This window comes from Tetrao urogallus (genome assembly GCF_951394365.1).
Source record: "Tetrao urogallus genome assembly, chromosome: 3".
NCBI classification, from domain to species: Eukaryota; Metazoa; Chordata; class Aves; order Galliformes; family Phasianidae; genus Tetrao; species Tetrao urogallus.
In genome coordinates this window covers 64,005,792-64,249,584 of record NC_136815.1, presented here as the reverse complement: position 1 = coordinate 64,249,584, position 243,793 = coordinate 64,005,792, and the positions used below count along the sequence as shown (strand labels likewise).

At 40.6% G+C, this 243,793-nt stretch overlaps 2 protein-coding genes across 2 annotated transcripts; one reads left to right on the top strand and one right to left on the bottom strand.

The window, feature by feature from the left end:
* Nucleotides 1-1,280: 1,280 nt before the first annotated feature.
* RPRD1A (regulation of nuclear pre-mRNA domain containing 1A) lies at nt 1,281-40,491 on the top strand (the record flags this gene model as incomplete). Its single annotated transcript, XM_079533958.1, has 7 exons — nt 1,281-1,431; nt 13,656-13,785; nt 14,470-14,576; nt 14,659-14,753; nt 16,113-16,239; nt 16,337-16,512; nt 40,342-40,491. 7 exons carry the CDS (start codon nt 1,281-1,283, stop codon nt 40,489-40,491), a joined length of 936 nt encoding a protein of 311 aa, XP_079390084.1.
* A 7,956-nt stretch (nt 40,492-48,447) lies between these two features.
* On the bottom strand, nt 48,448-149,082 carry RMP24 (ribonuclease MRP subunit p24; the record flags this gene model as incomplete). The annotated part of the gene is made up of 7 exons (XM_079533894.1): nt 48,448-48,631; nt 49,038-49,246; nt 51,988-52,187; nt 53,521-53,543; nt 53,626-53,827; nt 61,878-61,934; nt 148,947-149,082. The coding sequence occupies 7 exons, from the start codon at nt 149,080-149,082 to the stop codon at nt 48,478-48,480; spliced, it is 981 nt and encodes a 326-aa protein (XP_079390020.1). The 3' UTR covers nt 48,448-48,477.
* Nucleotides 149,083-243,793: the final 94,711 nt, after the last annotated feature.

Genomic DNA, 243,793 nt, shown 5'->3' with positions numbered 1-243,793 from the left:
CTCCAGGGCCTCAATGTCTTTCTTGTAGTGAGAGGCCCAAAACTGAGCACAGTACTGACGGTGCAGCCTCACCAGTCCAGAGTACAGATGGATGATCACTTCCGTGTTCCTGCTGGCACTGCTGTTTCTGATACAAGCTAGGATGCCGTTGGTCTTCTTGGCCATGTGGAAACAATGATTCCATTGGAACCCGGAAACAGCTGGCTGTTGACTAACACCCTAGATCTTTTTTCCCCATATAGCTTTCCAACTGCTCTGCCCCAAGCCTGTTGCAATGCATGCGGTCATTGTGGCTGAAGTGCAGGACTCCGTACTTGTTAAAGCTCATACATTTGGACTCAGCCCATTGATCCAGACTGTCCAAATCCTTGCTGGGCCTTCCTACGCTCAGGCAAATCCCATCCTGGTGTCACCCCACACACTAAGTGTGCACTCAAACTCCTTGTCCATGCCATCAATAAAGATATTCGACAGGACTGGCCCCAGTACCAACCCCCAGTGGAACACCACTAGTGACCAGTTGTCAGCTGCATTTGGACATTGGAATCCCATCAGAAGATAGTTAATGCCAGAGACTTATACAAACAAAATACAACAACGCACACAAGAAAGAAGCCACAAAATTTTAAAGCATGAGGCCAGACTGATTTGTGAAGGCTGTATTGCAAACATGAAATACTATGTGCCTTAACCTTAACCTGTGAGGTTTAAGAAGCTGGTATGTCCAGTTTGCCTCGGGCCTTATTTGGGCCAGTTTTTTGTTATTTCCCAGAACCAAAAGAAGACCTTCCCAACTTTTTTTTTTTTTTTTTACTCCTTCTTTGCTTTCCACATGTCAGAGCCCTCAAGCCTTGTCAGAGCATCTCCCTAAAAGAGACCACTCAGCCACGCAAGGAACCCAGACTCGCTGGAGAAAGCGAACGCCCGCGGGCAGCGGCGGTCCCGCACTGAAGCTGCGCGAAACGCAGGGTCAGCCATCACGCTCCGAGAGGGGCGGGAGCCTCTCAGCGCCCACCCCCAACAGCCACCTCTCGGACCTCTGCCGGAAGTGAGGGAAGAAGGAGAAGGGGGGCGGAGCCGGGCGGCTCTCCGGGAGGTTCATCCGCCGCCATTTTGCAGCGCCGGGCCGTGGGACGGCGCGGAAGTGGCGGCCGGCGAGGCGGGAAGGGACGGGGCTCGGCCGGCTCCTCCCCCGCTGGGGCGGAGAGGCGGGGACTGAGCGGGGCCGGGCAGCGCCGCAGCCGCGCTGGTGGGGGTGGCAGGGCCGAGCGGGGCTCGGAATGTCGGCGTTCTCGGAGGCGGCGCTGGAGCGGAAGCTGTCGGAGCTGAGCAACTCGCAGCAGAGCGTGCAGACCCTGAGCCTGTGGCTCATCCATCATCGCAAGCACTCGGCGCTCATCGTCAGCGTGTGGGAGCGGGAGCTGCGGAAAGGTGAGGCTCCGCTGCGGGGTGGGGCCTCCCCCGGGGAGGCGGCTGTGGAAGGAGCGGGCCGGCCTCGGGGCGCGGCTGCCCGGGGAGGGGGTCGGGCTGCGTCGGCCCTCGAGCCCGGGATGGAGGCACGGGGAGAGAAAGGGCGGGCCCGGTGTCTGGGGAGAGCGGAGCTGCAGGGGCGGGTGTGAGCCTCGGGGTGTCAGCGTGCTGGGAGGTGCTGCTCCTCTCTTTTTTCTTCCCCTCCCTTTCCTCCTCCCTCCCTCGGCGAGTTGTTTCTTAGGAGGCCGATGGTTGGCTTCCTCCTCTTACAGAGCAATAGAAGGCAGTGAGAAAAGGGAAAAAGGTGGTATGCGAGGGGTTTAAATACTGGTAGTTAAGGTTCTTCCAAGATGCCAGGTCTTGAGTACTCTTTCATCATTAATAACGCTGGTAACTACTGTCTCTTCATCCCCTTACACCAGCAACTATTCATGTCGGGCAGATGAAGATGAATGTAGCAGTTTAATGTGTCCTAAAGGATACTTCATTGCCAGCCGGATAGTACTGATGCTAACCTAATAGATGTGTTTATTTCTTTAACTGTATTAAATATTTGGTGTCCAGCGTGCAGCCTTAGTTATTTTAATGGTTTTCGTTTTAACAGCAGAGAGCTTTCCGTTCTTTCTGGGGTTGAAATGAAAAAATTGCATGGGAGGCCATTGACCCTCCTAGAAAATAACTTGATCTCAGTTCTTTTAAATATAAGTAAGTCACTTGCAAGAAGCGTGCCTGGCTTTAGATGTTACTGTCTTCCAGTAGCTCACCTTGGATTCTGTTGTTATATAGATCTTTAAAGGGTGGGTAGGTGGGTAGGTTTTCAAGTAAAGAGGAAAAATAAAGCAAAGTCACAATAGAACTTATGGAAAAGAAACCACTACCTTAGTTTTGAGCATCTAAGAGGGCTGATTGACCTGCAGAAATGATATGTATTAGAATACAAAGAGTGGCTGGTTCATCATTACTTCTCATTTAGAGCACATAACTTCATAGCAGAGTAACTGAACTACCCTTAAAATAATATCTTGAGTATGCAGCAATACTTAACTTTGGAATATAGTATGGAAATAGATTATTATCAGTTCTGTAGGTTTTCAAATGGCTACTGTATTCTTATTTAGGATAGGCTTTTCTGATGAAATGTTGCTTTTTTGAGTTTTTAATCCTGCATTTTTTTTTTCTGTTGTGTTACTGGATATCTTAATCCATAAATTGAATTATTTGAGTCTGTTACAAATGAATTCCTGAAAAGAAATGCATATTTGTTGGTATATTTCATATTAGAGGGGAAGAAAAAAAAAAAAAAACATTTTCAGTGTATGGCTCTTCGGAAGTGTTTTCTTCATGTTCTGAGAACAAATGAATGAATCTTACATTTCCCAGGGGGTCTAGACAAACAGTTTCAATGTCTGGTGTTCTAAAAGATATCAAAAATGTGCCTTAAACTAATCGGCATTCAGCTAGAGGTTTCGTTGTTTGTCTTGATCGTGTGCACAGTACTAGCTCATAAAATGCTCCGCTCTCAACTTCAGCATTAGTATGATTTTCCTGTTATGCTATTTGTGTGATTGAAGAAACAAAATGCTCAAAACATGGCTAAATGCTTAGAGATGTCATTAAGAGACAAAGATAACGATCTTCTTAAAGCAAAGTATTCTCGTGAGCTCTTTTCTTAGCTTTCAGTATCTGGCTTCTACTTGTAAGTCTGTTTTGAAGATGTAGGTCAGGAGCTTCAGAGATGCGTAGCTGCTATGAGGGCTGTCCCAAAAGCAGTGCCTCCAACTGCATTATGTTGGCCCACAACATCAGAGGTGGATGTTGATAGTATGGCAGTAGATGTTGAACCTTCCCACCAATATTCTGTTAAACTTAATTGCTGTATGACAGATGGCAGCAGAGGGGCAGTCTGAGAAAAATGGTGTCTGAAATGGAAGTGCACCTGAAGCAAAGATGCGTCCTTGTATTTCTCCATGTGGACAGAATTGCACCTACTAATATTCATTGGCACTTGCTGAACATTGATGGAGACCAACCAGTAGATGTGAGCGCAGTGAGGCAGAGGGTGGTACATTTCAGCAGTGGCATCAGTGATGTGAAAGACAAGCCACACGCAGCTGTCACACCACAAAATGAAGAGCATCTTGGTCAGCTCATCCATGCAAATCAACAGATTACAACCAGGGAACTGTGAACAAAGCTGAATATCAGCTTCAATGTGTTAGAGGTGGCAGTGTTGGAATATTGTGAAGTTTGTGCCTGGTGGGTCCTGTGAATGCTCAGTTTCCTACATTGCATCATTACCGGTGAGGTGACGTGGTGTCACCTCCGTGAGCTGGAGTCAAAATGGCAATTGATGGTGACATGGAATTCCGCATCAAAGAAGTAGTTAAAGATGCAGCTCTTAGCAGGTGAAGTGATTTGTACCATTTTTTGGGATGGGAAAGGTGTGATACTTTTGAATTTCATGGAACCTGGACAGACTATCAACTCTGACTGCTATATTGTGATGCTGTTTAAGGGGGAAGGCACCAACTTCTAGAGCCTGGCCAGAGAAGACAACCTTTTTGTTGCAAACAATTTGAAGATTGTGGAGCATGTTGCCAGTCTTGGCTGGGCTGTCCTGTCGCACCCACAATATCATCTGGATTTGGCGCCTCCCGACTTTCATCTATTTGGGCTAATGAAACGTGGGTTGCATATGGAGAATGGAGAACTTTCCTAGCAATGACACCATCATAGCAGCTGTGAAACAGTGGGTTGCCTCCACTGGTGCAGATTTTTACAAGTGTGGCACTTTGCTGGCAAAAGTGCATAGCTAATGGTGATGGCTGTGTTGAAAAATAGTGTTTTGTAGGTGAAAGTTTTCTCTGTCAGTTACTGTTACCGTGCTCTATTTATCTGTTGTAGTTCCCATGGAAATAAATAGGAGGCATTACTTTTGAAGCGACCTATGTATAGTTATCTTCCATTTGCTGAAGTGTCATTCAGCTTTTGCTGCTTCAAACACAATTTTTCTGATGATTTCTTTGGAAGCCAGCCTTCAAGGGTGTGTGAAAAGCATGTCATAACCTTGCTCTGCAGAAAAAAGCTCCTTTCAAGGTCCTGGTCATCTTCTGTGTCATTAAGCTGTATGTAAAGTGTTTCTTTCATATGTTTCACACTCGTGAAGCTAGCTTGGCTAAAGCATCACAAAGTTGAGTGCTGGCAGTGATGCCATGAGTAAGTTTAATGCTCCTGACTTGCCCATTCTTCAAGTCATAGAAGTGTGCTTTCTGTCCTATCAGAGTAAGTTGGGCTCTATTTGGGGAATGTGAACACAGATAATTGGTATTGTCTGTTACTGTTGTCACTGTTTTGTCCTGGATGTGAAAGTCAGACCTTGCCTTTTTTGGATTTTATTTCCTTCAGTTGTATCACCTTTTTTAAATTACTGCTCCCTTCTTCAGATCTGCCTTCAAGTCTGTCTCCTTTCAGGCTGGAGAAAGATCATACTACAACATTGCACAGTTGACTGTATTGAACAGGATACAGTGCATTAGTTATTTTTTCCAGATGCTTTCATTTTGTTTAGAAGTCCTTGTTTCAGATGAGATTGCTTGAACTTCTTTAAGATACTCATTAAAACAACTACTAGGTTCATCATTCTTTCACTCCTAAAATTTGGTGCTAATTTTTTTACTTTCAAAACAGTTGTTGCCTTTACATCATGTTGCAGTGGAGGTGAAGAGATGGCATTTCTAATGTGCATCTAACTTAGGCAACACAGATGCTGGACAACCGTCTGCTAAATCATGTCCCTGTGCAACGCATCCAAACAGTTTTTAAACACATCCAGGGATGGTGACTCAACCACCTCTCTGGAAGAGCCTATTCCAGTGCTTAACAATCCTTTTCTGTAAAGAAGTGTTTTCTAATATCCAACCTAAACTTACCCTGGCACAATTTGAGGCTATTTCCCCTCATCTTGTCACCAGTGAGAAGAGACCAACCCCGCTCTTACTCTAAGCACCTTTCAGATATTTGAAAAGAGCAATAAAGTCTCCCCTCAGCCTCCTCTTCCCTAGTTTCCAAGGCCTTAATGTAGGGGGTGGGGCATTGCTGTTTAATGGCTGACTTCTAGTATGCTAATGAAAGTAACTTTGTCACTTGGAATGAAGCTGTGGCAGAGCTGCTGCCCAGCCTGAGATACGAAGTACTCCTGATTCTTCATCTGCTCAAAACTACTCAGGTGTGACTCTGGGTACAAAGCATTTTTGTACAGGAGTGCCCACCTTCTTGCTTCCCTGGACCATATTGAGTGAAGAGGAATTAGGCTGCATATGAAATATATGATGTAGTTAATGTATATAATGTATATGGTTGGACTGATCTTGTAGGTCTTTTCCAACCTTGGTGTTTCTGTGATTCTGTGTGATACAAGTAACAACTTTTATTTTTTGTATTTATTATTAAAAGATAACAAAAAGAAGGCAACAAAAACATAAAACCTGGTGAGTTGGACGTGCGTATTTTGGTGTATGTAGTGTTTTTTTTGTCTTTCCAACTATGCAGTGTATTAACTGTCTTATTTTTGTGGTTAATGGAAGATAGATCCTTTAGTTCATTGACAAATAAAATAATGAGTATGCACCAAATGTGTTTGACTTTAATTACAACTGTTACAACAAAGATTTTTCCTATTTTGATAGAAAGCAGGGGTCTTCAGACAACAGTTTTTCTTCTCTGCTAGTGGTTAAACTTTGTTTAATTTTTGTTGAAGGTTTCATGCACCATGTGGCTTTCCTGTGCTCAAGATGTAACAAAAACACTAATTTACTTTTAAATAGGTAAATTCCCTGGAAAGCTGGTGGCCACGCAAGTGATACTGAGGATCGTATCACAACTTCAGGCTTTTGGCTGTTAGCACTGGATTACTCTGCTAGACTGGATCATGAGTCTGAATTGTTTTGAATTTCATTGTTGATTTATGTAATAAACATATTGATGATGAAGATACTTTTCCAGTACTGCGTTTCTGACATGTTTTACTGATGTCAAAATCTGTTACGCAGTTTGGATTTCTATTGCAGATTATTCTTTGTCCCCTATACCTCACCACCCTCTCTATAAAAGACTTTTTTCCTTGTGTCCAACTTAAATCTACCCTCTTAAAAATGGCTTGAAGCCATTTCTCCTTGTTCTCCATAGACCCTGCTGAAGAGTCTGTCCTCTTCTTTCCTGTGGCCCTCCCTTTAGATACTGAAAGGCTGCTATCTTGACAGTTGAATTTAGTTGAGTATTAAGCTTGCTTTTAGTTATGTAGGACTAGTTAATTATAATTATATTAATCATAATGTGAATGCATCAACCAAAACTGAAATGCAAATAATGGACCCATTAAACCTTTAGATGTTATGTGCTCTTAAAGGGATTGTCTTACAGGGTGTTGTTTAACTACATAGTGGCAATGCACATATACTACTGTTGTTTAAGCCTGCAGCTACTGATTGCCTGCTGAAAAAACCCCTAGGAGCATTTTAAAGAGGCTCTTCTGAATGGGAGACAAAAACTTTTTTTTTTTTTTGTATTTGCAGATCAGATATATTTTCTTGTATCAGTTCTTTCCAGATTTCAGGATTCTTGGCACCTGTAGATGTTTGGTTGTATGGTTATTATTATTATTTTTTTTTAATTGGAACTTCAATTCCATAATTCAGTATCAGGTTTCTAGGGAGTGGTAAGTACTTGTTCAGTACGCTTGCTCTTGTGCTTGTGGAAATTGCTAAAGGTTTGACTTTGGAGGAAGCAACCATGGTGCTTCTTATTTCATGCTCCAGTTAGTTACATGTAGTACCTTCTTTACTGTAAACTCATTTTCTTGTAGCTTTTCTAAGTTCAATTATGTCACACTCGATATTTACATCCTAATGATTTCTTAATAGATTTGTTGCATATTGTCCTTAATTTCACGTTCAGATATCTGTTTCCTGAGAGCGAGAGCCTGACAGGGCATCTCTTAGATCAGTCAATCTCAGAAATAGATGCTGAAACTCCACATAAGCAACTGATTTCTTGTTTTGGCTGTAACCTCTTTCACAACCTGATCTTTGTCTTCGCTGCAAAGCTTATCCAGGTTCTAAGAACCATTGTATATCTTCTTTGAGACAGCTGCAGCTTATGCTGGTACGTAGGGTTATATTTTTATCATTTGAACAGCAGGTAAAATGATAGTCAAGTTAGTTATGCTCAAGCTCTTTTCTGTGTGTGCGATGAAGTCATTCAGTGGTGTAAGAAGCAAATATTTTTGCTTATTTCTAATTTTTATTTTTGTATTTGTCTGCAGCTGCTGCTAGGACATATGCTTGTGTTCGGACCCTCGCTCGTTCTAGCTGTTGGCATTGATGCAGTGTATTTTTCTGAACCTTGTATCTGTTGTAGCAGTTGCTCAATGCTCCAGAAAATTGTAAGGTAGAAGATCATGGTGTGCAGATTGAGAAGGCCGAGCAACACTGAAAGTATGTTTGAAGGTTGTGCTATATCTGCATTGCTGTGATACTGCTTTGGAGCAGAAGCGCAAGTGAAAGTGATGAAAATGTGTTGCCTTGCAGATGTGAAGTAAACTTCAGTAAACAGGTTCCTGATTTTAAGGCTGCTATTTTCTATAGTAGGTAATGTAGTTTTTCTTCTAAATGAGGGAATCTTCTGATGGCTGTGAAGGTGTTTTACTTAATGGTGGCATTGTTGTCATCAGTTAATGTAGCACCCCTAAGAAAATAAACAGATTTCTTTTTTTATTTCTGTTTAAAAAAACCAAAAAACAAAAAACAAAGCATTATGGCTGACTGATTTTACTAGTTAGTAGGTGTTTTTGAGAAGGATAATAAGATATTTAAGGTGGGATACTTGTGGGAATCCAAACAAAGCTTCTCTTCTTTACAAAAAGGATCAGAGATTGGCTAGAAGCAGATATTCAAGGTGAATGCATGTTGCTAAGTTAGAAAATGGTATTTGCTACTTATGTGCTTTATAAAAGTAATGTGTTCATGTGCAGTAGATTGGTAGTGTAGGAAGCTTTCTCATATTTCGTTGTATAATGCAACTTGTCTGGCTGAATATCTTCTACTAGCATTTAAGAATGTAATGTGTACAAGCATATATTTACAACTGCACCATTTGTATCCTGATATCTTCACTGAACCTGCCTGGCTTTTGTAATTCTGGTTCTGAATATGTAATTTCAGTGATTTAAAAAAAAAAAAAAAAAAAAAAAATGTGAATTTCCCTATCCCTATCCTAAAACTGTTGATTTACCTCCATTTTGATATTGTCCCAGCCAGGCAGTGAAGGAATTAACTTGATTCTTATATTCAGGCAATTCAAGATATACAAAGTGTTACAGGAACATTTCTGCAGAATGACTGTGTTGGAATGGTTTATTTGGTTTGTGACTGTCTCTCTTGTGTCCCTGTTGTAATTGAATGCTGGTGGCCTCTTTCCCAGCTATGACTGTAGGCGGTTTCCTTTCACTATTAGCCTCCAAACCCAAAACTAGATACCTGGACCATCAAACCTTGGACATGCATTGTGTAGGTAATATCCACTTAGAAAAGGAAGGACAATGATTCTTAAACCTTGATCATGTTCAACAGGAGAATTATATGAGTTTGCAGTATTGCACACTTGCTTTAACTTTTTCATGATAGAAGGTTAATGAATTTTCAGTTTATGTGCTGGTCTTATAACAGCACTTCTGTGGGTTACCTTATCTTTAAATGTTCTTTTCTGATGATGGCCTCTTGAATTACTTTTTACAGATGTGCATTCAATCATGGCTCCAGAAAGTGCTGCCTTAGTCAGCTTGCTTGAATACTCAGGTTAGTTCACAGTGAGGTTGCACTCAAGTTTCAGTGCTGTTTAATTTGAAAAGATAAGCTGGTACAAAAAGCTTGAATGATTGTCAGGTATGTAGGAAGATGTCATTCATACTCTCATGAAAAGATACAAAGTATGTTATGACACAGGAAATGACCTGGGGATTTGGGGAGAAGTGCTGACATTGTTACACTCTGCTGCATATCTGTGGACTAACGTAATTCAAAAGAAATTAAATGAAATTCTTATCTAAAACTGTATTAGAGGACTTCAGTAAAAAAAAAAAAAAAAAAGTGGTTAGAGCTGTTAATTGATGTGGGCTTTTAGCTTACTGTTGCTCTTTTTCTCAAAACCTCTTGTTAAATATTATTTTCAGTTGAGGTCAGTTGACATAGCAAAACCATTAACGTTTTCAGATGGGTCAGTGGTCCATTAACTTGTAATGCATTTTAAGTGAAAATCTGTGCTGCCTACATGCTTTTTTTTTTTTTTTTTTTTTTTTTTATATATATATATTATTTGGATATTTTTTTTCTGATATGTCTGGGGTGGCAAATTCTCATGGATGTACTGGAAGGAGTCCAGCCGAGTGCCATCAAGATGATGAGGGGAGGTGAACACCTTCCCTGGGTGTAGAGAGTGAGGAAGTTGGGACTGTTCAGCTTGAGAAGAGGAGCCTCAGGGAATGTCATCAGTGTCTAAAAGGCCTAAAGGGGCTGGTGCATGGAAGATGGAGCCAGGCTCTTTTAAGTGGTGCCCCGCACCAGGAAAAGAGACGACAGGTAGAAATTGAAACACATGAGGTTCTCTCTGAGCATGAGGCACTTCTGTGCTGTGTGGGTGCCATAGCACTGGCACAGGTTTCCCAGAGAGGCTGTAGATTCTCCTCCTTGAAGATTTTCAGAAGCATCCTGGACATGGGCCTGATCACTGTGCTCTGGATAGCCCTGCTAGAGCAGAGGTTGGAGCAGTTGGACCCATAGGGCCCTGCCAACCTCAGCCATGCTGTGAGTCTCTGAAGTATCTTTCAGTTCTAGCGAAGTAGGGGTAAAACAGCATGTAACAAATGGGTCTGTTTCTAGTAATCTTCATGGGAGCTCAGTTTCCAGTGCTGGAAGGTAAACCTGGAGAAGACAGATAAGTGTAATTATTGATGACCAGAGTTAACCTAAGTGAACGTGACCATCATACTGCCTTACTGGGTAAATTCCTTCCCAGAGTACTGGTTTCTTGCACTGAAGTGATGGCTCCTGGGCATCACAGTTCTCCAAGTATTGTGGGCTCAAGCATGCAATGCCAGGGGATCTTTGTTGGACTGGAAGAGAGCCAGGAGACCCTAAGCAAGATTAATAAGTACGTGTTCCTAAGAGGCATAGATCACCCAAAGTTAAAACTTGGTAATGAAGATGCAAAGTCTCTCTGGGGTTGCTGCCTTATTATCTTAGTTGCAGGTGAAATATCATGAGTATCTGCAGAGTATTCAGTGCAATTAAGTGTAAGATATATTTTTGAAGCAGGCTGCCAGGTGTTGACCCTCATAAGTGTCTTTATGAATGCTTTAAGAGAAATCTACCCTTATACCAGCCAGCACTATGGGCCTGTTAAAAGATATCAGAATCTGATGCTTCTGTGAGCTGCTTTGGTGACTGTGGAAGGGGGAAGGTGTTAAATCTGAGATAAGTAGAAGAGTTATGTGAACACTGCACAGAGTTTCTGAAAATTGGAATCAGTCCAACCTGCATTCATAATAATTTAATGTTTGCAGACTGTACTGTTAGTGTACCAATGACTCTATGGGCTAGTTACTTTTAGCACTGTATAGTCTAGCATTATATACCATGCAGTCCTCCCTTAGCCTAAGATCATACACAGCTTTCTTTCATTTCCTTTTAACAGTGCTTTTTTCTACTACTTTGCCTGGCACCGAGGACACTTCTTTTTGTTTAAATATGCAAACTGCTCTGTGATCCATCTCGGTACATCAAATCCCAGGGTGTAAAGTTATCTTCACTGTTGCTGAAGAGAGATGCTTTAAACAGAATTTTTTAGAATAGGTCTAGTCTGGGATTTAATTTTGTATTTTAGGCTTCAGTAGTTAATTTACTGTCATGGTAGCAATAGAACACCTTGTTTTTCTCAGCTGAGAATTGTCAACCCAATTTGCATATTTGTGTGAGGCAGAGTGATAGTAGGCCAGTATGTAACTCCTGAAGATTTAGAAGTTGAAAGGAACCCTTCTAGAGATAGGTATGTAGGTATTTATATATTTATACCTATGTAGGTATATATATTTTAAGCCTTCAGTTTTGCACATAGCATTCTTACAACAGGAAGAATTTGCAATACTTCTTATGAACGTAAAGGTGGAATTCATAAAGGCTGGGTTTCTATGCAAAGCCAGAGCAGTCTTAACAGTGTTTTAAGGATCTTTGTTTACTTAATATATATCTGTTACAATTAAGCAGCAGAGAGAGACTGAAAAAGTAATACTTGAGGAAACAAACTTGAAAGTGAAATTGAGTTTTAGCATCTCTTTGCAAACACTATGCACTGGTCTGCTTATTGTAGAGAACAGACAAAGTATGGTCTTTTTGAGAATTGCAGCCACTTGATTTCAAAGCACTGCATACATCTCCAGTCTTTCTTTCATGACTCAGGTGATTTGGTTACTTGCTGAAGGCAAGAAGGTGAAATCTGTCACAAATAAGTTGCAACACTGAGGACTGAAACATTGTTTTTTCTATGAAAGGGGCAGACAAGGTCCTAACCTTCCTGCAGTTCAGAGCTTGTAGTATATGGTGAGCTATCTCCTTCATTAGAATTGTAGTCCTGATTCTTAGTTCCTTGGAGAAACTGGAGGAACTGGGGTCAGCTCTAAGAAGTGATTTATTTTGTTGCAGCTGTAAGACAAACTTTTTTCTAAGACTCCCTTTTTGAATAGTTCAAATCTTTCTATGTGTTAGAACTGTGATTTACCTGCAGCATAGATAGAAGATGTGTTACTGTATTTCCAGATAGGTGCTTTTTTACTTTTAATACAGTTTTTTTTTCTTTTTTCAAGGTGTCCAAATTTCTATTTTCTTGAACAGACACGTACACCAAGTTTATAGGAAATGATCAATATTCTATGCAGAAATCCCTCACAGGAGTCTTGCTGTAGTGCAGAATTCCACTTAGAGTAGAATTATCTCGGCATTGATTTTGTGTATGTGTGTAAAATGTGTGGTTCTCTGCTTTGTTTGAGAGATTGGAATGAAAACTAGCAAAATAAAATCATCCTGGGAACTGAATGGGAGTTCAAAATAATAAATATAAAAATTTCTAGATTTTTTTTTTTACAACTGTGCTTGAAAGGGTGGAAACTATTAAATCTTTTCCTTCTTCAAGAGAAACTACCTTTTAAAGAGAGATCATGCATACTGAGTTTGTATGGTAGTTACAGATATTGAAGAGTTTTCTGTTATTAACACAAGATTAGAAGAATTGGAATAAGACTTGCAGCTCTGAAGAAATCCAAAAACTCATGAAAACTAGATCAGGTGTGATGGTAAATTAAAATAACTGAGTAAAAATGGAAAATACATGAGGTGGAAGCTTTCATTCTATTGCAGATTGATGAGATAGGGGTGAAATGCTTGAAGTGCTTGGAAAGAGAGCTACAGCAGTCAGAAAGCAATTTTTGAAAATGTTTTCATGAGGTTACAGCTGCATGCACATAAATGTTTTAGTGATCAGGCAGTGAGTGGAGTATCAAAGTAGCATGGAGAACTTGATTAAAAATTGACTATTCAGTTTGCTCAAACATGAAAATGAGGAATTGTCATATAAGACTGAGTGAAGTTCAAACCAGAAACGTGGTGTTCATGTGAATGATAGTGGACCTGTACAGCTCCTTGTTAGAGGGCTTCAGTGGGAGTAAGAAACTCATGTTGTCTCCAAGGTGAACTGAAGTTCTTGGAAGAAATCGATGAAGGCTTCCAAATAATCCATGTACATCAGGCTCAGGAAAACACCTGAAAGCCTGAAGAACACTTTTTTTATATACTTGCTTCCAGAAATAGAGCTAGAGGGAACTTGTGTCACAAACGAGGAGGAAGAATGTGAGCTAACAGTTGTGCAGAAGAAAAAAAAAAAAATAGTGTATGACCAAGATCTCTGTGCATTTATAAATACAAAATTGAAATGAAATATTGTGATAATGAGAGTAGGAAAAAGACCACTTAATTTGGCTTTTGCAATTATATAGCAAAGGAAGAACAGATGTTCTGGATAAACTGGTGTTTCTAATTATGTATTTCTAATATTCTGTCTTATTTATTGTTCTCTTTTTTTATTAGCAAAACCGAATAGGAAGCTGACATTCCTGTACTTGGCCAATGATGTCATACAGAACAGCAAAAGGAAAGGACCAGAATTTACAAAAGACTTTGCTCCAGTAATAGTGGAGGCTTTTAAACATGTTTCAAGGTAGAGTGTGCTGTTATGTGTAGTGCCCTTCATTGTATTTTAGCAGATTAGTTTTCCGTTCATCCATCTAACCCAAGTAGTCCTTGTCTGCTAGTGCTGTACTTGGAAGTCTCGTTAATACTTCTAGTGTTCTTTTGATCTTGAGTAGTCTTAATGCTGTTAGATAAAGTTATGTAGTAAACTCATCTGTGTTTAATCATTTTTCCCTCAGAAAACTTAGAAGTGCCTTATTTTAAGATTTTCTGTCTGCATTTATATGCTACATCAATCTGGTATGTCTCATTACTGGTGTTTGTGATTTTTTTTTTTTTTTTCACCTGGCTATTCTTGTTGTATTAGAACAATGGTAGAACTTAGGTACAGCATTATTTTCATATAGTGCTCTGGAGCAGTTAATAAAAAAAAGTGCAGCTTTTGCGTAATGGGAATGCAGACGTACAATGGATTGAGCAAACTAAAATAGAAACAGGGGATTGGGCACTCAGTTTTTGTTGCTGTTGGTGCCCTTGCTGAAACACCTTGAACTGGTCTTTTTTGTAAACTGGGGCTTCGATATTTTCTGGTGTTATTGAACTTTTCATACTTTAAGGTATGCCAAGATCCTTCTGTGAAAGATAATCATACTGTAGTGCAACTGTGATGTATTTTCACCTTGCGTTCATTTTTCTTTTTTTCTTGTTACAGTGAGTCTGATGAAAGTTGTAAAAAGCACCTTGGCCGAGTGCTCTCTATCTGGGAAGAAAGGTCTGTTTATGAAAATGATGTATTAGAACAACTTAGGCAAGCTTTGTGTAAGTATTTTGTTTACTTATGAAAATACAGCACCTTGTTTGACGAGTCAGAGAAATCAAATTTCAGTTTGTTTTCATTTAGATGGAGACAGAAAGGTGAAGAAGCGTACGTATGAACAAATAAAAATTGATGAAAATAACTGTTCACCTCGAAGTTCTCCTACTGACCCTCCACAGGTAAAACAACATTTATAAAATTCTGTTTTTGCATATAGTTTTGTAGATAATTTTTCAGGTGCTCTTATTTTTGGATGGCCTCTGCTTTTCCTTTTTATAAGTTACTTCTGTGGACAGGGATGACTGCAGCCCTTTCTTTAGTGCAAGTGGCTGAACTATGTCCCAGTAGCATACAAGATTTCCCCAGTCTATGGTTAGTTGTATTTTATGACCCGTATTAGCTTTTAGCTTTGTAAGGAGAAACTGCTGTGCTTCTTACCTGTCCATGCAACCTTGAGGCAAGATGAATCTTACTGGCTACATCAGTTTGTTTCCTGACGATACCTCTTGCTGGAAATCTTCGTTCTTCTGTGGAAAAGGTAGCTTAACGTTTACACTGATTTTTTTTCTTAGGAGTATAAAGGAACCCTTGGCTCTGTAACACCTTCTAACATTGAAGCTTCTGAAAAGTAATGTAAAAATTAGCCTGTTATTTGCTATCCCTTTGTGAAGTGTAATCCACCAAAGGTTGTGGACTGTGTTTAACTTCAGGCCTCATGAAACTTCTTTCTTGAAGTACTTCAGGTTACAAGTTGGAGCTAAGATACTGAACGTGCTGTTACTTCAGTAAGATTGACACAAAAACAAAAAAAAAATGTGTGAACTGTATACCATACTCTGCCCATTTTAGAATTTTAGCATTAGCTTTGATAATGTTTTAGGTTCTCTTTTGATTTCTGGTGTGGTAATAAATAACACGTGTAATTGGAATAAGATTTGTAGCATTTAACAATAAAATATCTTTCAGTGTTGCAGTCATGATGCTTGAGTAGGTTCTTTTCTATTTTGCCTGACTTTCTTTTTTGCTCTGACTTTTAGAATTTGTATTTTTATTTTTTTTTTCTACTGTCTCATTTCAAAAGGTTTTTGTTATAGCAAGGAATGACTCCTGAAATAATCGTGATTTAGTGTGTTTCTATTTAACAGCTTACTTCCTAAAGAAGTTTGCTGATCTAGTCTGGAGTAGTGAGGTGAAAGTATAAGAAAATAGTTTTTAAAATGTGTATAAAATAAAAGGTACTGTAAAATAATAATAATTACTGTCAAAAATAAAATATAAGTAGACCTATGCCAAGAACTTAAATGAAAAATCTGTTTTAGAAAAGTGACCTATAAAACTAAGGAATGCTGCAACATTTGTTTGATTTTATTTATTTATTTATTTATTTTTGTCTGAAAGGGAATAGAGTGTTGATATGATGCTGATATAAATGCTTTTAAAAACACTGTTAAATTGATTCCATAACCTTGTTGTGAAATACTGTTTTATAGTAGGAGTTCTTTATTTAAACTAGTCTTCAATCTTGCATGCTTTTTCAGACCATGGATCTCATTAGAGCATTGCAAGAACTAGAAAATGCTGCTTCTGGGGATGCAGCAGTTCATCAGAGGATAGCTTCTTTGCCTATAGAGGTCCAAGATGTGTCCCTGTTAGACAGGATAACAGGTGAGGGTTGAGGGTCCAGTAACTGAAATGCTCTTATGCAAACTCAGTGACGTAGAATGAAGTCATGCTTTACCTGTTTCTCTCTGCTTGCTTTTAGACAAGGAATCTGGAGAGCAACTTTCCAAAATGGTAGACGATGCATGTATGTTGCTGGCGGATTACAATGGCAGGTTGGCAGCTGAAATAGATGATAGGAAACAGCTAACTCGAATGTTGTCAGACTTTCTACGATGTCAAAAAGAATTTCTTGCAGAGAAGGAACATAAGCTGGAAGTGCGTATTGTTTTGTTTTAGTCCATTCTTTTGACAAAGCTTGATCTTGCAAATGTTTTTAGCTTGCCTAAACAACTTTTCTCTTCAAAGGTAAATACCAGCTAGATCTTTGTTTCCAGCACGTTCTTAACAAGATTTCTTTGGCACTCACATTCTAACTTTATTAAATCAGCAGAACAGTAGGTAATATTACAGTTGTGATCATTTCAGTGTTTGTCTTTGTTTTTTAGCATGTTCAGTCTGCGTGATAAGTAAAGGCTTAATTTTATTTGCGCAGGTAGAAAGTGTTATCCTTAGCAGTACGAACTTAATTCTTCACAGAATACGATTTTTGTTCTTCTCGTTGTAAGTTTTAGCTATGTATTATAGGCTTATTTTCCTTTTTGTGAAGAGGATTGATCTTTCTGATAATTGTGTGTTTGTGACGTTGCTTACAGAATAAGAATTTAATTACTGGATTCAGCGTAACTTTTTAACCTGACTCAAAGATACATTAGTAAAAAACACTTCTAGGTTTCGCAGCATCAATTACAGCTGGCTGTCAGCATTTCAGCTGCAGGGGGCAGTAGAATAGGACAAAAAAGTAATAAAAGAAGGGTAAAGATTGAACAGATCAATGTGAATGGATGATCCGAAGCTATTCCAGTGCTTACTGTTACCAGTCACCAGTTTTCCTTACCTGCTGTGTAATAATTGCCAAGACTGCTGGTGCATTCTACACCTTTCATAAATAGGTCATAATTTCATGTCTGTTCCTTCCCCAAATCCATTATCTGAAATTTGAGATGTAGGTTCAAGCCCTAACTTGGATGTTACAGCAGTAAAATTGAAACTGCATCATTTTGCAAGGGGAAGTAGCTGTACAGTTGTAATGTCCTGTAATTGTTGCATATGCATGTAGTCCTTATGTGGTACACAAATTAATTGCTTTTCAGGTCTCATGTGTAACAGGCCTATCATGAAAGATTTCTTCACACTATGGTTTCTTTACTGTTTTGTAACATTATAACTTGAACTCAAGTTTTGTAGTGTCTTGGTTCAGGAAAACACTGTTGGTGATGCGTCTGAAGTTGTCTTTCCTAGAGTACTGTTTCCTGACCTTTGCTCTTGTGCCTCACAGAAAAGCAGTTGATGAAGGTTTTTCCTGTCAGCTTCACTGTATTTGTCCTTACCTGAGGGAAGAATATCAACCAACTTCATGTAAGATAGATGGTATGCATGATAGTTTTAACTACAGTAGCAAATGATCCAGCTGGTCAATGGAACCTGAAAGAACAGGAAACCTTAAGCTTTTCATCACCTGCTCTATCTTCCATGTGTGTATATAATGTGTTTGAAGGACACGGTCCCACTGTAGTACTTTGGGAACAATCGTCGTCTTTTTGTAGATTGTTACGTGCAATTACACCTATTTAGGTATAGGCTACTGATTTAGTGAATTGCATGAAAGGTAGTGACTTTAGTCCTTCAGGCAAGTTGATACTTCTGTGGAAGCCAGATAATTAAGAATTGCAAATGGAGTGCAACTTTGAACATGTTTCACTCTTGTTGGCAGTTTTCAACAAATACAAAATGGTTTAACTTCCCAAAATTGCTAGGTCAGTGAGTTCACGTAAGAAAAGTAGCTTTAAGAAAAGTAGTCGTAGTTCATTACTAGTACCCGTGCTGCCATGGTCTTTAAACTTGAGTTGCTTGGCAAAATTATTTAAATAGCTAAAGAATCTTATTTCAATACAGCACACTTTTAGTTTTGGACTGGTTTCAGTGGCCTTTCCTTTCAAAGGGGAAGATGATAGTCTACAATGTTTTTGGTTTTTTTTTTTCCTTTTTTTTTTTTTTTTTTTTTTTTTTTAACAAATGAAGTTCTAGGATGCTGAGGTATACTCTAAGAATGTTTTTAGACTGATCATTGCAGTATAAATACAAGCGGCTTAAAAAAAAAAAAAAAAAAAAAGCCTGAAAAAGGTAGTGTTATCTTAAGGTGCTAATAAAAAAGCTGAGAGATAGGAAAAACGCAGCAAATCTTAGAAATTGAACTTCTAAACTTGTGTTGAGGTAAGTGAAGTGACTTCTTTTATACTCACTACCAGTAGTGCCTTTTAGTTTGTGAACTGCAGGCTGATTAACATTCTGAAGCTTTGAAGACATATTGATTTTGCATTTCATGATAATGTCCATAGTCAGTGGACTGAATTTCTCTTTTTGTATTCTCTTTAAGGAGTGGATATTTGCTGGTGTAAATACCAATTGCCTGCAGCTAGATGTGTTCATTTTATCAAGCAAGGGCTGTATTTTTGCAGTCTTAGGAAGCACCGTATCTCATACTGAGCCTTATTTTTTGGCTTGAGATGTGAAATAGCACTGGAAAAAGGGAGTTGTTTGAGAACATATTTCCTGAACTGTATGTTTGTAGACTTTGACTTCCAAGCTGAATTTCTGATGAAAGTCGTCTGTTCTAGACAAGGACAGTTCTTTTGTTAATCTTCTGACTATTGATATTCTTTTCAGCGTAACATGCTTTCTGGGTAGTAACATAGGAAGCAATTAATTCTTGATGAATTAGTGTTATCTATCTGTCAGTATTTTTGAGATCCTACCCAACTGCTATGTCCAACACCCAGCTGTGTTTACAAACAAGTGGTTGTATTATTTTTGATTTCTAGAAATGTCACCTGCTGTTGACCTGGTTTAAAAGTATTTAGATTAGCATTTCCAGAGAACCTTCACTGTCTTCAAATTTTGGACGCTTTTTAAACCTAAATTTGCAGGTTTTTTTGTTAACATTCTGAAGCAAATTTACAGGTAAGTAACTTGTAGTAACCAAGCTTTGCATGAGTACAGGAAATTTTGACAACAAATAAATACATGGGCTGTCATGTCTGCATCAAAAGTTAACCATACTGCTTAGTAGGTGAATTTCGTAACTCTACTGTGGGTGAGTAGTATTGTTTTTAACTCTTAAGTCATTTTTCTTTAACATCTGTCTAGCTTCTGTTGCAGGTGGTGGCCCTGGACCTATCTTCTAATGATGTCACCATCCCTTAGTATACACATCCTGCTAAAAATAAATTTAAGAATTAAAATCTTGTATTGTCTGTTGTTTTTGGAAACTAAAGGGGAGGAATTCTTTAACTGCTCATGCTAAACCTCTGCTATTGTTGTCTATCTTCTCACAAACGTTACTGAATTTATACCTGGTCACAAACAATACTGAACTTAGGCGTGAGATGGATAAGTAGTTATCAGAGCCATTCTTTTTTCTTGAAGACCAAAGCTTTCACGTGGTTGTTCCTGAAATTTGGAAGTTTGGTTAAATCATTTGAAGTCCCAGATGCAGAAATCTGAATGTGGCTTGTGTTGAAATCACCTTTACCCAAAGCAAAGTGCTGTGAAAACGGGACTTAAAGACTTCAGCTTTTTAACCTACACCATTACTTACTTGACTTAATTGAATGTTAGAAATAAGTGATGGATATAGAGCTTATCATAAGCACAGTAAAGAACGTTCATTTTATTGTTAGAAATTATTTTGTATGTAGCAGAAAAGGTGTATTTTACAATTGCTTTTATGCCCCTTCTGGAAACTCCCCCAAATTTAGGATTCTTCTAAAGATTCTTCACCTTCATTTCGTAAGATTTTTTTTTTTTTTCTTTTTAATGAAGTAAAAAGAAGGTTCAGGGTACTGTAATTTTATCTGGACCAGGCTGCCCAGGGAGGCTGTGGAGTCTCCTCTGGAGATACTCAAGACCTGCCTGGACACTTACTTGTGCAACCTGGTGGTAGGGAACCTGCTTTGGCAGGGGGGTTGGACTTGATGATCTCTGGAGGTCCCTTCCAACCCCTACATTTCTGTGATTCTGTGATCTAGAAATTTGCATAAAATTTATAGGCAGGTGTTATTATTCCTGAACTTAAAAATGGAAATTCTTGCAGAAAGAGTCTGTAAGAGCTTTTTTTTTTTTTTTTTCCAGAGCTTTGAGGACTAACATTTCCTATTTTCTACTTTGATTCACTCCTCCCTTCCTGCCTCCTTGTTGAGCCCCTGTACTGCCCCTATTCCCTTTCCCTGGCATTTGAACAGAAGTGTTTGTTAGTCCATCGACCTCACTGAAGCCTGGGAAGGAGCTATTTATGTTGAGCAGGAACAGAGAAGGAACAATACGGAACCTAATGTCTAGGTGCCCTTGTTTCCATGTGGTTTTGGAAAAAAATTGTCCTATAGACATTCTGAATGTAACATGGCCTTAGAAATACAAGGGTGTCAAGATTGATTGATTCACTGTTGCTTTGCTTTTGCGTTTTCTACAATGTCATTGATTACAGAGTAGATAGACTCTTACTAGACTTCAAATAACATCTTTGATAATGCAAAATCTTCTATGATGCAGGCATTAGCAGAAAGTAACACCTTTTTTCTTAAAAAAAAAAAAAAAAAAAAAAAAAAAAAAAAAGAGAGGAGGCTATCTTTATTTTTTGTTTGTTTAGAAATACAACATTGCTACACTTAGCATATTCTGGATGACTGAGTTTTTTTTGTTTTTTTTTTTCCATAAGGTTTGTAGCTGCTTACATCTTAAATTTGGAAATATTCTTACAAAATCCAAGTTGTTATGGAGGAGGTGCTCTGCTGGGAGGCCTTCTGTGTTTCAGTAGATTACATTTAATTAAGATGTCTGATTTTGTTTTCTTGTGTTCCTTATTTTATACAATATGTAAACAGTATTCACATCCTTACACTCACACATCTGTTTATAATTGTGGTTACTTAGCATATAATATGCTCAATTATTTGCACTTTTATGATTGAGCTTTATAGCCCAGTATAACTTGTCTTCTTGGGAAATTTAATTTTGTTGTTGAATTTTATGGGTAAAATGTAGCTTTGGAGTAAAAGGATTTTTTTGCTCTCTTTGTTTCCAGGTTAATGGTTAATGGCAAAAAACATTAAGCTATGAATTTAAGGGTAGTAGTGGTGTATTATAACAGACTTTGGTTTTCAGGTTTGTTTTTTTTTTTTTTTCCTTCTACTGATTTCTTCTACTGTGGCTTTAGTTAACATTAGGGGCATCACAGGATCTTGTGCTTTTTTTTTTTTTTTTTTTTTTTTTTTTTTTCCCCCTCATACTTACTTAGTACCTTTTGTATATAAGCTTGTTTCTTTCTGCGTTAAATGAACTTAGAATGCCACGTTCAATCATATACTTTTCAAATCCACTTGGAGTAATTGGGTTTAATTCCTAAACCTTGCAGCCGGGCAGCTGAAGTGTTCTCCTGTCCTTTGGTTGAAGGTGAGGAAGGCTGATTTGTAGCATGAATTCTACACTGCTTTTTGTTCTAGGGTGGAACCTTCTCTGCAGCATTGTAGATGATCTATAAATTCCTAACTGTGGCAGAACTGCAGTATCTCGAGTTGATCTTGAATTAGAACTGAACTGTGCTGTAATGGTTATTAATAATGCAGTGATTACAGAGCTATTAGTTGGGAAATATTAGGAATTTATCAAGGTGTATCCATACTAATCAGGACTGTTTTGAGTATTCTAGATCATCTGATACTTTCTTGGAAACAAGTCTCTATGTAAGTAGTGATAGACAGACGTTGTTCTCTGTTGTGGTCTGTTTTGACATTTTCAATCATATTCATTTCTGTTCAGGGTTGAAGCTCAAGGAATTTAATCTGGCTTGAGAATGCCTTCAGTTCAGGATTGTACATGATTTCTGCAGAAAAAGATAATTGAATGGAGGAGAATGGGATGTTGGACCCCTTTGTAGTTTAAAAAAAAAAAAAAAAAAGCAAAGAGGCTTCATCAGATTTTCTTTGATGTTGGCCCAGAAAATAGTCTTCACTATAATCTTCACTATAATTTATTTGTTTTGTCTTTTGAGGAATGTTTGTAGCCATGATCCATCAGGAGAAGATTGTAGAGCAAGGATCTCTAATAAATAGATTCACTTTATTCTAGTTCTCCTTATAGGCTGTACAAAATGAAATTGGATTCAGAAACAGACTACTGTGTTTAGAGACTTCTGTAGGCCAGTTCATTGCCCTTCATACATTCACCTTGACTGTTTGAGACGCTTCATGAAACGTAAATGTTTTGAAGTTCTAGTCATCTTAAAGTTTAGTTAAACAATGCAAGTCCTTTACTGAATATAGCCACTGATGGTCAGAGAAAAATAAAATCCAGTGAGCTTATTGGCTTGTATTACCAGAAGGTGATTGGAAAGAATTCAGCAATTGCTACAGTACCCTAAGTTTACTTGAAGTTAAAATATTTGAAGGAAATGTTTTAAAGCAAGATAGACACATCTCTTATATATGGAAGAAGTAGCTAAGCATGTTTACAAAATTGCGCTTTTTTTTTTTTTTAATTTAGTTGTTTGTATGTTTCCATAAGCATTTTATGTCTCTACCAAAAAGCAGCAGAATGAAGTTGAAGAAGTGAGATTTTGTAGAACTAATTTACTGGACTGGAGTGGAGAACAGCAGCTCTTAGGTCCAATACAACAAAGTCAAGTTTGTCGGTGATTTTTCTTTCTTTGCTGAACCCATTTTATGAGAATGATATTTATTTGTATCATTTCTTAAAGCAAGCCTACAAGTGTTCTGTGCTTGAGTAATGAGTATCAATATATTTTATAGTAGCTAGCAACTGGAGTCTCAGATACATGGTATGTAATTTCCCAGTTTGTATCTAAAGGAGTGTTAGATTTCAGAGTTCTTTATTTTCAGCACGACAGAAACATTTGAAGATTTCTGCTTTATCAGTTAATTTACCAGTCGTTTGAGTAAAGATCCTGGCTTTTCAAACAGATTGGGCACGTTTTAGATTACACTTTGCTTATTCTTGTAAAATAAGGATAACTTTTTACTGCATGTTTTAAGGCATTGCTTATCACATTATTCCAGAATCAAAGTATCTTAAATGATAAAATGTTATAACTTATGTATTCAGGAAACTTTTATTTAACCTATTTACTATTTGTGAAGGGTGGATTTTTTAAATGTCACTCCGCAGTATACCCTTAACTCTTCATTTAATGAAAAACAAAGTAAAAGTACACACATACTTATGATCTGGGGTATCTTTTGAATTATTCTCTGTAAGCCTACAGGGGAAAGATACTGGTTGTATCCAGGTGAGACTTGCTGCTGTTAATGAGTCCTTTAGACACTTTAGCCAGACTCCTGGCTGTTGTAAGCCAAAACCAAAATGAATTAATCTATTTATGTCATCTTCAGAAGAACAGGTTTTACAGGTACGTAATGGATTATTTTTTATGCAAACAAACATCGGAGAGAATTGGAAAGTGGTAATGGATAATCAGTGTAATATGCTTTATCTGGAAGTACTTCTTGAGTTTTCGAAGGACAGCTGGAAACTGGACAATGACTTTTGGGTGATTTCTTCAGTAGATGTTCTTTGCAATGACCAGACACCTTGCTTTGCTGAAAGAAAAGAATCTGGATTTAAGAAACGTTGAAACTGTAGCACCTGTTTCTGTCAGTGCTGATCATGTTGTGCTTTCTTTTTTTTTTTTCTTTTTTTCAGTAAAGGTGTAGTCTTAACTGGAGGTCTTAACTTTGTTGCAGTTTAAACTAGTTAGTTCCCCCCTCCTCCCCCCGCCTCCGCCCCAATGTTTTGATCAATAGAACTATTAAATTTTAAGGACAGTTATCCTCTTTATTTTGAATACAAAGTCAACAGAACTATAAAACTGGCTTGTATTCTTCCCCCACCCCTTCCCAACCCAGCTGAAATCTGCTTTTGGAATTGCTGATGCAACTGCAAGTTAAAAGAAACATTAGAGTACATCAGAATGACAAGTTGCTGTGTTAGAGGAGGAGGGGGGAAACTCAGTGCTAAATGAGATTACACGGCATCCTTTCTCACTTGATTTGTTAGCTAAAAAGGAAATATTTATAAACTTTCTTCAAGAGAGAAACTTTGAATGGGGAGGAAAAAGGAGGGGAAACTTTGAGAAAACTAATCCACAGTTTGGTATGATAGCATATATGTATAAGCAAGCTGGTTAGAAATCTGTTTCTTTCACTAATGTCTTTTGGTACTTCCATTTAATGAGAAGATAAGTCATTGTGTAGCTTCTGTAGGTTCTGCTGTGCTATTTAGAGGGAATTGTGTCCCAAATAAAGCCAATGTCATTAGGCTGATACTCGGGAATCCTGCTTGGAAATTTTTTCTGCCATCATTAGACATAGGAACTTTATAATAAAACCTTTGTCCTAACAAGCTTCTATATTGTTCAAAGGGAGCACTGTTCCCAAGTCACTCTTTAATATGACCTATACCTGTATCTCACTGCACTTCTGGTAACAATCTGGTTGTAAAGGCTGATGAGAAATACTACTAGATCTGACAGAAAAAAGAAGATAGATGGTTAGAACATCAGCATGCCTTTTGTCAGCTTTGTTGAAATAACACAAAGCAGATTTCATTCAATCTCAGGTACAAACTTCAGATGTTTCCTCTTAAAGACAGTATGTCTTTAGGTACAAAAAGGGTTTTGCATAAAATCTAATACAGAACTTAATAGCACTCAATGTTTGCGGACAGGGCTAACACTTTTCTGAAGAATTTGAATGTGTGCAGCAAGGAACTAGTCTACTAGAGGACAACAGCTACATGTATAATAACATTTTAAAGAAATCTGCATCTGCTCTGGGTCTTGTTTATAGTGCTAGTATTTATCTCTGTCTTCACAAACACATAAGGAAGTAATCCATTGTCTTCCCTAATTGTATGCAGCAGTGAACATCTTCAAAGCTCATAATTAAATACATCTCATAACATGAAATAATCTACTATTCAGCGTCAGTTTAGACAGTTCTTACAGGAAGAAATGTGACTAGTACAAATAAATTTGTAGGTATAGGTATTGTCTTATTACAAAAACTGGTTAGAATTTAAATATATATATATATTGTTCTGGAATGCTTCTGAATGTTGTGGTGTGTAAGGACTGCAGTTTCCATGAGTTTTCTTAAAACCCAGAGCTTGAATTGAAAATGTAGATCAATTCATCAGTTATCTGTAAAATCTCACTTAAAAAATAATTAAAAAAAAAAAAATCGTATGACCGAGATAAGGACCATTAAGCATTCTGATGACAAATTTCTTTTAGTTCATAACTGAACTGTTTTTAAGCAGGCATCAAAACAATTTTGTTTCCCTACCTCAAATTCATGACCATATGTAATGGTACTAATAGTTTGTGACCATGTCATACATCCTGCTTAAAGAAGCTGTTTATGAGGCTTTGAACCTCATCTAGTGGGAAGTGTCTCTGCGGCAGGGAGTTGGAACTAGGTGATCTTCAAGCTCCTTTCCAATGCAAACCGTTCTATGATTACGGTCTCTAGTCTGTACCCTCTTTTCAAATACCAGCTGATTGTCTGAAGGACAATACCTTCAGTTTTTCCATTAATATTGGCCACGTCTATATATGCACTTTTCTAAAAACAAAACAGCTACTCATAATGAGACAGAATTAGCCAACAGGTAGTTCAGGTGGTTTAACTGCATCAAGATAGGGAGATTGTCTTGTTAGACCAGTATTTTTCCACTGTGCTTTTAAGAAACCTGTGCTAACTGTTTAAGTAGCAGGTTGCGTAGTTGGTAACTTCTCTGTCTTTTCACTAGAAGCTAAATGGAAAGGGCAGAAATACTGTTTAGGTTCAAATAAACGGAACTTTACAGATCAAAACCATCACATTTATACGTCTAAGTAAGTGTATTTCACCTGTGCCATTTTACTTAAAATTCACATGTAATCAGTTCTGGTTCTTATGGAGAATTCAAAGAATAGTACTGATAAAGTGGGTCGATTCATGGGGCATTAAACCGAGAAAGCCAGCTGAGAGACAATGAAAACTGTTAATTATGATTCTCTTGGCTTGGCTGTTGCTGAAAGAAATCAAGTTTTTAAGATGTGTCTCTGTCTTTCTGTTAAAGCGTGTAGGTAAAATAACATTTTGAAGAATCTTCCATTTCATCTTGTCAGTAGTAGCTTCTGGAGTTTAAGATTGGCTTTAGGTTGAGGACAGTTTAAAAACTCCAGCACTGACTTGACTTTTTCTTGAAGCTGAATTCGTGCACTTTGGACTGTGTAACCAAATGTTAAAACATCAATTTCAGCAGCAGTGAGGAAACAATGTAATCCACATTCGTTGTACTTGCCCCAGTTAGTGTCTCAGCTTGATAGCTATGGAAAGAGAGGTGGGAAATTCTGTCATAGGAGTGATCTTTTTCACTTGGAAGGGTTGTGAAGTGATCCTTTCACTTTCCTTAAAGTTTAATACCAGACGAAAATAAAGAGGAAAAAAACCTTCTGCATTTAGGTTAAAACAGTTGATGTTTTTTAGTTCTGACGAAGGAATGGTGAATTAGTCTGCTTTGGAGTTGTTAAAGCTTTTCCCCTGTCAAAATCTGGAAAGCTGTGGACTAAAAATGGTGGAAGTGAAAAGTAGAATACAGGGAAACAACTTATGATGACATACAAATTCTGTAAAGGATAATAGAAGTCTGTATGGTGTCTTGGAATTACATTCTGGTATGTAGTATGAAAATGTATCTCCAGGATAAAAAGTGCATTAAGTTGACTCATGTAGAGAGAACAAAATACTTTTTTCTAACACTTCCCAGCTGGTGCTGGCAGTGATTAGTGGAAAAAGGGAGCATGTTGCAATTACAGTAGGCTTGTTAGTATTGTTTTTATCTGACTTCTCAAGAGATGAGACTAAAGCAGTCATGCTGTCAGTCCATCATCTTTTATTGGCCTGGGAAACAAATTTAAAAATAACTTATTTCCTTAGGTTTGGTAGATTTATTTTTGTAGGTGGCTACCGAAGGATTATTTTAGTAGTGTTTTTCCTTCTATCTGCTGTCCAGTCATTGTGTGTAGCTTGGAACCAGCCATAAGCTCCACTACTTTCTGCCAAAACAATGAATTGTGGGATATATATTAGGGGTGTTTATATTAGGGGTGGTTAGGATGGGGAGGGAAGAGTTGGAAGGGCACACTGTCTGGGAGTTACAGTGAGATGGAAAGCTGAGCTAACTGCTATGGGATTGAGGGGATTAGCTGCTTATTTTTAGAAATCAAACACCATCATTGTTCACTAAACAATTTTCTACCCCATGCTGTCCGATTTTGGATAGTGCTACAGAGGGTGAAAATATTTGCATGTGATAATAGAGCTGAAAAAGAAAATACTTCTCTGAAATTGTAAGTCTGAAGAGACTGTTTTGAGCTTCTCTGCTTTATTTTTGCTAGCTTTGCTTCACTATTAGATGAAATCTTGTTTTTTGCAAAAGCACCTAATTATTTTTTGTCATCTGTGAAATGGATCTCTTGACGTGTTCTCAGTGTTTTTGGGAACTTAAAAGTTATGAATTCAAACTAATATAAAAAACTGTTCACATAGTTAACAAGTACCCTGATCTGTCAGGAAAATAAAGAAAAATCTGCTACCATTCCTTTCTCCAAATGAAGAAGAGCTTCAGTACTTGAAATGGGTTGTTACATACTTAAATGAGAATATCTGGAACACTTTACTACTGAAATATTAAGGAAATTTCAGTGACTTGTTCCTTGCACTATTACACCACCCACCCATTTTAACTTCCCCCCCAGAAAAACAGCGACAAGAATTCAAAACAAAGTAAACACAAAGAAGCTTTTTGGGATGATCAGAATGTTGTTTTTGAGATGTGTAGACAGAGGAGGAAGGTAATAGGCTTCTTAGGCAGAAAACTTAGTGAAGAACATGAGCTATACATTTTACATTTTTGTTAGCAAACAAAACAAAGACTATGAAGACATAACATTGGTAACATTTTCTGAATTTCCAGCAACAGATTAGTTTCTTGGTGCAGATGTGATCAGTTATCTGCATAGCAGGATTTGTTTGCCATGGCTACAGCTTTGTAAGTGAGGAAACGGTTTTGAAGTTGTGTAGCCATCATGTGCAGTGGTTTTAAAGCCCTGCTGCATGCATTGTTTGGCTGGGGAAACATGTAATGGCTACTTTGTTAGTCATTATATTGTCTGAGAAAGAGTGTCACAGTTTCGAAGACATGAACTGGAAACCATTAGTATATGTTTGGGTTTTGAGTTCACCATTGAAAAGATTTTTGAAGTAACTTCTGAAAGCAATGCATTAGCAGTATATAAAAAACAGCAATAGAACAAGAAGGTTGGAGAAGGAAGATTTACATCTGACTGTTACAGCTCAAGTAGGTGCTTCCTTTACTCAGATTTAGACTCGTAGTACCCTTTTCCATTCTTAATTGCATTTTGTTGTTGTAAACAACATCCTTTCTTTAATCACTAACTTTCAGATAAGATTAGTTTTATTCTGGCCCAAATACTTATGAGACAGCAAAGAAGGTTAATTTTTGTAGTTGTTGTTCAAGAGTTCTGCCTATAAATGAGTTATTGAATTTTATGTGAAGTTTTGAGCTACTACTAACTTCTTTAAATTGAGCCTTTGAGCTATCCTAATCTGGATAAATGTATAAGCCCTTCAGATTATGAAGACAGGTTAAAGCAGAAGATGTATTAGATGATAGAACTCCCCTAAGTTTTACACTGTAATGCTGCAAACAACATTTTAATGTAACTTAAATCTAGGCTGCTAGTAAGCACAGTAGGAGGAATTATTTTACAAGGACAAAAAATAAAAATTCAGTAGCACCCCACATCACATCCTAATTCACTGTGTGTGGTTTGTCCCATTGTTACTTCTTTTTTCCTCTAGTCGCTTTGCTTTCTCACCATGCTGGGGTCAGTAAGAATATGCTGAGCACCTCCTCTTCCTTCACCCTTCCCATCTTGGCTTTGGCTGTCTTCATACATACCAGGACTCAACTGTGAGGCTGAATCAGATGCTGTTTGTTTCTTAAGGGATCACAGGTTCAAGATGAAATCTGGTTTAAGTTTCTCAGATATTCTAGAAGCATCATACAGTCTCCCGTTTAAAGTAGCCTGTTTTCAGATGGAGATGGAGATGATGATTAACATCCATCAGCCTTTATGATCTGTGGTCAGAAAGTGATGGTCATCTCTAACCTCAGCATATTTAATAGTTAGTAAAGCAAGCTGTGACATCATTATGCCAATTTCATTCCTAAGTGCTTGGCCCACCAGATTCTATTAATCATTTGATATTAAAAAAAAAAAAGAAAAAAGAAAAAAAAAAAAAAAAGAAAAAAAAAGAAAAAGCCACAGAACTTTATTTTAACAGATAGTTAATAGGAAACTTCTGGCCACATCTTTATAGTTTTTCATTTATTTATGATTACATAATAACCAGTATAAGGAATGGATGCTGCATTTACCAGTAAATCACCTCTCCCTTTTCTCCCATTTTCTACTTTCTGTCCTAGGAAAACTATATTTTTGATGGCAGAGGAGATGGCTTTTTTTTTTATTTGTTTGTTTTTAGAGGAATATATTTTAGCAACCTTTGGTTTTAAACAGTTTTGATAGATAAACTGCCACTGTCATAGTATTACATACACTATTTAGCAAAAGCAATTTAGAAAGCCAGATCTTTCTTGTGCTTGCTCTTTCAGGCCACTTAGTGAAACAAGTGTCATTTCCAGTAGAGAAATCCATCATTTAGTATAGGAAGATACTAGGTACAAATCCTATGGAGAGAACTAAGCTTTGTGTATACTTACTAATTTGTTCTCACCCATAACACAGCTATAGCAATATTTGAAGATGCAGGAGTGGCAAGTTCTGGTTTAAAATGTTCTTATCTGTGGAAGAAACCAGATGTTCTTGATAAGTCAATTTATTTCAAAGCCTTTTTATCCCTAGGCTGAAAGACAGTGGAATAAAGTGCAAGTGCTGTTGTGGGTGCAAACACAAAGCATAAAGTACAGTCACTATACATACTGGGTTGTTCTTGGGGGAGCTGTACAACCTGGCCATGCTCCACCATCTCAGAAGCTACTGCAGTTTCATCCAGTGCACGTCTGCTTCTTTTTCAGACTTGTTATATTCAAGAACTTTTATTTCCTCATTTTCTGCATTTCTTACTGTCCCATAGTGCTATCTTAGAATACAGATGGCAGGAAAAGGTTTAGTGGGGCTAAGGGACGTTCCAGAAAGTAATCTTTAACTCTCTACTCCTTTGTTTTGGTTTCCTGACTCTTCTACAATTAATAGGGACTGTCGGTGAATTCTCTCAGTACAGTAGGAGAAGGTCATCCTTCTACCACTGAAAATGCAACAGATAGCTTCTTCTACAGACATTTTATACTGTCCTTAGAATTTCTGGAAACAAAGAACCTTGATAATGTTTTGTTTTGTTTTGTTTTGTTTTTTCCTTCCTGGATGATTCATGTTTTCTGCCTTGTGCTGAGAAAAACATCAAAGTTAATTTTGTGGAACGCAGATCTTTATTCCCAAGCCCACAGTCCATTAGAATTGTTATTCTTAATACTAATTCTTGAGTCCTGCAGGAATCCTGTATTATCAGGCTAATCAGTGCTTGTAGGTTTGGATTTCAAAGTCTCATGCAACTGCTTTTCAAGCCAGGTTTTCAAATCCTAAGTTTCAAGATAAAGAAGCTTACTGTCACTGTGCTAACTAGGAGTATCTCATTTTTTTCATTCCCATCCTCTGTGTTCTCTGCTTACATGTGTATAACTTGGCAGATATCCTAATCCCAAATCCTTGAAGCCATGTTGGAAAGCAGCCACCGTAGTCAGTGAAAATTAATGTTCTTTTCACGCAGTGTGCTCACAGAGCATAGTGCACAGCAGCAGTTGTAGGTTATAACTTTATGCTTCTGTTCAACGTTAAGCAATAATTCTGATGCCTGCATGGGTATTGCCATATGCAAGCTCTAAAACAGTACTGATGACTTTAACTTCAGTTTTGGAGTTACCTGCGAGTCATCGCTATGTTTTATCATCTTCTGGTGTCTGAAAAACTAACAGTTGGTTTAGACAGTAATTTAAAAATACCAGAAATTTACAGTAGCCGCTCTTAAAAAGCATGAGTAATAAAGACTGAGATGTACAGTGTAGGTTTTAGCCATCTGCAGTTATAACATGTTCAAGCACCACATTAACTTCATTTGATGCACCTGGCAAAGGCTCAGCATTTAAATATGTACATTCTTTTTAATTTCTAAAAAACAATTGTACTGTGGGTGAGAACAGTACTGTGCTGGTCTGACAGATCTGTGAGATCTGAACTTGCATTAAAACTGTTTCCATGTGAGACACCTCTGCACTGTCTAGAAAATATTTAACATCAAAATGATTTCTCTCCAGCTGTTGCATACAGAATCATTTGCTTGCTCAAGCACACTGCTTCCTTTTTCATGGCATGTGTTGGTTCACTGACGCTTTCTTGTGGTATTCTGTTAATCTAGCAGAAATATGCTCTGCATTTGTCTTGAATCTTTTTTGCAAAAACAGCAAGTTGCTTTCCGTGAACAGTGGCAGAAATGTGTTTGTGTAGCTGTAGCTGGTTCTTTTTAGCTGCAAGAGATGGGCAATATGTCCTCTTAATGCCAGCAGCAGCTGTGTGCTCTCTGGCTGCACTGGACTTGCTGGGCTTTTGCAGTGCTGGGGAGCTGAGCTCTCCATAGTGACTGAAGCCTTACCAGGCCTGCTCAGCCCCTCCTGCTCACTGTGCCCGTCTCACTTAGTTTTCCACTCTGAGGTGGCTTCACAGGGTGCTGGTAGAGAAATCACCTTCTGCTTTACAAAGTGAGATTTCCCAAAATTGTTTTTTAATACATGGTGAATTCTGCAGTCATTCCTTAAGGTTGCATCTCTTGCTTAGGTGCAAGACTTTGTATTTTATTGTAGATCACTATTAAACAATTTTCTATGTATGTACCTTGGATTTAGAGCTGTTTGCTGTCTTGTATCAACTACACAAGGCCCTTTGCATGACGGTTACATTGAGATGAAAGCAAAGTGGCATACCCATGCTTGATACCTGTACCTCAGAGCAGGCTGAAAAAGCCCGGAACATATACATGCTTTTCTTCATAAGCAGCTTCTCTGTGCCACAACTGATTGCATCTGACAGACCACAAATGATAGAATGTGTTCTGGCAGGCTGGTTTTGCAGTGCCCTAGAGCCTCCCAGAGCAGCATGTGGCACAGAAGCCAGTGCTTATAGCTCTTGTCCAAAACATGGCCACAGGCTCAGACCTGCTAGTTTTGTTCTCTTCACCATCAGTAATGATCTGCTGACAGTTCCACAGTCGTTGGATGTGAGGCTTAATTTATTATTTGATTTATTTATTTTTATTTCTTATTTATTTTCTTTCTTATCCCATATTCATGGGATATCTGAAAGTGTATTCTTAGGGTCAGGCCAGTCTTAATTAGCTAGAGTGTAAGTAGAGAAGAAATGAACCAGTATTTAACAAAATCTCAAATTCTCCTACAACACATGTATCCTACAAAATCTCCTACAACACATGTATTCATTTTGTCTTCAATTTGCCAGAGTGGTAAGCCTGTTCTGTAGCAAGAGTGTGGCCTATATTGCTATTTCGGTTCTTATTTTATCTGGGAATTTCAAGCAGCTTGAAATTCCAGAGAAATGAGACAAATGTTATTATTTGTTTTCTAGTCTGAATTTCAAATCTGATAAAGCCCACATACTTGCCTACTTTCCTAAGGTATTGTAAGGAAAAACACAGTTTAGAGAATTTTTGGAAGTAGAGCCAAAGATCTTCTGGAACACTACAAATGAAAATAGTGTCAGGTTTGTGAGACTGAGTTTTCTATGAATAAGAGAGAAATTTGGATTGTTTGTCATGAAAAAAAAAAAAAAAAAAAAAAAATCTAGAGTAGAATATTAGGTGACTTGCACACTGATATGCAAGAAAGACTTTGCAAATCAAGGAATTTAAGCTATTTGCTACTTCTTGTAACTCACTGTTTTTGAACACCATCAAAATCAAGAGTCAAAAGTACATACAGGAAAGGAGCTGATGAAAATGTTTCAGAGTTCAGATGTTTTATTACCACCTACTGAATAATCAAGAATTGCAGTTAATAGAATCTATCAGAAAGATCAGAATTTTGAAACCTTTTAATGATTCTTCCCTGTTTCCCCCCATTCCAAAATTACATTTATTAAAAATGGGATGTAGATGGAAAGAACTGGAGTACCTTTTCCAGTATTTGCGTTTTTCCTTTGTGAAACATCTGTTGATTTACTTGGGTTTTATTCGCAAGTTTCTTAGTAATAAAGTACTTAATTAACTATACTCTCCATGTGATCTGATCTTCAAAGGTTACTTCATCTGTGCTTGGATAAAAACCGAGACCTATAAAACAAAACCCATAAGTATCTTAGAGCTTTTACATGAGCAAGGGCAATCATTTTAAAGACATTTTTAGTGAAGTACAGGTGGTTGGGATGGATGAAAGATGTTTTAATGAGCTAAGGCAGCAGAGATAGAAATGATCGCTAACCTTCAATGCACGTTTACTTCCATTGCGAGATCACAGAAAGATGTGCATTAGTGATATTATTTCTGGTTGTCGGCTTTGGGGAGGAAAATAGTTCGTAACGGAAAAGAAAACAGTGTAAATAGTTTTCCTTGTTCTATTTGATGTTGTTTACTTATTCTTTGTCCTGCTTTCTGATGGTACTTTTTCTTTTCTGATTGCTTATGATTTCTACTATGGCAATCTCTTTCTACAACCTCTTTATTATAAAATAAAAATGTAGTGATTTGACTAATTTGGAATTGGGTTAATAATGAAAAAAAAAAAAAAAAAAAAAAAAAAAGAAAGAGAGTGGACGTGCCAAATTTGCTGCCTGGTTACTATTCTCTCCCCCCCCCCCCCCCCCCCCCCCCAATGGGAAATTTAATTTTTTGGGTTTTCTTGTTAATGCTCTGTGTTCTCAGTTGATATCACTTCCCTTATGCACAACTTTCTTATATTATCTATAACATATAAATGTCAGGATACCTACTGTTGGTGTGTTGTACTCTCAGTCCAGCACTATCTTTCTTAACATTCCCATACCCATCACTGAGCACTGGATTTGAAGCATCTATTTCACACTCATAAAAATAGAAACAAAATTACCATGCAGTTTGTCTTACATAGGCAATTATTGTCATTAGTCATGTAAACTACAGTTTCATTTCTGAAGTGATGCTGAGCACTTTCAATTACCATTAAAGGAAATCAGACTTGCGAATACTTGTCTCTCATCTGCAACTAAATCTTCCTTAGATTTCATATCTACAAAATGGATATATCGACCTACTTAATGAAATTGCGCAATGAATTGATAAGTATAATATGAAATTGTCTAGCTGATCAAATCTACTGGTGTACGATGATCCCATGGTATCTCATGGTTTGAGATCCAGTCTTTAGAATCACTAAGAAATAGCCACATGCTCTTCAGATTGCATAAGAATAGTTTATGAAATGAGAAAATAAGTGGGAGATGAAAATAGGTAGTTTCAAAAGATAAGCCTGAAACATTTGTGTCCTGGCCAGTTACAGATAAAACTCCTACCTAGTGACCTGAAGTGCTGCTCTCCATCTCAGATTCACTTTTCACCTCCGAAAAAATTGCATGCATATTTTCAGTTGCCCATTTTTCTCTTTTAGAGACTAAACATCAAAGTCATGTATTTGCAGTTGGATGCTCACAGCACTGGTTTTAGAAAGATGAGACACAAATGTGGAATCAAGTCAGAACACATCTTTGTAATGACCTGCATGTGACGAAATGAGGAATGTGTGTGATACACAAATTTAGAAATGTACATTATGTACAGTAAATATTTGAGCCTGAAGACTTCACACAGTTGTTCCTAAATACATTAAATACATTGCTAAGGACATGTTTTTTTTCCAATAGACCGTAAAATTTTGTCGTGCATAGATTCCTTTGAAGTTGAACCCTGATATACTATAATTTCTTTCAGAGTATTTGTGAATAGGTGAAACTTTAAGAAGTTATCTTGAAGCCTGAGGCCACTTCATTTTTTATTTTATCGCTTTCAGAACTTTTCTGTTTTATCTCTTGTGTGTCCTTATAGAGTATCAGCTTGAATATTTGAGCTCAGTTGCACTGAACTGTACTGAAGTGCCTGATTCCTTGCCATCAGAAGTTCTTATGAACTTTGTTCTATTAGACAAGATTTTAAGCTCATGAATTCAGAGTAATTTTAACATCTCTTGGAACTGTGTACCTTCAAGTTTATTATGATGGTTATATTTTAACGAGGTAAAAATCCCATATTGGATGACAACACAGAAAATTAATTTAACCTTTAAATTTAACCTTTTAGTATTGGATGTAAATATAAACCAAGTAGACGTAGTAATAATGGTTGTAAGTTAGCATACAAGTCCCTGTTTTCTTTAACTTTCCCAAATACTGACAAACTTTTTGCTAACGCAGTTTTCAAGGATAAAGCTTAAGATGAGTTTGTAATGAAACAACCATTAAAAAATGACCTTTCCTTTGAGATGGCATTATTAATGTTCTTTCTCAAAGTATAATGGAGTGGGGAAACCATTCTTTTTATCAGGGGCAGCCATTTTATTATGCAAATAAAAATCAATGTGGATTTAATGAAATTACAAGCCATTGGAAAAGAAATCTTTTAATATGTTTATCAGTGATTTTTTAGACATTATTGACCTCCACAAAGAGCTTTCTTACTAGAGAGTTTTTTTGTAGCTTGGGCAAAAGAAGACTTCTCGTGTGATTGCAGCTGTAGAGAGCTGGTCTCTAGGCTGGCCGTGGACCAAGGGTATGAGAGCAGAGAATTTCTTCCTTAGGTGGATTGTCAGTAGTTCCTGTGAGTTTGAGTAACAGGGAAGAGAAGCTGATGGGTTTGAGCACAGAACTTGGACAAGTGCCTCTAGAGCCTGGCACTGGGAGCTACATATTAAAGAATCAGGACTAGATGTTACAGTAAAGAATGAAATACAGAGCCTGGCCATGGAAGAAAAAAGAGATCAGCTCATTGAGAAGAGAGGCAGTGATTGACCAAGAAAACAAAGCGTCATGACAAAGCATCATCTGATGTAGATACTATGTAGGCAGAGAACGGACAGGCTGAATAAAGGATTGCGGAGAAATACATGGAACTGGAACCAGAAGCAGCCAAGCCTACAGACCAAGCGGTAAGTGCAGACCAGGTCTGGAGAGGGAGGAATTCACGTATAGCAGGTGAATACAGTCATAACAGTGCATAAGAAAGGCATTGAACAGCCTTGTTGGACAGAGATTTGTTCTGCGAAGAGTACTTGGGGAGCAGGGATAGAGACTAGGAGTAAAGACTGGAGTAAGTGGGGTCTGAGACCTAAGACTAGGCTGGAAGGAGATGAATAAAGAAGTTGTATTTTGAAGGAGTGAAAAAAGCAGTTTGTGACCACTGTGAAGGTCTTTGTGTTTCTGGTACTTAACCTTCAGATGGGAAATGTCTTGGTAAAATGTGCAGTATGAAGATCTGTAGTGTATTCATTTGTCATCAAAAGTTGCTTAATGAAACCCCTGAGATGGTCACTGATTTAGCTTGTATGTTTTAGACTTCTGAGTTCACTCTTTCTTGTTGCTTCATTTGCAAACAAGCCAAGGAGTCTATAATATTTAAAGTTAATTTTAAAAATTTGCTTTGAAGTGTTAAATTCTTGGCAGTTTAAATTATTAAAAAACCCCTAGATACTACTAAATTAGAGGATGCATTACCAGCTCAAAGATGTTTCCTGAAGAACAAATTGTGCTTTGTAATGGCGAAGTGTGCCTTTAGGAAACCTGTAAGAATATTAGTAAACCTGTATAGAGCAGAATTTGAATATCATACTTGAGACAATAGATAGAATACCATGAGATAACCAAAGCAGTCACTGCTGCTCATTGTTTGAGTGCTATTTATTTTGCAGCAGATGTGGTAAGACCTGATGGCAAACTGATGTGGATGGCAAACTGGCAAGTGGGAGTTTACTTCCAGAAATCTGTTTTGAGCTAACAAGCAAAAATGGTAATGGTAATGGAAGATTATCCAAGACAGTCCTATGTGATTTGTTAAAACTTTAGCTTGTGTGTGGTGCATACAGATTTATTCAGACTCTGTTCAGTGTTTTAAATGATGATATTTTAGTATATTGTTCATCCTTAACAAATAAGCTGAGCTTTTAATCATATTAGTGTGTGATGTGAGCCATGTTGTGTTTTTAAGGACAGCACAGAATTTAGCTGTGCTGTTATATTTTCTGGAGTGATAGCAAGGCTTACCTGGCACCTCTAAGTCTAGTTGTGCTTTCTTGCACAAAAAAGCTCCAGCTAGGGGTGGCATTAACCTATACATAACTGCTGTGTGTCTTAACATTGAGATATCAGGACGTACTTGCCTTTGTCTGAACCTTTGCAGGTTGTTAGCAATGCACACAGCCTGTGAGCAGCCTTTGTTCCGTGGTACAAGGCCTGTGTCTGCACCTGAGCTGGAGAGGTTGGAACCGGCCTTGAAAGTCAGTGGTCTCAAACCAATGTGCCCACCACCACAGAAACATATGTATTCTCATGCCCAAAACTTCTGGTAACTCTTTTTAACCTGTTTAGGTTTGTTTTCTGCCCTTTGTTTTATGAGTGTTGATTTGCACCTTATCTGCTGTGTTTTTTCACTTGCTTGCTTGTTTTTTCCTATGACCAGCAAGAGTGCAGATTAACTATCTGTGTTTTCTTTGAATCTTTTATTCCTTCTTTGGAGTCAGGCATGGTGAGATTTTTTGTTTGTTTGCTTTTCTTTCCCTTTTAATGCATTTGCTGCCACACAGTATTTTGATGCACACAGCAGCAGTCGTGATCAGATGGGAGATCAGGGTCATTTTAATGTTGAGAAGGGAACGCATTGCCATTACTTTCCAAGTAGCACGTCTTTAGCTGGAGCACATCTCTTAAGGTAATTGCAGAAACTCTGTATTTTTCAACCTATTTCAGTTGGCCTTCCCACATTTTTATTTTTCATAATGTTAGTATCTGATTAATCTAAAATTACTTGGCTTTCTTGCCTGCTTTTTCTTTTTTCTTTTTTTTTTTTAAATTTTTTTTTTATTTTCTCTCTGTAGGGAAATGCTGTTAGTCTAGATGTTGGATCCATATATTCTTAGCATTAGATTCACAAAATACTCAATTCCATACTCAGTGCTGTCAAGTAATGGAGACTTTGGGTATGACTGTGAGGACGCAGTGTCAGGATACAGTCCTTTATTTCCACCCCCACTTGCTGAAATCACTTACACCAGTGAGGATGTTTTGGATAAATGAGAAAAAGTAATTGTTTTCCTAGGAACAATAGGCTTGGAATTATAAGGTATTTTTTATCATCTGCACTGTGAAAAAATGCTGTTTTGCCGTGTATACGGTCACCAAATGTTTAAAGTTCTGCAGGCTGTGCGTCTTTGTTTTTTTTATTGTATTTATTAACCCATAGGACTGATCTGCATGTAATTACTAAATTTTAAACCTTAGTGACATCAAGGAATTTATTTAGTTCTGGAACACTTTGTTCTTTCTATGTGGAGTTTTAATTTTATTTTCTATTTATTTTAAGAAGTTCATTACATTCTCATTAAGAATTTAAGAATTTTTGTGGTTCTATTACTGCCCTTGGGAAGAGGGCCACACAGCCACTTACAGCAGCAAAATTTCTATTTATGTGTATTGGAGCTTGTCCAGGAATTTGATCGTGCTCAATTATGTAACATTTGTACTTCTATATGGGTTCTACACTACCAAAAGGTCTTTTTTTGTCCTTTCATTTTATTTCAGTCTATTAGCAGTGTAGGCAAATGTTTAAATTTGTGTTTAACTATTTCTTGTTATTCCCAGCTATTTCTTAACTGCAGCAAAATTTGCGAGCAGATTAGAAAGCACTACATTTCATATGTTATAACATACAGTATATTTTCATGCTTTGCTTGCTAATGCTTAGTGTCTCCAGTGAAAAATGTTTGCAGGTCTTTCAACTGTAAATGATCCTATAAACAGCAATCTGATCTTCTTACATTTTGGAATAACTGTTTTTATTTCATATGTGCTGCTGGTTTTCCCCATTATATCTAGCATAGGTAAGCACTAACTATATTAAAGTGCACTGCTTTACAGTGTTAAATACTTTATCTTGAATAATGTTGTTTCATGTAAAAAGTGCCTAATCATGTATGAGTTACAAGTGATTTGATCTGTGTTTCAGTACAGTGTGAAGTCCTCAATTTCCAATTCATGCGGTTTCTGAAAATTCAGGGTTAGATTCATAAAATCAGTGAAACAATATATTTATTATGAGTGTTAACACCAAATATTTATGAATGGTCAGATTGGTGGGGCTTGTCATGGTCAGATGGTATTTGGTGTCTTTGTTTTTTTCATCAGTACAAAGTGGAAGTAACTTCTTTGACATCAGTGAGTTTATCCTCCCGTACTCTTTGAGCATTAGTAGAATATGTATGTGTTCTATCCTTAATGGAGTTTCTAAGAATAATCCCATTCTACTAGTTGCATGGAAAGATGTGTAATTGTGTTAATTAGGATTGTTTTCCTTGTTTAATGTTTATGAACTTACAATATTCAAACCATAGTTACCCTCTCAAAGTCAGATGCCAGAGCTGATGGCTCCACCTCCCAAATAATCCAGTTTTCTGGGTTCTCTCCTATGTAAGGATATTGAGTCATCTAACTTGCTTAAGGAATACTTTAATTTGGAAAATGCCAAAAGCGGTAAAAACAAGGGATGGTATTTGTAGATGAATCTCTTGATGAAATCTTCTACATTACAGGAATACAAACGCAAGCTAGCCAGAGTGTCCCAGGTACGGAAAGAACTCAGAACACGTATCCAGAACCTGCCTGACCTCTCTCGACTTCCCAACGTCACGGGCAGCCACGTACACCTGCCATTTGCAGGAGACATCTACAGTGATGACTGATTGCAGGAATGCCCTTACGTAACCTCTACTTTTCCGTGAAATGAGGGGTAGGTCAGACTGATTGGTACTCTTGTAGTATTATTTTTGTATATTGTTGGAGAGTGTCAGTAAAAATACTCTAATAATTTATTAAAAAAATGATTTAAAAAGCTGATTTGTTTACTATTTTATTGGCAAGTGAACATGAGGGTACATTTATAGAAAGTGGCATCTGCATCTATTATATTAAAGAATGGGTAGCTATCTTATCTTTTGTACAGATTTTGGTTGGGTGCCCTGTAAAAAAAAAAGAAAAAAAAGAAAAAAAACTTGCTAAGATTTTTTCCTATGTACCCTATATTTAATGTAGATCAATATGTAATCAGAGCATACTTCTAACTTGAAATGTTTCAGTTGCTAGTGAGGGAGTGAAACATGGAAACCACAAGCTTATGTTTGCAAGATTAATGCAATTTAATGCAAAGTTGAAAGTAATCTTACTGTCATTATAGTTAAACTACCTAGTCTTAAAATAAGTCAGGTGGTTTATTTTGATGTAAATGTTAGTAATCAATTTTCTATTGGAAAACATTAATCATGTTACACTGAGTAGATCTTTAAATGACGCAAAATGTTGCAATGTGTTAGTATCATTTAAAAGTCAGCAAAAGAAACTATACAATTGACCATTTTAATTAGATTTCAAAATTGGAACTTTTCTTTTTACAGCTTCTTAGTTTCTAAATTGAGGAACCATTCAATTATACTCTGATCCCTTTCTGGAACACCTGTCTCGGACTAAAAAGGTTAATTCCAGAGAGGTGAAACCATTTTACAACTTTAATTAAATTGGAAGGTCATTCTGTGAACTATCCCAATTGTTAAATGCCCATTACTAAATCTGACACTGCTATGCCCCATTTATACATGCAGCAGAACTACACAGTCAAGTGGTAAGCTTATGGAAGCTTATGGAAGTATGGAAGCTCTAGGCCAAGCCACCCTCTTCCAGTGAGAAACCCCAGGGTCAGCATAGGCTTCCATTCTCCTATCTCCACTTCTCCAGCAAAGATTTCTAGATCTTGATGGTCTTTCCTCACAAGGAAGAGAGGAGATGGTTCAGGCCAGTGTTTGAGTTGAACTATGGAAAATTAATGCGGAGTGTGTTTTTTAAAACAACAAACACAACCGGCCAACCTTTTGCCTGTCACAATTGTGTCACTCATCTATAGGCATTCAAGCTTGTGAAAATTCCTTGTTTCAGTAAGATGCACCAGCTTTTAACTTCACTTAAGAATCCAAAGATATAGACAGGCATGTAGAGGATTGACAGGAAATTTACGTTTTTCAGTCATCTGGAGTTAGACACTTAGTTGAGGAATGATTCAAAAAATGCCTACCCATATCCTTTGGCATTTAGATGACCTTAAAAACCTAGTCTGCAAGTGTTTTGAGTTTGATGGATCATCTGAATATTCATTAATAACATTTTGTTCATAGATTTCCTCGTTTGCATCAGTTGAGTTCAGAGTTCACAGGCTTACCACTCTCTTCTACATGAAAGCAATCTTTAAGAAGTAATCTCTTTTTCCTTTTCAAAAACAGCAACGATTCAGAATAGTCATGGAATTAAGTTTTTGATGCTGGGCCAATCCCTAGAATGTTCTATGTGTAGAATAACATTTCTTTTTAAAATATTTACACCTGCACATAAATACCCCAGTCCAATTAACTTTTCTCATGGAAGATATGAATTAGACTTCAGTTAAATAAGAAAAAAAGGGAGAAAAAAAAAAAACCAAACACAAACCAACAAGCTCTTGACCAAGCATTCCACAGCACGCAATGTAAGAATATTAATGTCATCACAAATTCTAACTGCTGACAGGAAGGAATGCTGAAAGTAGCTCATGTGGGCTCACCAATTGTCCAAAATTTGTAACTTAACTATCATTAATCCAGAAAAGTGTTTCTTTAGTTTAGATCTAATATGTGAAATTAAGTAACACTTATTGCCATCTTTTCAGCTTACATTTATGGTGAGAAAATGAACATGCAGATAATATTTATGCAGCTTTAATATTTTTGTTGCAGTTTGTTAAAACCGAGCTTGTAAATTTTAGAAGTCTGTGTATGTGCATTACAGCTGTGGTTCAAGTTCAGCTTTGCTAAAGAACAGCATTGAATTTATTACAAGTATTAAAATAATACAACCCACTAAGAACTATAAAACAAATCATAGAACAGGAAGGATAAATAGTGAGTTCACTGTTGAATCCCATCTGTGGAAATCATTTGTAGCCAGAGGTGATGACAAGTGCGGTGCCATGGCTTGCTAGAGCCCATTGAAGGATCTAAGTCATGGATACTCAAAACCACAGGGAATATACTAAACTTAATCTATTCTAATGAACTACTTTGAATGGGAAACTGGTACTGTCTGGAATAGCTATGAGTAAAACATAAATTGGTGAAAAGTCAACATTTGGGAAATTTTCTGTATTGTTGTTGTTGAAAATGAATTTCACACCAGTTTCTGCTTATAATCACAATCATATTCCATATCTTTTTAAGAGTATGTTGATTATTTTCCATTCCAAAGCTGACTTCCAAAGCTTCACAGGAATACAAAGGCAATTATGACTTTCAAGTAAGATTCAGCTGTCTTAATTGTTAGGGAACTCTTATGATAGTCGTAGTTGGGGCTTCAAATTAAACTTAAAAAAAACCAGACTTATTTACTAAATTATTTCTTGAAGTCTTGGAAAGGCCTGAAAGTTGCTGCTCTGCCTTTGAGGCTTTTCCTTAACTTGTAAATCTTAGGTTCTTGGAGGCAGAACTTTTTCTATTTGATGCTCCATGGAGGGATCCTTAGCTGCCTTTCCCACTCCTCTGTATGAAACACTGCTCATCACACCAGGACTCTTACTACCTTAATTAAAATTTAATAATGAAGTAGAATGCTGAATTTCCTTGACTTCTCAAGAGAATTTAAAAAGCTACAACACTTACTTCACTAGCTTTGTTTTCCTGTTTGTAGTGTTATCTTTGTAATAATGTTGCTTATCTGAAGATAATGCAGAACTGATAAAAGAATTAGGAAAAATCTCAACCTTTTTTTCATTGTATATATGTTTTAATTTTGAGAGAGTGTTATTTTATGTACATATTTTTTCTTTATTTTACTGTGTTAATTGTTTACTTCAAGGAGTATTTCATAGTAGTACTTTTGGAAATTATCCCTCAAAATTTGTTTGGAAAAGAGGATTTACCAAAGGTAAACGTCACTCTTACAGCAGGTGTCTCATGTTAGTGGCTGAATGGTATGTTGGTGGTTTTTTTTATTATTACTTCTACGGGAAAGGCATTGTGTATCAACTAGTTAGAAGATTTATATTGTAACTGCAATAGTATATTAGGAGATAACATGGTATGATACAAATGCAGCCCTGTAGTCTCAAGATACCTCCAAATTCTCAGGTTCCAAAGCTTGTTGTGTATACTTCTGACATCTCAGGAAGAAAAGAGGCTGGGTGGGGAAAGTGAGTGCCTAGAAGCTAAAAGGGGAAGAAAATGCCTGAGTAGGAATGAGAAGCAAAACAAATGTCAGTGCTTATCAAAAATGGAAATCACAGTGTGAAACTGAGCAGCACAATGTTTTTTACCTGTTGATGGGATTACATAATGGAACTACTCTGGGAGTGTTACCACACTGTGAAACATGTGGGTGCACCCTGCCCATCTCTTCTAATGTGGTATGACTCTACCCGCACCAGAATGCCCGCCCTACAAAAGGCACAAATATGAAATGTCTGAACATGTTTCATTTAATAATAAATCCTAATAATCAGATTATTTGCTTCACTATATTGCACTTTTATTGAGCATTCTTTGAAAAAAAAAAGCAAAGGCAATCCTGCAGCTCTTTGCCGTATGAGAATGCTCACCTTGGAGGTCACTGGGACTGCTTGTGTATTCTAGTCTTTGCAGGTTCATGCTGTATTTTTGCAAAATGTTTTGGCTACCAAGAACATTACCCCACTTCTCTGGTTTTAGAAGTAAATGTGAAACCCTTAATTACAACAGTTATGGTTCTTAGAAACTGTGTTTCATTGCTCCTTTTGAAAATTATATACTGTGGTAACATTAGCTTGTCCGTCTCACTCAGTTAATGTTTGTGGTAATACATTGAAGCACCTCGGCTAATCCCTATGAACACAAGCCAGATTTCATGCTTATTATGTATTTTATGTGAGTAGTCTTCTGAATGTCAAACAGAGATCTTTCATTATATTAAATATACATTCCTGTTTTCCTGAAGTTTTAAAAGATAATGTTTTAGGATTTTAACAAACTAATATTCTCTCCCTTGCCAGTGGCTGCTCAGTCTGGTCATTTAGTGATTGCCCCAATTACATGTCTAGGATGCAGTAGTCCCCTGCACAGATGAATATGGAGATCACGTGTAGACTTGATTGCCCCTCTGCAGAGGAGCGCTATTTCAACCTGCTGAAATGTGAGCAAATAGATTCATGTTTTTTCTTCTTTGGAAGGATTGGTGAAATAGGAAACCAGCACATCTAAAATTTGGCTGCTACGTTTACAAATATTTAGGGCCAGTTCTGCTCATTGCTCATGCATATAACAACAGCGACTATTCCTGCAGATAAAGAAAGCAGATTCAAATGTAATGTCTAAATAAAATGGAATATATATATTTTTTCATAAATGACCAGTTTTGTCTCAACTCGTATTTCAGTGTGTCATTTATCTTAAGTAAATCTCTTCCATCATGTTATTTAGAAATCTAATTCTGATTTCATCTTTACAGCATTTAAAGTATCCTACTAAGCATGATTTTGTGGGAATTTGCAGAAGTTCAATAGCACTCTTGTTACTTATTTGCAACAGAAATAGACACGTTTGTTAAAAGCTAAGCAGAAAAGTTCAAAATGTAAAGATGTTTCATTATTGTGTTCTTCTGACAGATTGTGTAATCCTTGTGTAATTTATGTCCTCAAAATAACACCTGTATCTATGCTCTTTCATATTTAATAAAATAAAACATTGTTGTAAAATATCTTTGAAATCACTGCTTATTTTCTTGCCTATTCAAACTCATTTTATGTAGTGGCAATTCTGCTGCCTATACTTAAGAGGAAACCAAAACCACATGGTCATGCTGAGGAAATAATTAATATTAACTTTGAAGTTCATCACTCTCTGTATTTTTATTTTGTACAGTAAGCTAAAAATTTTCAATGAGAAGAAGCAATATATTAAGAAGTCTGGGATCTGATTTCTAAACCTGCGATTATTTTTAAAAGAAATACTGCTGATAGACCATCTAGCTTGGTCAAACTTTGTCTCTTTGAAGTGGGGACTGGGTGTGAGGTACTATTTGTGCTATGACAGTTTGGGACTCCCAATATATAAAAATGGGAAAATGACTCAAAATGATGTTCCAAAATAAATAAGCTTCAGTTGAGGTGTTTATATCAAGCCACGTTTTGTAACATTTTCAGTATGTGGTATTATCATGCTTCTAGTATCAAAGATAACAAAGTACCCAAAGGTGTATGCCAAATTCTGAATCTTCTTGGTTTTGCTTTACAAAGTCTTGGCAAAGTGCTGGTCTCATTGAAATCAGTGTCGTTTCCTCACTGCAGAGATGTTCTTCCAGCTGTGCATAGGTAAAAGAGTAACACTGCATGGCAGGCATTTAACAGGGAAGCTCAGTAATAGTCTGTTGCAGCCAACAATTAACCTTCAGTGTTTCAAGTAATGTAATACACTCTGATGTGTGCACCAGATGGATGTCTGTACATATGTATATACACACAATGGATGTGTTATATGGGTAATCGTATACTTACGTACACCGCATATGTAGGTGTGTTTTCCAATATGTGGATTCTGTAGTAGTCCAGGAACAGAAAAAAAAAAATGCATTAGACACTTGAAATAACATAAAAAGCAATTCAGATGGTAGAGAACATCAAAACAGTTTCTGCCCAGTATTTTGAAGTGTATTTGCAAAATAAAGAATGGCATGTACTTTACCATGGAAAAAAAATTAAGTAAGAAAAAGTAAGTTTGTTATCTTGTAATACTGACTCCTTGTAAGAATGCATTTGAACTTTTTTGACTACTCTGATTGTCACACAGATATGACTCAGAACACGTAGAGGAACTAACAGTTGTGCCTTGAACTGGTGACTGAGCACCTGGTGAAGGAGTGTGGCTGGCCCAGGGGGGCACAGCCAAATTGTTTGCACCTGTTCCCCCTGTAAGCAGAAGGGGTGGAGCCACCCTAGGCTTACATAAGGGTCAGCCATGTAGGGTAGAGCTTCTCTTGAATCTGGGTTGCTTCCTGAGCAGAGGCGCTGCATGGCCAGACAGCCACTTGAGTGTTGGGTGAGTTCTGTTCTTCTTTGTGTATGTGGCTGCTGGCCTACCCACAAATACTTTGCCTGGTATCCCTAAGAACCTGTCAGAAGCAATTTTGCTTCTTCATAAGCAGAATAGAACATACAGTTCTACACCTGCTGTGAGTACTACCCAAAGCTTGGTGCCTGACATCCACCTTACGCCTTTTTGGCATAGAAAGATTAATCCAAATGGTGCTGTGGACAGATCACCATTACTAGTAGGACCATATTAGTCGTGACATCAGAGTGGGTCTTCCTTGCTTTTATCCAAAATCTATTGTACTGGCTAGAAAAAAAATAGTGGTTTTTGTACTCTTAAGACCATGCAATGCTGTATAAAAAGCACAGTTAGAAGGGACAGTTAGCAGATACTCTTCAAAGATGCACTCCTGATTTGACCCGAAACAGCATCTTGTAGTAGATAGATGGATGCCCACACATTTTTGCATAAGCCTTACAGGAAGCAGAACAGTAGTTTAAGTCATGTGCACAATTAGGAATAAATAAATAAATAAATAAAAGTTTATTTACAAGATCTATTTTATGAACACTTTTTTTTTTTTTTTTTTTTTTTTTTGGAAATACAAATTCTCCATCAACAAGATGGAAGTATTTTTACATGGGATTGGATTACAAACATAGTAACAATGGATGGATTAATGCGAAGCTCTTCATGCAAAAAGTGCTAACTTGTCCGTGTTTTGATCTAAAAATTGAGTTACTTTGATCCTACAATTAAGTAAGAAACTGACTGAAGTGAACCTTTCAGAACTACTGTGTAAGAGCATAGGAAATCCAGAAAGGTCGCATACTGATCTTTGAGACTGTCAGTAGAATTTGCAACGTGCTGTTCTCCCCTGCCAGGAATTGCTTTTAAGTCTGCCAATATACTTGCTTGTCCTGTTTCTCAAATAGTGTTCCCTGAATCCTAAATACTTAAAGAGAATAATAATTATGAAAAAAAATCCACAGAACTTTAAAACCAAGAACCGAAGTGTTTTTAACTAATTGAGTCTTTTTTTCAGAGAGGAAACCATAAGCACAAGCATAAGGCTGTAAAATCACTCCTGAATAGTGACTTTTTATTGTCCTTTCTCCCCTCTGTGCAGAACCGAACACGTAGAATTAGACAGCAGAGGCTGCTTTAACCTTGACAATCTTCTACTCACATCGTAATGTTTTAGTACAGGCGCGACTGCTGTGCAAGGCAAACCTACTTTTTCAGACAAAAGTTCAGGAAGCAGTTAACTGTGAAGCCTACTGCCTGGCAAAACTGAAAGACATAAGACAGTCTCTCCTTAGCTGTTTTTAGAAGAGACAAAAACAACCCATTTTGGTAGCATTAAACCAGTCAGAAAGGAAACATTCTGCATTTTTCATGACCATGCTACTCTCATAGCAGTAACAGTTTAGCGTGAAGCTGTGAGTAGGTAAGGAGAATAACCTGCAGCACAGTGCAGCCTCAGCAAGCTCTGTGTTCCCCACCAGGAAGTCCAAATTACAGACAACGTTCATGAGAAAATCACCAGTCATTTATTAAAATCAGAACACTGCTGTAATTATTATTACTCTGAAATTAAAGTGAAGTCAGGAAGGTTTTCAAATCCACCTTCTGGCTTTTCTCTTTTTCTTCTAGGTTAAGCATCCGTTTTAGCTTAGTAAAGTGAAATTTGGAGTTTCGGGGAGTCCTGGAAATGGAACTGGTTGTCACCTGTCCGGATACACAAGTTCTGAAAAAATTAAGACACAAATATCTTACAAGGTGAGAAACTGTAATTAATATTGACTACCTATAAATAATTAATATTGAGTAGCTGGATAAATGTAATATTAATTTTTTGAATGTAAATAGTGTATTTTCATATGAAGGCGAGCAGTTGGAAGTATAATTTTGTTATGCAAATTTCAAGCTGGACCTTCTACATTGATGACAAAAACACAGTTGTGCATTCTTGTGGTCACTTTTCATCAGAATCCTTAAGAACTGTGAAGTCAAAATGGATCTCCTTAACGGACATCTAGTAATCAATTAAAAGTTTAAGTGACAGACATAGAATCAGTACATGACTTCTTTCCCAACAAGATGTATAACATTCTATTCAGTCAGGAACCAGTTAAAATAGAAGAAATAGATACCTGTGGAGTGATGAAGGAGTGTTCCCTTTGGATCCCAACCTACTGTAGCTTGCAGGTGTCATTTTGTTTGCAGATTGGATTTTTACATCTGGTGTCTTCAGGCTAGATTCAGTAGTTGGCGTGCCTGAGTTGCAGGTCTTGGTAGCCAGAAAATCCCTGCTTTTACCATAATGTCTTGTTGTTTTGTTGCATGAGTTACAAGTAACAAGCTATGGAGAAAATAAAGTATCAACCAGTCTTTTCCCTTTTAGTTTTCAAAGCCATTGTAAGAATTATTCAAACTGTTCTCCAATTATCAGAACATACTTGCTAAAGTGAAATACAGAGATATTTAAAAGACACTATTTATACTTAATGCTTTCATTCAGACTTCCTAAGCCAAACACATCCCATTGATTTATCTAGAGATGACTCCAATCCCAGAACAAAAAAAAACAACACAACACAAAACACCATACATCCAGTTCAGGTGCTGTCTTAAATATATATTAGTGGTATTCACATTTTGCTGAAAAATGACGTATAAATTGATCAAAATTTATTGGCATGTGCTACATCTATTGAAGTTCTATTACACAATCTCCAAAGTCTAGAGATAAAATATTTAACTTACTGAACTCTCAAAAATAGACATCTACAACAATAATAACAGCAAGAGGAGGCTTCCTAATACGGCAAAAATACTTATTGCAATAAATAGGAAGTTTTATCCATCTTGCGTGTGTTTACTATAAGGACCCTCCAGCAGCACAGCGTGTGGCAGAGGTGCAGCAGAACAGATAACATCAGAGAGTCTCAGAGACTGCCAGACATTCCTAATACTGCTTACTACCATGGCAACCCCTCTTATTAAAGAACATGAGAGTAATACATTCAGGCAAGTTTTTGAGGCACATAGTTACACTGACTGAAAAACACTGGACGTTTCTAAATGCTTATGAAGAATTTAATGGAAAAATGCCCAAGTGAAGTGTTTTCAGGTAAGTGTTTTGAGTATGTCTGTACTGTCAGACTAACAAACTAAAAAAAGAGAGTTAATCAACTAATACAGCTCAGGTCTGATGTATTTTTAGCTCTCCTGAAATTCAGAGGAGAAAAAAACAACACAGCATCTCATGTTCATTTAGTACTCTATGGAATATAACTGCAGGTGAGTGCCTAACATGCAGGAATCAGTGGGATACCACAGCAGAGCACAGCTGCTTTGCACTTTCTAAAGTGCACATACAGTTAACTCCAGAAAGGTATCATGGGCACAACCTGTGATGCTGTTGCTTGGATTAATTCTCAGTCATACTTGAATTCTCATTTTCACAAGGCTCAGGTAAAAGATTACAGGGATCTACATTGCTAATTTTGAAAACTGTCAGTTTCTGTCAGTATTTTAAATACTTAATACCAGAAAGACTTAAATCATAATCCACAGCACAAATGCAAACAGAACCTAGCAGAGCACAAGTGCAGCAAATTGTAATTAACTTCCAAGATTAGAATATTATCCAGTGTTTAAACTGTCCCTATTTAAAACTGAATCTTAAACTAGTCATATGAATGCACAACGCATCCTAAGAATCTCTCCAGCTATGGAATAAATTTAAGAGCCCACAGTAACTAGGATGCTGTTTATCAACTGTTTAAAGATCTGAATGCACACTAAACATTTGTGATCCCATAGCAAAGAAATAAAGCTTCCAGCTCCTCAGAATAACCTTTTTCTTCTCTTTTTGCTGGTCAACTATGATGTAAAATTTGGGCAGAGTGACACTAAGGGTGCCTATCTGAAGTGCCCTTTTAGCCATGAGATCTGGTGACATCTATGGTATTTCCTCAGTTTGTGTTAATGACTCTTTAATAATTTTTGATTTAATTTTTGATTTAGCAAATTTTACTCCCAAAACCTGCAGGCTCTCTTCAAAGAAAGTGCCAAATGTGCCACAGCAGGGTGCTGCCTTGCTTACTAAGGCATCCATTCACAAATTATTTAAACAACATTAAATGTATGTTACCATTCTTCAAAGCATTACATCTTACAGTCTTCAGTAATTTTAGGAAAAAGAACTGAAGCTCCACAAGCAACGTTAACTGCTTTAAATTCCATATGTGATTTAGTTTTGAAAGACCTCCTATACATTTTAATACCCAGCCACACTTAAAAAATTCTTTGTGTTTAAAACATAACAATGATGTTTTGTAGGCACGATCACGACATAAATGATGCCAAGCTTGTACATGAGCATGACTGATAAAACTAAAAAAAACCTGACAATCTGTCACTTACGCCCTTCATCAGAGCTGAAACAAAGGTAATAAATGTCAAACTGTATCACTCTGGCAAAACCAGCCTTGCTTCAGTCAGTGGCGTGTTATTCTTCTCAGATATGTTTCGGGGGATTCTTAGGAATAGATTTCTAAGAATTAGAATAGATTCTTAGCATCTGCACTGCTGTATTGAGGCTCTGCATCTACTGGAGTTGCATGGCCCCAGTTTATAAGTAGGAAAAAAAAAAAACCAAAACCAACAGTCAAAAATCTGCCACTTATGCAAAATTATGCAAATGATACAGTAGCTGATAGTTAAAATGCTGGATCTTCCAAGGAAGAAATCATTGAATTGTCAGCAAGATCTCAAGACATCTGCACAAAGATCACAAGAAATATGGAGCTGTTTGCATAGATTCTCTGATGAAAGGGGAGGAGGATGGGAGAGAGAAGAAAAGATTTCTGCTTTTATCATTGTCCCCTTGATCTATTGTAAAGGGTGGATTTCATTTTGATTGTGAACATGAACAGAATCTATTCCAAAAGGAAAAGAAAAATTACATGCTTGTGAAAAAGAAATATGTGTGAGTTACACCTCTAAGAGAAAATTTTTCATATCTTCTTTTTTTATGCAACTAAAAGGTTTCAAGGAAATCTCTACTATGTGGCAGTTTGAAGTAAATACCCTTACCAGAACACTTTTGGAGTCCCTGTACTTTTTCAAAAGCTTTATCTGTTTCATATTGAGTTTGTAATTCTTTGCCTCTCGTTTAAGAATTTTCTCAATCTGTGGGGTCACTTTCATCTTTGGCTTGAGCCGCACCCGGTAGCTGTCAGGAACCAGGAACTGGAAGCAGTAAGGACATACCCTCTCTTTTCCAAATTCTTCATCTACAGATAAACAAAGTTGCAAGAGTAAAACTTAAGTAATTATGTTCTGTAGACAAACACTAAAAAGGGTACACTTTCATTTTAACAGTACCTAAGTAGTTGTGTTTTTACTGTATTTTTCATCTGGAACATGAGGACATGCTGAGCATAAGTAAGTTTTAACAAAGTTCTAAACCACAGCCTCCCCTGCAAGGACAGGTGAGAGAGCTCGGACTTTTCAGCCTGATGAAGACCTTTTTATAAGGGCACGTAGCAAGACAACAGGAAATGGTTTTAAACTGGCAGAGGTTAGATTTAGACTAGATATCAGGAAGAAATTCTTTACTGTGAGGGTGGTGAGACACTGAAACAGGTTGCCCAGTGAGGCTGTGGGTGCCCCCTCACTGGAAGCACTGAAGGCCAGGCTGGATGGGTTCTGAGCAACCTGGTTTACACGGAGGTGTCCCTGCCTATAGCACGGGGCTGGAACTGGATGATCTTAAAGGTCCCTTCCAATCCAAACCATTCTGTGTTTGTATGAATTCATGTTAAGTCTGTGCACTCCAGAAGTTCACACAAGAAATAATAGTACATTATACTGCAAAAATGCAATCCTCTTCTAAAAATCTTCAGTGACAGAAACTAACATTTCCACATGGAGCTCCTGAGGGCACTTTTTTTGCCTGATCAGTGACACCAAGCCTTGTGAAGCATTCTGCCTCTTTCACAGAATCATGTGACTTGGAAGATAACTTTAAAGGCCATCTGCTCCAACTCCCCTGCAAAGAACAGGGACATCTCCAGCAGATCAAGATGCTCAGAGCCCCATCCATCCTGACCTTGAATGTCTCCAGGGATGGGCATCAGCCACTTCTCTGGGCAACCTGTGCCACTGCTTTGCTATCTTTATTGTAAATAAATAAAATTGCATTACGTTCAGTCTAAACCTTCCTTCTTTTAGTTTCAAACCCTTTCCCCTTTTCCTATGCCAACAGACCGTGCTAAAGAATCTGTCCCCTTTTTTCCTACAGCCCCAAGTGCAAGAAGGTGATAGTACCTCAGATTGGGTTGAAAACTCAGTAATAGTAATAATAATAATACAGACTGTTAAATCTGAGGAGTGTGTTGCTGCACCTGCCTCAGCATTTCCTGCTGCCAGAGCTGCACTCAAGCAACAAAACACCTGGAATTCTCTGCATAGCAAGCGCATCATTCCTAACGCACGCCCTGAATGTGCTGTGAGGACAGAGCAGAAGCGATGGGAATACGGAGAAAAGGGGGAAGTCAGTCCCCATCCGCAAAGCTACGCTTGCGCTGTCCGCACACCGCCGTCTGGCCCGTGTCCCTCACTCGCCTCGGCAGCTGCTCAGCGTCCACCTGTGGGGAAAACACACACAGTCAGGCCGGCTCCACCCGCCCCCCTTCCCGTCGCGAACCCCAGCCCGCTCCGGCCGCTCACAGCAGGAACCGCGCCTGGCCCGGGCAGGTGCCCGCCAGCTGCCTCGCGGCCGCCTCCAAAAAGCGCGGCATCACGCCGCCCGCCCCGCCGGAAGCCGATGCCCGGCAGCTCCGGCGGCGCGCTGTGCAGCGCTCCGGTGAGCCTGGCGGATACCGCGGCTGCAGCTCCGTGGTTCCGGGCTCGAAGCGGCGGGCTGCACGGCCTAGGCCCGGGTTTAAAACGCATTAAAAAGCATTAAAACGCTTTGGCTTTTCCGTGTTTGATTGTGCTTTATTAATTCCCTCGGCCCCGTTCGTTTGCCAGACATGCTTTTACTTTGATCTGTTGGTAATGATGCTCACTTAGGCATTCATCTGAGCAGGCTTCAGGATACTATCGAGGAATGTGAATAAATATAATTATTTCTTATTTTCCAACACTGAGTAGCTGAGAGCTTTAGAAGAGGGGAGAAAAAAAGAATTATCTGTGCTTTCTGTAAGAGGACAGCTTTACAGTACAGTCAATAACTCGAGTTGGTAATGACATGTTCATAATGATGACAATTAGAGTCCCTGCTGCCTTTATTTTTGATTTAATATAAAATTTGGGATGGACTTTTTGACAATACTTCCACTACTTGTTCAGCCTGGAGAAGAGAAGGCTGTGAGAAAACCTCATTGCAGCCTTCCAGAATTTAAAAGGAGATTATAAACAGGAGGAGAATAATTGACTTGTTTCTTGGATAGATAGTGATAGAACAAGGGGGAATGGTTTTAAACTCAGGGAGGGAAGGTTTAGACTGGATGTCAGGGGGAAGTTCTTTACAGAGAGGGTGGTGACGTGCTGGAACAGGCTGCCCAGAGAGGCTGTGGATGCTCCATCCCTGGAGGTGTTCAAGATGAGTTTGGATGGAGACCTGGGCAGCCTGGTCTAGTACCAGATCTGGAGGTTGGTGGCTCAAGGGAGTTGAAAACTGATGATCCTTGAGGTCCTTTCCAATCCAAGCCGTTCTATGCTTACGTGTTTTTTGTCACAGAGTTGATGACAGTTTCGGTGTCCTGACTTTCCTGAGCCACAGAGTGGGAATGTCTCATAACACCTGTGTAAAACCCAACCTTCATCAGCTAATAGATTGTGGGCAAATAAAATACACCAAATTAATAGAAATGGGGGGAAATTGGAAGAAAAAAAAAAAAGTCTTTTTGGAACTCAGATAATAAAAAATAATAGCATCACTTGGTTCAGGTGCTGCTCTGCCTTGGCTAACAAGCAATGTGCCACAATACTTAAGCACAGACTGATACAACACAAAGGGTTCACTTGTATATCTTTTCCTGTACCTGCTCTTGCCCTCTTCTTATCCTTTCTTTTTGCTTCCGCTCTGTCTCTTCCAGTCTCTCTGAAACACAAATAAATTTTATTCTTCTGCTCCTCCAATTGGGCTCAGCCATTCCTTTTCTCCCTCTAGTTCACTCTGTGTTATAGATGATCTTTGTCGTAAAAGCAGTGCAAACAGCATCTCCCAGTGCCATCCCCATTCCGTGTTGCTTGTCCTAGTGCATGCCTCGTGAGATGGAAACTGTGTTCCTCATGTTACGTGTGATGCTGAATGTGCTACACCAATAATGCTGGAACCAGGGTGCAATAGCAATGGACAGCTCAGGGGCTCTCTCTGGGTCTGATCCTGCACAATTCCCTCCAGAAGTCAGTATTTCTGTGCACTCAATGCTGCCAGGGCCACATCCTTAAATTCCTCAGCTTCCTGCTGGAGTATTAGTGGAATCAGAGGGGAGAATTCACCCACGTCTCAAAACAGGCTCAATTCGTCTCTACCTTATCCTGGCTTGCGATCACCAAGAGCGCATTAGCAGACCTATGCTGCTAACTGCTTCCTGCTGCTGTTTGGTGTTCTGTAGTTAGCACGGCTGACAGTCAAGCTGTAAATCTTGCTCGGTGTTCTGTAACAGAGGAAAAAACAGAATGATTTGTGTTGACTTTGGGACATCGTGCATCATTATTGATCGGAGGGAGGCAGTGAGAAAAGCATGCCGTCTATATGTTGCTCGCTGCTCGTCCCGGAAGGTGGTGGTAGCTGGTAGTCAGTAGAGGGCAATAGAGAAATACGGTTCGTGGTACCTAAAGGATTTGAAACAGTGATTATGTGTTTACCAAAAAAAAAAAAAAAAAAAAAAAAAAAAAAAAAAAAAAAAAAAAAAAAAAGAAAAAAGAAGAGCCGGGAGGATAGGTTGTTCAGTTTACTACTGGAGACCTGACTGTGACAGAGCGTCGGGAAAGCATTTTTAAGGGAGGAAGGAATTGCTACGGCAGCATCTCCGAGTCTCTCCTTTTTCTCCTCAGAGTTACATAGGATAACTTGGCCAGAACTTACTGATGACTGCACGGTCAGCGGAGCTGGGAATGGGAAATGCAGGAAGGCACTCTTTGGCAGGAGCAGAAGAGGAGGCATTTCAAAGATCCTGCAGGTGACTGAGGTGAGCAAACTAACAGCTTCTCTTTGAGTGAGACCGTAGGTGTTCAATCAGCCGTGTAAAGTCATGAGCAAACGGAGCAACTGACATTATGAGAGAATTTTGTTTTTTATGGCACGCTGGTATAAGACTTGTTTTATCTTGGAAAAAAAGCAGACAGTGATGCTTCGGGGATAAGCACTTGTGAGTGTATGTTATTTTGCTTAAACCGGTGGCTTGTTCTGTGTGCAACATTTTTTATTAGCACTGTTTGAAACACGGTTATCATTTTACAGTGTTTGTGGACTATACTTCCTAGATTCTAGCTTGCAGGGAAATACATAAAGGATAATATGAGACTATTTTTGCTCCTTTTAGAGGGGATTTTTAATAAGCTTTTGGAAAAATGTGACTTGGAGATTTAGAGAAATTTATTAAGAGATTTTGAATGTGTGGTGAGAATGCTCTCAGATTTTCCAAAGGCTATATTGTCAGAAGGATAGTGAGAAGTGATAGCAAAGACTATAGCAGTAACAAAAAGAGTTAATCCACAGAAATAAGCAGGCTAATGGAAGGTCTGGGAGGCAGGAAAAAAAAAAAAACCAACAACAAATGACTAAGTTAAGAATTAAGCATACGAAATACTTTTCTGTTGCCAAGATCTCAGCTGGTGTCACCATAACACTTGGAAATTATCCTCAGGATGCTAGGAGCCATTAAAGCAGTACAGATTATCGGAGGATAAACTTCCACTTAGCTGCCACTGGTACCAGAAGTGACCAATAAGAAACATATGAGAAATGAAAGATGAAGATTTGGAGCATTGACATTCTGGGGATATCACAGAGCAAGTGCAAGGGTATGTAGAGGTCAGTCAGACAGTACCTATCTGAAATAAGGCAGGATGATAAATAAAAGAGGTAAATCATATTCTAAAAACATACTATGAGCTTCAGAAAGCTAATTAAGGGAAATACTATCTTCTGTTCTTCCTGAACCAGAATTTATTTTGTAAGTGTCGTGATAGGTAAGGAAATGACAAGGTGATTTGTCTGTGTTTTGTGTGTCAAAACGTGTAAAAGATTAACATGTTGATTGTTTGTTTATTCATTGTTTAGAATGCAGCTTCCTTAGAGCATGTGCCTGAGGCAAGGGAAAGATAACATATATAGAACTTGTCACTATTTTCTGTGGGTTGGCAACATCCATCTGACAGGGGAGGGACTAAGTGAATATCATAATCCCCTCTGTTTTGAAACCTACAAGTTCCAAGTCCAATCTCCATTTTTTTTCTTTTCCTATTCCATTTCCAGTGCTCTAGATTTTCTTGTGAACCTACATATATGTTCTCTGGAGAGATAATAGAAATTAGCAATGGTCTTGAGCAAAAACCTCGGAGAGAAGGATATCTGCAGTTTGAGGAAATCCATATTTGTGTACCAACCTCTCTTTAAAGCAGTCTGTGGTGGGAGTGATTAGTTCCTGACCTAAAATGACAAGCTCTGGGACATTCTCTTACAGCTGATAACTATTTTCAGCATAATTAACACAATTACTTGGTGGCGGTTGCTGAAGAGTTTTCTCTTGGGTTGTTGCATAACAGGTGTGACCAAAGGAATTCTTATAGTGGGGAGCCACACGGATTGGTGGCTGGGATTGAAAAAATGGAAGATGATAGTGATTTTTTTGTGTGACTTTGTGGTATGTGTGAGGCCTTTTTCAGATCAGCTTATGAAGTGGTAGAGAGGGTGCCATGCCCACACTAAGGACCAGGCTTTGAATGGCAGGCTGCAGATGTGTAAGGAGCCTTGCTGTGTGGAAGTCATGGGACAGGCCATGGTCTGGATGCAGTGTCTTCGATGATGTAAAAAAAGTAAAAAGATGCACCTTTGCCAGTCCTGTGTGAGACTTCTTGTTACCTTGAGGGATAAGAAATTGTTTCTTCATCTTCATTTACAAAATAGTCGTCTAAAAGGGTTGACATTTCAAGCAGAAGTTCCACTTGCAAGAAAAGGTGTTGCTAATATGTTAATTATCATGTTAGCCTGCTTGCTTACTGAGACATGAAATGGTCCCTACTGTTAGGAACATCACTGCGCACAAGAGTTTGTCCCAAGCTCTCCAGGTCATTTACTGCTGTGCTGCAGAACAACCCAGGGCTGCTACTTCAGCCTTTTGCCAAAATAGGAACGCTTTATTTTCTGATGAGTCATCTGAGTTTCACTCAGATCCTGTAAGATTCCACCACCCTGTTCTTCCTTGCTGTGCAGTCCAGTCCCTTCCCTAGAGGCCTGCTTTCCTGGCCAAGAGGTTGATGGCACTCTCCAGCAACTGTTGGCTCCCTTCCTTAATTAATCTTGAGGGGACTGCTCATGAAAGATACGGGGCTTTTCCTCTCTCACTGGAGTAAGGCATGCAGCATTCCTGGCCTGCAGTATGGCAGAGCAGTGCTGGCAACTGACCTGGAGTTTGCTACACACTGTGCTAAATGCTACCTGCTTTGAGTCAGATGGGGAATTAGGTCAACCAAAAGGAGCAGCTGTAGGCGTTTTCCAAATTGGCTGTGTTTACTGATGAACAACACAGAAGAACTATCTGTTTCAGGAGAAAAGTCTTCCTATCTTGTGGTTGTTCGTTTTGTGGTTTTTTTTTCTTCTGGTGCAGGATGGGAAGAAGGGAAGTCTTCATTTTTATTTTTATTTTTTCACTTTATTTCCTTTTTATTGTGAGTCACTTGTTCTAAGGTGGTACAAGTCTGAGCAGGAGGCTGATCCGACAGCCTCTAGATGTTTCCATCCTTAACCTGTAATTTTCAACACTCATGCTGTAATTTCTGACTCTTCCCGACTACACATTGCCAAGGAGAGGGGAAAAAAAAAAAAGGTATTTTATGTTGTTTTTTTTTCCTGAGTAATATTTTATTTATTTAAAAGTGAACATGAGATAACAAAAAACAGGTACTTCAAATAGATAGCTGTGCCATATAATAGCTATGTATAGCAGTCAGGTCTAGGTGTTTGTATGTTTTTTTAGAAAACTCTCAGGTTCAGGGTGATTAACAGAAATGTTGTTATGCAGAAATTTAGCCAGCTGAGGGATAAACAGTTAGAAGGCTATGTTCCCTGCTGCAATAGAAAAATGGCTTCTCACGCCTATTTATAGCATTCAAAGTTGGTTTAATATCTGAGAAGCTGCCATTGGTGCTTGTTCTTCCAGTTTTATTCTTGGAGAGTTGGATAGCAAAAAAGGATGGAATATTTACTGCTAGAGTATGTGGAGTGTTCTGAACTTGAAAGATTCCTAGCAGTTTTTGTGTAATCAGTTTCGACTGAGTTCATTCAAATTTAAACTGTTTGCCCAGCTGACATCCTCGATTCATCATCCTAGCTGAGACAAGATCTTCAAGTTATTTACAAAATCTAAACAAACTTATCTGCCATTAGCTTCAATCATAAAGGTGATAAATATGCAGAAAACTTAAATCTTTAGAGATGACAAAGATGGATATAGTTTAGATACAAGGGAGGTAACAGAGAATACTGAACTGATGCTTTGAGTGAACTTTAAACCAGAGTTTCACAGCCAAATGCGAGTGGGTGATACATTGCTCCTTATTTCCTTCAAAGCTGCTGCTGAGGCGCAGTGGTAGCACAGCATATTTTATCTGCATTGGAAAGGCAGCACATGGGTCTTCATTGCTATTAATGTGGCACCACCACCTAAACTTATTTCTCTCTTAAAGGAAAAACTAAAATGAGAAGGAGAACTTCATGAGCCTGAAGAATCTAAAGAGGAAGAACTCCACATGATAGTAATTCAATCATTCTCTGCAATATTATTGTCCTGACTGCTGACAGAATATGTCTTCAGTGAGGCCTGTAACGCAGCCATATAGTTCTCAAGTATGGAAAGGAGCTCACCTTTCTAAAGTTGCCTGCATGCAGTGCCCTCACCCTTACTGTGTTCCTTCAAAGTTTGTGCTGAAAACAAAAAAGCAAGGGATAGATGGTGCAATTTCGTCCACAGCCCCACAGATCTCTGCTTCACCATCCCAAGTCAGAAGTAGTCCTATGCGCACACATTAATCAAAAACTGCCATCAGAGTTGTCATTAACACACGGGAAGGGGCTGATTCAATCTCAATCTTCTTCAGAAGGCTCACAGCCGTATGTTTTTTTTATGTTCTTTTCATTATTATTAGATAAGGCTAAGAGCAGTATTCATGCATGGTCTGCATCAGACTCCTGAAAAGTCCTTTTTGCCCACTGTGGGGAAAGTATCTATTTTCCTTCTTTTGAAAAGTCATTTTAAAGTGACCTGCCTGATGGTGTGGTAGGAATAGCTGGCTTTGACAAACGTACTTAGTTTGTGCAAATGAAAATTATTTTTTCCTTACTATGTCCTTAAGCAATGTCTTTTCTGATGAAAATGTTTGTTTTGTTGGTCCCACTCTTCCTCCTAAGCTAGTCTGATAGTTCTGCATCCCTTAGAACTGGTTAGAAAAATAAAGCTGCTTATCATAAGAGAATAAGTAAAAGAAAGCACGGTGGAAAGCCTAAAGGAATAAAGGTCCAGATAGAGATATACTCACAGGCCCATTTGTCAGAGTGCCTGGTGGCTCTCTGCTGCTCTTCCGTTTGCTCTGCTGGTTAATCATTTGCTTGAGTGCCCAGGTACCATGGTGAGGGACACAACACCAGTGCCACAGACTCAGCATGCAGCATATTCATTAAAACATTATTTTTGAAAGGAAACCCAAAATAAACACAGCTTATGAAAATCCTTAGCATAGCAAACATTGCAATTTACTTTCCTCTCTAACAATACAGATTAACATCTTAGCATATAGGCTTCTTGCTCCCATTTCATGTTTTTTTTTCCTTATGTTTGATATTCACAGTTTTCCCATGAAAATTTAAGTAGTCTGAAAGGGTTCAAACTTCTTCCGTATGTCACGTATAGTACTTTTGTGCACTGGCCTTTCTGTGTAGCTATTGTGATATTTGTTCCATTGCCATCAGTATTCAAACCAGAGAAAGAGCCTTGGAATAAGGGCTGCAAACATCTTTGGTGTATTAAACACCAAGAGTTAGCTAGTGAGACCTATGTGAAACAAGGGGTATAAAGTGCCTACTTTGAAAGTCCCGGCTAGCAACTAAGTAAAATGAATGATGGAATGCCAACTGACCAAATCTTCCTCCTTCTCCAAATATGAAGCCTTCTGCCTGAAGAGCTCCTATGATGCATTTCTTCTGTAGTGTCACGTTTTCAGGTCTAATCCTCACACAGACCTCAGTTGCTGCTGTTTCTTTTTATAGAGCCATGTTATTTATGGGTCTGTTTGAATATTTATGGTGGCCACCACTGGAAAGTGAGTACTGAGCAATGGTTTCCTACAGAGGACGTTATGCATTAGCATCCCTCCAAGATAAGTGCATAAAATATAAAAACAAATTTACATCTTTATCATGATTACCTTATGAGTTTTCTCTTGCTTCTGGTATTTTGCTCACTTGCTTCACTTTTCTCTGAATGCTGTGTGTGGAGCAGGTTGAACTGGCAGTATGTGAGCCTCCAGCATGTAATGTGCCCAGGAGACAGGCTGAGCAATAGAGGAAGGAACCAGAGATACGTGTAAGGTATGCATCGACTGGAGCTCAGTAATTGTTCCTCAGACTCCATGATCATAAAAGCTAGCTTTAATTTTTGTTGCAGCTCTCAGGAAATGGGAAGGACATCCTTTCTCTTCTATATTTCCCTTACATGATAAAAAAGTGCCAAACATTTTGTTCAGGCCTATCTTACCATCTGCTCTGTCAGCAATTATCTCACCAATTGGTGTGGGCCAAGTTCCATTAATATCTAGCAAAAGCACACAGAAAAGCTCAAAACTCAGACAGTAAGGCAGAGATGTTGGTTCTGTTTGTGTTCCTGACATGGGGTAGGAAGAGCCTGTGATGCACCGTTTGCCTACAGTTGGAGACATAAACAGTTTGCCATTTGAATCAACCATCTTAGAGATACCAACACCAAAAGACTACAGTAATGACAATCCTCATATCTCCATCCTTCTGCTGTATAAAAATTTTCCACCTTGGCACAACACTTCAACTTTCTACGGATTCGTAGATCCTTATAAACCCTACAGGTGCAGGGACTCTGCTCTGGTCTAGCATTTTACTGGAGAGAAAAAATAGCCCTTGAGGAAAGCAGAGGATAATCATTGCTTGCATTCTGTGTTTCTGCAGGCTCCAGGAGACTGAAGGTAGAATCACTCTCCTCTCCTAGTTGAAAATTGGGCCTGACTGCACAGGAAGGCACCAAACAAGTTGCACGCTAATACTGTAGGGTATCAAAGTAATAACACCTTAACAATTCTGGTGCTTGTAGTATGATAGCAAAACTGAGCTTTGGCATCAGAATCTGAGAACTGAGCTTTGGAATCAGACCACTGCTATTGCTATGACAAATGTCTACAGCGCAGTTTTCCTAAAAAAGGCTTTTGTTGCTGTGATGTTGCCAGCCATACAGGCACTCCTTCCTGCCACCCACATCTTTTTTATTATTCTGATGTAATTTTTTGGTGTTTCTTTGCATCAAATCTGAGGGGTATTCAGTATGCTCACAGGTACAGTTCAATTAATTCCCTCATCCTTTCCTTCTGGAAGGTGTTCCATTTTTGAGAACCGCTTTAGGAACCCCTGCAAGTTGAGCCTGGATAAAGGTGTCTCTTCCTGCCAGCAGATTTGTGTGCTCATATTTTCCATGGCCTATTATCAGGAACTTGGCAGGCCTTTGCAATCTTTCCTAGGTATACAGTTCTCAGTTAATCACCATTATTTTGTGGGCTGAAGTGAAAATAAACCTGAACTGAGAATGCTGAGCTGAACTCAAATCCAGTCTTCTCCAAGCCCAGAGCTGGGAGTTTTAATTTGGCCCTTAATGGGCTATGATCCAGTTACAGAATTAGGTTTTGTGCCAGAAGGACATCTAAGTTCTGTGACATTCATATAAATATGCCAGCTTAGTGTTCATCATGTGTTTACAGCCTGCTATTTTTTTCTAACTAGTGGCATTTTCCTTTTTAGCTACAGTGAGAGAAGCCATATTTTTTTACTATTGATGTCACTTTGATCCCATATGATGGTGACAAAATCTGAAGATGTAAAAGCACAGTAAACACTCAGATACAACTATCCCATGTGATGAACAGAGAAAGTGTTTATATCAGTTCAAACATTTGTTATTCACTTTTCCATCCTCAAACAGTAGTTTCAGCTTAAGACAGTAGTCCCAAATCAAACTGAGTTTAAGTTTTCCAAATGCCTTGTTAACAGGCATTGATACACCTGCAATTAAGTGCAGATAAGGAAAGGAAAACAATAACCTGGGCTAGAGCTGAAAGAGTCAATAAAGAACTAAGAAAAAGCTGCTGAAGTTGCATTTAGTTTTCCAGTTTCTTTTCTGTTTGCCAGTTCTCTACATAAGTGCAAAAACAAAACAAACAAACAAAAAAAACATATAAAAATAAAAGTGTATTCTAAAGATCAATAGAAGGATTAGAGCATGTAATACTAACTTTGGAAAACTGCAACTCTATTTCTGACATAATCTTTAACCACATCATTTGTGGTTAAGAGAAAACTCCATTATTTTTGTGGGCTGCTGGAAAGATAGATGTGATTCTCACTTGATTCTTTCTCATCCTGACAGGTTGACTTGGAAATTTTTAGTTTCAAAGAATGTAAATATGTCTGAGTGAGTTCATATGGAGCAGATGGGTTTTCAGGAAAACGCATCCAATTTGATAGACTTCCAGAAAAAAAAACTCACAAGACTGGCAAAACTGACAAAGTGCCTTTGTTGTGAATGTTTGCTGGTCCCACTGAAGTTGATGCTACTTTGGGAACTGACTTCAGTTGAGATCAAGGTTTTGGTTATAGGCTTGTGTGAGTGTTGCAAATGAAGGTACTGAGCATTAAAGCTGTGTCAGCTTTTCAGCAATGAACTGATGTTCTTTTTGGCTTAAGTTCAACGTTCTTTGAATGAGGAGCTTTGATTTACATTAAGTGTTTCTCAGCTATCCTTGTGGGGATATGAAGCTGCTGTCTTGTTACTGTTTGTGAAGCCACCAAAGAAATAAGCAAAAAGGAAAGAAAAAAAAAAAAAAAGAAAAAAAAGAAAAGAAAAAAATAACCAACCAATCAAACAAGCCAGAAAACACAGGTGTAAGTCTGGTGGCTGCTGTTGAATGTGCTTGTCCTTCCCCCGTGCAGCTGCAAAACTGTCAGCTTTCCAGGTGAGTCACCTTTATAGCTCTCTTTCAGACTGTTACCAATCTTGCTTCACATATCGGCCAACAACTGTGTCCTAAACCGTGCTTACACCTGTTTCCTCTTCCTTGGGAATAAACAGTTATGTCTGAAAAGGGAATTGACAAAAGCCAAAGATCCACACCCAACCTAGCCCAGTGATATGAATGAAATCACATTTTCCTGATGCTTGTAGAATGAAAGTGGCAGCTGTTACCATGGAAATCGTCAATTTCTGAAAGAAGTTTTGAGGAGGCAGAATAGCACCACTAATCTAAGAGTCTGCAGTCAAGACAAAAGGTTAAAGTTGGAGATGCACTAATTAGGAGATAGCTGTGTCCTTGTTAATGTGAGGATGGGTACAAAGGAATTCTGTTTAGTAAAATGCTGTTGCCCGGCCTAATCACTGGAACCTATTGTTTTGGATACAGAACACTGATTAGATTAATCCCCAGTACAAATCTGCTAATTTGTGTTAAAATAGATATACATTTAATGGGTTAAAATAGGTACTATATGCTGGGAAGGTTCTTTTAAACACTTGGTTAAAAAAACAGACAACTTTTTAAGGGTTAAGTGTTCTCATCCCCTTTTTAGATACGTTTTCCTAGGCTTTGTTCTATTTTTTGCAAGCAATTATGTCTTCTCTGTCCTTTTCTCTGTCCTCAACACATTTTCTGAGGTGCTGAAATTATTATGGTTCTTCAGATTTCTCCTTAAATGTGCTAAAATTGTTATCAGCAAACAGAGAAAAGGCTTTGTTATTTCCGCTGCGCTTCCTCTGTTGATTGACTGTGCCATGACAAAGTGAATAATATAGCAAAATCATCATCAACAAACAGGAATTTTTTGAGCTAGATTCTCTCTGTTCTTACCAAGTACCAAATATTCCCTGTCTTCAGAATGGCTGCATTTCTCCATAAGAGCTAGAAGTATGGCAACATACTACTTTTAATTTTCTCTGCTTTAGAGCACTGAAATGCCATCTGAGGAACTGTTAAAGCATCTAATAAAAAATTTAAAATAATTCCACAATTTGCCCTGGATTATTTCACAAAAGGCTTAATTATTCTTCATTAAAACTCCTGTTGATTAAATTTGTGTGAGCTCTAGCTACTCAAATAGTCTTGGGCCCAGCGTTCTTCTATTTACTTATTTTCACTTACAACTAGGCTGTATTATTGCAAAAGCCTTTATCTGTGTAATTAGTTTTACATGGATTTCTTAATGAAGACGGTACGTGAAAATGGAATATAGTAAATGTTGTTAGATATGTCAAAATGACACCAGCAGCACCTCAAGGCAGTAAACATATTGCCATGACATTATCTTTGGAAGAGCTAAGGGACATTCTGTGACTTGTGGATACAGACAATGCATCTAGACAGTTATAAAGGGTGTCATTGTCATAACATGTGGTATTTCCAACTAAATATCAAGCTCCAGATTGAAGGCTGTAGTTTTGCTCTAACTCTTCAAGCTTGAAGACTGTTGGAGAAACTCACAGCCATATTGCCAGGCACCTTCTTTACGGCCTAAATGAATTTATGGCTTGTATAGTGCTATTTTTCTTCCCCATGCTATCTCTACTCTTTATATTGAATTGCACTTTTCCCAGCTGTATTTATCCTCCTCAAACCATTTCTGGGCAGTAATTACTTCCTTTGCATTTTTATCGCTGGACAACTATAGACTAAGAAACTTGGCTCTGTTAGCATCTTTGGATGGAGTATCACCATTCAGTCACTCATTTTAGAAGCTCTCCTCTGCATTGTTCTCCATCTGAGATCATCTTTCTTGAATGTGTGTAGGATGCCAGGTGGGGTATGACCACAGTTCGGACATTATCAGTAATATCTCCTAGGTTCTATTGGAAGTCTCCCTCCTCATGCCTAAAAGTCCCACTTGCCTTTGTCACAAGAGCATCATGTTACCCATTTAATCATCCTCATTTAGTTCTGCCTGGTCATCTCCTCACTTGCAATTGAACTTTCTGCACACAGCTCTCCTGATTGATTGCCCCATTTCTATGGCTGTCTTCTTCAAGTTGTTTTATTTGTGTAGTGTCACTACTCTCCTGCACTGAAAGTACAAGAGTACCTAGGTAGAAGAGCTCCTGGATCTCAAAGATTGACATCTGTAAAAGGACAGCAGAGGAGTCCCAGGATGAATCCTGAAGATCCTCACTGCCAGACCTTCATGTATTTTGTTTGATGTATCCCTTTTTTAATAGTACTTACTTGTTATTTCTTCTCTTTTAGCTGTTTTATAATCACTGAGTAAGTCTCTTCCTTACTCTTTAGATTCTTTAGTAGTGTCTAACTGTGTCAGATCTACTGGATGACAGCCCTGCCCACTACAAAGGAGATGAATCTGGAGGACTGTTAAGGTTCCCTGCAAGCCATTCTATGATTCTCTGAAAATATGTTTTAAGCCTTGCATACTGCTGAGGTCAAATGTAATAAGTTGTCGTGTTCTGTCTGCTGCCTTCTCTTATTTTTCTTGCAATTTCTCTTTTAATGTAAAGAAACTATATTTACTGTTTTTCAGTTTCACTCCCAATGTGATGATGCCATTAAAGATATATGCCACTGGATCAGCACTACCTGTGTCAGAATTTTTTAGAACTCATGGAGAATGATCATAGAATCACAGAATGGCTTGTGTTGAAAGGGACCTCAAGGATCATGAAGCTCCAGGCCCCCTGCTGCAGGCAGGGCTGCCAACCTCCTCATTTAATACTAGAACAGGCTGCCCAGGGCCCCATCCAACCTGGCCTTGAACATTTTCAGGGATGGGGCATCCACAGCCTTTCTGGGCAGAAGTTTAACCACACTGCAAGCTTGGTGCATTTTACTTTTCAAATTACGTTTCTTTGTTAGCTGTGGTGATTTCTATTTACATACCCATATCTATTCACCTTGTTTTTGTCTTTAAATCCAACTTAATTATTTTTATTGAAAAAGTATGGAGAAATACTTATTCAGAGCCTTTCCTTATCTTGTGTTTAGCGTCTGCTCCATCTTTCCTCCATAGCGGCACAGCATTTTTCCTTGTCTTTTTTATTTAACTGACCGAGAGCCTTTTAATATTTGTTTTCATATCCTTTGTGAGATCTAACTCAGTTGGGTTCTCGGTAGATCAAACCTTATCTTCGTACTTCCTGACCTCTCAGATGTTTTTAGCTTGTGGAAAGTACGTTTGGCATTCTGTACGGACTCTACTTATTTCCAGTACCTTCTTTCGAAACAGTTATTCAATGAGGTTATGTGTGGGATCTCTTCGCATAAGGTCCTGCTAGCTGCTGGCAGCCCCTTTTAAAAGCTACTTGTTCAATTTACTGTCTCTTTTCTCGATTACAATATAGACATAATGAGAAATCTTAAATGTCTTTTTTATTGCCCTTTTACAATGTGAGCGCAGTTCTTAAGTTCATATGCCAACCTTGCTTCTCTCTTGCATAAATAATCCTACTAATATCATAATTAAAACTATGAAGGTTATTTGTGTGAGAAAAAAAGATCTACATTCCTCCAAGTACCTTCCCCACGTGCAGTATTTTCTCACAGCGGTGACTTTTTCAGCTGAAATGCAAAAGCTGTCAAAGAAGTGCACATGCAGTATCATAAGAAGAACAGAATATTTTGAAAGAGACTGATGGGAAAACAGTTCCACCAATGGATGCAGAGAGTCTTCCAAGTGTTTAGTATGTCTCTAATAGCCTTTTAACCACTTGACTCAGGTTTTACATTATATTATTGGGTTTTCTTCTAGCATTCTGGTGATTTCCAAATGTACAATTAGAGTACTGAGTGCTCAGGAAAGCGGTCTTTAGCAGAACTTAATTGTTATATGGAAAAAGATCAGAAAATCAAATCATGGATGGAGTGAGAAGAGTCCTCTGCAGCTCATCTGGCCCAACCCCTGCTCCAGCAGGAACACCCAGAGCAGGTTGCCCAGGCTTATATCCAGTTGGCTTTTGAAGATCTCCAAGGAGATCTTCAAAACTCCACAGCTTGTGCCAGTGCTCTGTCACACACACAGCACAGAAGTCAGTGGGTGGTCTCCTGCTGTGTTCCAGTTTGTGCCTGAGGCCTCATGAATTGGCACTGGGCATCACTGAAGAGTGCCTCACTGTTTTCATTGAATTATCCCTTTAGGTATAGACATTAATAAGGTAACTATTTATTACCTGGAGTTTTGTTAAGCCTCAAGATATGTCATTGCTGAGTTTCATGAATACTGGAAAAACATAATCAGCAGCAGACTCTGCCCCAGAAAGCTTGCAGTTGAAACAGTTAAAACACATCCAAGACTAAAGAGAGCAAACATTTTTTACAGTCACTGTAAAATGTGGGAAATGAGCTAAAGTCACCCATTTAGGGCATGACCAGCACCTGAACTCTGCCTCCTTGTATTCTCAATCTCTCAATTGCAGGAACCTTTTTTCCCGGTTTTGTCCACTGCAATCATTAACAGGAGTAGGAAATTTCAGCATAGTTCTGGGAATGAAAAGAGACAAAATTTCATTTATTTTCCTACTGTTTCACTTACTTTAATAATCTGTCACAGTATGACAAAGTAGTTGGTAGAAGGAGAAAGCATGGAATGTACTCCATTGACGATACATTACATTATTTAGCCACTCCTGTAAAGGAGCATATATTATCTATTAATCAGTTACTGTGAAAAGACAGCAGATGGGTAAAAACCTGATTTGGCTGTTAATTTACAAATTTTGAGCTATAGGTATAAAGCAAACAAGGAAGTCGATGACAATGCTGAAAATATTTTTTGTCGCATAAAAAGCTTCCTTTTACTAAATTGAGCATGGGATCATAAGTAATATTACACAATTTTGAGAAGATATTAAGAAATTTCAGCACATTTGCATTTTCAGATTAGCTGGTGAGCTTCACAACTGTGACCTGAATTATGACTCTCCTGTGGTTTCTATTTATACATTCTTTTTTCCATTACAAATAAATTATGAAATACATTTAAAGTCATGAGTTAATGAAAAAAAAAAAAAATCAAAAGTATAATGGGCCCAGCTGTTTGGAATAGTGTCATTTTTTGCTGTCATAATAATAATAATAAAAGCCACTAAATCTCTTCCTTGCATAAATGTATCCATTTACTTCCTCAGCATCTCAGTGAATGAAAGTTTGACCAATACAAAGTATCTGGACTGTCACTCCTGTGTGTGTCAGTAAGGATCAGGAGAGATTAGTGAAGAATCTGTATGTGATTCAATGCTTACCACATTGTCAGCTTCTCAGGAAAGTAGGATCCTGGGTCATAGAAAAGAAAAGGAAATAGAACTTTGTTTTCATTGAGGAGTGTTGTGTTTGAACAATGCTATTGCTTACCTCTCTGGCAGCAAAACTACCAAGAACATTGTAAAAAGATTTTCATACAATATTTACCATAAAAACTTCTCATAGAAGTGCTCACTTAATTGTTGTAATTAAGGGTTTTGAAGAACTTTTCTTCAAGATTTAGGCCAGAAGTATCTACATAATTGTCAAATACTGGTTCTGCTGTAGCACTCAGTAATTCATCTCCACAGGGGAAAAAAAAAAAAAAAAAAAATTACCACTGGAAGTCAAAGAATTGTCTAGATTGAAAGACTTTCAAGATCACCAAGTTCAACCAACAGCCTGACATTCTGAGTCCCATCACTGTATGGGAACTGTTGAGTCACAGCCTGAACACTGATTGTTCACCTGAGCAAAGGACTGAGTCAGCTGTGGGAGCACAGGTGAAGGCAATTCAGCTGTGTGACCTCCTAGACCCCATTTAAGGGCTGACTGCCATGGGGGGAAGATCTCTTTCTGGAGATCTCTCCTTTGTGGAGTCTTTCTTCCAAATCGAGGTCTTTAGATACAGGTGAGCATTCTTTTCCTGTTTGTTTCTTTTCCTGTTTTCACCATGATAATCTTTCCAGCTTCAACACATCACTAAAACCTGTCCCTAGTGCTGCATCCACACATCCCTCCTGGAATGGGGGCTTCACCACCTCCCTGAGCAGTCCATGCCAATGCTTGACCACCCTCTCTGTACAGAATTTCAGCCTAATATCCAATCTAAACCTCCTATGGCACAGTTTGTGACTGTTACCTTGTCTCCTATCACTTATCACCTGAGAAAAAGAGAGCAGTGCCCTTCTTGTTGCAACTTCTTTTCATGTTGTAGGGAGCAATAAGGCCTTCCTTCATCCTTCTCCTAACTAAACAACCTCAGTTCCCTCATTAGTATTATTTTCCAGTCCCTTTGCTAGCTTATTATTCTTCTTTGTGCACAATCCTTTGAGGGAGGGGCCAAACTCAACACAGCATTTGAGGTGCAGTCTCGCTCACAGTGTCTGCTCAGTGAGGCATGTACTCGTGCCATGGAGCTTTTCAGGAAAACAATTCAACCACATCAGGTGCATACTCTCTGTTAATAGCCTGTTAGGGTGATGGGTATTGATTAAAAATCCGGAGATACAAACCTACCTGGTTTAATTTTCAAAAATGTGAAATATACAGGTCATTAGTTGAAGAACTGTATTATTTTTCTCAGTGTTTACTTCTTACAAATAATGCATATTTTCAGCTTATGCATACGTTGACTTTTCTTTTCTGGGGAGAAAGAGCTGCGGTACAAATAACATGGCGTAGCTATTTACTCAGCAGTCCATCCAAAATGACCTGAATAAGGTGAAAATTTTTCATTGCAGCAGCTTTCTATTGGTGCATTAGAGGATTTGTAGTGAAAGATGTTCTTTTCACAGATTTATTTTAATAAGAAACAAAAAATGCCATCTAAACCCAAATATTTAACCATGAAATTGCATTCTTTTTAATTCCAAAATGCTCCATAATGCCTACTGAGATTCTTCTGGCTCCTGTTCTAGTCAGGGGCCTGTTTTCCTATCTGGACTTAATCTCCTGTGACCTGCCACTATCTCAGCTTTATGGCTATGGACATAACCTCATCTCTGATGAATTGAGGAAAATACAGTCTAATAATGTAGCTACTCAGGGGAATGAGAATATGAATCACTCAAACTTCAATATCTGTGAGGGCCAAAAATTTGTATTCAGAGCTCCCCTGGAAAATTCTGCTCTGCTAAGGAAAAAAAAAAATATCAGAAACGTTTTTAATTATTTCTAGACACATAGATCTCATTTACTTCTGTATAAATACAGTGACTTCCATTAAATTAGCTTAGAATTTTATCTGTGCATAAACCTAGCGATGTGTGTGAAAGGCTTAGTCTGAGGTTTGTGTAGAAGTGACTTCATCTGGTAGGATGAAGGGGGGGGTAATGGGTGCTCAGACTGTACTGGAGCTGTTGGTATGCTTAACCAATACTGTGTTTGTATGGAGAAGTTTTTTGTTGACAGCTTTATTAATCCTTTTTCCCAGTTGATAGCATTTCAGACAAAGCATTTTTTACACACGAGTTGTGTATGTGGCCTGGCCTGTGCAACTGAAATCTGTGAACTACAGTGTCAGCTTGACATCAATTACTGTCTGAGGCTCTAGGATAGGTATCTTCAAGCATCAAACAAGAAGTTGTATTTCAAAGCCTTGAAACCAGCAGCATGTCTGAATGCTCTCCAATTTGGATAGAATATTCTCAGTTTAGATTGCTTAATCAATGCTCTGACTTCACTTAATCGGCATACAATAATATAAAAATAAAGCTTCTCTGTTTAAAAAATTGCTTGTCATTTCCAGTCTGGCTGCAAAGGTCTGTGCATTCATGTCTGCCGATCTGCTAAATCTTTATGCCGCCTCCTCTTTGGAGAGTCATTAAGCTTAGAAGAAGTCTAAGCCTCTCCAGGGCTTGTTTTAAAACATGTCAAAACTGTTGGACAGCAGCTTGTTAAAAACTCCCATATTATGGATCATTCTGATTGACTGGCCATAAATTAATGCCAGTTCTGTTGTTGTTATTTTTAACATATGTTGCTAAGATACTTACATGTCATAACTGAGCCATTAAGTTTGGGCTGGCACACAGGTACTTAATGCATGTAAGCTCTTCTATTTTTTATTTTTATTAACCTGCACTCTTATAGTAATTAGAAATCTGAATAACTATTATTCAGTGTAACTGTAAGACATTAAGAGGCTGATTTTCAGATAGGCTATTCACCCATGTTTTCATTGGCTTTAGCTCAACGGTGTCACTGCTTCCTAATCTTACATTGGTTCAGGGTACACCATAGCCCTGCAGTTAACACACAGACCTGCAAGAGGCTGTTAACTACAAGCCAGCACTGTACACCAATGCTTCAGACCCAATCACTTTGACATTTGTTTATATCCACACAGAGAGTAAAGGATGAGTGTGCCCTACACCCATCATGGATCTATCTAAGCACTTTGCCAGAAGCTAGTGCTTAAACCGTGGAGATGGCCAGATGCATCCCATCATGCCTTTATATTTCATCTGCTTTAAGATGGTGACCTAGTTCTTTACAGAGAGAGTGGTGGGATGCTGGAACAGGGTGCCCAGAGAGGTTGTAGGTGCCCTGTCCCTGGAGGTGTTCAAGGCCAGATTGGATGGGGCCCTGGGCAGCCTGGTCTAATATTAAATGTGGAGGTTGGCAGTCCTGCATGTGGCAGGGGGTTGGAGCTTCATGATCTTTGAGGTCCATTCCAACCCAAGCCATTCTGTGACCTGTGATTCAGAGTAGGCATGGAACAGTTTCAGTGCACATCTTCTTTCAAAGAGGCAGGTAGACACAACGCATAGGAAACCATGGTGCTAGAATTCACCTGAGCTCAAACATGAGAATTGCTTATTCTTCTAGTGGGCAAAGGAACCAGGAGGTAGAGAAGAGGGGAACAATCCCACTGTATTTCAGGGTCATTTATTTCCTGTCAAGGAGATCTTTTCTCTCTCTTCCTTTGTATGCGCCGAGTGTGTGAGTCATGTCTTTCCTCTCATTCCCCTCCCTGCTACACCACAAAGATGGGCTATCCCCTTCATTTATAACTTGCTTCTCAGAGCTCAACAGCAAGGGTGCAAACTAAGTTCTGTCAGAATATGACTAGATATTTTTTAATGTCAGAAAGAATTGGGTCCTAGTGTCTGAAGACAGATTTTAAGCATTTTTTAAGTCTCTGGTCCAAGTTAAGCCAGTTTTTTTGTCCTACCAATTCACAGGAAGAATGATATTATCTATTTTCTGTCTTGTATGCTATAAATACAATTTGAGTCTGTTGCATTTATTATACTTTGAACTTTAAATATTTCCTGCAATTTCCAGGAAGACTTCATTTAAAAAAAAAAAAAAAAAATCTACTGGCCAAGAATTATATGCAGAGATAATTTGGCAATTTATTCAGAGTAATGGAGAAAGTCCAAAGGAAAAGAAAAATCATAGTCTACTTGGAACAATTTTTAAGGAAGAAAAAATACGAGGAAAATCATCAGGAAAAAAAATGACATATAATTCACTTTAATGTAATTCAGGATTAACAGATTTTGAACATTTCTTAATCTGACTTGCAGGTGGTGATCTGCTGCCAGAATAAATAAATTTCAGGAAGTGCCAAGGCCACTCAGCCATTTACTGTGATTTTACTCCTACATAAGGAATTTGTATCACCAACTTTCTTCAATTATCTCCTCTATTATAGTACGTATTTAAGATGCATGATTTTCTGTGTCAGAAGTTCTAGAAAATAAGAATGAGGTGACTTCTGGAAGGTCCAACTCCAGTCCTAGATCTTGCTGGCAAAAACAGAATTTTAGCATAGGCATGTTAAACATATGTAAGGCTGGGTAAGGCTTTGGATTAATTGCAGTTGTCAGTATCTGTAGCTTGTATTTTTCTCATCTCTATGAAGTGGACATTTGCAGAGTGTGTAAAATTTTTCTACTAGTCTTATTACCCGACGTTAATTTTTTTACTTGTTGCATCTGTATTTGCAACTTTTAAATCAATGTCAGTCACTTTTCATCATTCAAAAAAAGAACCCCTCATCCGATATCAAAAGCAAACAAACAAAAATCCATTGATAATTCCAACAACTAGGCTTTGGAGTAGAGACCTAATTAGTTCTTATTGAGCTCGATCCAAAGTTCAATGAAGTAATTTGGAGACTTTCAATTAAAGTTAATTGACTTTAGAACAAAGTTCTTTCTCAAGCACATTGATTTAGCAATATTGGGTTGCAAATAGTCACCCTATCGTCAATCAGCAACGTTACCCACAGATATTAGGTTCTGTTCTGTTTCTGATTGTTTCTGGGAAAACTGCTGTCTAAGTTGGTGATGTCCCCGTGGCTATATAGAGGGCATGGAAAAACTTTATGTGCTGGGTACCCATTTATGTGGCAGTCACCAAAGCCTTCAGGTTTCACTCCTTCTGGCTTCACTGCAGAGTTTTCATCAGAAGTGTCAACATTAACAAGATTTTAAACTGCAGGCGAATATAGAACATCATTTGATCCTGGCAAAGAAGTGTTTGCCTCAGCACTTGCGGGATAATGTAGAGTAAGCAGCAAATCATTGATGAATTTGTAATGCAACACCAGTCCCAGGAGTGCTCAGGCAAAATTGCTGCAAAGAAGAAGGAAAGACACCAAAAGTGATTAAATGCAGAGACAGATTCAGACCTTGGGAGACCTCCAGGGAGACTCCTTTAAAATAAATAAATAAATAAAAATGAGTAAGTTAAAGGGGGGGGGGGGAAATGGGTACAGAATCATGTGCTTAATTATTTCATTCTGTCTTGATAAAAACCAGCAGGAGCCAACAAATGATGCATGTTTATGGAACCTTAACTGGTCTGGAATTGCCCTTGCACTTACTCTAATTTTGTGTTGTACTGTGACTATGGATTGTCCACTCTTCAAGTGAAAGTTTTGTACATTATGTCAGGCCATTAACTCTCATCACTGTTAAATGCCTAATTCGCTTTTGCTGATGCAGGGATAATTAGTAAACACATGCTAAAATTTGTGTTCGTAGAGCTAGGTATTTAATCGATATTGGTACATTTAAAAATGCAGCAAGTTCACTAACAATATTCACTAGTACCAAATGGAGATTAGAGACCTTCAGTGGAGTTGCTTTATTGTCATAAAGGTACAACGCATCTATCAACATGGACATTTGGTCCTTAGAATAACACTTCAGTGAATGAGTGGAAGCATTGGTACTTGAGGTGTCTGTGCTCATTGTCCATTTTTACTATGTATTTGCTCTCTGAGCATGAGTGAGTCTCTCATGGACCAGCCATAAAAGGGCTGACAATGCTTTTCTTGTATGCGCTGGCTACTTGGACAGTCTGCTTTATAATGGGGCTTTTCAATGTGGTCTCCTACTGTATTTCTGTACCTGGGAAGTAGTGCTCCACTTCCATTTGGTGTCCCAGGCTACTTAAAGTAACAAATTTAAGTTGGTTTTGGATAATGACATCAGGATACAAAAAAAAAACCAAACCTCTCCTTATTGTATTAGCAATTCCCAGAGTATTCCACTCCCTTTGTAAATTTATTTTAGAGACTAAGCAAGGTTATGCTGCAATATGAAATACAGTGTTCTGTTTAAAGGTAGTTGCAAAGCTCTGGCTAACGATTGCATAAAGTTGAGATTAGAGAGTACATTCCACCTACTGATAGCAAAATTACCAAGTCTACGTACCAAAAATAAATCCTCAATTAAGGAAAACAAAGCAGCTTCTAAGTGATCGTTCTGAAAATTTCAGTGTCATTTGAAGTCATTTCTGCTGAATGTTCTGTACTTGACATGTTATATCCAGCTCTTTCTTAAATATGCTTCTCTATTTATTTATTTATTTATTTAAGTAAGATGCCTTTTACTTTGCGGTTGTAGTCTTGGAGGTAGATAGGGATGACTTATTCTTTTATGATATGCAGAAGTGGGGATGCCACTTCAGTCTACGCTGGCCCAAAATGCTGTAAGGATCTTTAGCTCCATGCTTATATCCAGGCCGGTGGCCATCTAAAAGAATTTTAGCCTCCAAAGTTCCAGCAGAAAAGTGGAGGGCAGTGTAGATGGGCAAAGAAGCCCAGACGTGGGCAGTGAAACCCCTGCCTATTTCGTGACAAATAGGTACCACACAGCTTTTTCAAATCTGTAGTGAAGCACATGCTGAAGGGGTTAGTCAGGAAAGGAGAGCCTACTTTTTCCCTTCGATTCAGACAATAAAAAAAAAAGTTATCTCTTGGGCATAACCTTAGTAAAAGGCAATGCCTTGCTGACAGGGAAACATATTTAGCACCATGATTTGTTGGGAGTGTTTGTACTTTTTTCCTGAGAAATACATTTAGCCTCTTGATAACACTAGATGATAGCATTCAGCCCTGTGGGCAGATGTGCACGTAATAGATGGTGCCTAAGGCATATCTGCCCACGTTTGGTGGACTCTCTTTTGTTAACATGACTGGGTAGTTCAGTTTTATTACATTCACTGTTGAGAACAATCTCTCCTTGGTGTCAGAAATTAATATGTTTTTTATAATCATGCAGATTTTAGGTATGCACCACTTGTAATAACAGTACAATTTTTTTAAATGTATGGTAAAAATAAATGTGTCACTTCCGTTTTGTTGAAGATGCTTTAAAATTGGTGGACCGGTCATACTTATTTTGAAAGAATCTATTTTTTACTGTTATTTCAAATGATGTAAATTCAAGGAAGATGAATGTGGCTGGAAACTGTTTTTGCTTCTTTTGAATGTCTTTGCAGTATGTTTGAGTATCTTGCTCTCTGTACTGTCAAGTGAGGCTGAGACAATGCCAGTTTCCTTGAAGTTTTGTTGTTAAGGTTCCAGCTCGATACAGATGTTGTTGTTTGCATGTATTCAGGTACATGAGTAGTCCTTCTGAAGTCTGTTGGAAAAATCTTAACTCCACTGTTGTCAGTTCTAAAACTCACACTCCTGCTGGTGAGGCCAAACTGATCACATTTTTCAGTGGAACAGTTTTGCAGAAGGGGAAGGAAATTGTTTTGGGTTTATATGTTTTACCAGTGAATTGAGGATAGTCTGTATTTTAAGGTTTTGTAGCAGATGTGGTGCAAGCAGCCACGGAGATCTGTCAGAAACAATTACTTCAGTTTTGTAAGAGTCATCTGGTTTAGTAATGCCAGCTCTATATTTTGTCCTGTCTATGTTTACATTATATAATAATAACTATATTACTACATTGACATGAAGTGTCATCTGAAGTGGCTTCAATAACATTTAGATACAATTCATATAAAGCTTCTTACTACATCAAACTAAAGCCAATCAATCATATAAAAATTAATTGACTTATCATTATCAGAATACTCTTGTTTTAGATTTCTGAATCTGTTTTCTTCAAGGCATTTGTTTAATAGGAAATTTGGAAGTAATGGAATTCTTTCTGATATGGAGCGTAATCAAATTCTGAAGGGTCAGGATTTTCTGCAGAACAGAAATTTCCATTTTGACTATCTCTAAATGCAGCCAGTTCTTAACTCAGTGTATCTTTTTACCAATGCAGTGGAAAGCTGTGCACTAAAATGCTATGCAAATTTGGAGCTTAGTGGTCTATTCTTGTTATTCTTGATCAAAATGACAGGAACATATGATCATACTGCTGATCAAATACGTTGTGCCCCATATCTCAATTTCTTTTTTTTTTTTTTTTTTTCTCAGAAGATAATGGCCGTTTTTATGGTTGCTTTTACTCAGACACTCCTCCTCATTTCTGGTGACAAGACTTTTTAAATAGAATCCAAGCTTTTGTACAAAATAGCATGTTTATTTTATCCTCCTCCTGCCCTCAGAAAATGATTTCATGACACACAGTCACAAATAAGTCATACTTCTAGTACTAAAAGCTTTTGCATGAGACTGATGTTCAATGCAGCCTCTTTTCTTTATTCTCTTATTTGCTCCTATTTATTAATTTCTTGGTAGTCTTAAGTTCTTGGCAGACTACAAAATACCAACAACATCTCTTTATCTGCTTGCCTGTTAACTTTACCTACAGAACCACAGTGTTCATTTTAATTTCACTTTAATGGCAATTGACTGGGATTGTCTCTGACTTTATATTATTTTATACGAATATAATGCCCTTGGGTTAAGTGGAATGCATCCTGGTTTATCCTTGTGGCTGCAAAAAAATGATTTTTTGGACATGTAATTCCGTATTGAAAATGTTAAACCCTTGGGTAATATAAATACCTGACTGGTGATAATATCCTCAGAAGGTTTCTGTTTCTTTCCTATAATATCTGCATTACAAAAAGTTTTCTTCACGCAGAGTCATGCAAGCCATTTGTTTGAACAGGGCTGACTGTGGTACAATAACATTCCCAGCTGTTTGATGGGAACCTTTCTCATACAAGCTAAGTGACAAGTAGTAGTGTAAACCCTCCTTTACTCATTTATTGGACCTTGAAAATCTGCTAAGATCAGGGAGGACAAAGGAAGTCAAGGGCAGGCAGGACATAATAAAAAAAAATTCGAATGCATCACAAGCAGAAGCAAATGTAGTGAGTTTTGCATTTAAATGAAATTTTATATACTCACAGGAAGCATCATCTAGTGGTTAAAGTATAGAACTGGGAGCTGAGCAATGCTGCTTCTATTCTTGGCCACAATGCTGCAGACTTTGTTCCAAATAGGGAAGAGCAGAGGTCAAAAATATACCTATATAAAAGAGCTTTCCATTTTTAATAATAGCATGAGATAAGGCCATATCCCAGAGCATTAAAGAGAATAAGAACTTTGATTTTAGATTTTCATGAAAACCAGCTCAGAATTTCAAAAAAGGGACAGATCAGAGTTGGATGAAAATGGATATGAGAGGAAAGTCATATTCATTCTGAAATCAAGTGAACAGAGGTATGTAAGTATAGTATGGGGTCAGCAAATATAGAAAGTATGACAGGTAGCAATGGCACAATAATTAGTTAAGAGGTCATAAAATGTGTCTATCTCATACACCCATGAGATTTCAGTAGCAGTGCAGCATGGAATGTTAAAAGCCTCTTCCAATATGGATATAAAATTACTTATAGAGAGATATTTGTGTGAAGTTCATCATAAAATTTATGGTGTTCACAGGGTCTGTGCTTGCTATTGAATAAGAATGAATTCAGGCAAATTCATACCCAAATTGTGTTCAACTGAGGTAACATACGTATGTGAAGCTGCCACATGAAAGAATTAATTTCAGCTGAGACAAGTTGGAAAGATGGCAATTAAGCAGATCTGTAGCCCTCATTTGCAGTCTCCTAGTACACCTTCATGCCATCACCAGGTTCTCCGCATACCTGCAGTGTTCAGGATCTTATAAAAAAAATTTAGCTTTTAATTTACAGAGCCCAAATTTATCTCCTAGATTTCTCCTCTGTTAAAGCCAACTGCTCTGTGTTCTAGATTCTGAAGCTGAAGTTACTTGGATGTGCTGTAGGTGAAGATGTATGTCTTCATAGTCATGTAGACACAGAAAAATTTGTCTCTAAAATGAACATCAGATGTAGCTTAAGCTTCTAATTTTAAGGACATTGATGTGTTCTTTAAGTCTTCTTCTAAGAGGGTTGGACTCAATGATCTCTGGAGGTCCCTTCCAACCCCTACAATTCTGTGATTCTGTGAAGTCTTGGTCCTCTACAAGCGCTGAATGTCTTGCACTTCAGGCGTATTAGGATTTCAGACTTAGAAATGAATGCCTCATCTGCAGGATACAACATGAAAGACATTCTTTGAGCGTGGTGTTGACACCCCCTTTTTGACCTAAAGGTGTTTGTCCAGTAGGGAGATCCTGTTTCAAATCCCACCTCTAAGTAGATATGAACTTGCTTGCATTTTCTACCTCGCACAAGAGCAGCTTAAGGACCAAGTTATAGAGTAAATTTTGAGAAGAGGTAATGGGTCAGAAAGTTTAGGCTTTCTTTCCCTTAGAAATTGGAACATCTTTAACTGTGAAGTGATTAAACGCTCATTGGATTGAAGAGAGATGAAGAGAGAAAGGAAGTGTGTGAATGAATGAACTGCATGAAGGAGTGGGGGGTGTAGTGTCAAATACTTTCAGACTTTTGAAGGATTGGAAGCCCAGATCTCAAGTGAGAGTTCCAACTATGTTGGAGAGGATCTTGTCTGTATTTTGTGAGAAAGGAATGGCTTAAGTGTCCATCTTCAGGAAGAGCATTTGTAACTGAATTTCAAGAGAAGCGGCAGCTCAGAATAGTAGCTGTCCTAGGGGATAGGGGGAGAAAAAAGTCACTTCTGTCTCCAGCACCACCACTTAGCCAGCATTAGCACATTACTCTTCCATATGTCACATTCTGAGGCACCTAATTGTCCTCATGCAATATATAGTAACACATCAGTATCCAAGTCAGAATAGGGATGGTGAAGCATCAAAGTTATCAAGGAATGTTTGGCTTTCTGAGGATACAGGCCATTATAGTTTTTACATCAAGGATTGCAGTGACATCTGTGAACTTCTTTGTGAAGCTATTTAAAATCTCTGAATGAAAAATGAAGTGGCAGTAGTTCTCCAATTCAGAATGGATTAAAAGGAGAGGCAAGGTTTTAGGGGAGAGATTATCTTTTATTAGATCATCAGTTATATTTGAAAAAGCAGGACAGTTTTCAGGAATGAATCCCTCTCCATTGAAATCATGATCACTGCTTGTTACCACAAGATATTCAAAACAAAATCAAACTGCTAGTTGTCTCTTTCTATCACTTTCTCATTTTATTGCAGGAAGTTATTTTTCTCACATTACAGCAGGGAGTTTCAGTTGTTTGTTTGTTTGTTTTTCTGATTTTATGCTTATTCTAGTTAATCATTTTGCCTGAGGTACAAATTTCAGAAGCTGGACTATGCTACCTTTACAGCTCCAGAGATTTTTGCAGCAGCAGAATACCCATCTGCCTTGTTCCATCTGGTTTCCACTTCTGCCTCTGCCACCCAAAGGCACAAACACAGACAGGCCCAGCGTTTTGCAGCTTAGCATTCATGCAAGGATGGAGTGTACTAAGTGATAAAATATTTAATAGTTAATAATTGTATTTTAAAAAAACAGGGCTCTAAGAACAGTCAACGCATGTTGCATTGAAGTTAAGGGACCCCATGGCATTTGGATTCATGGCTAAAAAAGTTGGTTCCTTGACGGTTAAAAAGAGGAGGGAAGTTAAGGATTTCTTAACTGTGTGTTTCTACAATTACAGTTGTTTTTTGGTGCAAAGTTAATCTGCAGTGTCTGTCTCTATGCCCATTCTCCTGCTCTTTTTTGACTTCAGTGTTTATAGTTAGGCATCCAACAATTTCTGCAAGTGTTCTACGGAGGGACCAAACTGTTCATTTTCTGTTTTCTCTTTAAAATCTTCACTGACTTTCAGAATTCAAGCATGGAAATGCATTTATTAGAAAGCAAAGCTGAGCAAAAAAAAAAAAAAGTGAGACTTCGCTGGGGTTTGGCTGTAGCCACCATATCCAGTAAAGTGAAAACTCTACTAAAAGATGTCCTCAGGACCCAGTCCAGTTTTACATTCTTCCAAATTCAGGGAGATCTGTCAGAAGCTTTTGTCTCAGGCTGACTCTTCAGCTAGGGTTCAGCTACTGAAATGCTAATGTACCTGTGTATTTTTTCCTTTTAAACAGTTTTCTTAAATTTTTGTTCATTTTGCTGTTTTCAACAAGTCTCTTCACAACACCAAGAGTTCATGAATATACTGGCTCTATCCATACAAATCTAAATTGTGACAAGCTAACACCAGTACCTTCTGTTGTGAGCTCAATGAGATAGTTATGGAGTAAAGCATTCACATACATGAACAAGAATAATGATACCTTAGCCTTTTGTTTTCCCCTTTTCTTCCTGATCCTTCTATTAAATATACAAAATATAAAGGTTGCCTCACGTAACTTTATAGATTTGAATAGAAAAATCATGAATTGTGAAGAGGCAACTTGAAAACCAGCAGTGAGAATAACAGGGCATTGAAAGTCAATTAGTTGCAAGGCACTGGGATTTTTGGGAAGAAAGTATCATAATAGTACCACATAATAGCTGGCAGAGGTGGTAGCTGGCAGAGGTGGTTGCTGAACCGCTTTCTGTCATCTTTGAGAAGTCTTGGAGGACGGGGGAGGTGCCTGAAGACTGGAAGATAGCCAATGTCACTCCGGTCTTCAAAAGAGGCAAGAAGGAAGACCCAGGCAATTATAGGCCAGTCAGCCTCACCTCTGTCCCTGGAAAGGTGATGGAACAGCTTGTACTGGATGTCATCTCCAGACAACTGGAAGAAGAGGAGGTTATCAGGAGTAGTCAGCACGGGTTCACAAGGGGGAGGTCATGTTTGACCAACCTGGTAGCCTTCTATGATGTTGTCTCTGGCTGGGTGGATGAGGGGAGAGCAGTGGATGTAGTCTACCTCGATTTCAGCAAGGCATTTGATACTGTCCCCCACGACATCCTTATAACAAAGCTGAGGAAGTGTGGGATAGATGAGTGGACAGTGAGGTGGGTTGAGAACTGGCTGACTGGCAGAGCGCAGAGGGTCGTTGTTGGTGGTGCAGAGTCCGGTTGGAGGCCTGTAACTAGCGGTGTTCCTCAGGGGTCTGTGCTGGGTCCGGTCTTGTTCAACATCTTCATCAATGACCTTGATGAGGGGATAATGGCCACCCTCAGCAAGTTTGATGATGATACGAAGTTGGGAGGATTGGCTGGCACGCCTGAAGGCTGTGTTGCCATTCAGCAAGACCTGGATAGACTGGAGAGCTGGGCAGAAAAAAACCGGATGAGGTTTAACAAAAGCAAGTGTAGAGTCTTGCATCTGGGGAAGAATAATTGCATGCACCGGTACAGGTTGGGGGATGACCTGCTGGAGGGGAGCTCTGCGGAAAGGGACCTGGGTGTCTTGGTGGACGACAGGTTGGCCATGAGCCAGCAGTGTGCCCTTGTAGCCAAAAAGGCCAATGGCTTACTGGGGTGCATTAAAAAGAGCGTGTCCAGCAGGTCGAGGGAGGTGATCCTCCCCTTCTACTCTGCCCTGGTGAGGCCTCATCTGGAGTACTGCGTCCAGTTCTGGGCTCTCCAGTACAAAAAAGACAAGGATCTCTTGGAAAGAGTCCAGCGGAGGGCCACAAAGATGGTGAAGGGCCTGGAGCATCTCTCCTATGAGGAAAGGCTGAGTGAACTGGGTCTGTTCAGCCTTGGGAAGAGAAGACTGAGAGGGGACCTGATCCAGGTCTATAAATATCTAAGGTGTGGGGGGCAGAATGGCGAGGCCAGACTGTTTTCAGTGGTGAGTGGAGACAGGACAAGGGGAAATGGCTGGAAACTGCAGCATAGGAAGTTCCGCACAAACATGCGCAAGAACTTCTTTACAGTGAGGGTGACGGAGCACTGGAACAGGCTGCCCAGGGAGGTGGTGGAGTCTCCTTCTCTGGAGATGTTCAAGACCTGCCTGGATGCCTACCTGTGCGACCTGGTGTAGGGAACCTGCTTTGGCAGGGGGGTTGGACTCGATGATCTATGGAGGTCCCTTGCAACCCCTACAATTCTGTGATTCTGTGATTCTGTAATAGTTCCATTATAAAACTATAGATTCTCTGCAGAGCAATGTTAATGAGCTCCTTTAAAACTTCAAGGAAGGTTACAACAGTCTAGACTCACTTGCTGCCTTAGTTTAATTTAGGCATACCTTGATGTTTCTACAGTCACTTGATGCTGATTAATGGAGGAAACTTCATAGCCCACTAAATGTGCAGCTGAGTTTACAAAATGTATCAAATTTAATAATCATTAATAAAAGCCTAAATATATCACGAAATGAGCTAGATTACAAAATATAATCCAGTAAAGCAAAATAATACAAAATGCAAATAAGTAGAAATAAAGTAAAATATTACATTCAAGGGTGGAAGATACTGAAACATTAACATATTACGTTTGTTTGTTGTTGTTTGTTTGTTTGTTTGTTTTTTAGAGGTTACTAAATTGAAGTTTTAGGAGTTGAGGCAAAATGTATTGGCTCCCAAGTCTTTCACAGGAGCGAGACGTTGTTGTTTATTCTACTATCAGTAAATTCATTACGAAGAAGCATGAATGCACAAAATTTCCTGGTAATACTGAGTGTTCTGAGCTCAGATGGTGCAGGGGGCTCCACTGATGACACTCATTCTTCTGCCTCCACTCCATTCGGATATGCTGCTACATGTCACCAGGGCATATTAAAATGTAGCATATTTCTTAAAAGCTATTCAATTCCTTCTCATTTCTGTAGGTGCATGAAAAATGCTTTTGTTGGTTGAGGCATTGATAAAGTAGTAGCAATTTCTGCAAGCTTAACTATTCAACTTTATTATTTATTTGGAGAAATTTTACAGAGCTGGGCAGGGAAAGTGAAATTGAGGAAATTGCATTGCAGTTTACAGTTAAAAGAACTTGGTAATTAGCATAGAATAAGAAAGGAAAAAAAAACAGAACAGAACACTCCTCTGTATAGATACTGGCAAGCTTTTTTTAATTTTTATTTTTTAATAGAAATGTTCCTTTCTTTCTATTTGCAGAGGATTTCAGTGAGCACTCCACGGCCCTTTGATAGACTTACCTCTGTTCCAGAGACACCTGTAGAACCTTACTAAGAAAATGAACCCTGTGAGTAAGGAGCTGCAAGAAAAAATGCTCAAAACTACTGCTGTACACTAGTACTTCTACTAATCTAGCAATTTTTAATATCACAGTTAGGCTTCTAAGGACCAATCCTAAACACCATGAAGTCAATAGGAAAACTGCTTATGACTTCCAGAGCCTTAGGATCAGCACTTCGGTCTGTTGAGTTTTGTCTGTTTGTGTTTTTTTTTAATTGTATGAAATGTGCATAAGAAGATCCTTGAATGGCAAGGATTGGAGTTTCCTAATGTGCTCATTCAGCAGACAAGAAGCACTGGAAACTGGAACTTCTGAGTGCTGTTGCTGCACTTTGCCCTTGACTGGCTATATGACTTATGCACACTGGCTCCTGCTGGAAACTCCAGCTTTCTTGTTGGTAATCTATTGTTAAGAGCTTGAAAACAAATATGTGAAATCAATTTCTTTTCCTTCCTGTACCCAGCAGCTGCAAAATTTCAAATTAAGTATCTTTGGGGGTACTGAAATAATGCTTGAAGGAAGCGAAGTAGGAAATTCTAGGCCTGCAGGCAGATCTGCCTTGGCCAGAAAGAGAAAAAAGAATTGCATGCAAAAGTACATTCACAAAAGCATTTCTCCTTAGAATAATAATATATTCTTTCAGGTACAATAGAGTGCAGAATAATTCTGCTGAAGACAACACTATTACTGCAGGAGAAAAGCTAAGCTTTGCTCATGAAGAGCAGAGATCTTTCCTATTTTCCTTTATGGAAACTGTCATTCACAAGAAGACATAGGGAGGAAAAAGGAGCAACATGAAAGAAAAAAGAAGGAATAGGAGTGGGAGGCTGCCATGGTGATGACCAACCTTCCACTGCTTTAAGTCCTTAAGTGTATTACATTCTATATTCTGGATTTAATTATGGTGCTGGAGTGTAATGCTAATAACACTGCACAGTTTTATCTTCTCTCTCTGTCTGATGTACATCTAATTAAAATAGGCATTAATTAATATGTGCTGAACTTTAGGTGATTAAAGTATTATAAATAATATATTATAATTTATAGCACATGGATCATTGTAAAACAGTTTAAATTAATGTCACCAACTAAGATGTGACAGTTCTTGAGTGCATTGCCTGGCAGGGAGCAGAGCAGTGTAAAGTGACCGCCTACATCTCCATGTCCCAGCACCCAGTAAGAGGTCAGTTTAGTTCCAGTCCCCAGGCTTCCTTCTCAAGCCATCTGCTCTATATAAGATGGGCTTTTACTTCTCTAATTATCCCGCATCATCAATGTCCTTTTGTTGTGAGTGATACATGGGAGATAATTAATTGAATATTGAAATAAAAATTATTAACTTTCACAGTGGCTTATGTAAGTTATATCTTTGCATTCATACAGTAGTTATGATTAAGGATGTACACTGTCAGCAAACTAGATCTCTTGGTCTTGAGTGCCTATTTAGAGGATAACTCAAAAGGGCACTAAATATGGTTGTGAATAAAATATGTTAGTACTAGGTCTATGCAAGAGCCAAGGGTACCTTACTGCTGAATAGGGGAAGTCATGGTTAAAGCAGACAGACTTTTAAATGATCAGCGCAGTGGTGCTACCCTTGCGTGCACCTCTGGGATGACAATGTCTTCTCTTTCACACTCCTGCTGAGAGGATGAAGCTCACCTCCCTGCTAGGAGTAATCTCCTTCAGATCTCCTTCATATGGATTATTGTACCAGACAGTTCTTTAGCTTTCAGGAAAAGGGTTAAAGATCTGCTTTTCAAAGTGACTTCTCTGTTCTGGCCTTCCACTCCCATGCCCTACATACACACAGTAAAATCTTCCTGTTAGGAAGGACTCAAATCAAACATTCTGGTTACTCAGAGTTTTGTGAATCTACATCCAGTTTTCAGGACTGCTGTTGGGAAGTGATTCCTTCTTAGAATCACCATGGCAGCAATACTTAACTCGTTCTGGTAAAAATAAATAATAATAATAATAAAAAGCTTTTTAGACATTTTGTCTATGAAGCACCATGCCAATAGAAAAAGAAGATAGATTTTGTAATTTATTTCACGACAACACAAAATTGGAAGTCTACAATCAGTGGGAAGTAAAAGCCTTCAAAAAATAAAACTACTAGGTGATAAGTTAAAATTACAGGTTGTCAAATCTATCCTCTGCTTTTACCCATAACTGTTCTGTTCCTTGTGTAAATGTATGGCTTTATTAGTGTCCACTGGGGGCCTTTAGACGATAAAGACCTTAGGGTTCCCAAGTTAATGACTGGTATTAATTACCACCAATGTACAAATTTCCTAAATCGCATACCAGTTGCTGTGTTTTATCTGGGGTGTATGTAAAATTCCAGTCTCTTACCTCGCCTTCATGTACTAAGAGTTCCTCTAAGACAAGGCCACTTACAGGTGCCTTGGATAGATGGATTTCTGTTTGGCTGCCAAAAGGGTCAGAGTTTTTGTAGTAAAATGGCCTCTACACAGACTTCAAGGGGGGAAAAAATGGAGATGTTGCTTTGTTTACCTCTCTGAATTGCACTGTCATTCCAAATGTTGCAGTAATTAAGGAACAGGTTGGTTAATTGCTTATGTAAAGGATATGAAACAAACGTACAACTTTCTAGCCTTCTTCCTGATCTAGCAGTACCTACCTGTATTTTCTTCTGCTTGGAATCTAGCTTGTCTCTGTATTCCTCTTCCTGAGTCCTTTTGTGCTGCATTCACATAACCACCCATTCCTTGGAAGGTCTGAGACAGTCATTGGTTCCAACTCCTTGATGGCAACCCAATAGGTTGGTGCAGGTTGCAGGCCAAACAGACCTAAAAGTTTGTTAGCAGACACTGCGAGGTTTCCTCTCTGAAATATCGCATGCTGGGGGTCTACATTCTATAAGTACCCATCAATGTCTGCTTCACCATTACTCTTCAAAAATAGTTCTTTCTGAAGTTCTTATGAGTTACCAACTGTACACAGGACAATATTTATGGCCAAGGGGCTACTGTTACTTCTCACTGGTTAGGGCTGTCTCATTCTGTTCTTCTCACAAGAGGAAGAGGACTTGTAAAACTCCTTGCCAAAAGGCATGATAGATGCAAAAATTTTCAAAGGACTGACTGAAGCTCTTAAAAATAAATAAATCCTCTGGGTGTTACTGAATACATAAAAATCATAATCAAATAAGTTCATGGGCTAAAATTATTAAAGGCAGATAGAGAAGCAAAAAAGCAAGAAGTTTGATATATGGCTTTCCTGTTTTTAGTGCTCCATAAGCATCTGCTTTTGGTCATGCTTTCTGGTTTGTTTGTTTGTTTTTTTAATTTATTTATTTTTATTATTATTCTTTTTTTTTAAATTTAATTATCCCTTGACACTAGAACAAAAGATTGTCAAAATTTACGGGAGAGAAAACAGCGTTCAGGTATCTCTCAATGTCAGTCCTACAAAGCAGGGTGAGATAAAGGCCTCTTTGCTCTACTCAAGTGGGCAGACCTCTGGTCTAACCCGCTGTGATCACACTTACATTATGCTTTTACTTATTTAAAATGGGAATCAAAATCAGTGTGCCTAGCACTCTGTGACCTTTTTTATTGCTTTCCCTGTAATGCAACTAAAGTAGTTACAAACACAGTATTAAAAGAGTGGCACCTGAGACAAAAAAACAACTCAAGTTTTACCCCAAGTCTTTGATAACTGAAGTGTTCTGTTAAGATGTGAGCTGGAGAAGATCAATGGCATCTTGAACCACAGTGTTATCTTGAACAGTAGTCTTTTCAATGAGAAGAGGGTGAAGCAGGCCCCAGTACATCTTTTACAAAGAATTTTGTGGTGGTTTCCTTGTGATTTATTTGATGGCACAGTATGAGAGATACTACTACAGGTTTTAGGTATTTTGTCCATTGCATTTTCTACCAGTAGAAATTTAATAGAATCATTTTCTGCCTTTCTGAGGTACCAGAGGCCATATTGATCTTTCTCTTATAAATGCTGTTATTATGGTTTTCAATACCTCCCTGCTTATAAGAAGACAAGGACATTTGTTGTAGAGCATGTTTCTGTATATGCTTTGTAAATGAGCATAATTTTGAGAAATGGAGATTGCTTTTCTTTTTTACTGAGGTTTCAGCTAGAAAAACAGTATTTACAGGAGGAAGAGTTTTTGAACATTTGAAACCCAGAGCAGATTTTTATTCAATAGTTAATATTGCCTTTATCTGCATTCTTTTATGTGGAACTACAAAAGTGATCTATCTGTCTGAATACTAGAACAGCTACAAGGTCTAATTTTACCTGAGTATGGTCTCTTAAGGAGGACTACAAGTTCTCATTTACTGAATGCTACTGTTTTCTTTATTGTAATCCTTGTTGTTGTTTTTTATAGAAATACACAAAATTCCTGGACTTCTGACTTATCCCACCTCTATAAGCAGTATTTTCCAGGCTGAATATGAAGAGTTCTCCAGATGGAATGGCAAATGACTTCAGTAATGCCATTTTATACTCAAATCCTTAAAGGTTATTTAAGCAGATATTCTCTTGTTGAAGCTGACTGGACCTTGGTGCCTGGTGGATCTTAGCCCTGCTGCACCAAAGTGCTGGCAAAACCTGAAGATTTATGACTCATCACTAGCTCACTGACAAGGGCCAGCTCTCAGCATTGCATTCCCCTGCTGTACCCACAATCTGCGGGCAGTGATAGTTGTCAGGTGCTATGTTTCACACACAGTCCAGACTCCTGTGTATGTCTCATAGAAAAACATCAGTTAGTCTCCCTTCCTTTCTCTTACGTGTGCACAGTTGCGAAACTTATCCAGCTCTGTCCTGAAGCTAGAAAATGTACAATGCTCCAAGTTCGTATCACACCCCACAGAAACTTCTCTGCTGTCTCTCATCCAACTCAGCTGTTAGTGCTATCTCCAGACAGCCTTTGATTTAAAGCTTGGCCTATGCCAAACCAAGCATTTTTAGACTGCTTTAATCAGCACATGCAGTCTTTAATTTAATATCCAGTTCACTTGAATTAAAATGGGACCAGCTCTAGTCTAGATTTACTCAGAGACATTTTATGCAAATAGCATAGCCAGTCTGTATAGATGTACGACTGATTAATCTAAGCTTTTTTAATTAACCTGTGTCCAAAATCCAACCGAAAGGTTTTTCTGTTTCCTGTTGCTCTTTACTAGCAACACTGTAGATGAATTAGTGATATCTGTAGCAAATGAAAACTATATTGCCAAATGATTCTTGTAAGGAATGCACAGTCTTAGTTTCTTTGTTTTTCATTCCCTTTTCCTTCCCACAGTGCTATCTGTAGGAACCTTCTGTTTTATTTCTGTTCATTTCACTGAAAACATGGTGCCCTTAATGTTGCCCAGAATTTGAGGTTTTCACCCAATGCACCTGTAGCCTTAGGAAAATGTGAAAAGCATTAAACAAAATTCAAGAAATCCAGTTGGGCGTCTTTGATCTATTTGCATTGCTTTGAAAGCATTGTTTCCAGAGTGCATACAAGAGTAATGTCTTTTGCCTCCTTCTCGCCCCATTTTACATGGCTGCCTCAGAGGCAGATATTGGATGATGGAATGGGCATGAGCAAGCTGTGAAAACCATGCCCTAACGTGCTGGCCTAGCTAGGGCAAGTGTTCTGGAGGGCATTTCCCAGATGTATCAGTGAACATACTTTCAAGCTTGCACCCTTAAGAGTAGATATGTTTAGTTTTGAGAATATTTAAGCTTTAAGGCTGAGCTTAGCAGACACTTTAGTAACCTTGGACTAGTTACTTACTATTTCTGCATTACTTCTTTTGCAGCTATCTGCAAGAATATTGAAGAATTATTGAATTATACTGAAGAATTATTGAGGAATTATTGAATTATATTGAAGTATATGAGGTTTCCAAATACTGCACTTCAATAGTCAGAACCTCAAATGAACAAATTAAAATCAACCCCCCGTATGTTATTCCTTCTCTATTTTAATGCTTTTTTTCTTTGAGAGGACTGGGTAATAGAAGGTTGTTTGGATGGACAGTGTGGTAGCACAGTCTTTTACATTCTTCAGAACTGAAAGGGGCATACTTGTGCTCTTTTGGAGTCAGAAGGACCTTGCGTAAAAATTTCACTGAATTATAAAATAATCGAATACACGAAGAATAGAAAAGGATGGTTCTCTGGCAACCAGTTTACTGACACTACGTCTTCCTTTGTCCTTCACTACTAAGGAAATGCAATTAAAAGGATGTGTGCTGAGCTGACAGGTACAGACACATCCAGTTTGCCATAATGTTGCTAGCAAGTCATTCTGTAAGCAAAAATTATCAGCAGGTGTGTTGTTCTTAAGTATATTCATCAGTACATGGGTAAACACACAGCCACAGCCCAAGATGTAGCTGTGCTGCTTCAATGGAAGAAGAGACTGGAAACATGTACGCAGCAGACCCCCCTTCTTGGCAGGACATTTCCAGCTGATATTCATTTCACACTCCTAATCACACTTTCCAGGCTGGTGAACAAAACAGAGCATAGAGAATGGAGTAATTTTTTTTTTTTCCTTCTCCTTTCTTTTTTCCTTCTTTGTGAATTTCTCGAAGGAAAGAGTCTGTGGTCTCAAGTTTTGGAACGAATCCAGCTATCAAAGTTCAGTGGTGTAGTAGCAACTAACTGCTTTAATTCAGTTTAAAGTTAGAGTAATTTAGCAAGAAGGGAATATATCGTGAAAAGCTATTCAATCCCACACATACATTAGACAGCAAATGGACTGTATGTTATTATTATATCATTTCAAATTTCTGTCAGTTGTGTAGTGGGAACAATTTTTTCGTACAGAGTGTTTAATTCTGGAAGTAATAGCTGGTGCATAGTACTGGGAGGAAGTAGCAGTGGACAAAACCACCTGCAGAGTTGCGAATTTAGAGCTACTCTATAAATCCGTCACTGGCTCCATTATTCACCATATTTCAATTACAAACCACAGGTATTACTGATGGGAGAGTACCAGAGGATATGGAAATTGGTTTCTGGGGAGGTGAAGTTTACGGGCTTTATTTGTTCTGCTGGTCCCAGGACTGGCTGGGAGGAGCTGTGCATGGCTGACAGCACCTCTGAGGCTTGATTCATACTGCAGTGTGGCCCACTGAGCATGCTGTGTCTAACACTGTCTCATGCTATCTTCTGACAATCAGCTCAAAATCTGCAGAGGAATTTAACATACGTCAGCAGATACCCAGTTCCAGCTTTATGTTCTTATTTATATTCTTATTTTCATTGTGAATTCTGCCCCACATTTTGCGTATAACAGAATAGAAGCTACTAAGCAGCAGCAACTGCACACGTTATACATCCCCAGTAGCTGCTCAGCTCTCAAGGAAGCGATGTGCAGAACCACATCTGCAGCCCTTGGAGACATTTGTCTGAGGGTCACTGAATCAGCAAAAAGTATCACTAGATGAGATTTCTATGTCAGTCCACAGGTATATCTGCAAGCGTTCCTTCAGTGTTATTTTGTTTAATTAGGTCAGTTCTAGCAACACTTACCTAACTGTGTTTTGAAAGTGCCTAAAAGCAGCATTCTGAAGGTGTGAAGCGTTTATGAGCAGCAAGCAGGTGGTGGTACATGAGTTTATTTCTTTAGAAAGAAAGTTCAAGTCATGTCTGTATAAGAAATGTCTCCAAAATCGCAGCCTGCCATAAGAATGACAGCTTCCCTATGCGTCGTCACCCCATGCAAACAAGGGTTATGTTGGTGGGTGGGTGAGCCCAGTGACAGCAGGCCCGTGTGTGTGGCTTCATAGCCAGGAATGAGGCTGGCCAAGCGGGACCAGGCATTGAGGAGAGAGCACAGCCCGGCCAAGCACAGCTTGTGCCAGTGGCTCTGCTCCCACATTTGGTGCTGGTCCTGAGGCACTCATAGCAGCGTGTTGGGTGCTAAAGTGCGAGGCCAGCTTCCGCTTCATTTCCTTGATGCAAGAGCTCATACCTGTCTGAGTTTTGGTTTTGTCTGTGGAGATGAACTATCCAAGCAGAAGAGCAACATACTGCAGCTTCCTCATGGCATAACGAAGGCCTTCTTGGACTGCATCAGATGTGTTACCAAATGTTGCTAGAGCAAAAATTGGCACGAAAAAACATCACTTCACCCTTCTGTGCTCATGCAATAGTTATGAATTTGTTTGATTCATATCTTTTTTTTTGTGCATATTTGCTGTGAGGATGGAGAGTAAGCAAACGATACTTAGACATTCAGACTTTCTTTGTAGGATGATGCAGAATTTGGACAGATTCTCCAGATACATGGTGGCCAGGATGATTGAATCCATCATGCATAACAACAATAAGAGATATCGTAAGGATATGATGCAAACATTCTCAGCTCAGTGATGATGAGAAGCCCCAAAATAAACATTTGATTTGTTGAGACTGTAGGCTTTTTTTGGGCCTGTTTCCAGAACTCAACATGTATAGTGAATATAGTCAAACAACCTGAAAGAATTTGCAAAGTCATGATGTATGAATCAATGGCAAAAAATGTGAAGGCTGACTTCACAGAAGACAAAATTAGAATGCTTGGAAATTCATAATGAATACAAAAAAAAAAAAAAAATCTTTACCAGAAGGGAACACATCTAAATCAGCATAGAAAATAGCAGTAGCCTTTAGTGTTTTGTCTGGTGGTGCAATACCAGTGTAATAGTGTCTAAAGCATAGCAACCCATCCACAGCAGTGACAGGATGTTTCCACACTAGACTTATGTACTGCAGTAGGAGCAAGACATAATATCTCCCAGCTTATTGTTGGACCACAACTCTGAAGTAACCTCAGTGTTCAGCAAGATACATTGAGTATGAACCTGAAAAGAAGATGCTTAAAATAAAGGTCAGATGAGACACTTACCCTAAAGCTTCAAGTGCCATTGAAATAATTGCTAGCTCCTTAACCTTTCAAGAAAAAATTAGCTGAACTGCAGAAAATGAAGGATTGAAAAATGAGGTGGCGGGGAGGGAGAGAAAACTGGGAAGAAAAAGATGCTTTTAATTTGCAACCTGCTCTCTTCATCAGAATTACTTTAGGATAATCAGGCAGATGCGGATGTTTCCTCGAAGGTAATGCTTGAGTGGTGAAGGTAAAATGCAATGGTCGGATAAAACACTCTTGCAAATTTGACAGGTTACATTATCTTTTATTGACACCAGAACAGAACAGACAGACTCTGGAGGCTTTATTTTTGCATCAGCCTCTTTTTTTTTTTTTTTTTTAAATGGCATCTGCCATCTTTAGAAATTAAATAAACTTTTTATTGTAGAGTTTTAACAGATTATCTCAAACAGACTTGACTGCTTCTTGGTAAATTTTGTGATATATGACGCGCCTCTGACTTTAATCTGCATTTTTTTTCTTTTTTTCTTTTTTTTTTTTTGTGTACAATCATTCAAAATAATTTATGAAATTCACTCTGTGTTATAATGTAACTTTGATCTGGGGAGACAATACCAGGGCAAAATAAAAGAAGATGGATTATAGTTCCTACATTAATAGACTTGCACCAAAAAAAAAAAAAAAAAAGCCTTATACTTTATGAAATGAGAAAGATAAGAACATGAATTAATAATGCTTTAACAGCAGTGGCACAAAATCCTTGAACAGTAATGATCCAAAACTATTCCTATTGATTTAAAATCTATATTTAAGACAGGCCTAAAAGTACCCCCTTCAGTCATATCAGATATAGATTTTCAATTTAGAGGATTGTTTTAAATTGCAGTCTTTAATTCAGAAAATACTCTACATATCTCTTCATGTTCAAAAGTAAATTCCTTTCCTTTCATTCTCTCACGTTATGCTAGTTAAAGTTTAAGAGTCACCCTTGATAAGTGGCTGTGTATAACTACGTCAAAGCCAAGTTGGATATCAGGTTCTTCACCAGAGACTGGTCAGGCAGTGGAACAGGTTCCCAATGGAAGTGGTCATGGCACTAAGCTTGCCAGAGTTCAAGGAGCATTTGGACAATACTCTCAGTTATATGGTCTCATTTTTGGGTCATCCTGTGTGGAGCCAGGAGCTGGATTCAACAATCCTTGTGGATCCCATCCAACTTGGGATATTTATAGTCCTATGATTCTATGAAAGCAGAGTTGCTACCTGTTCTGCAGCGCTTGTCCTAGGTTGTATGGCTATAAGGCTTTGGTGCCTGGAATGAGGGAAATCTCACAGTCAATATGGATGAGAGGATGATTGGGCTCATGGAGAGATAAGGTTAGCAAGAGCCAAATTGTGCCTGAGGTGATGCATTCCTATTGAGCTACTGAGTACAATAAGAAACTTGTGTTCATGCTAGTCATAAATGTCTTGCTAATAATAAAGAGAGATTGATGTTCTTAAAAATAAAGTTAGACAATTCTTCACTTTATATTGAAGTAGCAGCAATAAGAAAATTGATTATTGCTTTCTTGCATTTCAAAGCAGTTCTTGAAGACTTTGCTGGAATTGCACTGTTCATTCAAAGGGAAATGATTAGAGCCTGCAGCTCCATTAATGTGCTAATTTGTAATTAGTACAGTGTCACCTTAAACACCCAATTAATTCACAGTGGTTAGGTAAATTGTAGTGTGTACTCACATTTATTTTTCTGCAAAATGACTGAAATTTTTAATGTGCCCTAGTGAGACTGTCCTCTCTCAAAAGTAAGATGAACTAGTGTGGAACAGATGTGAAATTTAATTAGAACAAAAAGGCGTTTGTTGCAAATCCAAAAAACGCAGCAAAGATTGGGATTGAGAAAGAGAACTGATTTCAAGAGTGGCAAAAAATGTCTCCCTTAACAAATAATAGTAATGAGCAGAGAAAGCAGTATACAGATCCAAAGAGAAGCGCTATTTTATGTTTAACAGCTTCAAGATGAAGACAGATCACTCTAGCTGAAGTTCAAATTCACGTTCAGTGGCTTCAGCATAGCTGTGATGTGTTTCTGGAGCTGGAAAATAAACCCTTTCCCATCTTGGGTCCAGAGACATCACTAAATTTTAAAGGTAGTTTTGGTGGTGAAAGGCAGAGTTATTCTGAGACCTCCTCCTGTAAGTGATTTTGATTTGTTTGCAGGATCAGGAATGCCAGCTCTCACCCCAGGGCAAGGATCAGTTAGACATCTCTGTAGCCATCTGAACAGTTAAATCTGTTCTTACTCCTTAAGCAAACCATGGAGGTATTGACATTCTGGCTAATGGTATCTCTCGTAATTGTTCCAGAGTGGCTCACCGTGAAGAGTACGTGGACTAGCTCAGGTGAGAGGCCAAAGTTCAGTGATGGTTCATGGCAACAAGCCACACCAGCCTTCCATTCTCTGGGTAGAGGGAGTGAAAGAAATAACATGCGAGAGGCGATATGCAGACTTCCCCCTTGCTTTCCATCCCATCAGTATTCATCAAGACTCGGAGTTTATAGCCATGGCGTGAAAGATGATTGTCCTGTCAAACCAGGGAAATGAATCCTGAAGAATGAGCAGGTTTTCCATTTATCAATAAATTGACTTACCCCATTGGTAGTATAAAACAAGGATGCTTTCTATAGAGCAGGTTGCAGTACAGTGCATCCTGCTCTGTATTTGAGATGTCTCACATCGCAGACAACCAGATTGTTCCAGTGAGGCTTGTGAACTCGGAGTAACTTCTCTTGGAAATGCCTTCAGTGAGCAAAAATGAGGAGACACAAAAGAAGGAAATATAGACTAATTAAGCAGAATCTTTTCTAACCCGAATGATTTTCATGCTTTTTCCACAGGGCATCAGCAAATCTTTAAGGATGCAATTTCAGCTCTAACCTTGAATTTCCTTGCTGTAATAGGGATGGAGTGAATCTTTTAGCTTCATCTGAGCATAATTTTTCTGTAAAAAGCAGATTAATTCTGGGTCCCAAGTTTCTAGTACTCCATGTTTTGATTTCATTTTAGTGCCTATATAGGCACAGCTTAGGGAATTGGTTAGACAGATGGAGCTTGGCATGATTTTTTTTTCACGCTGAATGTAAAAATGATATTTTTTGTTCTTCTATGCAGCTGAGATAAGAAGGGCAGGTGGCTGGAAATAATTCTAGATAAATTATATCATTAATTGTAAAACTCTTAGAATACATCAAGAAAAAAAAGGGGGAGAGTCTTCAAGTTGCAATCTAGAGGCTGTGAAACAGTGAAAACTGTTGTTATTGCATTAGTCATTAGACAACCTTAAGAGCCTTGCTGTTGTCAAGAATACTGATGACATTCCTTTTGATACCCTCATCTGGAAAGATCTTTTAATTCATAGCTTTATCGTTTGCCTAATCTGGACTGAGACTAGTTGAACTGTACTTTATGCCATAAAAGATAAGTCTGTAAATGAACAAAGTTGATAGCTGAGAGTTTTATTTGAAGTAGATAGGAAACTGGAAAAAAAAATTAAAAATCTTTCGAACAGAAGCTCAGCATTTTAGAGCAAACAGCATATGTAATTTACTAAATTCTATTAATGTGAGTACTTATCGTCAGAGTGCCTGAACAGCCATTCTGTGGGTCACCTTCATAAAAACAGAAGCTAAGCACACTTCATTTCCTCTCCTGCTTCTTCTTCTAGTTTGTTTGGAGAAGCAAAAGTACCAAACAAAGTAGCAACAGCATAAAAGTGATATGTAGAGTCGGGGACAAAAAAGCAATAAATCTGCCAAAGATATTTTGAACAGAGATAGCAATAATCTTGTCTTGTATACCTGGCTCCAAATTGCTGATCTTTATTGTAATGCACAGCAATGTACTGTACTGGGTTGACATTTATAAAAAAAAGTCTTTTCAAGCTCTGCCTCTCACAGCATTTCAGCTGGGAATGAATTGTAAGTCCACAAGGAAAAGAAGACATACAAGTAAATACTGTTCTCATAAGAAATTCAACAACAGTGCTGAATATTTTCGTTAGCATCAATTTATGACTTGTGTTGAGCAAGCAGTAAAAAAAACCATGCTGTCCTGTGAATATTCTCTTGGATTCATAAGCAAATTTCATTTTTTTGAAACAATTCAGGCAATTGTTTTCTGTGGCTATTTGGCATGAAGCTTTATTAGCAGAAGCTATTCTCCCCAGTGCCTATTTTCAATTCAAAAGTTTGAATGCTTACCAAAAGTAATTTCTTGAGCTGCATATCCACAGTGTCAATTAGTTAATTAGACAACTAACTTAATCAGGAATAAATCTTACATGACTTATATAATTAAGAAATGCAGTTTGATTTGCAAATATTCACAACTCCTTGAGAGTGATCTGCAAACCTGGAATTATTAATTATAAAGGCATTCATAAGTAACTCTGCATTACAAATTTGGAAATGTTGTGATCCGTGTAAGGGCAATTTGCAAACAAGAAACAAAAGACAGAATTTGTTTATACATGATTAGTAGCTAATTATTTGCTTAGCTTTATTTGTCATTGGAAGAGGTGCTGGTAAAGTTGCCGAAGAAGTGCTCTCAGTTTTTCAGTTGTGGAGATCGTGCTGGGAAGGCAGTGGTGTTTGTCGCGGTGCTCATGTGGTTTAATGGAGGTCAGCTAAATGGCAGCTTTTAACTCTAGGCCTGAACTTGACCTTTCTGCCCTATGCTGGCATCTACTTGGGTAGTTTTTCCATTCGCAGTGTTGATAGTAGAAGTTGCACACAGTGTTATCTGCTTGCTGTCCACAAGCACCTGATTTCCATTCTTCTCTGCTTCTGTTTCACAGATGACACGTAGGTTGAATTCAAAAGTGCAGGAAAAGAGCTCTGCCTGCAAAAGGAGCCTGCACTCTGGAGGGTTTGCTCTAAACTATTGTGAGACCTCCGGCTACAACACAGGACATGGGAGCTTTTCTGAACCCTCGTGTCTTGTGTTGCAGCCAGAGGGGCACATCTTTTCAACTGAGTCTGAAACAAGTTGAAGAAACCGTCATGTAAGAGGTGGAAAGAGAGAGTGAGAAACGGGTGTGGGACTTCACTGAACATCTGAGAGAAGCAGACTCAGGAATGTGATCCAAGCCATTAGCTTATGGAGCTCTCAAATCCAGAGGAGACAGTCACATTTCTGCCAGTTCTTGCATGCAGATTGAGAGATCTGAATCAGGTAGTAAAAGTTACTGTGTTTATAATGCCACTGGCATTGGTCTTTTTTTTTTTTTTTTTTTTTTTTTGCTTTCTGCAAATTTGACTAGAGTCACTGAATTAAACTCTAGATGCTTTGCAAGTATTTAATGATCTGCCCGTTTGAGACTCAGCGCTTTTGTTCCTGTTTTTCAGTAGCTGTGAGCATGAACTTTTAGGAGGAATAGAATTAAGCAGTCTCAAGTACTTTGAGGAGAGGACATGCCTATGATTAACACTGACATTTTTTGTTTCTCACTGGGACAAATTTTTGCCTTCTTCAAGATCTGACTTCAGGGTGAACCTCAGTTTGAGAACGTGCTCCCTTGAGGGAATGCATGAACCCTTTGGTTTCACTTAACTATGCCATTTGCTCAGTACAGTGCATGCCAGTCTGTTCCATCTAATCAATTATTAAAGTATACTCAGCTGAAATCTTTCTTTTTAATACTTCATTAGACTGGATAAACTAGTATTTAAGCTTAAATATCTGCATTTTAAAAAAAATGTATGTCCCACTGAAATGCCTATAAGGTGACTTTGGATTTGTATTTTGAGTTGTTGAAATGGATGATTTTAATGGATGATTAAAAATGCCCCAGTTCTAATCCTCCAATTTTCTACATCTTGTAGAAACTGAAAATTTATGTCTCATCGTTTGGCAGCAACCATGGTTGAGTTTTTAGGATAAGGTCTGAAAAGTTTAGATTGTGTTTCCAAACTGTGAATGAACTTTCAGGTGCTGCCCTGTTCTGTATTCATGGATTTCCTTGGCAGTACACACAAAACATGTCTCTTCTCAAGGGATTAAAACCAGCAGAACCTGATTCTTGGGTCTTGTACAAGAGTGATTGTTTTTGAAGATTCTCTTACCTGATAAAGATTATGTTTTGGTAGTCAGATTTAGATTGCCATTTCCCATGTGCAAAAGTTAAAAAAAAAAAAAAAAAAAAAAAAGCAATTATATGAGGTAAATAAATATTCTCACCTTCACTTCTGTGATCAGGCTCAGTTTCCTGCACAATCTGTGCAGCTATCATTTAAATGAGAGAGAGAACTTTCATTTAGCAAGCATCCTTCTGACTCAGTGCTGCTGACTTAGTTTTCAATGCCATTTACTGTACTCTCTGTTTCCTCCTGATCTTTGGTGCCAGTCACAGAAAAATATTTGCAAAGTAATCCCTGGGAGACAGATGCTCCAGAGCCATCCAGTGCCCCACTGGGTTGAAAAGCCCATTAGTCACTCCTCCCCAACCTCCCCATCTTTCAATCCCGGGAGCATAAAAACTGATATTTGAAAACTCTCACTAGAGAATTTCAGCCTTTCAGTACTCCCAAATACAAGTCAGGGTCAGATGTTTTCTGAGGGAAATGGGAGTAAGGAAAACTACCCAGTCCCAGAGACCTCAGAACAGAGAAAATTTCAGGGGAAAGCTTTTGGATAGAATCTTGGAAGTCTGGCTACAGATCTCTGCAGTTCTACTGGTTTCATAGAGCGACACCAGCTTACTCCATTTCACCCACTATTTTCCTGCTTTTAAAGTATCCTGTATGGGCTAGCAAAAATTCCAAGAGTTTCTAAACTACTCACATTCAAGGATGTAGGCTGGAGGTGGGGGGTGTTCAATGTTCTGTATTCAGAATCTTTCCTTCCTATTGCATACATGATGCTTTGCACTAGAAACGTAAAACAAATCGTTTGTCAGAAAAATTACATTGATACCATGGGAAAGGGGATTTTTTTCTCTGATATCTACCAGTTCAATTGTACTAGTGGAGGAGATTTTTGCAAGCAGTTAGCCATCAGACTGTAGTCAAACCCCTAGTTTAAAGGAACAAAAAACAGCAGTTAAGTATAGTTCAATTTTTTTTTTCAGGAAGTATTGTTATTACCAACTATAATTAGTGGTTTTAACACAGCAGTATTTCATTTCTCTTAAAGGAAAAACAGGTTCCTAGCTGCGCATCTTTGTTAGAGCTGTCAGTGTCTGTATTCATAAAAGGAAAAGAGCTGTGATCGAAAATGGGTAATTTCTTGATAGTTTAGGTGCACACCATGCCAATCAGGAAAGCCTAGGCCTCCTAATGATATTAAAATATCAGAAAATGGAATTTTGTCAAACATTCGGGTATTTTTCAGAGGACTCATTTGCTCAAGTGAGAAGTTTATTTGTTGGCAATGGCTGAATACTTAATTACAGTAGCTGTGCTAAATATCACTGCTGGCGCTTGAGATATATTTAGATTCAGCTCCCTCTGTCTCAGAAAACACAGCAATTAAAATGCAGCACTGTAACTTAATGTAACTGATAATAGGTATAGGGCCAAGGAAGGCTTGAGATGTTGCCAAATGTACTATGGAAACCATAGATGAAGTATGAAAATGGTGGGAACCCTTTCTGCCTCTGTAAGTCAAAGCCCTTACTTCACTCCATCAATGTGGGACGCAGCAACACGGGGATTTTCAAGGCAATCTAGAGACGTCAGGTGTCTTTGACAGCAGTGGTCGTGACAGCATTAGTCTTACAGCCTAAGTTACCTGCACCACAAGACTCACCTCAATTAACAACTGGAGCTTAGTCCTCAAAGGACCTATGGCATTCCTTTAAAAGGCTCTCTACTCTCACTTGCCCTTCCACATGGGATACACACAATCATTGTATCCTGAACCAGACCATGGGATTCCCAACTGGCCTGGCTTCTTGCACCACTCAGCAGAAGCTGACACAGTCCTCATAGCTCTCCCTGTAAGGGCTCTGGTTCCCTCTTATGTTCCCAGATGGTGACAGAGGAGAACACACCATGTGGAGCACTAAATCTAAAAGCTCATACGAAGTGTGCCAGAACCTCAAGTTGTTGAACCCATTTAAGGCTTGGATCATAAGACAGTCCCAGAAGAGAGCACATAGCAGAATGCAAGCTCTGATGCATCAATCGTGGTTGTATTTTTAAAGCTGTTACGTCATGTGAGGAAAATCAGGCACAGCACATCTTGAAGGACAAAGTGGGAAGGCAATATCTGCTTGGCTGGAGGAGACCTGAATTGTGACATGTAGAAAAAAGCCTTCGTTTTTACGAGCTCTGGACTTCCCAGGAGTTGCATTAACCTTGAAAAAGAGATGTAATAAAGAAGTATCCTCGTCCTCATTTAAGCTCTACTTATGCTTTGCAAGTCACACACAGTTCACTGAAAGAGTTTCTTTGTCACTCTTCAAATGGTGAACTTATTGATTGTCAGTGTTCCACACTGACAGTATGAAGAACTGACTTCCCCTGGTGATCCATAAAGCAGTGGCAGTGGATATGTTCGCCCAGCCAGTGAGTCCCTTGGAAAGCAGAGAGGTTGGCCATATTTGCAGGTGGATTCATCCTGTGATCACTTCGTAGAGAGTGCTAATAAGAGTGGCAATTTATTCATACCACAAAAAAATATTCTTATCTTTCATTCACAGCACCATTCTTAAAAGCTCCTTTCTTTCAGTGTGTTTTTAAATTGAATTATTGTGTGCATGTCGTACATGTCTTTATTTTCACTGAGAATTTAATTGACTAAAACCTCATCTTCAACTGAAAAAGATGGATTTGCTGGAAGCATAATAATCCATGCACCATTAGGCTTGGTTACAGTCAGGAAGGAGAAGTAGAAATGTCACCTCTTAGCTCAGGTCAGCTTCCTGAGAGGATCACAGGTGGTGTTTGTTCACTATACTGACTAAAATAAATCTTATTTCTCTCAGCTGTGAGAACAATGGAGTTAATGGAGAGTGGGGTGGGCTTCAGGTGGCATCCTATATATTCATCAGAGATTAATTTTATCTTTTAATGAAGAATACCTTTCAGTAACCATAATACAGGGGAAACATCCACTAAGAGCCCTGAGTGAACTTCCAGTATCCAGAAAAAAAAGGTGTCCTGCAAAGTGAGCCAAGACAGAAGGGAACCATGAACATGGGTACCTGTCAGGGTCTTTGGGTGAGCAGGGTCATCACATGATGTTCTCCCTGTAAAAAAAGCAAGCAGCAGCAGGAAGATGATAGGGATTTCCTCTGTGGTACCAATGGTGCATCTTTCCCCTGCCACTGCAGTGCCAGGGAAGAACTGTATGTGAAGTGTCAAAAGGATACTGTGGGTCGTGCAGCATGGCTGGAGCAGGAGGGAGATGTGCTGGAATTTGGGTATTGTGCTCATAAGAGTGGGCAGCAGTGCTCAGAACATACTGCAGTGCGCTGAGATGGGTAGAGGGGAAAGGGGGTCCCAGACCCACAGCCCACAGACCAACATACATGGCCTCCTTCTCCAGGAGGCTTTGCAGTTTGTGCATCTACCAAGGTATTGGTATTGTCTTTATGATTGTTTCAGATGCTTTTGATCCTCAACATCTGATGCAGGAACACGAAACCACACTCTCTACTATCATTAGAGAAAGTGATGGAGTTATTTTGAATTCTGAAGCCATGACATTCAAGAAAAATTAGGAAAAGAGAGTGGTGCAGAAAAGGAGAGAAAACATTCCAGGTGTGCATGGTTATAGCCTCTGATTACTGAGGGGGAAGAACTACACATTCAGGATATGATGCTATGGAGACCTGTTGCCCTCATGTTCATCCTGAGCAACTACATCAACTTCTGCTGTTAGCAGTGTATCATGAAACGTTGTCCCCCAGCTTTGCCATATGAGCTACTTCGTTTTTCAAAATTGTAGCAAAGCAACAAGCTGAACTTGAATTCATTCACAAAACTGGTTCGGTTTACCTGGGCTGCCTCTCCCTTCCGCATGGGCAGCATGGTATTTCACACTGAGTTGTTCAGGCAGCACTGTGATTCAGCATACTCAGTTGGAGCTTGATAACAAACACTGTAAAAGGCAAATGCATCTGCTTCCACTGTACAAGCAGGGAAGGAGAAAGGAGAAGGAAAGGCACAAGTAGGGGTAGTGTGCATCCATCAGATGATGAACGAGCAGTACCCAGAACAGATGGAGATCGCTTTCAACACCCTGATAGGGCAGGCTTCTCTATTCCCACACGTGGCATGTAGTTACAGCGATGACTCTTACGGCATCCTGCAGGAGCATCCATTCCAGCTGGCAGGAGGCTCCCGGCTTTCCATGGTGTCAGCGTCCCTGACACGAGTCTCTTTGTGCTGCCTGGGTTTGTGCCAGGCAGGAAGCAAGCAGTAGAATTCCCACCCAGCCCTCCAGCTGCATCCCTGCTCTCATTGCACCCCTTTTTTGCCATGCATTGGCTTGTGGCAGCCCAGCTAGGTAATAAGCAAAGGATCAACAGGAGCATGTTCCTCCTCCTATCCCTCCTGCATACCACAGAGCACAGCTCTGTCACCCACCATAGCCTGCTCCCCTCTTCTGCTGGAGCGAGAAGCAGGAGAGGAAAGAGGAGGAATCAGATCAGCTGCCAACAGGCACATCCCAAAGTCCTGCTCTCCACGGAGCTCCTCTGCCATCTGTGAGGAGTGGGAGCTGCACAGATGCTGGGGAGACTGAGCTTAGTGAAAAGAGCTACCTTCAGAAGGTTTGGGGGGAATTTAAACTCTGTCTCTACTGGATTGTCAGCAATGTGGCCACCACTGTTCTAATCTCTCTTTTTCTTGTTCTATCAGTTATATATTAAAAAAAAAAAAAATAAAACCTCTTCCTTCCTTGGCCTTGTATGGGCTTTGTCCACAGCAAGAGGCCAATGCTGAAGAAATGCCAGATGCATGCTGGCTCTTTTGCTCTTAATTCAGTGGTGAATTCCATTATAACCAAGGCAATAGGACAAAGCATTTTAACATCCAGCCATGTGTACACTGCTGCGCAGGCCAGCTTATACAGAAAGGGCCAACTAAAGTCAGGGCTAAGAAATTGCCTACAAATGATTTAAAGGGAGTAGTCACTAACTTGTGCTTTGTGCTGACTCCTTCTATGCCTCAGATCCATCCACACATATTAAAAGAGCTGAATCACTGTGGTATAAATAGACTCGCTACGTATTTTTACTCCCTGAAAATAATTTCAAACCAAACGTGCCTACTTTATTCACTTTGAATTACTGTTCCTAAGAAAAGAGAAAAAGACATTTTCTATCTCCTTCTAGTTTCCCTATTATTAGTCTCACTGTTATAAGCCTTGAATATTAGCCTTTGGGATGCAAACCTGCTCCCATTTAAGTCAGTGTGAGTTTTATCATTGACTTAATTGGAAGTGAGATTGAGCCACTGGGCATGTGAGTGGCTTTGTGTAGAGTTGGAAACAAAATAATAAAGGAGGATGAGGCACACTCTAGTTTTTTTCATCTGAGCAATAACCCATCTTTGCCCAACCTGCCCGTAGCCATGCTAAAAGGCAATCCTAGTTTGAAAGGAAGTGCTCATAATATTATAGTTTAATTAGTTTATGGGAAAAAAATGCTAAAGGGGATAGGAGCTCCCGTTGCTATGTATTTTACCATTGCCATACTGACTATCGTTGTCTGCTTGATGCTACCTTAGCTGGAATCTTTTCCCTGATCCACTGTAGGCTGCCCGAGTCTCTGTGCTCCCTCTTCAAGCCCAGGCTCTAGTTTAATGACAGTCATGCTGGGTACATCTGAAAGCACAGGAAACATTTCTTTCCTGTGTATCTAATTTGCCCATTATTAACATTATCCCCAATCTTTTAAGTAGCTGATTATTAAGCAAAGAAATAGCAATGAAGCAAGGAAAGAATGCGATAGGGATATTTACTGTGTGGGAGGCAGAGATAAAATTAGATTTTTTTAAGCTGTATAGTACAGTTATTACGAAGTTAGGCTAATTTTTCAAGGAGCTGTCACTTAAATAACTTCATCTTATTATTCACGCTGAGGTATTTACTACAGAAATTCTTTCCCCCAGGTCATTGCTTTTTTCCAGTGGCAGAAGTTGGGAACTCAACAATTGTTTGCATGCCCGAATAATGCAATGCTGTCTTATGGTAATGCAAACAGTAGATTATAAAAGGGCATGTTTTAGAAACACTCTGCTGGTTCCAGTGAAATTGTTTCTTTGGCCTCTTTTAGCATTTTCACCATCTCTTCCCATGTTTTCAATCTATTACTCTTAGTAGAGACAGCAGTAAATTCTTCCTGCCCCTCGATTTGTTCTTAATGCAGCTTCTCTTCAGCCTTTTCTAAGCGTACTGAGCAGCTCCATTGTTAACACTACCAACTGCTAATAGTACCCAGTATCTCTGCCACCACAGAGCTCAAAGCTTTTTTATTTTGGTATCATGCTTTTTTTCTCCCAATGCTGTTTTGTTGCTCCCACCTCAGTGTTGCATATAAATTACTCAGCCTGACTTTTAGGCTAACCTATGAACTCCGACAAGTATGCATAGCTCTTATTATGGACTAAATTTTCCAATCTATTAACTTTCTCAAACTGTGGCTTGCCAGACACACAGGTAAGTTCCCAGACACTGCCTGGCAAAAAATTTCCACTTTTGCTTCTTCCAACACAGTGTTTCCAACTCTACCCCTCTGCTTTGCTTTGCTTTACTTTACAAGGCTGTCTCAGCATCTATTCCTCAACTCCAGCTTGGAGGCACATCACCCCAAGCACTCCTTCTGAGGCTTTTAGGGAATCTGGAGAGTTCTGCATAAACTCATACAGCTTTTCATTGCAGATTCAACCACCTGAACCCCAAGGGGACTGTAAATCTACTAAAAATGAGGGACTTAGTGGAGAACAGGTTATTGCTTTTATACCAGAAAATATAATAAAGGGATCAAGCAGGGAAATATATATTTATACATTTATTGTATCTCCATTATTCCCAGTGTTATCTCTTGCTGCTGGTGGATGGCCAATAAAAGGGGTCCTTCCATTTTTAGAAGGGGCACTGTATAATCATCAGAAAAACAGCACACTGTGCAGAGCTGTGCTGAGTTGTGTTTGGCTTCCCGTAGAACATGTGGTATAATTTGAGCACAGCAAACCAAAATATGCTTAAATTATGAAGTTCTTCAAAAATGACAAAAACTTGGGAGCCTCCTTGAAGTTGTAAATCCATGTGTTCTCAAGATGCCTCCTGGTAAAGCAGAAAATACATACTGTTAGTTCCATGTAGTTATCACCAGCTGATCTTCAGCATTGGTGTGTGTTGTCTGTTTCTATAGAGAAGTTCTGGGTGGTTAGGGCTACCAGAGATTTCATTAAATAAAAAGAAAAAAAAGTGTGCTTGTTTTAAATTAGAAGGGTGTGAACTTCAAGGGGACCAAAATGTGTACGTAAAACATGGACTCTCTTCTAGTAAAGGAGGGATAACCTAGAGAAGTTCTCTGATCAACTACTGGGGCTATTAGCTTCAAAACAGCAAGTTATAGGAAAAAAAAAATGAAATCTATATCTGAAGTGGTCACTTTGATTCATGAAAATAGGTATAAAAAATGATGAGGACACTGAGATAAGACAAAAAATGATGAATATGACTGATTGAGACTGGGCTGGTATGTGGTATATTTTTGAAAATTCCAGGAACAAAACAAGATAAAATATGTTTATTTGGAGATGTATTTCTCTTTGAAACTTCAGACTATGGAGAAATTTAGTATCATGAAGGCACTTATTTTTAAGGATGGTATAGAACTTGTGGAGAGCTAACACTGACAGGGCAATGTGCTGCTGAAGTAGGCAAAGCTCTTCAGTAGCAGAGCTCTGCCACCAACTGCAGCTCTAATTCTATGTATGTTCTCCTATTTTCATCTCTCTTTTCTCATTTTTCTCTTTTTTTTTTTCTCCTTCCTCTTCTTTCAAATGAAGAAAACAGATGTTCTTTTTATTAATGCTGGTAGGTGAGGCAACAAATTTTGAACTTGCCTGGTAAATTTGCATGGCAGTTTCACAAGACCATCAGACTGGTCTCATTCTTGAAACCTGTTTTTAAAACAGTTGTAATAGAAATGACATTGTAAAAAAGACAAGCAAACCTAACAAGCAAGCAAAGCTTTTCAGGATCGTGTTTCATTCAATAATACACATCAGCATTCAGCAAGTTGTTTTCATAACCTGAAGTGAAAGAAACATTGCTCTTCTTCTAGCAATAAACATGACATTGCTCTTTTATAAGAAAAGAAAACTTGAGAATAGGGCATTATAACTTGGGAGCACAAAATCAGGCAGGAAAACTGCAATGGAGACCTTGAATCAAGGCAGAATGTCTTGAAAACATCTTTCAAATTGCTTTTTGTCTCTCTTTGTGACCTTGACCAGTTCCTTCAGGTTTCTTCTGCTGTGGTACACGAGACTGCAGGACAGCAGGCAAACTTCCTTCTCTATCATGTGATTTAAGTTTCTCCAGTCTCCAACACTGGAGAAACACGAACACACCCATGCTTCTGGCTGAGCACACTGCACGTTTTTTGGGGATTAGCAGACACAGACCAGTGGTTTTGGCAGCTGTGCATCCTCTTCATCTTTCTTCTCCATCTAGCCCTTGAGGTGCCGTGTTTGCTGTGAGTTTCTTTCCAAAGTTCCAGATTTCCCTTTGTGTCTCTTCACAGCCCCTTCAAGGCCAGATTTTCAAATCTTTGAGCTTTACTATTCTGCCTTTGTCCCAGCTGGCTGTAAAATGCAGTCTGTAAATATTTACCTGGCTGAGCACATTGTGAGGCCTGGGGACTGGCTCTGCAGTACCCGATGTGACGTGAAAGGCTAGGAAAGTCTGATAAGGAGGTGAGCTTTACACAAATCAACTCTCAGATTAATTGTTCTACTTTCTAAAAAATGTAATGTGAGGGTACACAACTCCTGGAGGGCTCTAATCTCCTTTTTGGCACTGTATTAGTTAGATGGAGCTATGCACAGCAATCCATCAGAGGGCACATACACTGCTGGTAAGGCCAGATGATCCTCTCTGCTTATTTATGCTCTACAAAGTGTAAATTTCAGAAATGAATAGCTGAACTACTCTATATGCAGCAATACTTTGCCCAAGGCCGATTTCTTTTTTTCATCTATCTGTTTTCTCCATTGGATCATGCCCACATGCTGCTGTTTCAGTTCCTAACCTACAAATTACCCAGCCACATGCATGTGCAACAAGCACACTCAACACAACTCCCTCCCTGTAGAGTTGAAGGAAACTCAGGTGTCTTTTTCCCTCCTTTTATCAAATTGACCCCTTGCACGTTATCCTGTCATTCTTTTTCTTCATGATTGAATTGCAGCCATTTATAACAATAAAGAAATATCCTTTTAAACTCATCTTTTCATTCTTGACAGGCTGCAATTCTTTGAACCTTCCTTCCTTCCTTCCTTCCTTCCTTCCTTCCTTCCTTCCTTCCTTCCTTCCTTCCTTCCTTCCTTCCTTCCTTCCTTCCTTCCTTCCTTCCTTCCTTCCTTCCTTCCTTCCTTCCTTCCTTCCTTCCTTCCTTCCTTCCTTCCTTCCTTCCTTCCTTCCTTCCTTCCTTCCTTCCTTCCTTCCTTCCTTCCTTCCTTCCTTCCTTCCTTCCTTCCTTCCCTCCTTCCTTCCCTCCTTCCTTCCCTCCTTCCTTCCCTCCTTCCCTCCTTCCTTCCTTCCTTCCTTCCTTCCTTCCTTCCTTCCTTCCTTCCTTCCTTCCTTCCTTCCTTCCTTCCTTCCTTCCTTCCTTCCTTCCTTCTTCCTTCCTTCCTTCCTTCCTTCCTTCCTTCCTTCCTTCCTTCCTTCCTTCCTTCCTTCCTTCCTTCCTTCCCTCCTTCCTTCCTTCCTTCCTTCCTTCCTTCCTTCCCTCCTTCCTTCCTTCCTTCCTTCCCTCCTTCCTTCCCTCCTTCCTTCCCTCCTTCCTTCCCTCCTTCCCTCCTTCCTTCCTTCCTTCCTTCCTTCCTTCCTTCCTTCCTTCCTTCCTTCCTTCCTTCCTTCCTTCCTTCCTTCCTTCCTTCCTTCCTTCCTTCCTTCCTTCCTTCCTTCCTTCCTTCCTTCCTTCCTTCCTTCCTTCCCTCCCTCCTTCCCTCCCTCCTTCCTCCTTCCCTCCCTCCTTCCCTCGTTCCCTCCTTCCTTCCCTCCCTCGTTCCCTCCCTCCTTCCCTCCTTCCTTCCCTCCTTCCTTCCTTCCTTCCTTCCTTCCTTCCTTCCTTCCTTCCTTCCTTCCTTCCTTCCTTCCTTCCTTCCTTCCTTCCTTCCTTCCTTCCTTCCTTCCTTCCTTCCTTCCTTCCTTCCTTCCTTCCTTCCTTCCTTCCTTCCTTCCTTCCTTCCTTCCTTCCTTCCTTCCTTCCTTCCTTCCTTCCTTCCTTCCTTCCTTCCTTCCTTCCTTCCCTCCTTCCCTCCTTCCCTCCTTCCTTCCTTCCTTCCTTCCTTCCTTCCTTCCTTCCTTCCTTCCTTCCTTCCTTCCTTCCTTCCTTCCTTCCTTCCTTCCTTCCTTCCTTCCTTCCTTCCTTCCTTCCTTCCTTCCTTCCTTCCTTCCTTCCCTCCCTCCTTCCCTCCCTCCTTCCCTCCTTCCTTCCCTCCTTCCTTCCTTCCTTCCTTCCTTCCTTCCTTCCTTCCTTCCTTCCTTCCTTCCTTCCTTCCTTCCTTCCTTCCTTCCTTCCTTCCTTCCTTCCTTCCTTCCTTCCTTCCTTCCTTCCTTCCTTCCTTCCTTCCTTCCTTCCTTCCTTCCTTCCTTCCTTCCCTCCTTCCTTCCCTCCTTCCTTCCCTCCTTCCTTCCCTCCTTCCTTCCCTCCTTCCTTCCTTCCTTCCTTCCTTCCTTCCTTCCTTCCTTCCTTCCTTCCTTCCTTCCTTCCTTCCTTCCTTCCCTCCCTCCTTCCCTCCCTCCTTCCCTCCTTCCCTCCCTCCTTCCCTCGTTCCCTCCTTCCTTCCCTCCCTCCTTCCCTCCTTCCTTCCCTCCTTCCTTCCCTCCTTCCTTCCCTCCTTCCTTCCCTCCTTCCTTCCCTCCTTCCTTCCCTCCTTCCTTCCTTCCTTCCTTCCTTCCTTCCTTCCTTCCTTCCTTCCTTCCTTCCTTCCTTCCTTCCTTCCTTCCTTCCTTCCTTCCTTCCTTCCTTCCTTCCTTCCTTCCTTCCTTCCTTCCTTCCTTCCTTCCTTCCTTCCTTCCTTCCTTCCTTCCTTCCTTCCTTCCTTCCTTCCTTCCTTCCCTCCTTCCTTCCTTCCTTCCCTCCTTCCTTCCTTCCTTCCTTCCTTCCTTCCTTCCTTCCTTCCTTCCTTCCTTCCTTCCTTCCTTCCTTCCTTCCTTCCTTCCTTCCTTCCTTCCTTCCTTCCTTCCTTCCTTCCTTCCTTCCTTCCTTCCTTCCTTCCTTCCTTCCTTCCTTCCCTCCTTCCTTCCTTCCTTCCCTCCTTCCTTCCTTCCTTCCTTCCTTCCTTCCTTCCTTCCTTCCTTCCTTCCTTCCTTCCTTCCTTCCTTCCTTCCTTCCTTCCTTCCTTCCTTCCTTCCTTCCTTCCTTCCTTCCTTCCTTCCTTCCTTCCTTCCTTCCTTCCTTCCTTCCTTCCTTCCTTCCTTCCTTCCTTCCCTCCCTCCTTCCCTCCCTCCTTCCCTCCTTCCCTCCCTCCTTCCCTCGTTCCCTCCTTCCTTCCCTCCCTCGTTCCCTCCCTCCTTCCCTCCTTCCTTCCCTCCTTCCTTCCTTCCTTCCTTCCTTCCTTCCTTCCTTCCTTCCTTCCTTCCTTCCTTCCTTCCTTCCTTCCTTCCTTCCTTCCTTCCTTCCTTCCTTCCTTCCTTCCTTCCTTCCTTCCTTCCTTCCTTCCTTCCTTCCTTCCTTCCTTCCTTCCTTCCTTCCTTCCTTCCTTCCTTCCTTCCTTCCTTCCTTCCTTCCTTCCTTCCTTCCTTCCTTCCTTCCTTCCTTCCCTCCTTCCCTCCTTCCCTCCTTCCTTCCTTCCTTCCTTCCTTCCTTCCTTCCTTCCTTCCTTCCTTCCTTCCTTCCTTCCTTCCTTCCTTCCTTCCTTCCTTCCTTCCTTCCTTCCTTCCTTCCTTCCTTCCCTCCCTCCTTCCCTCCCTCCTTCCCTCCCTCCTTCCCTCCTTCCCTCCCTCCTTCCCTCGTTCCCTCCTTCCTTCCCTCCCTCCTTCCCTCCCTCCTTCCCTCCTTCCTTCCCTCCTTCCTTCCTTCCTTCCTTCCTTCCTTCCTTCCTTCCTTCCTTCCTTCCTTCCTTCCTTCCTTCCTTCCTTCCTTCCTTCCTTCCTTCCTTCCTTCCTTCCTTCCTTCCTTCCTTCCTTCCTTCCTTCCTTCCTTCCTTCCTTCCTTCCTTCCTTCCTTCCTTCCTTCCTTCCTTCCTTCCTTCACTAATTTGCCAGGGGCTCTGTGAATAATCTGTTGGATTGAGTTTCTTCCTTCTGGGTCCCTTCCTGTTCAAGCGTAAAAGACAGAGAAAACTGCAAGAGCAGTTCTCAGAATAAATCCCTCCCCCACTGAAAAGCTGTCACCCACCTCTTTACCTCTTTACCTCTGGACATGAAGAAGGAAGAAAAAGACTAATGTGTGGGAGAATGCTGCCTTGTGCTGTCTGGCAATTGGACATGCTAATGTTTATTAATCAGGAAATAGCTGAAACAATAAAGGACTGCTGACTTGCTTCTCTTGCCATCCATGGTCAAGTAAAAGCTGCTGCTGAATGGGAAAATAAAGCTGGCACAGGCAGAAAGCTGCACAGAAGCAGGGATCAATCTCCCATGGACGTATAGGTGAAACTCAGTCAGGAGAAAGCTATCAGGATATTCTGGATACCAGCCTGGGTGGGAGAAACCGGAATACCAGGAGTGTTACCTGTGGAGCTGGGGCAGAGGTGGTGTTCGGACCATGGGAGGTGAGGCCCAAGCCATGGGAGTGCCTCCCGAAGGCTCTGCCTCAAACACAAAGCCAAGAGCGCTCCTCAGGTCCCACTAAGTCTCCATTATCTTTGTCTGAAGGGGAATTTTTCATCACAAAAAAGTGCCTCTTGTTGCATTTTCTTCTTTTTTCCTGGAATAAGGAGGTGAGAGGAGTCAGCACAGTCCTAGGCAGGATCCATTCTCTGTTGTGGCCATGTGGGGGACTGGGGCTGCACTTGGTGCTCTGGGGTTGGCTTGGTTCTGTGCTGGGTACTTGTGCTTGGGTTGGAGGGTTGATGGTTGAACTTGGTGGTCTTGGACATCTTTTCCAGCTTTGATGATTGTATGGTTCTATGGTTAGTGGGCATGGTGTAGATAGGTTGATGGTTGGACTTGGTGATCTTGGAGGTCTTTTCCAACCTTAATGATTCTATGGTTCTGTAACTCTATAGACAGTGGCACCTGGTGTGATCAGGATCTGCTTTATGGGCAGTGGAGTTCTTGCTATCTAGGTTAGATCAGTATTCTAAAAGTTAATTGAACATAGTTAAAAACAACTGTTTTATCTCCTGAGAATAACAGAATTTCAACAAATTATGAAGACTTAATAAAAAGTAACTTGGAGGCTTGTAAAGCTACCTGTGAATTTGGGTTATCAATCTCATCTTGGAAAATTTAACAATAAAACAAACAAACAAACACCAGAGATATAATGGAAAAGGAAAGCTCTACATTTAAACGTAGCCTTCTCAGGAGTAGGACTAACTGATTTAAAAATACCTTTAGGAATTCAAATATTACTTTGTCTGGTTCATATTCAACCTAGTTAAAATATTTATTTCAAGGGAAAGAAAACGTTAAAGGAAGGACATAAAATGAAATTCTTTTTTTTTTTTTTTTAATCTCCTTCATTAGGAAGAAGGGCCCTTGGAAAAAACTATTCTTCTCTCACTCTCTCCTTTCCTACCACCCTCATCTGTAGCAGAAACATTTGCTGTGACACAGATGACAGTGCATACACAGGAGTCTGGTTTGGGCAAGTGAGATGTCTAGACAAATTGCTTTTTCTTACTGATGGTGAAAAAAAGCCATTAACATTATTATTTAATGCATTCTACACTGAAGAAAATATGATTTTATGGCAAATTGCTGTTGTATTTCCATGCTACACTCCTGGTTTTATTCTGTGTATTTATTTGACACAGCCACTTCCTATTCTAATCTACTTTGAAATAGAACTTCCTAAGACAGATTTGTTATGGTGTGATGGTAGCAGACTTTAAAAGGAAGACACAGGTAATTTTCAGAGATGACACAAACTTTCAAAACTATCAAATGTCTCCTTGAATGAAAGATCAAAGTGAGGTTGGTTTTACTGGGATTTTCTGTAAATGAACAAATTAACTTTGACACTGTCTGGAGGGACAGAGAGGTGTGGGGTTTTCATTTGCAGTTATGAAGTCTGGGGCCAGCTACAGCATGGAGTTTAATTGGGAAGATGAATGTTTCTGACTTCAGATACGGACCATATTTCTATAGACATAAACTATTATTTTTCATCTGAAAACCGTTACAGGCAGAGTTTGGAGGCTTTGGCTGTTTCTCAGAACTTTCTGAGCACTACATAAATAAAGCTCACCAAGGGAAAACGCTATGTTGTGGTGTTCTGCAGATGGCTTGTGGGGCTGCAGAGAGGATTTGGGACACATCAATCACACTGGTTAATGGGAGGAAAGGGCTGACATGCCAAGAAACAACTCCGGGAAGACTCAGGCTTCATCTTCTCTACACCCTCCCAATAGGCAGCTGTAGTCAGGAATTAGGCCCACCCCTGAACCTTCTCTCCTTAATGCTGACCACAGGAGTTCTCTCAGCCCACCTTTTTGCACTGCTGCCTTAAACACCCTGTACAAGGCCCACACTACATATATCAGTATTGCTGTACTGGGGAGACCAGAAGTGGATGCAGGAGTCCACCTGTAGTTACAAAGGTGCCAAATATGAAAGGAAATTTTTTTTACTTAAAAAAAAAATATATATATATATATACATATATATAAAATTATTATTATTGCTATTTTTTGCCCAGTCTTAGGAAGAACTCGTACTGAAGCATCTTCATTGGGACTTAACGATGCACTTCAGCAATTCTTCCTGGCAGATCTGAAGTATTCTGCTTCTCCAAAGGAACAGCTCTCTCTTAGAACCATAGAATCATAGAACTGTTGAGGTTGGAGAAGATCATTAAGATCATCTAGTCCAACCATCAACCTTCTTGGATTAATCTGCTGCTGTTCTTTGTGTGCCACAGTGGAGGATCTGTCTTTACCTTCCAGCACCTGTTGGGTAGACTTCTCATCTTCAGGCTGAGACATGCTTGACTCTAGGACCCAAAGGACAGAGTGGCTCTCTGAGGGAGGCCTGATGTCATGTTGATGCAGCAGCTGCAAAGAAACCAAGTCCACCTTTGCTTACTTCCTTGGGAATCCATGTGGAAGGGATGCCATATTTCCCAAAGGAGCAGGGATAAGAGATGTTCATTCTCTAGGCAAGCCTGCAAGATGTTGCATGAAGACCACGGGTGTTCTTCCTCCTCCACTTCTTTGCAGAACTCCTCCACCTCTTTGATTCTGAGAACCTATTATCTCTTTTCCCATGTAAAGATGGAAAACAGTCGTTCCAGGTCCTCTTTCTTCCAACCGTGGCTGGCAATCATCAGAGTCCTGGAAGCTTTGCAAGTGGTAGGCTGGACACAGGGGGTTCATAGGCCCAGAACAAAGAAATGTGGCAGTGGTAGTAATTGTGACATTAGGAAGCCACTGTAATGTCCACTGTGATTGTCAGAGTAGTGTTGAGTGGCATGAAAGACACCATTTGTGGAAGGCTGGAAGATGGCTGGAGGAGCTGAGGGCTCTTCTCCCAGGATGGCTCCTCCATGCCATTTGGCTTGCCACAGGAAAAGGCTGCCCGTCAGGCACAGGGACAGCCCTCCACCTCTGCTCCTGTGCTCTGTCTTCCATCTCACTCTTCTTCCCACCTTTGGAGTTTGTTATCACAAGATGGTAGCAACAGTGTTCCTGGAGTGTAAGAGATCTGCCCTTACCCTGCTGCCACTGACCTGGCTTTCTGCAAATGATGCAGCTCCATACCACACCTCCAGGCCTGGAGATCCCCAGTGGCCTTTCAGTTGACTGTCATGTCTGTGTCCAGGCTGTGAAGATCAAGATAATTTTTGGATTAAGCAAAACCTGCACTGATCCCAGGATCTGTCTCTTTAAGCCACCTTAGCATGGACTAGAGTTGTACCTTCCCTCCTCTCTGAAATGGACAGCTCTGAGTGCCTGCGTAGGACATGTCCACATATATTTCAGAAAGGGAAACCATCTAGTCCCATTTCTAGCAGGGATTAAATCACAACATGGAATGAAATCACAAGAAGTATCCAAGAGCCCAACGTTTTCTGTCTTTCCCACTTTTGTACTCTTCTGCAAAATCAAAGCTGTATGTGAAAGGCAGGCTACCAGGAACCTCAATAGGCACCTCCAGAGAAAGCACAATCCTCATTTTCTAGTGCTTTCCATTTCTAGTAAGGTTTGTGATGTGCGATTTTTCCCTAAAGCCCTAGTTCTCTGAGTCATACAGTTCACTGAGAATTGTTTTCTCAAATGTTAATTTCTAGAAAAAAAGCTTGAAGACATGACTAGAAACCTAATTTTATAATGAGAAACAGAAAGAAAAAGAGTTGAAGTTATTGTTTTTAAGCAGTCTCTAGGTATTTAAGCTAAGATTGAGATTTTCTGAGGTCTAGAGTGTGATTTTTGAAGAGTAGCGATGACAACAATGCATTACAATTATTCAGCACAGCATAATGATACTTCTTCAACCATCACTTTCCTTTCTGCTTTTCATCTCATTCCTCCTTAGTCATTACAGCCTCCATCTGTCTCGCCTCTCTCATGTTTTCCTCTCCTCTCACCCTTCTCCTTCCAGCTCCTGTGAGCTCCTAGCCAGCATCAGCATCTGCAAGGCTTTCGTCCCTTGGTCTCCTTGTCATGTCCCCTCCATTGGCATGTCACTTTCTCATGCCATTCTCCTGGTGGAGACATTTTCTACTTGAGTGCTGCTTAATGAGAAAGATGAAGTAATGCAACTGGAGACAACAGCTACAGTCAGATGGTTCTACCAGAGCAAGAGCCAACTTACAGCTACCATGGCTGAAATCAACAGGAAAAGCTGAACTCCCCTGGAAGGCAATTCAAAGCAGAAAATAAGCTTCATGCTCTCTCTTTTCCACGCAAGGTGGGTTAGGACAAAGCCAAAGTTCCTCTTTCTGGATAATCCCCTCCTTGCTTTTCTTAACATATTTTTTTGTTGGATTAAATGTGGCTCAGCGTGGGAGTTGACCTGGACAACTGCTGACAAATGAGTATAAAAAGCTACACCTGGGTGGAACAATTGCAGGGAATGCTGTTGTACAGCACTATGGGCTTGTTTGGCTCTGAGCAAAGAAGGACTGGCAGCAAAGAGTGACAGCTTTATTTGTACACCAGTTTCAGGTGTAAACAACAACTGCTTTATGCAAAACCTTCTGTCCATAAAGCTCTTATTCTGCTCATGGAACTGCTGAGAAATTACCAAACCCTCGTCAGGTGCAGATGTTGTTTATTTCTCTAAAGATATATATATGTATTTGCTTTTGATGACTTACTTTTGCTACCAGCAGCTATCACCAACATCTGCTTGAAATAACTCTTATGGCCTGCTTTTCTCCCCTGTGCTATGTTGCCACGCCTATTGAAATTCTGTGTAACCACGGGCTGTGTCAACTTATGGCACTGGGCTAGCTGTGAGCTGAGCATGAAAATGTGCACAAGCAAGCAATAGGCACACATACAATCAGGTGCAACTATAAAGCAGAAGGAGCTCTGTATGCTGCCAGTGCAGGAGAGCCCTGCTGGCACTCAGGCTGAATGCTGAGATGTCACTGAGGCAAGATGCTGGCCTTCTTCCAGGATTTCAGGAGTTTCTAGGGCAGGTTAGACCAGGAGACTTGACTCCCCATGGGAAATTTATCCCTTATAGCATGCTAAATCTCCCCTACCACAGCCTCCCAAACCTCTCCTGTGTAGCTTTTGTGCATCTCTCTAAGCCCAGAGCATCAGCTGTACCAGTGAATGTATGGGCACCGCTGCACTTAATTGGGCTATTATAGGGAACAGGAGTTTGCATTTCTTTTTTGCATGCAAAAAGGGTCACTGAAAACCAGTAAGGCCTTCTTATGTCAACGTGAACATAAATCAACCATTTAAAGTACTTGTGACCCTCCCAGAAATGCAGCTTGCCTCCTGGGCCATTTCCATGAGCATCCAGGACTCACAGAGATCTTCATTTCCAGTGAGCAGCACTTGGCCCCCAAAATGCAGATGCAGAGCTGTCTGCAGATCTACCTTGAAGCAAAATGCAAGAAGCTCATGAAAAAGGTCCTCAAGCTCTGCAGGCTTTCCCAAACTTACAGGCATTTCCAAGGGACACTGACCCACATCATGCATCAGAACACATCCCAGGTCCAAGGGACTTCTTCTAAACCACAGCAGTTAAGCTATACTAAGTACCAATGTGGGTGAGGAGTGAGTGCCCCATTCTCTTCTGTCACTTCCGCAAAGGTGGAGGTGATCTTCAGCAGAGCGGATGGGCAGGGGAAATAGCATCATACATCACCATGCCCTTAAGGCAAGGGAGCAGCATGCAAAGCCCTATGTATCTCTGAGATTGAAGCTTAAAGTACTTTACAGCCTTTGGGAAACAAATTTCAGGATGCTGCTGGCAAATGTTATAGGTAGGCTTTCAATTTTCATTCTGTTAATGAGAGAATATAGGTAAAAGGGGTGTGATTATCTCCTCTGTTGTAAAATATACCATCAAACATATAACATGCTCCCAAACCAAAATGATAGGGTCTTGTATGGACCTTGAGGGACATCAGCATTACCTTCTGCTTCTGGTGGCACAAATACAGAGTTCAGTGGGCTCAAACTTTCCATTGTCCTAACAAAAAGTTAATGCTGAAAATGTGCCTTCTTAAAACATTTGTAATTGGCAGCTCCTGCCAAGTATGAGGAGGCCAGTAAAATCTCTCTACATAAATTGTGTTGTAATTAACGTGATTTGTTTAATGTCACCTTGTCTGGCTGTCGGAGAAACTGTCTCAAAATGTAAAAACACTGTATTTTTCAGTTGAGAGAATGGAATCTGGCTGCACCAAGACATTTTTATTTCTCTCTTCTATTTTACAATGGCCTTTACAAATCTCTCAGGCTGGTGAACCCAAGCAAAGTTAATCAAAAATTCTCTGATGACAAAAATCACAGCCATAAGACATAACAGGCATTACATTTTTTTCTTAATAAAGGTAATATGCTTATAATAACAGATGCTACATTCAGCACAGCAAACAACACATTAAAAACATCCCCATACTCTAAAAAGACTTGGCTGGTGTGCAAATAAACTATTTTAGAGGAAAGCAATTGAAAAAGGGACAGGAGAATGAAAAGTATTGGAACGAAACAGATGTTCTTTAGAGACAACTCTGGATGTATTATCTTAGGGGAAACAAGACCACTGCAGTTGTTTAAAAGCCAAGAGAGGGAGAGAAACTGAATGTGAGGAGAGAGAGAGAGCTGTGTGTCTACAGGCTTTTTGGTACCAAGATCTGGGGACTCACCATTGTCCTGAGGGTACATGGCAGCAGCCTGTCCAGCCTGCTCTGTTCTCTGGGCAGCATCTTCTCTGCAAAGCCACTTTGGAGGAATACATCCAGTTTCAGTGACAGCTGAAGAAATAGTAAATAGAAGCAGCAGGTATGTCTCTTTCCAACCTTAAGAAATCTACAGGACCAGCAGGGTGAGGGTTGTTGTAGAAACTGGGATTTTATGTTTTGTAACCAGCCATGTTCATATGGGTAAGCATGTCTTTATTAGTCATAGAAATATTTAAAAGATTTTGGATCCTGCTGAGTCCCTCACTGTTGTCTCCTCACATACTGGTTATATGAGCAGACTGAAGGAAAAGCACGCCCTCTGCTTTCACCCCTTCGTTCAGCTGCTTTCCCTCCAAGTGTGAGCAGACACTTGTGAGTGAAGTTATATGTTAGGGGCTGACCAACCTTCTTGGTGTCCCTCAGACCTTGTTGGTGTCCCTGTGCTGCACACCCCGGGCCAAAATATCAGCACAAGTTTGCTTTGCTCCAAACAGCTCAGTGAGACAGGCAGCAGTGACAACTTTGCCATCAGATGTCAATGAGGAGAGTAGTAGGAAAGCAACCAGGGAAAGTAGTCAAGGTGCTGATAAGACTGGAGTAATTATTACTAGGAAGCCCAAACTCGAATGTAATTCCATTATTTTCCATCGGTGTCCAGAAAAAATACATAAGGTCTTACATCCACCTGGGTGCAGCAGCCTGATAAAATGACAGTAGCCATCCCCATCCTGTCAATGTCATCAGGAGCTGTAGAAACATAAAGAAGAAAAACACAAAAGCAGGAGCCTTTTCAAGACTGAGATATGCCTCAGGGTGAGAGAGGTGCAGAAGGAGAACTGAATGCCCGGCTCAACACCAGCATTTTTCAATCTTTCAATCTTTTGATCTTTCTTCCAATTGTTCTACTTTTATTCCTACTAATTGAACGAACGTCTTAAAATTCACAACATAAACTAAATCTGATTAAATCTAACTTGACTCGTATGATATAGCACTGCAGCTAGAATGCAGTTGGAAAAATGCATTATGCTAGAACAAATAAGTATAGTTAACTTCAATAAGAGCAGAGGTAAATTGCTTTTTGCGTGAGATGCACAATTTTACCTCAGTACTGCTTTAATCAAAGTAAAATATTATAGGGAGAGGGGAAAAAAAACCTCACAATCTAACATTTTCTCTACTAACCACTCAGTGAAACTCAAGTTCAAGCTACTAAATAAAGCCAAGTCTGTACCTTAGCCTCCTTGGTAAGCACGTATACCTTTAAGACAATATCCAGCAATAAATTATAACAAATGCAGATAGTCAATGCCTATAAAACCTATCCATCAGAAATTTATCTCCACTGAAAATTTCATTGGAAGGGGAAGAATTAAATTAAGTACAGATATTTAAATGTAGTCTGTGGTCTTACAGCAGTACTTTCACAGCCAAGTGGAAAACAAAGAAAACTAAGCATAGCTAATAAACAGGATAAGATTAGCTTTGCATTTGCAGGAAAGGAATCTAGCTCTTTGCTCTTTGGTGGTGCATAGCTGCTTTGGTATGTACAAATGCTGGGTGCTCCAAATTTCTGCTTATAGCCCTCTGAGATCTATCTTCTAAGCTGGAGGAAAAGCTAAGACGTGTTTGGTTGGTTGGTTGGTTTTCATTTGTTTGTTTGTTTGTTTGCTTGTTTTGCCAACTTTGGTATGCTGCTGCCATTCCCTGCTTTACCTCTGCAGATTCCTGGCTGGGGCAGAACAGACTTGCATACAGGCCTTTTCTCATAGGCTGGTGTAAAGGACACATCAAGTTATACCATCGTCTAGATCACACCAAGCCAGAGGATGGTGTAGCTGCGATGCACTACAGCTCAGCACGGGTGCTGGGTAAAGGGCTGATCTTTGGTTACACAGAACTGCTGTGGGAAGGACAGGAAGGCACTGATGACATCTGCCAATAAGGCCTAAATACTCATATCCTTCTGCAGGAATGTACTGCATGGCATGTAATCCGTGGGTACTCATAGTCTCCAAGGGGACAGGCACCTGCTTATATTAAAGGTGGATGACACTCCAGACATATGCTTCCTTACTCACTACGAGGCTGGAGAAGAGTCTTCCAGCTCCAGCGCACCATCCTTTTAGAAACTTCCTCTTTAGCTTGCCGCATGGATACCATAATCAGTCAGTGTAACTCTAGAAGAGAAAACAACACTGGAGGCTTGGAGTCATCAAACTTTGAGCTGATAAATCATCAGGCTGTAGGCTTCTGATATAAAAAAAATTAAAGAAGACCTACACTGCTTGGGCTTGAGGAAAATGAGTGAAGTTTTGTGACACAGGTCGTGATCCACAACACACTGCCTCCAGGCTGACTGATTGCATAAGGAGAGCTGAACTTACTCAGATCTGAACAGGAACAAAGGTTGTACAAGGATCAGAGGTGCCTGCTAAATACCACCATGGTCACTGTATCCTTTCTGGCCCCCAACTCCTGGTACAACTGAGGAAGGTCACCAGAGGGCATAGGAAGACATGGTGACAGGTGGTGTTTCAACTGCTAGTTCTGGGTGGATCCACGTGGCAATACCATGGGACATAGAGCAACATAGACAGCCATCTCCATCACACAGTGTCACATGCAAAAAGAATGAATTAAAGCAAATGTATGAAGACTGGAGCTTCATCAAATATCCAGTAGCTGCAAAGATGAGAGTTTGTTAGACAGAGAGCAATCTGGATAGTTTAGTACCAAGGACCTCATGCAGTCATTTACCAGAACACATAAGGGGTTTGCTGTCTCATCACTCAGCACAGTTTTTACTGATTTTAAAGCCAAAAACATTTTAGCCCAGATTTTATGTGAGGTTTGTATCTTCCTGGGAGCAAGAGAAGGAAGTACATAACACCCTCTGGTCTCTTCAAGTACAGAACTGTTTACACGAAAGCTAATTCTGACGTGATGGAAAGGTCCCATGTGCTCTCAGCAGTGTGTGTTAGGGTCCAGCGCTACCTCATCCTGTGACAGTTCCTCCCAAAACCCATCCCAGTAACACTCCACAACCCTGATATCACTCACTCCTAACAAGTGGACTGGCAGCAATGGATGGTTACCTTGGTCACCTACACTGGGGCAGTCCCCTCAAGATGCAGAGGACCTGCCACAATTTTTGGCATGGTTTGTTTGTCCTGGGGTCACCAGGATTACAGAGTTAGCACTGGACACTCTGCAGAGTCCTTTCCACCGCAGTGAGATAAAATTTAGCAAAAGGTCAAGTGGGGTCTGATGTGCCTGCCATGGCGCAGAGGAAGGATGCTGGTTAGACTCATTTTAGGTAATAGCTCATCAAAAATGTGGTAGATCTGGTAAAGTCTGGTGAACATAAGTCTTAGTTGCAGCAGGAAAACTGCAAGTGCTCTTGGCCCTTGCTTTTATTTAATTCTAAAAAAGCCTTTGGATGACTGAGAAGTGGTGTATGGTTTCTCACTCTTCACTGTTGCAAAGAGTGAGAATAATGTTCATCGAATGGAAGTAAGCAAGCACAGATATGGTAGGGACTTGGACTGGCACATCCCTTCAACTCTTTTTGAATGCTGTCCACTACACTCAGAAACCTCTCAAGACTGGTAGGTCTTGAGTGCAGACATAGATATTCCCTCCCATATAACACTCCTCCACTCCCTCCTTCCTTCAGCAAAGGATCTACCACTGCTGTCTCTTGAGTATCAACCTAGGTTTTCTGCTCCATGTCTGCAGCTGTGGTTTTAATCATGTCTTTCTTGTTAGTTTGAGAAAACATCATTGTTGCTTCCCAACCCCTCAGTTTTATGAATGCATAAATATGTTTGTTGCACAGAGCCTTACAAGTGATGGGATTTAAATGGAAGCATTTTACCCAGCCAGAGGAAAATGTACCTTTTCTTGACTGCACACATATCACTGCCTTAAAAATGCAATACTTCATGTAATTTTGATTCTGTCAGTAAAGTCTCCATGGAAAATGTCATCTGGGCTTGGCTGTGATATATTGATTAAAAATGTCCAGTGTAAAGAAGGCAAGGAAAACAAAGCAAGAAAAACTCAAGTCTCTGAATGAAAGCCTGCGTTCTCAAGAGGAAATGAGCACTGTGTGGAAAGCAAACATTTTCAACTTGTGGGAGATAGATATTGTGTATCTCAACAAATCAAAAATATTTCTGGATTATCTGATCTTAATAATTCGATTTTTAGTAGGCATAGTCAGATGCCCACAGTCTGAAACGACAACCCTAAGAACAGATGACTCACCTCAAGCTGTCTATTACCAAGTCTTTGCTGCCGTCCCCAAACAGGTTAAGCTATGCCAGTGGTAAAATGACTTACAAAATTTCCCTGGTGCAGGCAGGCTTGAAGAAGAAAAGAGTCTATTGCAATTCGTGTAAGTGAAAAACTCATGACATTAAGTTGCTCCCTGGAGCCATTGCTAAATGAATAATGCATAAGCAGTGTGAGTGACCCTCCCTTCCCTTAACTCAAGCACAAGAAAAAATCACCAGCAGTGGAAGGTGTCATTCAGCCTGGTGTGAAACTACCCAACAGGAGGAGTCCTGGGCCGAAAGAGGTATCTGCTGCTGCTTTATATGCGGATTACTTTCCCCATGACCACTCACTCCCCTCTAAATTTTTTCTGCTCTGTGGATTTACACACTGAAAATATGCAAAAGGGAAGGAGTATAAACTCTGCCTTCGTGGTATCACTGGCTTGCATATTGCTGCTCAGCAGTCATGGACAGCATCCAGCACTAACGCTCAAAGAGAGCTGCTGTATTTATGACATATCCAGCCTTGCAAGAGCATGAAGGCTGGCAAGTAGTGATTGAAGCAGAGCTGAATGAAATATATAATATGAAGAGGACAAAAATTGAATGTTTTTGAGGCTGAATTCCTGAATAAATGAGGTTTATGCAATCCTGTTTGTCTAGGTGAGGGTGTCTATAATAGGATGTTTCCTCCACACAGTTCACACCAGAGTTTGATCCTGCTGACCTATTGTCAATGGCTTCTGGTGGAAGCAACTGACTCCTTCCGTTTTTGATGGAAACAGATGTCAGTGTCTCATGGGTGAGAAGGCTTATAAACTCACTCTGTTAGACATCAGGCTATCATGAAAAGAGCACATGGGCCTTTGAAAACCACACCCACATGTTCTGCAGCCCACAGTAACTTCTGTCCATGATTTACACTGATTTTTGCCAGTCTGACAAAATCTCTATGTATATTTCAGTTCATTTGTCAGCTTAAAAAAAAACAACCCTATACATTACTGATGCGCCAGCTGCCTGGATAGAGGTCCCTGTGAGCAGTCAAGGAGTCCAATTCTGTCACCCATTGGTTTCTCTGAAACTGAGTGCAGATGCAGCTGCTCCTTCATGGGAGACAGGCTACCATCATCCTGCTCAGGGCTTGATGAGGGATTTGCTCACCTGGGTCATGAGGAACATTGTTCGCCATTCGACACTCACTGTGTGCATGGCTTCTTCTGAATTACACCAGTGGAACGGGTTCTTGAACTGTTTTTCAAGATCTAAAGCTGTGTATGTATCACAGTGACATTTTTTCTATTACAAAGACCCTCGTGTATGCTAATTTCTGCAGCAGGCAAAGAAATACATACCAATGAATGGAATGATATAACAGAGAGCCAATTACCTGTGTTTATAAGCAATGTGATTATGGTGGTAAGCAATGTGATATGGTGGTTAGCAGTGGTAAGTGGATATTCACTGTATGTTGTTGAAAAGGATGACAGCATTCAGGCTTTCGCATCCTTCTTTATAGCATAAAAAAGAAGAGGGGACAATTTTCAGCAAATATCGGCTAATATCCAATGCCTCCATCGAGAGGAGGCTGTGAGCGCACTGTTTGATGTTCAGAAGTGAAAGAGCACTAGCAGCTTGCATTTCATCACTTTGAAAATCAGATCACTTGTTCATGGGATGCTGTGATTGATAATGCCAGAACTTGCTACAGAAATGTTCATGCTCACACGTCTGTGAAGAATGTCTAGAACAGTAGTCCAGGACTAGGAAAGATGTTTTGGCCTACAGTGCATCTGAACAAAGCGAAGCTCACATCAGGGCACTGATTATTTCAGGTCTATGGAATTGAAAAAAGACCTCTCTCCCCATTCACAGCATCAGCTTTCACTCAGAAAACCTCCCATACAGTAAAAACTTTTGACTTGATTGCAGCTGCTAACGCAAGATTAAACGTACGACCAATGTGTAAACTGAGATCCCTTTGAATTTGAAGAAAGCCTGAAGCAATGATTCAAAACAACATGAACTTTCAACTTGAGCTCACTCAGGGATGTGGGCTCCTCAGCTGTGAAGCTGTGTTTCTTCAAGCTTTTTTTATTTTTTTGCTATGGGCTTCATTATTTTGCAGAAGCCAGGTCTTTCTGCCCTGCAGGGATCTATCTATCACTGCTGACTCTCTGTGACTTCTCCACATGGAAGAAGTAATTGGATTGTACTTTCTGCACGCTGCCAGGACAGCAGGGAAACCCAGAGCTGCAGGCTGGGGAACCAAGGGTCTAGAGAGCAGCGAAGTATCTGATGCCTAAAAAATCAAAATGCCAGAGTCTAACCACAAGGTCGTCCCTTTCTTTCTACAAAAGAGCCGGGATGTGTTGAACTGTGCTCACCAGAGACTGCAGTGGAACTTGGGAAGATCCTTGAAGCCACCAAAATAATCCCTATTGAAAAGGGAGTACAATACAGAGACATCACTGCAAAGGGGCCCTGCCACAATGTGGAGGTTTCCATATGCTACCCCATAGCTGGGGTATGGAATTATGCAGCCCTTCAGCCCAACAAAGAGAATCTGATTATTTCATAAATTTCACAGATTTCAGGACAGGGTTGCACAGAATCATAGTGTTATCATGTTCCTTGCCTGCTTTGAGGAAGGGGTTGAGATTGCTAAGACTCTATGCTGCAAACCTTTCAGAGGTCAGTAGGTTTGTTATTCTTTAAATGTTGTTGTTGCCAGCCCTCTACTGGCTGTAGTGTCCTAGTGTTCCCCCTTCTTCACCTTAAATCCAAACTTAAAAAAGAAGTTCTTTGGTCCTTGGAGTGTTGCTTGCAGATATATGAAAGGAATTGTTCCTTTCTGGGAGCACTACTCCAAGCAGCCCTACCAAGCTCAACAACCAAAATCCTGATCTTCACCAAAGCCTAAGGGAATGTGCACATGCATAGAGCATACAGGCACCTGGGTGCATTTCCACATACTCATTTGTCCTCATGACGAGAAGCTTAAAGGCCAGTTTTGAAACCCTCGCTGAAACACTATGGCTAATTTGTCCTGCTGGTCTTTTTTAGATCAGTTTCTACTTGCTCTAACCTACACAAAGAGATTCACAAACCTGAACTGACTGTCACCAAAAGGCATGATAACAGGATGTGTGTCCTCTGCTCTGGACATGCTATCACCTCCCTCGGCCACTGCAGCAGAGACTGAAGAGTGTGGCCCCAGGTCTCACTAAGGCCTTTGCCATGGCCAGCCCCATGCCGGACTTCTGTAAGGACTTCTCTGCACAATGACTGTACTACATCAGAATGAAATCCCAATGTTTGTGCTCAGGAGTAGCGGAAAGATTTCTTATGCAGGTTTATTTGTGCTTTTCTCCTAAATAAATAATTGTGTCAACCTTGACTAGGATAACAGCACTGACAGAGAGGGAAGAAAACTCTCAGCTCTTTTTTCCCACTCACTAAGAACACAAATCTGCATGATGAGCCAAACTCATCTGTTGCAAAGCTTATTTGTTATGTGAGACAGCTAGAGCAGCAAAAAGAAGCTGTTCCTGGAATTTAAGAGGAAAAAGACTAAAAGACTTCTTTGCAGCAGTGAAATGCAAGCATTGTTCCACTCAGCAGACTAAAATTCACATTAAAATATGACAGTTGCAAAATGTGGGAGAGAACTATCAATTCAGGATTTTTTAAGCAGTCCTGGAGCATGCAACCTGATATTTTCAAATAATAATGGAGAATCTACAATGTTCTGAGTTGCCAGCATTTCTGAGGGGGCAGATTCAAAGATCTGTCTCCCAAACTCTCTCCGAGGAGATAAACAAAGCCCAGCTCAGGATGCTGTACTTACAGAGTGGGTAAGTTCTTCTCTTTTTTTCTTATGTTTCTTTAAGCAATTCCATAGTATAAAAGTTGCTGTGATGGAAAAGCAAAATTACACAATACCATACAGAACTCTCCGCTGAGTAGTATGAGTTGACACATTTGTATGTGTTGCAATTTAAGGTGTAGCTAAAAAGGATTTCTCTCTTACTCTCAGAAATAGGACGTATGGTAATGAACATCACTGAGAAATGATCAGCACTGAGCAGACAGAAATAGCATTTAAACCATTACTAGGAAGACGCTGGACATCAAAGAAATAAAATTGATCTTCCTGCCTTCCATCCCAAACATCGCTGCTCCAAGAAAAGCCCCCTTTTCTCTGTGCTGACAGCTTCATGATGTTTCTTGTCCTCATCTACATATACTGCACACCATCTTTGTGACTAACCTCACTCACTCATCTGAGCTGTTGACAAAGTTAGGAGTCAATAGGAGCACAACTGTGAAGGGGCAGTGATGCTGTGAAATGCACTGAAACCAAATAAAGTTGGACCTGAAATGTGTGAACAGCTGCAGACGCTGGAATTCCTGTACATGGTATGGCTGAGGCCAAACTTGGCATCATAACAAAACATGGGTCTAAAAAAAAAAAACCTGTCTTTAACTCCCAGGAGGCTTGTTTCTTTTAAGCCTCTTGACAGTTGTTAGAGAGTAGCTCTGCCACAGGAGCAACCATACGAAACATAATGGGCTGGAGTAAATGCAAGAGGCAGTGTCGGGAAAAAAACTACAAGTGTTTTGCTTGCTCTCTGAATACAACCCTACTTCTGCAAGAGGCAGTGGATGCCGTATCTGAGGGTATTTGACCCTTTAGTTCTGTGGTTCCCTCACTTTTCAACACTCTCTTTAGCAGCTGTCTTGCTGCTAACCATTATTAAACAAGCCCAACCATTTTCTGAAGCTCCATGTTTGCCTTGAGGCCATGCTAGAATTTGAGCCAGCCCCAGAGAAGCTAAATAGCAATAACCTATCCTATCCCTCAGGAGTTCCATCTTCTCCAAAGGAAGAGAACTAGGAGACCTTTATTTACATCACATTATCTGCTGTCTCAGTGTTGATAATTTGTATAGCAAATCTTGATTTTACTGTACTTTCAGTCAGGCAGTAAGATGCAGCCAGATGGCCAGCTTTCATCTGCCCAACCTATAACCCTGTCCTGTAGTAACATCCTGTAGTTAGTGACATCTGGTAGGTCTAGTCTTGTCAAGCCAGGCTGACAAAACCAAAGCCACACTGCTAAGCACTGCTACTGGGGTACCAGAAGGATAAGATGTCTGAGTGGTTTTGCATCATCACAGAGCAAGTGGCTCTATCTGCAGAATGTGGGTCTCACTTGCTATGGGACAAGGATAGAAACAGCAGTCCCAGCACTAGTGAGCAATGCCTTTCTCTAATGACTCTTAGTGCTACTTACCCCAATGGGAGATCTGCACAAGTAAGAGCTAGACTTGGAACCACTACAAAAATGGAGGTGGCCTGGAGGGCTTGCATGTCTCCAAGAAACCATGGAACAGCTCTTGCTGACTGTAGCAGCCAGCACTATGCTGCATGACTGGCATTTAAAACATGATCAACATTCAAGGTTGTAAGCCTGCACTATTTCATTTTAAAATTAAAGTCATTTTCTGAGTAATAGGAACACATTCACATTTGGAAACCATAGAGCACTTAGCTTTTTTTCAATTTCAGTGCTAGAAAAAGGAAAGGAACAAAGTGCCAGGAAATATTGTTTCTTGGCTAAACTCTTGTAGATGAAGTTTCAGTCCAGAGTGGATTTTTTGTGTGACTCAGTAGTAAATGTCTGAACAAAGACCTTTATGATATAGTGGCAATTCTATAAAAAGCATTTAACTCTAGCTGTGCTGGAGGTAGTTTAGAAAACTTCTTGAATCTTTCCTTTCTTTTTCACAGTAGCACTTGCAAATGGATTGAAACCTTCCTCAGGGATTTCTGAACAACGTGGGTAAAAAATTTAAGTGCTTTGAGTCTCGATGGGAAGACTTAGTATCAGGGAGAGGAGATAATTTGAATTACTTAGAGCAATCATGCTTTTGAAAGCTTTGCTTTACTCCTGTGAAAACTAGTCCGTAGCAAAATTACCTTCCAAAAGGCTTCTTTGCATGCTCCCCTAACGAACTTCTAATTTACAAGTAGACTGTAGATATGATTTCTCTCTCACACAGTGTGTTTCTTCCTCTTATTAAAGTCAGATTTCTGTGGGAGAAACATTATGTTGTGTGAATGGCTGTTGTGGAAGAACTATTGCAAATATCACCATTTGTAACACTTCTGCTCTTCCACTCAGAAACTCCATATTTTACTCTTCCATGGAGAAGAGGATATTGTGTTTGGTGCATTATCAAGCCCAAAGCATTGTTAAGATTGACTGCAACTAATCACTAAAATATGCCTTTTTAGTTTGGAACAGTTGTGAATCTTCATCACAGGAAAAGTACTGTCTACTTCAAAATCTGTTTAGTTTCTATTTTTTTGTCTTTTCCCAAAACTTAGATCCAGGCTTGTCTGCCTTCCTCATCCACATACTCATTAAAATCATCAGAACTAAGGGCGGGAGAAGAATGGGGCCTCAAGTGTCCAACAGTGAAAAGATGGTGGTGCAAGCCTCAAAAGCAAAACAGGTCAGACCAGACAAAGTAGGGAAAACTGCTGAATCTCCACAGGCATCCAACACCAGTCCCATCCAAATAGACATGGAACTGTCTCATCGCTCACATTCCTCTCCCTCATTGTAGAGGATGCAGCTTTAACCACAACACAACCCATCTTTGATTATCGAGGTAAGGCTGGGATGTCAGTGTGAGAATTGGCTAGTTTTTATTTACTTTCCACAAATAGTTAGCTATTCTTGCCATTCTGGCTTTTATTTTAGGTTTAGGTTTTGTTCTTTTTTCCTATGAAAGCCATCACATTCCCTGGAGGCATTCAAGGCCAAGTTAGATGTGGCTCTGGGCAGCCTGGTCTAGTGGTTGTTGACCCTGCCCAAAGTAGAGGGGTTGAAACTAGTTGATCTCTGACGTCCTTTTCAACTCAGGCCATTCTATGATTCTATGACATTCAAATATCTATGGTAAAACTACCTAGGGTAGTGTTTTCATACTGTACAGGTCTCTGAGCTGGAATGAGTAGTTTTTTGAAAGATAATGTTGAAAGAAAGGGATGTCATATACTTGTTCTTCTTAAAAAACTGACCCGTCACCCAATGCTGTTGCTCAACAAAACTACCTTGAGTTACAGGATGGAATAAAAGTTGCTTTAAAAAAACAAATGAAATCAACTTGTGCTTCAAGGCATTAACAGGCTTTGTAAAAGGCTGTGATAGGAATAATATCCCCTTCTGACACATTACTTTGTAATTACAGATTATGAAGCTGCTTGTATCTTTCTCTGACGGGTCTAATGCTGTCACCTTTAAATACTAGGTAAGTGATTTTTTTTTTTTTTTTAATTTATAGATCCTTCAATTTCTTTCAGTAGCTGTTAAGGACATTTTACGCAGGTCACTTGCAATGTAGAAACCAAAAACTTATTTCCTCAATCACATTTCATTACCATATTAGAGACAGTCTGCAGATGCCCAGGGATCCATGCAGCACATGATGAAAACCATGAGATGATTCAGACCAAGAGGCAGATCCTGCCTAGCAGTCTTCTAACACCTGATGCCTTAAAATTGAGGCTGGATATATTTATTATTATAATTGTTCAGAAAACATAATTTAGCTAGCAAACATGAGGATGAGGAAGGAACTTACATGTCTGTGGCAAGTCTGATGTGCAGCATGTTTATAATGTTTAATTCTTGCTTGAAAATCAATGAACATAGACTTTTTTTCATGTTTCTATGAAAACAAAGACAAATGCCTACAGCTACGCTGGCAAACGATGTGCAGACTTCTCTTGGGAACTACCTGCAAAGAACACCCACCCCTACCAGTAGATTGTTCCCACCATCTCATCACCTATGTGTATCATGAAGGAATTTTCTCCTTCCCTACTCAGGTGAGAGCTTTTAATGATCACCTCCCACTTACTGCAGAATAGTTCCATTGCTAAGTGACTCAGTACTTCTTCATACCATTTGAGTTTGATGGCAATGAGGAAACCTTTCTTTCCTAGGGGAAATTAAGAAAATAATACATTCTTTCACTCAGTAACTCAGCTAAATCCAATTCTTTTAGGAAAATGTTTATCTAATTCTGTCAAATTAAAATATGAAGGGGAAAATGCCAATAATACTGACTTTCTTCACATTATGAGTCTTAGTTCTTTTATACCATTCTCCCTCTACTGATGATTTTATTTGTTGAAAGGGGACATGAAGATAAAGTTGCAGAAGGATTAAGTCACATCACAACTTCTATAAATTACTAACATTAATACATGTATGCATATGAAATAAAACTTTAGAAATGTACTTTTTGTATTTATTTGCCTTTCTGATTTCTTCTGTGGACTTTGATTCCGAGTTTTTCTTTTAGCATTTACTTTAGCATCTATTTCCTAAACACACTGCATGCCCAGAAAAAGGAGCCTTGGCTGTACCCTGTGTCCTTAAGAGATGTAGAATATTATTTGGAAATCTCTCTGGTGCTGGGCCCCTGCTGACAGGTGCTGAACTCAGCAGATCAGAGCCCTGTATCTTGCTTGGGGTTGTTAGCAGAGGGACCCATGGCAAGCAGGACCAAAGTGTGCATTGATTCCCTGCCTCCACATGGCTGGCTGCTCAGAAAGCATTGATTGACTGGGAGAGCCTGGAAGAGGAAATCCGCTGAGAGCTGCCAAATACACCATGAGTCAGCCCAACCTGGGGCTCATCTGAGCCACAAATGGCTGCACAGAGGAGAGGAGTCTGCATATTGACTCCCCCCATGCTCCTCAAGCACCAGCCTTTGGGCAGAGGCACCAGCCCTCTGTACTTCGCCATGCTTCTGTGTGCAGCTAGAAGGAGGTGGGAGCTTGAGGCCTCCCTGGAGGAGGCTGCAGCACAGAATATTGACCAGGCTCATGGCTGCCCACACTTAATTACCAGAACACATTTTCCAAAGTGCCTGAACGGCTCATAATTGTGAGTTCTGCCCGCCAAGCTCAAGTGACATGCGCATATTGGAAAACTGCTTCCAAATAGCTGTCTCTCTCTGTGTATTTTCAGTTATGCAAGAGTATACCATAAGCATCATTCAAGCAGGTGAGAAATACACAACTTCAAACTTCTACAAAACTGCACAATTCCTTGGAATACCTTCGGCCCCTCTTTTTCTGATAGAAAACCAAATTTCTTTGCTAATTCTCAGATTTTAGTGAAACGGTGATCCTTTTTCCCTGTAAGCACATCATGCTGGATGAATGGACTACAACAAAATGAGTTACATGTTGCATTTAAAGGCAAGTATCACCTTTTAAAATTTGCCGGTCTGTTGAAACCTGGCAAAACAATAAGGTGAGCTCAGCTCTGTGCCCAGTGCAACTCCTTACTGCCTCTCTCCCCTCCAGGATGTCACAGAATCACAGAATCACAGAATGGCCAGGGTTGGAAGGGTCCTCAAGGATCATGAATCTCCAATCCCCCTGCCACATGCAGGGCCACCAACCTCCATGTTTAATGCTAAACCAGGCTGCCCAGGGCCCCATTCAACCTGGCCTTGAACACCTCCAAGGACGGGGCATCCACAACCTCTCTGGGCAGCCTCTGTCAAGAGCACCTGCTATGATATGCACCAAATGCTGAGCAATAACCAAAAAGTACTCCGTTTCCTGTGGAAATGAAACAAGTTCTATTGAGAAAAGAAGTTTTCAGAAGCTCGGCAGGAAACTGTATGCACACTTCCACAGAAGCCAGCTTTAAGCAGCATCAGTCAATACATGTGAAACATGGACCTCTGCAGTCCTGAAGACGCAGCTCCAGTCACCTTGTGCCAGAGCTCCCTGGGGCTACTTTGCCTTGCATCTCAGTTACCCAAACAACAAGCACTGACATGAAACAAGCTTTATCAAAATGCAGCCTCTGGGTCATCCTGTGCAGTTTTGACCTACAGTTCTCCATTTGTTCCCCAGCCACTCTGTTGTTTTCTGCTGGTTTATCTTTTTTTTTTTTTTTTTTTTTTTTTTTCCATGCTGTTATCTCCTGCTTGGGCTGCAGCTGACTCACCTCTCATGAGGAAAAGTATGGATTTTTCAAGGTTGTGGTGAGCTGATATTATAAGTAATTGCTATATTATCACAGCTTAATAATGTCTCATACGGAAGAGGATCCCGTCTGCTCAGGACCTTCCCAGTTGAATCTCTTCACCCCATTCTCCTCTGGGTCTTGGAGGTGGCATAAGCTGATCAGGCTTCTTCACACAAGTCTGGTACCATCTGGCCAATGCCATGGGTGATAAGGGTGAAGGATACTTCTTATAACATACCTCCAGGGTTGTTCTTGGACTTTTCAACCTCTATATGATTTTAAGACTTTCTGAGCCTGTCTATGATACCTTATAAATAAATGACCATCCTGGTGATACTGGTGTGGAGGATTCCTGTGAGGCTGGTGCAGGTCCTGATGAGAGGCTGCTCTGACTTTGTGGGGCTTGGGATCATCATGTCCTGTCTATATTTGGACTGAAAATTGAAAGGTTTTAGAAAGGTCAGGCAGACACACACATAATCTTGCCTTCATCTTTGAGTCATGTATATTTGTGCACAGCTAGTAATCACAAACTTAGCCCTAAACTTTGAGCCATGCTGCTAAAGCTGTTGCCTTCTAAACTGTTTGCACATACTATTTCATGCAATGTATCAGGTCTAACATGTCTGTAATCTGTCTTCTGTCTCCCTCTGATCCAGCACTCCTCTCCCAGGGGTGTCTGTCAGACAGACTTCTGATTCATTACTCAAGCTCCTACCATGTTTCCTCACTGTTCTGCCTCAGATCAAAGCTGCATCATCTTTCCCATTGCACCCCTGGCTCCCTAAATAGCTAGAGCTGCTCCTGTTGCAGCTCTGCCCATCTCTGTGCAGCTGGGGCAGTGAGATGCTGTGCCTGTGCACTGTAAGAGCAAATCGAGTGGGTCTGGGCTGCTGCACTGCCAGCCCTTTTTTGGTTTTTTTTGTGCTTATTTTATTTTATTTTTTTCCTGGTCTGATAGTTTGCCACGGGCACTTTAGCTTGGCCTAAGGATATGTTCTGCAGCTCTGCTCTGGCAAGCCTGTCTGCCACTTGTTCAGCCTGTGTTGGATAAATAACAGCAGGTCTTTGCTGCAAACACTAGTTGTCTATTAAAGAAAATTGCTGGAAGAGAGGACAGGAATCTCTTGCAGTGCTCATCATGTGCAGCAACTTAAAGCTACCAATGGAGCCTCCCTTCTGGGCCATAAAGTCTTCACAGGCAGGCACTGGAGTGGTGCTTTATGGCCTTTAGAGCATGCTGCTCAAAACATGGACTGCTGACTGCTGCCCTAGGGACCTGCCAAAGGCATTGCTTGATACAGGGCCTGCTGAGCATGCCACCAAGGCCAGGCAGGACCTGCTCCTTGCTAGGGACACACAGGTCCCTGTGCCAGGTGTTCAGCTACCTGCAAGCACTCAGCAGGGGCTTCCTCATGGCACTGCCTGATTTCTCCAGGGCTGGATCTGTTTCTCTGAACAATTTCACTTGCAAGCTGGAGTCCCACAAACAGCACCGTTTTTAATTAGGGGCTCTGTAATATCTCCTAAGATGCACGTTTTGTCAGAGACCTTACATCTGAAGCATAAGGCTCTATTACCCCTTATTTTTCTTCTTGGTTTGAAGCACAATTACTGTGTCCCTTTACAGTCTTTTCTGTCCAGGTCAATCTTCCAGTAACTTTCTCAATGGTTCAATTGTTCCAAGCACTATTTTGAAAATAATCTCTCTCAGGTCACTTTTTGCCCTCCTTGTGCAGCCTGCTCCTTGTTTAGACAGTAACAAGTTTTAATTCCTCTTGTCCTCACTGTCTACTTATTGATTGTCTTCTTCCCTCTGAGAAGCCATGCTTACACAGAGACATGGAACCAGTTGTCAGAGCCCCACCAGCCTGAGTCGTCTGCCTGGAACAGAGTGTACAGCGTAGAAACATTTGGGTTAAGCCGCTTAAAGCAAATTTAGCCATCCTAATGGAGCACTAATGGTACTGATGTTAATGAGAGGGAAATTCTGTGAGGGCCTGCAGCACACATCCCTCACTTACTGACAGCAAATGGGAAGCTTTTAAAGGTGGGCTCTGTCCTAATATCGTCTGTCTGAAAGGACTCAATGTTCCACGAAGTCCATGTTACTGCTCTGAAAGACTAAATGAGCAAGCACACTACTAACTGCAGTGCTTGTGAAGATTAAATCCGTGTTTAAGGGATTGAAAATTTTTAATGCAAAATTCAACAGCTAGAAATTTTACACCAACTACTACTTAATTAAAATTATTAAGGTTTCAAAGAGTGTAAGTTGGGATAGACCGTGAAAAAATTTGGTCTTAAATGCGCAATTAAAATATAATTATATTGGAAGAAAGTCATTACTGATGTTGTACCTCAAGTGCATATCTAATATGCTATCAGGAGAAAAGGTTTATGCATTTGGGACACCAGCTGTATAAGATATAAAAGAATTTAGTCATTGAGATAAAGAGATATTAGCAAGATCATCTAGATAGGTAGTAACAGTCCTTTTTCAGCCTAATCCTCGGGCTACATTCATTGAGGGATCTGCTTTGTCTCAGATTGAGACGTGCACATTGGCAAGTTTTCCTTTGACCTATTTAATTGTTTCCCAGCCCTCTGCCTGGGGCTGTCAGCAAAGGAAGCACCTTTCAAGCAGTGTCAGACATTTCTGGATGAGGGGAACATTAGCACTAAAAAAACTAATTTGCTCCTATCTGAGAACCATTTGACAAAGATATTTGAAGAGCTGATGCCATCTGGTTAAAACCAAGGAAGGAGCAATCCTTTTGGCCCCCACAACAATCAGTATCACCCAGAATTATGGTGTTAGTGTTAATGCATAGTTGTGCCTTTGCAGGGTTCTTTTTAACCTTATTCAGATGGCACCCTTTTTAAAAAATTAAAAAAAAAAAAAAAGAAAAGAAAAATATGACATTCCACACAGTTCACAAAATCTGGAGCCCAATCAAGTTTCATCGGGCTTGTAGTCACTGAAGGAACAGACAATGAGACCATGGAAAATATTCTTAAAAAACGTTTTAAGACGAAAGATAGAAGTGTGAGCATAAAATAGAAGCCAATTTGTACTCTCTGGAGGCTGAACGTCCCTATATTTATTTATTTATTTATTTATTTATTTATTTATTTATTTATTTATTGTGGTGCTGTTCTTGTTGACTGTACTAAGGTTTGGGCTTGGTTCATGAAGATCTTTCATAATAAATAACAGGTAGGTCAAAGATGCAAAGTTCACAGTCCCACTGGGAGCAGATCTTTTTCAAAGGTTCAGACTCATAGATTAGATTTGAATGATCTGGGACATCCGGATGTAACCATGAATTCAAATGGCATCAAAAGGATTTACTTGTAAGCTTTTGATTTAACCTCGTCTCTTCACACAACTTTCTGAGTTTTTGAAATGTGATTTTTACAAATACAATGAGCCTTGTAAAAGAAATGTGGAAGAGCAAATGTGAATCCCTAGGCTGCTCAGTGTCCCCTTTGATACAGTACAAAAACAGTGTAAGTAGCCTAATGTTTTAATGAACAGAAATATATTCCTGGCAAAGAAGTGAATTTAGCACTTAGTGAAATGTGCTCTACTGAACTGGTGACATTAGGTTCATAGTCAAGCTTTTATTGCTAAAAAGAATTTGCAGTCACAGTCTTCATATTGAAAATTTAGTTTAATAAAGTAAAATTCAGTGACAGTAATTTCTTTCTATGTCTAGATTTCCTGCAGCAGTACTTGCTAAAAGAGATAGGAAACACGCAGACCTTGAGATAGCCTTTCTCACACCAAAGACCAATGGACTATGGACTAATACTCAACAAGGATGTTCTCAAGCAACATTTCTTTTTTAACGCAATACAGAAGATGTGCAATTCTCAATGTTGTGGAACTCCATCATCTAAAACAGTGCACACTTGAGAGTGAAGGGGTGATTCTTTTACAACATTAGCAATATCTGTCAACTGGGCCGGACTGAAAGAAGTCAGCCTTCTGTGACTAATAGCATAAGCAGTCCCTTCCCTTAAGCAGTTTCTTTTTATCCCCCAAGGGTCTTGTAGTAACTTATACCTGAAGAAGCAGCCTTTCTATCTTCCTCAATCTAATTAAAATACAACATAAGGCAGATGAGCAATACAATATTGCTAATGTCCATTTGTTAACTTGTCAGTCTCTGAAGGATTTCCAGTTCTAGTTGTGATTGAAAAGGCACCAGATTACTCAGCTGTAGAAACCACAGATGAAAAAAATCCGCAACTCTTGCAACCACAAAACTCATGAGGATTTTACAATCCGTGAGGTGAGATTAACTAACAGAATAATACAAATGGAGTAAAACATGTTCCATTCACACGTCACTTAAAAGCCAAATAAATTTTCCTTATAGCTAGTTTTGCGTTTTTGTAACAGTATGAAACTTTTTTTCTTTTATGTGCTGAGGGGTAGGCTGCCAAATTTAGCAGAGAAAGTAATGGCTCAAGGTATACAGCGGAGATAGACAAGGTGCATTTTCTAATATCTATATACTATAATTGCATGTGACTCATTCACTACAGTTCCCACCTATGCTCCTCTCCAGCCAGAGGCGCTGGTAGGGCAGGCACTATAAGAGAGAGACTGTTGTGACCACTTGTATGAGAACTGCTGAACCACAGCCTGAACCTCTGGTCGATCACCTGAGGTGAGCAATGAGTCAGCCAGAGGAGCACAGGTGAAGGCAATTCTCCTGTGCTGCCAGAAGGAGTTGAGCCTGGCTCCACCTCTCCTAGACCCATTTAAGAGCTGACTACCAGTAGGGAAGGTTCCTTTCTGGAGTTCCACTCTGCTGGAGTTTAATAAGTGAGCCCAGGATATGGGTAAGCATCCTATCTTTTCTGCTTTAGTGTAATAACTATATAGCCTAGCTCTCTGGTATACCTCATAACTATAACATCTGTGCATTCATTGATTGTACACCACTGAATGTCGTAAGATGTGGGCAGAGACTGGATGGAGGTCATCCGTCCAACCCCTTGCATTTGTAAAGTTAGGAACAATGCAAGTATCTGCACGCTGAAGCCTATGACATTGAATTTACAGGATTATGTAGATCATTTTTCTGTTGATATTTTATGTCCTGTACACAGTTACATCTTTGTCTAGGCTTTTAATTTGTAAGCTGTGTAGCTGGAATGTATGAGGGTTTTATCACCAAGAATTTCAAGGTTTGCTGTCATTTTGCATATGGACATAAGGTAATGACTTCTTCCTTTTTATTTTATTATTTTACTCATTAAAGGCTAAACACAAATTTGTGCATTTAAAAGTAGTACTCTGAAATTGCATGGCTATATAATTGCAATTTATCAGACCAAAAATTAAATCTAAAATTAGACATAAAAATCACAACATTACCAGTCCTGGATTTAAGGCTTATATTGCTCCAAATTTCAAGGAAAATATTTAAGAATCGATTTAAATGCTAATGAACCGGTTTGCCATAAAGCTAGCAAGTAGTTACACTCAATCAGAGTAAAAGAGAAACAGTATTAGTTTTTCCTTTGTCAGCCTTCACTTCTGACATTGTATACATAAATTCACCAATGTTCTTGTGTCTCCCAGACCTACATACCACAGTATAGCAAAAAGATACTTCTCTGAAACCAAGATGTAGTGAGCAGAAACAGAAAGCTTTCCCCCTTGTGCTTTTGTTGGGTCAAAAGCTGGCAACATAAGCATGTGCATGAACTGCAAAATGTGTACAAGAGGGAAGATCCATGAATGACAAGTTGAAGGAGAGTGATGAGGCTGCCCCTATGGATCTGTTGATGGAGGAAAGCTGCTCATGCTGTGCCTCCACATAGCAAAATGCACTCACCTTATCTGTCGAAGTTTCACCTGGATTTTCTGCCAGAAGAAGAAACATGATTTTGAGATGCATCCCAGTCTGAAAGAAGGCAGAGGAGGAGAATTCCAACCCCTGTTAACTTAGTAGGAATATAGTCTGTAAATCAGATAAGATAGGTAGGGAGACCTCTGCTTTGCTTCTTTAGGCAGTGGGAATGCTGGGACCACATAGTCACCATCTCACAGCATCTCAGTGACTGCAACAGCCTTGGGTAGGTTTGAGGAGTGGGGGCATCTTCCAAACAACCAGAGGCTCATTTTCATCAAGCTGATTGTTAGCTGGTTCAGAATCTAAATTTTAAAAGAGAGCCTTAGATTTAAATAGGCAGAACCCTCTAGCCCTTATTCATTAAGAAAGTGTCTGGGGGCTTCTTCCCCTCCTCCCCTAAAGAAGGTTTGGAAAGACAAGTTATCCTTATGAGATCTTATAAACACCCACGAGACAATTTTGCTTTGAAGTATCAATGTGACAGGGCAAAAGCAGAACAATTTGATACTAATGATTTCAGTCACCATCCTAATGCTTCATGTTTTAAAGATCATTTTGCAATAAAGACATCATGATTTTACAGTCACATTAGAATAATAAACCATAGCACTTATGGAATACTTTAAAACAGAAAATAAATTGAAACAGTAAATGTTTTTCTCAGAATTGGAGAAACTGGATCTCAAGGAGATGACCTTGTCATAGTGCAGTTGGGGAAGCTGTCTCCTCATTCTGGGGCTGCATTTTGGGTGGTACTGTCCCTTACCTGCTACTGCAGACAAGATGACTGATGACAACTCTGCAGAAGGCAACAGATGCAGGCTGATGTTCTAGCTCCCTTCCTTTTGACTTCAGGCACTTCACTGAGGCATCTAAAACAGGAATGCTGAAACTCCCATTAGTGGGAAAAAGAAAAAAGTGGAGAGAAGTGACAAGATCTTTTCACAATAGATGAGATTAATGCAATTCACTAGACTTGCTGATGTCTTCTGGAGGCAGGAAGTGGCCATTAATCTACCCTGTCATTTTTGTTGGCACATTCTCTGCCCAATGACCTGCAGGAGAGGAGCAACCTAGGTAGCTGCTGCCCACCCTGCTTCACCAGGGGACTCCATGGCTGGAGTGGGCGCCAGCAGGCAGGCACTGCACAGAGATGTCGCTGCTACAAAGCATCCTTTGAGCTCAGGGAGTATGAGGATGGGAGGCTGCCCGTAAGTCATATCTCTAGTGGAGGTTCGTGAGCCTCCAATCCGGCTTGATTCATTATTCATCTTGAAATTCTCTTTCCTAACTTTCTTCACTCCTTTTTGCTATCACTTACTAAACAAAGATGTGTGTTTTTCTCCAAGAAACTCCACTGACTTCTCTGCTAGCACACAGCTCAGATGATGACAGAAAAGAAACAGATGGTTCCATACAGGATCCCCAAGTGCTCATCAATATTTACGGACATCAGACAATGGCTTATCTTAGACCATCTACATTTAAACCACAGCAATGCAAATGAAGCTTCCTTTGCATAGTAAGTAGTAGGGATGGGATATTACTAAATGCATTTGCATCTTCACTAGTAAAGGACATTCTTCCTCCAGGAATATTTCCTTCATGTACTGTTTTGGCGTGTTACTGTAACATAGTCAGGAAAGGTAATATAAAAGACAAAGCAGGTTTCCCATCTCAGAAATAGCTGTACATTACTTAAAATTTTGGTAGAGGACAGAGGCGAGGCAAAACTCTTTGAGGCAGCCATTCACTGTCAAAGCCTCAGCTGCTCTGCTTCATAGCAGTTACCAGAGAAGTGCAAGTGCTCAACTGGTTTAAAAAACAGATCCAGACAAAATGTTTAAGAACTCATGTGAGTCTTTAATTAAAATCCATTCAAAATGAGCATTTCACTCTCCACCCTTCTCAAAACACAATCCCACGCGTTGCATGTTGGAGGTAGGCTGGGGTGGTAGAAACAGCAATGAAAGAGAGAAGCAAAAAAACCCCAAACTGAAGCAGTCACCAAGTTGTCAACTCTCATCATGAGACTTAAAAGAAGAGAAAATCCATACCGACAGGAATGAGATCCTTGAGATGAAGTTTGGTGGCAGCGTGTGCATTGAGGAGGCAGCGGCCAGCCACTGCTCTTGCCTGTGACAGCTGCATTTGCTGACAACAGCAGCCTGGCTCTGGGACACCTGTCAAAGGGCACCCAGAGCTTCAGATGGCACATCAGATAACAGGAAGAAATTACGGATGGGGGATTACTTCTGCTGGCACTGTTCATCAGTACTTGAAGGCTGTCAACATCCTAAACTCTGATACTTTCTCCCTTGGCAATTTTATTTTATTTTTTAATTACAGCAGTCTTTATTGTAGGCAGAATTTGTGGAACTGGCTGGAAAGATAAAGATCATCATTTCATCAACATCCTTGGATCTGAATCTTTGTCTTTATTTGTCCTCATGTGACTGAGGAATGCACTTGGGAGTCAAGACTGCCTTCACGGATAAGGAAAAGTCCCATAAGCACAGAGATAATTTCACTACTTCTTGGATGTGTGAGCTGTGAGAAGACAGCCCCCCTCTTTTTCATTACTTACTTATGTTGCTGTGTATGGAAAGTTATTTCTGTATGATGAAAGCGTTTGCCAGGAGTAGACAGGTTGTTTTGAATGGCATTGCTTCTGAATTCTGTTTATAATTAGACTCCTTTCCTGTGTGCTTTTCCCTTTTTCCTTTATTTATTTATTTTCCTTTTTTTTATTATTGTAAGAGTCTGTATCTAGTACATTGCTTTCCTTTGCATGAAAGACTTAATAGTCCATCACCTAATTTCCATGCTAATTAGGCACGTGACTCCTCTCAATAACTGCCATATCCTCACTCATTTAATACATACTTCCGTACCCTCAGCAATGATCTGATAAAGAACATTATCAGTGCAAAATACATAGAACAAGAAACCATGGGGATTAGATATTAAGGAGGACACTGTGGGGACTGTGTTAATTGAGACGATCAGCAAGATTAAGATAAGTCTTGCTGCTTTCTCATATTGGTCCTAATGACACAATGCAGAGCCCAAAGCACTTTACCTGCTGTACAATGTATTTAAGTTGCTTTCTTCCCCGGGGTTTGTAATCTAATCTTCTGGATAAAACACTTTGCTGAGTGAAAACAGCTGGTGTTAGAAGCTGTATTTTTAAAATACAGCACCTGCATAAGGTTTTTAAAACTGCTAAAAATAGTGAAGGCTAGTAGAAGTTGTAATGTACTCTATGTGTGTGCACATCCAGAAAGATAAACAGAAGTCTGTGTGTGAGTGCACAGCATGGCCTAAGCTGGTACTGGTGTTGCTCTACCTCCAAGAGGGAGCTTTGCCTGGGTGTCTCCAGAGGTCTCTTCTGTACCATATTTCCCTGATAATTCATAGGAGTGGGGGTGCTAATATCATCATTTTAAAAGATTGTTTCTCCTTGAAGAATATTGGCTTTTTCCTCAAAATGGTTGCTGCCTACAATTAAAATGAAGATTTCTCACAGCAAATCATTTTGCATAAATAGATTCTGAATAATGGAGTTGTTGTCAAGAAAAAGAAATAGGCACTACTTTTTCAAATCAATTCTTGATGGAGTTCTTCAAAGGGGGATAAACATTGCTGATATAATGATTTGCCACATGACCTTGCACTTGAAGTGCTAAGCAAGGTGAAAAACAACATATCCAAACATGAAAAATTGCTGATTTTGATTCCTAAAGTAATATTTTTCTAGCTAGAACTATTTCTGTTATGAGTTGGCATGCGCATAGGGAGAGGAAGTTAAGATTTTCCTTCAGCAATATGTGATATCTCCCACTCAACTAGATAACCGAGATGCTATTTTGCTTCATGAAAAGCAATTTTGCTTGTCTGCAAGCAATACAACCCAAAAGCAATTTGAGAGGAAAGATAGGTTTTGCATTTGTGGCAAAAGACTGAGCGTTCATTGCGGTTGTGATTGTCCTGCCCTCTGAGCCAGCCTCTTTCCCCTAGGGTCCCATGGGGTGAGGTGGACCAGGGGTTCCCTTGACCAGAGACCTTCTCCAACCTCAGAGTGCACTGCAACCAAGAACCACTGTGACACAGGCTGCCAAGAGTCCTTGTTTTCTATGGGACCAACATGACAGCAAGGCACAGATCAACATGGCAGCAAGCAGGAGGAGTTGAAAATATTCACTGGCGGTAAGAAATCTGATGTAAATGGCCTACTGAATCCAAACTGATGTTCCTCAGATGCTTTGCTGCCCCAGCCCAGGTGCAGACCAGTATCTTCCTTAGGCAGTGGGATGTACAGCAAGGAAAACTGTTGGTACAGAAAACATAGGCTGCTTGGGGACAGTTGTCACTGCCTGACAAGAAATGTGACTTAGGACACCATACACACTTGGTAGATAAAAGCGTTGATCTTCTAAACTGGAGAATGTTACAAAGACAGTAGAAGCATAATGTCAGAAGCAAACATAGAAATGTAAATGAGTGCGAAAAATAATATGAGGAAGGAGTGCACATTAAGCGGCCAAAAAGACATTACTTCTCTGTGAAGGAGTAGAACAATATTGGTGAAAAGCCTATTCTCTTTCAGCGGAAGAATGAAGGCAAGAATAACAAATTAAAAAGCAATATGCAACATATGGGAAAAAGAAAGAGGTAATAAAGATCCATATAAATAAGAGCTTATGAAGTGTAGAAAATTGATAAAGGATACTAAAGACATCAGAATAAAATCCATGGCTGATCTGGCTACGTTTTGGAAGAAGTGTTTCTTGAAAGTAATAGCAGAAAAAACTATCAGTGTCATAGGCTCATTACTAACTGGAGAAAGGAAGTCATTAGTAACGTTGAAGAAAGAGGCAAAATAGTTCAACAATTACTTCTGTATTCTGCTAGAATAATGTATTTTTGGACATTAATAACTAGGAAAGACACTGAACAACTTGTGCCAAGGTTAAACATTATCAAAATCGTAAGGTCCAAAAAAGCAGCCCCCAAGAGTCATGGAAGAGTTGATATAGGATATTTTTAGCTTCTTTATGTACATTTTTAATAGATAACAAAATAGTGTGGAAACCTGCAAAGGTCCTTGTCAATATTGAGTAAAACAAGGCAAATGAAATCACCCAGGTAAATACAGTCCAACTTGGTACCAATCTCAGGCAAGGTAATGGAGTAATTGGTGGAAGATCTAATTAATAAAGCATTTAAAGTTAAGACTGTAATTAATGCTATCTTACTGACAAGGGGATTGCAATTTCAGACTGGGACACATAGTTGACAGGGAGTAGCAAAGAGCAATCTGTTCAAAACTGGGGGACAGAAGGAGAAATTTCTGAATTTGGTGATGAGGTAGAGCTGCTGTAAGGGCTGGAATCCAAGCAGAGAGGCAAGGCGGGGTCCCATGGGAAAAGCAGCAGGTGTCTGTTCCATGGGCAACTACACTGTCACATGCATGCAGTTTGTGTGAAAGGCAAGCTTCTGACTTTTGACTTGCAGTTCTTTAATACAGAAAAATCATTCAGGTAAATAAATTATGTGATTATGAAGCGATCTGCAAAGATATAAATGAAGCAGCAGCAGGAAACAAGGCAGGACAGGCTGTTTCTAGAAGCGAGGGGAGTAATGAGGCTGTGGGATGTTCAGTTGGCAAAGAAATAGAAGATAAAGAGAAGAGAAGGGGCAAGCAATACAGGTTTTAGGGGCTACATAAAATGTCCTTAACCAGCCTTCATGAAAAGCTGAGTGTGTGACTGAACTCCCTCCTAAAAGAGTGCTCCAGCAGATTAACAGGAATAAAATGAAGGGTCACTTTTTTCTCTTGGAGCTATTGAATTCCTTCCTTTCATTGAATCAGTACATTGCAGATTTTACTTATCAAAAGTACTTTAGTGCTGTTTGATGATGAGCCATATTCTGCCTTGACTTCCATCCCAGGCATCCCCACCAAGTTCAGTGATGTCTTGTGGAGAATAAAGCAAGGCAGACGTTAGCTTGATGTCTTTAACAGTGTTGCAGCTGCTAATGAAGCACGATCCGATGTGGTGCGTTTGGAGACTGTCACTGATGTGGATAGACATAGGATAGACAGTCTCTGCTGCTTCTGCAATTGATTCATCAAGTGCACTATGCGTATAGGAAATTGGAACATCTATTCTCTTCTGTTTGGTTTTGTTGCCATTGACGAATCACATGGATAAAAGATACAAGAAATATTTTGGGAAATTTTGGCAATGAAATGGTTTTTCTTTTCTCCCACTCCTTCCCCATCCAAAAGTAATGGAGCTGTCAGGCTTATTAGATAGCACAGGCAAGTTTTAGAAAGTAAAGAATGGGAGTGTTGCTTTTATAAGAAAGAGCTGTAGACCTGGAAATGATCCATATTTGGAATATAAATGCAAGCTGTTATGCAGATCAAAGTATCTATTTGGAGCCAAATTACTCAACAACATCTATCTATGCCTCTTCAACACCTGCAGATTAGCAGTGTAATCTTGTGGAGGTTGCTATAGCTACATCTCTGGAGCAGGTGGATTTCTTCGTCTCTGGGAGAACTTCTGTGCTCATTCTTTGCAAATAAACCATCTAAGAGTATATTTAAAATGTCACCCTGGTGGCGTCAGTCCCTGTCTCTCTGACACTGTCACATCAGTTCTGTCCTTACCAGATTGAGCCCAGATGCTTTCTTAAGAAACAGTGCTGTTTCCATCAAAGTGCGCTGCCGCCTTTTTGACTATGGGCACCTGGCTTTGCCAATCCGGACCTAGTCAGGCCATAAAGCACATCCTTGAGGTTAAGCTGGGGAGGACAGCCCAGGTTTATCTCGCAGTTATGTAGTCCTGTTTAGGCTGGTAAGTCAGCACAGAGCAAAACTAGCAGCCTTCAGCAACAACACTAGTCAGGGCCTACAGGTAGTCCCTGGCTTCAGTCAGATAGCAAGAGTGCTAACTATGAGGATTTTCAAGATGGTTGTGTACCCATGTCTTCCATCATGGGCTTTGCTTTTACACTGAATACTTGTTCCCTCTTGCTTGGGCTCTCCTGTCATTTGCCACAGCAGAGGGTTGCCCAAATGACCCTGGTTTCCATTTGTTTGTCTGCAGTGACTGGCATATGCTGTAACCCTTAACCTTCTGCCAGTCAAATCCACATCATGCTAACCTTTGTGAAAATGTAATGGGAATCCCTGGGTGAAAAGCTGATATCTTGAAAAAAGAGCCCTGACAAGTATTAAAATAAATGACAAAAGGCTAAGAAGAAGAAGCACCAAAGACTAGAAAATAAACAAATCAGGATACTTTGACTTGTCTGATTTTGTCATTCTCCTTGTTTATCTTTTGCTCTAGTTGTATGCGAAGTGCAGGCTTTTCATTCCCCAGTGAAGGTAGGGAAAGAGAGATTTCCTACCAAAACCTGTCAACAACAGCAACAATAACAGAGTATATTTTCCTCTCCTTGGCAAATTTTAATTTCTACAGTAGAAAGCTGAATACCAGAAAATGCTTCAAACGTAGCAACGCTTCAGTAGGTTTCAATAGAAAGCTCCAGACTTCCCCAGAAAGAAAGACAGAAAAGAAAGAATAATATTTTTGCTAAGCAGCAGAGTGACCAACTTTATGCTCAGTGCCACATTTTCCATGCATTGCTTTTCCTTCCAGTTTATTTTGTCCCTTGTCATGTCTCTGATACACTGTCTTTTTAACTTACAAATACCTGAAATACGTCCGCTCCACAGAGCCTCCTAACTTTTGTCCTCCCCAAAACTTGTGCTGTGAAATTTATTTCCAAATGTTCAGGCGTATAAAAATATGCCATGTTGCCTTGAGACACATCCATCTCTGGGTCAATTGGTGTCTTACGCATCACAACTGTATTTCTCTTACCCTTAAGGCAACTTCTATAATCCAGTTCTCTAGACTACTGGTAAAATAAACCAGGGAAAATGATGAAGAGGCCACTCATTATGACAGAGGCTGCTTAGGGACTGGTCTTTCTACTTATTTCAGGAATAGCTGCTGAAAAAGTTGAGTAAGACAGGCAGTGTGGAGGAAATCTTGTCAGTCCTGCCTTTTTTCTGAGTCAGACTTGTTCATAGCTGGTGATCAAAACTTTGCCAAAAGCAGGGATGTGTGCATTGCCTTTGAAAAGACTATCAGTCTAAAACACAGAAATGAAGGCAGCCACAGTCCCATGTGCTATGAGAAAACGGGCTCCTATCTGGGTGCTGAATTCCCATTAGCAGCAGGCCTTCACGGAGCAATAGTTAAGCCACAGTGGCAGCGTGGCTTGGGAAACGTGTGCCCACACACACATAGCTATGAAAATGGATGGCTTCTGTATTTCCCAAGATTCATGTCCAGAATCAGGAGTTTGGGGGGTTTTTTTGTTTGTTTTTGCAGGGCTTTTGAGTGTGTGTGTGTGTATGTTTTTCTTCCTTGTTTTCTTTTTTTTTTTTTTTCTTTCTTTCTTCTAAGGGCTATTAAAATCTGTAAACTGTTAATTTTGTACTACACCAAATTAGGAGTAACATTTGTTCACGATTTAGCTGCCAGGAATTTGGTTTTGCTTTTTTGTGGCCTTCCTAACAAGCAGACGAAAGGTACACAGAGATCTGCCATACACTCATGTACATGAGTAAGGCTGTCAAAAGCAGCTAGCAGCTTGGGAGTGCGTAGTCTCCCACCCCAAGATTCCTGTAGTGGGCTTCTTTTGACAAAAACAAGCTTTCCTTAAGGCATGTCTAATCAATCATATAAAATTTTAAACACACACACCATAACATTAGTCACTTTTGAAACTAGCAGCCTTACGCATCAAAAAAGGAAAACATGGTGTTAGTGATTGCCACCACGCCTGTATTACCCATAGCACCCACAGAAGTTTTTCTGTCGGGCAGAAACTCTTTCATGGAAGTCTTCTGTATGATTTTGCTAAGGAAATATTTTTAAAAGTAGACCAGTCTAAAGTTAAATCAATCCTTAAGCTGACGTGTGATCTTGTTTCACAACTAAAAGAAAAGCTATGCAAGGCTAATTTGTAGAAAATGCTATAAATTACAGCATCAAATTTTGCTTCTCTTTAGGGGAGAAAGAAGCTTACCTCCATCCCACAGCACAGTGCTGGGCTTGACCCCAGCCCATGCTGTGTCCCAAATTGGTGAGCTCTGCGATTCATACGCCAGAGTATTCTGGTGGGTCATCCGTGCTTTGCGGCACAGCTTCCTCTCCATTGCCATTGCTACAGAAATTGTTTCTTGAGGCAACCCTAATTTTCCTTTCATCAGTCAATTAGGGGCAGGCTCTGCACTGCGTTGTTTGTTTCCCTAGTGCTGTGCTGTTTGATATTATTTTCTTCATGACAAATTAACCACAGCTGGACTTGTCTGGAATTGCTAAGAATGCTCTTACGTGAAGAAAAAGGGAAAAGTAGATTCTGAAGGCATGAGAAACAGAAACTGATACTTTGGAGATGTCCTCTAAGTTCCCCCTGCTCAAATCACATCATCTTTCAGGGCCAGTCAAGCTGACATTGTGGAGCAAAACCCATAGCTCTTGAGATTACCACTGGTGACAATTCTTGTTGTGTTGGGCTATGTAGCCAGCCAAGATCTCTCCAGAAAGTTCCAGTAGTAAGGATTTCTCACATGCCTTTACCCAGACCCAATCAAGCCAATACTCCAGTGATCTATGTTGGGAATTGTCCTTTCAGGGAATAAAGGAAAGAAAACACAATTTATATGATTCTTTTTCACTGGTGTGTCAATCTGGTACCTGGAGCTTTGAAATTCTCACATTGTTTTCTTTTAGCTCAAACTTATTTTACATTTTTCCTCCACCTTCCCATCTTCTATGCTCCATTGCAGCAACAGTCTCCCATAACACATTAGCAGATTAAAAATAACCTTCTGCCATCCTTCATCTACTTTAGCCAATTTAAAACCAGACACACTACCCCAGGCTCCACAGAGCAGAGGAAGCAGGAGCATGCATGTGTGCATGCATATGGGCTCTGACCCAAAGGAACCAATTCCAATAGAAAGAGGCAAGAGTTTATTTCTACTGCCTAGATAGATCTGATTTTGCACTCTCCTCCTGCCTGTTTTTTCCTCTAAGACAATCAGCTGAAGGTCCAGAAAATTAATGAGTACAGTTATTGTGGGACAAGAACAAGAACAATGATTCATGAACAAGGGGACAACAAACAACAACAACAAACAAAAAAACAACCATTAATGCATTCATCTTTCCTGCAGCTATCAGATCCTGATGATCAGAGCTGAGTGAGCAGCAGAGAGAGTTACTCAAGCAGAGGCAGAGCCAGGTTCTGAACTGGCCCTGGATGCAGATGCTTCATGGAGACTAGTGTGAAAAGGGCTGCCAACTTGTGCCCCCACCTCCACTTTAAGTATTGCAAGAGGATCTTTGATCCACAGGCATCAAGGAGGAAAGCTGGCTGAGAGCAACCGCAGCACCCCACTGGTACATGATGTCCACCGCTAGATTCCTCTTGCTATGCATCTTGATACACACATGACAGCATTCACAGGAAATGCTTCATGTGGCCAGCTGAGATAAAAGCCCCTTTAATGTGGGTTTGGAACTGTTTTCTTTGAACATGTAATCGTTGGCTTTGCAGATTGTTTGTGCTGGTTATTAAGTGGTGTTAACCGGGTTCAGCCTATCTAGCAGCTGGGCTGGATAGCATATTACTGAAATTTCTGGGTAACCTGAACTGACCCAAAATCTTTTCACCCCTTGTTCTCCCTTGAACACAAGTGAAAATCAATAGCTCAGAAAACCCTTCAGTGTCTCTATCCCTGCATGAACTCAATTTTTTCCCAGCTGCTACTCATTTACCTACCTGGGTTACCAGCTGCTCTCCTGGGGATTGCTGCCAATGTTGCATCACCAAGGGTGAAATGATGTCAAGACACTACTGAGTAAGTACTGAGCTGATAGGAAAACCACAGTTTGTTGTCCTGGACCATCACATACACCTGCACCTATTCAACTGCATTCGCTACTCTGAAAGAGCCACCATTATTTATTTGGCAGACCAAATAAAGCTGTTTTGCACCTGTCCTAGCAGTGAACTTGATCAAAAAGCCACCCCAGTCAAACCTTTACTGTCATAATGATCTCCTCCGCTCTGATATCTGACTATTCAGCACACACGGATGAACACAACACCCTGCCAGACAGATCCTGATGCACTCTGCCCTCTTGTACTGCTGTACAGCTGCATTTCTGGCTCAAATCAAGGACCCTATGCTGATCGAATATCTTTCTTATTTATGAAGTAAAGTACTGAATCATTTATTTAGTATGGTTGTTGTTTTTTCCCCTCATCTGAATTTGAAAACAGTTCCTGGCAATGGAGTATTGAACAAAAACTTTGAGATTGATGGATGAGGTTGGTTTTGTGTGGAGATGTAAAGGACGCTTCAGTGATGATAACTGCGCGTTAGACTCTCTGCTTAGTAAGTTGATAATATTCTTAAAGATTTAAGTACTCTTCAGGATGGAATTAAAATTGTACTTTTCAAATGTAGTGCATGTAGGGCTTATAAATTCTCTGGTGATACACTAGCTTGTGGAAAATGCTCATTAATATCTGTTATTTTCTTACTATCAATAATTCTTACGGCCTGCTATACAAATATTTAGGGTAAAATGCTTAGTGGCAATTTACTCAGAGCACTTAGGATCATTAGGGTGGCAACAGAATGTAGTCACAGCAGCAGCTATTCTGATTTGCTCTCTAAAAATGATTTAGCAAAAAGTATCTGCATTGACATGGAAGCAGCCATCTCCCATTTCACTGCTTTGCATTTCTGAACCAATAATCCCTCTGTTGCCTGCAAGTTGGGACCAATTATTTTATGTTATTATACATTCTTTCAAAATTAAGCCCTAAAGCAGAACAAAAACAAACCTCCAAACACATCTACACCTCTTGTGTATGAAAGTCTTAGCAAGGTATTTCTCAGTTTGCAGCACTACTAAGTAAGAACAGGAACTCCCAGCAACATCATTTTGGACATCCACGCACATGGGCAGTATATGGTGAAGGAGCCGTAGGGAGGGAGGAGAATGGAGAAGACCTGCCCAATGTTCCACCATTTTTCCATGCAGGTAAATTCCTCATTTAGAGGGGAGTCAGTGGTCTCTGTCCACACAGATCACAGAAGGTAGGCTTATGGTTTATTCTCCTGTAAAAATATGGAGATTTCCTCCTGTTGGGCATTTCCATGCTCTCCTTCTCCAGCAAACAGACTGAATTCAAGAAGCCTTTTCCACTGGTTAGGCGACAGCCTATTGCTAATGGGGGCACTGGAGATGTGGATGATGAAATGTTCAAACTCTGTCTGTCCAAAACCTCGTGCTGCATCATCTGTGAAATAATGCTCCAGCTCTGACATTCACTTATTTATATAACCACGGGCTGACTTTTTGTCTGTTTTCTCTAAGCTGCTGTGGGTTTTGTTTCCAGTAGGCGTATTACTTGATTAATGATCTTTCTGTTAACACTTGCTCATATGCCATATGGGATCTTCTTGGGTTATCTAAATGCACAAAATACTAAAAACAACTTTTTGTTTCTTTCCTTCTTTTTTTTTTTTTTCTCAGCTCAACTGTGTTTTTAATAGAACAGTACCTTCTCCCCTCTGTCCTCCCTTCTACCCCCCCAAAAGAAGAACATTTTCCTAGCTTCTCCAGACTTCACACTGTTGAATGTTACTTGTGATTCATGCTGTTACCTTGTGCAATACTTAGGAAAACAGACCATGGACAGGCTCTGTCAGGAAGGGTTTTGTAATGGATGTGTCATTTCTCTTGTATCTATATTAAAGAGAAAATCCTGTGATGGTTGATGAATTTGTAGACCCCATCTCTCTGAAATCACATTAGCTGCTCAGAACAGGAAGGCTGCTTTTCTTTCAGGCAATGATGATAGCATTTTCCTGGATGCAGGTCGAAAAATATTTACATCAATATAAATAAGCAGTGTGTAACTATAAATAAAGAACACAGGTAATAAAATGTTATCATTGAAGTTGAGATTAAAATTGAATCCTGCCAAGCCCTAAACATAGATCATGATAGACAAATCCAATATACCTTTTTTTTTTTTTTTTTTTTGGTGGTGCTGTAATTATAGACTAGGTAAAGAAAAAAGATTATACAGCAGACATAATTTGTAATGATTTCAGTAACATTTCTGAGGTAATGCCATGAGAAGCAATGACTACTTGTGCATGCTTCTCCACAAGTGTACATATCCCTCCACCAAGAGATGCACTTGGATTTCAATCAGAGCAATGCTGTGAGCTGACCAGCCACAGTCTGCTTGGCTAGGTCACCTCTGCCAAGCAGACCTCTTTCCCTGATGTTGCAGCTTGATGCCCTGACCAATAGAAGCCCCTGCTGTAAGATCCAAAGACAAATGGAGAAGCAGTTCCCAAATCTGGTTCTATATGACCAACAATCAGGCGACAGCCCACAGAACGCGTCAATATGGTGCTGTAGCATGGGGTCATCACTTGGTAGAGTGTTACCCACTGCCTACACACCCCTCACCACCCTAAGAGCAGCTAACAGATGTTCTGGGGGTTTGTTGTTGGCGCAGATCCTGCTCTCCTTCTGACCAGGGGGGATGGGTTCCTGGGTGGGTTCCCTTCCTTTCTATCAGGGTGTTCATCCATGCTGTATCTAACAGCTGGCTGGATATCAGCTCTCCCCAGAGTCTTCTCCAGGCTGAACAGCCCCAGCTCTCTCAGCCTGTCCTCATAGGGGAGGTGATCTCTTGGATCATTTTTCTGGCCCTCCACTGGAGGTGTTCCAACAGCTCCACATCTCTCATAGGAGGCTGCCACTTCGTGGCAAGGGCCTGACCTTAGCTCTATGACCTCCACTGGATGAGCTAGGAAAGCATGATTTGGCATGTAAAAGCACAGATGGGCTCAAAAACAGTCTCCAAGCTGCTCTTGACAAGGTAGGAGGCATTCCCTTTAAGTTAACCGGGAATGGAGGCTCACACTGACTCTCTGGAAATCAAGGCTTGAGGCCAAAAGCAATCTCTGGTATCTCAACAGATGAAAATAGAGCTTTAAAAAAATAAGAATATGTCATGGAATTAAATGAGAATCACAAATTTAGCAGGTCTGGTGACTTCCCAAGAGAAGTTGAGGAGAAACATAGAGAAAATACTTCTTTTTGAGACACAGTGAAATGAATTACTAGTCCCGTCTGTAAAATCTGTTGAAGTCTTGACTGCTGGATATTTACTTTCAAAGAAGTCAGCTTCCACTGCAGTCTGCTGAAGAGCCCTAACTTGACTGTGCAGATGCAATTACTGAAAATGAATCTGTCAGAGAAACATCACGTAAACAAGGAGTTCTGTTTGGGCTCTCCTCCTGAAGCCATCTTTGCCTCAGGGATAACCTAAGCCAATGCTTCACAAACCCAGTGGGAACAAGCAGAGCAGGCACAAGGCAGACTGACTAAGAAGGTTAGTAAAACTTCAAAGTGTTAGCCATGAGCTGGTAATTGGTACCTGGGAGCCAGCCATCCACAGGGAACATCAAACAGAGTTATTTTTGGCTCTTCACAAAAAAAGTCAGGATAATTTCATTTGGGTGCCATTTTGGAACACCAGCAGCCCCTGATGGACAACAAACTCGCAGTGCTTCTGCACCCTGATGCACTCATGGTTGTTTATTTTGACAGGGGGTTGACAGCGTTTCAGTGCACAGTGCATCGCAGGTGATTTGTAAGGTGAGTGCGGCCCGACAGTGGGTTCCTCTGAGCCCAGCCCAGTGCACTGGGTTTCAGAGCAACAAGATCTGTCTGCCACTAACTAGACCTCTCTGCAATTGTGCCTTTCTTCTCATAATAGAGAACTTATCCCCCACAATTCATCCTTTCTCTTTGATCTGCGCGTGTTTCCGTAGGCAATTACACATTAATATATCAAAGGCTATTGACAATGCCAAGAAATGGGTATGCTAATATTCATGTTTAATCATACATGGGTTTGGGTGTTGTTTATTTTGTGTGTGTGGCATGTTTTGTTTTGTTTTAGTAAGACTGACAGCAGAATCTTGCAGTTAGAAGCCAGGCACTGGAACACGAGGTCAAATGAAGTTAGCTGCACGATTCCCTTTGATTTCTATGAGATGAGAGTTACAGCTGGAATTCTGGATTCAGTTTCCACATCTTCTCCATACCTTCGCTGTGCTTTCAGCACAGTGTGGCCAGGTACCCAGGTGCCTAAATTCCATAGCCTGAAAATTTTCTCAAGGGACAGCTGTTCTCCAGGACTGCAGCATACGTTTCCTTCAGCCCTTGCTCTGCACAGCAAAAGCACATGGGAGCCCACTGAACCATGGCACACGATTAACTTCAGGCACATGTTTCAGAGTTCTCCTGAAAAAGGATGAGTTGGTACTCAGAACAACCCCTTTCTCACTGTTCCTTCTGTGAAACAGGCAGAAAATGGGCAGGTATTGCCTTTCTACTACCTCTAACTGAAATGCTCTGCATACTTCTGCTTCCCAAAGTTTGCATGGCTCGAATAAAAATGCTTACTTGAAAGTTCAGGCTTGTCAACAATTTCTGACTGTTTTTTAAAGGAGGTAATTGTGTTTGTTTCTTTTCCATGATCATTCAAGTGTTGGTAAGGGGCAAATTTTGAGCACAAGTTTTATATTTCTCGGGAAATGAATATATTTCACTTGCTTTTCTAAAAATATCATACTTCCAACTTTCAGTTGTTTATCCAAATATTCCTATTCCCCACTGTATTCTGAACATTTGATCTATGTAAGGCAACGCTCTGTTTAACCTTGCTTGTACTGAAAGCAATAAAATATAAAATTAATAGGTGGAAAGGGATAGTAAATCCCTACTGAGAAATTATCTGGCAGTTTCTGAGTCATGGGAAGATATCAACAAAGTGAAATTTATTTAATATTGATGAATGGGACAGTAATGCACCTAGGGAGAAATAACAGCAATCAACACAGATATTTAGGAGACATTAATATAGAAAAAGACCTTGGGGTTGAAGCGGATAATGAAGTGAATAAGAGCTCACATTGCAAAACAAGCAATTGGTGTTCCAGAGTGTGCAGCGTCAAAAGAGATCTGCTGTGCAGCAAAGTGAGGGATAAGTGTGGCATCACTCAGCCTGGGTGAGACTGGAGCTGGAGTGGGGTATGAATTTTTCAGCCTCCTTTTTTTAAGAAGACACAGGAAAGTGGAAGAGAAGTAAAAGACGGGTAGCAGAAATGACAAAGAGAGCTGCGGGCATTGCGTGTGAAGGCGCAAAAGAAAGTAATTCATTCGGCAGGAGGGAGCAGCGCCAGCCCTCCTGTCTGCGTGCCGCGCCAATGGACTTTCCCTGCAGCAACAATGGTAAAAGGGTCTCAAATTAAAAATGGAACAACTCCATTTAGATACAAGAGAAATGACTTAATACTAAGGGCTGTTTCACGGGCAATGGAGTAAGCTGTCTGGTGAGCAGCTGAACACAAGGCACTGTCAATAGAAGGTTTCTGGGGTGAGACTGGAAAAAGTGCCAGTGGGATTACAGCAGAAGTTTCTCAGCATGAGCATGGCTAACACAAAGGTCCTTTGCTGTCATTTTCATCGACACTTCTGGGATCTCGAAGGATGTACACAATAAAAGAGACGATCTGTCCAGTTTTTTAATGAAATCCATCTGCCATTCTCAGTAAGACTACACGGTGACTGGGACGAGAGGTGCAGCCCTACAAGCCTCACCCCTGTATCCCATCTGCTTTACAGGCATTCACAGGAGCAGGCCCAGGAGCTCAAGATGCTGCAGAGGTGGGTTATAGCCATGCGCATTTTCAAAGAAGCTGGCACAGCTCCTGTCCATTTTGAAATATTTGCTTCTAGAATTTGTAATGCTTGTACTAGTTAAATACTAGATTATCATAAGTGTAATTTACACGTTTCCCAAGTAAGGGAATGCAAGAGGAGAAGAGAATTTTTGAATGTTCATATTTTCAAACTAAACCAGTGTAAATGAGCCTGCTGTTCAATTTAGTGTGTAACATATTATTTCATGGCTGTCTCCTCAATATTACAGGCCCCTTTTCCATCAAGCAGTGTCACACCCCATCCAAATCACCGTGAGATTAAGATGTTCCCCTTTAATGTAATAAAGGACGACAACAATACTCCAACAGAGCCAGCAGTATGTGTGATTTGTTACAAATGTTCCATCTCCAGATTGGGAAGCACTGCACCATGACACCTTGTCATGAGTAGACCCTCCATGGCACAGCTCCTGCTGGCTCCTTCTCCCAGTCTCCATCTGTCTGCCCCTCCAGGATTTCCTTGAGTGGGAGCAAAGCTTCGAGGCAAAGCACAGCCCGGGTTCCTTTTTCCTCCTCGCAGCCAAGAAGAGAAAAAGCATGGGATGGTTTTGTTCTTGTTCATCTGCAGCCTATGACAGCGGTCCCCTCCCACTCTTGTCGTTTCATGGTTAGGACGCCAGTGGGAGGAGATCAAAAGAATGATTTGTGGGACTGTAAGTCAATCATAGTGAAGTCCAGATAGTCATAAAATATCTTTACTTCTACCAATAGGTGAAATTTATGGTGCTGCTCAATGGTAAGTAAAATGCTCCCACAGGGTGAGGGGAATTCTGGAGAGGTTCCTATTCATTTAAAGGGAACTGTTTTACTCCTAACTCTTCTTCCTTCCCTAGCTTTATTTTGCAGCAGGCAGCCCCATAAATCTGCCTGGGTGGCAGCCCTTTGGTGATGCACTGAAGCCCAGACACATCCCACAGGCACAGTATTCAGGGGTGAAGCAGAGAAGCTTGTCCTTTGCTGCTCATGATATGATCAGTGCTGCAGGGCTGCTCCTGTCCCTGCCAGAGCCTTGGAGTTTGATAAGAGGCTGAGAATAACCCAGGTGGCCCTCCAGCCATTTCCAAATATCTGAGAGTTGTTGGACCTCTAGATTCACTACCATCTTCCTGTCCTACAGCCAATATTGAGCATCCAGCAGAGCAAGAGTGCATGTGGCCTCCTCAAAGGGACTGACCTGGAGCACTGTCCACCTCAGTTCCCCTGTCAGTGACTGTTCTGGGGAGGAGGATGACTTAGAATCATAGAATAGGATCACAGAATCAGTAAGTTTGGAAAAGTCCACTATGATCATCTAGTCCAACCACCAACCCACCCCCACCATGCCTACTAACCATGCCCTAAGCAATACATTCACATGTTTCTTGAATACCTTCAGTGATGGGGACTCCATCATTTCCATGGGCAGCCTGTGCCACTGCCTCACCTCACCACTCCTTTTGAGAAGCAATTCTTCTACTATCCAACCTGAATCTCTCTCGGCACAACTTGAGGCCATTATCCCTCATTATATCATTGTTACCTAGGAGAGGAGACCAACTCCCACCTCACAACAAGCTCTTATCAGGTTATTGTAGAAAGCAATAAGGTCTCCTCTGACCCTGCTCTTCTCCAGACTAAACAATTCCAGTTCCCTTAACCATTCTTCTTAAGACTTGAGCTCTAGAGCCCTCATCAGCTTTGTTGCCCTTCTCAGAACACACTCCAGGGCCTCAATGTTTTTCTTTTAGTGAGGGGCCCAAAACTGAGCACAGTACTCAAAGTGCAGCCTCCCCACTGCTGAGTACAAAGATATGATTACTTCTCTGCTCCTGCTGGCAACATTATTTCTGATACAAGCCAGGATGCCATTGTCCTCCTTGGCCACCTGTGTACAGCAATGGCTCATTCTCAGCCAACTGTCAACTAACACCTCCAGATCCTTTTCCTCTGCACAGCTTGCCAGGCATTCGGCCCCAATCCTGCAGTGATGCAAGGGGTTGTTGTGACTGAAGTGCAGGAGCTGCAACTTGATCTTGTCAAATCCCATACAACTGGCCTCAGCCCATTGATCCAGCCTGTCCCAATCCTTCTGAAGAACCTTCCCACCCTCCAGCAGATTGACACTTCCTCTCAACTTGGTGTAATCTGCAAATTTAGTGAGGCTTCTTCAACCTGAAAGCATGGTATTCTCACTTCAGCAAGCACAGGGAAGTCCTATGTTATTTCATTCAGCCTCTGACACCATTGGTAAGCTGCACAGAGGCGGTTTTTTTTTGTTTGTTTGTTTGTTTTGAAGGAAAAAGGTGGCCACTACCAGCAGCTTCCAGTTGGATGATAGCCTGCTGCTGTGCCCAGGAACTTTAAAATTCACCCATTGGAGAAGTGGTTCAGTCTGGGGAAGCACTGTGCCTCAGCAGGAGCCAGCTCAGGATGAAGCCATGTTGTTATTCTGGGTCCCATCTGATTTCTGTAATTTCTTTTGACTGTGTGAATACAGCTTTACAGAAACACAGCTCCTGCATGTGCTTTTCCAGCTTCCTTTGATCATATCAACAGCTAAATGACAAGGGCTCCAAGGGAAATGGAGGCACAAAACTGCACCATATGCCATAAGCCAAGCTCTAACCAGGTGCTGATAATATAAATGCAGCCCCCTGACTCTGTGGAGGTCACGGAGTTTTGGAGTCCATTGAGTCCACAGAATTATCTCTGAAAATAATCACAGCTTCTAATACTCTAATTTCTCTGCATAGTCAATGCACCGAGAGGCTGAGCACTTGTGTCCCGTGCCAAGCTCAGCCACTGGTTTCTAACAACGGGCACAACCACTTGGGTTTACGGTGTCTTGGCTTTCCTGTCTAAGATGCTGCTAAAATGCTGGCTTATGGGCTGGCTGGTAAAACAATTTCCTCTGGCTGTGAGATGGTAATTTGACAGAGTTGTGCCTTTCTTGTCAATGCACCTGTCGCAGCAACTTCTGTGTGGCAGGCACATTTCTCCGGTCTAGAAGGAGAAATTTTTCCTTTTTCATCAGAGGTTGTTCCACCTCAGCTGTGGAGGTGTAAGTGGAGAACAGCTTGGTGCTCCACACAAGAAGAGAGGCTGTTGGTAAACACAGTAATTCACAGAGGAGAACAAAGATGAAAGATCATCTACACTCTGCAGCGTCACTGGCACTGACAGAGAGGTGGTACAGCCTCTTGCAGAAGATGACTAACTGTGCCCAAGCCTGCATGACCCAAAAGGGATAATCAGAAGTGCAGCTCTCATGTCACGGGCAACGACTCACTTGTCCCTCTCAGCATGTGCACCTCCCAGACAAGAGCAAAAAGACTGCATGCAGTGCAGTAGTTAGGGCATGTTTAAACAGACCTGTTCTGAGCTCGAAGGCAAATCCCCCTCAGCTTGGATGAGTTTAACATATGGTGTGCTAACAGTCTCTCGGGTTTTATTAGCATTTTTGAAAGGCTGGATTTGCTTCCACTCCAGAACAGAAAGGTAAAAGCCTGGATTTTTTTTTTTTTTAATGAAGCCATGTCTGGCTAGCCCTCATGCTGATCAGCATAAAATGCTTTGCAAGTCATTGATGAAGATCACTACATGAGAGAGAGGTACTATTATTCCTTGGGCATCCTGGAAGATTTAAGACTTACACTGTGGGCTCTGAATTGTCATTAGTTTGCAAATTCAAATCCCAAAGTATTTCAAACAGAACAAAGACAGTTCTCTTCAGTAAGTACTAATTTCACAGGAAGTTTTAACTTCTCGGATTTCTCCATATTTTAGCAAAAGTCTCATTTGCAGTTATTTCATGCACTTTTCAGCTTGAAAAAACAGCCTTAGCTTTAGGAGATACTATATCTTGTCATACTTCATAATGCAAAAAACAGTTAAAGTTATTACTTGGCTTAAGAGCCTGAGAAAAGAATTTCTCCCCAGATAAGTTTTGTAAAACTTAAAAATGGAAAGTGAAGTTTAGAATGGAAATATTTTTTCAGCCTGAATTGCAGTGGAGGTGAACAATATTTGCTGGAACATAAAATCCTGATTACTGCTATCGCAATGCTGGAAGTTCACCAGAAAAGATGAACAAAGTAAGCTCCAGCAAGTCAAAAAGTAAAAAGGCTGATTTCTGACAGGAGTTTCGCTTTCATAAGCAGTGCTGTCGTGGCTAAGTTATGCCATAGCACTGATACGCTGAGATGCTCAATTGCCACACTTGCTACAGCAGCACGAGTGCTGTTGGACAATCAGGTTAAAGTGAGCAATTGCAAGTCAAACCCACGAACTGCCATTAGTGATGGTGTGTTCCAGTCACAGCAGAGCCACGCCAAGAGCTTTCCTCTGCCTCCTACAAAGCGGGAGCGGACCCAAACCCTTGGATGTGCTGCCTCTCATTCTCCTGACAAAATGGAAATAGAGATATCTACACAGAAGAGTGTCCCATGATCAGTGCCTCCTGCTTTGAAAATAAACAGTCCATCTTTCCTTCTGTATTTACTGCATTTATCATTTATGCGTCAGCAGGAGACCATTATCCTGTAATAATGTTCTGCTCTACTGACATTACCTCTTAATTATATCTTCATTAAAACCAAATTAGAAAACGGTCAGGAAAGTTAAGCCAACTGAATTGCTCATTTGGCTGAACATCCTGACACCTTTTTTCAGAAAAGTGATGCTGGCTCATGCAACAAAATGCTTAATGAACTACCTTGCTGCTGGGAAGTGTTGATTTTCATTTTAAATACTGAATTTGCTGGTCAGTCACATGGCAATCATTCTGAAAGTACCCTACTTAGTTGAATGCTAGCACAGTTATATATCTGGTTTTGCCTGTACCTGCAAAGTGATGATGTTAGTTTGGCTTTGTCACTGCAGCCTTTTCATAGAATCATAGAATGACTTGGGTTGGAAGGGACCTTCAAGTTAATTGAGCCCCAATTCCCTACTTGGGCAGGGTTGCTCCCACCAGCTCAAGCTGCCCAGGGCCCCATCTAATCTGGCCCTGTACACATTCAGGGAGAGGCATCCACAGCTTCTCTGGGCAGCCCACTCCAGTGTCTCACCACTCTCTGACAAGAAAATTTCTTCCTACGTAATGTCTCGCTGAAATCTCCCCTCTTTTAGTTTAAAGCCATTCCCCCTTCTGCTGTCATTATCAGACCATGTAAAATGTAGGTTGACCTCCTGTTTATAAGCTTATTTTCAATACAGGAAGGCCACAAGTAGGTCTCCCCAAAGCTTTCTCTTCTCCTTCCTTTCTTCCTTAACAATGAAGGCCTTAAGTCCTAAGCCATTCCAGATGAGTGCAGAAAAATTGCATTCCACACAAATGTGTCCCATCAGCAGTGCTGTCAACTATTCCTGCCTGCTCTGTCCCACACTGCCAGAAGGTACAGGTGCAGAAGGACCATGCAGCATCAGCTCTTTGTCAGTCAGTGGTGATGGTGCTCTCCATCCTGCAGGGTAGGGAACAGGGCTGCTTGCCCACACGCCAGAAAGGTGCCATGCATTGCCTGTATTTTGCAGTAATATTCAACAGGCAAACCCAGGCTGCCTGCTTTCATACTGCACATGTACTGAAGCAGTTAAAGGGCAGAATGACTCCTGCAGCAACTGGAGGAGTGTTCTCCATTCGTGCCGACAGCCCATTGGCTGCTTTATAGTGCTTTATGAACTGCAGGAGTCAAGAGGGAGATGGTAACGCTTTGTGCCAGGACTGGACAGGTCTGTGCCATTAGCTTCACAGCATATCTTGGACCTTCAGTCCTACAGCTTTAACAGCTCCTGAGTTTTGCTCAGGACAACTCCCAGTAAGCATTTCTCCATAGCCCACAATAGCCAAGCTCTTTCTTTGCTATGGGAACATCTAAACATACCAGCTCTAGGATTGTCTGTTGAGTGCATCCACAGCCTTCTCATAAATACCATCAACCAGATGAAACTCAACTGCAGCAGGGAGCCAAAGGTAACATACATGGGTCCTCAGACACAGTCAAAGTGCCCCACCCCCAGTGTTCAGCAGCATGGGGACATGGTCCTGTTACCCTCTGTTCTTGTCAGCACAGTGAATTTTTAGAGATCACTTAACAGTTAAGTATAATGTAGGGAAAAATATTAAAAAATGTCTTTTGAAGAGCTATTCTCCATATTGCAATGTAGGAGAGAAAACGAGTGTTCCATATGGGGCAGCTTATGGATCAAAATCCTTGCAGCATAGGACTTCAAGCAAAGAGAGTTGGCAGTCTCAATAAGGAAAGTCAGAAGAAAAGTTTGGAAGGTTCAACCATAGTTCATGATTTGCAGCTTTGACAGCCAGCGGTGCACTGGGAAATGGAAATGCTTGTCCAAGAATCTGATATGTATTTGCAGTTTAAATAGGAAAAATAGATACTTTTTTGTGTGTGTGAAAATTGAGAGTAAGTGAATGAAGAAGGTGTTAAGTATGTCTAGCTCTTTTTTTTTGTTCATATTTTAGAGCAATTTGCAATGGTGTTATATGGATGCTACAAGAGAAAAAGAAACCTAGCCCTTTTTCAGAAACAGCATCCAGCTCCTCATTACACCTTTGAAAGGCAATTTAATAAGGAATTTCCAAAGAGGATCCATGATGGCACTAACATTAGCAGTCAGCAAATGCACTGCATCCTTACCTCTGACATGAAAAGAAATCTCTGCAATTTGAAACACCTGGATCCCTTCCTGCTCCTTCACTTCCTGGATGCATAGCTGCAAGAAAACAGCTTCAACTGTCACTAAGTGTGATGGGGAAGTCATCCTTGAAAACTGATGGTCCGGTATCTGCCTGGGATGGACTGGATGATCGGTGGTGCATGTGGAGTGGGCAGAATAATCAGAGGGAAAAAGGGCAAATGGATGATGATTTCAACCTACCAGTTGTGAGATAAGATGAGTCTCTTTGGTTTGGTTACTGTAATGGAGAGGAGAAACTCACCATTTCAGTCAAGCGGTCATTTCTCTAAGGATTGTATTGCATGTTCGGTAACTGTATTATATAGACAATCTATGATTCTATGTTTTCAGTTCAAAATAAGCAGAAATTAGAAGAAAAAAAAGAGAGGGAGAGACAGAGAGTGAGAATACACAGCAGAAATGACGCTGATGCAATCATTTACCATTCCGAAACTGAGCAAGGAAGGTGAGGATGTGGCTGCTTTAGTGATCACTATAACCAGCACAATTGACTGCTTGCGGATGACTAATCTTTCAGTTCAAGGGAGGTAAATTAAGACTTAGATATTTCAGGTTTATCCCAGCACTACAGGTAATGTAAGACCAATGGTCTGTAAATTCCTAATGCAAAAGAGATCTATGGATGATACAAGAACATAGAATGTAGACACAGGGTAAAGTTACAGAAATACAATTTTGGAGTTGTGTGAATTTTTAAACAACTCCTGACGTGAGTTTTCTTTACTTTTAATTATTCCTTGACTCTATTCAGGCCCATCTGTATTTTAATCAAAAAGGATCATAACAGTTTCATGGGTAAATGGAAAATGGATCTTGATAGATGCTCATTATACCTCATTTTCTTAACAGCTGAAGAAGCAACAAGAGAAATGAACTTAATACAGCAAGAAATGAGGTTCTGAGAAAGAGAAATGAAGAGCAAGATAAAGGATGATTAAATTAAAGGAACTAAAGCTGTGCCGGACATCCTAATTAAAACATATAAAGGAAGGATGCAGCACTGGACGCGTGAGTATTCACAGATGTGGACAAATAGTGCAGAGAAAGAGAGCGTGGGAAGATCTGAAGATATGCTAGAAGAGAGGTAAGGCATGATGCAAAGAGAAGGTGCCTGGAAAGGATGTGACTCTCCTGTTAATGAGAACAAGGATGCGGGGAGCACAAAGATGAGCTCTGGAGCATGCCCCCAAGAGCAACAGGGTAGGTGGCAACTTTCAAGTAGGAATGAGACAGGGTGGGGGCTGGAATGAGGCAGAGCTTGGAGAGTTCTCCGAGTAAATTAAAGCACCACTCCTATTTTTTTCCCACTCCATATTGACTTCACAACCCTCTGACTAGGAGGGGTTATGAAGTTCATTACAGTGAAAGGAAGAAACTCAACTCTGCTCTGGGTAGAAAGACTTCACAGAATGTTACACCAAAGCTTATATTTTACACCTATCCTGAAAAACCACAGTGCACCAGAGCCAAACAGAACACTGCTAACACTTATCAAGAGCATGCCTTTGAGAAGCTTGTGCCTCTCTGCTGGGCACTAAAGGTCCCAGAGAGAAAAAAAAGAAAAATAGTATTTATGCAGTTATTTGCAGTGGAAGTGAATAGTACAGAGGTATTTCTCAGCAGAGGAGAGATTATAAGAAGTCAACAGATTATAAGAGAGTGACAGAACCCTGGAACAGGCTGCTCCGGAAGGTTACAGAGTCTCCTTCTCTGGGTATGCTCAAGATCTGCCTGGATACTTTCTGAGGACTGTTGGACCAGGAGAAAGAGGCTGCCATGCATTTCCTTAGAGCTATCATTCTGATATACTTGGGGGAAATAGGCAACAAGTTACAGAGGAATTCAAACAAAGTGAAGGATCTGTGTCTGTCAGTGCTGAACTTGTAATTTTATGGAGATATTCCATTTCTCTTCTTCAGAAGTAGAGAATCCACAGGAAAGAAGGGATGCAAAGAAGTGGCAAAGCAGTGAAAAATGGCATACAGTAGTTAAAAAAAGAGAAAGTTTCAAGCAACAAAATGGAGATGAAGTGTTGCAAAGTGATATTTAATTACTACATTTTTGAGTTGAAAAGAAAAGGGTCTCTGGTAAGAAACAAATTTGTAAATCAATTTGAATTGTTAGCACTTTTTTTTTTTGCACATGGTGGCTCAACAACCCCTCTTTTTTTTTCCCTCTACAGTCTTTCATAAAGCCATAAGACTGCCTCTAAATCTTAACACAGGGAAAATAATTAAGCTGCACATACCTGAATTTTAGCTGTTGTTACAACTGATGCCACTATAGTCAAGTAAATAATTCCAGAAAAGCATCCAAATCTTGATACTGAAGAGCTTCCCTCCCACACTGGTTCTCTTCTGCTTTCATGTGAAGTGCCTGAAGAATGCCACAGATCTAAAATAAAACAATTCATATATCAGTATGTTTACAGTGATAAATATCTACATTGTCATCTCTCTTGAGAAAGGCAGCCATGAATTTTTCATGTCAAAGCTTGCATGGCAACCTGTGGATTGTGTTACATCGTTCATAGAATAATAGAATTAAAAAATGTCTTGGGTTGGAAGAGACCTTAAAGATCATTTAGTTCTAACCCCGTGCCACGGGCAGGGCTGCCACCCAGCAGCTCAGGCTGCCCAGGGCCCCATGCAAGCTGCTCTTGAAAGCCTCTAGGGATGGAACATCCACAGCTTCTATGGGCAGCTATGCTAGTGCCTCACCACCCTCTGAGTAAAAGATTTCTTCCTATATCTGACTTAAATCTCCCCTTTTTTTAGTTTAAAATTACCACTCATTGTCCCATGCTTTTGTAAAAAGTCCCTCTCCAACTTTACTGTAGGCTTCTTTAGGTACTGGAGGCTGCTATAATTTCTCCAGACTGAACAAGCCGAGCTCCCTCAGCCTTTCTTCATAGGAGAGGTGCTCCAGCTCCCTGATCATCCGTGTGACCTCCTCTGAACTCACTCCAACTGGTCCACGTCCTCTTTATATTTGGAGCATGAGCTGAATGTAATACTCCAGATGGGGTCCCATAAAGGCAGAGTAGAGGGGAAGAATCACTTGTGGCAGTCTGCTGGCCACATGCAGCCCAGGATACAGTTGAAAAATCAACAACAACAAACACCTGGAGTTAAGGAAAACTATTTCTAGATTTTAAAAACAAAGTTGCCTTGAAAAGCACAGTGAGGCTGAGGGATGCGGGGATGGAACACCATCACAAGCAATTCTCGACCCAGTAGGTGACTGTAACAACCACTGCTACTATTTATTTTGTTTATTTTACACCAAGTATTTCTCTTTTACTGAACATCCTGGAGAGAGTTGTGGCAGTACTGTGCTCATCCTCTCCAGTGGATGGTATGTATTGTAGCAGTATCAGTCTGCCAGTTCTGCAGTAGGCTTTCCTCTGCTTCCAGAGCATCGTCCATAGAGCTTGAGGAGCTGAAGGATGGGGCAAGAAAAGGACTCTCATTGGTATCAGCTCTGCTTCAAGGCTGTAAATGAACACCATTTCATTGGTGAGCAAACTCAGATCTGAGAAGCAGATCTGCAGGGAATCTCTATAAGCCTTCTTCTGTTTCAGCTTTGATTAATTCAAACAGGCAGTGAAGCCAACAGAAGAACAACCCAGTGTTGACAATATATATGTAAAGGACATGCAGTCCCCAGTTCTTGGCTCGTGATTGGAAGAGCAGCTGTAAAAACAGCAACCCACAGCATGAATTGTCCCTTCTCAGCTGTACATTACTCTTACAAAGCCCAGTTGCCTAAAGCTTAGGCAAAGTTGGCAAAGCAATCCCTTTTCCTTTTTTTTTTGTTGTTGTTCAGGATAAAATAATTTGAGAATAACAAGCTAGAATTTGCATATATGCCACTTCCGGCCTTTTTTTTTTTTTTTTTTTTTTTTTTTGCTTCTTCCCATAATCATCCCATTCTCTTCAAAATCATAAACTGCGCATCCAGTACTTCCCTTTTTTCAGAGATGCTCTGTCCCATTCCCAAACCTTGGTAGTACACTGCATAATGAGAACACAGCTCCTGTTGGGCCCTGTAGGTACACTGGCAAAAGAGCCACCACATTACTTGCAGGAGGACACCAAACAAAATCAAAATGATTGGTGCCCATTTGCCCACTTGGCTCTACTTCACAGGGTTTGAGGGACTTCAGCAGGCCATAGGCATTCAGACACAGGCTACATCTTTTCTCTGTGATGAAGGCTTCTGACTGTTCATAATGTGCTTGAAAATTAATCCATAGCTTTATATTTTAGTAAATATGTTATATTTTTAGCCTTGCTGCAACTCAACATCACTGCTTGCAGACGGAAGAAGCTGTCATATTAATTCCTACAGAATTAATTATAGCATTAAACTAAATTCAACTCTCCTCTGGCACCTGATTTGCCCCCATAATCCAGCAGCTAGACTCAAGGACACAAGTGAAGGGACAAAAATCTAACTACAGCAGGAACCTGCATTTCTGAAACTACCTATCTCAGACAGCAGCACAGTGCTCCCTTTGGCAAAAGCAGCCATCCTGAGGAAGAATTTATCTTTTCAGTGACAGGCAGCAGTGTGCTAAGAGCCTAGAAGATGGTGTTTTGGCTGCATATTTTTTCTGCTCAGAAACTCTCCCAAAGAACTCTGTATTGCTCAGCTCTTGCCAAGGGTAACCAGTAATGAGGTTGCATTTTGATCTTGTTTACACTTTGTAGAGTTTTTCCCTGTATATAAACCTACTTTTATAAACTACACAAGGTGAGTTACTGTCTGATCATTCAGCTAAGAGGATTTTCCTTTTATACAGAGCCTTCTTGGGTACTCATATCATGTCTGATTGGGAACTAAATCTGGTAGTCTCAGAACATTTGTGCTTCAAACATCGCCGTGGAGTTGTGTTTGTTAAACCTGAAGCATTGCAGAGCTTTTGCTTGCAATCCCAGCTATAATGGTGAGAAAACTGCAGTTCACTCTGATAGCAGTGCTGGATATCAATACATCTGCTCTTTTGGAAACATTTTTATAGGAGAAGTAGATGTTACAACAGTGCTTGTGTCATGATGAGAGAAGAGAAAGGAACTGGACAGGGAGTCAACGTAGGACTCTTGACAGCAAAGCATGCACTTTTGCCATGCTGACCTTGACGTGATGTTGTGATGAATGATATCTGTCAGATGGACATGGCCTTCCCTTCTGGTTGCTGATCAGAAAATGGAAACTCTGCATTAAAAACACATTTCAAGTTACAACTTCATCAAACTTCTAACTAAAATGTTGCAGATATTTAAGGAAAATGTAGAAGTGGAGATAAATAGATATTTCTTGATGGACCCATTGCCTAGACCTAGGCAGAGGGTAAAGCCAATACTAGCAAAGCCACACTGAAACCTGGTCACGGGTTTCCAATCATGCTGTCAATCTCCTCTTCAAGGTGAGGTCCCAGTGGATTGTATGGGTTGCTGAACTCTGTCCTGTGATCCATGAAAAATTAAGCTGAAGATGCCTGAAGGAGCTGGCTTTTTTTCTCTCTGTCAAAGCCCTAAATTATTAGTGCTGTGCTAATAAAATCCATTAAGCTTATCTGAACAAATCTTTCTATAATTTCATAAATCACTTAACAAATGTGTGAACTCAACTGTGCTGTTCTTTAGTTAAAACATGTAACAGCTGACTAATACACAGGCAAGTAATGCTGCTGGTTAATGCAGTTTGAAACCAAAGGGCATGTGGGTGAAGAATAAGTGATCCGAGGACAAAAATCTTCAGAACAAAGGATGCCTGTCAGGAATTTATGAAGTGAGTGGGAGTGGTGAAGAGAGGGATTGATCACCTTCAAAACATCTCCCATTAGGAGAAAGCGAAGCCTCTGAGATGGCACCAAAGCAGGATCTAAACCACCTGATCTGGAAGAACTACTTGTTCATAGTTCGTACAGCTTCCCCCAGATTTACCTCAGCAGCAACTCAGCAGAGAGCACATTCCAGCAGCCATTTCTCATCTCAGGTCTGTGTGTGTATGTGTGTGCACGTTTATTACATCTCTTCCTCAGCTTGCTGCAGCAGAATCACGGTCTTGGGGCAGAAGCATAAGAGGTGGAACATTTCACAGTGCTTAAAGCAATTGACATCAGGGTTTCTCCATCTGTTTCAGAGCATGTGGTTGTTTCTTTGTGCTCCTTGCAGCTGCATCTCAAAAAGGTTGTCCTGACTGAGAACAACTTGACAGGTAGTCTGTGGGAGGTAGTGCCTCAGTTTCTGGGTGGGATTTAGTAAGGAGACATTTAAATGGAGTTTTGTGCTGTAGGATTTACAATAGGGAAGGAAAAAGGGTAGTCAGAAAATCTTCATCTATCCTTCCTTTCTTCCCCCACTGTGCCCAAAAGTGATAAAAAGCTCCATGCTGAGGTGGTGAGTCACAGAAAACACAAGTGTAGGATGGACCATGCCACACAGGGATGACATTTCATGTGCCTGGTCTGGGCATCAGACTCTCCTCACTGGGCACAGCATTATGTCAACAGTGAGCTCAGCTATGGCAGCCTGCAAGGTTGAGAGCTCAGTCTGTTCCTTTAATAAAGGGGAAACCCCCTTTTTTTTTTTTTAAGGGCTGTGACCCAGAACAGTGTCATATCAAGGAAAGAGAAAACCTCTTAGAGGTGCCACCATCTCATTGTATAAACAGGCAATGTGGAACAACAGGCTCAGTGATTTTCCAAACCCTCCTTCAAGACAATGAAGGAGCAAAGGTAGCAAGCACAACAGGGGCAATTCAGTGCACAACTTGGCAGCTAATTTCCCAAGGAAGGTTGATCAATTGGCCAAGATGTAGTGAAAATAAAGAAGACATTTTAGTAGCTGGGAAGGGGCAGACTCTATCCCCTAGGGGGATACAGTAATATTTCAATGACAGGATGGCTCTTGGTTGATGTTAAAAGACCTATATGCTCTGAAACAGAATCACACCTCCCCTACACCTTTCTGGAGCCAAGAAGCTGTCTCATAAAACAACTATAGTACACCTACATAGAATTGATTTGGGATATTATTAAGATGCTGACTTATTCACCAGGATTTAGGACATGGCTAAGATCTCTGCAAGGCAACAAGTCAGAGCGTAGCAATTAGACAGCCATAAGCAGCACCAGCTTGATTTAATAATCATCTTAAGTGAATCAGAAAGCGGATGTGTATTTAGTTGATAACAGCAAGGAAATTAGGTCTCTAAGATCTCAACTAGGGAGGACGATAGAAGAAAACAGAACTAACTAACAGCAACATCTTGTGGCAAAACTCTAGGGAAAAAAGAGAAACTTCAGTTACCAGGAACATAAAGTAGTGTCCACTGGAAGCCCATGTGAGACCTAAAGTTTCCTACTAATTAGTGTGAATTTTTTATACTATGCTTAGCTACATACGAAGATGGAAATCTTCAGGAACTTCACAAAAGGGGAAAGGGGCTGAAGTTGTGTAGAGGAAACCAGACGGTTGGTTGACTGTGCCAGAAAACATTGAGAGTAGGACTGTGCCCTGAGTGGGACCCAATGCAAGCAGTACACTCAACCCCACAGTATTTCTGCGCAGTATTTCTGTCTCCCAGCAGAGTAAGTACGTGACACTGGCATTTTTCTAATTAAGTAACCATCAGACAGGTGATGGCATTGAGTCAGGAAAGAGAATCAGATGCAGGACTAGGGACAAAAGTAGTTACAACCAACCTGTAATGCAGACCCAAAGTTTATCCATAAGATAAGGCTGCGGATGAGGTTTCCTGAAACAAAAAGTCCAGGGTCCTTCCAGGAAGCTTGGTCAGGATAGCAGAGGACAAAGAAGAATAGAAAAGAAATGAGAAAGGTCAAGATACTCAATGCCTTCTTCACATTGACCTTTATATTTTTTTTCCCAAGCCCCTGATACCAGAGGAAAAGTCTGTAGCAAGGAAGACTTACTCTTGGTGAAGGAGGACCAGGCTAGCAAGGACTAGCATAAACAAAGTGGGTTCCTGTCGACTAGGAAATGACAAACATCACTTCTGTCTTCAAGAAAAGCAGGAAGGATGACCTACAAAAATATGGGCTAGTCAGCCTTGCTGACTGAGAGACAATCCCTGAGAGAGCAATGGATGGTCACCTTGTCTTTAGTAAAATTTTTGTCATTGTTTCCCATAATATTTTCACTGATGTACTGATAAAGCACAGACCAGATACATGGACAGAAAACTGACTGATTTTCTCAACAGATTGTGATCAGCAGCACAAAGTCCAAGTGGATACCAGTAGCTAATGGTGTACCCCAGAGTCAACAGTATGGGGACCAGTACTGTTTAACAGTTACAATAATGTCCTGAAACTGAGGACATCAAATTTGCATGTAAAGACACTGAATGTACACTCAAGTCCAAGTAGTGGCACCAGATGAATGTGCTGCTATTCAGGATAATGTAGATGGTTGGAGAAATGGGACAGTGGGGATCTCACAAAGTTCAACAAGGGGAAATGCAAAGTCTTGTACTGAAAAAGAACAACCCCTTTATACAAGTATTGGCTGTGGTCCAATTGACTGGAAAGCAATTCTGAAGAGAAATATTCTGGAGTTCTGATGGACATCAAGCTAACCAAGAGAGGCACCCCTTGGCAAAGAAGACCAACAGCATCCTATTTTTTGTGTGAAGCTGAGTGGTGGCAGCAAAGGAAAGGAAATAATCTTTCCCCTCTGCTCAGCACTGATAAAGTGATTGTGGAATCTGGGCTTCCTTGCACATGGAGACTTAGGTAAACTGGAGTGGGTCCAATTAATGGCCAGAAAACTAGTAAAAGGCTAAGAATATTTGACATGTGAGGGGAAGCTGAGAGAGGTGGGAAACAGTCAACAGCATGGAGAAGATAAGGCTCAGAGTGATCTTACAAATATCCAATGGGAAGGCTAAAGATGGAGTCAGACTCGTAGTGTTCCCTACAGGACAAGAGGCAATGAGCACAAAGTGAAATGCAGAAAATTTCATTTAAGCATAAGAAAAAAGAACCAACAACAACATTTTTACTGTGAGACTGGTCAAACACTGGGACAAGTTGCCAAGAGTTTCTTGAGTCATCTTCCATGGAGATACTCAAAACCCAGCTGGACACAGTCTTGATCAACCTGCTCACAGTCCTGCTCCTGTGATATCTATCCTAGTGGATGCTGCTTTGAGTGGGGAGTTGTACTGGATGGTCTCCTGGGGCCCCTTCCAACTTCAGTCACTCTGATCTTGTGGTCCTGGCAGAGAGAAAGTTGATACAGTCCTCCAAAGAGGAGAGAGGCTTAAGGAAAATAGTAGCATTCCCAGCTGGGTTATTACACTGGTGGGCTAATTAAAATACAACCTTCTTATTTTTCTTCCTTTGTAATAAAAAAAAGACAGTGCTTTCATCCAAGTAGCACCATTCCAGTTCTAAACCTGCTCCTAAATCCCTTCCAGTGCTGTACACTATATTCCCTGTTGCCAGAGGCAGCTACTTGGAAACAGGATTTTAATTAGTAGAGAAAGTTTCCTAGGCTCCTCATTTCCCTAGCGCTTGTCCTGCATCTCTAAGGGGCTTTCTCTATCCATTATTTACAACCATGCAGGCTCAGAGACCTCCAACAGAGATCATGCTTTCAGTAAAGGGTGTTCCCAAAACCTTTGATGGCACATTACAAGGCTCCAAAGAAAGGATCTCACTCAAGGCCACTTGAGAGCTTTAGGGCCTGCTTTTCAAAACAGAGATGCCAATTTGCAAAAACAAAACCTGTGTCTGGAAGGTTACATTCCTGTGAGAGTGGATCCTCACTCAGTACTGTTTAGCGTGATTGCTCTGCAGGCAACAGACTTGTGATAGTACGCTAAGATCTGCTGGTTTGACATATAATTTGTTCCAGCGTAAATGTCTGCATCCATTTTTAGAAACTTCCATTTCACCTGCAAGCTGAAGGCTAAGATGATGCCCCTTTGTAAAACAGAGCTTCTGACTTACCCAACAACATAAAGCAATAAAAACAATAATAAAGAATAGTATAAAACTGGTACTGGTACTAGTAACTGGTTATAAGGACCTTCTCCTCATGAAGCAGGAGGAAGCCCAGATTTGACTGCCTGTTTTTCCCCAAGACGTTGTGTGCTCTTTCTGGACACAGCACCCTTTCCATCATACCACAGAACAGTCACGGTCCCTGGTAATAGAAAATGCACAACGAAAGCAGCAATTTCTCATCTGTGGGTGGGCAGTGACAATGTGTCAGATCACAGCACTGGCTCTGGAAAATCTGTGTCTAACTTCCCTGCAAAGTTTCATGGAGGAACTTATTTCTTCTTGACTTACACTAGGTAAAATTGGCAAGGATGTCTGCCACGCAGATACATTTCCTCTGAGTGCGTGCACTCTGAGCCTTATCCTCTTCTTTTGGTGAGCAGGGCACTTAAGTAGCATTTGCCAGCAAATACACATGCTCCAGGAGCCTCTTGCTTTGCGGGCATTGTTTCTTCAGTTCATTATCTATTTATAGCTATTGCTTTTGATCGATGTTTGTATTTAACCTTGCATTTCCTAATTTGTAGGTCAGTCCACATTTACCATGGTTAATTTATTAGGGCAGATTCTTCTTCTCAGCTTGTTGAGGGAGAAAAGTGTATTTAGGAACTGTAAATCATTCCAAACAGATCTCATCTAGTAACCTTAGTAACCGAGTAACATACTGGAACAAGCAATATTTTTATGATGATATTTTTTCAGTGTGAATAATAGGAAAATAATGATAAAACAACACATTTGGGGATGTATTTGCCACAAAAATTGCTCTACAAGCAGCTGCCTCATTTCAGAGCAAAATTCTATCCAATCACCTCCCAGAACCTCTAGCAATTGTCCCAAAGTGAAGCTTTTCTCCTGGGTACACAGTAAGGTAATTCCTCTATTAATGGATCTATTATTGCAGAATCTAAGCATATTTTATAGAACTTTGAGTCACAAGCTTTATTAAACAGTAATGCATGCTGCTTTGATTGAAAGGAGCATTTGGGTTGTCACTTCCATCAAATATCACTTTCTATGGCAGAGAAGAGGTGAATATTTTAAAAGACAGAATCACAGAGCTAGAGACTCACAGCAAGAGGCTGGTAGAGCTCTGTGTCCATCTGGTCTCAGCTGTGCTCCAGCAGGAACACCCAGATCAGAGTGCCCAGGCCCATGCCTAAGCCTCTTCTGAAGATCTCCAAGGAGGAGACTCCACAGCCTCCAAATAGCCTGTGCCAGTGCTCTATCACCCACATAGGTCAGGGTGCTGCCTGATGTTCAGGTGGAACCTCCTGCATTTCAGTTTGCGCACATCCCCTCTTATCTTGGCATTCAGCACCAAAAAAAAAAACAAAAAACAAAAAAAACCACCTGTCCATGTTTCCTGTGCATCCTCCCTTTAAATATTTATAGACATTGATTAAATTCCCCAAGTCTCCTCCAGGCTGAACAGTCCCAAATACAAATATACCAGAACTTTTTTAGTGTCCAAAATAATCTTGTAGGTCTGGATAAGCGTGAGCTTTCTGCATGACTCCAGATCCAAAACTATCTTTAGAAGAATCCTTATTCAGCCAGGAGGCACTCAGCTAACTTCAGAGGTTTGATTTCTTCAGATGTTCGTTTTGTTTGGAGGAAAAGCCAGAGAAATGGCTTCTGGCCATCCAAACATCACCACTCCTGGGGGATGGAGGTGTGTCCCTGCTCCCAAGGCTCACCCATAGGTTCAGCTACCCTTCTTGCTGGTGTAGGCCATCTGCTCAGCACTCTGGCCTCGGAGCCCCAGGCAAAGGCACAGGACTTCTCTCGCACATATATGCCAAACGCAGGCCTCCAAGACTCAGATTTCTCATCTGAACATCATGATCTGAGGCCACTAAATTTTAGGGACATGGGTGCCTTTTTGGGGCCGGCCTGATGAAGCTTTTCTCAGCACACGGAGAGGCTTTGAATACAAACCTCTGTGACTTTTTGCAGACAAAAGTACTCTGTAAAATCAGCACTAAGTCTCATCACCAGTTCTGCCACGACGTTATGTATGGGCTGAAATGCTTCCCTATTCAGCACTGTGGCACTCACAAGAACTAAACAATTATTTCGGCCAAGAACAGCAAAATGCCATGGAAACTGAAGTGGAACATAATGCATTCACACAGGGCAAGAATCATTGGCTTTCTCTGCACAGAAAGTGCTATCAGCTCTTGAATAACAACAGGTAGTCAGGACTTCATCTCCTGCCTCATCAGAAAAACAGACCCTCCAGAAGCGTCAGCCTCCTAATGCTCATACAAGCAGACTGAAAGGCTTGTCAAGGGAGCACAGGGAGAGGCTCTAATCTGCTTTTGATAGCATAGGTACTCCGCATAAAGCTCAAGATTACCCCCTATGTAAAGATCAAATCGCTGGTGACTCATGTAGCAAAATACCCACCTATGTGTTCTCTGGGTCACTAGCTTTTCCCTTTGAGCCCATTTCTGTGCTACCCTCATCAAGCCAACCCACTCAGGAGAGATACTCAACCCCACTTACCTTCTCTGAGAGGAGATAACAAGTTTCACTGGACATATTCTATATGAGTCATAACTATAATGTAAGATCTCTGCCAACCACTGAGGTTCAGTGGCTCAGCTGAAGGACTGAACTCTTATCTTGTTACTTTCTGGTTTGCTACACCTGTCATCATCACCATGAGAAAGAGATGTCCTAGCCATCATCTGCAGTGAAGGAAGTCATCAGGCCCTGTCAGGGTTTTTTACCACAACAGATTAACAGGAGGACCTAATACTCTTATTTTTTCTTTTTTAGTTGCTAATTTCACTTTCCATCACCCTGCTTATCTATTCAGTTGTCACTGTGTTATGAGATGAGCAGCACTTTAGAAACCTGAAGCGGGTAGCTGGCTACAGGTCCCACCTCCATCAATAGCAGGTGAGTCTGAGGAAGGGCTACAGCAAGAGGGACAAAGCAGAATACACAATTATAGAATCATTAAGGTTAGAAAGATTGCTGAGATCATCTAGTCCAAGTATTAACCTGCCCATTACCAGGAGGCCCACTAAATCCTGTCCCTCAGTGCCACATCTACCCTTTTCTTGAACAGTTCCAGGTACTGTGACCCTAACACCTCCCTGGGCAGCCTGTTCCAGTACCTCAGTACCTTTTTGAAGAAGAATTTTTTCCTAATGCCCAACCTGAACCTTACCTGGCACAATGTAAGGCCATTCCCTCTCATCCCATCACTGTTACCTGGGAGAAGAGGCTGACCCCCACTTGACCACAGCTTCCTTTCAGGTTGTTATAGAGAGTTATTAGGTCTCCCTTAAGCCTCCTTTTCTCCAAACAATTCCAGTTCCCTCAGCTGCTCATCCTAAGTGTTGTGTTCCAGAACCTTCACCAGCCCTTCTTTTGACACGCGAAGAGTAAGAGCAAGGAAAAGTAAGAATTGCCTTAGAGTTAGTATAGGCTTTCTGGTTTCAATATACAGGGTGGCATGTTTGGTTTCAGATGCAAGCAGGTTCATCTACTGTTCCTTAGATGCTGTACCATATTTGACAAACAGAAATTGAAATAGCTGATGGCATTCAGAATCTGGAAAAAATTTATTCCTGAATAATCAAAGAACTATGTATATCTTTCTTTGCACCAAAGGGAAATTCAGGGAGTTCTCTAAGATACTTGTAGGAGAAATGACAGCGACTTTTAAATGCTATTAAACAGCAGCAAAACTTACCTGAAAGGTTTTCTTTTTCAATTTACTTCTTTCTTTCCCAACAAGTACTGGTATTTCGCCATATAAATGTCAGAAAACTACATCAGACCACTTGAAGTGGAGCTCTCCCATGTTATCAAGTCTATGAATTAAAGTTTGGTTTTAACGAGCTCACGGAGAGTCTTGGCCCATATTCACTAAACACATTATGTTTCCAAAGAATTTCACAAGCTGTTCCAGATAAGCACAAGGTAAGTAGGTGAGGCAAATAATCTTATGACTTCTGTTTTTTTTCCAAGCCAAACTTTTCATGTCAGATGTTGCAGCACAAAAATCACTTGGGCATTTGTGTTACAAGTGAGAGTTGAAGGCTGTGCTGCTTTTCAGCAGTACACCAGGAAGTTAATGAGAAAGTTCAAGGAAGAGCTGGTGTGGGCTGATCTGAAGCCACACTGCCACAGAAACCTGTGCTGTCCTTGCACTGTATGGAACACAGATTTGGGGGGTGGGCTTTTAAAATTGTTCTTAAAGCTCACAAGTCAGGCTGGGACATTCATGATTGTTAAAATGAGGAGTCAGGGGAGGGAAGGTGGAAACCATCAGAGTGAGAGATGAGCACAAGTGCTTGTGCTTTCTGTCAGCCTCTAGCACGGCTGAGAAATTTGAGTTCCTAAATTCACTCACTCATCATAATCTCTGAGAGCAAAGAGGTTACATTTATATTAGTTTAATATTTATGAGCCGTGAAACAAGATGTTTCTGGTAAGTTAAAGGTGAGCTTCTACACAAGCATGGAAAACTGAACTCTGTTTGGCCTTGATATTTTGAAGATAAAGTGCTGAACTTGAACCCAGAAAAGGAATTTGTGCAGACCTCCTCACGAGAAAGGTGACAGATGCTTGCCCAAATGAATTAAATTACCGTCTTTAACCTCTCGGTGCTGTTACTGACACTGACATCACCACTTTGCTGCAAACAGCACAACCCCTTTGTCAAGAAGGTCCAGCTGCTGTCATCAAGGGGTTCATTAATTTGAAATGAGGAGCTCTGACCCAGTTTGGACTTCTTCATAACCCTGACCTCACCGTTCGCCATGAAGCAATCCCATTATGTTAAATGCCTCCCTCTCGTCAAATTGCCTTCCCTGTTGCTTTGACATGCCTGTTTGAGAACGTGTCCTTCATAAAAGGAACCCAATATTTCTTGTTAATTTAAATACTTACTATGATCTCCCCTCCTCTTTCCTTTCACATTTCTTTTTAATAATGACTTGCTGAGTGCTACCTGTTTCTCTTGCCATGTAACTAAGCTAAGACTTCCATTCTCTATTCCCCATGAACACTGCACTCTGCACTGGTGAGACTGCACCTCTAAATACTGTGTTCTATTCTGAGCACCTCACTACAAGAAAGACATCAAGGCCCTGTACTGTGCCCAGAGAAGGGCAACAAAGCTGTGAGGGATCTGGAGCACAAGTCTTACAGGGAGCATCTGAGCAAACTGGGGTGGTTCAGTTTGGAGAAGAGGAGGCTCACTGGAGACCTCATTGCTCTGTACAATGACCTGAAAGGAGCTTGTGGTGAGATGGGGACTGGGCTCCTCTCCCAGGTAGCAGCGACAGGATAAGAGGGAATGGTCTCAAGTTGTGCCATAAGAGGTTCAGGTTGGATATTAAGAGAAATTTCTTCTCAGAAAGAGTGGTGAGGCAGTGGCACAGGCTGCCCAGGGAGGAGTCAACATCACTAGAAGTGTTCAAGAACCATGTGGATGTGGCACTGAGGGACATGATCAGTGGGCATGGTGAGGGTGGGTTGATGGTTGGAATCGGTGATCACTGTGGCCCTTTCAGTCTTGATGATTCCATGATTCTATGACACGGTCCAATACATGCAGGTGCCCCACAAAATGTATTGTCACGGTTAGCAGTGATCTGAAGCCTGCATCTCCATGAGCAGCTACTGAAGCAATTGCACTAAGTATTTGGACTCAGCACTCCATATCTAGTAATACCTCAGCATCTCTTTAACTGCTTTATCCATTTTTACCCACTTTCAAGCCTCAGGCTCCTGACAACAAGTAGGTGGTAAGTGGAGCTTGTAAATTAGAAATCTACATGCTGCAGGCTTTTAGTATTAAAAGACCCTGAAGTTCCCTTAGGTCATACCCTCTCTTCCACTAACATCATATCCATTTTCAGCAGGTAAATCTGGTGCTATTATTTGCCTATAAAAAGAGTATTGCAGGCTTCAGTTCCCTAGTGCTATCACTTCCAGTGTTAGAGAGCAGGTTCAGAGGACTGCAAATATCTGAATGTGTGCTGTCCAAGGAAAATAAGTGTCTGCTTTTACATCAATGTTTTGTAACAGAGAACTAAAACTTTAAAAAAAAAAAAAAAAAAAAGAGAAAGAAATTAAATCTGTTTTTCTTGGGATAAATGGGTTGCTCTTAATGGGCTTTTCTGATAACACAGAAGAAGCAGTCATGTCCAACTGCAGCCTGGGAGGTAAGAACTATATTCTCATCTTAACTCATTTATTGATCCACTGGGTAGCCCAGGGCTTGCTGACACCTCTTATTCTAAGTTCTCTCAGCTGGTGACAGGATCGGGAATCAGAACAAACCGAATGTATTTGGACAGTAAGGATAGTCATCAAAGTAGACACCTTTAGAACACAGATCCAAAACTTTATGTTCCAGTTTCTTTCTGGACTATGCCACTTTCTGGAAAACTGTTTTCACTGCAAGTTTTACCCAAGTAAGTGCATCATGGTGAATAAAGCAGTGATGTTTTATTTCTCACCTCAATCTTTTTTTTTTTTTTTTTTTGAGAGAGAGAGAAATGGAAAGAACTCATGAAACAGCTTTGAACAATGAAAAATTGGGGGTCAGTTTGAATGCATGAAACAAAAACAAATTGAAGTTTTCTATATTAACAAAAACATATTGAAGTTTTCTACATTAAATCTTTTCTGACCTGCTCCATAGGAATATTATGTCTCTCACAGGAATATATTGAAGAAGTATCAAGGGGATCACCTGGGACAGTCAATCATTTTTACAGGGGATGAAGTTAGGCCATGTTCCATATGGAATTTTGGAGTTCTAAATTACCACTTAAGTACCAAATATTATGGAAATGTTGAACGCACGTGCCAGGTTAGGCAAGGCTGGCTGACGCAAAGACAATGGGCAGAACACTTCTGCAGTGCCAAAATAACACTTGGTGCTTTAGGGCATGTAAAAAGAACAGCATAAAACTCAGTTCAAGTAAATAAGATCTTCTTCCTTGTGAAAGAGAAAGTGATATTCATTATTTTTCCCTCAAGGGCTTACAAACAGCTGCCACTCAGGCAGAGTAGATAATACAACCTTCAGATCAGACCATGAGATCAGAAATTGGAATATACACCTTTCCAAATGTTATTTTCCCTCTTGGGTACTTTCATTACCCACTGTAGCTGCTCTACTGTAAAGGGGGCTGTGGCCCTCTGCAAGATACAGTCACCAATTACAGGGGAAAAGTCTGCCTAAGAGAGGGCTACAGGAGGATGAGTTAGATAGATTGAGATATGCACACAAAAATCACTGAGGATCAGTTTATGAATATGTTCTGGTATTATTAGGGACTTCACAAGCATTAATGGTATCCCACGCTAATGCTAGATGGATTTTGTCTTTGCTGGCAGGGATCAAACTTGGTTACTGAGCAAATTCGCACGCTTGAAAAGACCTTGCTAACTACAGGTTGTTCTCAGTTATACCAGGAATGCACTGATACCTGTCAGCAGCTTGCAGCTGCAGTGAGCATGTGCACTTCATGCTGCTCTTCAGCCATGCATGGGACGTTCATATCAGACTCACAGCCCACACCTGCCTGGCATGGGGGCGTGCAGTCCTTCGCACCAGAGACCTACAGGGGAGCTCAGAATTCCCCTCTATGCAGAGAAGCTTTTGCCAGAGTCTCCAGGAGCTTGGAAGGTTGGGGGCAATCAAGAAGGGGTAATGATAAAACTAATGTTTTCACCAGTCAGCTTATGTATGTGGAGAAGCATAACAGCAGGGACCGCCAGTAATGCTGCAGTGCTCATGTTGTCACCAAGGCTTCTGAAATACGGATGCTTATCCATCAGAGAAAGATGCAAGCGCAGAAAAGCTGAAAACAGCTTATGAGCTATCTGAAAACAGCTTATGAACTATCACAGTTAACCACAGAACCAAACTGGTAGATCTTGAATAGAACTGCAGCCTTCAAGACAAGACTATGTCTAAGATTAAGCTTCGTTACAGAGAGGTCAAATGTGAAGGACTGGAACAGAGCAATGTGGGAGAGCAGAAGTCCACTCAGAAGGTTATACTTGGTGTCAGAGCAGTCTTCTTCTTTCTCACCGTTGTGCACATTCCATCTCTTCCATAATAGCTTTCAGCTGACTGCAGTTTGGACATAAGGATATTAAGAGTGGTTTGGGCTGGTCCCTGCAAAACCTGCGTTCATGCAGCAGCCGGAGTATTTGTGTATGGGAAATATCATTCATTACAGCACTGGGACTTATCTCACAACCAAAACCAGATACCGTCCATTTATCAATCTGAAACCAGACGCTGAAGCTCAGTTGACCAGTCACAGCATGGACAGAAGTGAATCAATGAAGTCTGATGAAAACTGGTTGGGAGACTCCATCAGGCTTCCCAGCAAGGAGAGATTAGAGGCAGCGAAAGACTAGAAATGAATTCGTAATAATAGTTCTGTGCATAAATCTCACAAAAAAAAAAAAAAAAAAAAAAGAGAAGTGAATAATTCATCATTATTTCCATAAATATTTAAACAAACCTGATGCAGTCATGCAGGGAGAGGGAAACCTTCTTTTTTTTTTTTTTTCTTTTTTTTTTTTTTCATTGAAAACTGAGCAAATTAAATCCAGGAATTATGGAGAAATTATAAGTGCAGAAGCCAGGGTGGCATGGAAGAGAAAATAGCTTTCAGATTAGTACTGTATCTCACTATAAAATTCTGGAACTTAAATATTTTCCTTTCATTTCATTTTTATAGAAAATTTGGCTACAATCTTTTCATTACCTGCAGCTTTCTACTGGCAGCTTGTAGAGAATCCCTGCAGAGTGCATCCAAAGGCTTCCTCAGAATGTGTTCTTCTAAATAAGATGAGGGTTTACTTATAAATGTGAGTTAGCAAAGCCCAGATCCCACAGGAGTCTTTAAAAAAAAAAAAAAAAAAAAAGCAAAAGCTATTAAGTCTAGGAAAGCATTTGACATACACTGGTTTTGGCTGACTGTATGTGTTATCTTATAATCTACACTGTGCAACACTCACTGTCTTGGCTATGCATGGGGAGGGCATCTCCACGCCTGGGGTCCAGCATTGCCCAAGCCACTTGCAGTGGCACTGCTGGGGATAGCAGCAGCCCCTTGCAGACTCCAAGGAATAGGTGTCAGGAAGAAGAGAGAGATGTGCTTACGTCTGCTTCAGAGGGAGAATGTAGTTGTTCTGAAGAGGAAAGGAAGAGATAAATACAGCAGTAACTTGAAGTGTCACAGGTTGGCTGTTTTCCACGGTGCTGTGTGTGGTTGGTGTGGTGATTCAAAATCTTGTCCTACCTGGTGACCCTTGCTTGTCCAAATTCTTATTTGCCATCAGAATGGTGATTAGGCTGTAAACTCAGCAAGTGTTTCTTTTTGCTGGCCTAAATCAGACCTATGACATGACTATAGCACAATTTGCCTTTCTAGATGTGTGCCTGGCACATACTCCTTAGGAACAGGGAGTTTTTGAGACAAAGAGCTCTCTGCTGGGCATATATGAAACTCCTAGGTTGAGAAACACCATAACTGGTACTTCTCAGTCATCAGGATCCTTGTCAATCCCAAGCTAGAAGAGGTTGAGCTTTTTAAAAACAAAATATGCAGCCTGCAAGACTGTTCTCTGCTGAGAACATGTTTTGGTTGTTTAGGGATGATCCCAGCCCTAGCTCAAGAAATTTGTGGAGATTAAAAAGAGTACTGATATTCAGGTACGTGATTCTGTGTCTGCAACAGCTGGTGAAACTAGCACCTTGAATTGCATGCCAGCAGTTACTGGGATCTTAGCAGCATTTTTGTTCATTACTCTTCTGATGTGCCCAAATTCTGGGATAAAATCCTATGTTCAGTAGCTGGTGTTTAGAAAGGCCTAAATACCCTGACTTATTATGCAGGGAAGATTGTTTTAAAATGGCATGTCATCTCAAAACTGGCATTTTGTGTAGCACGTGATTCACAGCCATATTAGACTTAAAATTATCTCACATTGGACCAAAGCTTTCTCACCAAATTTCTTCTCAACATCCAAAAGTGTCATTATCATTATTATTATTGCTCATTTCCTAGAATAATAGGAGCTCCAATCTCCTGCCAAGGTTATAGACTCAGTACAGAAGGAACTTTACACTCATATCTATATAGTTCAAGTACTTTAAAATCTTTCAAAACTATCTTTAAAAAGAAGACAGTTCGTTTCCTTCAGATTCAGGTTGGTTTTTTTGTTTGTTTGTTTGTTTTTGTTTTTGTTTTTTTTTTTAATTTGTTTAAAAGATTAAAGAATCAAATTATAGAAGATTTTGAAATCAGACCAAGAATGAAAACAACTGTGGCAGTATAACCTGCTGTGACACAGAAGGAATTAGAAATTATTTTCTGAGCAGTGCTACAACAGAGAACAATTTTGGACACAATAAAGAGGAATGTTCTCATTAAATGAGAGGATTAGAGAAAAGTTTGCAGTGAGTTTGCCTTCCTTTCTGCACCTTTAGATGCTTTGCCTCAGCCTTCATCTTGGCAACATCATCTGTGTTTGGCATGGAGTTGTTTCAGGCAGAGCAATGCTACAAATAGGATGAGTAAAGGTAGGCAACAGTGCAACAGTATAAAATATAAGACATATCTCTGTGTTACACACAGAGGCTATATACAGAGGGTAAGGAGGACCCATTGTGTGCATGCACACAATGCTGCAGATTTGGCTGTGCACGAACTCCCAAACAGGGGGCGATTCATAAAAGGAGAACAGCCAATAACTAGCTTGGCACTGCTGTGTCAGTTAGTCACCAACCCTGGGCTGCTGGGACCTACAGAAGGGTGCATCTCTCCATCAGATCCCATTTAAACACAAGCAGTCTCTAGGACAATGTATTTCTCCCTGTGGCCCTCATGTCACTGTGAAACAACCAGCCTTGCTGGGACTAGAACACAGGAACACAGGATTCAGTCAAACACTGCCTGTGCCTGAGGAGACCTCTGAGCTCCTGTGACACAGCAAAGATGGAGGTAAATTAAAGACTAGAAATACATCCATGTCGTATGTAGTGAAACCAGCAGTGCTAGAGGATGCATTATTAGAAGTGCTTTAATCCAGATGTAAGAGTGCAAGCAACAGGGAACTGACCACACAGGAAGGGTGTTCAGTTGTTTTGCTGTCCTCATTGCTAGCAATGTATTTATTTAGAATGCAAACTAACATAATTTCACTGTCCCCATGCTGGAGTTCCAGCAGACAGAAGCCACTGAGTGATTCGGAGTGCTGGATTTAAGAGCCCTCTGCTATTAGCAGACCTCTCCTCAAGTAGATATTAACAGATCATGTTCAAGTGACCCCTTAACCTTCTCTCTGATAGCCATTTTCCAGGAGGATGATGTCTTTGATATTGATATTGTTCTCTTTTTCTTTATAGGTTGTTTTATGTTTTTGTTTTTTAATATTATTTATTTAATTACAGCTTTTCATCATCCCTTCAGCAGCAAGGACACAAGAACTGGAAACAAATGTCGTGGGCTGTCTTCAGCAGCACTGCAGAACAAGGTAAATCCCAGCCTCCTGGTCTGGTGTACATTCTCCTGAGTATTCACCCAAAGACCGTGTTTGCTTGTTCTCTGAGCTCCATTAGTTTCTTGGGACCTTCTCTTCCCTCAGTCATCCTTCACAGCATCTCATGCATTTCAGGTGGCAGTGCCTAACAAGCAGGTAATTTTTCAAACACAGCTGATGGCTGAGTATGAAGCAACTTGGCAAATATTAATCGGGAGTCTTTTCCTGAGCATATGAGACAGCAGGGAATAAAGAATAAAGTCAGAATGGGCAAATTGCCTAGAAGCAAAAGATACTACCACTGACTACAGCAAACCACCTACTGTGTTAACATGCTGGATTTTTATTTTGTTGTTTCTTTCTTTTTTAGGGTTCATTGGGAATTTCTTCCACATGTAAAAAATATTTTCAGTCATACAAGAAAGAAGATTCCAAGTTCATCCACTGTTTTGCAAGGCCATGCAGATGCCTGCCTGCTGTGAATGGTGCCCTGCTCACACAAAAAAAAGCCCTGAACAGCAAAAGCTGAGCAGTATGACTGGGAACTGCCACAATCAATGTATTGATAAGCTTCTTGTTTTGGGTAATACTGGAATTTGAGCAACACGAGATGAAATGTCTCAGAGAATAGGCAGGTTTCTCTGAGGACATGAACTGCTCCTGTCAGGGGAAAAGGCCCAATGTGCATTAAACAGAATCACAATGAGGGGAGCATGAGACTTCTAGAGCAGTGTGGTGAAAGAAGCTACCCGAAAGAATGAAGAGAATACACAAAATAGAAGGTTTTTCTTTATCGTTCTCAAATTTTTTTTTTAGATAGGCAAGGACACCTCCCTCTAGGCCAGGCTTCTCACTGCCCCATCCAGCTAGGCTTTGAATGCTTCCAGGGAGAGAGCATCCACAATCTCTCTGGGCAAACTGTTCCAGTGTCTCACCACCCACTTAGTAAAGAATTTCTTCCTAATATCCAATCTAAATCTACCCTCTGTCAGTTCAAAACCATTTCCCCTTGTCCTGTCAGTATCTGCCCTTATAAAAAGTTCCTCCTTATACTCACAGATTTAGGACAGTGGCTCTAAACAAGTTGTGCCATCTGCCCAGCACACTACACTAGACTGCTCTAAGGGCAACTTGGTGACCAACTCTATAAGCTGCACAAGCCAATCTGAGTTGCAGTACCATGAGAACTGGGATAGAAAAAAGTGCCTTGGAGTGACCAAAAGTAGCCAAGAGACCTCTCCAGCCTTCAACTGATAAATCTAGAAGGAGTTTGCAGCAATTATCTATTCAGAAATACATCAAGCACAACAAGAAGAGCAACAGAAATACAGCTTGTGAACTGCCATCGTTTATTAATGTGAGGGCATTCTGAGAGCTGGAAAGTACAAAACTGAGCCTCTGGCAGAAAGAAATGACCAAGAAATGAAAGAGTCAAGGAGAGCTTCTGTAAAAGGAAAACCATTTCAAAGATGTTAAAGATGGAAAAGTCCTGCTAGGTCATGTAGGTCAGTGCCCTTAGGAGGGTAAGAGAGAAAGACAACAACAAAAGAGCCCTGGGTTCTAACATCATACATCGGCCAAGGTCACAGTTACAAATTAAAGAGAAAACGGCAGCCACTTCCAGAGAGAGTGTCTGCTTGACCTCAAGGGAACAGGCAGCACAGGGCTTTCTTTATCTTGGCACCTTCCCATTGTGCCTCTTTCAGAAAGAAAAATATGTTTGAAAGTCGGTTATAAATATCGACATTACAGCTGTTTCTTTTTCACCATCAATGAATAAAAAGAAGTGAATAACTCTGGATGTGAGAGGGCACTATATCTACATGGGACATGTGGGACAGAGCTTGGCAATGTACTGGATCCTTCTGGCACTACACTTCCAATGATTTGTAGGAATAGGTTAAAGACAGTGGTGCAAGCTGCCTCATTTAGAGGTAAGAGAAATCAAGAATGAGCAGCAGAAAATGGAAGAGTAACTGGAAAACAGAGATTGGGCAAGAATGGTAGAATCCTAGCTGAATTTAACCTAACCCAAGCAGCAGGGGACAGCAAGAACGGCTTTCATAAATGTATTGTAGAGGAAAGGAAAGCTGACCAGAAAGCAGTTTCATCAATAAGCAAGAGAAAAACAAACCTATTGGTATTTCTTCAAAATCTAACTTGCCACCTTTACAATGTTTTCATTAAAAAAAAAAAAAAAAAAAAAAAAAAGAAAAAAGAAAAAGAAAGAAAAGAAAAAGAAAGAAAGGGGAAAAAAAGGAAAAAAAGGTGATGGGAAATAATGAAAATCCTATATAAATAATCATTAATGTAGTGCAGCTTAAAGGAAATTTTGAATATCCACCGTACAGATCAGTCAGCTGGTCTGGTTGCAGTCATCCTAATGTGATGAGGGAATTAGTCAGTTAATTTACTGAACCATTGGCAATTATTTTTGAAAGTCATGGAGAACTGTGGAAATCTCAAAGGCTGGGTATAAAGCAAATATAGTATTGATTTACACAGAAGGAAGAACGATCTTGGCAATTACTACCCAGCACTTTTATCTTCAATCTCCAGTGAAATAATGGGCCAAGCAGTACAAAAAGAGCCATTAGAAAACTGCAAGAGGGCACTGGAAACAAGAGCAACAAGTGACATGGGATAAAGAAAGAATCCATTCTAGAGGGAATTATTGATGTTTTATACGTATAAGACTAGAATCAAAAGGTACAGGATAAAAGTAATGAAATCGAAACAGAAGCCTCCGTTCAGCAGAGCACTTAAGCACATGCTTAAATCCCTCTAAATTAGTTTTGAGCAGCCAATGAGTAAAAGGACAGACCCATTTGCAATCTCAAAGTTCAACAATAAGCAGAAATTATTTGCTTAATCGAGACCTACATGAAGAGCAACAGCAGAGTGGAGGCTGATAAATGACCCTGTGCAGATCTTCAAAGAGAGAGGGCAGTGAAAAAGAAAGACCAAAAGGTTTGGAAGGTTCCCTTTGTTTTGGCACTGAGTAATGGTTGCACTACCTCTTCTGAAGAGAAAGGGCAAAAGCAAAGCAAAACATGTATCTGGAGAATTAGAGACAAGACATAACAAAAGGAAATTCACTGTAATACAGACCCTGCATTCTACTAAGACATCCTGGGGAAAACAGCCTAAACTGGAGTCATCCAAGGAGAAGGAGAGACCCAGAATAAATGTCAGACATTTAGGAAGGACAAAACTGAACAGCAAACTGTTTACTGCTTGCAAATGACAGATAAGAACCCACTGTGAAGCCAACAGATCATAGTGAAATGGGATGATGGACTTTGTTGCCTGCTTATTGCTGGGGGGGGAGGGAGGGCTAGACTGAAAATGTGTGTTGGTTGTCAGACAACCTAATTAGAAAAATTGGAGAGGATTCAAAGAACAAAAGGTAAAAATGATTAAGGTGTCGAGGTATTGCATTTGAAGAGAGTTTGACATTAAAGTTTTATTATACAGCTTGGCAGTGTTACGATAAGACTTCAATCCTGCCATCCGTTGCGTGTCCTACAGAGAGAAAACTGTGGAATGGAGGTTGGGGACTGGTCAAATACACATTTTTTTGTGATGCTGTATCTCCGCTACTGGCACAGAGACAACTCTCAGGCAAAAATTATGATTTTACTACAGCCCAAATACATTCTTTGAAAATCAAAAAAGGTAGGCAGTGAGACTGTGCTATGCTTCCTGAAAAAGTAAAAGAGAATTCACAGGTTAGAGAAAAGGAGAGTAATACAGATTTAAATCAGGCACAAGGCATCTCAGATGTGTCCCTGGTATCAAGGCTCCAGGTGGATTGCCCAAGGGACAGATTTCCAAGTAGCTGGAGCTGACACTCCTAGCATGACCTAAAGTGTGCAAAGCCCAGCCATGCTACAACAGGTTGGTCAGAAACCACAGCAATTATTTTCTTGCTTTACTTCCTCTTACTTGTGGTAATGATTTTTTTTCTCCTTAAATTATTTCTTTCATTTCATGTCATGCCTCTTTCAGATCATCCCAATTATTCATCATTACTCTTTGCTTTAATGCTTAACATCTGTTTAAAGAATGCTTACTCCAGCCATGAAAAGGAGCGAGAAAGTAATCTTGCCAGGATATTGAAGAAAATTATGGGTAGATAAAGGTGAGGAAATAATCACAGAACAACACAGAAGTGAGGGAAGATACAGATCTGGAAATATCTGGAAATATTAAACACTGATATAACTGCCGGGCAGGTCACAGAGGCGGTCAGCTGTCATTTCTAACCCCCTGATTTAAATCAGACACAGGTCAGAGTTGACTGAAATCTTAACACCTGCTAACAACCTCTATTCTACAAATGCAGCTCTGAATATTAGTGGGTAACCACCCAGAAGAGATGTGTGCTCACAGACATGCACAGAGCTGCAGACTGTCTGATCACCTAAACAGGTCAAGTTGGAGATGAGATACACTTTTGATGGCTAATCGTCTGCCAATCCAGGACCAAGATCTGCATCTGAATGATGAGGAGAAAGAGCGTGCTGGCTCCTGCATTTCCCTTTGGAAAAGGACTTACCAGGGAGGCTACAAAAAACACAAGAGCATTTTGCCTGCCTGCCGCTGCATGGCCACATCTGGACATGCAGCTCAGCACTGTGCTTTTGCAGACTGCCCCATCCTTATCAAGGCTGCCAGCACCATTTCCCTCTTTCAGCAGCGCTGTCAATCTCCAGCTTTCCTAAACATCCAACTGCCTTTTCCCACATAATAATTAAAGCCACAGCAGCAAAGTGCAGTTATGGCTGCTGCAGAATTCTGTTTCTGAGAGCTTGTTTTCATTTTCTTTCAGATACTGTGTCTTAAGCCAAAATTTCCCAAGACTGCTCTATGCCTGAGGGAGAATTTGGGGTTCTATTTTTTTTTTTTTTTTTTTTGAAAGTGTAGCATTTGATCAAACAGCCACATTTTTATAACAAAGAGGCTAAAAGAAAAAGATGATGCATTTTTTAATAGCAAAAAAGAGTTGCAACTTTGTTTGAGCTTTCTTTATAGTTCCAGCAGCAAGGAGAGCAACTGCAAAAACGTTTGACAGGATGGTAGTAGGTATGGCAGATATTGTGGGGTTTTGAAAAAGGTATTTTGCACAGAAGCTCTGCTGCCTCAGCAATGGCTCTCAAGTGATGCCACTGCCTCTAAGAGAGGGCTGCTGACTCTCTCCATCTTCCTGACCTTTTCTTTTTAATTTTGAAATGCTTCATTTTGAATTCAGAAAGCTTTTGTGAGCAGAAATGATGCTCATGCAACCTATCTGTATTCAAAACAAAGGAGTGAAAATGGGAAGAAGTCCAAAAATGCCATCTCACAGAATATATTCAAATCCCTCCACACTTTTAAGGTAGTATTATCCCAGTGGGATAGCTATTTACATCTGACACTTTTTGACTTATTCTCTGCTGAGATGAAGAGCAAGCTTGTGACCAGTTATAGTTCTGTGATTTTAGAGAAAAACAATCAGGCATTAGTTAATAAAAGCAAGCAGAGGTTATTTTACACCATCTCAGCTGCAGCATTTCTTCAACCTAAATGCCTGACACAGCAGCCATCACATTTCTGAGAACTCTCCAAAGATTCACGGCAGTTTATTCTCAAAAAAAAATTAAAATCTGAGGAAGTGAAATCTGATTTGAGGAGCAAAAGATGAGGAAAGCACTGCCTGAAGGATTATAAGAAAAAATCTCACCAAAAGCCTGAGTAATAAAGTCACAGACTTTCAGCTTTGGCTTTTTGTCCGGGGCATTTTTCAAACACATATATATTTTAATGTTTTAATATTTCTACAGGTCCTTGAGGCACTACTGATTCTGCCACAGTGTCATTCTGGAAGAAGCCATCTCTGATGCCAATAACATAGGGAGCTTCAGACTTCCAAAGTCCAGCAGCATGGTGTTTTACTTCCCCACTGGAATGGGTGCTTCTGTTAGCAACGTAACACTCAGAATAACCTTCAGAATCAAAGGGAATCCCTAGGCCATCATTTCATTATGCCCATCCAAAATGGCAGCTCTGAGGCAAGCACACCAGCTCCATGAAACAGCCTGGGGCTGACATCTATGCCCATGACACATACCCAACCCAGCCAAGATGGGTGAGCAAACCAGCAGGCTCAAAATGAAGGACGAGAAATTCTTAAAGGCATTCAATGAGCCTTTAAGTTCAATTCAGTTTTGAATCCTGCAGAAATATTTTACTAGTAAGGAACATTTGAAAAAAAAATAGTTCATGGATTCCCTTGGGCTTTGCTCTGATTTTAGGGTTGGGCAATGTGTTCTATCACGAAGGACCAAAAATATTTCCTGCCAGTGCCTCTTTATATTGGGAATGGTGAATAACAGTGTCTTCTCCTTCCTCTTTACTTGATGCTTGTCTGGCTACATGGAGAATAATGCGTCTGGTTTTGTGTCCCCATCTACAAGGACACTGATCAACACAATGAAGGAGAGCACTGACCAACATAGTGATGTGAGAAAGGACCTACTGAGTCATTTAGGGCAGCAGCACCTGCCTTGTGAGTAGAGGTTGAGGGAACAAGGCATGTTCAGCCTTGGAAAGAGAAAAGAAGGCTTTGGGGGAATCTATCAGTACCTACAAGAGGTTACCGGGAACAATGCTCATGAATTGAAACAGGTGATGTTCAGACAGGGTATATGGAAAAGCTTTGCATCATGAGGATTTTAGATTTTCACAGAATCATAGAATCATAGAATAGCCTGCATTGAAAAGGACCATAATGATCATTTAGTTTCAACCCCCCTGCTATGTGCAGGGTCACCAACAACCAGACTAGGCTGCCCAGAGCCATATCCAGCCTGGCCTTGAATGCATCCAGGAATGGGGCATCCACAGCCTCCCTGGGCAACCTGTTCCAGTGCATCACCATCCTCTGGGTGAAAAACTTTCTCCTTTGGGGAGCAGATCCCCAAAAATGTTGTACAGTCTCTATCCCTGTAGGTTTAAATGACTTGGGCTCAGCAGTGATTGCTTGGATCAGCATGGTGAACTGGAGACCTTTCCTTCCAAACAGTGTGGTTCCATGCGTTTGTTTTTGTTTGTTTGTTTGTTTGTTTTTTGCAAGTGCTGTGCACTGCTAATTGACAGACATTGCGGGCACTGCATGTGGTGACCACATAAAGTGGTTTATCCTGGAGAATAAGAACAGAGGGTGGGGGAGGAGGGTACTAGAGGTGTGGGAGAACAGAGAGATTATCTTTTCTTTGCTGTACCTTTGAGGGTTTCAATGCATTCAATCTCTAGTGTTGTTATAGATATCCTGGGAGAGTCTGAATCTCTTTGGTCCTCAAATTCTGTTTTGCAAGCAAGAATACCACCAAAAAGAAGCATATATATGTATATTTTTAATCCAGTTCCTCACTGCAGAAAGCAGCTTGATCCTCCTTTCCATTTACACAGACCTCAGACCTCAGGCCTGCATGCTCAATGGCACAGTGTCCCGTGAGGAAGTGCAGCGATTAGTGAATGTGCTTCATTGCTCTGTTTGGAACCATGGACCATTTAAGAATACTATTATTACAGGGATTCACTTATGCACCCATCAGGTTTTGGAAAAGATGCTTCTCCAGCCATAATAATTCAACACTGCAATGTCTAATGATGCACACAAATAATTTCTGTGGTTACAAAGCAGACAGAGCACCACACCTGCCTGAAACAGCATACTGAAAAGCCAGAAATTTCCTCCTGATTGACTCATTCCTATTACACCTGCTTTCAGAGACAAAAGGGAAACATCAGAGACTTCTCATATCAAATTGAAAAAGTTATTTTCAGCACGACTACTCTGCTGTAATAGGAAGTGGAGGTGGCAGTGCTCAGGGCTTAGAGATTTACCTCCCCCACATGCCCCTCTGGTGAATGGGACTCAAATGCTTGAACACCTCAACCCTTACACCAAGCTTCCACTCCTGGTATAACACCTAAACCAGGTATAAGTATAGGACAGGCTGGGCAGAATTGCCAGCTGAGTCCCCAGACAGCCCAGGGCAGCAGTGCCAGACTCTAACCAAGCACAGTCCCTGGGCACACAGGTCACAGGTGAGGGCTGGCAGAGCCGAGCACTGCAGGCATTATGATTCTGTGGGTCTCATCAGCAAAACCTCTGTGACAGAAAGAGGGTCTCAAACACATTTTCCCAGCATTTTCTGTATCTTTATAGATTTGAAATATCAGAAGGAGAGAAGAATAATTCCTTGTCTTTTCCCTCTGCTGGCAGAAAGAAGAGAAATACTATAGCCCAGTGCTCATCCTGAGCTGCAGAGCAGAAAGCCTCGTACCGCCCTCTCATGAAAAGACACGTAACTAAAAGCAGCCACATGGATTTCTTCTCTTTTTAATGTCTTTTTTTTTTTTTTTTTCAAATTTACCTCCCTTAACAGACTCTTTCTGTGCAATTGTTTAGATTAGAACAAATGTTTACAGCCCAGATATAAACTCTTGACAACAGGGTTTTATAATGAATAGACCTGACAGACCTCTAACTATTGACTCTCACATTAAAAAAATGGATTGAGATTTCCAGCAGAATAATTATACACATGTACAATCAGTGATTACTGAGCTTTTTGAGGAGAGCTAAAATCACTGAATCATAGCATGCGACTTTCATATCAAGGGCAACAATCACAGTATTGAGAATTTGTAGTCTTGCATAAAAACAAAAGGCCAAAATCTGTACTTTTTTACAACCTATGCAAGCCATCAATTTCTCCAAAATGGCATGGAGTGTAAGTCAGGTAGAATTTGTCCTGTGCAGCTTTTTATTATTTTTACCCTTACATCATCTTCAAATTATGAGGTTGCCATTCAATCTGGCTGCCCCTTCACAAATAAGCCTGTTTGTGTAAAATAATCATTCACCTTCAAATTCAAAAAAACACTCAAAACATTTCCATAAGGCTTAAAAAGAACATTTAGGCTGGCTGGGATTTTTGCTGCTCACAGCTCCAACCCCTCAGAAAAAAAGGGGAGTAGGCAGCCTGCTCTTGTGCACTGAAATCATCAGGAGATTCTATGATTTACCATATGCAGTGGACTGGAAGGAGAAATATGGAAGCAGTGTAGGAAAGGTGACTCTCAAGTTACTTCAAACCCAGTTGAAACCCTGATCTGCCGGATGTCTTACAAGCAAGTTGTGTGGTTTTTTTTTTCATGCAGCTCCATCTCAATTTCCACACCAAAGAGGTTCAGATAAGCTTACGCCTCTGTCTGAACCTCTGAGCCTTTTGAAGTTTGCCGTTACTGTCATTTTCCCTATATACTGCTGGTTCCTCTCTTGCTGACTGAGCTCTTGCAGAACTACCCAGCCTTGCTAACCATAAAGGAAATGATAGGGAGCATGTCTCAAAAATAGTAGCAAAAGCAATGTTTTCACAAATTACAGACAGGAGAATGGCCAGCAAGTCCAGGGCAATCCTAACACAAGATGTTTGGTAAATATGAATCTGAGCATACATCATTAAGCCAAAGGAACAACAGAGCAAACCAACAGGGCCATCTTCTTGTGTAATTGTATACTTCCAATCACACTGAGCCATAATGCTCAGCCATCATATCTGCAGAGTGAGAAGGAAGGTCCGGAAGCAGAAGGATGTCAGCCTGGAGGTCTGGTAAGGGGCTGTCTGGCTCCAGCTCTCACACCAGCTGCCTCTGCTCTAGGCAAGCCACCTCACTGCTTCTTTTCCTACCTAGGCATAGAGGACCTCTCTCCTTTGCAGGCCATGGTGAAACTTTACTCATCGATACACACAAAGCAACCAAGTCCTTCTGTTAAAGACATCTGTATGAGAACTGCTGAGTCATGGCCTGAACCTCTGATTGGTCACCTGAGGCGAGCAATGAGTCAGCCACAGGAGCACAGGTGAAGGCAATTCACCTGTGCTGCCAGAAGGGGTGGAGACTGGCTCCACCTCTCCTAGACCTATTTAAGAGCTGGCTACCAGTGGGGAAGGATCTCTTCTGGAGATCTCTTCTCTGGAGTTTTGCGGTGAGCCCAGAGCACAGGTAAGCTTTTTATCCATTCTCTTTTTGTTATTATAGCCTGCTATTATAACTTGCATTGCCTAACTCTCTTGTCTATTTCATAATTATAACCTCTTTATATCACTGTGAATAGTTGTTAATCTCTATTTTGTTTTTTGTTGATCTTGTCCATTTGGGAAGTTGTGTTTACCCCTGCAAATCTGGGAGTAAGGGATGATCAGGATCGTAATGTTTCTCTCTGAGGTGGTGGATGGGAGGGTAGGCTGAGAGGGAAGGGATGAATGTTCAAATTTCAAAGAACAGCATAGGTAGTTAAACTATTGCTTGCAAACTGGAGGCATTTTCCCCATGGTGCTTTTTTTTCTGTGGCCAAGAGCAAAATGACTTTTTTTTATCAGCAGTGGTGTGCTGTTGCTGCCACAGTAATTGAAACAGACTACTTCATCTAGGAAGCACCAAGCAGCAGTAGTTTTACCAGGAGATAAGGCTAGATGAAATCAATTGACTGGATTGAGGGGCCAAGGCAAACCGCGTGAGTTTCAATAGGGCCAAGTGTTGGGTCCTGCATTTTGGTCACAACAACGCCAGGCAACCCTACAGATTTGAGGAGGAGTGGCTGGAAAGCTGCCTGATGGAAAGGGACCTTGGTGTACTGGTAGACAATCAGCTGACTATGAGCCAGTAGTGTGCCCAGTTGGCCAATAATGCCAATGGCATTCTGGCTTGTATCAGGAATGATGTGGTGAGCAGGACTAAGGAAGTAATCCTGCTCCTGTACTTGGCATTGGTGAGGCCTCACCTCAAGTAGTGTATTCAGTTTGGGGCACATCAGTACAGAAATGACACTGAGATACTGAGCAGGTCCAAAGAAGGGCAACAAGGCTTGTGAAGGGCTTGGAGAATATGCCCTATGAGGAGAGACTGAAGGAACTGGGGTTGTCCAGTCTGGGGAAAAGGAACCTGAGAGGAGACCTTACTACTCTCTTCCAATATCTGAAAAGTGCTTATAGTGAGAGCGGGGTTGGTCTCTTCTCACTGATGACAGGTGAAGGACAAGGGGAAATGTCCTCAAGTTCTGCCAAGGGGAGCTTTAAGTTGGATATTAGGAAACACTTCTTTACAGAAAGGATTGTTATGCACTGGAATAGGCTCCCCAGGGAGATGGTTGAGTCACCATCCCTGAATGCGTTTAAAAACCATTTGGAGGTGGTGCTCAGGGACATGATTTAACAAAGAGTTGTTAGTTAGGTAGTATGGTTAAGTCATGGTTGGACTCAATGATCTTCAAGGTCTTTTCCAACTAGAGCGATTCTATGAGCAAGGAGGAACAGAGAAAAACAATGCAAAATACAAGTAAACATAGGTAGAAGTACCTACCTAAAGTACAACCTCATTGGTTTCTTCATTACAACCACTGCAGTAATGTGACAGGTGACAGTGGCTATTCCTTTGCAATTAGAGCAGCATCTTTCCTTCCTGAGATGCAGCACTTGCCCTTGCACTCAGAGATCTCCCTTCAAGCCAACTGGCCTGCCCACTGCAAGTTTGACTGCTGCAAGTGCTCTCCACAGCAGGAAATCCTGTGAGGATGTGGTGATGATCTTCTGTGGTTCTCCAGCTCTTCCATATCCCTGAGCATGGTGCAGAGTTAGCAGTAGGTGGTGAGCAAAACGTGTATGGCTGGAAGACAAAGGGCAGATTTGGTTCTGACTTCTCGTTGGGCAGGGTTGTGTTGATTATGAGTTCTTTAATATTTTTAATGCTTTTTTACAATATTTTCTCAGATCTCCCCACTTTCTAACTTTGTAGAAAAAGATTTTCCTAGCTTCAGCTTTTTGACAACACCTATGTGAAACCCCTGGATCACAGAATCACTGAATCACCAAGGTTGGAAAAGACTTCCAAGGTCATCCAGTCCAACTGTCCACCTATCAATAATATTTCCCACTAAACCACATCCCACTTCTAAAAGTTTCTTGAACACCTCCAGGGCTGGTAATTCCACCACCTCCCTGGGCAGATGCGCTTGACCACTCTTTCAGAGAAGCTTTTCCTAATGTCTAATCTGAATCTTCCCTGGCGCAACTTGAGGCCGTTCCCTCTAGCCTTATTTTTAGCTACATGGGAGAAGAGGCTCAGCTTCTCCTCATAAGACTTGTGTTTTGGATCCCTCATCAGTTTAATAGCTCTTTTCTGAACACGCTCCCGGGCCTCAATGTCTTTTTTGTGGTGAGTAGCCCAGAACTGAACACAGCGCTCTAGGTGTGGCCTCACCAGGGCTGAATACAGAGGGGTGATCACTTCCCTGCTCCTGCTGATAGCACTATTTCTGATACAAGCCAGAATGCCACTGGCCTTCTCAGCCACCTGGGCACACTGCTGGCCCATGTTCAATGCAGCATCAATCAATACCCCCAGATCCTTTTCCTCCATACAGTCTTCAAGCCACTCTGTCCCAAGCCTAAAGCATTGCCTGGGGTTGTTGTGGCCAGTGTGCAAGATTCAGGACTTGGTGTTGTTGGACTTCATCCCATTGGCCTCAGCCCATTGATCCAGCCTGTCCAGACCCATCTGTAGGGCCTTTCAAACCCCAGGCAGATCGACATTTCCTGCGAATTTGCAAACTGACTGAGGGTGCACTCATGATATCTCAGAAGGGACTTGGATGCTACGTTCCTGTTTCCTTAACAAAGGCTGTTGCAGAAAGTCACTGTTGAAACAGTGACGAAAGCGAGCAGTTTGTCTGTCATTTTAACTTCCGAAACATCAATAACCATGCTCTGGGCTTCTGTTTCATGGCATTTTCAAATGAACAGCATTTGTTTTGCTGCCACTAACCTGGGGATTTCCTGCCTCATGCTGCTCTGGAAACTCACCAAGAGATTGAGAACCAGTCTGAGGGTTTTTTTTGTTTGTTTTTTTTTTTTTTGTTTTTTTTTTTTGTTTTTCCTCTAACATCTTTACTAGTAACAAATATTTTACAGGCCAGACTCTGGAGGACTGTTTCCTTGCAAGCATCCCACCTGTTATTCACATGCATGTCCGCCTTCTCTGTAACAGAAGTGTGGGATTTAATTATAACGAGAACAAGCAGCAGAAAAGGTTATTCTAATTATCAGAGGAGGAGCACATTTAGAAGATAGATCCAAAGTCTACTGATCTCAGCAGAAGTCTTTTTCCACTGACCTAAGCAGGCTTTTGATCAGATCCCCGGTTAAGGAAAATGATATTGCTGCTGTTCAGTTTCTTTTTGCTGTAGGCTGCTAGACTGCTGTGTTTCTCACTTGTCTTGAAGTTGGCCCGCTGACCAGCCTGGACAAAAATGCTGGCTCCTTGCCTGCTCTGGTCATGCTGTCTTTTACACCCTCTCTCAATTTTCCCTGCTGCTATTCCTGGTTGCCCTAACTGTTCTCACTGACTCCCAGGAGAAGAGATGGATGTTTTACAAGGAAGCAATGAAGTCAAATGGCTGAGACAGAAAAAGAAATCCCTGGATCTTAGAGCCATGCAGAGCCATTGAAATGTAAAATCAAGAGGAGAGCAGTAAAGGATTTATAAAAATGGAAATAGCTTTAAAGGGCCCACCAGAATGAAATTGTTCATGAGTCATGAGGGACTACCTCTACAAGTGACACAGTTTCTCCTGCTGGTAAGAGATCTCCATCCTCCCCAGGAAGTCTGCAGGAGACCATTTCTGTAAATTGCAATTGCAAAGACCATCACCTGATATGACACTGGAGGGCAAAAGTAGCATTACTTCGATACAATCCCAGCATGAAAAAGTTAACAAAATGTGCGTCACTGAGAAACCAATTGTACCTGCAGGGTAAGAAAAGGTCACACACAAATGCTTGAAAACTGGGCATGCTGCATAAACTGTTGATAGAAAACTCCTTCCTATTCATATGTGAATAGATCGAGAGTAAGCACGATCAGAGCACAAAGAGAAATAATTATGACTATTTTTCAGATTAATAAACTTTACCTAGATTTTTCTCTCATTTTTCCACACTACTCTCTCTACTTAGATTTTAGGTAGGCCAGAGACTCTTTCCTCTTTCTCCTTCCTCTGTATATCAAAATACTCAGATTATTATTATTATTATTATTACTATTATTATTATTATTTTTTGCTTTGCAGAAATAAAAGTAATGGAAGCTACTGGATTCCTTTGTCATGCTATGCCATCCCAAAAGAATTTGGCAGCCTTTCCTCTGAATTTCGAAACAAATACTATTTGGTTCCAGCAGCTGGATCAGCTTGTTCTGGATATGTTCACAAGCAAAACCATGGCCTATTTTGATTTCATTAGGTGAGCTCCTAAAGAGCTGTATCAAGTGCTCTATGATCTTACGAATGGCAATGCTTTAAGTACTGCCTGCATTGCCTGCTGTTAGATTATCTCCACAAAGAAGAAAAATGTATATGGATATATGAAGAGAAAGTGAACTATTTGTTGGGACAATCTATAGCAGCATGCTGTGTGCTATTGCTTTGTTATCTGATTTTTCTGTAACACTGGGAGAGAGACCATGTTTAATTAAGGAATTACTTATATAGATTTGTTTGAAAAAGTTTTATGGAAATTCTGCTACTTTTGCCTTTGTCAAAACCAAGGGGCTTTGTAAAACTTCATTTTAAAAGTAGGCTGCAGAAATGACGCTTTATCCAGACATATCCTCTCCATGTTTTCAAATGATGCTTCAGTCACTGTGTTTTGTCATCCTGTTTTGAAAGAATTTGCTGTTTATTTTTTAAAAACAAATTTTATGTTGTATAATATAGTAGATTATACATAGTCAGAAGCACATTCATAGCACTCTGATGTACACTTCAAATGTTTCACAGTATATAGTGCAATATAATGCAAAATGAGAAGTCATATTTGAAAGGCAATAGATCCAACTACCTTTAAAACACTCGTTTCTGCAGGGAATTTAAACATCTTTTAATATAGATTCTTATTCACAGGAATGATGTTCTTTGGCAGGTGAAAGGTTCATTTTCCTTACAGGTTAGATTCAAATCAAATGAAAAAATGAAGAACTGCAGGTCAGGAAAACTGCTTAAAAAGATAAGAAATAAAGGGAACACATTGTTACCTTGACATTGACAAAGCTAGGAAGGGACAGAAAAGGTTGCTAGAGAGATGGTAGTATGCACTTGCATAAGGATACAAATGCACGCATGTACTGCTGCAGTACAGAATAACCTGGTTTTGGTCTGCATGTATTTGGCCCCTGGCTCCACTCCTTAGCTGGTGAAATGTCACACATGAGGATTTTTTTCTAAAGCTTGCAGTGGCAATAAGTGTGTTACAAAAGAAGCATAATGTGCTGATGGAAAGAAGATTCGTAGAGACAAAGCCAACATAATCAGTGAAGTTCCTTTAGCTGATGGAAAGAAGACTTGTAAAGACAAAGCCAACATAATCAGTGAAGTTCCTTTAGCATCATGAGCGCGGCATACCTAAATGTATTTGAATGTTTATCCCTAAACAGCAGAAGCCTGTAGCTGAGAAACATACCTAAAAGATTATTCAATATCTTAAACAAGTCCTTTACCCTTAAAAATCACTGTTCCTTCCCTGCCTGTACAAGACTTTGCTGTTTCATGTGGTGCTCACTGCCTTATGTTTCTGTGTGATAATAAGTTGTAACAGTATGCACAGCATTCTAAGCTGCTCTCAAATAACAAAATTATCAGAATCCAAATAATTGTCACCACCGCAGTTTGCTTCAATAGCCACAATTGTAGGAACAATAGAAATCCTCTTTCATTTCTTATTAAATGCTTTGAATGTATTAGAAAAATGTTCTGATTTCCTTTTTTTATCCTGTTACATTAATAAAGCAGAGAATTTAATGGATCTGAAATGCTTTGAAGAAATGCCTTTCAAACCCAAACCAGAAAAGATTACTGGTAGTAAGTCTGAACTCTTTAAAAAAATTGTAATTTTAAATGACCAGAAAACAGTACATATCCACTCCTATAGGCTTCACCACTCATACAGTGTGAGGCAATCACTGTTCAGGAACAGGTTTTGTGCAGATTAAGGTCCTTTTCCAAGCAGTGCAAATACCTGCAGAGCACACTGAGATGGTACAAGAACAAATGGCCCTGAAATATTTTGCCTTCGAAGGTATGTATCATGCTATGTGAAGGCTGGCCCACTTTCAGCTAACAGCAAAAGCTGTAATTCCTTTAACAGAAGAATTAATTAAGCACCAAGTGAGAGGTGAGTTTTCATTAATCACTCTGAAACAGTTAACTTCTCTTGAACCATCCTACTGGTTTGTGAAAAGGTAGTTAGACATTTCTTAAGTCAAAACTGCTTAAATTGGCTTCACAGCACTGACAAGACCGTCCTGAAGTCTCTTTTTACTAAGGCACACTGTTATTTCTCATTGAATTAGTGCCAAGAGTGCATGGAGCCTTGTCGAGACAGATTAAACAGGGAAGGAGGGAAGCCTTGGACCCTTCAAAATCAATTCAAGCACCTGCACGAGCATCTGTGTCTTTGTCTAAAAAAGTGCTATTGAAAGTTTTATTCGTCTTCTATCAAACATATTGGAAAAAGAGAGCCTTTCTCAAGGCAATTATCTTACTTCTAAAAACATTACATGCAAACCTGAATTTTCCCAGGGCTGCTGGAGACCAGATGCAAAGCTGCATTTCAGGCATGGTGTCCCCGGCTGTATTTTCATTCAGAAATTTTAACATTCTGAGGAAGAAATGTTGTTGCAGCAACTTCATGATTGAGCTCCTCACTACTTACACACAATATTCAGGATGTTCTGCAGTGTCCTGGTTTCACCTTGGCCCTGGTCTTTGCCCAGCCTCTACCAGGGGCACCTCCTGTCCTTCCTGAGGAGTGAGCCTTCTCTGGACATAATCCCATGACTGTTGGAATTTTTGCTTGAAAAACCGAGAGTTGTCTTTGCTGGGAACTATTTCTGTTTTGGGGAGCTGAGTCAAGCTGCGTAGGAGGATGGAAAGTCAGAAGTATCTAAGGTATAGGAATAGTGGACTGGTGTTCAGTAGGGACACTGCAGCTTATCTCCGTTCACTCATGCTAATTATTTTAGCTCTATGGAATAAGCTATGGTAATACACAAAGGCGTTTCAACCCACATCACAGTTAATGGGGAAAGAAGGAAGAAAAACTATTCTAGCTTCTAGCAAAGCCCCAATTAAAATTAGACTTTAAAGTAATGCTAAATTAGGCATTTAATCAAAATTCTGTGTACACAGTTAAAATGCAATCTTGCTTTATGCAACTGAACTTAGGAAAGAAGTTTCTAAATCCTTAGAAAGCCTCATATTTAGGGACAGTATTTTCATCTATTAGTGAAAACATCATAAAATTATAAGGCAGGGGGCAGCATTTTCAAAATATCTCTGATTAGCATCTGAAATAAAAGACTCCTCCATTCCCAGCCAGTTTTCTGTGGTGCCAATTATGCTTTGCAAAGAATACGTGTTGAAATCTGAATATATTCAGCAAATTATTCATGGATGGGATGAGTTTTCACATTAAGGACTTACAAGATCAGTATCACAGAGCTTCAAGGAGAGACTCTAGTGCCCACAAGAGAATTGGAACTGGCTTTTAGGAATATGTATTGCTGTGCCTACCAGTCACAGAAGAACACAGAAAGTACAGGAAATCACCTTTTCATCTTGCATCACTGAAACATACCTTTAGGTGTGCAGCTTTCCAAAATAAACACCTTCTACTTCATTCAGGAATTACTGTAAGTGAAGTTGAAACACGAAAACTTTCCAGACCTGATACATTAAAAAAAGACCTTTATTCCTTTTTTCTCACAGCAAAAATTTTTTTTTGCCTGTGCAAAAATTTAGGGCAGATATTTTCCTTGAAACACTGACTTTTAAGATGTTGTTGGACATTGGGATTTTAAATGTGAGAAAATCATCTGGAAAATGGAGATCATCCAGTGAGAAAAAAAAAACAGATGCTATGCATCTTGTGAGTGCAAACAAATTCAAGGAAATTTGAATATCAAATGCATCCAATGATTTGTTTTTGAACATCCACCCATAGATTGAGATTCTTAGATATTATTTTTCTTACGTACAAAAATAGCAATGGATATTAGAACTTTGAAATTATTTCAAGCACACCTCTGGAGTTTAGATAATGTTTTCCTTTTTGTTAAAACCTGTTCAAGAATAGCTATGTTGTATGGCACCATAAAATTCCCTTTGAAATTCTACATGATGGTTACAAATTCTGACAAATTTAATATTTTTCCTAATCAAATAATTTACAGAAATTATTTGTAAAATATTTTAAACGACAACAAAATTAGTCACAATCTATTAGTAGACAAACTGCTAAAGAGAAAATAGAAGAGAATTTAATTGAATAAATTATTCATTACAATTTATTCAGTCAGCTTTGATTTAAATGCTTGTTAATCTTTTGAGGGTTCATGTAGTACAGTCTTGCAGTAGCCCTGGTCATGAATTTCAATATACAAAGTGTGATTTTTCTCCAAAAAAGTTACATGCTCACATTTCCTATGTAATGAAAAACCAGGAAAAAAAAGAATTGTTTGGAGCCGTCAGAACATTTTGTTTTGTGAATCGTTTTCTCCAGTAAGAAAATAATTACTTGTTTTGGTAGCGTCAAAACTCTCCAGTACAAGATACTAATATAACACAATAATACACATATAATGCAGTATCATAGAAAGTAGCCATATAATAAATGTAGCAGATTTTCTTAAACCCCAAATTTTATCAAAACAGATAACCATTCTGTGAAAGATTTAGACAGATGGAACAGTTTCCTGACCTTTCGGGGCCATGAATATCATGCTCTCTTGCCACCTCCACAGTGCATGCCAAGGAGCCACCAGCGAGCGTTAATGAGCACTCATCTCTTGGAAAACGTGAATTATCATTGCTCAACTTTTCACTGTGAAGCTTTGTCAAGAAATCTCTCCAGCACCCTAGGAAGTGGTATTTGTTTCTCTAGAGAGCTGTGGGAAGAGTCAAGTAACTTGTTTCTGTAAGGATTGCTTGACATCTAGACATGGACATCTTAGTTGTGGGTCTGTTGCCATGACACCACCTTGCAACAAAAAAAACCCACAACAGTTACTTTAAAAATAAAGGAAGAGTTGAGTTACACACATTTAAATACCGATCAAGCATTTCAAAACCCAAAGACAGATGTAAGAAAGAGCAGAAAAATAAGTTTACATATCCACCTGGGATTTTAAAAGCTGCAAGAGGTCACTCTCTCTGTTTCTCTTTGTTAACAAGCTGCCCAAACCCCTGTTGAGCTTCACCTCAAGGGTTCAGCCCCTAAGCACAGCCTGCTTCCCCCAGGGTGCTCCTGATCTGGAGATATGTATTGCCTGTCCTATAAAATTTCCCTCAGCCATAGCTGCAGTCAGATCTCCTCCCTCTGATTTTCTCTAGTCTATAACATGAGCACGACGCTAGCTTTAACTCACCTTCCAGAGATTTACTGACTATCCTCACCTAAACACAGTGTTCCTGCCTCTTGGCCTGCCTGAAATCATCTCCTGTCAGAAAGACAGAAGTCTGCACCACACACCATTGATTGCAGGAGGTTGGGCACTGCCTCTAACATGTGTTGCCAATGCTCCACACCACTGTGATCCTCCCCAGGTTTGCCAGAGCCTATGGGGGAAGTAAAACATGACAGTCACAGCAGGCTCAGGGCACTGAGGGCAGTGCTGGTGGACACCTGTGGTTGTTGGATGGTTCCAGGCTGGGGGCTGCAGGGAGCTCGGGCAGAAAATGGGCTATCCCCTCTGAAACCAGATCAAGGTCTGACTGAACCCAATAGAAAGGGACAACAGACAACCTCAGCAGCAGCCAGGATTTCTCTCCAAAGAAGCACAGGTTGGGCAATAACCTTCTTTCATTCTTTTTCTTACAAAAAAACCAGTTCTCTCTCCTCCTCCCCTTCTGGACCTGTTCATAGGGTCCAACAAGGGTGGTGCTAGACCATGATAAAATGTGGTTAGTGTGGACATGCGACATTAACCTCCCCTTCTGCACTGCTGGCCTGGCACCAGCTGGGACCTGGTGCCCATGGAGGAAGTGCTGTCTTCGGGCAAGATGAGGACAGAGGCAGTGCCCAGTCCTGAGCACAAGCAGGAGGACCAAGATATTGTAGCTGTGATGTACATATTGTGTAATCAGCGTCTGACAGAGTCAGGAATTCGAAAGCTCACTCATGCCATTCAGTTAATTACAACTGCTAATTTATATCTTTTATTGTTCTGTGAGCTTGAAACTTCAATTTCAGTTAGAATGGAGCGACAGCTGATGCAAAATGTGCTCCTGTAAAAAAACATGGGTTGCAGCAAATGGAGAAAGAATGTTCAACAGTAACAATCATTCTCAGTTAGGATATTGGGGGAAAAATTGCAGCGCATTAAGAGAGCAATAACACTCAACAGGGTGTGCATTCGTCAGTCTCTGTGCATGCAGGGGGGAGTGTGCTGTAGCACTGGGAGCAGCCAGTCATGCAGGCTTCAGTAATAATGCCCCTGTTGCGGTGTGCCAGGCACCACTGATGGATAACACAAGCTGGTAGTGAGGAAAAACAACCAAGAGTTCAGCTCTTGCAAGCAGTGAACACTGCCATGGATTCACGCAATCCATGCAAGGCATGCACCTTCTCTGGGATTCTGAGATCCTGTTTTCCTAAAGGGTGAAATGAGTGATACTGGCTGACTTTCCCATGGAAGTTAATTGCTCTGTACAAGGAAAGAGTAGCAGTACTTCCATCGCTACTCACCATAAAATAAGAATAATCAATTCCTGCAGAGTATGGTAGGAGAACTCCTTCTTAGGGGTGTGAAGGGTCTGGAGTACAAGCCTTACAAGGAGCACATGAAGGAACTGGCATTGTTTAGTCTGGAGTAGAGGAGGCTCAGGAAAGACCTTATCACTTTCTACAACTACCTGAAAGGAGGTTGTGGTGAAGTAGAGATCAGCCCCTTCTCCGAGGTAGCAGCTATGGGACAAGAGGTGATAGCATTAAGTTGTATCACGAGAGGCTCAGGTTGGATATTAGGAAAAATTTCTTCTCAGAAAGAGTGGTGAGGCACTGGACAGGGCAGCCCAGAGAGGTGGTAGAGTCACCAACCCTGGAGGTATTCAAGAAACTTGTAAACATGGCACTGAGGAACTTGGTTAGCGGGCATGGTGGAAGTGGTTTGATGATTGGACTAGGTGATCTAATGGTCTTTTCCTACCTTAATGATTCTGTGACTCTATGGTAAGCACAGTGAGTACAGGGCTAAAAGGAAGGGGAAGGAGGACCCCACTCTTTGAAAGAGTGAAGTTAATGCCCAAGAATAAAAGGACCTTGCAAAGACCAGAATACAGATAGACTGATGTCTACCCAGGTTCCTAATACTTCCCTAGGATCCTGCCTCTTTTTAGTCATCCACAGAGGCTGGCTTCCAAACCAGGTGCCACTCAAGGATGTCAGCTGCTCTGCTCCACAGCAAAGGACCAACCTGCAAGACTCAGCCATCCTTATCCACAGTTCAGTCCCTGCCTAACATCCTCTACCCAACATTAGAATATTCATGTTCAAAAAATATCGATATAAATTCATTTTGTGGTCTCCTCCCAAGCAGTTGTGCTTGTTTAAGAAGCAATTGCAGTTATTATGCATTGGGTTTTCTCTCTCTCTCTTTTTTTTTTTTTTTTTAAGAAGTAAAATAATAGTTCTCCCTAAAAAAAAGAATAAAATTATCAAGGCAATAAACACACTGCCTTCAAATGTTCCGTGTTATTATTTCTCATGCTGATGAAGTATGTGCAAGTTTTGCATAAAAACACTTGCCTTGTTTGTGAAAACAAACAAACAAAAAGGGCAAATTCATGGGCTGCTTTTCATTCATTTACCATCCACATGTTTCATTGCTGACCGTATGTATGCACAGCACATACACAAAGAATAGCAACCAGTACATATGGTGCCTACTGCTATTCAGAGCCTGTCACACTGCACTTCTGAGTCTTTCAACTAGGGTAGCCTGATTTGAAAGTATTTTGCAAACCACTCAGACTTTCATTTTGGAGGAAATGGATAGAAGAGGGTTATAGGGCAGACTTAATATTTTATGCACAATCATGAAGTTAAGTTCCCTCCTTTCCTTCCTCTGCTGACATCTCAGCAACTACTTGAGAGCACAAACTGACCAACACTCTGCATCTGCCAAATACTCCCCTTCTTGTACTGTGTTCATTATCCATCTCACTCTTCCCCCTTTAGTAATTAATTCTGTATATGCCTTTCCATAAAAAATATTAATTTTCCTTAAGCTGAAAGTAAGCAAGCATCTCAAACAACGGAAAAGCAACTCCTCCTTCTACCGTCCTGCCAACAGCCTGGCACAAGTAGATCTAATAAACAACACTGGGTATGAATACGGATCGAGGTATTGTAATCAGCGGAGTGCAGAGTCAGAACTGTAGAGTGCAATTTTCACACACACATCCCCTTCATTGTTCTGTTCCTCACAACTTAATTTTTCAGTCTTTTTCGACCACTGTTTTTTCTTTTTTTTTTTTTCCCACTGGCCAATTCTCTACCCGCTCTTTTCTGAGACTGGACACAACCAAAAGCTTTCCACCAGCTTGTGATAAGATGGAGTGACTTGTGTTATGGCCAGGTCCACATATCAGCAAATGGGCATACAAGCAGATAGCTGACAGCTCCTCATCCCTCATGGAATCCCAGAGAAATAGCAATCAGGCATAACAGCGGGTGTTAGGGCTGGGCTGAAAGTGCGTGTCCTGCTCTTTCTTCCAAACTGTACATTGATAGATTCCATCTCTCTATCTATGCAATAGGAAAATTATAAGCAATTGAGATGGAGCATAAACAAACAGGCCTATTCTGCTTTATTTCCAAATGTAGCAATTGCCTTTATATTAAAATAAATAAATAAAAGTAAGTAGTGTGAATTAAAAACCCTCTGCAGAATCAGCAAATATTACGTAGGGAAGTGAATCTTGTCACAGTTAATAGAAAATATTCTGTTATTATAAGCCTGATCTTGTCTCCTCGCCACTACTTAGCTTTGCAAAAGCCAAACCAGACTGCTTGAATGAATTTTCAGTGGCCAGATTTTATGAGAATGGCTAATTTTCTTGGAAAGTTTGAAGACAAGTGAGATAAGACATTTAGGAGAGGTGAACATTTGTTGCTGCTCTTTTGAAACCATTAGCACATTATGAAGAGACTCTGTTCTCCCTTCTCCTGCGAAATCTAGCATCTCTTCAAAGGAAAGGTTAAAGGAGCTGGTTCCACATTCTGCAAAGAGATTTTGACTTGGGCCAAAATTTCAGCTCCCGTCCAGGAAAACACAAGTACCACGTTGCTTCTCTATATTACCGACATCCCACATACAAAATGCACATTCACTTTATGTCTTATAAACACATTGCCCCAGTACAAACGTTGGAAATATCCCACAGAAGCAGATAGGTATATCACTGGGAGCCAGTGACAAGGAACGTTTCTGAGGGTGTGCCTCAGGTGGTTCATAACTGTTCACCACCCCAATCTGGTGAGATGTCATGACCTACTCACATTGTGTATATTGGTGGTTTGGTTTGGGCTGACTTCAAGATGAAATAATAGAAACATGACTTTGATGCAAGAACACACATTTACAGCTATGTTAGTGAAGAAGTCAGCAGTCTGTAAAAGTATGTGCAACCCCAATTCATGTAGGACTTCAAAGAATGGGGGTGGTGCGGTCAGAACAGGAGAGGGAAAGTGGCATGAAGGGAGGAAGGTACAAAACAGCACGTTCCCTTTATCTCCTTCTGATTCGGAAAAGGTTGAGATCAGATTTCATTTGCTGCAGATCAGGCTCTTGTTTTCTGTTTCTGAATACAATAAAGCACGATGTTCTACCACTATGTAGGCATTTTAAATTACTTCTCATGTGGTTTTTGAATGCTTGGCAGATTTATATTAAATATAAATGTTTTATATGAAATAATTACGTGATGCTGTTTCTTTGAGAATCACTGTGTTGTCTATCAGCAAAACTTAAACCCAAGGTTTGAGCATAGAAATGATAGCTTCAATTTTGTACAAGGATTTTTAAAAAGCCTCTGAAATTTTTTTCCAGCTAACAGTCCACCAAGGGGTTAACCTGAAGGACAGGAGAAGTAATATAATTTTAATTGTGCATATTTTTCCTGGTTATTCCAGGAGCTTCTGCCTCATAAATCCTCATGACAATTGCATAATGCTGAATCTATCCACTGGGAATCCCAGAGGGAAGGCTTAACCCTTCTACTTTGTTGAAGTTTAATAATTAATTCTTCTTTCAGTGAGAGGAGATAGCTTACCCAAACAGTCAGTCCTGAAGCAAACACTGGCATAGGTACTGTACTGTACGTGCTCTGTACTTTCCATTTCCTTCCCTGGGCCACAGAGGAATAAGCAAACTGGTTCAAGCAAAATTAGAACTGACCCAAACCTTGTCACTTAAACACGTTAGGGCCTATTAGCCACTCCCTTAAAGGGCAAATTCGGGGGGTTGTATTTAAGCTAGTCTCCCACTGAAGGTTAGAATTAGACCCCAGATTGTCTGCTTTCCTCAGCAGCGGCTGCTTTCTAATTGCAACTGTTGAATGCATGCATATTCATTACACCGTGCAGCTTGGGAAGCTGCACAGTCTGCAGCTAATGTGCTGAATCAGACAGTAAATCAGACTGATTAAGATACAAGCTCAGGTTTAAAAGATGCACTAATCACCCAGCCTTGTCTGTGGGGCAGACTTTCAAATCACACCCATGCAAGGGATGCTGCAGAGGAGCAGGGGCTGATGGCCATCTCTGGTGTCCCCACAGGTGATGCTCACTGTCCTAAGATTTCCTGCAGCTCACACTGGCTGCTGCCATACTCTAGATGTATACACTTACCTGACATTGTTAGTCATAACTTGTACATGGAAGACCTGAGGACTTGATACAAGATTTTGGAGAGCTTGTATAGGCACAGTCACGCAGGGACCTGTTGCTGCTCCCCTTGCCCTTGTTCTGTGCTGTAGCAGCAGAAACACATGAAATTGCTTTGCTGTGTGCCAGCACAACCCAGCTTCTTTTCTCACCTTAGCATGCTTTCTGTACTTGGCTCTCAGGTAGGCTGTGAAAATAAACACAGTCTTGAGATGAGCATACTTGTGTTTATTACTGAGCGCCTCTGGAATAATACCTGCATTCAGTGTCAGCCATTTCACATCCCTCCATTCTGTAGCAGAGGAGTCCTTCCTTACAAAAGTACTTCTGAGTCTGCCAGGAAGCCAAGCGTGGGAGAAGAACAAGACCTTTGTAAATGCATTCATTGAGTTAAGTTGTTTGTTTTGTGATAAATAGCTGTGCTGATACCTTCAAGTGTTTGACATTCATGATTCACAATTTAAAGCCTAAAGCACGTAGTGGTGTTTACTTCCTGATTTAACCTTCTGAAACCACTGTTGCTTGTGCTCCAGACTCATTTAGTTTGACAGTTATGTGAATTCCAGCCATTGGGCTGAAATCGCCATCCCAGTTTGCATGAGCAATACCTCCCTGTTGCACAAAGACCTCTGAAAAGGTGCATGTACATAGAAAAATCACACTCTCGTTTCAAAGGCTGCCAAATGTTTGCAAATCCATCCTTTTTTCTGCCTGATAGAGTCTCAGTCTTTTCTGAACAGAAGTGAGAGAAGTGGGACAAAAAGCTTTGAACCACCTAATTCCCCTGGCTTTGTCACCATCACCAGTAACAAATACAGCAGCACTGGAGTCTGTAAGGTCAGATTTGAAGGAGGCAGGGACTTCCCCTATTTTTGGAAATTTCCTCTGACCTGACTTCACTTTAACTTCAACCAGCTTCCCCCTCCAGACAAATATAAAACGCAAGTGTACTTGCTGCATTTGTGCCAGACACACACTAGTGCAGTTCCAGAATAATCTTAGAATCATGGAATGACCTGGGTTGAAAAGAACCACAACGATCATCTAGTTTCAACCCCCCTGCTATGTGCAGGGTTGCCAACCATCAGACCAGGCTGCCCAGAGCCACATTCAGCCCGGCCTTGACTGACATCCTCCAGGCATGGGGCATCCACAACCTCCTTGGGCAACCTGTTCCAGTGCATCACTACCTTCAGTGTGAAAAAAGAAATCCCCCAGATATCATCACAAACACTACATGTACTACAAATTAAACCCTAGATCAGAAAAAAGACTCATATCTTGTAACAATTTACAGTTAATTCACTCTGTTTCTTGAAGCAAAGGTAACAACACCACAAGCTTAAACTTTCCAGACAGTGTCATAGCAGTCACCTCCAAATGAAGGCTGGGCTGCACTGCAAGAATTTCAGATGTTATCCTGATAGTCACACAGAAAGTCAAAAGTTAAATCAAGACAGGTAGCAGAGACAGTAGCTTTCTTCTTATTCTTAACAGCATCAAATCAGAGGCAATTTAGCACCAAATTCATTATCTCTCAGATACTTTTGCAGAAACTGTATTTGAGGCTCCTTTGTGTGGTTACATAGAATTATCATAGATCCCTGTGAGCACCCACGAACACTGCTTTCACCAAAACTGGTAATTGCATTGTGCATTGAAACAGATGTGGCATGGCAGCCTTCTTAACAATAATATCCAAGGGGAGAAGAACCAAGATAGGAAACGAGTTAGGAGACATAAGTTTCAGCAGAGGTTTGCACGCACCAGACTAGATTTTATGAGGATAAAAAGAGACAGACACTCATCTGCCAGCGTTGAGCTTTGGGGCAGGTGAATGAGACGGCCAGGAATAAAGCAAGACAGAGAACTTGGCCTGGAGCAACCCATGGAGTCCTGAAAAGAAGGAAACACAGAATGAGAGGGTGGGCAGTGCTATTGTGGGGAACAGCCAGAGAGGAAAGAGGACAGCAAGTAACGCCCATGCAATAGGATTGCAGTGTTGCCAGCAGGAAGGGGAGTTTTTAGCTCTGGTTTTCCATCACCTCTCTTGTGCCACCAAACAACAACGATGTGTGTATACTGGGGGGAATGGAACTTGAGGATCCTTGAGGTTCCTTCCAACTCAAGCTATTCTATGATCCTAGATATGAAGGCAACAGAGTTTCAGTTACCTCTTGACAGCTTCCTTGCTACAGAGAATCTCTGTGGCAGCAAGAAGGTGCAAGAAGGTGCCACTGGCGTATTGATGCCCAACCTGCAGACTCCATCACCCACCATATAGGATCAACCTCTTAATTCACAAGACATCCTCCTAGCACCACAGCTTCAGCAACAGTTTTTTTCTTTAAAAGACATCTCTATTGCTGCTGATGTCCTGAACAGAGCCTCTTCTCCCCAGAATTGGTGTCTGGAATCTCAATCAGAGCAGCAAGGACAAAAAGCACCACAGGAGGAATATTTGAGAGAGACATGCGCAAATCCCTTGACAAGAACAGAGGTTAACTAGCATGTAGATATACATCATAAGGGTCCAAATGGACACTAAGCCACCAAGAGAGACTGCAGTTAAGTGGAAATAAGCTTTGCTGAATACATGAAAAGCCAAAGGATCTTGGAAGAACTCTTAGCTGAAAAGGCCATTAATCACTGTAGCCAGCTGCATTCCATATACAGCACTCACCTTGTGAACCTGAAAAATATTACTGTAATAAGAAAAAAGACGCCCTTCAAAAGATTCTTCAGGTGCCCTATGCAGAGACTGCAGTAACTCTTTGGGACAGATTATTTTCTGGCTGTATTTCTCAGTAGGCGGATTCCTCAGCTCCAATTCCAAGAGCAGCTGACATAACTAACACCACTTTCGTCTGACGCGGTCACCTTCCCCTATCTTTTCCTTACAGAAAGATTCAAACTAAACTAACATAAGGATGGGGAAGGAGAGGCTGAGGGGGAGGGAAATGAACCGGTCCATCTTCACCACCTCCCCCCTGTCCTTGGTAAAGCTGAAATCCCCACAGACCTTTGTCGAAGGGCAAAAAACATGCCTTTTTTCTCCAATGCTTTGATGTGTCTGAGATCCTAATCAAACAATGAAAAATAAAATCCCATGCATCGAAACAAGATCACCTCTGGCTTCAATCTGGCTTACGCTTCCAGCCCCTGGAGTTGAGTCAGCATCGGTCGCATCAGCTGCTTAAAACAAAGAAAAAGGTGAGCAGCAAACATTAGTCACATGTGAAGGCAGCAGCAGGCACAGACAAGTGACTCAATTCCCAGTTGGCTCTGAGAATTCCCATCATCCTCTCCACATCAGCACATTTTTAAGCAGGCTCAACATGACCTTGTAAATTCCCCTCTACGTCACCACAGGGACTTTGAGGACCTCCTCCTTCTTTACAATTCTGCTTTCATCTCTCTCCTTTTCTCATGCATATTGCATTTTATAAGACACTTGCTCTGAAAAAAGCAACAAAAAGTTGCAGTGTTTGGCAAGATACCTATAGACAGGGGACTTAGTTCTAAGTAAGGCTCCTCTAGCTGGGACTACTCACATTCAATCGGAGGCTAACTCCTGAGGATACTAGGATGGCTGCCTGGAACATGCACTTATTTTCTGAAAATAAATTGCCATTACTGCAAGACTGACTGCCAGGTGAAGTGAGCCTGGCTCACTGGCTCAAACAAACTACACAGAAGAGGTCTCAGCTGGTTGTGCTATCGCTTTGGGACTGTCATGTCCACTGAGACAGCTCTTACAAAATGCCTGGGGTATTAAAAAAAAAAAAAAAAAAAAAAAAAAAAAAAAAGCCAGGAAGCTGGAATACTGGATATGAGGCAGCTGTGAAAGAGCCAAAGCAGCTGTGAGCTGGGGTCACCAACAGTCATCCCTTGCAGGAAGAGGTGAAAATTGCTGACAGTTTTCATTCGTTCCCCATGGGGTACTTCAGGTTACAGCGAGCTTGTCTTCTTTCCAACATAGATCCTCAGCTGTTGTAAATTGCTCAAGATCCTCCGGCTTTCACTGAGTACCTCCAGTTTATGACAAGTGAAAACAAAGATCAGTTTCTGTGTTTTTCACAAAAGAAAAAGAAAATCAAGATCAACAGCTCACCAAGTGGCAGACACTTAAAAATGATAAAGCTTAGGAGTTAGACTGTAAACATTTTTAGCTATCTCTTCTTATGTCTTATGTCCTATCTCTCAAACAATACATCTAAGGTCGTCTGCTGCCAAACACAGTCCTTGAAACATCTTGTCAAGTCTCTTATAGAATTTTTTCTTTAAAAGTATTCCACAGCTGTACCAGTTCCATAACAGAGGAAATCAGACCCTATCTTACCCACACAGGTATTGACAAAGTTTCTCATACTTTCAGAAACTGATCATCTAATGAATGTAAACACCTGGATCTTGTTTATCTAAATGATAGATTACCCAACAGTTCATTAATCAGTCACTCATTGCCCTCCTTCCTAGCTATTCATAGTGCCCATCTTTAAGGACATAATGTGTTGTGAGTTTGATGGCCCTCCCATGCACTTCTTTAAAGCAAGGAGTAACATATTAGAGAGATCTACCTGTGTCTGCTGAATTTATGGTGATGACTTTGGTACTAGCACCTCAAGGAAGGTAATAAATGTTTTATAGACAAGAATTATTTCACACCTACCAGCGATCAGCTATAATCGCCTCTTTGCTGTATGCTTCCCCTAAGTGAATCCTCCCCAGTGACTTGATAGCCAAGATGATTGCTTCAAGCAATTAAAATCTCCAGGATCTATTCCAAGCTCATTTTGTTGCCAAGTTAACAATACAGTAGTGAAAGCAATTTAGAGGTATTAAATGTTTTTCAGTCACCATTTTCCCCTGGCTCTGTTTTTGTAGCTGTCTGAGGACACCTTGCCTGATCAGCAATCAAACCAGACCTGCTGTCCGAAGCACAGTACCGAGTGTTCTGAAATGTTCTTCTGTATCTTTGAAGGCGAGCTGATTCACAAATAAGAAACACTGATTTCCTCACAAATGTTATCAAGGAGCTTTCAAAGTGGGGTGCAGTATGTCTGCTTCTTCTGTTGAAAAAGGGGGGTTGGGGTTAAGCAGGGGGAAGATCCAGTCTTGAAGAACATCCAGTCTGTTTTGAAATGAAATATCATTGGTAGAATTTAAAAATGAAATTTCAAGTATGCCTACATTTTAAACATCTGAAAAAGCTGTTTTTGGCAGGTATGGTAACATAGAGACCTGCAAGATGACTATGAAGATGAGAATTGGATGTAGTGAGATCAGAAAATTTCAATTAAGCTTCACATCACGTGGACAAAAGTAATTATTTACATAAACATTGGGCTCACTTCAGCTAGCTGTGGAAGGGACTGGAAAATGCCCGTAATTTTATAAAAATGTTATTAAAATAGCATATTTAATGAGGGAAAAGGATGCAGTCTTCCATATCTCTGAACTTCCCAGGCTTTGTTGAGAGACAAATGTATTCTGAAAGGCCAAACATACAACTTGGTCAAATCTGTGAAATAAAAAATGCTCTGAAATAAGTCTGCCACATCTATAAGTTAATTACATTTCTAACACCACCATGGCCCCCAGCCCTCACCTGTATCCATCCATCTCACCTTCAACAGGTTTTGAAGGTGGGAAATACCCAACTGATCTGATTTGAGCTCAGTGCTGTGGCATAGTATTTCCAGAAAAGTAATGACAGGCAGCTATGCTCATTTTTGCAAAGCAAAGTGCAGTTTATTTTAGGGCAATAGCAACACAAAGCAGAATGGAACAAATATAAATACAAACACAAGTTCACTTGTTACTCCTTACTTACCCCCCCACTCTCACTTTCATTTACTTTTTTAACCTCTATATTGCTTTGCTCTTCAGGCTGTTTGAACCAGAGCAAACATACATCTCCTACCACTGGAACAAGATATTTAGACCATGTTACAGGAAGATAGGGATAATTAATAATAATATTAATTGCCTTCTCTGCCTTCCCTCCCAGTGATTTAAAAAAATAAAAGCTGTCTATTACACTTGTGTAATTGAGATGAGTCTTTACTGAATGTTCCATGCACCAATCTAGCACACCACAGTGTAATAGTCTTTGACATCATCTTGCTTCTGTGGCTTTATGAAGGCTAGATTTATACTGATTTGCAATTAAAGGAAGGCCAACTTGGTGCCAAATGTACACTTTTGAACCCCAGTCATGTCAGCTCTACAGCTGTTCCAATAAAGTTAACTATCTCTAATAATTGAAAAAGTGCTTTAAAAAATATTCTAATGGCAAAATGTCTCCATGTAGGTTTGGGACTAGTTAGACTATAAATGAGTCAATTAGTAAAAATTCTCGTAACAGAGAAATGAAGCTGTGAGGTTGATCACATAGATCATGCATGTGAAGCAAAACATAAAAAGCATTGGCAATGACATATCGAGCTCTCCAGGGAAGAAACCAGCGCTAAGGGGGTACTTAGATTTGCACAAGCCAGCCAGACCTCTACTTTTCTAGAAAAAAAGAGAATAGATTTGTGAGGGGGTGCCTATGATAGAGCAATGATTTTGCTGAACCTGTGAGCAAATGTTATCCAAAAGCAAATATAAATGCAAATGTATACCACACAGAGTGAAAAAAGAGAGCCAAAGCTTCCTGCTAGTCAAAACTGGTAACAGGGTCCAGCAGCAGTCACATATCAGTGGCACATGACTTTCATTTCCATATGGGTGTTAGAGCTAGAATCAGCCAGAATCTCACTTGGGATACTTTGGATGTAGGAGGCCATGGCACAAACACAATGGGAGGAGGAAAAAAATCTAAAAAGCACCAAAAATCCTGAAGCCACTCACTCAATGCTCCTTTCCAGATGGTTGTTTGTCCCACAGCTGTTCTTTATGACAGCTCATCTTTCTGCCAAATGTTTTTGAAAACCTAAGACTGCAGGTCATGGCTGTGCCTGATCTGTCAGTAAGAAAGGCATGAAAACACAGCTGGCAGTAGAGAGAGGTAAGAAAGGAATAAAAGAAAAACTCAGTGGACAGGCTTCCCAATCAATCTCTCATCCTCCATCAATCATCCGATGAGAAGGCACTGGAGAGAGAAGGAGTCTTTACATGCCCTTTGCCCCCTAATCCAACACTCACATCCAGTATTGACATGAGCTGCTACCAGGGTAAGTGTGTGCAATAGCTCATTTAAAGAGAAATCCACCTTTTTGGCTTCCTCCTGACACCAGCCCCTGAACAGGAAAGATTGCAAGGCAACTTCTGCAAGAGAGAAAGATACAAAGGGCAAATAACAATTTTAGCTTTGGAGAAATACTAAGGAGAACCACAGTGCAAACTTGTGGCCAGCTCTGCGTGGTGCTGAGCCCTGTGTGCTGGGTGCAAGTACTATCCTTCCCTGCCAGAGCAAGAGCAGCCACAGCTGGATGCAGCCAATGTATTTGCTCTGCCTACTAAGCACACATCTGGAATAAACTCTTGGTCCATCGCTTATGGTAAGGAATGCAATGCATCAAATTCATAGCCCTACCAATGCCAATCAAGTTGTATACGCTACTCTGTTGAATTAGTTCTTGGCACAAAAGACATCTTAGCAACTCCAATGGGACCACATACATAAATAAAAAGAGATGTGAGGGAACACAAAGAAAATGTCATTTCCAATATTGGTCCACTTGTCCTGAAGCAACAAAGAATGGCATAGCTTTGCCTACCCTCTGCAAAAGCAAGAAATGGCTTTGACAGCAAGTCTGAGAAAGAATTCAAAATAATACATCCAGTGTCTTAAGCAATTTGACATTTTCTCTAATGCCCCAAATGTGTCCATAGTTTATGAATAAGCTACCTGTAAGCTCAAAAAAAAGAAAAAAACCAACCCCACACAACAATGCACAAAACCAAAGCTAAACATAAAATTCTGGATGGGTAAATTCACGAAGCCTTTCAAAACCCAGTCTGAAGGTCAAGAAATGCAAAGTGTTTCTGCAACTTCTGGAAACAAATGAGGTCCCTACATATAAATAAAATGAAAATCCTTGTACAGACTAATTTAACATTTCTAAGCATCGTGTGTTACCAGGATAGATTTGAGAAAGGTCCCCATTTTACTCTGTCAGTGGCTTTCAAGGCTGTATCACAGATATGTGATAAAAAAGAGCGTTTTTGACACCACCAGGAAGGCCCCAATCAGTAGCCACTTTCTGAAGGAAAACCCCAGACAAGGTGCATGCTGCATGACAGGTTATGTTTTATGCTCTTGTACATTCCTGAAAGGTTAAATCTTTTCAAGCTATAATGTGCACACCAGCATTATCCGTAAAGGTAATTTACATCATAACACAACATCAGGTAGGTTGCTCAGTCACAGAAATGCACACAGGTTCAAAAGCCTTCAAAGATCAAGACCCAGTTCAACATTTGATTACTCACTGAAACACTAATACCTGTAAAGTGGGTCTAACTTCACTGCAATCATTCACTCACGTGGCTCTGCTCTGTCCCTCATCCTACCACCCTTCCACAGAACACAGTAATTCTGATAACAGTGAGAGCTAGTAATTTCATCAGTAGTAATTAGCCCATGCAGAACAAACAGACAAAGCTGACCCTGAAATAATAATCAAGCTTTCTAGCTTCTCTCAATGCATGCTGTGTTTGGTGTGTAAGGACAGGTGTTCCTCTTGCTCATTTCTTTAGTGTTCAATTCAAATGAGACATTTATTTAACTACTCTCATGCAGTAACATTTTTCATGCTGCCATTTGGTCAGAGACACATCTAAACAGCTGGAATTCTGAGAGTAGACTCCATAAAAGATGCACTGAAATCCGCATCCTAGCAGGACTTGAATTGGAGACACAGGCACTTCAAAAAACACAGACTGTAGTGGTGGAAACACTTAGACAGTGTCAGGGTTACTTATTATAAGAACTAAGGAGTGTTGCTACATCCCTGACCTTAATGGGTAAAATCTACCTTCTGAAAAGTTCCAGCTAATCATAATTTGAGTATTGCCATTTTCTTTAAGAATTAATTTTTTTTTCAAACTGCATTAGAGAAAAGAGATTTTTGTGCAACACAGTGGGAGTTGTTCAGATTTTTGAGCTTATACTTTTTCCACTAAGAGGGGAAGGAAAGAGGAGACAAGACTCTTCAGGAGCAGATCACCAGCGAGTCTTGTAGCATCACGCTGAAGTTCAGAGAGACCTCCCTCTCTTTAGATGACCCACAAATACAACAAAACATACTGTTCAAGCCTCGAGGGAAGCACAGGAGTAGTATTTATAGCAAGCTAGGGGCCACTGGAGCCAAATATTATCTCAGTGAACATCTCAGCAAGGAACATCTAATATGTAGGTGTGTGTTTTGGTGTGAGAACAGTTTACCAAGAGGTGCCAAAGGCCTTGGTACTTGCCCTCCATCCCTAAATCCCCTTCTGTACTCAGAGCAGGGCTGCATCAACTCCAATGCACACAACCCATCTCCTGATCAGTAAGGCTCATCAAAACTGTTCATTTCTTAAGAAAAACACAGCTGCAGTAGGTCAGCTCAAAAGTTCACTTAGTCTAGTACTCTGTCTCCAACACTGACCAAAACCAGTCACTTAGAGAAAACTATAAAAACAGGTCCCAAGACCTCTCACTCACCATAAATTATTCAGAAATTTCCTGAGCCAGACACATTTCCAGGTGATTAGATCAAATTGTGTCTCACTGAAGTCGGAGTGCTTTGCTGGAGATCCTCCACCGTCTCTGTGAAAGAAGAGTTCTCCCATGAGACATAGTAGCAAAGCAGCGCTGACCGACTTCCCTCATTCTGTAGGAGATGAAAAGAGAAAGCAGAACAAGCATCTCATTTATCAAATACTGCTGTGGTCTTGCTTCCATTCAAAAAGAGCTTCCAGGATTTTCTAAAATGAAGACCATCCTTCACTTCACAAAAAGAATTTAATTGAAAGATAAGGAGGTCCCAAGCAAAATGACTTGTCATAAAAGGTAGAAGTGGTGTCACACAGGCTCAAGACAACTGTCTCAGAGGTGAGGATGCAGAAAGGGAAGCGCTGGTGTGAGTGGGCATGGCTGCTAATCACCATAAACTCTTCTCTGAAGAAACAAATTTAAAGTTTAGCTGCTCCTTGCTTGAAGTACTGAAGGTCTGATCACAGGAGAATATATGATACATGGAGTAGAGGTATTCAGCTTTGAAATAATCTGATTTAGAATCTTCATGAACAGTCTGGACAAGATATTAAATTTCCTAGTATATCACAATGCAAGAAGACTGAGGAACCCTAGGACATATTCAGGTGGCAGTTTTAAAGACACAAGGAATGTGTCACTGGCACATGTACAAGTCATGAAATTCACACATCTGAGACACTGTGGATGACAAAAATACAGCCAGCTTAAAAATAAAACAGTTGGACAAAAAATAGGTGCAACAAGGGCTCCTAAACGTGATGAAAATACATGAGGTATGTGAATCATGGATTACTCAAAAGTAGGACCAGGTCAGGAAAAAAGATCATTCCATAATCCCTCATTTTTCATATGTTTTCTGTAAACCCTTATCGGTAGCCATTGTGAGGAGAAGATACTGAGCTAGATGAACTTTCAGACTGACCCTGAATTGCTGTTCTTTTCTCCAAATTCAATAGAGATTTTCAGCAACAACTTGCAACAGCATTTGCTTCTGCTGTCACTGTTCTAATGGAATGTGCCAAGATGTATGGAAATTAATTATCCTTTTTTATTTCTGGAATGTAGGCTGTAGGGATCTGACATTTAATGCATCAAATGCTCTGCATACATTCTATATCTGGTAAGTGCACTTCTCACAACTTCATCAACAAGTTATGGTTCACAGTCCTGATATGATTATAACGTTAATTCCTACTGTCAGAGTGTGTTTACTGCACCAGCATCATGAAGATGGCTCAGAGCCATCGATTGCAGAGAAGTTCTGGTTTCTCTAATCAGTGACAAACTGCAATCTAAACTCAGAGGAAAAAGTCCTTCTTTTTCACTATCTCACATGTCAAGAGAAAAAATAACACATTCCTCTGAAGCAACCGCATTTAAGAAATCCTCCATCAGGATTTAATAATGGAAGATGATAATATCTTAATCTTTCTGTTGTGCTCTGGTCTCAAATCATTCAACAAATGTTATCTGGCAGGCTGACAGGATGGGGGAAGGTTGTATTTTTCTGTAGGCCAAGCTTTTTGCAAGTCAAAGTGCATTTGTTCTTCGTGTGAGTTCCTGTTCTGCCCCCATCCCCTGCTGTATCAGGGCCTCTCAGCTGCCCATATCATGCATGTCCCTTTTTGTCCTTGTCCTCGCTCCTTTTCTTCCTGTCTGCTCGCCAACATAGTCCTACTTCTTCCCCCACCACTTGTCCATGACTGGGTTTCCTTTCCCTCTGTCCTGCACAAACATGCTCGGGCCACCACAAGACCATCAGGAAAACTGGGATAGAGCAGAGGTCAGGACATCACCATGCAGCACTGCCTGCTGTCCCAGTCAACCAACTGCAGTGTGTTACATGGGTTTGGAAATCAGAGGATCAGACACACTGCAAGGCATTTCTCCCTCTGTCAGATACGGAAAATATCTACTGTAACTATACCAATTCAATGTCCCTCTAAGCTTTGGCTGGACACTTGAATTTGACCACATTACCAGAGGTCTTCTCCATTCTCCCTGACTGTTCCACGAGGTTTGCACACTATTAACCTGCCTCCTCTTACTTTTGGTAGCATCTCCCAATTCTCTTCCTTTCTCTGCTGATGCCTTTGCAGATCCCACTTTCCCATAACAGTTTTTTTGCCTTTTCCCTGCTGAGAGGGCATGAAATGATATGTTATTCAGTAGGCCTCAGATAAGATGGGAGTAGCTGCCCGAGCATGTTAATTGGGATGACTTCCTACCTCCCCCTTTGTTAAAAAATTTGGAAACAACTAAATAGAGGCAGTATGTGTGCTAAGAGGATTAATCTGCTTCCCTTTTCTTGCTTAGTGGTTTATCCACTCATACAAAATTCTAATTCTGCCCCTGAGCACCTAAATTGTCCCTGGAAACCCTGGAGTTAACCAGGTGTGACATTTAAAGCCAATCCCCAGCACTATACCTCAAAATCAGGGCCACTTCACCCTAACAAGTGCTTGGTATGGTGCACCTAGAAGTAAGGTGTAAAGAAAATTAGCCCAATGAAAATAAGTTAGTGCTCTATGGGAGCCCTTATGGAAGATGGGATCACAACCTCAAATGCCTTTTCATCCAGTTGATGCCACTTGCTCTGGCTATTTTCAAAAGCTAAGTCATTTGCTGATGAAATAGCTACAGACATTTTGTGCACATTTCATATTTATCAGCAGGTTGCTAACAGTGCAGAAATGAGCAGAACAGCAATTTGTAGCTGGGCTGTGATACTGCAGTCCTCCTCCTCCTTTTGATTTATGATCATTTTTCTATATGGATCGGTCTTAATGACACTCATTTATTGACAAAATCTGCCTTTTATAGACTCGGAATTATTTAGAGGTCAAAAGAATAATTCTTTTAATAATACAGTTTCTGCTCCCTCAGCGAAAGTATTTCTGAAACCATCTTTCTTTTGCTAGGCTATTTCCCTATCCATAGAATAGCCCATTTCCCTTTCGCTCCGTTAGGCATATTTTAGCAGAAGTGAGTGGATTATTCCCTCGTCACACCTGATCATTCCTCTTGACCTGATCTCTGAAAGCAACAAAGTGAGCAAGAGTTTAACTGATAATCCTTGCTGGAATGTCATTTTAACCCTCTCAGGATCTGCAATGACTTAGCTCAGGTAAGCTCCTCACAAGCTCTTGATGGCATGCTGCACAACACCTGAGTGCTCAACATGAGTTGCTCACCATGAGTGCTCAGCACCTCAGGAGGGATCTGGATGAAGCAGCACGGAGACTTGGGCTTGATGTCCCCAGAGCTTTGTGTTACCATGGTTGGCTGCACCACATTTGAAAAAGCTAATTTTGACTAACACACTGCTATCCACTAGCATGTGATATAGAAATGATCCAGTAGCATCCAGGTGAATTCTATTCCATACATGAATATATTTTACACTCTGTAGGGAAAATTACGTTTTTCCCCCTGTACAAATGTTTCTGTAGATACAGAGCCAAGCTTTGATCCCACTGTGCTCAAGGGGATGTTTTGATTTATGGCAGGGTCTCAGCCCACAACTATTTGCAGTACAACCTCCTTATAAGCACTTAATGATGACCTCCCATTTCATCATCTACACCATGAAAGCCAAGTAATTTTTCCTGAAAGAAATGATAGATTATGCCCAACCTGTGAAGGCTGCAGCTGACTGCTAGGGAACACCTTTAATCTCATTCATTCCTACAAGCCAGTGTAGCAGTGAGCCAAGAGAGCAGAAACAGCCTTCACAGGTTTTGAGGTTGGAGGGACTTGCGCATTTCTTTCCAGCCTGCATCACCTCTCCTTCATTCCCATCAGTCCAGATTTCACTTGGTTGCTGCACACTCCTCGACCAAGGGACAAGGAACCCTACACTGAAACATCACAGTTTTGTGGTGAATTCATTTTCTGCCTCTTCCCCTCTCCTATCTGTTCGGATTAAGGGCTTGTGGCACAGGCATCTCACCCTCTTTGTGTAGGAGATTGAACAGGACCTCAAATGGAAATTATGCAGCAGCCATGTAATGTACAAGTGATATTAATGTACAAGTGATATTGTCACATAAATAATAACATGGCTGTCTAATAACAGTACTGCATAACACTAAAGAGAATATTTTTATTGCTTGTAAAATAAGACAGTCCAAGGAAGATGAAAACTTAAAAAAAAGAATGCTAAGAGCCCCCATGATGTCTAATGTCAAGGAGAACTAGCCATAGTGCATGTGGCAAACAAGCCACCCATGAAAACAGCACTTTTATTCACAGATTTGGACTTACGCTCTCTCAAACTACAAGCTAGATTACCTAGTTTCTATATTTTCTAAGACTCAGTGTCTTCTACACTTAATTCATTACTCCCTCTGGAAGATTTTAATTTATCAAATGACAATACCTCTTTTCATTCCACTTTCAAGAATATCGTACAGTAAGATTGGATAATACAAGAAGACTCTATCTTTCAACAACCAACTGCTTAAAATTAAACCTTTTACAAAATGCATGCTTGTAAATAAATAAATAAGGATTTTGTTTTCCATTCTAGGCAAATGGAGTAGGTGTTTTTTTATTTAGGAAACATACAGCAAAACAAGAATATTAGTTATGGTCTCCCACTCCCTTCCCAACACAAGCCATATTTTTTTTTAATCACAATGTCTCCATCTCTTATTTTTTTCCATTCTGGCAGAAACAAGGCAGAACAATCAAGTTGGAAAAAGTAGTACTTGAACTTTTCACTTAAAAAGCTGTAATAAATATAATTGTGAAACAGTTATGTTCTTTCTGAACTTGAAGACTGAATGATGTCCATTAAGACATATACAATCTTTTTTTCCCATTTTTTTTGCTATTTCTACTAACAGAGATAATTAAAAAATAATTAAAATAATAATAATAATAATAATAATTTAAAAAATAATAATTTTTGAAGTATGAGAGAGCCCAAACCAAGTTTATGTTCATAGAACTATTCATACCTGCTTGCTTTTACTTCTGAGCCAGGATGCAGCACTGGTAGAGTTGCTCTGGGTTTGGGGACCAATCCGGAAGCAGGAGTGAACCTGCTACACACACCATCACTGTTGGGATACCATCCTGAAGGCTCCAGGGTGACATGACTGGGGTGAGTCAGGACCAGGGTTTAGATGGTTTCAGCCAAGATTAGCAAAAGATGGTGCAGAAACCCGGGCTGTAATGTGGGCACAAGGTCTGTCCAGGAGGAGGGGCGCAAGGAGCACAGCTTGGGCAGGGGTAGGTAGGGTAACACAGCCACTTCTAGGCTGGAGACCCTGGCCTGTGGGTAGACGTGGGTACCCTGAGTGGTGCTTGGGGCTGCCATAACCTACAAGCTCCTCAGGCTGCCTAACATCTTACTTAAGATGGTAAAACAATGCTAAAACAATGCCATAATCTGGTTATTAGGGTGACCCAAAGTGTTCCCTTTTGTTTCCTTTCCTCAAGAAAAGGAGGGGAAAAAAATAAAACAAAACTCTGCCTCTGCCCTGGCTATGAAATGCAACACACCAGCGTGGAGCTAGATCTGGATTCCCAGAGGTTTCAGTATATTAAGACCAGGATTTAGATTTAGGCCTATTTCTCTTTTGTCTGTTGACTTATCTTCAAGGGCTGTCCTTAGTTGGAGGGGAAAAAAAAGAAAATAAACTTTCAGAAGTTACCTAACCTTAATCTAAATTCAGATCTAGTCACACTGCCCTCTAATTTTCTTCCCCATTCTTTGAAACCCCTTTCCTTCCACTTCACATGAAATAGTCTAATAAATGCATTGTTCACCTATTCTTTTTTTTCTGTTAAACTCCAGCACTTCACACCTGCCACCTTCCGAATGAATGGCCCTTCTTCTGCTAGAAGTTAGAAAAGGAATCAGAGAAAGAAAAGGACATGATGGGGGATGGATCTCGAGCATTGCAGTCATGCTAATACAGCGTGGAGCATAATCAGAGACTGCTAGGGAAGAGCTGATTAATAACAAGAGGAATATAAGCCTTAATTTCACAGGCACGCATTATTTCTTGCACAGATTTAAAATTTAGGGCTGAGGGCTGTAGAGAGGCAGTTAAGGGAGCAGAATGACCTGTAGAGCAGACAGAGGTTATAGCTACTTATTGACAGCACAATCATTGTATGCCATTATAAAGCAACTGAGCGGAGTGATAAAAACTCATCCATCACATATCCAAGGCCACAGACCCTGCATTAGGATTATACTGAAGGTGAGATATGATGATGCCACAGCATTTCCAACTTTTATTGACATCTTGGCCTTGAGGATTAGGAGATGTCAGAATGCATCTGTGTATTCAGACAAAGACAATAATACCCTGCTCTCTCCCAGTTGTACTTAACAGCTTACTTGGACTGCCGTGCAGGTGAAAATGAGAAAAGCAAAGGAATGCCATATCAGCAAATCAGCAGCCCAGATAGGACTGAGCAGAGTAGAGTCATCTTCAGAGCATGGACCAGAAAACCAATTACGAACTACGTGACAGACAGCATGACCCCAATTCACAGCAGTAGGTGCTGCATACGTGCATATCACAAGCAGACTTTGACCCTAAGGGTTTAAAATACAAATTCTAGAGGACAAACAAGAGGTGAACATAAAAAAGATGGTGGAGTGCAATGTAGCAGTAAAGCAGCGTGGACCTAAGCACAGAGCAGCACACCTGCTGCTCAGGGGATTCCTGAACATCACAGGCATCAAAGCAAGTTTTAAGGAGCATCCTAAAGAAAGTGAAAGAGGAAAGCAGTAGCGCTGAAAAAAAGTTACTCTAGTCAAAATCGTGTAGCTCTGCTACTAAAAATCTCCGAATTTACTAATCCCACTCGTTTTTTGGTATTTCTCACTTCAGCTCTGCCTTCTGAATTGTTTGAAATACTCAAAAGAGTCATCCTTCACTGCCTTTACCTACAGCACACCTCAGGTGAGCATGTACTTATATATCACCCATCCTCTCCAAAAAGCACAACTGTCACATGCCATTTGTAAAGAAATCAAAGAATGGGTTTAAATTACCTGCCCACTGCCATTAGTGAGGCCAAGCACTGATCCACGAATCCTGCCCACCAGTCTTGAGTTAAGACCATTTGACTTGGAGCTGTTTAGTCTGGGGAAGAGGAGGCTGAGGGGAGACCTTTTTGCTCTCTTCAAATATCTGAAAGGTGTTTGCAGTGAGAGTGGGATTGGTCTCTTCTCACTGGTGACAGGTGAAGGACGAGAGGAAATGGCCTCAAGTTGTGCCAGGGGAGCTTTAAGTTGGATAACAGGAAACACTTCTTTACAGACAGGGTGGATAAGCGCTGGAATAGGCTCCCCAAGGCGGTGGTTGAGTCACCATCCCTGGATGTGTTTAAAAACCATTTGGAGGTGGTGCTCAGGGACATGATTTAGCAGAGGGTTGTTAGAGTAGTATGGTTAGGTTGTGGTTGGACTCAATGATCTTTATGGTCTTTTCCAAACTGAGTAATTCAGTGATTCTATGATTCTATGACCACACTCCCTCTACAAGGCTGGGGCTCAGTAATTATTTTCTGCTTGTCATTATTCCAAGCCTCATGCTTCCATACACATTATCACAGTCCACATAGGCAGAGTGAGCCACGACACTTTTCCCAAGTCTCCCATTGGTGAACAGGCTTGGGTAACACAGCTCATTAGTTTTTTGCCTGATGTCAGAGCTGATAAATGCATTTTTCTCTTCAAAAATTTGTAGTGAGTAGAGAAAGCATAAGAAAATTAATCTATTGAGGTGACAGTGATTGTGGCTAGCATCAGGAACAGCTTACGCTGGACCTAAGTTTGCGTGAACCCATGTGCTTGTTCCAATTTGAAACCCACAGCCCTGTGATGGTAGATATCTGTGCTGTTCTGTGGTCATCTGATGAGATTAAAAAATAACATTATTGGCTCTAAAGACCTTTAGGTGTCAAGTAAAAAAAATAAACTTTGCACTGGGACATTAATTTTAAAGACTACTTCAAAGGCATGTAAGCAGGCTGCATGACCCAGAGCAGTCAGTTTTCTTCTGTTCTTTGAGGAAATTGCTAACTCAATTTCAATCCTGCAGATAAAAGTATTTTATAGTTCCAAAAAGTCTCTCTTTCAAGTGGGCTTTAAGCACACTGATGGGAAAGTCTGTGTCTTAAGTTTATGACTACAGAATTCACTCATCGCCTACTTCAATGCTGAGTTGTAAAGAAAAAAGAAAAAGAAAAAGAAACGGAAGTATTTAATTTCGTTAATAACTTCCTTGTTAATCTCAAATGGAAACCAAATAAAGTCAGTCCCCAGTGAATCAAGTCGCTGGGATTTGGCAGGAAAGGTTCAGCAGGGTGACCAGGCAGCCAGTGGTTTCCAGCCAGAAAGATGACTGCTGAGGCAACATTTCTGTAACTTCTCTAATAGCAAACGCTCTTCTCCCAGTAATTGTCCTGTGTGCGGTACACGAAATGCTGTGCTATGCTCTAGCAGCTTTTGAGGCCACGTCATTGCTGCAATAAATCCACAGGCAGATCTGGGATGGAACCAATATATGCGCATTATTTATTGTTTAGTTTATCCTGAAGCATTTTGGCACACTGCCCCACTGAGCCAGGCCAGGGCCTGCCATGTCTCAGGGGCAAAGGCTCTCACTATCCTCCGTTCAAGAGTGGATGAGAAAATAAAATAAAGCCAAAACTCCCCATCAGCTTGTGAGGAAGTCATCCCTGGGAAGCTGCATGAGCTGCCTAAGCAGTCCCAGGGCTTCGCTTCTCCAGTCATTAGGGATTCTCGTGACTGGCAGAATGGTGCTCAGGGATTTAGTGTAACCCATTCGCTGAGCATCCTGACAGGCGATATGTGATTGCAGCAGGAGCTTAAAGAGAAGGTGGAAGCTGAGTATCCGTCCTTGCCGCCAACGCATCAGTATTTCTATGACAGTCAGCAGAAGATTCAGAAGGAACCACCTCACCTTTCATCTCTCTCTCTCCAAACCAGTGCCATCCCAAATTACCAAATCACATAGCCCTGCCTATCACTGCTGTACATTTCTGCTGCAGTCTTGTCATTAACTGGTGTCTCTCATTAGCCGCTGCTGATTCGCAGCTCTGTGCTGACAAAATTAAATGATCACTTCAGTGTTGATCGTCACAGAGTTTTGCTGATGGCCACACTGTGGATACTGGCTCCCATCGATGCCCTCTTTGCTTCTAAGTTTCAACGGAACAGGCTGCAAGGCAGCTCCCTGAAAGCAGGCTGTTGTCACTACAGATCACTATCTGAAATTAATACCATTTTTGCCTGGCAGGTAAGCTCGCAACGCCTCCTAGGAACTCTCATGCACACATCTGTATATCTAATACAATTACACCATTTTTAATTGTTTTCAGAAGCTCTGTGAGCACATCAAGCCCTTGCCAGCTTGAAGCTGTTCTTCCAAATCGTCTTGCCTCTAGGACAGCTGAAATCTCTTTCAGAGCCAACGAAAGCTTGTTCCTGGCTCCCACCTGCCTGGAGCAAACAACTGGGATGCTCCTTTTGAACCCACAGTTCAGAGCTCATCTGCACTTAGGGAGGGATTTTGCTTTTTCAATTTTCCTTTTTTTTTTTTTATGGCAGGTCGAATGCTTGCCAAATGAGGAGCTTTATTTCCAGTGGGGGATTCACAGACAAACTGTGCAGGTTGGCTTCATTAGCTGTACACAATGCAGTATGCATGTGTCCACATGCTAATTCTCCTTTCCTGATGCCTTACCTCCTGTGTGGATGCCCACTGATAACACACTGACAGACCTCAGGGCAGTCGTTCTTTCCACACACATCTCCAGAACTGCCAGCAACCAGCTGACACTAAAATATATCATCCCCTTCCTCTTGGAATGGTGCCAATGCACACCCCATCTCTTACTCCTCAGCCATGTCATTTCTTTCACACACAACACTTTTCATCCCCTAACTCTCCCTATGAAGTGCTCCCTACCTTGCTCCCACTCCATGTCTGAGGCTGGCTCCTCAGCATCCCATATCCCACACTCCCACCATTCACCCCAGTCCTCTCATCTGTAAAGCATGGATAACATTTCTCCAGCTCACAGAAGATGATGATCATATTATTTATACCCAGTTTCACATTCAGACTAGGCAGCTATAAACACCCGGTGATATTACATAAGTGTCATGATTGTAAGTACTCCTAGAACGTAGGAGGATTTGTGTAGGGGCACAAACAGTGACTTTTGGTGGATGGGGATGGGTTTCTCCCCTGCATGCATCCAAAAAAAACATACATGACAAAAATTGATTCTGGTGTGCCTTTTTTAGATTCCTCCTGCCAACTATTCTGAGACACTATTTCTGTCGGATAGTTTAACATTTACATTCATCTTTGACTTGAATGAGAGACAGAAACAAGGAAGCGAAGGCATGTAGCTCTGATATTTTTGCCACTTGTATTCCTGAAGTCTGCTATAGTTTGCAACAAATAAAGAGGCAGATTTTTCTTCCTTCAGAAATTCCCTCTGAGTGCCATAAAACAAGCCCAGATGACCAGCAAAAGGTTTGGATCACAGCCTGACACCTGCCTCCCCAACTCGGAGCTTTCAGAGCTGCTCAGCCAGAGCCAGGTAAATAGACAAGCCAGGTTGTGCCCAATTTAATCCAAACACTTTCTGCAGAGACTCCAGAAAGACAGGAGCTGCTCTATTGGATCAAACCAATGGGGCATGCAGCCCAGGATGGTGTTTCCAGTGGCGGACAATACCTGACACTTCAGAGGTTAGATGCCATTTAAGCCCTAGTGACTTATTTGTACAATAAATTTGAATGGTGGAGAATTATATTGCAACATGCTGAGAAGAAAATTGAAGATATGGAAATTGCATTTTGTGGCTGAAATGCAATTCAGACCAAAGATATTACAAACAACGAGGGCTGTGAGAAATGGTTTGAAGGTCTGGAAAAACAGAGCTGTGAAATCCTGTGCGGTAGTGTAGCCATCTAGTGATCATTTGTAGAAGTCGCTTCTTTTCATGGGGAAATGTGAGGCAGCACCTGGAGAGATAGGGGAGAAGCTGCTACTTGAAGTATAAAAGTGAAGATGTGAACGTAACAATAAGTTGTAGGTGTGTGGGTAATATTTACAAATCTAGAAAACAATATTACAAGAGGTTGCTGATTCTGAAGGATCAAAAGAGCATCCTTGCCAACTGCAGGAACATTTGCACAATACAAGGAATCAAAAAATACCTTCCAGAGGAGGGAGAGCTCACATGCCAGAAGATATTTCAGAAGTGCTTGCAAATTGCAAGTGAGCACCTGAAGAATGAAACTCACTCACCAAGAGCAAAATTCGCTGCTTTGCTGCTCACGGGATGCCTATTCAATCTCCACTGGAAAAGAAAAAAAAGAAGAAACAGCAACAAAAAAAACAAAACCATTTTCCTGAATATCAGGTGAAGAATATTTTATTTTAAGACAGAAAAGATTAAAGATATCCTCAGTGCAAACTGCCCCAGGATCTCAGGAAAATGAACTAATACATTTGACTGATGGAACAGGAATAAACAGGGATAGTCACCATGTCAGTACATTTGTGACTAGGCAAAATATGGTATAAATCAGTAGCACAATGTTGAAATCAAAAGCACCATACCATTTTCCACCACACAAAGAAACTGAAAATGGTAAGGGGAGCCTGACTGGAAGTCCAGAACTTAGAAATGAGGATGCTGCACTGAAACCAAAGTCCAGCGGCCCAATGTCATGCCATGGCCATAGCCTGTACCTTCTTGTCAGCCACCTCCTTCCCCTCCAGTGGCTGCAGATTAGGCTAAGCTCTGAAGCAAGAAGCATGAGAGATCTGTCCTTCCATATTTTCAACAACAGTCAGTACAAACACTCTGAACATATCCAATTATATAGACATAAGGACACCAGGAGAACAGAGCATTTACTACAGAAGCTAACACAATATACTATAATTCAAACATGCATTCTCAAGAAATTACTGCAGTATCAACCTGTAGAAACCTGTTCCACAGTTTAATTATAGGGAGGCAGAGGAAAAAAGTTTTTTTTTTTTTTAAGTGCTGAATTCCCCCTTCTTATTCTCATCATTCTTACCTCATGAGACAGTAAAAACAGAACTGCTATCCTATCTTATTCTTGGACCATTTTCTATTATGCTTTTATTAAATAGTCTTATTTAATATCACCAGACACACCTCTGCTATACCAGACCTCTCCTTGTCAGCAGCACGCACCTATAAGTTGTGAGGATACTCAACACTACTAGCTGAACAATTTCTAGCCTGTGCTCAGATTATATCTAATGAAAGTAAAGAAGTGATGGTCACTGTGCAACTTCCACTGCACAGCCACAGTGCTCAGAAAACAGCTATATCTATGGAGATCTCAACTTCTCTGCTGGTTTTAGCATCCTCTCACCATCCTGAGACTGCAGCACATTGTGGCAGACATTGAGACAGTTTGTCTCAAGGCTTTGGACTTCCCACTTGTGTGCCACAGCTAGACAGTGGGGTTGGGAACAGTCATAGGAAAGAGGAGGAGAGCAGATATTACAAGCAGAGCTCACAGACAGAAGGAATAATGGTACATAGAGTCATGCAGGCTTAGTTAGCATTAGAGATGGAGATTGTGTTTATCTACTGCTGAACAACGTAAGACCAAGCAATGTCAAAAATGGATTAGTTTCCATCCCCTTCCTCTGCACAAGTGTTACATTACATATCCAAAACAAACATATGAACTAAAAAAAAAGAAAACGATAACCAGGTCTAATTCAAGTTTTAAGCTGGTTGTTCATTTTTGTCTTTGCAAACAATACCTGTTTCCTCAGAGTTTTCCTGGTGACACTGCCCAAAGGCTTCCACAGACTGTCTCACACCTCTGGCACACAGTGATAGAAATATGGGGCAGGTCTCAGAAACTTCTGAAGACATTTTCAAAAACAGCCGTCAGCCTTTCAGTGAGAAAAACCCACCATGGCCCTGTGATCCATGAGTTATCTACCCATGTGCCATCTTCACAGTTGCTGCCTACTAGGAAGCAGACCCTAAATTCTCAAAGTGTGACCTAAATTCTCCGCTTCTGGGTGTATGACCTTGAATCTGGCTGCATCAAAAGAGGCTATGATTAGAAAAGGCCAACCTTACCTAAAAATTCCGTTCAGTCTGCAGGACTAAGCTGTCTTTATTTTTTTTCTCACCTTTATGTCATCCATAAACTGTATTAGCAGTGATTTTATATGTTCTTCTGAAAGACTGAAAGTCATGGAAGGAATTGAGCCAGGAGATCCATGGGGAGCTCCTGCTGAACACACTTCTTTTGCAAGATGATTCCTTGTTTGCAATTACTACCTGAGATTTATTGGTGAGCCAGTTTTAAGCCATTTAATATGTTCTACATTCAGTTTATACACTGCTAACCTTTAATGAGAATCTTTCATGGCATCAAGTCCAATACTCTAGAGAAGTATGTCATGTAAATGGTTACAATCAGGAACCGAATGCTATCAAAATGCAATGTAATGCTTTCACAAACCAGTACATTTTACAAAACACTTTCTTCACAGAACAATGCTGAAGGCAGTAGTTATGTTTCCATTTTTTATTTTTTTATTTTTTTTTTTAAGATGAAATGGGATGCTAGGCAAAGCAGCCTTCATTTGCTAGGTTTCAAAGCTACTACTGAAAGAAGTGGTATCATCACATGCAAACACACACAATCTCCCCTTAGATGTCCTTTACACTTCGCTCACAATCACCATGTGCTCTTCTTGGTTTAATCTTTCCTGACTTTTCTAAACTGAGTGTGAGATGTTCGGTCTTGTAAATTTTAAGATATCCCATGATATTCATCACTTTCTAGCATTTTCCTTGTTTTCAAAATGGGAAAAAAATAATCAGTATCATTGTGACTTCCAAATGGATCATCTAGCACTTTTCCATATCCATAATGAGAACTCATTTAACTTCATTTAATGAAATGAACAGTTAAATATTTCCAACTATACCAAGTGATGAACCTATGTTTTCTTAAGGGATGTCTTTCATTTCAGTATTGTAAATTCTTATTTTCCTCAAGCTTTCTGGCATACATGCATAGAAATGTTAATTACAATGAACTAGATTTGACTGGTATGGATGTGTATAAACCAGGTAATTCCAAAGTTGAAGTAAAAAAATCCAAAAGTACATGTTTCTTTTCTGCCTTCACAGTCATTTTTGTGTTGCACTCAAATACCTTATATTTCAGTAATTTTCATTTCAAAGCACTATATGTACTTGAGATATTTTGCCAGTACCTGCATGGAAATGATGTCATCCTAGCAGGGGAATGCACTGTGCTTTATAGTGAGCAGAATATGTATTTATTTGATCTGACTCACTCATGGGGAACATTTTTCATTGAGAATATCCTCTAAACATTAATTCTGCTAAAATAACCATAAAGAACATCTAACACGTAGCTCTATAAATAGTTGGAAGTAAATATTCATAGGTTCATATCATTACTCCTACTATCCTGACAAACTGACTGCTATGCCATTACCAGACTTTTCCCCTTCTTTTCCCTGCCCAGCGGAAACCCAACATTATCCCCACTTCATGCACTGCAGCTGGAACAGCTTCCTGGTCAGCAGGGCTGGAAAGCCTGAGTTTCTGCAGCAGCAATCTGTCTGCTCGCCATTGCCATCCTCTCACCCTTCACACTTGCACCTTTGCATCTCACAAAAGCAACCAATCCCCAGAGGGTCCTCAGATCACGTGCTTCATAGCGGCAGAGGATAATATTAAGGTTGACCCTAAACACTGGCATATGTCCTATACACTGGCAAATTCCTCGTTTTTATAAGAGAATATGGCTATCCAACACCCCAGAGCAGATAAGTAAAAAAATGAGGCAGGAACATAAAGCAAGATGAAGTCACTAGAGCTGTGACGAACAAGCACACAGCACAGCCATGGGGAGATGCGATGAGCAACACAGCACAAGTGACAATGCATAGGTACTACTTTTTAGATTAGCAAGAGACCAATAGCGTATGGAAAGGTAACCAAGGCTGTGTAGGAATCTTATCACTGCCAGCAATGACATCATAGAGAACAGCTAGATATGGAAGGGTAACAAAAGCTGATTATAAATAACCACATTCAGTGAGGATCACCTCTCTCCTGATACTCCCTGCAACCTCTAAGGGACATTACGCAGACTGAAGAAGTAAAGGTTAAACTTGTGTTTCCCAAGCAGTTAGCAGATCCCAATATCTCTAAAAGCAAATCATGGAAATTAGGCTACCACATTCTTAGTCATCAGTTTCCTGTCTGAGCCACACTTCCCTGGTGAGAAATCACACACACTGGTCAGCAAATCCATTTGTTAATGGTGACTGAAGGTAATGTTTTGTCACGGACACATCTCACCCCTTTCAGCTCCAGCTTCTGAGCAGAAACATTAATCTGTGTTCTCTTCCTTTGACTGCCTCAAGCCCCTTTCTCAGTTGATCACCTTTAATATCTCTGTCTTGACAGAGTAGGGCAGGAAAAAACAAACAGTGCTGCACAGAAAGTATTATTTTTGTACTCCCACAGCAATGACAGCTCAAAAAACAAACAGTTCTGTTACATCAATGATGTTCACATCAATCACTGATTTCAATTTATGGTATTCCTAGTCTTGAGCCGGGATATATATATACTCCCTAGCAGCAAATATTCAACATTTTATTTCTGTGTTGGGTACTAGAAATGGTCCTGAATGGCAAATTCAGGTGCAGACTCCCAATACCTCTGCACTTGAAGAGGTTTTGTTTCCAAATTCCGGCTCAGGCATCTCTCTTGTACCATGGAATACTTAAACCCAATGGGCTGTTAAAGATGACAGTTTTCTAAGTAATAATAATAATTAAAAAAAAACAAAAACAACAACAAAAAAACCCACCAACCCTATACTATTGCCTAAAAAAAAATGTGAGAAAGAAAAATCAATGTGACAGTTTAACTGTGTTGCTAGAAAATTCACTACAAACACACACCGCAAATAACCAAGTAAAGTGAAGACAGGGAGAGAACTTTGCAGCAACAAGAAATCCATGTTGTCATTTATTCAGTAGTTTACATTCCCATTCTCCTCTGCAGCTCAAACCAGCATGCCAATAACCCAATCTGGTCATATTTCCTTATGAAGAGTGTTTTCTTGGTAAAAAAAACCGAAGTTTTCTCCACTCTTCTGCTGCATTTACCTTTCTCTTGATTTTCTCTGTGCTCATCTGGATTCATTTATTTCCCATATTTCTCTTTTTAAAAAATTTACCTCTGAGCCTGCATCTATCTGTGAATCTAACCCATCTGTCATCAGTTTCCAAGCTATCTCTTCAACCTGTGCAGCCAGGGATTTTAGCAAGGCTTTTATCATTTTTATGTGCACTGCCATCGCCCACTGTCACAAGGTCAACTTTGGAAATGATACTATGCCTCAGTGGGTACTTTTTCACCTAATAAAATATACAGCACACTGTATATCAATTGTATCTTCTAGGGACCAAATGCTGAACAGTCAAAGAGCAAAAAATGCTTCCCCGGGTATACTTTTTGACCACATAGCAATGATACCCTCCTTACCACAAGAGCAGTGTGCAAGAGATACTAAGGCCCACAGGAAGCCTCTTGAGCTGTTTCAGAGGATCTCTTTGTTCTCACACATCCAGAGGTTATGAAAGGAGGGAAATGAACTTTTTACACAGGTAGATAGTGATAGAACAAGGGGGGGATGGTTTTAAACTAAAAGCAGGGAGATTTAGATAAGATGTCAAGGGGAAGTTTTTCACTGAGAGGGCAGTGAGGTGCTGGAATGGGCTGCCCAGAGAAGTGGATGTCCCATCAGTGGAGATGTTCAAGGCCAGGTTGGATGGGGCACTGTGCAGCCTGAGCTGGTGGGTGGCAGCCCTGCCCATGGCAGGGGTTTGGAACTGAATGGTCTTTGAGGTTCCTTCCAAACCAAGCCATTCTATGATTCCATAAGTTCTAAGAAAAAGGTCAGTGATGGACACAGCCAACAGTGCAAGTTCATAGGTCATCATCTGGTGCCCACTGGGAGCTCCACCCCAATCACCATCCCAGGGTTTGGAAGGGTATCTGCAGGGCTGGGAGCTAATGCTCACTGAGCTTAAAGGGGAAAATTCACTAAGTAGCATGTGCCCAAGTGGACAGCCTGCCCCAAACAGATGCTCAACATGCTGGAGCTCTCACCACATGGCCCTGAAGTCAGGCTCTGCTTCTCCCAGACATACAAGCAGCAGCTACAGGCAACTTGCTCTACTCACCACTGGCTCAAGACTCCCTGGACACAGCAAATCTCCCTCTGAATGTGCAGCCAGGTTTCCCAGTGACCTTCTTTGCTCCTACATTAACACTTCTCTCTTGTCTTCTTTCTTTTTGGCTGTAATGCAGCTCTAAAAGCCATTAAGTCAGAAAGGAAAGAATGCTAGGAAGCTGTACCTCCTGATTTCTATAGATCCCAGTGAAACGAAATCTTTTAAAGTGACAGAATTTTTAGGAGAAAAAAAAAATCCAAATTAATGCAGCACTTTCCACTCAAGCTCAGGCCAAGGGTCAGCACAGCAGAAGACAAGACTGGAACTCTCGCTGAGTCACCCCACAGCTCACCTGAGCAACACGGCCATGCAGGTCAAGCAACAGAGTGCACTGGCTGAGCAGGCACTGGTCCAGTCAGTGGTCCCACAGAACTCAGCACATGCAGACAACAGATGCAGCTAACTGAACTCAAACCACTGTCCAACATCACCTCTGGGCACATAGTCCAAATGCCAGCCATGAGTGGCCAGGGCCCGCTTGCCAGTGCTGCCCAGCTCAGGGCCAGCCCCAGCATTCCCAGACCTGTGTCCTGCACCCTACACCAAGGGCAGCTGGGAGGCCTCATTGCAAGGCTTTTCTCTGTCTCTGGCTTCAGCTCTCCTCCCTTTTCCCTCCTGACTCCAAGAAAATGATAAGCTCCCCACCCCCCAAAGGCAGGCAGAATTAATTTAACCCCTTCTCAGCAGGACCAATGCCTGCTCACAGCAAGAGCTGCTTCTCACAACTACAGCCAGCCAGCTCCTTGCTGCTTTAAATGAAACACTTCTATTAACGCTGTCAGTGGACTCCAACTACAACTTTAGCCTCTGGATCTGATTGTGCACTGCAATTTGGAAGCAGCTTGTTACAAAGATGGGCCCAAGCTAATGTGCCTTTCACTTAACTGAGCACAACTCCTTCCTATTTTGAGTTGTTGAAAGGTCTTTGGACCAAGGAAGCAAAGTTCAGGTTCACCACAGCATAATAACACTGCACTCAGATCCAGAAATCAAGCAAGTTGTGTATTGCTAAAGCCCTTAATATTCATTAAAGCTCTCAAGAGAAACTTGAACTCTTGTAAAGAACTCATGCAGACCTTCCCTTTGGTGTATCCCAACTGGAAGCTAGCCTCAAGCAGCACCCTGAAGACGACTACAAAGCCACTGCCTGAAGCACAGTCAGTGCCGGATCTTTGCTTTTCCAGGCTCTTGAGGATGGCAAAAATTCAGTTCTGCTAGAGTGGATGATCTGCTTGGGCTCCTCCTTGCTGCTCAGCCCAAGCAATCACGTGTCATGGTGCTTAGCAGATGTCTTCCTACCTGCAGTGATACTGGTCAGGCACAGCAGGGGCCAGCTGCAGAAAGCAGTGCTGTTTTGCATGTTTCTGGTACAAAGAAGAAATCATGACAAAAATAAGGAAGCAAACAAAAAGGCTTCTTAGACAGAAGCTTAAATAACTAAGTTTGCGTAATGCTTCAAATTTACCTCATGCAGGTGTTAATTTGACTTCCAGTTCACTTCTAAAGTCAGAGCTAGTTGACTCTCATCTCACCACTGATCCCGTCCAAATAACTAACTGAATTTATTCAGTGGGCTTCCTGTGAAAGGTTTGGAGATATGAACTCCCTGAGGCAAGGAACACATCTAAGTTTGCAAAGAGGCATGTAAATCCGCAGAGCTCTGTAAGCTTTTATTAATGAGGACAAATCATTTGCCCCTCTGCTCCCAGATCTCATATTACATGAGCTAAAAAGTGGCATCAGATAAGGCAAGTCACCTCCCTGGAGTTTTATCATTGTGTGCCAAGCACTGCCAACTGGTAAGTTCAGCTGTAGCTCCTGGTGCTAGTCATTAACCATGAGATTCATTCCAGCAAGCAGCTCTCCCTTGGCACATGCACCATGGCTCTGTGTCCCTGAGCTGCAGCTCTGTTCTCTGCTTTCTCTTCCATGATGTGAAATGAGAGCTGCTGGGACCTTAACCCAGCATCTCTCTGTTTCCCTCCCTGACACCAAATCCTGTTCTACAGAGCTCTACATCAGGTTACTTAATGTGACTGCAGAGGTTGACTCATCTGGGCATGATGAGGAAACATCAAACAGGGAAAGAGGCAAAAACCAGGGAACAACACTGAGAGTTTCACTCTGTCTGCCTTCAAGGGCAGGAGAAACTGCTGGGGACTGCATGTAGAGCAAACATTTGCTAGTATTGCAAATACATTTTAAATCTGTTGCTTCTCCCTTGAACACACTGGGGATCCCTTTGCCATCCTTCCCTCTATTCCCCTGTGAGCACAAAAAAGAAATCAAAGATGCCTGGATGATATCAAACCTGGCTTCAGGTTCACCAGACTAGAGGAGAGAAACCAGGACCTCCACTCAGAAGTAAATTTTCTCATTTTCTCCTGCTGGAATTGATTTCAACAAAGACTAAAACATTTGATGAGCCAGTTCAGTTCTCATCTGGTGAGGGCACTGGGCTCAGAGGAAAAACCCTTATGTTCCAGCCTTTGTTCCAATAAACATTGGAGTGCTTTATAGCTACTGGAAACCATCAACATGAGAGATGGCATTTTTCCATCCCAGGATACTGCCCAATTCATGGCATTAAGGAAATCTCTAGGGGCATGTGAATGTAAATGCCGCCCAATGAAAGACAAGGTTAAACTGGATTCTCCAAGGGCTCCCAGCAATGAGTGCTGCAGGCACCAAAGGAGGTGTCTTAATGTTCATCTGTATGTGCTAAATGGCTACCACAATTCACAGAAACCTGTGAGATGTGCCTAAACCCAGCATTTGCTGCAATTGTCTCACTTTGGCCAAGAGATGTTCAGAATGGAAATAAAATTAAATGATTTGAATAGAGCAATTTTTTTTTTTTTTTTTGCTTTCAATTTATAATGTTTTTCATTTAAACAGAAGGACAACAGAATGTTGTTATTCTGGATTGGATCAAAGCAGTTTTTTTCTCCCAACCCCACTCTTAAGCAAAAGTCCTAATGTTCACTCAGGAAAGGGATTGCCTCCTGCAGAGGTGGTATCCTCATCAGCTTTTGGAAAGATATGATGTAGAACATGACATGTCACAGGTGCAAAAGCAAAACCAGATAAAATCTATCAACAAGACAATCTCTGATAGGTTTAAAAAAAAAGCCTTTTTGGTCAAAATGAAAATATGTTCATAGGAACATGTTAGCTCCAAATAAGTTTGACAGAGAGGAAATTGGGCAGGCAGTTTCTAACTACTTCATTTGAATAATTTTTAAACGCATTATTTTGTCTTTATCATACTACTGGCCTAAATTTCTGCTTGCTGCCATGTTTTAAAATTTTACATACCTACTTTATAAAACTTCATGCTATTTATATTCTGACATGCCTACAAAAACAAAGAAAAAAAAAAATGAAAAAAAGAAAGATGAAACAATCCTGAGATGATCAGGACTCAGCAGTATTTCCGAACATATCTTTCTTTAATCTACATTCCACAGGAATAATCACTTTTCCCCTCAGTTTGAACCATGAGAAATGTCAAACTGATTTCTCAGGGGAAGAGATTGCCACACTCCCAAGTGCTGGGATGCATTAAAAAGAGCGTGTCCAGCAGGTCGAGGGAGGTGATCCTCCTCCTCTACTCTGCCCTGGTAAGGCCTCATTTGGAGTACTGCATGCAGTTCTGGGCTCCCCAGTACAAAAAAGACAGGGATCTCTTGGAAAGAGTCCAGCAGAGGGCCACAAAGATGGTGAGGGGTCTGGAGCATCTCTCCTATGAAGAAAGGCTGAGTGAACTGGGTCTGTTCAGCCTGGAGAAAAGAAGACTGAGAGGGGACCTGATCCAGGTCTATAAATATCTAAGGTGTGGGGGGCACAGCGGCGAGGCCAGATTCTTTTCAGCGGTGTTTGGAGACAGGACAAAAGGAAACAGCCAGAAACTGCACCATAAAGATGTTCCGCACAAACATGCGCAAGAACTTCTTTATGGTGAGGGTGACGGAGCACTGGACCAGGCTGCCCAGGGAGGTGGTGGAGTCTCCTTCTCTGGAGATGTTCAAGACCTGCCTGGACACCTACCTGTGTGACCTGGTGTAGGGAACCTGCTTTGGCAGGGGGGTTGGACTCGATGATCTCTGGAGGCCCCTTCCAGCCCCTACAATTCTGTGATTCTGCTCTCACAGTAATGTGGTACTGGTGCTCTTTGTCCCATAGGTTACAATGCTCAGTGACAGGGCATGCGCCTGGGAGCAGCCAATGGCCAGGGACACTGCCTGTGGCCAAGACACAGCGCTGTGCCAGTGCAAACCCATGCCCTCTGACAAGAACATGCCTCCCAGATGTCTGGAAACAGCCTCTGCAAAATCCCATGCTTGCTGCCAACCTTTCACAAAGCAGAGTCATGGGATCTCCAAACAGTTCTTGCAAGTGGTGACTCTTCTGAAAGCTCATGCCACTCATGGGTAAGAAGTCTCATTAATGGCTTATTTTTAAAGAGAGCCATACACTGGGTTGGTTACATTTACCTTCCTCAATAAAAGTCAAAACCTAACAGGATTCAATGAATTCAGCAGCAGCTCCAGACACTTCTACCAAGTTGGCTGTGCAGTTATACTTTCCCCTCCCCAAAACACGAGAACCTCATACTGTCAGAATCACTGAATGCAATTTTAAAAGTCACTCAAAGATTTAAAACACATTAGCCCCTTACCAATCTTCCAGCAGAGGTTCCTCATGCAGACGAGCCTGAGATCTTCTGGAGTCTATCTACAGTCACCAGGAGCTCCCTAGTCCCATATGTTAAAAACAAAACAAAACAAAACACTGCTGTATACATGCCACCTGTGGTAGGAGCATCCCTAATTTGGCATGATGTTCACATAAGGATCAAGATCAGTTGCTCAGCAGCTTCCTCATCCCAGAAAAGCAATAGACAGAGTGTTTGTGCAGATGAGGGAAGTCCATCCCCCAGGGATGGGCTTTATTTCTCTGGAGGGGACCCACAACTTGCAGGAAGGGAATCCATGCCACCGGAAGCTCCATCTCCTCCTGGTTGCACCCAGTGCCCAGCTGCTCCTTGTTTGCAAGACAGATGCTGTTTTGATACAAAATCTACCATCATCAACACTATGTCAGGATTAGCAGCCTAGCAGAAGGGTGGATTGTTCTGCTTTTCTTTTTCTTTCCCTCTCAAGAACAGAATGAGTCTCTAAAATTATCTGTAGATGGCAACAATAATGAAGATGAACATAGAGAATAGTAATAGACACCATCTTCTGTGCTCAGTGATGAAACCCGAACTGAGAATACAACAGTAGTTTCCCTGAATTTCTAATATGTTCAGTATCCCTCCTGACAGCTACTCTGACACTGCTTCTGAAAACTCATAACCAAGCACAAGAGGTGAGGCCCAAAGGCTGCAATAGGATCTGGGGAAGGTGTCAGTGTGCAGCTGAGAGATCCTGCAGGATACGAAACAGTCTGAATAGGAGAGAGGAAAAAGAAAGAAGGGGAAAGATAGATATGGAAAATGGGAGTGGATGGTAAAAGAATTCCTCATCGTTATAAGAAGTAAGCAAGCATAACACTGAAAAGAAAACAAAAGAAAGGAAGGAAGAGAGGGAGGGGATCAGGTAAGCACATGAGAGTTTTAAATATTCACCAAGAAAAAAATCACTCAACTTTTATAAGGTGAGACAGAGAGAACTCTCCACCAAAACTTGAGAAGTGGCACACAAGTGCCTCCAGCTTCTTCTAAAAATGAATTTTATGCCCCATTTACATTTTCAGTATTTATGGAGTTGTGCTGATAATCCCTCCTGCTGGGAAGGAGATGACCACAGTCCCACATCTGCTTACCTTTGTTTACAGCTGGGAACACAGCCATGGATTTGTTCTGCTTCAGCAAAAGGCTAGAGTGATTTGATGGTTGCCTTCTAACACACAAAAAGATTGTTGCTAAGAGATTTGCCTAAGAAAGAAATTATGAAAAGCTGTTTTTAGCTGTGTTTTCAAGTTGTGGCAACGGTGGATTTGAAGGAAGCTAAGAGCCAGATATCATCTGCTGGTCCTCAGGGTGACCCCACTGAGTCAGTGAGGTGGGTCCCAGAGCTGGCCCAGGGCCTTTAAGAGGGGCTCTGAGTCTCAGCAGTAAACATTTGGCTTTGGCAAAAGTGTGATCTGCACATATCACTTGGTAAGGACTTGCAAGTGGGGATGCTCTGGTGTGCTCCAGAAGTACAGAGGATGGTAAGGCTTTTGCTGGGTGTAGCTGAAAGCTGACCAAGGGCAAGATGCCTTGGTGCAGAGCCCTTTTTGGAGCTGGCATGGGCAGGTGCAGACAACCTCTGATGGGAGGCTTTTCAGTTAACCTTTGTCCTTAAATTTATGTCTCTACATTATTTAGCCAATTTCATATTGTCTTTGTTTGCTCAGGCCTGTTTCTTCCATCACAGTTTTTGCAGGGTGGTTTCCTTTTGTGAAGAAAGCCACTGGTGCAGTATGGAGTGACCCACACTGGAGCTGAGAAATTACACCGGAATTTCTTTAGCTTTAAGGAAAGCATATGGTCTTTCCTATGACTCTTGAGAAGTGATTCTTTCTTTCCAGTGAAGGCTGTCTTGAATAGTCAGGAGGCAGAGGGGGG